The sequence below is a fragment of the Amphibalanus amphitrite genome, unplaced genomic scaffold (assembly GCF_019059575.1).
Source record: "Amphibalanus amphitrite isolate SeventyFive unplaced genomic scaffold, NRLGWU_Aamphi_draft 000538F_arrow, whole genome shotgun sequence".
Classification (NCBI taxonomy): domain Eukaryota; kingdom Metazoa; phylum Arthropoda; class Thecostraca; order Balanomorpha; family Balanidae; genus Amphibalanus; species Amphibalanus amphitrite.
In genome coordinates, this window is record NW_024882032.1 from 10,725 (window position 1) to 268,844 (window position 258,120).

Genomic DNA, 258,120 nt, shown 5'->3' on the forward strand with positions numbered 1-258,120 from the left:
TATCTTTCGGCCATCGCCCGTCCAGCCGACACCCTGAGGGGCTGCCATAGCTTCAAACAACGTCTCCACACTAGCCGAACTGTCGGCGCCTTCTTCCGACCTTCCATTGACCCCGACCCCGAACGTCCATTTCGCCCGGCAAAACTCCTTTGGGAGTACCCTGAATGGTTCCAAAGCGTTGGTCGTTTGGTCGGCCGACGGACAATGTCAACATTCAACAAGTCAGTATTCACTCGTCCCGCAGGGTCAATGGTTTAGAGAGTGCCGCTAAAACGTTCGAACGCTAGCAATTCGACAAGTGGTCTCCATGTGTACTTAATTTGTCGTATAAGGAGGTTCTCGAGAAAGCCATAATGACTTGTGGTTGACACAGGGCAGGGCGACAAGCCAGTTGTTCTGTAGTGCTTTCAATGCCGTCACTCTTTCGCACACGACACAACACCTGAGGTGAAAGCTGCCATGCAATGTGCCTGGCGAAATATTGACATAGTGTCCCGCTGGTCGTCGCTAGCATGTTGTGTTGTGTCGTGAAAATTATCGAATATATTCGAGTAAGTCTCGCGATATTCAGCTAAGCAAACCATTATTTCATTGTAATGAGTTCTTTACCCTCTCCTGCTCCTGCTCGTAAGATCTTCAGCGCATATTTGGTCTTCTTTCTACGTCTGCCTTCTTGCATTCCTCATCTGCTCCTCACCTCCTCCGTTCGTAACGTAACAACCATCTCCCGTCTTATGTGTCGTCCCATTTCCACTCCCTCTCCCTGTCTCAGTCTATCTCATCCCCTATCCCTTATCTACCTCTCTCTCCTCCGAAACACACAGTATGTTTCCACCGCCTGACGTTCTGTGTATTGACCACATCTCCTTGCCGATGTTTCCATTTCTACATCACCACAGAGTACGTCAGACGGCAGCAGCAGCAGCAGCAGGTGGTCAGCAGCAGCATCCACAGGAGCGGGGCGATGCTGTAAGTCTCCGTCTCCCGCAGTGGAGGGGGTGGTGGTGTTCTACAGACGCCGACCGCGTCGGCCTCCCTTCCTCCGGGTGCTGTCGGTCGGGATCGGCGTGACGTCCTGTCGACAGCAGAACAGGAGGGTTAGAGGGTGATGATGATGATGATGATGATGATGATGATGATGATGATGATGAATTGGGATTTTTGGGCGCCCGGACTACAGTGGTCATCGGCGCCCAGGGTTAGAGAAGGGTTTGGACTGGCGTCAGAACGGCTTGTAGAGAGTGCAGGAAGTCTGTAAATGGGGTGGATTGGCGTAAGAACGGGTTGTAGAGAGTACAGGGAGACATCGAAGGGAAAAACAGTGTCCCAATATTCAAATTCAAAAAGCATCTAAAGCTTTCTAGATTACAATGATCATAGCTAGGAGAAGGTGATTTTTAGAAGTTTTATCAGGTGTCGCAGTATTTGATTTTAACAGTGTTGTGTGTTATATATTAACACATGGTTTCCCGTGTGTAAATGGTTTTAACGCACGACGTGGATGGATTGGAGCACGAGTGTGTTAATGCACGAGTGAAACGAGTGCATTAACGCACGAGTGCTCCATTCCATCCACGAGTGCGTTTAAAACCATTTATGCACGGAAACCATGTGTTAAACTAATTAATACATGCTTAACGGTGCGAATTTAAATTAAAATTAATCTTAGTCCATGTCATTAAAAGGGCCTTTTATGGGAATTCTTAGAAGAAAGTCAATGACCCTTCCGAAAAACTTCAGTCGAGAAATTCATCACTGCACGAGCGTGCACCAATTTAAATTGGTGCACGGCTACCTTCGAATTAACGCACGGTTAATCTCCAGTGAACGCACCGTAAAGTATGTATTAATATTCGTTATGAAGTGTTTACTGACAACGACCAGGGAATAGCCCATTTTATGCGGATCTGGTTTGCTACTGTGACAATAAACAATAAACAATATTTGTATTTGATTTGGATGGGAAACGACATCCATATGAAAATAGTTTTGCACTCTCGCCAGCAAAATTTAAAAACAAGTTTTCATTCCTGACGTTACTGAGAAAATTAATTTGTGAATACGAGTACAGCCATTTTACATCATTTTAGAGCACTCGTATAGACAACTATGTTTTGGATCCCTTTCCACTCCTTTTAAGCCTTATCTGACCTGCCATTTTCCACTTTCATCCCCTTTTTGCTGGCAATTTTCCCCCGTTGACACCCAAGCGGGAAAACAATTTTGAGACATTGCACAGTGGGGATTTTTCCGATCTAGCGCCTATTAATTCAAAAAAATCTTTTTTGGGTTTTTGTTTATTTCATGTGTCAGTGGGGCTAAGAAATGTTGTTTGTTTGTTAATTGGGGCTTTAGGGCGCGCCGACTACTTAGGTCATTTTGCGCCCATAACGTCCTAAGAAATGTCTGAATTTGTCATATATGGCATTGTTTTATCTGTATGTCCACAGCAAGACTAGGAAAAATGCGCCCAAAGTTCACACTCATGCGTGATTACTCAATGGGCTCAGTAAGGACCGAAAGTATGGCTCAATTTCATTGTCCTGTCCTGTTGGTTTTATTCTTGCGAGTTCTTAAAGTTGCATATCTTCTGAAAGGCACCTATATTAGGAATGGAATGGCAAACAGAAAGTATGCCACAACCTTACTAAGGTCACAAAAATGTCATTTACAAAAAAACCCTTACAGACACCATATTGAAGGAATGGTATTCTAGATAAAAGTAGGAAATCAACAATGTTTTCCACACTTTTCCACTCCGAAACATATCCTATCGAATTCGCCACTTTCTCCTGCACAAGACAACGCCTAGTTTGGCTGCCGGAACTTGCCTGAACACGGAATATTCGCATTAGAGTATCTGAATACCCCACTCTAGGAGCGCTAGGGTAAGCAGCACGATATAGGTATGTTCCAGACATGGGCGAATAATTTTACTTCCTGACTTATATGATGCATATTTTCTGAGACACATTCATGAGGAATAGGATGACAGGCGTAAATTATATATACCGCAGTCCGCAACCTTATTAACCCTAGCACTAGTGGGGAGGGGGAGGGGGAAGGGGTCGGATAAAACCCCATGGTTTTATCAAATCACTCGCGCAAAAAGCAGCCGATCGCGACGAAACTTTCGTTGCCCTCGAGATCATCAATTTTACATCTAACCTAAAAATTTCATGACTCTGACCCAACTGACGTTTGACCTGTGGCATATTTCTCGAGACCATGTTTGGCCGGAATCGCGATTCGGCGTATGCCAGCTCACATTATCCGCGGTTTCCAGTCTTTTTGTGGTTTTAAACGTTCAAATATGTGAAATGATGCTGGTGCCATGCATTATGGTGGGTGTCAAGGTCACGTGAAGGTCAGGTCAAGGTCATTGACCTTTGATGACCTTGGTTCACTTTTTCGAGTTTTACTTGCTTCTAGGGTAGTTTTTGGTGTTGATTTCGAATTTAGCAACCATTTGAATATTTACGAAGTAGTTCTGGTGCCTTCGTACCATGTTACGAAGCTGTCAGTAGTAGGTGACACCTATTATGGATGGCCGGCAGGACGTCTACTGGCTGACCTGACCTGACCCGACCTGAATTAAATGCATGAAGACATCGTCTGTGATCAAAACTAACATGAAATTCGTGATCAGCACCCCAAAATACCCCGTAACATCCTAACTTTATGAAGTTCCAATAGGTCTCGATTTTCCATCTTAAGTTGGGTCATTGACTTGACTTGGAAAGTCAACTAATGACTTTGGACTTTGAAATTGGATATATTCGGCCTCATCTCGTCATAGACAGCACGCTTGATTTTTCCGCGAAGCTCTAGCTTGATCAGGGGCCAAACGGCTGAGCCGGGGGTCCAATTGACCCCCCTATACTATGTTGATTATGCACATTTACAGGTAACACTCTCACCAGAACACACCAGCCAACATCTGTGCACAATCTGGCTACAATACTACCTATGGTTTGCCCTCTACGAATAAATACGTGCTAGATCGGAAAAATCCCCACTGTGCATTGGGGAAAGAGTGTTGGGATTCTCATTTTTCAGTCTTGGTCCCGGTTATATAACTCCGGTCGGAGAGCCCGCCAATATTTGAGACCCGATTTTGTAGCAATAACTGACCACAGCAGCCAACGGGGACTATCAATGCCAGAGCCCCTCATTTCTGACACTGGGAGGTGGGAGTGTAAGATGATGTAGGGGTGAACACTGAACAAAGAGAAGGGAGAGATTGAGGGAGGGTTGGAAAAGAGATGCAAAATGATGACTGAAGAGCGTACGCTTATGGTGAGAGACGGGATCGTACGGACACCATGGGTGATTACGCCGGTTTCAAGATGCCCTCGCTGACCGGTGGGTGGGGGTGGGATACAAGAAGAGCTCAGAACAAAAAGACGAATGCACATTTTTTCTTAATCAGTATTTAAATACATGATTAAACCTTGATACATGATTAAACCTTAAACCTTGATACTTGATGCATGATACATGATTAAACCTTGAAACCCAGACACAGCGAGCAGTTAGTACAAGGGTGAGTGGTGTCTATCTTTTCAGGAAGGAATGGCATCCCTGGCGAAGATAGCATACAAATCATAAACCAATAGAGTAAAACAAGCAGACAAACTTGTACCTTTTTAGCCATGCAGCAAAGAATTGCCAACAGTTTATAACACTAGGTAATGGGTGACTCGTTTTATGGAACATTTTGATGATACTATCACTCATATTCAGTCAGTGCTTTGGTTTTGCACCAAATATTTCGTCCCATTGAGCCTCGAAGTCGCTTGGGGCTAGCTTTCTCGCATTCTCGATTAGCTGGCCAAATACGCCGGATTTGGGATGGCTGGATAAGACAGATGGATTAAAAAAACTGCAACAGCTCGAACAAGCATTAGTCCAAGTTGGGAAAATGTTTACAAAAGCGGAGTGGCGTCGACGGACGTTTGGGTTACAAAGCGGTATAAAGCCACCAATACGAACTTCGATTGATGTGAATTATACGATCTGTCAGACAACGAGACAAATACCGAAACTGGGATCCAATGATCGCGAATGATTGAATTGAGCACGTTTTGAGAGTTGTGACTTGGGTTTTGGTAGTCTTTACCCATTCCAGTTTTCAACCAAACTTCTAATGGAATGTTCACTCACAGATGCATGGGAGAATATTGCTTCCGCCAATGTACAGGCTTAAACACAACAATAATAGGGAAACCAAAAGACGCTACTCACTAAAAATAAAAAATATTAAGCTCTAAAATCAACTTTATATCGACACGTTCACAGCACGAAAGACGCATTCAGCTATCATGTAGACTTACTGAATTATTTGGAATTGTATTAGGTATACTCCGCGATAAAAAACTAATAGATGTAACATACCTGATAGGCAAAATAGGTTTACTCACTACGAAATTGATAAAACCAGAAAGAAAAAAAATATCGGAAATTCGGAACATCACGGATCGGGGTGAAAAAAGTAAGACACGGAACACCCAAATACTTTCCGATCAGATGTCTGAGCAGACCGATAGACGCCGGGGAAGCCGAGGACCAGATCTGAACATTTTACAACACATTAACGTCCTCCCACTTAATTAGAGCCTGGAGCAGTCAGTAACTCCACCTAATACATCCAACTCTAACAATGGAATCGCTTTTCGTCCATTATTATCTCCTCCTGTCTCCCCGTTAACCCGCGAGTTGCTGGGGAGGGGGGGGGGGGCGTTAAACGCCCCCACTTCTTTCGCCGGGCCATAGCATAAAAACGGCGCGCCGAAGGCGCGCCAAATTTTGGGTACCTGTAGAAAATTGATTGAAGTTTATTGTGAAAACGTTTCAAAAAAATCGGCGGAAATTTTTTTTTTGAGATATCGAGGTTTTAGTGACGTCATGATTTCTGAGTTTTCGACCAAAAACGGCATATGTTCAAAAAATCATATAAAATCACAGAATAGACATACAGACATGCGGTAAACGCCATGAAACTGCCAATACCATGAAAAATCAAATGGATATCTTCGATTATTAATTATTGTTCCGCATTTTCCAAAATCTTGAACTGAATCTTGGCAATTTCTCGTGACTACTTCAAGACCATGATACATGCATTTCTTAAATTGATTTTTTAGCCGAACACGTACGCATATGATAAAATGAATGTCACCATCGTGTTCTACGCCCCCAAAACCCATAAATAATGTGTCACAGGCTGCGAATATCAGTTTTGATTTTCGCGGATTTGTGCCTACCCGGTTGACCTGACCTTGACCCTGACCTATGCTTGAGTGACCCCTACATGGAGCTGACACTCTTGTAGGCCTTATACGATGGATTGTGCACCGTTTTGACAGAGTTTATGACGAGAGGCGCCCATTGCGAAGTCCTGAAGTCCATGCTACTGAAAGCCCGATTTCAGGTGTTTGACCTGACCTTGACCCGACCTGTGACCTGAAAATTCAACTTAAAAGTACTCATCTGAAGCGTCTCGTCGCGTTCTTTCGTTTCCCGCCTCGTGCGTTTCGCTGCGTCTATTGGTTCTCGAGTTATCGGCTGGGGGCGTTTAACGCCCCCCCCCCCAGCAAACGGTGGGTGGCGAAATACCCCAGCAACTGCCGGGTTAACGCCCCCCCCCCCCCCTCCAGCAAACGGTGGGTGGCGAAATACCCCAGCAACTGCCGGGTTAAGTTCCCGCCCCATTCGATCCTTTCGACCTATCCGTACCTTCAAGACATTTCAGTTTTATACTGCAGGGTAGACAGCGCAGTCTGGGACAATGCGCATTCATCGGCGCTCATTCAGCTCCTTATCACGACTCACGTACAGCCCTCTGCAAACTGCGTGGTAGGTATTCTTTTTTCGACAAAACCGAGAATAACGCGAATACTATGCTATCGGTCACTCGGAAATCGTAACAGCAAGACGCGCGAGACTCCGCACCTTAGATTGGGCTTATTTTGGTATACATTTTCCAGCTAGTTTGGCAAGAACACACGAAATTTTATATCTGCCCCCAAAACAAACTTTTGCATTTTGTTGCTACAATATTTGTATAATTCGTTCAGTGATAGAACCAATCGAAGGAGCTGAGCATGGCGCATCTTTATGCAATGAGATCCGACCGACCGATAACTCAGTCCTTGAGTTATTCTCGGTTTTGTCGAAACAAGAATACCTACCACGCAGTCTGTAGAGGGCTGTACACCTTTTCTGAGAGCAACCACCCACCCTTTGAACCTGCACAAGACCCTTCCAGCCGTGCAATCTTTCTCTCATCTTTCATATGTCTCGTTATACCTTATTCCACCACCATACGCTCCCACCACATGACGTTCCTAATCTTCCCCATACATGTATGTATGTATGTATTCATCGTAAGGTCATCCAGTATCATGCCGGTTTTTCATGCCTAGAGTCATATAAAAGGTGATAAGCGAAATATTACATAGAGGGATGATAAGTAACACGCGCATTACAAACTACAAAGACAGACATCCGCATGCGTTGCGCCACCTGTGTCAGCACTGGACATTGTTACGGCATTGCGTCGGCTAGATAGGCGCGGAGACGCCTTTTGAATGCACATTCAAATCGCGACTTATTTCGTTCAGTAAGATGTTTCTTTGTACATTTTTAACTGACTCGACCTCCTCCATACTTTCCATCAACCTCCCTTTCTGCATCGACATACTACTTCCCAGTGGCGCAGCCAGGGGGGGGGGTCAGAGGGTCAGCTGACCCCCCCGAAATTTCTGTCGGGGGCCCGCTCGAGAGAGAGAGAGAGAGAGAGAGAGAGAGAGAGAGAGAGAGAGAGAGAGAGAGAGAGAGAGAGAGAGAGAGAGAGAGAGAGAGAGAGAGAGATAGAGAGAGAGAGAGAGAGAGAGGAGAGTCAGGTCCTAATCTAATTGGACGAGCCCGCTTCGAGAAATGCCTACTGGGACACCACGGGTGAGGGGTTGGCCTGGGGCCCGGGCCCCCGGGAGAACGGGCCCGGGCCCCCTGGGTGGATGGGACCCGGGCCCCCGTGGATGGGTCCGGGCCCCCCGGTGGATAAGGCCCGGGCCCCGATGGATGGGGTCCGGAGCCCCCGGTGGATGGGTCCGGGTCCCCGGGAGAACGGGCCCCGAGCCCCGGGTGGACGGGGCCCGAACCCCCGGGAGAACGGGTCCGGGCCCCGGATAAATGGGGCCCGGGCCCCCGGTGGATGGGCCCGGGTCCCCGGGAGAACGGGCCCGGGCCCCCGGGAGAACGGGCCCGGGCCCCCAGGAGAACGGGCCCGGGCCCCCTGGGTGGATGGGGCCCGGGCCCCCTGGGTGGATGGGGCCCGGGCCCCGGGTGGATGGGCGCGGGCCCCGGGAGAACGGGCCCGGGCCCCCTGGGTGGATGGGGCCCGGGCCCCGGGTGGATGGGGCCCGGGCCCCGGGAGAACGGGCCCGGGCCCCCAGGAGAACGGGCCCGGGCCCCCAGGAGAACGGGCCCGGGCCCCCTGTGTGGATGGGGTCCGGGCCCTGGGAGAACGGGCCCCGAGCCCTGGGTGGACGGGGCCCGGATCCCCGGGTGGATGGGGCCCGGGCCCTTGGGAGAACGGGCCCTGGCCCCCCGGGTGGATGGAGCCCGGGCCCCCGGGTGGATGGGACTCGGGCCCCCTGGTTGACGGGCCCGGAGCCCCGGGTGGATGGGGGCCGGAGCCCAGGTGGACGTGGCCCGGGCCCCCGTGTGGATAGGGCCCGGGCCCCCGTGTGGATAGGGCCCGGGCCCCCGTGTGGATAGGGCCCGGGCCCTCGGGTGAATGGGGCCCCCGGCCCTAGGGCGACCCGCTTGCTCCGCAACGCGAATAAGGGGTATTTTCCATCGGTGGGCGTTTGGTTGGTCTTGTGTCCGTGGGTTATGTATCCATTTCGGTCGATTGCCTTTTGACGGCTAAGTATTTTGGTTTTGGGAAAAAATATCCATCGCATCGAGGTGCTCGTGTCTGGTAACCATACGTTCTACTATAGAACATGTCAAGTATATTTTATAACATAGGTTGACGTAGGCTTCCTATTGAAAAATGGAGGCCATCGATGAATTACTATGTAAAGGTTTGAAACGTTTATATTTTTAAGAATATTGTAGCTCTTCATGCAAAAGCGATGAATGGATCTTGGACAACATTGAATGCTCTTTTCAACTATGCCATTTTCAATTGTCAAACGTACCAGTTTATGCAGCAAAACCCGTGTAATTAAGTAGGTAAGTCATGAACAAATGTCATTTTCTTCAGCGATTTGTTCCACCTTGTTTTTGATCAATTAGCTTTTCACAATTTTTCCATGAGAGGCGGTACGTTTTTCTTGACAACAGGCGTTGTTTGAACCCGCGCTCCGTCTGACAGTCACCCGAAAATAGCATTAAGTCCAAAATCAGTCCAAAAGTCAATTTTTCAAGCATAAGTGCCCTTACGGGTGCACGTGGCACGTGCCATCCCTGCACCGCACACCATTCGATAGCCCTTCGATTATCATATACGATACTGTGCTCCCCGTGCCGATCGGACCCACGGTTACCGAGATACTGCACGGGGACCGGACCCGTGTCGGGCAAATTTAGCTATTTTCGCCCGATTTTGCGAGCCGATTTATACATGTAAAGTCTATGACGCAAATGTACACTTTTTGAGCACGCGCCATGTCCTCACCACCGGCCCGATTGAGCTGAGACCCCTCACAGGCACGTTGCCCATCCTTGTTCCATCGGTTGCGCAAAGTTCAGCGCACTGGGTGCAACGGTCCCTCTAGCCTATACCTACCCCGCGCTAAGTAACACCATGCCGGGACCACGGTAACATACATAATCTACGTCACCACATCATCACACCACAACAAACCCGGCCCAAGGCAATACATGTCTCGTGAGCGCGTTAACCCTCGCCGGCACAGGCCATTTTGCGTCCTTCGACGGCACAATTACGACCCCCTCGCGTTTGGCCCATGATCGAGCTAGAACTTTGAGGAAAAAACGAGCGTGCTGCCCGTGACAAGAGGAAGCCGATGATTCCCAATTTAAAGGTCCTAGGTCATTGGTTGACCTTCCAGGTCAGGTCAATGACCCCCAAAAGTCGGGAAAATCTTGACCTGTTAGAACGTCGTAAAATGTGGCTGCTATAGGGCTTTTCGGGGTGCTGATCACGAACATTATGTAAGTTTTGATCACAGATGATGTCTTTATGCATTTAGGCCAGGTCGGGTCAGGTCAGGTCAGGTCAGGTCAACCAGTAGGGATCGTGACGGGTATTCGTAGTTCATACGTGTCAACCGCCTCTGACAGCTTCGTAACATGATACGAAGGCACCAAAACTACTTAAATGTTCAAATGGTTGCTAAATTCGAATTCAGCTAAACAAAAACTAGCCTAGAAACATGCATAGCTTGAAAAAGTGTACTGGTCATAGGTCAATGACATGACCTGACCTTCAGGTGACATTGATATCCCCCCTATGCATGGGAGCAACATCAAATCACATGTTTGAACTAGAGTTGCAAAATTTCCCCCAAAGGCTGCTACCGGCACCGCCCCGCCCCACAAAAATTTTCTGGGATACCGGCATGCTACCACGACCCAAGCAAAAACACCACCAAATTACCGGCATACTAAAAAAAAACCCTGCAATGTTGATTCTAGCTTACCCCTACAAGAGATGCCACACTTTGGCAATTTCAGTACCCATCCCAGTTCCCACCCAGCAGCCACCCAATGTCCAACCTAACTACGAACAGGATGAATTTGGCTCAGTTGGCCCCACAAATACCCACAATTTTGAAACTCAGTTCCAGTCTATAACTGTTAAAATATCACGTGTAATCAAAGAGGTATTGCCTATAAAAAAGCAGTAAGAAAAAAGCATAAAAAAGCAATGACAAAAATACCTTAAATTACTGAATTGTTTCTGAAGACTGGACAGTTCAAGTTAGCAGTAATCACATTAACATTTCAGAGGTGTTCTACTATTCCACATTCTCCTAAAATGTTGCAGGAACCTACCAACCAAAATCAAATTTTGACATCTAGATGGCCACAACATAAAAAGTACCTACAGATTCGGCCATGTGCCTGAGGAAGCGAGATCATTGATCAACACCTTTTTTCCTTTTCGCCATGGCTTGCTGGCTCATGAATAAGATACGAATCAGTTGAAAAATGTGAAAAACTCACTTGTCCTGAGAACAGTCACCAAATAATATGCATAAAAACGATATAATACCCGCTTTCTCGAAGAATCTTCCTCTCCAAACACAAGGTTATAAACTATCAAAGATTTCGAAACAGATGCGCCATAATAACAGACTTTTAACCAGCTGATTAAATTGCTGCAAAAAAAAGTTTCTTAACTGTAGCAAACTGCCTCATAAATGATTTGTTGATGTAAATGATCCAAAACGATATTGAATTCTGATGTAATCAACATTGTGAGTTTAGTTCACTACAAGAAAATGCATTCCCTTTCAGGAATTAAACCAAAAAGGCATACGAATAAATATTACGTCATCATCTTACATCCTTCCATCAGGGGAGAGAAGATCTAAAAAGTCAATCCTTGGTTCCCCTGTTATTCTGCGCCACTTTGTTTATTTTGTATGATTATTGTGTTTTCTTGTAAAGATGATACAAAATGCCAGTTTATTTGATTTTCATTTCATTTTTGGGACCAAAGTCAGGCTCAGGGCTACCTAATACCTGCCTTTTCAGCAGGATTTTCAGTGTCAAATACTTTGTAGAGTATCTCAGACCAGACCACATCTCAGGACTCAAGGCCAGTTTCCAAACAATGTGTTTTGTGGTGTTTTGATTCTGCCTTTTCCTCTAGGGAACGTTGTCATGAACATTTATTTATTTTGTTGTATTTTACCTATTACATACCATTAGATTTACTGATTGATCGAGCTTTTGCAGCATGAATAAGTATTCTTCCATTTATTGACCACAGTAGATTCTTGACAATCCTAATTATAACGAAACCTGTGAATCGCTGAGCTCCATGTGTTATCCCTACCCTTAGCAATGTAACTTCTACCACAAAATGTATTTTGCAGTGGCTAATATTGCTGTTATTATAATTTGATAACCTCTTAGTGCCCAAAGTTTAAACCATATGCTGATATTTTCTATTTTTGTGCAAAATCAAAAATACCGGCATGCTACCGGCAAGACATGCCAGATACCACGAAAAAACCTGCGGTAGTGAAAATTTACCGGCATGCCGGTAGTGCGGTAGGGAAACTTTGCAACTCTAGTTTGAACGCTTGAAACCACGAAAGAACTGCAAACGCGCCGCTAATGCGAGCCGGCATGCGCCGAACCGCGATTCTGGCCAAACATGGTCTCGGAAAGTAGGCCAACTTTGGCCTACTTTCCGACCTTTAGGTCGGAATTTGACCTTGAATTGACCCTTGAATTGACAAATGACCTTTAGGTCATTTGGGTCAGGGTCATAAAATTTCTAGGGTAGGTGTAAAATTGATCAACGCGAGGATACTGAAAGTTACGTCGCGATCAGCCGCTTTTTACGCAAGTTATTTGCGAAAAAAAAAACTTTAGGAGGGTTACATCAGCCCCTTCCCCCCTGTGCCGCGAGAGTTAAAACTTCTTGTGAGCGAATTCACGCAATGAAGAAGAATAAAGGCACAATCTACTACAGCAGCCAAGGATGACTTGGAACAGGCACATGGGACTAGTTAAATAGGTATTGCCCGACAGAAGCAGGCAACAGTTCCGATTGCAAGGGGCACATTTCGGCCTCGAAAGATACGAATTCTTACGTCATAGTAACATATTTCTGTCGTGGTCAATTTGCGTAAAAATGGAACACCGGGTGATTACCGAGCTATTGTTCTAGCCAAATGTTCTGATTCAAACTCGCTCAGGGTTATCGTGCAGGTAAAGGGGGCCCGCTCAGCAGAATGTGCATGAAATATGGAGAGATTCTGAAAAATGGGTGGGGGGCCCGCACACTAGGGGGCCCGCTTTGGAGGCGATGACCCCCCCGAAATGAAATCCTGGCTGCGCCACTGCTACTTCCCATATCCATCGAACCTTCCACTCATTTTCAATGACAAACTCGTGTTCAGAGAACATTTCAATTTCAATGACCTTCATGCAGCTCTCAACCACCAGCAAATTCACTTCAATTTCGGTCAGCCTTTAATTTTAAATGCCCTGCCTACCTAAGTTGGGCAATACCGTCAAGCTCCCTCCATTTCCCTCATTCCAAAATTCCCCACAGCACGTACCTCGATGCGTCCGACCTTCATTCCGGATCGGGCCAGCGCGCGCAGCGCCGACTGGGCGCCGGGGCCGGGCGTCTTGGTGCGGGTGCCGCCCACGGCGCGGAGCTTGATGTGAAGCGCGGTGATGCCCAGGGTTTTGCACTTCTCGGCGACATCCTGAGGGTGGGAGGGGGTGATTAGTTGTGGTGCATGAGAAAGCAGAAGGGGTGTGGGGTTCTCCGATTCTCATGATAGGAATGGGCATTGTTGTGTCGTAAGATTCGTCCGCTGTTGTGGGATGAACTCAGTAGTGATCAGAGCATACAAAGCCAATGAGTTCATGAAACTCATAGACTGGGCGGAGTTTCACGGAATGTTACTACCATGCTGCCAGCGCATTTAGCGAGCTGACGTCACATATTGTGGTCATGTTGAAGACACAAGTTTGTTGATGTCTCCATGGAAACCAGATTTGATGTGTGCTGGGCTGGGAGCGTGCTTGTAGCGGGCTTGAAACACCACCCTGAATTGGTCATTGGCATATGAAGCAGACTGAAATAATCGACTGTGGTGTAAAAAGGCAAAGGCAAGCCGCAAGGTGGCATGAGGGGGAGGTACAAAACATAAAATTAATACAGTTATGCCATATTTTCTTGCATAAGTGTTCTGAGCATGTCCATAATGGTGTGAATATTTCGTCTACGTAACAATGTGATTTGGCAATTGGCCATCTACATTCAAATATAAAAAATATCAGATATGCTTCAGCTAAAACTTTAAATTAAATGGGTCAGGGCAAGCTAATGCCCCACACCTGATCAGACAATTAACCATTCATTAAAAAAACAGCCCAACTTGAGAGTTGAGTCTTTACTCTTGAGACAACAAATTTACATAATAAAATTCCACCATGGCAGATGTGTTCACACCTGATGCTCCTCAGCAATTCAGAAAACACATTATATGATAACCTTAACAGCAAGATTAACCCACCATACATCAACCTGCTAGCAAGTAGCAGAGCCAGCAATTCATCACCAGAAAAATTCAAATGGCCCATGTATTTTCCCTCATATTCCTACCACCCTTTAGAACCTCCCTTCCCCTTCCACCCCATTCAAGCACTCACCTGGGCGGCCAACATAGCGGCGTAGGGTGAGCTCTCGTCACGGTCGGCCTTCACCTTCATTCCACCAGTGACACGGACGATCGTCTCCCGTCCGGACAGATCAGTCACGTGCACAAAGGTGTCGTTGAACGAGGCGTAGATGTGTGCCACGCCGAACACATTCTCGCCCTCGCGCACCTGCGGGCCGAGCGACACCTGCTCCTGAACCTCCTTAACCTTGCCCTTCTTCGGTGCCATGGTAATGTGTCTGCAAAAACCAGAGCAGGTTAGTTTTGTTAAAAAAGATGTTTATACTTCTGCATCCAACACCATTTAATTACTTATAGACCTACCCTATGTCCCACCAATTTGTTTTGATTGCTAGAGAAAAAACTATGCCCAACTTTGCATGCCTTACAAGACTGTAAACGGTAGCAGGAATCGACAGGTGGGAAGGGAAGTCAATTTTCGATTTCACCTAACATATAACATACAAACTACAGCGGCTAGCAAAAATATTATAAAATGCGGCAAAAACTTAAGCAATTTTACGCAGATAACACGTTTCCAATAGGTGGTAAAGGCACAAAATTGGCATTAAAATAAATGTTATCACTGTAGCACTTATATCTGTCTAGAAATACGCGAACAGTATCACATACAAATCATAAAACCCATAAATCCCGTTCACGCACTTCGCCTACAAGTTTTAGACGGAAAAGGACCGCTGATGCGCGTTGCCAAATATCCAAACAAAAGAACTTTTTAACATTCTTTCTTTTCATGCATTTTATTTCTGAGCAAACAAGCAATTTTATCGAAAAAGCTCCTCAAATATTCCTTTAAATAATCAGTGCCTTTTCCCTTTGATCACTATCAGGAAAAGTACAAATTATCAGAGCAGCAGGTTTTTAAAAATTTTGGACCCAAGCTCAAATTTATAACGTATCTTCTGGTTGCTGCTCATATTCGAATATCCAAGCAAAAGGGAAGCCCGAAAGACGAAAATTGGAACACCTAGAAGGACATGTGATCTCCGGTTTTATGAAAACAGGTGAGGCCTCATCGCATGTCCCAGCCGAGCCCCTGCCATATCTTGGGTTGCGGCGTCATCTATATCACCAGCAAATGACCCCTCATTAGCGCCACCTAGCAGTTCTAAGACCTGTAGTGGCAGATTCTCTGACCTGCTGGCCCTCTGATGGCGAGGAGCGGAAACGTCAGCTAATAATTGCTCGGCTGAAGCTCATTCTTTTTTCAAGCAGTAACCCCCTTGCAGCACCCTGTAAGCACCCAGCACCTTGTAACCCCCAGCAGTGACCCTGACCATTATCTATTACGCCACAGGGTCGTCGGCTTCCCGTTGTTGGTTCTAGACGGCTCAGGAAGGAATCGATCACACAGGCACCTAAAACCACGCAGAGGCTACTGGATCCGAACTTACTGACCGATAAAACAGCGACTTTTGGCAATGTGATGCGCGACCGCCTTTCCTGATCCTTCCATCACCTCTCATGAGAAGCATCATCACGTAGTAGGTATGTACACACAAATACAAACCGTGCGTTCACTGTGCTCTTTTGCCTCAAAGTCAACCAACACTAAGATCAAAGTTTCATTCACAGATGACTGTACGAACTTGGAACACACAATGTATAAACTGAGACTCATGGCTCGCAACGCAAAAATCACGCGGGCTTTGTACATCGCGATTCATTGGCGAGAGAATACGGATCACAGTGCAAATCACTAGCAAGCTCGAGACAGTTCGACCGAAATCGACGCTAAAAATTGACATGGCTGATAAAATGTGATAAAAACACATCTATAGTACGATAAAAGGCGAAATAACAAAAATTAACCTTGACAATTGACACATTTTTCTATGGTTATACGTCAGTTGCCATTCTGAGACATCCGATGGAAGTAGGCCAAGGGACAAAAATTTACTGACTACACGGCACCCATGCGTCGACTCTTAGGGTGTCCCATCCCACAAATACTCCGACAATATGTCAGAACAAGTTAAAATACACAACGAACATTTACAGACCAAGACATATCGACCACAGCTGGTGAGATTCCTAAGACTGATAAAGTTCACTTATGCATAAGTTGACGTAGCTAAGTCAAAACAGGTCTCAAAATATCTACGCACATCGCATGACCTACAGCTGTTCAGTAAAGCTCGAATGCGTCAAAAAGGATGACAATCATGCAAAATCATTTTGACCTGTCACTCCTTGGGGGTCACCCTGTCCTTCCTCCACCCCTCTTTCCTCGCCGCTCATCCCTCTCTCCCCCACACCCATCTCCTGACCTGACCCCGATCGTGTCATCACCTCTCCACCAATCACCTGCGGCGCTCCTGGCGAGTACCCCGCCTGCGGCGCATACTGCCGCGTAGGAACCATTTCGCGTACAGCCTCGCGCGACAGGCCGTGTACAGTCTCGAGATGAGTGCGCAGGTGCGCCATGATGCCGAGGACTTTGCCGCAAAGTCGGCAGGTGGTGAGACCCTGGTGCTTTTTGACGTGGTGACTGAGTGAGACGCGATGTTGGTACCAGCGGCCGCAGACATTGCATTGATAGCGCTTCTCTGGAATGGTGACAGAGGGAAAAAACACGTCAGACATGGGTGTCATAGCTGTCCTGCAAGGTATGCACGATTAATAAAGTTCAACGGTTGCACGAACAACACGTTATTGACGCTATTTAAAGTGCTACAAATATATCCCGAATAACATCTTACCTCATGTCACACCGCATGCAAAAAGCTAGATATTTCGCTTGATCAGTGTATTTACTAATCAACAGTGCACTCGTAGAAATAATTCCAATTTCTCGGAAAACTCTTGCCTCGTCAGGCGGAGACAAAATATCCACGCACAATATGACGTCACTCGTTAGTCGTTAACCTAAGTGCCATGAGTGAAGTCACGCATGCAATCATCATCAAAAAGCACCCAGTATAATCAATAGAAAATACAGCATATCCGTGTACTGCTAAGGCCGAATCTCTTTCGGTCGATTATAACAAGGCAGTTGTGCACAGTGCACTACAAGACATCATCTTTCTGAGCCCCTGAGAACCTTACGACGGCAACAGGGAAGGGTCCGAACTCCGATGACACACAGAAAACCCCTGATAAACTCCTAAAACTCCCATTGAGGGGGAGTTGGAAGTCACACAAGCGCATGCGCGACATTTCCCAATGACAGTAGAAAGCTTCTTTCAGCAGGCGCAGCTCAATGCTGTATTGTGAGTATAGGGCTTCCGGTTAGAATATTTATCAAAACGAAGGAATGATCACAATCTACAAGTTGATAAAATCCCAGCATAGCGATGAGTTTGTACGAAAAAAATCGAAAAAGTACATTTACTAAACAAAACTACGTGGCGAAAACATAAGATGATGTTTCCTCTGAACGTTCGCACAATTCGATCGATTCTACTTGGGATAGTCAACAGTGCAAAGTGCATGCACCGATAAATCAAGGATAATAATTAATTCTGCATGTTCTCATAACAAGTGAACAGATGTGACATACCACGATAGAACGATCTCCGATACGGGACAGCACGCCATAACGAACAGCCTTCAAAGAGTCCATCTCTTACCACCGCAGCACTACTCGGCTGACCGGGGAGGCGGCACAGACCCGGGAACAGCCTCTCCTGCCGTCGATGCCGTTTCTTCCCAATCCAACGCCATCGTCAAAGTCGACGACGACGACGACGAAGCTTGTGTCGTTGCTTTCAGCGGCACCGCCGCAGCAGCCGTCACCGTCGCATTATTCACTCTTCCCAGCCCTGAGTTCCCGGCACCCAGCGACCCCAATGACGTCACCAACTGCACCGCTGACGTCATTGGAGGCATGGCCAGCGCCGCCGCCGCCGCTGCGGAGCTGGCTGACGCCGCTGAAACCACACCGGCTACCTCAGTCTGCGACATGCCGTGTTGGAATCTCAAATGTTCTCGGAGTGTCGCGAGACAGCTGAGGACTTTGCCGCACACGTAACAGCCGGTGAGGCCCTCGTGGGTGCGTTTGTGTCGGTACACGGAATCGCGGTAGTGGTACACTTTGCCGCAAATGTCGCATGGGTAGATCTTCTTTTTGACGGCGCCTGGCGGGGAGAAGAGGGAAGGTGGTTAGATGTTGTGGGACTGACGAGGCGCAAAAGTGGAGACAAAAGGAAGGCATACCATGCACTGAAGATTTTATTCAACTGATATTTCAAACATTTTCATCCAAATTTTTTAAAACTTAAATTCACATCAAATATAACGATATGCAAAAACAAACAACACCAGATCAGACTACGAAACAATGAAAAGTGTGTATGAGAATAAGGCGAAATAAGTTTGGGTATGACCAGGATAAATGAAAGAAAAATGCATCGAATGATTAAGGAACACTCGACGACTATGGCGTTGCATGACGAAAATAGATACAACTCAGAACGGCTGTATCGTATGGCTTGAACCAAAATGGAGCAAAAATCTAGCGCTACAACAATAAGCCTCAAACTACAAATCAAATCCGCAGAAAGCGAAAGAGAGGGGAAAGTTTGGCTACGAAATAAAAACTTCATGTTTCTCAAACATTTATCAAAATTTGCTGAATTTAATGACGGTATCGAATATCAAGTTCAGTATCCAAATGAAATGCATCATGCATTAGTAGCACGAGTACCATATAAAGAAGACTATATTGAACCTACCTGACTGGGGTAATCCCGTCGAAAACCTCCAAGTCTTGAAAAAGTGTCTTCGATTGTTTTTTTTTTTTCAATTCCTTCAAATCGTTCGCGATTAATAATTAGCGCTCGCCAAAAAAGACAACTTGAAAGCAGTTACGAATCCTTCATATATCATCAAAATGTAATCAGGTAAGCTTTGATCTTCGATCTTCAAACATCTTTTTGAAAATAAAATAATTAGTCGATACATACTAAACCTATCAAGGCCAACCGGGTCTACTGTAATTATCATATGATGGTTAAAATCCGTCATCTATGACCAATGAAGACTGCAAAAGAAATACAACAGGTTTACCAAAAAGTACGATAATTTTGACAACCTATTTTCATCATGCATCGCCATAGCCATAATAATATTATGATCATCTTTGTCCTTTACCAGCGAAACCCCAACGCGATTGAAAGTTCGCAAGTTTCTTTACGGGTGTTGAAATCGAAGGTGCCCAAGGCTTGGTTTAGTGCATTCCGAAAACTAATTGCACCCCCTTCCGTGAAACGAAATAAAGATGTCTGTACTTTAATGCCGCTTCTTTTCAGCCAAGCAACGTCACCAGTCCCAAGCTCATTGGTATCGATATAGAACCGGGCCGGTAATTTCATACAATTATATGAACGTTTAACCCTTCGCTGCCGATAATGTTGCATGTAATACGGTACATCCCCGCATACGATTGATGTGAGCAGGATTTTACCGCGTTTGAAAAGGCTCTCGCATATGATTTCCTGACTTCGGAAAGAGTCTGTTTCAGCCTTTATGCCTGAGATGAAACAGACTCTTTCCGCAGTCAGGAAATCGCATGCGAGAGCCTATTCAAATACATGGAAGCACGCTCCCATCAATCGCACGCACCTCCCTGATGCGATTGATGCGGGAAGAATTATAATGTATTTGAATAGGCTCTCGCATGTGATTTGCTGATTGCGGAAAGAGTCTGTTTCAGCCTTTAGTGTCAAATGGAGTCATACCCTGTGAGTTGAGGCAGTAGGGCTGGAGTCGCTGAGCAGAAGGACCAGCCGCCAGAGCCATCACTGCGAATGAAAAGACATAGAGGTCACAAAAGGTTACTAACGGTCACCCAGAGGTCAGTTGAAAGGTCAGGAGAGGTCACACAGGTGGTGACCTCCTAGGGTCGTTTACATTATTAGAGGCAGCATTTCCGGAAGCAAACTTGATGCCGTTCTTCATATAACGCACTTGTCCAGTGATATCGGATACGTCTTTTCTTTGTCCGTCTATAAATTATTTTCAATCTGCAATGTCAGAAATCGTTCCTTGTATTCCCTTCTCTTTGCATCCCTGCATTTCGCTATTTCACATGACATCACATTTATCCCTTCGACCTTCTCTTACCTTATTTTCTTCGTGATCTCCCTCTCTACATTCCACTCAGCAAACCATTTTCCAATTAATCCCCTCCTTTCATCACCTTAATTCCTCACTCATCCCTCCCCTCTTCCCCCTCTTCCTCACCAGCCGCCGCGGCCGCCGCCGTATCCCGTGCCATCCTGCCGTCCTGGAGAGCCGCCAGTGAGCCCAGGTGATCCACCGACTCCCTCGCACCCCCTCCAGAGGCGGGGCCGGAGCGGGAGGAGGTCTCGTAGTCGGCTACGTAACCGATAGTGGCGTCCAGAGAGGTGTCCTCGTCACTAAGGTCCACCTTTTCCACCTGAGGGAGAGAAGAGTTTGGTTGTTACGAGCGAGTGAGCGCAGGCTGCGAGCGAAGCGAAGTCTTTTCAATATAACGAAAAAAAATATCAGTATGAGCGGCCCGTCCCGGCCTGTAACGCTTTTGAGAGGCTTATATCTCAGCAACCGCTGGACCGATTGGCCTGCGGTCTTTTTTGCTGGGTAGCCCCAACCCTTCTATCCCGTAATTGACTACTTTTGATACATCTCAGTGACCGTCGGGGCACGTGCCACGTGAAAAGTCAAGGGTGTTCAAGCTGTTTTGCAAAAGTAGTGATTTTGAGAGGCTCATATCTTAGCAGCCGCTAGGGCGATTGTCTTGCGGTAATTTTTGTAGGGTAGCTGCATCCCTTCTACCAAAGGTCGGATACTCTTGATCTATGTGAGTGACCCCCACTGCACGTGCAAAATGCAAAAAGAAGAGGTGCCAAATTTGTTCCCATTTCAATAACTCGGTAATTACTGGGGCGATTTCGCTGAAACTTGCATACAGGTAGGCACCCACCAGGCAATGCATTCCCATGTGTTGCGGTTAGGGTGCTACTGCACGTGCGCACGTGCAGGGGCGCTTCCAGATCTCAAGAACGGCTGGGCCGATTGCGCTCAAATTTGGTACACGGTTGGAGACCTGCTAGTAGGGTGCCGTGCAAAAGTCAGTTTGGACCCCGTTTGCACGTGCGCACGTGCAGAATGCCGCTTCCAGATCTCAGGAACGGCTGGGCCGATTGCGCTCAAATTTGGCACACCGCTAGCGACCGGTTAGAAGGGTGCTTTGCACAAGCCCGTTGGAATTACCCTCTCGCCCTTCCACACGTGCAGGGCTCACTATCTCGCTCGCTCGTTCTTCGCCCAAAAGGCGTTTTACTGGTGGTTATTGTATTGTATTGTATTGAACAATCATGAGCGATCCACATTCTGAAAGTGCGTGGCGATTACTGCTCAGAATCCGTATCCGCGGTTACTAATCTAAACATTCACAGCATTCACACATTCACTCACGTCAGAGCACGGACAGAGACACTTTCGTAGTACCACAGGTACAACTCACCCACCCACCAACCCGTTGGTCAGCGACGATCAGTTGATGCCCCGTCCACTATCGCGGCTTTAACAGATCGGGCAAAGGGGGCGGGGGACAGCTGCGACAGCTGAGTTGGAAGACTGTTGAGTAGAGCTGCGGCTCGATAGGCGAACCGCCGCCTACCCGTTTCCAGCCGTGGTCGCGGAAGGTGAAAGAGGTGGTCTTGCCTGGAGTGTCTCTCCCGGACAGCGCTGTTTGTAACGAACATGGTTGCCAATTCCTCGGGTTCGCCGCGCTGAATGGCTTTGTGGGCGATAACAAGGGTTTGATAATCAGCCATATGACGCGGGGACAACCACCCGAGCTTTTTTCGCAGGTCAGAGACATGGGCAAATTTACGGCGACCGAAAATGACTCTAGCAGCGAAGTTCAAAATTTTTTGGAGACGATCGAAATTTTTTTGGGACCCATTGCCATAAACTGAGAGGCAGTACTGGATGCGTGAGATAACGAGTGCTGTCACGAGCGTTCTAATGATGCCATCCGGGAGACTGTGGCGCGCATGGGAGAGACCGATCAATAGTCCCGTACACCGGCGGCTGAGTTCGGAGACGTGAGCGTCCCAGGATAGAGTACTGTCAAAAGTGACGCCCAGGTTCCCCACCTGCGCGCATGGCTGCAACGCTGCGTCACGGAACGATACCCTGAAATCTGGCAATTTGCGTAAATTTTGACGACTGCCGAAGACAATGAGCTGTGTTTTACTGGCGTTGACCTTCAGGGCGTTAGCGCAGAACCATTCGTTTAGTGACGCGAGCGAAACCTCCATGCGCGAGATGAGAACTCCAAGGTCCCTGGCAGGACCGCTAACCAATACTTGGGTGTCGTCGGCATATTGAAAGACTACTGCATCACCCGCGTACAGCGATAAGTTGTTAGAGAAGATGGTGAAAAGTAACGGCCCTAACGCAGAGCCCTGGAAGACACCCATGGTATTAGGAAGAGGCCGAGACAGCACTCTACTTCCGGACCCATTTTTCAACGACACGCTCTGGGTGTGTCCATGAAGATAGGCGGCGAACCAGGAAATTTCGATACCGTGCAGCATAAGTTTTTGCATCAGAAGCTCGTGGTCTATCACGTCAAAACATTTACTAAGATCGAGAAGGCATAGCATTGAGATCTCCCCCCTGTCGGTGGCGGCCAGGATGCGTTCAGTGACGGACAACAACGCGGTTTCAGTAGAGTGCCGGGGGCGGAAGCCGTGCTGTGAGGATGCCAGAAGGTGATTGTGAGAGAGGTAGATGTAGAGCTGCTGATGGACAATGCGCTCAACCACTTTCATGATTACAGGAACCAGGGAAATGGGCCGGAAGTTTGCGGGGTCTGAAGGATTGCCGGATTTGAACAGAGGGTGAACTATAGAATGTTTCCATGAATCGGGGATATCGGATTGAATTAAGCAGGTATTGATAATATGCAGGATGACACCACCAATAGCTCGGAATCCGGCTTTCAGCATGCGAACGCAGACACCGTCGGTACCGCAAGCACCCGAGCTACGCATGCTGAAAATCGTCCGCTCAAGCTCGGCAAGAGTGATTTCCCGAAGTTGAAAGCTGCATGCACCAACACGGGTAAGACGTACATTCAAATCAGTAGGTGCGTTTTGGGCTCGGATCTCGGCAGCGACACGAGGACCGACGGATACAAAGAAAGAATTTAAGTCATTGGCAGATAGGTCAGGCTGAACATCAGAACCATCCTTCTTACCGGCAACCACCGACCTGATACATTGCCAAACTTTGTTGGGGCCCCGTTCCCCGATTTCCCTCTGTAGTTCCACCCGCCGGTCGCGACGCAAAGCCGCCCGGACAGAGCGGTTAAGGTTTTTGTACTCGCTCGAGTTGCGGCCTAAATGGCGGAGCGCAGCGCGACGTTGGGACATGAGATCTCGAGTGGCGTCGGAGACGGGAGGAGCAGTCGGGTTACGGATAGACACACGCTTAATTGGGGCATGGGCATCGAAAACAGGTACGAAGAAAGACAAGAAAGCATCCCACTTATTACTGACGGTTTCGGCGGAGAATACATAATCCCAGTCAACATCGAGTAAGTCATGATGCAGTGCAGGGTGATCCAAACGCTTAAAGGAGCGAGACGAGATAACAGTGGGCTTTTGACGCAGTTTCGGCACATTCATAACGACATCGATAAATTTGTGAGGACTGAAGTGACAATATTTAACACGGGTGTCGCAAACGAGCTCACGGTAGTTAACAATACACACATCCAGGAGCGAGCCGGAGGAAAATGTTGCAGTTGTCACTAATTGATCTAATGAGTAATTTGATAGGAAGCTGCTTAGGTGTTGACGCGCGCGGAAATTAGGCTCTTTCAATAAATCACAGTTGAGGTCGCCGCATATGACAAGCGGAACACAGGGGTAATCGATTATAACTCGTTGCAGTTGGGCCTCGAGGTCCGTGAAGTCGGCAAGCAGAGCAGCCTCACTGTGTCGGGGTGGCCGATACAGGGAGCAGATAATCAGCTGCCGGCCCTGTTCAAGCTTTAGCAGCGCCCACAGTGACTCCAGGCTGCTGGCAGAGCTCCCACTGCCCGGGATCTTGAGTGCGGTTGACGTGATTTTAGCCTTGGTGATAATTGCGACACCGCCGTAACCGCTACCATCTGGGCGGTCCACACGACAGAGCGTGTATCCTGGAATGACCAGGAGGCGGTTCGGGGTGGTCGAGCGCAGCCAGGTCTCAGCCAGAAGCATGACGTCGTAGTCGTGACGATTGAGCTCAAACGTCAGCTCCTGAATTTTGGGCTTCAGGCTTTGAATATTCAGGGAGCCGATGAGTAATTTGGGCGGGTCGTTCGGCCGGCTAGACTGGCGCTGAGTCTGTCGAGCAAGCCGGCCATGTGCTCCGTCCGCTGGGCTGAGGGGGCGTGGCCGATTATGATGGCGGATGACATGGGCGGGGAGACTGCGCCGGATAGTCTCGGCGACTTCCCGAGCCGTGTTGTTGTTAAGCCGGTCACGCACCTCCATCAGAAATGCCAGGTCGTATGCACAGGCAGGAGCAATTTGGTCGTCCCGTCGATGGTTGGTGTCAGTTACAGATTACAGAGAGGTGGATTTGAACCTCCAGAGGTAAGAGGTGGAAGGCTTGGTCAGACACTTTATCAGTGGTCACATAAAAGAGGGTTGAATAAGTTTTTCCTACACTATGCTATCCAGAATCTTATCTTGCAACAAATACACGTCAAAACTACACCTCGGTTAACTCCTCCCAGCTCTCGACCTTTCCTCTTTCCTCTACTTTTTTGTACCTTTCAATCTTCCCTCCCCTCTGTCTCCATCCATCTCTTCCCTACCCTTACTCTCGCCTTCACTCCCTTGTTTGTTAATTGGGGCTTTAGGGCGCGCCGACTACTAAGGTCATTTTGCGCCCACCCTTCACTCCCTCTTCCCCAATCCATTTCCTGAGCTCCTTACTACCCTCTCCCCCTCTACCATTCCTCCCCCCCTCTCTCACCTTCACTCCGTCCACACCGGCCGCCCTCTCCGCCCCGGTGACCTCTGCCCTGGCCTCGGGCGAGGTCAGAGGTGACGGAGCCGACAGGTCAGATCCACACTCGGGTGGGCTCCCTCCCCCCGCCCCCGCCACGGCTGCCGGCGGCGGTGGCGGCGGCGGGGGAGGTGGAGGGGGTGGAAGGGGAGGTTCACTGTCGGTGGTGGCCGGTGAGGCGGTGGTCCGGGCTCGTTTGGACGGCGGTGACCGGGGACGACCGGGCGGGGCGCGCCGCGGCGCCGACTGTGGCGGCGGTGACGGCTGAAATGGAAGGGGGAGACTTGATAATTTTGCTGATGACATTGAGTAGAACTGAAAGGCTAGGTATATTGTTTGGCAGAACATACTGTGGCTTGACGGAAATTTAAAGTTCATTACACAACTTTGTATACATCACCTACGAACCCAGGCAATAATATCTTGGTATGTCAAATTCACACATTTTTCTGCACATGCATGATTACCTATTGCTTTTTCCCTTCCAATGCTCCACACCTTTTTATCTCATCCATAGATCACTGCATGATATAAGACTTCAGGAACCCATAAACATAGAGGTCTAGGTGTGAGTCTTACCTTCTCATCCTCCCCACTGAGCCCCCTGATCTGCAGCATCTCCGCCGTCTTCAGGAAGCTCCCCAGCTGCGTCTGTGACACGTTCACACTGCCCTTATACATGAACTCAATGATGGCAGACAGATCCTGGGCACTGGTGTCCTTCAGAAAGATGACCATCTGCTGGCATGAGTTGTTCTGAAAACACAAAATGAGGAAAAGGCTTGTTGACACATAGGTTCCCAAGTTGACTGAGGTGATATGGCAAGGAAGGTCAATTGAACATTGTGAAAATTCCCAGAATTCTTAGTTAGGAAGTCATTGTGTTCACATGGTTCAGGTTGAATGCAGCTCTTCTCATTTCCATAACAAGTTCTGAGTAAAATTGAAGCAGAGAGGGATCAAACTGTTCCAATGTCTGACTTAAGTAGCACTCATGTGACTTGTGAGTTTGTCTGTCAACAACTCCTATTAGCTCACCTTGAGAAGATCCCTAAAGTAGGGGCTGCAGGCCGACAGCATCATCCTGTGTGCCTTGACACGCTGTCCCTCGCAGCAGAGTGTGATATCCACCAGCTCACCGTCCCGCCGCAGGTGGTCAAACATGGAGGTGATGCTGCTCTGGAACCCATCCCACTTGAGGCAAAACTTCTGGGAGTCCATCATCTGTGAATGCAGATTAGTGAGGCAATGAAAAAATCACAATGTCTTGGACCTTGGTTATTCAACAACGCATCATTCAGCCTCGACTGTTAGCATCAGCAACTGAAGGTACCTACCTAACTATCACGTAACAATGACCCATGATCTTTTTTAAAATATGTATTAAAAGATATTCAGTCTAAGCCCTCATGACCAAGCTGGTAGATATTCATATTAAATCATCAATTTGCATTTGGTGACGCCTTCCTTCTAAGCTTGCCAATCTCAATCTGAATCGTGATGAAAGTGCTCAAGGCGGTATTAGTATATATTAGGTCCGAGTGGACAATTGTGACGCTGTTGATACAAATATGTAACAGGAAAAAATTTAGGTTTTAGGTTAGGTTTGGTTATAGGTTTGTAGGTTTTAGGTTTTAGGTTTTAGGTTGTAGTAGGTTAGGTTAGGTTGGTAGGTTGTAGGTAAAAAGGTAAGGTTAGGTCAGGTTTGATTATGTTTTCTTTTATTTCCAGGACATATAAGTATCATTTTTGGATTCAGGATGTCAAATAATGTGAGAATATGAAAACTTTATCTTTTAACAGTCACTCAGACTTAATGTATACTTTTACCCCCAAGGCTATATTGCTAGCTACTCACGTCATGCGGCTGCTATGCCGTAAATTACTATCAATTGAGACTTGGACTATTTGTTTAAAAAAAAAAACATTGAAAATCTCCCTAGGCATATATTTCCTCTCACAGCCGCTAGGTAGCGCCAAACCACAATTTCAGCGCAGTATGCAGTCAGCTGAAAATAAAAAACAATTTTTGTGCTAAATATTTTCCATTAAACAATAAAACGCGTGTAAAACAAAATCAATGAAAATTGTCTCTTAACAAAAAATAAAATTCGAAATAAATTTTGCCCTTGAAAAAACAAAATTGTGTATGCTTTGTGCATCAAAATGCGGAAATCCAAGTGAATTTAATTCCAACAATCGTTATCTCCAATTTCCATCTAAAAGTTAATTTAAAAATAAACGTATTTAAAAACAAATAACGTAAAAACAGAAATTAAAGTGAATGAAACTAAAAATGCCCATATTCAGGTGAAACAAGCAGTCTCTGGTGAAACAATTTTAAGTTTCATCGGAAAACCGTACAAAAAAGGCAAAGTTCTACGGTTAACTTCATGCCTTGCTGCTTCAGGTCTTCAACTATGGTCGCTAGCCGGTCTCGAACCCAAAAGCTTCAAAAGTCTAAAATGCATGCTGACGTCACGCTAACCACTCGGCCACTTGAGTAAACCCGTTGGGGCATCTGGGCCCTGTTTCACCGGTGATAGCAGCACGCTGCTATCAAATTGCGCGAGCTGACGTAATGTGATGACGTCATACTGCTGACGTAAGGGGCAATTCTGGCGCACGATTGCCGCAATATTGTTTTACGTCATCAACTAAATGTTCAAAGTTTACGTCCAAATTTTCCTTAAACCCAGCTTTTTTTAAATATATCATCTTAAAAAAATATATATCAAAAATGAATATACTATCATGACTGCATAAATTCTTATTTTTTAGGCTCATACGTCACTTAATGCCGCGGCCAAGGTCGCGGCCATCGTGCGCCGGAACTGCCCATCACGTCAACAGTATGGCGTCATGACATGACGTCAGCTCGCGAAACGTGATAGCAGCGTGCTGCTATCACCGGTGAAACAGGGCCCTGGAAGCGCATTATGTCAATCTCAATTTTGGGCCGTTTTAGCCCCGCCCATTTACGCCATATAGGTACCTAGTCATGCGCAGGGCCTCCTCTAACATACGCACTGGGTGGGCAAAATTGCCCACCCAGGGCAAAATTGCCCACCCAGTGGCGTCGATTTGCCCACCCAGAAGCAAATGCAAAAATGTTGGTCCGGCCGGACGTCCGGTACTACCTTTCTGGTCTTAAGCAAACTGGATGCTGTTTGAAGGTCAAAAAAAGTTTTCTGGTTGCCCGATATTCAGGGGCGTAGCCAGAATTTCCTCAAGGAGGGGGCCAAACGCACAGGGGCCCAAGATAACCCCCTCAAAATCCAAAAAGCCTTCTGGTTGCATCCATATATTTTTTTGGAGGGGGCCCAAATAAATAGAGAAAAAATATTTAATAAAATAAAATATTAGAACTGAGGGGTAAACACTAAGCAGTCCATGGGCCCTGTTAGATAGGCCCACGAATAGCTTCATAGAGCCGCCAGTCGGTTTTGAGGGCGGTCTAAGGGCCCGTAGGTCGGATGAAGGTTCTTCAGACCGTCACAGGCCCCTACAGCGCATGAGAGCCTCGTAAGCCGTCTGAGGGTCATATAAGCCGCCTAAGGGCCACTAAGACCGACAAAAGCCCTCCTTGCACTTGCAGAGGCCCAGTCATGCCGACGGAGGGCTCTCTCAGACAAACTGAGGACCCGTTCAGGGCATTTGAGTGCCTCCTCAAACCGATAGGGGCCCCTCAGATCGACAGTGGATCCGATCCGAGCTCCCTCAAACCGATATAAGGGTCAGATCAACAGTCGGAACGCATTGATTCTGTTTACACACCGTTGGACCCAAGTTGGACCCATCCCATCCAACTGGCCCCCTGGTTTCAATAGGGCCCCAAGGCTCTAAAATTGGGGCTCTCTTGGCCAAAGTATAACTACTCAGCTGTGTCAAAGGATCTGCCGCAGGGGCCTTTGCGTCGCCAAGGGCCCACTGTGTCAGCCAGGGGCCCCTATAGAATAAGGACCCCTGGCTTCCAGGGGGGGGGGGAGGCATGATGAGAAGATGGTTTACGACGATGCTGGTAGAGTGAAGGAAAGACGACACGAAACAGCATTTACAACAGCATCAGGAGAGTACTTATTTATCTTAAAACGGCCAAAATGCCTCGGTGTTCAATTGCATACATGCATTGGCATAGATAACCCTTTGATATAGGACATCAATTAATTAGTTGAATTTAACTAATGCTTCAATAACGACCCGAGAAGGGACGAGTGATTTGGATAGTGAATATGTGGCTGTAATCTATTATCGGGAAATTCAATTTACATACAAACAGACACAGCAGCCAGTCTCATCAGGAAGTACCAGCTTCCACCGATCGCTGTGGAGTTCGAGAAAACATTGCGCTGGCCGTAAGTCGTAATCTTATCAGACGGCGTCTGACGATAAGATGTCATGACGACTTTGATGGTCGCCACTGATTCTACACCCAGTCTGGTCGGTTGCCGGGAGATGAGGCCGCCGCGCTGCCGTCTTACAGCTGGCTTGGAGCCACCGTCACCGCCACAGCCCGAGCCGGAGATGAAATGAAACGGAAGAGATTGTTATAAAATTGAAATTTCTTTAACTTCACTCCAGTGGGGGGGGGGGGGGCATATGTTACCACCCTGTCGCGTTTTTTGCGTGTAAATAAAAAACCGCGGCGCGTAGCGCCGAGCCGCTTGAAGTAGCTTTTGGAACAACAATTTCGGACAATGTGTGAAATTTTTGACCCCAGGTCATGTCAGGTCGGGTCACCAGGTCAAGTTAACTGACCAAGCCTAAAAAAAGTTTGCAATCATGTCCAGCCTGCAGTGTTTGTGAGAAAGGTTTTAAACTTGGTGGATTGCATGATTTTATGGGCGCCTACAATTTTCATATCTCGGATTTTTATATCCGTGACCTAAGGTCAGGTCAGTGGCGTCACCTTTCCATTACAAGTCAATGGAGAAAAATGAAAATGCCTCTAGATCCGTGTGTACGCATAGGAACAGTCCAAATATTTCAGAATCACAATGATTTGGACCACCCGTGATGACCAGGGTGTCATTTTTGCTGATAGCCTCTAGAAAGGTCATCCGAGGTCATTTGAGGCTACAAACAGATTTTTGCCAATAACTCGCGATCGGAAAGAGATAGAACGCTGAGGATGGTCTCATTGTGTTTGTCTTGCCGAGACGCATCGACTGTTATGCAACATGACCTTTTCCGGTCAGGTCATGACCTTGACCTGAGGTCAAATTTTCAAGTTGACCTTTCAAGGTCAAAATGTAGTTCATTCGACGCGTCTCGGCGAGAGGAACACGATTCTGGCAATAAAAAGGTCGTGGCTTTTTGCTGTCGAAAGTTATTGTCGAAAAACACTTTTCGTAAAACAGCTATTTTTTTAGTTTTTGCCCTCTGGAGGCTAAACCCGTGACCTGAGGTCAATTTTGATTATGACCTTTTCAAATGAAGAGTTCAAGAGCTATCGAATGCTTTCGCATGCGTTTTTCTAGCTACCATAGTTCCTGAGATAACGGCATGTTTTCTGAAAAATATAATGACCATTGGCAAATTTTGACCTTTGATGACCTCTGGTGACCCCAATATTGCTCTAAAATGAAAAATGACTGAAGTACTTTCAAACGTACGAATTGAGAGCTATCGACTGCTTTTTACGGTGTCTTTCTAGCCCTCTTAGTTTTTGAGTTAGAGGTGGGTGGTAACATATGCCCCCCCCCCCCCACTAGGGCGAAGCTGGCTGAGACCGCCACTGGGGCGCGGGTTAAGTTTATTCCGTATTTCTGTTTACGTAGAATAACATTGATGGGGTAGGAAAGGCTTTAAAATCATCTATCGTTTGATGCAAATGGACACGAAAGAACTTCAAAGGTACGACAACGCACATTTGAAACACAACTGCGGAAAACGCGAAACTTTACTATATGAACCAGGGACTTCTAACCGATAACCTTGCTTTACACAGCTAAAAGTACTATGAACCTACTACTTCCACTTTGTTGTTTACTTCAACACCGTTCGTTAAGGCCTGGCTACACTATGCGTTTTCTGCGTGCGTTTTTTTTTTTGCGAGTTTACGTGATTTGCGGAATATGGTTCCAGAAAGAAACGACATTACGTTTTTGTTATATGTTTTTCATTTAAACTTTCAAGTAACATAAACGTTTTATTAACTTTTATATAAATATTAAAGAAGTTAAATTAATAATAACCTTTTTTCTAGAACGATATTTAGGAAAACACGCAAACTCGCAAAAAAAAAACGCACGCAGAAAACGCATAGTGTAGCCAGGCCTTCAGGCGCAACTTATCTCAACGCACCGCAACCCGCCCGGCGCACACTATAGTCCCCCGCACACAAACAGAGTCACGACTGCAGGCGGCTACCTATACCAGGCGGCTATGATACGAGCTGCGGGACATTCGACCTTGACCTGACCCGAGGCAGCGTCTGGGGCAGCGTCATACACATCCGCTACGTGGAACCCATACCTGTTATAAATAACAGATCTACACTGTCTCGATTCGCATGGACTATAGAGTGCTAAGAACGGATACTCGACAATCGATATGGTATACATGATTTAGCCACACACGACCATTATAGGTACACAAAGAAAATCAGCATCTTCAAAAGAAAAAAACATCTTCAAACACCGAATCAAATCGGTGATGTGGGCCTAATACCTACCTATCGACTAACGTAAAAGGCAATCAAACGTGGCTTTTTCATTACGAAAATGCTAGCTGTCTACTAACAGCTAGAGCCATGCAACAGTGCAACTTAATTAAGCGTAATGACACTGTCCGAATTTTACCGGTAAATCATAGAACTGGCGCGAAACCACTTACCAAGTCCGGATCTACAAGCGATACCTACATTCTACAGGGATTACAAATAGTTACGCTATTCGCTACTAGATGGCAGGATGATCGAACGCCTGAAGATATACTGTGCCGCATGGCACGGGGAATTCCGACGCAGGCCGCAGCACATGCCGTACAAATATTAAACGACGCCAAACGCTTGCATGTTCACGCCAGCGTCTAAGATGCGAAAGCAGAAGAACGTGCTGTTTTTTTAACGTTTTAGCCCGGCCCGAAGCTCAGTTGTTTTATGATTGAGCAATGAGCATTGCATCGGACATCGGTTCCCCGAGCCGAGAGCCCGGGTTCGAGTCGTTCCGGCGCTCGATCTATGAGACTCCTGACGGGAATGGTCTGCGGTTGGTGAGAGCAGCTGCAGACACTTGGTCAGTTCTGTGAGACGAATCCTATTTGTATCCATTATCCAGCTATCCGGCACTATCAGTATCTACTATCCACTTATCCAGCTATGTTTGAGGAAAATGCCAAGGTTTGACTTCTAAATTCTCCCGATTCCCCGAAATTGTGATTGGACGGAGGGGGCAGGCCGTGCATGCTTAACCCTATTCCTGGCGGGCTCCGCCGGGACAAGAAACTGGCGGGGGGGGGGGGCCGATTCGGCCCCCCCTGAGATCTCGAGAACGAAGCAAGATAGCGACAAGCGGTAAACGGCATCGGATACGCACGGTCAAGATCTACAATTTTTACTAAGGTCATTTTCAGGTCAGGTCAAAGATGACGTCACAGGGGTCGAAAAAGTCAAAATGGCGGCGCTAGATATGGAGAGAGTTTTTCTCGAATAACTTTCGAATTAGTCAAGATAGGAACAAACTAAGGGCATCATCGTGATCCTCTCGTCAATCCACAACGAATGATATATATGTTGACCTCGCAAGGTCAAGGTCAAAGGTTGACCTCAGGGCACGTGACCTCGAGGTCATCATGTATATCATTCGATGCGTCTTGACGAGCTGAACACAATGAGACCATCCACGCGTCTGTATCTTGTTCCTGTACGGAGTTATTGGCCAAAAACCTTTGGTGACCTTTGATGACGTCACATGACCTCACAGCTGCCCAACAGCAAAACAGACCTCAAGGTAGCGAAGGTTGATCGTATATGAAGTCATGTATGGTATATGGGGCCATTCCGACCCGTTTTAGTGGTAAAAACAGGGAGTTGATTTTTCCCCCATTGACTTATAATGGGGAGGTCGCGAAACTGACCTGACCTTAGGTCACCGATATCAAAATTCCGAGATATACAAATTGCACATACTGGTACCCTAACTAAAGCCTGAAGAGAAGAAATTGATCGGTCAAAAACTCTAGCTCTGGCGTGATTGCAAACTTTTCTGAGGTAGGGTCACCAAACCGCCTCTGGTGACCTGACCTGAGGTCAGATCAACTCAAAATTTTCAGACATGTTGCGTAGAAGCCTTTTAGGAAAAGTCAGAAAATTTGAGCTTCCTAGCTCAACGCGTTTGGGAGAAATAACCAAAAAACCTCAGGGGGGGGGGGGCTCCTGAGGCCCCCCCCCCGCCAGGAATAGGGTTAAAAGCTGAAGCTCCATGTAGCTCGGGACTCTGAGCACGTCACTCCGTTCATTGAACATATTCAAGTGGAATATCTGCAAATTAAAAAAATGAATTGAAAGTTAAACTGAATATTGTCTCAGCTAATGTTCAAGCTATGTTTCCATCATCTATGTAGAAGCACTTCTTTTGTCATGTTTACGTAAATGATTGCGCCGCTGACATTTATACAGCAACTTGTGCCGTAACAAATCTAAAAACCAAACGCGTACTTAGCGCCACACACCACTATCAGATCCATCAACTCAACCACCCACACTAGATCCCAATCTCTTCATGACCAATAGCTGACCCGACCTTTCACCCACCGCTACCACTTTTACTATCGATCAGCGATGGCTGTGCCCGGCGCCCGAACCAGTCGTTGGGTCAGGTCAGCTCTGACCACGCCTGCGGGACCAGTTTTGGGGGCTGGACCCGGTGAGAGGCCCCGCGGCGCCCGCTCTAGGCAACAGTATTGGTCAGTGCTGCAGGGAGTGCGACGCACAACGGACTGGAGGTGTGCCGTTGGAAGCGAAAATTGCGATAGCGCACTGTGGGGCACGGACGCTGAAGTGTGATCGGAATTCGGAGGGAAATACTCGGGAGAAAAACGAGTGTTGGGCTGGGTATTTTGGTTTTTTTCTAAAGCGATTTCGAGACCTTCGAAGAAATTACGGAACCAGGAAAGGAGCAGCGAAGACCTATAAGATTTGGGGAGGACGGCAGCTCCAAGAGGAAGGCTCCATGAACTTCAGTCACTAGTGGATCAAGGTAAGCAGATGCATTCCTTGTGTCATAGTAGTGATAAATTGCTTGCGTTCAAATAAAAGTAACTTCAGTATGCAAGCAAACTTAATCAGGAACAAGAAAAAAGCTTGCAATCGACCTCTTATAACTTCGCTGTAGTTGTAGCATATATAACCATTCACACCAAAAACACTTCAGACTAATCACGATTGTAGCATATCCTGTTCAACAACGACAAAGGGATCTCGCTCATTTGCAGTAGGGAGATATAATATCTACATGATTTAACCCTCGCCGGCACAGGGGGGGGGGGGGTTGATGCAACCCCCCTAAGTTTTTCCGCAAATAACTCGCGTAAAAAGCGTCTGATCTCGACGAAACTTTCAGTACCCTCGCATTGATCAATTTTACACATATCCTAAAAATTTCATGACCCTGACTACAATGACCTTTGACCTGTGACCTCTTTTCTGAGACCATGTTTGGCCGGAATCGCGATTCGGCGTATGTCGGCTCGCATTAGCCGCGCGTTTGCAAGCTTTTCGTGGTTTCAAACGTTCAAACATGTGATTTGATGTTGCTCCCATGCATTAGGGTGGTTGTCAAGGTCACATGAAGGTCAGGTCAGGTCATTGACCTTTGGTGACCTCGGTTCACTTTTTCGAGTTTTACATGTTTCTAGGCTAGTTTTTGGAGCTGATTTCGAATTTAGCAACCATTTGAACATTTACGAAGTAGTTTTGGTGCCTTCGTAACATGTTACGAAGCTGTCAGAGGCGGTTGACACGTATTACGAATACTCGTCACAACCCCTACCGCGGTTGACCTGACCTGACCTGACCCGACCTGGTCTTAATGCTTAACCCTAGAACGCCTAGGGGGGGGGGGGTTGTATCAACCCCCCCCCCCCGAGGTTTTTTCGAAGTGCACGCTAAACGGCTTGTCGTAGCGGGCTGAAATTTTCAATACCCTCTGGGGCAACCTTTGCGCATCTTTTGCCGAAAAAAATTGATCGGGTCATGTCAGGTCACGGAGTTATGACGTCATAAGAGGTACAGCCTCCGGCCGACAGTTACCAAACGTGTGCGCCGAATCCCTAGGTTTTCTGTCGGTGATACCCACATTGTTTGATGGATCATGATGAAACTTCCCATGCATGTTGGGGCAAGCATTGGCTATCGTGTGGTGCAAGAAAATTGACCGGGTCAGGTCAGGTCACGGAGCTATGACGTCACAAGAGGAACAGCGTCCGGTACTATTTTTGAAAAGCGCCCGAACCACTATTTTGCTAATTCTTGTCACCTCAATGGGAATATGCAGCAATATTAGCTTCTATAGGGAGCAAATGGACCTCCCAAATCCAAAAATACAATCAGATTTCAAAAATTTAAATTTTGATTTTTCGAATTTCTGCCACCGACTGTGACCTTGCCGACTTCCGGCGCTCCCAACGCGCCATTTTTAGAGCTAGGGAAACGAAATACATACCAAACGATAGAGAATTGATCAAGGAACACGATAGTGAAGGTTTCAAGTCGATATCTCCCACCGTTTTGCCGCAATCGCCGCGGAAAGTTGAAAAAGTTTGATTTTTTCGGAAAATTTGACCTTTGACCGGTCATAAGTAGGTCAAATGTTGACCTAGGACCAAAAAATATACCACCAATCGCGAGATCTCGTTGAGAGCAATCCGTTGGTTTTTTCCGCTAAGCTCTACGACCTTCCGTTTCGAAACGCCAGGGGGGGGGGTCGTAACAACCCCCCTCCCCCCCTGGTCGTTCGTGTTATGAGAAATGGCCTGGTCGTGCGAGGGTTAAAGACATCATCTCTGATCAAAACTAACACGATATTCGTGATCAGCACCCCGAAAAATCCCTTAGCAGCCACACTACGACTTTCAACAGGTCCCGATTTTCCCGACTTTTGGTCATTGACTGACCTGGAAGGTCAACCAATGATCTAGGACCTTAGAATTGGATATCATCGGCTTCCTCTTGTAACGGGCAACACGCTCGTTTTTTCTGCGAAGCTCTAGCTCGATCAGGGGCCAAACGCGAGGGGGTCGTACCCCCCCCCCCCTTGTGCCGTCGAAGGACGCAAAATGGCCAGTGCCGGCGAGGGTTAAGGTTGCGTCTATTTGCAATAAACGACTTAGATAAATTCGACCTAGGAACGTCTCGACATGCGAGACGGTGACTCAAATGCATACGGTTATATCGCACAAGGTGATGATTTGATAAAGATCCTATTCATTTCCATTTTAAATTCGATATAAACTCAGCGGTTGCACATGTATGTAAGACCGGAACCGTTCACTGGCACCCCGGAAATAGCGTTCGAGTTATTCTTAATCCCAAAAAGCGTTTTATGCCAGCATACAAATCCAGACAGTAGCGTAACGATGACGATTAGCCAAATCTAACCATAACTTTGCCACTGAATCTTTTGTAACTTTTTCGTAGCGATTCAATAAACGTCAATAACCTATTTCATTACGTTAAAACAAAATTAAAAAGGAACCGCCAAATTCTCCATTGACGGGAATTGAAGCTCATAGCAAAAGAAATTGAAACATGCAAAAGGCATATTTTCGCCTTCATATCGACTTCTTTTTCATTGAAACTCTGAACATATTCAATAAGTAGTTCGTTTGTTTAAATGGTTGTAAGAATAGTTCGTTATAAAATCATTGCTCGCTTCAACTTTGTCGAAGTCGTGACGGTTGTTGTTGTTGTTGTTGCTGCTGCTGTCGTTTTTGTTGTTGTTGTTGTTGTTGTTGTTGTTGTTGTTGTTGTTGTTGTTATTGCTGTTATTTTTGTCGTCCTCCTCAACCCCCTCTGACCCCCATCCTCTCCCCACCATCCCCCAGCCATCTCTCCAGGATGCAGGCGGGCCTGGTGACCAAAAAGTACCGGGTGATGGCCGCAGGCCTGCTCATCATGGCCCAGATCACACCCAAGGGCAACCCGAACAACATCATCTGTGACAACCCCATCGAGGAGACGTACGACTTCATCATCGGTGAGCGCCGAGGGGTGGAGGCGGTCAGTCACGAGAAACGATGATAGTATTTCAGTGTTATTTTATGAGCGAAAGTTTTTGGGTTTGGTCGCCTTGGTCCTAGCCCTAATTCAATATACCCTGGTGTTAGCTTGGTTAAGAGGGTTTGGAGATGGGCATAATGAAGCATCGATTGTACTATATAAGGCAGTGAGAATGGATTGGTAGAGACGGATTGCAAAATATGACTGCGATCACATGGCAACTAGGACTCAACTCTAAATTTGTTGTTTGTATCAGTGAATATTTACAGGCTAAGCGACGCTTAAAAAATTGCTCTTGTAACAAAAAAAAAACATTATAAACGTTAAGCCCGCTATGAACCACAGAAATACTTGGCATTTTGAATGAACCCAGCCTGGCCTATAAACACGTAATTTACATTAGATCAGTCATGATCCACTTTGATGTGGTTCACCTTGTGCCCGCAACCAATAACTGACCACACAAAAACCGCCGTAGCCACGCGACTTTTTACAACACCCGCCCCAATCTGACGACTTTTTATGCGTTAGACGTATGATGCTGATGTAACAATTCATGAAGCAGGATTGGTCGCAAGTTTAAAACTTCGGTACTGTGATATGGCTGTCAACGGTTGCAAAATGGACTGACACATGATTAACTACCTTTCGTACTTTCATTGCAAGGAATTCAAAGCATTCCACGCAGTTCAAGCTGTCATTTCCGATGTAAAAAAAAAACAGCTTTATTATGCCATGCACCACTGTTATGCACCGTGTTTTTTTGTTGTTGTTGTTGAAGGACTGGTTGTAAGGCAACATCAGTCTTTACATTTGCTGAACTTCGCTTACCTTTACTGGCCCTTGCAAACCTCTGATGACCCCTGATGACCTCTGATGACCCCCTCTGACCCCCACAGCCGGCGGCGGCACGGCCGGCTCCGTGCTGTCCGCCCGACTCTCAGAGGATGTCAACTCCCACGTGCTCCTCCTGGAATCCGGTGGTACGGGTACGGCCTATACTGAGTGGCCAGCCATGACTCGCTTTGTGTACGATACCAAAAAGTGGGACTGGAGGTACAAGAACGTGCGAGACGAGGGATACTGCTTCGGAATGAAGGATAAGGTTGGTATAATGGGAGGAAGGGGAGGGGGAGGGGTGGGAGAGAGTAACGCTTAAGGGTAACACATCGAGACAGAGAGATATAAATGTTTAGGGTAGGTATGGTGAAGACGGCAAGCAGAACTTTTACCCACTTGTTCTATCCCTCGTGAAATCTCTTACCAGCCTTAATGCACATTGCATAGGTATGCATTCTCCGTGAACACACACGTAACAATATTTCGAGACATGACCGGAAACAAGCAGACACGTAATTTGTCATAATGGTCAGACCTTACCAATTGATATTCCTGTCTCCTACCCTCCCCTGCCTCTTACCTTCCCTCAGGTGTGTAAGCTGTCCCGTGGCCGTATGCTGGGCGGTCAGTCGGCCTTCAATCGTATGATGTACGTCCGAGGAAATCGGAACGACTTCGACCTCTGGAAGAGGCTGGGCAACCCCGGCTGGGGCTACGGTGACGTCCTGCCGTACTTTATCCGGGCAGAGGATAACCTTGATCATCGACTGAAACACAGCCGTGAGTATCAGAGGGGATACTGTATCACATTGATGGATAATGTCAAACACAGCTGAGAGTGGGATAATGTATCAGATCGGAGGATAACCTCGATCATCGGCTGAAACATAGCCGTGAGTGTTATTAATTTGGGAGTTCTAGAGTTGGGAAGGAGAAGAGAAACGACAATAGAAATATGCGGGACTTAATGTTGTATAGCCTAGTCCGTTTACTTTCAATTGTGGTGATAAAGTTAAGTAAAAATATTGAAGTGTCTTATCTTTGAACGTCAAAATCAGATTTACACCTAAAGCGGTAGAACGTTTACATCATTTGCTTTACATCTCTCAGTGAGGAATAATGATGCCCTGCAGCTTCCAGTTTAGACTTTAGAGCCTTTGTCATACAAACGCTATAGGACTCCGATCACGCCTCATTTCCTCCAAGTGCGTAGGTATTGGTGTGTATCAGCAAATACAGCAGCAGAGAAACGTTCAGCAATTAGCTCACCAACGTATGCTTTGTTCCACAGCTTACCACGGCGTCGGAGGCCCCATGAAGGTCTCCAGCCCGGAGCGACATCAACTGTCCGGTCTGGCGTCTCTCTGGCTGAAGGCGGCCATCCACAACAAGTTCGAAGTCGGAGATATCAACGGAGACAAACAGACACGTAATTTGCTACCGTGTCATGGTTTTTATGATGTGATGGTGAAAAGACAAGTGTGGTTAGATGAAACAGCGGTAGCAACAGTTTGTAAATTACCCAAAAGCTTGCCAGCATATCCTTTTACAGAGCAGCCTGATCGCCACCTGTATCCACATTTTGTTTCGTGAAGACCTTTTATGTGCTACCCGGTAAGAAGAAAAAGCAAAAATAGTATATTCTGCAAACTACCCAGTGCTGTTTATCTTTCTAGTTGAGGTTTATTTGCCATTGGGTCTACAGTGCAGGGATATTTCTATCTCGCACTCCTCTGAGATGCAGAGATAAGAAATTGTTATCTCTGCATCCCTCTGAGATGCAAAGATAAGGTCTCGAGGGTTCATAGCGAAAAATCAAGAGTTTAACCCGCGCGGGGCTGGGGTCTCCAGCCGAACGCGCGGGGCTGGGGGGGGGGTAAATTTTACCCCCCTGTTATCTCCCGAACTAATGGTCCGATTTGGAAAATTCAAACGCCAATCGAAAGCTCTCATCACGAACTACTAAAAACATGTACTTAATTTTAAGTTTAAGGTCAAGGTCAAGGTCAGGTCAAGGGTACAAATTGCAAGTTTCTACAGTATCGGCCTTGCACCGTAGTTGCCGAAGAATGGAGTCATGGACTGAGACTGATCGCCCAAAACGTGTTCTTAGGCTACCAAGACAATATTCGTTGCATACAATATCATTCAGAGGTCAAGGTCAAGGTCAGGTCAGGTCAGGTCAGGTCACCAAAAAACAAAATACAGAAAAGGGCATATGCGACACATGTTTTATGGGTCATTTTATTCATAGAATTCAATAGGCACACTCAATAAGTGACATGGACCACCTCTGGATGAATTTCAGGTCGAGGTCAGGTCAAGGTCAGGTCAAGTGAGGTCACATTTTGAAGTTGGTTGTTAAGGCCTAAAAGGGTGTCTATCTGATGCAGTTTTTCACGGCGAATCGAATGGTGCTATTTTTGTTTCCGTACGAAGTCTAGAACTTCCAAAAAAGTCATTTTTCAAAAAAATTGTGTGTCGTGACGTCATAAAATTTTGAATAACTCCCACATTTTTGAACCGATTCTTCTAAAATTTGGTATGCAGGTGCACATAGACCACTTCTCTGACATATATTCCGGTTTTTTTCGATAGACTCAAAATTTTGGATTTTATAATGATTTTCCCAAAAAAGTCAGTTTTTTGAAAAAATTTAGGTCAAAATCCAAAATTTTCAAAAAACCGAGATAGCCATTTGATAGACAAAGTAAAATTACGTATAACCTTTTTTGTTACGTCTTGATTCCTTTAAAAATGAAGATGTTAGCGGCGTTTGAACTTTTGCCGTTTTTGAGGCGAAAATGGCGAACATGACGTCACTAAAACGTCAATTTCTCAAAAATATTCCGACTGATTTTGCTCAAATTTTCAGGGAACGTGTCAAATTGATGTAAGAATAGGTACTGAAAGTTTGGCGGCGCTGCGCGCCGCCGTTTTTGAGATATCGCAAAAATTCGCGAGGGGGGGGGGTAAAATTTACCCCCCCAGCCCCGCGCGGGTTAAGTGATGAAGGGTCAATAACCGAACAACATTTGGTTTGGTTGTTTATGGATGAAACTTATGAAATAAGAACAAACTACTCTGAATCTATTTTTACATAGATGAATACATTTAAATATTATATTTTATTAATTAAGAATAAACCTCAACATAGAAAGATATAGGATTCCTCATGGCTCACTCGTGGAAGATAGGATATCTTTTCCTATATATGATATATGAAATGATGATGATGATAGGATATCTTTTCCCGCTTGGAAAAGATATCCTTATCTTCCACTCGGAGCCATGAAGAATCCTCTATATCTTTACGCTCAGTCATGTTAACACTCGAAAATAGTTTCACCAAGGCTCTTTTCCCCTAAGCCCCTTTCACAGCTCCAAAACCTAACACGTGCCCCTGCATCTACCGCCCCCTCCTGCAGGGTTCATGCTGCACCAGACCAACACGGCCTATGGCGAGCGTTGGTCGACCGCTCGCGCCTACCTGGCTCCTGCCTCTCACCGAACCAACCTGGACATCCTCACCGAAGCTCACGTCACTCGTATCATCGTCGACCCCAAGACGCAGCGCGCCAAGGGTGTGATCTTCTACAAGGATAAGAAGCGCCGAGTGGCCTGGGCCAGGAAGGAGGTCATTGTGAGCGCCGGCACGTTCAGTTCGCCGCAGCTGCTGAAGTTGTCGGGGATTGGACCGTGTGGAGAACTGAAGAAACATGGGGTGAGTGGAGAGAGGGGGAAGGGGAGAGGGGAGGGGATGATGAGGTAGAGCAGGGAACAGTAGATGTAAGAGATAGAGTACAGCAATTCGTAACTACGTCAATCAATCATAGGTACTTTTTTAATACTATTTTCTGATCGAGCAATTCATATTTCATATGTATATCATGCGTTGTATTCTAGTTTTACTTTTAACTGGAGATGCAAACAAGTTACTAAATTATTACAACGCTAGATTTATGTCTACAATTATTTACTCTCCAATCATTCACATGACCTTTTCACTGCATCCTTATTCTGATTGCAGATTTATTGTAAGAAGAACCTGCCCGGTGTGGGTGAGAACCTCCAGAGCCACTTTGGTATCGGTGGCATCGACTTTCTGGTGGCGAGGGACGGAATGAAGGGACCGACCAAGGCCCTGAAAAATCCCGTCTACAAGAAGCAGTATATCAACAAGAGAATCGGTTGGTACTGCCTGATTATGAAGCAAATATATTGCATGTCGATGAGTGCCAACAGTTCATAAGGCATTTATTCAGACGTTACTTTTGGCTTTATATTACTTAGGTACCTGAAAAAGGTAAGACGAGGGAAACTAACCTCGCTAGCAAAATAAGCGAGACATATAAAAAACTCCGAATGAAAAAAGAAAATCAAATACATCAGTTTCTACTTGTAAGGCACATCTAATTGTCCATACATTCACGGTAACATTCATCTATATCGTTGTAGCTAAATGAAATTCCTCCCCCCCCCCCCCCCCCAAGAGAAAAGTCCATCAGCTGAACGTTCTTCCAGGTCCGCTCGCCTCTGTGATGGGCCTGGAGGGCACCGGGTTCATCAGCACCTCCTACAACAACATCAGCTACGGCCAGGACTGGCCGGACGTGCAGTTCCTCTTCTTCTCACAGCACACCTCCACCGACGGATACTACGAGGCGCTCATCTATGGACTGTCTTATAAGGTGAATACACAGGGTATAGTGGCTTATTGACTTACTTGGGTGAATATTTGGTGGATGTCGCTTACGACTGACTTTTTATTTATTTCTTTTTTTGTTATGGTGCATGGCTTTGAAAATTTTAGAAGTCATCACAGCCCGTGTCTTCGTCTTCAATAGAACATCCCTGGTCTTAGCTTCGATAAAAACCATACAAAGCTTCACCTGAAGTAGGATCTGAATTTCTGAATACGTAATACGTGAATACGTGAGCTTCAGGAAAAAGGACTGTAGCAATCACTGGGTTTTCCGCCCTATTCACAACATATTTTTAATTCCTTCGCCTTTCAGTTTCATATGGTGTGTCCGTAGCCATTAATTCACCACTCTCTCCCTACAAATTTCCGATGCATGCCTAGGCACGATAGAACTGTTGACCTCAGACTCGCATCCTCTTTTCTCCGACAGCTCTGGCAGACATTCTACCCGAACAAATTCACGCCCGGCTACCGTATTCTCCCGGTCAACCTCCGCCCGCGGAGCCGCGGAAAGGTCGCCCTCCGCTCCCGAAACCCGTGGCAGCACCCGGACATCTTCCTGAATCTCTTCGACGACCCACACGACCTGGCAGTTCTCCGCGAGGCCGGTCAGAAGGCCGAGGCGATCGGTCTTTCTCTACCCTTCATCCGCGCCGGAGCGTCGGCCGTGGGGGAAAAGAACCGGTTCTGTTATCTCCACCCGACCGGAGGGCCCGACTGGTGGGACTGTCGGGCGCGCGTGTTCCCTGAGACGCTCTACCAGGAGACGAGCACGTGCAAGATGGGACCGCCCAGCGACCCCATGGCCGTGGTGGATAACCAGCTCAGGTGAGCGGCCATACGATGGGGAGATGGGAGATGGAATCGTTTGAGCATCAGTGTGCTTGGTTTTGTGAGAGTTTGTGGACGATAGGATAACGCATAAATTGATAAATGCAATGATTCTCTCAGACTTATTAGAAGCATGAAAATAGCCTGTTGCTCACTTCTATTGGAACTCAAAAAGTAAACCAATATTCGGGCGTGGCATTTCCTCAGTGGCACAGTATACAAGGTTCTTTCAAACGTACAAGAACATAGCGGCCTAGAGCACCTAAGGCAAGGTCATCAAAACGAAGAACGAATATCGTTAATCGTTTCAAGCGAATATTGCTCGAAAATAGTTGCCGTATACGTGACCATGCAACCGTAAAACCGAAATTTAGATTACGTAGCAGTCGGTATCTCACATGATACCATTCGTCAATGTAAACCAGTTTCACCCAACAGCGCTTCAAATTCGACCACACACCCCTGCCGCCCCTCTGACCCTGTCCCTTCCCCCGCAGGGTGTACGGCATCAGCGGTCTGCGCGTGGTCGACGCCTCCATCATGCCTACCATCGTCTCCGGTGACGCCAGTGCCGCCACTGTGATGATCGCCGAACGAGCTGCAGACATGATCCGAGCCTTCTGGCACGGAATCAGAATCGGAACCCGAGATCCCGCTGGCTTCGTCGAGGAGACTGTGATGAACCTTAGAGGGGCGGGGAGTGAGACGAGTCCGGCGTTTGGACTGGCTGATTTGATTGGCGATGGGCAGGGAAGCAGCTTTGGGACGTTGGAGGAACAGCTGCTGTCAGCGGGAGATTTGCCGACGTCGAGTTATTTAGACACGACAGATGGAGTGGAGACAACGTATGGAACGACGCAGACCACGGAAGTGGCGACTCCGGCGACTGAAGAAGCGACCACGGCAGAGATGACGGAAGAAGCTGTCACAACTGGAGAGGCCACCACAACGCAGACAACCAGCATGATGCCAGAAACGACAGCAACGACGGTTACAGAGCCAGCAGAGACCGAGACCACGGAGACCACACAGCAGACCACACAGCCGGTCCCAGAGACCACGCAGACCATCCCCGAGACCACGACGGCGGCAGTGACGGAGCCAGTTCAAACCGAGGCACCCACAAAATCCACCAAAATAGGATACACCATCCATATGGGAGGATTGACCAAAATGAGTGGCACGTTCGTGGTAAAACCGACTGCGAGTTCTGCGACCACAGAAGAAAGTAAACCAACCACCGAGAAGGCTTCTTACAGCAAATCGGCATCATATGATGACGAAGACTCAACTACATATATAGACTATGATAAACTCTCGGATGCCGAAATCTTTGGGGAGTTTCCCGATGTGAATGAAGGAAACTATGGCGGTTTCCTTGGACCGATTAATGACTTTAGCGGATATACAGGAGGTTTGACGGTCCCCAAGGAAGAGTTTGAAGCAGTATCAGATCCCGAACTCATTCCACAGGAAGAATATGGCACACCTCTGGGAGATGTTTCGACATCTAGTTTCAAGATAGGCACACCATTTGGAAGCACCGAAGGGTTCGGTTATGATTCCACCGTTGAACTTGGCAAAACGTCAGACTATGAGTCAGATATTAGTCTAGAAGAAGGTTTGGGAGCTTCGGAAGGTCTTGGAGAAACTCCGGCCTTTGGTTCTTCACTGAGTTATGGTGACGCACCTAAGTATGGCTCCTCACTGGGCAGTTCAGAACCGTTTGACTTTGGTTCGTCCCTGAACCTCGGTGAAACAGTAGAGTACAGTCAGCCACTGGAGTTCGAGTACCCTCCAAAGTACGAAACATCACAGAAGCCTGAAACGAGCTCAGCTTCACCAGCAACTGATAAAGATATGAACACTGAAAAGCCCAAAGAAACCGTTCAAGAGGAGTTTGGGATGCCTCGAGAATCAGACATAGTTAGTGATTATGGAGCCCCGCTGGAATCAGAAATCACGAGCGACTATGGAACACCTTTCCAATCGGAAATAATCAGAGACTATGGAGCACCTCTGGATTCTCAAATCGTCACTGATTATGGACCTCCCAAGGATTCAGACACAACGGAGGGCTATGGGGTACCACGACCCTCGGATATATTTGGCGACTACGGACCACCCAAAGAATCAGAGAACCTCGGCAGCTATGGGTCACCTTTCAATACTGATCAATCCATTGGCTTTGCGACTCCGGTGTCATATGAACCTGTACGAGCAAGTGGAAACACTCAGAAGAATGCACCTGCCTCAAATTATCAACAACCTCTTCCGACTGCTAACACGCAAAACTTTAATGGATATAGCGATTATTCAATGCGCTCCGAGGCTGAAGGTGACATTGCTTCTGAAGCTCCCTCCACCGAGGAAGAAACTACAGAGAGACCAGCGGCAGGGGCCGGGCTTCTTCAGGACAACATCAAACGCCTGAAGGAAGAGATGCGAATGCTGCAAGCCTCCACAACGCGGGAAGTTATTGCCACCGAACGACCCAAACCACGATTCGACGCCCGTGGTGGAACCACAGGGGAACCGAGAACGTACTCGTCTGTGTACACTGACGGTTTTGGTGACGGGATGGAAAACACGTTTGGTGGTTACAGGACCCGCCAGATGGACGGCGGAGGGAAGAAGAGGGAGGTGGTGGACGAGTTTGTGGCAGAAGCCAGCGTTGGTCACGCCACTGTCTTCCAGAGGGTGGAAGAGTCGAAAGATGGTTCCAAGTCGGAGGAGGATGCAGGGAGGAAAAGTAAAACCCCAGCAAAGGAAGACGAGAAAGGTGTACTGGTGCGTAGACGCAAGATCATGCAAAATAGGAATGGGACGTCATCGCTTAGAAGTACAGAAGAGCCACCTAAGACCCCACTTCGGATACAACACAATGTGAAGGCAAACACGGAGAGTGAAGTGACTCAGAACAGAGGAAAGGCGACATTCGCTCCGCGCAGAAACGCTGGACGAGCTACACTCCAAGCGAACAAGAGTAACGAGAATTCACGCTCAAGAGCAGTATTTTTCCAAACCAGGACAGCCAAACCAGACCCTACAACAGCTCGGTCAACAATACCACATTCTCGAAGGAATAGCGCAACGAACTCCACAACACGACAAGGTAGGACAAGAACTTGGGACATCGCGATAGTCACCAGGGCTCCCAAAGTGAACACGAACAAGAATGCTCGTCAAGACAGAAGAGTTCCAAATTCCGCGAGAAGCAGACCCAGCTCGCGTCAACAGACTGAGAAAGCAACCGAAGTGTCGAAGCTAACCTCTAAGAAGGAAAGACCGAACGCCTCGATTGCAACATTCGGTTCGAAACGTGTGCACGGAATTCGTTTTGTTGTCAACGATACAGATGCTAAAAATAGACGTCGCACTTCCAACTTGCCAAGAAACTCATCGACTAGCGATAAGGAATCGAGTGCCAGTGCAAAAGACTGGACCAATGCGGATGCTAGTTCAGGCTCATGGGGTGAGCGGAATCAGAAATATTTGTGATAAAACGTGAGTTGAAAATAGTTATGTGGTATTTAGTGAATAAGGCACGGTATATCACATATTGGCTGGAGATGATGAATGCATATACCTTTTTTTACAATGAATTCGGATCTGGTGAAGCCTGGATGGTGATATTGAAGGTACTGTTGTCTCGCTGCTGTATGCTCAATACATTGTTATTTACGTCCTAAGGAGATAAAACTAAGCGGCATGCAGCAATATGTGGTAGACTGGCAACTTCTTGGCTACGTCATTAAATCTTTCTGATAAATGTCAAATGATGTCTCTTAGGGGATGGCAGCTTCGTATTTCTCTCAGGCATTGCTAGTGCGCTCCAAGCACGAAACTTGGGGGTTAAATTCATCAGACGTTCCCAATAGGTACGCGTTGGGTAGTGGGTACATGACTACACACTGTTCTTCAATGTACAGAAATACTGTGACAATGTTAAATGTTATAAATAAATGACGGTTATGGTATTGTGTTTGATGGATAATTACGACGGCATCGTTAGAAAACACAGTCGCGACATGCTACGTGTTACGTGAAGTTCATATTATTACACCATATTTTATGTCACGAGAGGCTAGTAAAATATAAATGGATCGGACTGGAACGACGGAATCACGTGTACCGAAACGTGCGTGCCTGTACTTACCTTATCTCCCCCCTACACCTATCACCGTTAACCCGCGCCCCGCTGGGCTATTCAGCCATACGCGCCCTGCTGGGGGGGGGGGGGGCAGATTCTGCCCCCCCTGTCTAACTTCCGAACCGATGTCGTAGAAAGACGGGGAAAACGGCAATCGAAAGCTCTCAACGAAGCAAATCTTAAGAGCTCAATTTTTTTGCTTAAGTAGGTCAGAGGTCAGGTCAAGGTCAGGTCAAGGGTACAAAATGCAAGTTTCTACAGTATCGGCCTTGCACCGTAATTGCCGAAGAATGGACTGAGACTGATGGCCCAAAACGTGTTCTTAGGCTACCAAGACAATATTCGTTTCATACAATATCATTCAAAGGTCAAGGTCAAGGTCAGGTCAGGTCAGGTCACCAAAAAACAAAATATAGAAAAGGGCATGTGCGACACATGTTTTATGGGTCATTTTATTCATAGAATTCGATAGGCACACTCAATTAGTGATATGGACCACCTCTGGATGAATTTCAGGTCGAGGTCAGGTCAAGTGAGGTCAAATTTTGAAGTTGGTTGTTAAGGCCTAAAAAGGTGTCTATCTGATGTAGTTTTTCACGGCGAGTCGAATGGTGCTATTTTTGTTTCCATACGAGGTCTAGAACTTCAAAAAAATCTTTTTTTTTCAAAAATTTAATGTGTCGTGACGTCATCAAATTTTGAATAACTCCCACATTTTCGAGCCGATTCTTCTCAAAATCGGTATGTAGGTGCACACAGACCACTTCTCTGACATATATTCCGTTTTTTCGATACACTCAAAATTTTGGACTTTATAATGATTTTCCCAAAAAAGTTGGTTTTTTGAAGAAAAAAAATGGGCCAAAAACTAAGATTTTCAAAAAACCGAGATAGCCATTTGATAGACAAAGTAGAATCACGTATAAACTTTTTTGTTACGTCTTGATTCCTTTAAAAATGAAGATGTGAGCGGCGTTTGAAATTTTGCGATTTTTTTAGGCGAAAATGGCGAACATGACGTCACTAAAACCTCATTTTCTAAAAAAAAAATCCGACGGATTTCGCTCAAATTTTCAGGGAATGTGTCAAATTGATGTATGATAAGGTACTGAAAGTTTGACGTCGCTGGCGTAACGCGTTTAGAAGTTATTAGCGAAAAACGGGAGGGGGTGCAGATTCTGCCCCCCACCCAGCGGGGCGCGGGTTAACCCTCGCCCGCACATGCCATTTTCCCATCCTAGAACGCACATGGGGGGGGGGGTGGTTGCCACCCCCCCCCCCCCCCCGCGCCATTTCGTTCCTGTTGGAGATAGAGCTTAGCGGTAAAGACCAAAAAGATTCTTTGGGAAGAGACGAATCCGATGATACCCAGTTTTACCTTCTCAGGTCAGTCATTGACCTTCCAGGTCAGGTCAAACTAAAAAATGTTGCTGTTTTGGGTCACCGTTGGATATCAAGTGCGCTGCTTATCAAATACCGATGACGATGCTGTTTTCAAGTGCCAAGCCAGCTAGAACCTCTTTGTCACACTACCCGACCAGAATTTTGCTGCTGAGGTCATTTCAGGTCAAGTTAGGTCAAGGTCAATTATATGTGTTTGTATGTCTGTGTGTGTCTGTGTGTATACTGATGTGTGCACCGATTGTTTTTGGATCCATATTACATGAAATCATGATCTGAGAAGCTTTTACCAAAAATGCAGTCAAAAAACTTCACAAAAAGTAAATTCAGCTTGCCTAAAACGCAATTATCTTAGATGACCTAGGTTGACCTTGACCCTGACCTTGACCCCTGTACATCGTCGAACAACATGTTCCATGATAGGTGGGAGGTAAGACTGGCAAAAAAGGCCGAAATCAGGGTGTCAAAAGCTCACAAGGCCCATGGCAGGCGCAAGATGTTGAGAATTGGCCATTTGGGTCATGACATGACCTGAAAAACAAGGTCATATCTCCGAAACCAAAAATCACAGAAACTTGAAATTTTCAGTTGACCTCAAGAAAGGATAGAGGAGCAGCTATACGAAAAATCAGCCTTCTAGCTCTAAAAATGTTGAGTGCAGAGCAGAAAGACTACCTGGGGGGGGGGGTGGCAACCACCCCCCCCCCATGTGCGGGCGAGGGTTAACGTAATAATTTTTATTCGAGATTTTGCTCCTGATACCAGTATAACGCCTTTTGGGGCGACTAACGGAGCGAGCGAGAGGGCGAGCCTTGCACGTGCGAAATTTCGAGGGGGTACCTCCAGCTGACTTGTGCACGGCACCCTACTAACCGGTCTCTAGCGATGTGCCAAATTTGAGCACAATCGCAGAGGTGCACAAATAGCCCAGCCTGTCTCCTACACGGTCTCCGATGGCTCCGGTTTGTCTCACCGATCATCCTTAGGTATATCCCAACATATCTATACTTTCAAGTAAAGCTGGTTATTTGCATTACAGTTATTAATATTTACAGGACGTAAACGCTAATCCTGAAGTGTTTTTATTTCTGAGGCTATCCGCAGATATATCGTCATTTTTTTAAGAAGCCGACAGACATACGGTATGCGCTGATTTGGGCAAAGTGCGAGGCAGGACTTGGTACACCTCCACCTGAAATGCATACTGGTGGTGTATAAATAGACTAGAGTGAGGCGGTCTGGTTGTTGACTGTGTCTGGAAACACTGGAAAGTCAAGAACTACCCTCATAAAACCACCGGGACGCTCAATTAATTCCTCTCATCCAATGAGGGTTCAGTTCCACATGGACCAGACGGGCGTCCATCTGCCGTCCCATAGCGTCCCTCTCCCGTTTAGTGGGGCAGTTACTACTTGGCGGGCTGAAGGTGAAGTGACATAACGCTGCAGTGTACGGTGCACATCAGTGTTTCTGTTTAGGAATATGAAACTTTAAGGAGTGTGTAACAAGTTTTTTTCCTGGATCAACATTACTACATTTAGGTAAGAAAACATTATTTGAGGACGATTTTGCAATATTTGCTAATGGGACGAAGCCCATTAAATTGCTATGGAATACCTATCATATTGAGGACCACAAACGTTCAGAAAACGTTTTGACTGTAGGCTTTAAGAAGCGGCTTTAAATCCTTTTATAATCCATCGCTGACTACATCTATACTGCAATCTATGCACATTTCACGTGCATCGCTAATCTCTTCGCTAATACAGATCCTGGTCTATTTTTTCTTGCTTAGCAAACCTCAGCTGTCCTGTAAAATTTTCACGACGCATTCATACATTACAGTTTAGAGGCAGATAAATCCGATATTCTTGTTTTCTGCGTGGCTCTGTGAGGTCGGTCCCTGCCATGGATGATCTGAGACCATCCATGCTGCCGATCGTTCGACGCGCTAGTTTTATTGGGGGTTATATGACCGAAGGACATCGACGGCCGACGGAACTGCCTCGCCTGGCGGGGTCACCAATGTGGAACACGCTGCCGGTTTTTCCGAAGTAAAACTGGAGATTTGCTAGACAAAGTTAGACTAAGTGAATTAATGTACTTAGCCATATGAAAGCAAATGTTTGACATTTTGTCGGCCATTTTGTCGCTGCTGGAGACAACTGCCGGAAAACTAACTGCATTCCCGCAACATCCAATTATACTCATCGATACGTATCAAATGAAGCAGGGCAGATTACCATATTATTTTTCTTAGGATGTCGGAATATAACAACATGTTAAGATACCAAAAAGGTGCAATATCCTTGTTTATAACACAGCCTTTGTTCCGAGTCTGTGCCTTTGGATGGATCTCATGTGCTTAAAATCTTTAGAAAAATGCACTAAGTATCCATTTGAATTATTACTTATGCCAACATGTATGGTAGAAGAATAATCAATTGTAATTTGTTGTCAAGTCTAGATGTGTTTTCTCCACTGTCAATGACTGATTTCTTCTTGCTGAGTAATGTTTTGCAACCTATTAATTTCTATGCCAATGGTGGCTCAAATATTGCTGTTATAGCTATGCAATGTGTAATCTTATATTGTTTAAATAAAGTTAGGCAAATTCAACTGAAATCATGACTGTAATATTTGAAATATGTCATCTGATTGACCTTCATCATACCAACATATAGCCTGGGCAAGGATTATGTCAAAAATGGCAAGGCAAGAGGAAAATAGAACAAGTCAGATTGTATTGCCACTTCTTTAGTCAGAGAATGAGGACAAGTTATAAGCAAAAAGCACAGATCACCTTGAAATCTTGAAATCAATGTCAAAGCCTACTTACCTGACAACTTGTATGGTCTCCCTCTTTTTAAAGTAATGCAATGCATTAGGTAGGTACATTGCTAGGTGTGAAATTTATGGAGAACTTCACAAACCCCATTGCAAATCAGTTTTATAAGCATATGCTTCAAATTGCTATGCTTCCCACACTAACTGAAAGGTTTTTGAGCAAACTCATGAGCAAACTCCATGCCAGCATATCTTGTTATTGAGTAAACATGTTGACTACTTAACTGACCATTCCTTTTTCTATAATCATATTAATTACAATTCTACACAGACCTGTAGACAATTCATGACACATTTTCCACCCACAAAATTATTATATACACAACTGAACACAAAGCCTATGTTTAAAATAATCACATATCTGTTGCATTTTTGCTGTATAGGTACCTGTCTATAAACATGAATAATTTGATGTTGTGAGCCTTGTGCCCAGATGAATGTTTGTGGTATTGGTGTTACAACAAGGAAATTGAAAATTTGTCATGCAGTTTAGGGAAGTTATACCTACCTAGGTAATGTTCAAAATGAAGTGAGATGCCTTCAATTAGTAAATCTCCAGTACATTGAAGAGCCATATATTCTTTTGAATGAAATTTTTAGGTACCTATTTACATTAGAGCTAGGTAGGTAGTTACCTGCATGTTAGCATCTTTCAATGTTGTTCTTTATCAATCAAAATGAGTGGAAAATTAAAAAAAAAAATAAGTAGAAGTGATCAGATAGGATAGGTAAAGCAATTTCACAATTCATTTGACTTTCAGTTTCAGTTCTCATCAAGCCAATTAGGTTTGGTACCTACCTACTTACCAGCACCTCCATAATCGCTCCCCAAAATGCCCCCTGCCACGAACCTCTTATGAAGAGTTTATAGAAGTGCAGGCTGCAGATTTCCGGCCCATGCAGAGTTTTCATTTCTTTGGCAATTCCTCAACTCCATGCACTTGGAGCTCACAACCTTCTATTACCACACCATCACATCACAAAATATAGTGTGAAAGTCCTTATACACTTCGCTTACACTGCACAAGACACACATCCACAGCACAGTACAGCAACTGAAGCGAGCTGTTCACTGTTACAATTATCTTTCAAATTCAACTGACACCGATAGCTGGTTACCACGCAACGCGCTAGCAAATGGCGTCAGCTTGTCCCACGAATGGCGGTTGCTATGGAAACCAGCTGACGAAACTTTACCAGAACCCATTTTTGAACAGGAGTTTTGTTAAGGCGCCCCAAGAATTTGTGCGCCGTTTTTCGAAACATGCCCACCACTTTCGCAGTTTTTCATCCTACATTTTACCTACACGGTGTCTCATGAGACACAATGTTAATCCAATGGGAACTGTCTCGTGGGTGTCTCATGGAGGAGATTTGTAGGAACTGTTTTTGAAGACACGTAAAGAAATGTAATGACCAAATGCCGTTGACAGCTGATTGTACCGACCAATTGCTACCAGTTAGCTGTTTTTATAGTCATTTTTGTACAGAAAACACAAACTGAAATCTGTCTCGCGGCTACCCTCTTCGGCTCTTTCCTGTCTCCTACATTGTAGGCAAGTAGGAAGGTTTGTGCACCTCTGCACAATCGGCCCAGCCGTTCTCGAGATCTGGAAGCGGCACCCTGCACGTGCGCACGTGCAAAATGGGTCCCAACTGACTTTTGCACGGCACCCTACTAACCGGTCCCTAGCCGTGTACCAAATTTGAGCGCCATCGGTCCAGCCGTTCTCGAGATCTGGAATCGACCCCTGCACGTGCGCACGTGCAGCAGCACCCCAACTCTGGCACATGGATATGCATTGTCTAGTGGGTGCCTACCTGCATGCCAACTTTCAGCGCTCGGCCAAGTAGTTACCGAGATATTGCAACTATTACAAAAGTGACACCTCTTCGTTTTGCACGTGGCACGTGCATAAGGCGTCACCCACATGCATCGGGAATAGTCCAATACTTGGAAGAAGGAATGAAGCTACCCTACAAAAATTACCGCATGTAAATCGGTCAAGTGGTTGCTGAGATATAAGCGTCGCAGAATCGTGACCACGGCCGGCCGGCCGGCCGCTCATACTCAGAAATTTCCGTTATTCTACGTAAGACTCCGCTCGCTTCGCTCGCTACGTAATAAATGCTGGTGTTTGACGGGCAAACTGTCAGCCTTTCTCACAAAGCCTGAAAATGATGAACTGTAGCGTCTACGTCTGGGAAGGATACAATCTGTTCTGGTATTGCAAGGCAAGGCTGAGACGGGGGTTAGGATGGGGGGGGGGGATAGGGGATTACTTCGTCTCCATTCTTCAAAGGCTAGTTTATCACCCAGGGGTGGCTGTTCTGTATCCTATTCAAGCGCAGACATGGCAATAGTTTTGTCACGTTACAACAAGGAAAAAGGCGGAATCAAACACATAATTAAAATGACATATGTTTACTTATGCGCCGTGTATCCCTTAGGCCTTGCCTTACCCACATCCGTAGGCTAGATTGCTAAAACAACTGTAAATTTGACTGTTGGATGTACATTCTCGAACAGCAGTACACGTCACACCAGCGGCCACTGAAATACCTTATTTTTACCTTACCGTACCTACACTTATAGGGATTTAGAAAAGCACTACGCCTGAAGGACCCGATCTCGTCGAGTAGGTTCTGGATACAGTAGATCTTGGATTGGCACTGAGTAATGGATGGTCTGCCAGTGCTGCTCGTGTCGGGATTTGAACTGGGTTAGGGTCTCGGCGAGGACCATATGACGAGGAAGGGCATTCCAGTCATTGATATAGCGCGTACCAAGGCTATAGAGCTCCGCGCGTACGCAGAGTGCGTTCCTCCGCAAACCAGACGCTGCTTGAGGTTTCGCCAGCTTCCAGCCGTGCCCTCGAGTGGTCGTCATTCAGCTCCTCACCACGAAGTCATCAGGGTCCAGGTCGACTCCCGCGTGTAGCAGCTGGTAGATCGTCAGCATGTCTCCGCGCCGTCTTCTGTAGTAGAGCGAAGGTAACTTGAGTTTCTGGAGACGCTGAGGATATGGCAGGTTCCTGATACCTGACACCAGCTTGGTTGCTCGTCTCTGGATGCGTTCTAACAGCCTCTGATCGTGTCTGTTGAACGGTCCCCATGAAACGTTGCCATACTCGAGGAGTGGACGTACAAGAGACTTGTAGAGCAGCGTCAGTGTCTGTTCATCAAGGTGAGCGAACGACCTCCGAATCACGGCCAGGACCTGGGTGGCCATGGGCGCTGCAGATGCTGACTGTTTTCTGAACTTGAGGGATGAGTCGATAAAGACACCCAGATCTTTCTCTTCACTGGCCGATTCGACACGGTTACCTCTGATAGCGTAGTGGTGCTCCTGGTTATTCGGACCCATGTTGAATGTGCAAACTCCTGCAATATGCTTCATTGAATGGCAGTTGCCAGCTGTCAGACCATTCAACTACTGAGTCGATATCCTGCTGGAGGTCCTGAATCTGGGATGGCTTGGATACACTGCGAAAGACGAAGAAGCAGAAAATAAAGATATTATCGAACAACATGTCCAAATAGTTTGCTTACTCACCACATCATCTCTGTAGGCTGCTGCAACTTGATTCTCTTGGTCCTTGGATTTCATGCAGTGGCGAATGTTTATAGTGGAGTTCTGGCGGTCATGGCTAGCGAGCACCAAAATGCCCCACATTTCCATCTCTCATTAATGTTCATAACCATATCACGGTTCAATAACCCAATCAAGGGTGGAACTTTGTGCGGAGCTGGGAGGGCCCGGGCGCAGCAAATCCGCCGCCACCTAGCAATGACCTTGACCTCCGCGGTCTGTTGCGGCTCCAGAGCCAAGCCGGCGTCGAATTTGGAGAGCTCGGGCCCTCCCAGCTTGAGCTCGACGCAAAGTTCCATCTATGACCCCAATCAAATAAATAATGTTACGCATCAGCGCTCTCTACTATGCTATGGGTAAAACGTATGCAAGTGCAACTGAGTTCAACAGCTGAACATAACAAATGTCACATTATGGGATGTAGGAGACATCTAGCGGTGAAACTACCAACCTCTAGTTGTCGTAAGTGCTGCCACCTATGACCCGAAACGTTGACCCCTGAATCCACTAGCTGCACATAACACAGGCACCTAGCCTTACGGAAAGACTCCGCCGCTAGATGTCACTAGTGGTATACCTCACTGGCTTTTGTATGTTATGGGCAGCTAGTGGAAAGCGGGTTTGGCCGTTTGGAGAATAGGTGGCGCTGTTTGCATGAAATTGAGGTTTCAACTACCTTCGATAGGTGTCTCTACCTATTTTGCCACCCTATCAACTCTAACAAATACCTACCTACCTGCAACGTGTTACGTGAAGGCACGAATCAGCGGTAATCGGAAGTTCAATGCAATCATTTATTTATCCAGGTATTATCAGTACCTATCATTCGTCTCCACCTTTTTCCAATCGGCACGCAAAAACACATCATTAACCACGTCCATGGTAGCCCCGGATTCGACTAGAGATATCGACACCTATCGGCAGTGTTCGGCACCTGAGGTTCATGCAAACAGCGCCACCTATGCTCCGAACGGCCGAGCCCGATTTCCACTAGCTGCCCATAACACAGACCACAGCCGGCGCGGTATACCACTAGTGACATCTAGCGGCGGCATCTCTTTTTTGGTTTGGTGCCTGTGTTATGTGCAGCTAGTGGATTCGAGGTTCGGCGTTCCTGGTCATAGGTGGCAGCACTTACGACAATTAGAGGTTCACAATTTTACCGCTAGATGTCTCTGTCACCCTCAAATGATGGTGCCTTGTTCAAACGTGTCACGCGACATTTGTTATTTTCAGCTGTTGAATTCTAAATTACATACATTTTTAGCCATGCCCTAGTGCGTCGGAGATTTTGTCTGTCCGTATTATTCAATTGAAGTTCCAAATGTTCACGATAAATGGGAATGACGTTCGGGTTTGCATTATTCCCATCTAGCCTTGACTTGACCGTCCAAACTACTGATACCTACTATGCCTACTCATTTATCTGCCAATTCTTTGATAATAACGAGATAAATAATACATGACTTCCGATTACCGCTGAATCGCCATAAAACGTTGCAGCCATATATTAGCAAATTAGGTGAACGAATTTCGGTAAAATTGCGAATGAATGAGATCGATCACTCCTAGTTTTCCAACAACCGACATCCAGTGCAATGTGCATCTCGCAGTCACCCGGTGTAGCCCGCCGTGCAGAATTCTCAAATCACGCCTAATGCTTCTGTAATTAAATCCTCCTCGATAGTCTACAAAAAAAACATCATATAATACCGTTTCTGTACAGTATATTGCACAGCAGAACACTGGCTGACCACACAGTCACACACAGACACACAGACCACAATCAGCCCCTCTCTCAGTGATGTCGGCGTGTAGCATCGTGCTGTGTTGTACATGGCGGCACAGTGCATTGGAAAAACGCACGGGCACGGGCTAAAACAGCGACAGCTCCTCCGTACGGCCACTAAAAGCGGATGGGTGGCAAGGAAATCAGTCGTACAAAAATACATTTCGTGGGAAGTAAAATATAACTCTTAGAAGCATTTACACCGTTTTTATCTGGGTTTTAAGCACCAATTTTCTATCAAAAGTACACATTCTCTTTGTTGCTATTCAGCTGAAGTGGCTAAGCAGCAATAACAGCTGTGCGTTTTCGAGGATTTCTAGACAAAAAAGTATTGTCGCTTGAAATGCAAGCAACAGTAGCCACCGTTTCTGCCCTTACTGTTATCTAGAAGCAGCTAGCGAAGTCTCACAAGAGATAGATAGCGAGGCCCAGGCTCGCTGAATTTGAAACATCGACTTCACATAGGTGTCTGTGAGCTGGGGACGCTCAAATCACCATCCAAAAGAAGGTACAGCGCGCCAGTTGTCTCGACTTCACCTATGACGTCGATGATACCTATCGATGACGTCATCCGTGTCGACCCAAGTCCTTTAGCCAGGAATCAGGCTCTCGCCCAGAATTCCACAATCGCTCCCTCCATATCCGTTATATCCCCATATCCGCCAACCCAGACCGGTGACAGCCCGTTCACACATATCACAGCTCGATTTCAATCACTGCTACACGGAGCGCTGACTCGTAGCGCCACCTATACAGCATCAGCGGACATACAGCGCCATCTGTACAATCTTTGAGAACATACACAGCTACTTTTACACTATCTGCCGACAATTAGCGCCATCTGTACAGTTACAAAGGACAGCTAGCGCCACCAACAACCATGTAGCCTCATCACTTCACACTGGTTTCCGGATGAAGGCGCCTATTTTACAGCACGATCAACATCAACACAACATTCATTTCTTATTGAACCAATGTGGATCAGGGTTCTAAATACATTGTTTCATTCGCTACTGAGGGCACCACAGCAATGCACGGTCAAAGCGCACCCTCACGTAAAGCGAATTGATTGGACATATAGGTACATTATACATACCTCTACAGAACCGGATCATAACATGCGTTCGTCTCAAATACTCAAATCATCCGCATTCAAATACTAGGGGACGGAAAGCTCCAAAAAGAGGACTGACCAATGGCCATTCATGGACGAATTCTCCTTTGCTCAAAGCCAGGAATCCTATACTAACGTCAACGTGCAAATATAAAGTCGCTGACTAACATGACAAATGCTACTCAAGTTTTTCGCACACAATTTCGATTCACACTCGTACCCAAATCATTCCCATCGACACAATTTCAACTCTCACACTCCCCCAAAGTGCTCACAGTTTACTAAGCTCACAGCTCACAAAGCTTACACCACCGACCAAACCTCACAACTCAACATTAACCCGGCAGTTGCTGGGGTATTTCGCCACCCACCGTTTGCTGGGGGGGGGGGGGGCGTTAAACGCCCCCAGCCGATAACTCGAGAACCAATAGGCGCAGCGAAACGCACGAGGCGGCAAACGAAAGAACGCGACGAGACGCTTCAGATGAGTACTTTAAAGTTGAATTTTGAGGTCACAGGTCGGGTCAAGGTCAGGTCAAACACCTGAAATCGGGCTTTCAGTAGCATGGACTTCAGGACTTCGCAATGGGCGCCTCGCGTCATAAACTCTGTCAAAACGGTGCACAATCCATCATATAAGGCCTACAAGAGTGTCAGCTCCATGTAGGGGTCAGTCAAGCATAGGTCAGGGTCAAGGTCAGGTCAAACGGGTAGGCACATATCACCGAAAATCAAAACTGATATTCGCAGCCTGTGACACATGTTTTATGGGTAATTTGGGGCGTAGAACACGATGGTGACATTCATTTTATCATATGTGTACGCGTTTGGCTCAAAAAATTAAATTTAAGAAATGCATGTATCATGGTCGTGAGGTAGTCACGAGAAATTGCCAAGATTCAGTTCAAGATTTTGGAAAATGCGGAGCAAAAATCAATAATCGAAGATAGCCATTTGATTGTTTATGGTATTGGCAGTTTAATGGCGTTTACGGCACGTCTGTATGTCTATTCTGTGATTTTATATGATTTTTTGAACATATGCCGTTTTTGGTCGAAAACTCAGAAATCATGACGTCACTAAAACCTCGATATTTCAAAAATTTTCCGACCGATTTTTTTGAAACTTTGTCACAATAAACTTCAATCAATTCCCTACAGGTACCCAAAATTTGGCGCGCCTGCGGCGCGCCGTTTTTATGCCATGGGCCGGCGAAAAAAGTGGGGGCGTTTAACGCCCCCCCCCCAGCAACTCGCGGGTTAACAAAGACTAGATAGCATGACTATAGCGGCAGGCGGCAACACTCGGCCCCGGCCGCTCGGCCCGTACTACTAACCACCCAGTGGCTGGACACATTAGGACCTCATCAGCCCCCACAGAGTGCGCCAGACACTCCCTCAGTAAACACAATGGACGGGCGAACACAGTGCACCATTGAAAATAACGTGTCGTGTTGAAAATATACGCTCTCTCGCTCTCTTTAGTTGTGTGGCAAGGTGTGGACTTGGTTTGCTTGTGACCAACAGGTTGAGTGGGAATAGCTCTCTGTTAGCTGTATGTTCATTTAAGTATGTGCAATCAAAACCATCACTGTTAACCGTAGTTTGTTTGTGTGATTCGAAATCACGACCATTCCGACACGACAATTTTCCGTGTCAAACGCCAAGAGGAAACAGTCTCTCTTAGCTTCACAAGTCACAACCCTATTGTTTCATCGCTTGACTGACTTCCCCTGCTTCTTCTTCTTTTCTTCTTTCCACTATCACTTTCCCTCACTCTTCAAAACCCACTGGAGGGGTCAGTCGTCCCTCTTTTACCACCTCTACACGGATACCTCCATGAGCCCGCACTGTTCATCACACGTCTCCCGGGGCGGATTATCCGAGCCGCTGCCCGAATCCTCGCCCTCCTCCGGCTCAGAGTCCGGCAACAGAAGGGAGGAGTAGTTGAGTGGTAAATCACGAGCGCCACCATCCTCCGTGTCTGAGCCGTGAGCTAGTAGAGAAGAGTACGTCAGACGCTCCGGCTTGCGAGCTGATTGGTCGACGACGCCGTAGCGCAGCGGTGATTGGTTGTTGGAGGCGGAGCGCAGTGGTGATTGGTTGTTGGAGGCTGTACGGAGCGGTGATTGGTTGTTGCGCGCCGGCTCGGCCGCTGGTTGGCTGCGCGGCGGCAAGTAGGAGGAGCTCAGCAGGTGCAGGTTACCGTAGTCGATCGGACGGTCCAGGTCAAGGTCATCTGCGAAATGCAGAGTCAAGGTCATCTAGGAAATACCGAGTCAAGGTAATCAGGGAAATACAGAGTCAAGGTCATCTGGGAAAAACAAAGGGAAAGGTCATCTGTTAACTTCGCATAGCAAGCCAATTTTGCTGCGAGAGCATGGGTAGCAGGAAACCGATCTTCATGAAATCATCTTCATTACAGTTACGTTTTTATATTTAAAGTTTAACCTCAATTCAATTTCGCATTCTTCTTTACATTATCTCAAAGTCAATGTCTCCATTGACGTACTACTTTTCGACTTCCGTTTCGTCATGACAAAGTACTCAAACGTTTAGCAGATCCACGTATCAATTGAGAACCCAAGTCGTCCATCAGTCAAAAGCTCCAAATACTCAGATGAGAGCCCACCTCCATCGCTCAGCAGGTCAAAGTATTCTCTGTTGAGAACCAGCGGCGTGCTAAGGTCCAGATACTCTGACCCCGACTGGAGCATCCTGTCGAACCACTGACTCAGCTCGGAGAACGTGGGTCTGGAGGAGGGCTGCTCCTGCCAACACTGACGCATTATGCTGTACCTGTGGAGTGGAGGGGGGGGGGGGTGTCAGAAGGGAGGGTAACGGGAGAGACTAAAGAGGCAGGCACAGGTGGTATGGGAGCTTTGGGTGAGAAACGTGGAGCTATGATATTTGAGGCTTGAGACCTTAATAGATGACCTCAATAAAGCCTTTGTGACCCAGAGCTGGCAACTGGGCGGCACATACGGTATAAATACATTGACAATCTTTCACGCAGTCAGACAATGGCTCATCGTCAGGCACGGGAAACTCAGGCATAGTCGGGTGATCCAATATAAAATAGGTCACTGAATGTAGAGAGACACACTTCGCCGAGCTTGCACAATGTCGAAAACCTCTCCTCAACACACTCAGCAAGCGACCAAATTGACGACGGTTTGCACTGGAACTATGTATTGGTACAGGGAACAGGTCAGGATACAACAAAGAACCGTTCAATCATCTTACCAGACGGTTGACGGAACATAAATCGCACTATATCGCCTACGGCGTGGTAACAACTGACAGCTCGCTAATCGAATTGTGCTCATTCAAGATGTTTCCGAGGTGTAACCAGCAAAAACGCAGCGACTTCCAGTAATCAGCAACAATTAGCAGCAATCATTGATCGCACGAGAGCTACAGGCTTCTGGTCAGACACGTGCTAGCCAGATTTTCTTTAAAAAATACCTATCCACATCAGCGTCTAAGAAAGATGAGATAACTAAATCAATCGCCTTAGCTGCCAGAAAGCTGGGAGTACCAAATCCCTTACCATAAAAGCAGTCGCATTATATAAACGTCTATAGCCTGAATCGCACAGCAACATTGAAAGCCACCCCGCCACTCAGGCTTATTATACGAACAATGCCCGTGGCAGAATCATTATCCCTTATTGGGGTGGGGGGTGGGGGGTCAGCCCAGCGACGTCCCAAGCAGAGGTGGAGATCTCGGGGGGGGGGGGGGGGGGTCGGGGGGGGGGGGGGTCGGAGGGGGGTCAGGATTCCTCTGAAAACGAATTACTGCTATGCAAGTCAATGGTACTGCATCCAGCCCGCCTCCATCTGCCCGGCCTGGACCCTCCTCCCCGAAATTTTGACAGATCTCCACCCCTGGTCCAAAGCTGTGCTGTGTCTCAGAATAAGTCAGTGTGTTCTTTCAGATAAATAGACGTGAGACCAAGCAGTCGCCAGGCTTCTTTGGCATCGATCCTGAGGAGCTGCTACCTGAATGGCAGCATTTTTTGGGGAAAAGTTTATTGCTTGTATGATTCTAAGCTTGTAGCTTATAGCTTATTCAAGCTTGTAGCTGCTTATAAGCTTGTAGCTTATTCAAGTAACATACTTAAAAGATTTGGGACCAATTACTATTTTAATATACAAAAGGAAATTATGACACCATTATGGAAGCTGGAAGATAAACTAAACCCAATGCAACATTCAGCGAAAGGAAGCTACGTTACGCTCGGGTCCCAAACCCGACATACTAAACAAACACTCATCCTAGGCGGCTTCCCTGATACCCCTGAAGTCACTTCCTATCCAGCGACATAAGGGCACCCTCAAGTCCCTACCAGAAGGTCAGCTACTGGACTCACATGTCCTGGGTGCAGTTGGCCGGCCGGTCCATCCTGTACCCGGACTTCAGGAGGTGGCAGAGACGCTCCGGGGTTACACCCGGGTACGGGTTGGAGCCTGGAACAGGGTACATAATGTTATGATATTTTATCCTGTTCCCCGACTTCAGCAGGTGACATCATTGCTCCGGGGTTATCCCGGGGTACGGGTTAAAGCCAGAAACAGCGCACATATGTAATGGTATAGTGAGACACAGTGCGGCATCACTTTGCCGGGTACGGGTTAGAGCTGGAAATACCTACACAGTGGTAAAGTCTCACCGCAGGGTACGGGTCAGAGTCTGTAACAGGGCACATAGCGGTATATAGTGAGACACAGCCGCTCCTGGGTACGGATTAGAGCCTAAAATACCGAGCACACGATAGTATCGTGAGACTGACACTCAAGGCTAGCGCTGGGGTGTAATGCTGAAATGTTGGAATGGGAGAGAGGCTACTTAATACTTATCATCACATTTGCATATTTTGAGATAAATGTGAATTAAAACGGATCATTATCGACCCTTATCCGCTTTAACGCTAATCTACTGAAATGTTACACGGTGTGGCCAGTCATCTTACCAAGCAAATTGACCAATCTTACTCAGAGTGATCAGCCGTCTTACCGAGTGTGATGAGTTCCCAGAGGAGCACTCCGAAACTCCAGACGTCCGACTTTGAGGTGTAGACGTGATCCTCCAGAGACTCGATGGCCATCCACTTTACCGGAACTGGAAAAACGCCAAACGATGAGTCAGAGATAGGAAAACGACGAAACTAGGAGTGTGATAAGACCGAACTTATCCCCAAACTGCCTGGGGCGTAGAGTGCTGACACCGTTCCAGCGTTGCTGAGCGCAGCTGAACATGTTCCAGGAACAGTCGATAATCCATCTCACATTTCGACTCACGGAGTTTGCCAATGCGGTTACGCAAATGGGATATAATGGAAGACGACAACTATTTATTTCAAAATATAACAAATTATCTGAAGTATTTCTAAGAGTTTATTTTCGACCTGTTCTACCTATGTATAATTGAGGTTGAAATATTTATGTCCTATTCTATAGCATGCTTAGCTTTTCTATAGCTTAGTTTGACTCGCTGGGAGACCGTTCGCTGAGATATCTCTTAGAATTCATCACGCTTGCATTGCAGAATATGTCACGTAACAGACAATGACAGACAGACATTGGGAGTCGACTGACAAATGGCCATAGTAATTAATCTGTTAGCACAAAGAAGCATTTATGATTTATGTCAAGATAAATGTGCAACGGAAGCCCTTATACCTATCCGTCCAGTTCTCACAAATGTTTACATTTATATGGATAAATGGGTGTTCTACATTACATACTAAGGACGGCAGTCTTTCTTATCGTTCAACTCAATCGACACAGCACTATGTTCAATAACCCAATAAGATTTCGAACTCTATGACGGTTAAGCGTGACAGCTTTCAAGAAAATAAACCTTTTTTATCCCCGAATCTTATCTTATCACATATCTAATTTGATATCTTATCTCATGTGCTATCTTATATAATACAAAATCGTCAAAAGACCCGCCAGATCCTGGCATTGTCCGGACGCCCGATGCTGAGACAGCTCGCCCGGTTCAGTTCCGGCGACAGCTCGGAGCCGGCAGGGCTGCCGCAGCTCCCAGCTGAGGATATTTCGGGCTGCAGCCGCCGTGGCGTCATGATGACGTCATCACGCGGCTGTCGGCGAGCTCCTCCATTGAGCCCCGGCCGCCATTGATGGCTCCACGTGAACTCGGCGTTCAGTGCGCGGAGGTGTGAATTGGAGTTTAAGAGCTCTGCGGAGCGGTGGCCGTAAAACGCTCATTTCACGTGCGGGGAGTGATGAGGACGAATGGAATGCATGGAGGACTTTGCGGCTAGATAAAATAAAACCGAAAGCCGATAAGTGCTGAACTTTGGTCATTCGGAAACCGAAAAAAGGGCTATTCGCAGCTGCCGAACATTTTTCAGCTTATCAACTTAGCTCGTAATTTTGACCATACCATAAATGGTATCAGATGGAATCTACAAACAAAATCAATTGTGTCTGAAAATCAAACGGTTGCATGATCTGATAACCTAAAACAGCTTGTTTCCTCATGAAATGAAAAAAACTTTGTCTTGTCTTGTCTTGAAATGAAAAAAACCTTGTCTTGTCGTCAAAGTTACGACATGGTTGTAATTGCAAATATCATCCTTTTCCTTGCAAAGTTACATAAGACGTTCTGCCGAAGCCAAATCTTAGGGATATCGTTCAAAGTCCCCTTAAACCGAAGGTGGGTGGGAGTAGTAACTACCACCATCTCACAAAGTGCGCACTCATTCATCCTTTCTCCAAACCTTTTCTGCGTCGCAGCTCAATTCCGCCCACCTATCTCTAATAACTTTCCAGCCGATTTCACGGAACATCACGCCTCTTATCACCTTGGGCACTTCCGCTAAATGGGATTACAGACAGCGCCAGGACAAACCTGAATGAGACCTCTTTTGCGGAACACCGCCACTGCCACCGCTATCTGAGAACACGGCCACGCGGTGCTCTCGGAGAATCGACGCCGAGCGCCGCGCGTCTGAGCACCGCGCCGATCCATCGAAATCTCTGCCAGTCGCCGCGCCGGCAGCTGCTGCGATCAGCTCACGTGCGGTGGAGGCGGCGGTGGTGGAGTGGGGGGGGGGGGAGGGGGTCTCTGCGCTGCTGCAATCGTCAGGTTTCTGGTCGGCGTGGACTGAGCTCGGACAGGTACAGTCGGAAGTGCGTCTCGAGCTTGAGATATGGGATTGGGGGGTTATCGCAAGGTAGCAGCTACGCTGCGGTTGGTTGTGGTGAAGGTAATTTAAGTGACGGCGGCGCTGGCAAAACGAGCGTCAGAGTCTCGGTGTCAGTATCTTGTGTCAATGACAAGGTCGGTGTCACTGTTTGTGTCAATGTCAGTGTTAGTGACAAGGTCTGTGTCAAAATATGTGTCAATGTCGTTGCCCGTCTGGATCACAGTGTCAGAAATGATGCCGGTCTCAGTTTCAAACTCAGCTACATTTTCTGAACTGGCCTGAACAGCGCCTTCGTCGCATTTGATCCCGTCATGCAACACCCATTCGAACTCAGCCTTTAGCCCCGCTCCGCATATTGAGACCTCCCGGGATACGGGAACTACCATCGCCACAAGACACGAATCCAGGGCCTGGGGGCGGCTTGAGGGCCAGGGAGAACAATCTAAAGGCCGCCCCACACTGGACCTCGCATGCGGGTTGCGAGTTTGGGGGTTTTGAGTTTGCGGACATAATGCTAATTCATAGAGTGATTAGACCGTTCCCTTATAGTAATTTCATCAATGCAGTGAAGCCGGTACACGTTCAGAAAATTACATGTAGTCGCAATACCAGCGCAACGAACCAAAATTCGACTCCAACGAAAAACCCTCAAAACTCGCAGAACTCGCAGACCTCGCAGTTGACTCAAAATCAACTTTTGGAATGCGATGCAAGGTCGCTCGCAAGCTAACTGCAGACTCGGTTGTTAGATGGTATAGTGTGGGTCACTCAACTTAGATTGTCTTAGGTATTTGATTTTGAAGAAACCCGAAAACCCAAAAACTCGCAACCCGCATGCGAGATACAGTGTGGGGCGGCCTTAAGAACCGGAATCAAGGGGCGAGGGTGACCGATTGGTCAAAGGTCACCGATTGTCTCTCGCCGCTAAAATGGCGGCCGCGGTGCAGATCCCATCAGGCTCGTTACGGTAGGCGCTGTGAAGCTCTCAGAATCCGCTCGCTGCTTGTCCCCAGAGTCCCGGTCCGGGAAAGAGCATGTCTAGACTCCGACATTACCCCAGACGTGACGGAGCTGGGCTGAAAATTCACTCCGAGTAAGACAGCACCGTAATCCGCGTTTTGTCAATGTGGAACGTCTCACATTTTATCTTACTATCAGCCGACGCCGGATGAGTGTCATTATTTACTGTGATAATTAAACCAGATCGCTGATAATTAAACCGGTGTGAGCCAGTTTCCTGTGTGTTTCCACCACATCGGTTCAAATCAAGATCGGATCTCTAAATCGGGCCTCCGAAATACATCGGGTTTCCGTGCGGCCTCGTAGGCGGGAACAAACGAGACAGCAGAACAGCATCTTCATTGCAACATAACCATCGCAACCATTGCTGAGCTCCTCAACAAGGTGCGACTAAGCGGTACTTATGTCGCAGCCACACAACCACTCGAAACACGTCCGCTCTTATATTGCCGCCAGATGACGTCACTGGAGTTTAGTGACGTAACTGGGGGAGCGGCGGAAGCAGTAGGCGGGCGCAGTCGCCTCCACTGAAGCCGAGAAGAAGCCTGTTTGGACGCGAATGAAATCACCTACTGGTCGCGACATTTGACCTCACCGGCTCGAGGGACCGAGGGCGGAAGGCGGGGGTGATGGGAGCCATTTGTGCAGTCGGCCAGTCGCGTTCAGTTGCTGGACGGCAGAAATGTCTACTTTTCCTGGTAAGGAAACAAGAGCAATTAGAGCTAGATATAACAGAGCAGCGCAATTATGGGCGTCATGAATAACGTTATTTGTTAATATGGTTCGTTATTGGCATTCATAAATCGCCGACAAACCTGGGAAAACTTTTTAACTTGACGAGTTTAACACACCCATCATTATTCGTTGTCATTAAATAAAATTCATTTTGGTGATTGACCTCTAAAGCAATTTCGTGATATGCCCAAGGCCCTCACTTACTTATAAAAGGTGATATGCCTTCCTATTTTTGTCCTTTACTTTGATGATTTTATATCAGCTCGTTCGTAAGCTAAAAGCAGGGCACCTTCCTATAGGTCAAGGATACCGCCAAACGCCAAAGTACTCTCGTAGCAGTGCGCTATTTTACCGGCCGGCTCTCGCCTATAAGCCTGGATCTAAATCAATGAACTATAAAAAGCCCCTTGTGCTGCAGTAAATGCTCTCACAGCCTGAGCCCCGTGGCAGAGTTGAAATACATCAGGTTACCGTACACCGAGTGCGATATTGCTATCACAGGACATATTTCATTCACTATCCTGTTATAGTTTCTATGACTTTAAGTAGTAAACAATAACAACTCATACTTCTGGCAACATCAAACTATAAAAAATGCAAGGCATTGATAGCATAAAGTTGTAACTTGTAACGTTGGTCAAATAAAGAACAGGGGCCGTATTCACGTCGATCACTTTCATAAGAATTATCTTACGTTTGACCTACTTCTTAAGAAATTTTTTTTATTCACGTGAACTCTGTCGATAAAAACTTAAGAAGTGTCGACGTGAATACCAAATTATACTTACGAAAGAAAATCGACTTACGAAGTCGACGTGAATACGGCCCCAGGTCAAAGTACGGGAAACGAATATGAAATAGGGACTTCGACTGCCCTTCCTTCAAAGTAGGAAATAAGGGCGGCCAGAGTCTTTTCCCGTATACTCCAACTCACCGCGTCCCTTGCTGGTCTTCTGATAGAGGCTGCCCTCGTAGATGTCTCGTGTGAGACCAAAGTCGGAGATCTTGCAGACCTTGCCCTCCGCCAGGAGCACATTACGGGCCGCCAGGTCACGGTGAACCAGCTGATGGTGAGAAAATGGGGAGGGGTGAGACGAGGGGGAAGACGTGAGAGAGTAAGAAAGGTGACAGGGTTGACAAATGTAACAAGTTTGCGAACTGTGAGAAGGGAGAAAAGTGAGAGAGCAGTGAGTAAGAAAGGCGAGAAAAGCGTTAGAAAGAGGGAAAGAGGAATGAAAAGGGAAATGGGAGGAAGAGAAGTGGAGGGATAAAAAATGAATGACGAATGAGGGCAAAAACTAGGCAAAACACCGGAGAGAAAGACGAGCTGTACTGAAAACGAAGGAGAAAAAGGCATAGGGAGGAAGTGCGAGGGGAAAAATAGAGAAAACGCGATTAAAAAGCATACTTCGTCGATTATAACCAAATCAAACTCATCAGCCCGTATTCCCCAGCGAACTATGCAGCTATAATTATAGTTAGCAGCTCGCGAGTCCACTGCACACGTGGCGACAATATTACATGAAGCTTCACTGCCAAAGTTACCGGCAACCACTTTCCTAGCTCGTTAGAAGTACAAAATTTGGCTAATTGCTTGATCACTTTAATTATGCTAAAGTAGGAATGCCCGTCAATAGTTTTTCTGGCTAATTTGGCTTTCGGCGTGGCAGGCTAAATGTAAATCACAAACTCACAAACGGCAAGGTTAGACTGCTGATGTTACGCAAATCATCTGCTATGATATTTTCTACTGTTTGACTACCTACAGTATTGTATTGTATTGTATTGTATTACCTTCATGGACAATCCACGCGGGGCGTGGCGATTACAGTCCAGAGTCTGAGTCGGGCACAAACAAAAACATGCGGGGACAAGAAACACAGGCATACAGATTCAATCGCTGGACATTCGCTCTCTCTCTATATACAAACGGACGATTCAAGACAGCACGCCGCACACGGATGTCGCACCTCCTTCCCCTGACACGGGTCATCGTCGGGCGGTCGCCATCGCCGGACAGACTGCAGCCTTGGCCGCACGGGCGAATTGGGCGGGGCGCTGTTCGATGACACCGGGAGGCAGACTGTTGAGTAGCGCCGCGGCCCGGTAGCCGAATCGTCGCTTGCCAGTCTCGAGCCGCGAGCGTGGAAGGTGGAAGAGGTGGTCCTGCCGAGTGGATCTCTCTCGCGCGTCACTGTTATTCGTAAAGATGGCAGCTAGTGCTTCGGGCTCGCCGTTGCTTATTATTTTCTGCGCAGTTACCATGGTTTTAACATCGGCCATAGCTTTCGGAGGCATCCATCCGAGTGAATCGCGGAGGCCAGAGACGTGATCGAATTTCCGGCGGCCGAATATGACCCGTGCTGCAAAGTTTAGAATTTTTTGGAGTCGGTCGAAGTTTTTCTGGGAGCCATTTCCATATACAGTGAGGCAGTACTGGACGCGCGAGATGACGAGTGCAGTCACGATCGTTTTGAGGATACCGTCTGGGAGGCAGTGCCGTGCGTGGGAGAGGCCGATCAGTACGCCCATGCAGCGACGGCTCAGCTCGGCCACGTGTGCTTCCCAGGTGAGTGCGCCGTCGAATACAACACCCAGGTTTCCCACCTGCGCGCACGGCAGGAGCTCAGCGTCACGGAAAGAGATTTTGAAGCGAGGCAGGTTACGTAGGTTTTGTCGGCTACCGAATACCATCAGTTGAGTTTTAGAAGCGTTGACTTTCAGGGCGTGTGCGCAGAACCATGCGTTAAGTGACTCTAGCGATGCCTCCATGCGCGAGATGAGACTCCTGATGTCGTTGCGTGGGCCGCTCACCAATATCTGGGTGTCGTCTGCGTACTGATAAGCGGTGGCGTCTCCGGCAAATAGTGAGAGGTCGTTGGAGAATATAGTGAAGAGGAGGGGACCCAAAGCCGAACCCTGGAAAACTCCTACGGTGTTTGGGAGCGGTCGAGAGGTTATCTTACGGCCGGTTTTGTCTTTCAGGGATACACTCTGCGTGTGTCCCTGAAGATAAGCGGAAAACCAGGAGGTCTCAATACCGTAGATTTGGAGCTTTTTGACAAGGAGTTCATGGTCAATGACGTCAAAACATTTGCTAAGGTCTATGAGGCATAGCATTGAGATCTCACCCCTATCGGTGGCGGCAAGGATGCTATCTGTGACTGACAGCAGTGCAGTCTCAGTGGAGTGTCGGGGGCGGAATCCGTGTTGGGTAGACGAAAGAAGGTGGTTATGGGTGAGATAGTGATAGAGCTGCTGATGGATTACACGCTCGATGATTTTCATGATTACGGGAACTAGGGAGATCGGTCTGAAATTGCTGGGGTCAGATGGGTTGCCAGACTTGAAGATCGGTTGAACGATAGAGTGTTTCCAGGGGTCAGGAATGTCGGAACGGGTGATTGAGACGTTAATGATGTGTAAAATGATGTCGCCAATAGTTTGGAAGCATACTTTTAACATGCGGATGCATATACCGTCAGTGCCACGTGCGGCTGAGTTTCGCATGCTGAACACTGTGAGTCCGAGTTCCCCGAGAGTGATGGCCCTCGGCCTAAAGCTGCATGCGCCGACACGGGGTAGACGTACATTTAGATCAGTATTGTTGTTTTGGGTACTCAGTTCGGCGGCAATGCGGGGCCCGACAGAGACGAAGAAGGAGTTCAGATCGTCGGGAGATAGATCGGGCTGAATATTTGGACCATCTTTCTTTCCAGCGATCACTGATTTGATGCTTTGCCAGACTTTGTTTACCCCACGCTCGCTGATCTCGTTTTGGAGGACGTGACGGCGGTCCCGGCGTAAGGCGGCACGGACGGAGCGGTTAAGAGCCTTGTACTCGGGAGACTCGCGGCCTAGCCGACGTAACGCGGAGCGACGCCTGGACATAATGTCGCGGGTGGCGGCAGATACAGGGGGCGCTGTAGGATTTCTTATCAGCACATTTTTGAGGGGGGCATGGTCGTCGAAGACAGGTAGAAAGTTGTCTAGAAAGACCTGCCACTTGTCAGCAACAGACGTCGAGTTATAAACTTCCTGCCAATCGACACGCAGCAGCTCTTGGTTGATAGAGTGAACGTCCACTTGGTTAAGTGATCTAGATTGGATGACAGTTGGTTTTAGGCGCTGCTTAGGCACGTCGACGGTCACGTGGATGAGTTTGTGTGGGCTGAAATGGCAATGGACTACGCTATAAGAACGCACAAATTTTCGGTTTTGTACAATACACACGTCCAAGAGAGAACCGGTAGTGAATGTTGATGTTGTCACGAGTTGATCCAGGGAGTAGTCAGAGAGGAACTCGCTGATGTGTTGACGGGCGGGAGAGCTGGCGCTCTTTAACAAGTCACAATTCAGATCGCCGCATATAACAAACGGGACGTTGGGGTGGTCGATAAGGACACGCTGAAGCTGGGTTTCCAAGTCTGTAAAATCCGCACGCAGTGCGGTCGCGGAATAACGCGGCGGTCGGTACACCGAGCAGACAATCAGATTGCGATTTTTTGGTAATTTCAACAATGCCCACTGCGATTCCAGAAGACTGTCCGGGCACTGCGAGCTTGGTGGCTTCAGTGCTACAGGCGTAAGGTCCGCTTTGGTGATGATGGCGACGCCGCCAAAGCCTCGGCCGTCAGGTCGGTCTACCCGGCTGATGGAGTAGCCAGGGATGACCAGGAGGCGATTGGGTGTGCTCGGTCGTAGCCAAGTTTCAGACAGGAGCATGACGTCGAGATCTTGGCGGTTAAGTTCGTCCGACAGCTCCAGCAGTTTGGGCTTGAGGCTCTGGACATTGAGGGCTCCGATTTGCAGTCCGGTGCCGGAACGATGAGCGGTGGGCGCGGTGGCGGTGCGGCAGCCGCCCCGCCCCCTCCGTCCGCGCGCTCCGCGGCGCTGCGGCCGCCGGCCGCCGCCTCGGGCCGACCTAGGGGCGCCGGTAGCTGGTGCGGCGGGTTGACCGGCTGGAGTGGGTGCGGAGGCGAGGGCGGTGGGGAGCAGGGCGTGAGGCTCGGGCGATCCGCCGGTGGGCGGCGGTTGTGGACGGCGTCCGTCGCTGCGGGCCGGCTTGTGGCGCGGGGAGCCTCTGATGGGCGGGGCCTGGGCCACCGGCGGCGCGCCGTGGGACGCGGGCAGCGCGAGCGGCCGCTCTCCACCCCCTCGGGCCGGCGGGGCTCTCAGCTGGAGGGGAGGGTGAGGCGACACGGCCGCCAGCTGGCGTCCGTGGGGCTCGGCGCGCGGCGCGGGACTGCGGGCCGTCGTCCCCGAGGCTCGGGAAGATTTGAAAACCGGCAGCCGTTGGGTGGCTAGAGCTGGGGCCGAGTCACAAGTAGAGTTAGATGAATTCCGAGAAAAATTGCGTGGGAAAGCAGGTTTTCTTACGGTGAGGTGGTGCCTGAGATGGTGATCGGCAACTCGGAGAGTGGACCTGGGTGGCGGCGCTGGTGCCGGGCAGGCCACGACGGTCAGTACCCGCACTACGGCGAGCAGAACCAGGAGCCGGGCGATATCACGGTGCATGTTGAGGCGAAAGGGGTATTGGCCACGACGAGATCTTGAAGAGGTGCAAACGACGTATCCAAGTAGAAAGACTGTTCAAGTAGCACAAATCCACACTCACACTCACACTAACACACGGAGTAGGCAGAAGGGGGTAACGGGGAGGAGTGAGCAGCGCTCGCGTCCGCTCACGGCGGCGCGCTCAGCTGAACTGAACTGAGCGCAGCTGAACTACAGCATCAACTGTCATTACGGCTACTGCTATGCTGACGATTTCATCAATTATCTCAGCTGGTATGAGCAAGGAAATGCATCCGCTACAAACGATATCTGTATTGACCGTCGATTGCAATTACGTGCGTAATGCATAGCATCTTCCTCGTACATATATCTGCCGTAAATCACCCCACCAATCCCATCTCCCTTTCCCGCCCCATTCTTACCTTCATTTCCACCAGGTAGGACATTCCTCGTGAGATTTGCCACGCATAGCTGATAAGTTCTTTGGGTGTGATGGCACACGCGCTGTCTGTGTCACCTGACGCTAGCGTAGACTTACGGCTGTTACACAGGTATGTCCTGAAATAGAGCAGCACAGCGTCCTGCGTCAGATCGAGACCTTGCGTGGCAGAGCAGGTATACTTTAGTGGGTGGGTAACAAATATAATCTTGGAAACGTATGAAGCAGCCGAGTTAAAGCGCCTGAAGCACTGTGCACGTGTGCACGTGTATTGATCTTGATCAGTGCCAAATGTATAGTTTGGAGAAAATCGAAATCAGCTGCGAGAATAATGATCTCGGGTATAAATGATAACAATAACACGTCAAATGTATATTTAAACACACAAAGCTTTCGGTATGAAAATACCTTGATCACTGTGTTAACAGAAAATCAAGGTTATTGTTATTTAAATCAAGGTTAAAATCAAGGTTTCTGTTAACACAGTGATCAAGGTATTTTCATACCGAAAGCTTTGTGTGTTTAAATATACATAGTGACGTGTTATTGTTATCATTTATCCTAACTGTCTTGGATATTCTACAAATCTCGGGTATATTTAAAAGAGTATATAAAGGCATGCGCATCAATAGCGGTTGCGCTTTTAAATGTGTTTCTCAGCCGTTTGCCAGACTACAGCTAGCGACAATTTACCAAGATTCCTTTACTACTCAGGTCGGTTCACTAGGGAAATAAAGGCGCCGTGGTGACGTCATCAAAGGAAATCCTTCACGTTCAAATAAATGGGTCATTTGAATTGCTGATTTTGGCTCGATATAGTCCGATTTTTTTTAGTTTCAGCCCCAGTTATCGTAATGAGGCGAACTCATTGTTACATTGGTACAACTTTTGAGGACACATAATCTTTGTTTTTTTATCCAGCTCGCTCGAAAGATGATGAAATTGGCATGCATGCCTATGGGTGAAGGGAGATTCTACCGCCGCGGTGACGTCACGGTAAAGGGATTCTGGAGCTCGTGAACGGGGGCTGCTATTTACCGTCTAAATGAAGCCGAACAGACACCTAAATCATTGCAATGGGTTCATAACCGTAACCATAACAATAATCTATGATGGTTCATTGGCAGTGGACGCCCACTCCTGATCTTCTCCTTATAGAGTGACGCACACAAAACGGGTCTCTTCATCGTTATACGAATTCCGATTTCATTTGTGATGCAAATTTCACAGAGGTAAGATAAAAGGATAGAGCTATTCATAAGGGATGTTAATTACTCAATAAATCATGTCTGACGTCATACACTAAGCTCTAGTTTCTCATTCAAATGAATAAATGATTTAGGGAAGAAACGGCATTGTTGAGCTCTTTTACCCACAAGACGTTTCAAACTATTTAAAGAGTGGAATTCATTTCGAATATGATACTGCAATGTCATAACAAGAAACTTAATAACTAAAACCACTCCTTAGCTACCGAGTATAACCGCCTTCAACACACTTTTTAAACCGTCGCTACTGAATTATAACCATCCTGCTGTGTGCCTTGAGGGCGTACTTGCGTATTCAAATAAGAATTCAGCTTTCAATGTTTTCATGGGACAAAGAGCATTATTGAAGCTCAGAGCGGAATAAATGCAGTTCAAGACTAACGTCCTGTATGTAAACACCGCTACTTCATTACGCCTTAGAAAGATCTTTGTAAGAAACCGCCTTTTACAGTCCGCTTTGCACTAGTTTATACCGTTCTGGTAAATACCGAGCTAGCGCTTTTTGTTCGTAGAAACTGAATGAATAAAACATTAGTTTGCAATTTACATTATAAATAGGGAATTTTTAATGCTTTATTACGCCTTTTGCACGATTCAGAGAGCGAAGCGCCTAAGCAGCGTTACCTCGGATATTTTATGCTATCACTAACTTTTCAACCAGACTCGCCTTGTTCAATGTGGACGAACCCTTGTTCAGTTCACAGTCGAATAGTCAACAATGCAAATCGCAATGGCAATGTGCATAATAATCTTATGCACTAAGCAGCATTGTTTTCATGCAAACCCTAACACGGTTACCAGGACCTATGTTCAATACACACAATAAAGTCCGGAAAGTAGCAATAATTCATAAATTAACTGGCATTGCAGGTGCACCAATTTGTTAGTCCAAAAGCTGCTTCACCCATTCAGGCTCATTTCGAGCAGTTAAAGCATTGAAGCATACAAGCTAGTGGCAGCTTTCTCGACCCGGTGTCTTCCGGGAACCCTAAACGAGAACCACCACATTATAGGTAAGTAAGTACACATAGCATTACATCCAACCGTCACTATTCTTCTTTTTATCCCACACCTCAACCTTTCCCCAACCCACCTCAGACAGCCGAGCTCTGCAAACTCCATGATGATGCAGACGGGTCCTCCTGGCCCCGTGCACGCCCCCAGCAGCCGGATCACGTTAGGATGGTTGACCTCCTTCAGCAGATTGTACTCCGACAGCAGGTCCTGCAGCTCGGCAGTGGTGCTGGAGGGCTTCAGCATCTTCACCGCTACCTGGCGGCAACCTGATGGGGCAGGGGAAGGAGTGGTGAGATGGGTGGATTTATTTTCCTCAGGAACTGATGAGGGAAGGAAGAAGTGACTAGTGAGAGAACTACACAGTAAAACGGTTATTGTGAAGACATGTAGGACTGCGTGGAAAGTTCATAAACAAGGAAGAACGCATTACGCAGATATTTATTGCGGGGTAAAAGAAAAAGAAGTAATAGACGAATACAACGACAATACGACACTGGCACGAGCCACGAGACACGCCAAACTTATGCATGTTTTTGGAAACAACACTCTACCTACAGGCTCCAAAATACACATTTACATAAACCCACGACGCATGCCAGCCAGACTCGCTCCAAACCAAGCAGACCAATCCAAATCCTGGACAAGCCACCTGCCTCGTTTCCCGCCATTTCTGTCAACACATAAGAGAGTAGCGGTGGTGGGAAGCCGGGGAACACCCTGTGGCAGCTGTCAGCTGACAGGTGACAGCCCACGACTGTCCAGGTGACAGGCGGCTGTGGCGGATCAACCTCTCAACACCCGCGGCCAAAACCAGCGACTGCCGAGCCCTGAGCTGACAGGTCACAGCCCCTGAGCTGACGGGGCGTCGGGAGTTACGAAACGCCAACAGAGGTGCAGGAGGTGTGTGGAGGGGGCCAACATAAGCGTTGGGGTTGCTGAAATTCCTGGATAAGGATTGGTGGGTCTGCTAATGATGGTCAGAAACGGGGAGGAGGAGGGTGGGAAGAAAGGATAAGGGGCGATGGAAGGGAGAGAGAAGGGAGATAGAAGGGGGAGAGAGAGAGAGAGAGAGAGAGAGAGAGAGAGAGAGAGAGAGAGAGAGAGAGAGAGAGAGAGAGAGAGAGAGAGAGAGAGAGAGAGGCTGGAGAGGCAGAAGCGAGAGGAAAGAAAAAAGAAAAAAAAAAGGTGGGAGCATAGATCATGACATGGGGAAAAAGAACAAAAAAAAAAGTTAAAGACGTTAACAGATTCTTTAAATATTTTAGCTTCTACGACAGAAGGTGTCATCTCTACAATCCACGACGCAGCTAGACGCCAGCCGAGGACAGCAAGCCGTGTCCATGTGATAACGCAGCTCGCCAGCTGCGCCACGGTCTCATTGGCCCATTGGCGCTGTCGGTTCTGACGTCACACCCTCAAAAGTGGTCTCGTTACGTAGCACGGCACTGCGCTGTTCGCTAGAGCGGCCCTCGTCCGTCTCCCAAACTGTCCAGCACGGCACGGTCGGCCATTTTCGAGACTGTCCAACGGCAGATGACTCGTTTTGAATGCGTCTTCTTGTCTTCGCCTGTATTCAATCTCTCGGTTAGACGGCACCGTGACACCACACTGCACGAGGATGGATAAGAAAGGCGGCTCGGTGGTTGGCCATTTTCCAGCGGCCTCCAAGGTCTCAGAATAAATTTGACACTACAAATACTTTGAAATGTAAATTCAGCTTCCGGCTGGCGACATATCAATGGGGAGGGGCTGAGATAGGCCCGACATGAGAGGCAATCCAGGCCCGATTCAGAGTAAAACGGCTGGGCGGAATGATGGTGGACTACGATCGCCGCAGATAAGTGAAAGATCATTGCAGTGAGTGAGGAGGCTCCTTCATTCACCCGTAGCTTTTCGGATTTATTTCGTATTCTAAGTCGACAGAAATACTGCATTAGAGCATATGAGTTTGTTCTGAGGTTTTGATCCGGGAGGAATCAGACTGGTCCCAGCGTCTAATGTCTTGTAAAACGGTGAGCTGCTTATCCGTCTACAAACGCCATGCTAGGCTAACCGGAAAGATTATTTTCTATTTTTAGACTTCTTTAGTCGCTCGATTTTCAAACCTTAAAGAGGCCGTTGAAACGTTTGTTGCTGGCTTTTAAGATAGCGATTCAGTAACTGCCTCGATGCATGCAAGATATTTCAGAAAGATAGCGTTAGTCATTCGAAGTTACTTCGTAGCATGCAAGTAATTTGAGAATGATAGTGCTACATCACTGGTATTGTCATAATTCATTGAACCTTTCCAGCGATTAGAGAACACTTTACCCTTACAACTTTATACCCCGACCCAAGAAACATAAAGCTAGCATTCCCTACAATACGAGTACATATCTGTTGCATTTGACTCAGGCCACATTTGACTCAGGCCACATTTGACTCAGGCCACATTTGACTCAAGCCATATTTACCAAGCATTTCTTCAGGCACTGAAACATCAACTCACCGGAATCGCCTGCGATGCCCATGGCCTGTCCTTTGAGCACCTTCCCGAACTCGCCCTCTCCGAGGAGTTCTCCCAGCACGAGCCTGCGCCGTGGAAACTCCCATTTATCGTCCACCTGTGAACACACGGACGAAAAGGGGGCGGTCAGAATAGTGTATTGTTTGGTTGATGCATGTGTTACAGTGGGATGTAGGTATGTGTATGTGTTACAGTGTGATATACATAGGTGTTACAAAGCTGGTGAAAGAGTTGCATCCGCCGAAAAGCTATCGTCACAATAAGCTAGTAAACTAGATCGTAAAATCACCAGCTTGCACCCAAGTAATTAATCAACCAAAAGGATACCGGACTAAATAGGCGCACAATTTATGCGATCAAATCAGTCTCGTGTCAATGCAGTCGGTATTTAGCACATTTATCCGTCTCGAACGGTGTGCGGGCTAAATCATTCCGCTCAATATTTCGGCAAATCCATAAACTGCGCCATAAACACTGGCAGTGGCGCCGCTAATCTCGGTTAAATTAACAAATTATTAACCATTAGAACAGCTGAAGTCGTCTCATAAATAGGAGATTATAACCCAGCCAGGTCTCTCGTTATATGTAGTACCGAGGGAGCCCCAACTTCTGATGAACTTTTAATGAGACGCCAGCCCACAACGCCGCCACCAAAAAGCTAAATCAGGCTATATGTGCCACTTTACAGAGCGCCACCGATGCATATCTTTCCGTTCTTTAATGCACATCGCTAGCCTTATTAGGGAAGAGACGTCGGTTGCCATGACGACGCCATAACAGGCCTCGGCACGTGCCACATCGCCAAACAGACCGTCACCAGGCGGGCCTTCAACGGCGCATCTATTATTCACACCGGTATCAACTACCTGTGTCGACTTTCGTGACGACGGGTCGGAACTCTGCAGCCTTTCAGGGCGACCTCGTCTGTTTGAAAAACGATTTGGAGGCGGCGACCGTGACTGAACTGAGGATTTTCGTGAGTCACGGTATCATAAGAGACAAATGGCGTGAGACAACTAGCGTGAGACAGCTCTGGTTAGTGAGACAGCGCGTGAGACAGCTCGTGAGGCAGCTCGTGAGACAGTTCACGGTGCAGCTGGATTGAGCGGCCAGCTGGGTCGGTTTCCGGCGGAAGCTGGCTCGGAGTGAGGCGCTGCTCGGCTGATCTTTCTGGGTAAGCAACCCGGACCGGAGTGTCGGCCTCTCCGCTGCACGGTCTGAGGTCAACCGGGCTCCCCAGCCAGCCCGAGCCGAGATTTGGTAGTCAAACGATCTAACGCTATTTCAGGCACCAGCGATCAAGTATCGGAGCTATAAGGAGTTGATTGTAAGGTGACGAAATTGGGGACAAATTGCACCAGCAGGCGCGTGCAAAAATAGATACCGTGTCTCCTCCTTCTGATGGAAGCGTCTCGAGCCGAAGTTCAAAGCAGACGACTGTGATGAGCAAGTTTGCGCTAACTTTGAAGCCAGACGAGGTATTAAGCAGCGATGAGGTGCCGAATGATTGGGCACGTGAGTTGGGTTGGGTGGCAGTGAAATTTCAAAATAGTGTTATTTTTAGTTGTTTTTTTATAGTAAGTACGCTTTGATATGCTGAACAGCCGGTATCGCACAAAGAAACCACAATTATGCAGATACCCAAAGCGCGTGCTGAATGTGTCTTTGTTGCAGAGCTTCTTCTTGTACTAAATTAGTTTGACAATCATATTTATCACTTTTTACAAATACAGAAGGTAAAGTAAAATGATGTAAAGTTAGAGCGTTTTATACGGAAAGCGATTTACCTGTCCAACTAACCCCATCGCTCTGCTCAATCATTGCATCATGCTTTTCACGTAATAATAACCCTGTTATCGTTAAACTTTGTACATCGCTAACTTCTTCTCATCAAACCCCAAACTATACCCCGACCGGCCGGATTCAAAGTTTGACCCGACTGCCGCCTGGGATCCTTTATCTACATCAGTGATCAATCGGGACAATCGCGAAATTAACTGAAGACGCTGCGAATTGCACAGACCAACGTCAGTGCTTCACGAACTGCAGCGGCGTAGGGCAGGATAATTTTGAGAGTGGCCTGAAATGGGGAACCGAGGACACCAGCAGAAATATTGGTCGGATTAGACCAATATTTGTCTCCTTATGTCTGTTTGTCTCCTTATGTCTGTTTGTCTCTTTATGTTTACGCTCTCACTGTCTATCTGCCCGTATGTGTGTCCGGACACTGAGAGTCAAAATACTTGAAAAATAATGGAGTGAACTGACACGATTGTGACGTAAAACGTACCCACACACACCGGGCTACAGCCACCTTTACAATATTATCAGTGGTTGCGTCCGCCGTCCAGAAAAAGTGCAGCCACTACATCTTTACAGTTGTCACGTTACATAAACCGGGTGTCATGTTTCGCCAACCAATCCGAGTGGAATTGGTTCACAACTCAGCCTTAGCCGTATAGCGGCGGCAGATTTATTTTCTGCACAAGATTCTGTTCGGCACAGAAGGAAACGTCTCGATCGCCACAATATTTCGTATCACAAATGTTTGTTGAACGCTTCCTATGAAAAGGAAAAGTGTTCTGTCAGCGATTCCAGGCCAATATTTTTTATTATTTTATTTCCTGTTATTGAACTTCAATTGATCAAGGCAAGAACTTGTTCAACGCAAACTACTACCAGACGACCATGGTCGTCACTCAGTGGGTCAGTGGGTCTGCAGACCCATGCATCATGACCGCTACTCATAAGTTATCATTCAATTACAGATACACATGTAACACACCTGATACACAAATACAGATGCATTGATACAAACCTGCTCACAGACAAACTACACCCAACGACCGACGACCAATCCCGACATAGCCCCTGCCATGACACCCTGACATACAGCTGCACACTGACTATAATCACTTCTTGAATTCAGTCTAGAACTCAGCAGCAAAGGTCAAGGTCACACGCCTAGCTCGGCAGCAAAGGTCAAGGTCACGCAATCAATAGTGACCCGGAACGGCGTGTATTGGAGTGTCAGGTGCAATCAGTTTCTAACAATCAGTCTATTGCACCCAGCGGTAACACTTAAAGTTCCGTCCGACGATTCAAAGGTTAGTATAGCGTCAATGAATGCTGAACATTGGCGGGTTGGTCGAACTGGGTTTCGGACATTGTCACTGTCAGCGGTTTTCATTGCAGAGTTACGGGCGTCTCGGAAGTTGAGAAACTTATAAATCGGAGCACCAGCGCTAGGCAACAACTCAACCCAGAAACACATCCTTCCAAGCCGCTGAGGTAGAAACACAAATATTCAAATCACCATCTCTCCGACAAATCGGATGCATTTTGTTATTTTCATCTAAGCAACTCCAAAACCGCTGGCAACAAACCACTTCCTCAATCTTGACGTTCCGTCCATAATTCATAGCACCCCTGGCGCGTGCCTAAGTGGATTTCGCTCCACCACTTGTGACGTCCAAATCGCTCCAAGGCCGTCCGCCTAACAACAGCAGAATGTCGTGGTCTACCGTCATAAAACAGGCCCTGCAAATCGTCGGCCCCGCCACCACCACCAGCTAGGTGATGGCGGTGGCAGGCGTCTTGCACCGCGAAACCTTTAGCATACAACGCCCAAATCAATACCTGTGGCCCGCTGAGCGCTAGGGCGGACCCACGGCCCTTTGGAGGCCCGTGTCCTTCCAGCAGATACATACTGGGTGTCTGCTATTGCATCCAAACATACTTATTCACTGTGACAAAAAGGTAAACGTTGCGGTATCTGATAGCCGTCAAAAAAGATATTTCATATTTCTAGATAAATCCATGATATGGCTGGTACCGGATAAGCTGAAGAGGACAATGTTTCAAAGAGAACATTTTTAGTTTACTCGTATGCATACGAGTATGCATACGCTACATGTAGCTGCAGCAGTTAAGACGTTTACCTTCTCCATAGCTCACAAGGGAAGTATTTGAGAAAGCGTGGACAGAAAGCAGCTTCTGCCTGTTTGCTGAATGGAAAAGCCTCCTGTCATACCTGAAACCGAGACTTTCAACCTACATAGGAAGGAAGTTAGCACCGCATCAGAACGTAGCATCACGTCAGGTCTAAGTTCCTGGCGTCAAGTTAGGTTCAGTTCGCTAAGTTCGTCTCGGTTCAGTCCCCAGCTCGTGGAAACTAGACAACCATTGTCTAAGCTGACAAGAAGTGTGATGGCATCACTATCACGAGAATTTCCGGGGAAGTTAGCTCTGAGCTACATGAGCTAGCCAAGGGATGTGAGCTGCCCAGCCGAGCAGCTGTTAGCTCTCTGTGTTCGGTAGCTAGCCTCAGAGAGTTCGAGGTCCCTTCCAGCGCATATGTCTTCCTAGAAGCAACTGATGCCACGGAAGCCTGTCTTGAAGCGCTTGGGTGATTTCCAATTCACACAGAGTACAGAATCGCTGCCGAATCCTATGGAAACGGGCTTCAGAGTGACTCTAGCGCAGTCATCCGACCGACAGGACTGCCATCTCCAGCCTAATTTCGATGGATTAGGATGCGCTACCCACTAGCCGATACATTTAGCGAGCTATTTAATTAGGGGCGGTTTGGCGAGGCCCACAGTGTTCTAAGCTCATTACTCTCCAAAGTTCAATCGCCAGTTTCCGGAGACCCCAACACGTGCGGTTACATCTGGGCTGACTCGGCCTTAGCTGGTGCGGTTGGAAGCATAAACGCAAAGGGTGCACAGCGTAATTCTTTTTTCCAACCAAAGGAAGGCGCTATACGGAGAATATCCCATTGCGTCATAGAAAAGTGACTTACACCTCGATCCCATCAGCTGGCTGCGTGGCGTAGTGGTTAGCACACTCGCCTCATGTTCTGATAACTAGGGTTCGAATCCCGCTGCCGGCTGAATTTTTTGGCGTGTTGTAGGTTAGGTTGTAGGTTTGTAGGTTGTAGGTTTGTAGGTTAGGTTGTAGGTTTGTAGGTTGTAGGTTTGTAGGTTAGGTTGTAGGTTTGTAGGTTGTAGGTTAGGTCAGGTTAGGTTAGGTTATGTTAGTTTTTGTTTGGTTTGGTTACAAAGAAGCATCTTCGGGTACAGCGCCTTCCTTTGGTTGGAAAAAAGAAACACGCCTGACTTAGGCAGTTCATTCAACTGCCTTTAGTTCATTTCAACTGAGTCGTGAATGCTCACTGCTGCTACTATGTGCCATTGCAGGCATTGTTTGCTATTGTACAAATGCTATGCACACAGTAGAGAACGCATGAATGATGCAGCATTCAGAACTTAATTATCAATTCAAGGTGAAGCAACAGTGTGGATGAATAGTCTCCACTTGGCAACAACAAAGTTACCTCTCTTGTTAAAACCAGCACGCCATGCAGTATGCACTCGTACCTATGCACTACGATCGCAGTTACCATGTTTCATTTCTTTCCTAAGATACGTATTTGTTCATGCTCCCTTCTCCATGGGTGTAGAAACGTTTTCAAGGTTGGTGTGGAGTAGGGTCGCACTCTTATCCATATGCCACGACCCGGATTGGTCCATGCTTTGTTATATGTGCCTAGTCATCGGTGAAAATGTGCACGATTGTATTCTGCTTTTTCTACTGAATTCACATATGTGCATCTTGCCTTTTTCTATAATTAAGGCAATTGTAACAATAAATAATGTACCGATCAGCTTATGCCACGTGTGCCGCTGGCCGCGTGCCAACACGTGCCCTATAATATATGGCCTTGAACACGTGCCAACAACAGTCTTGCCAACAGCAAGCATTTTTTGGCGCGGTGTCAGGTGAATCGCTGCCAAATTTACCAAATATTTCTCAGATCGACTGTCCTATGCTGGCTTACACGATGAAATATATTGTAAAAAATAATTATTTTCAACTGCAATTTCATTTTCTTCAGCGACGGGCAATACCCTTAACCCGCGCCCTGCTGGGGGGGGGGGTGTTTGAACACCCCCCCTTGTGGTTTTTCGCGATTATCTCAAAAACGGCGGCGCGGAGCGCCGCCGTTTTTGGTACACCTTATCATACATTAATTCTACACATGTTGTGAAAATTTCAGACCAAGGTCATACAAGGTCAGGTCACCAGGTCACTTGAAGTGACCTCACCTCATAAAAAGTTTCAATGTCTGTCATAGCTACACCGAGTGACCGATCGCTTTGAAACTTTCAGCGATTGCTAAGAGCAATAGCATGTACAAAATGTATATCTCAGAATTTGGATATCGATGACCTAAGGTCAGGTCAATTTTGCGACCTCCCCATTATAAGTCAATGGGAGAAAATTGAAATGCGCCTCTTTTGGATGAAAGACATTATAAACACTCCCAAACACCGAATTACAAGTGGCTTAGACACACTGAGCATGAAAATGGTGTCCGTGACCCTTGTTTATGCCCTGAGGTCATCTTAGGTCACGAATGGTATCTAACAGTTTTTCGCAAATAACTTTTGATAGAGGCATGCTAGAGCGATGAAAACGCCTTAAATGTGTTCAGCTCGACGATACGGATCGACTGATATGCAACATGACCCTTTCCGGTCAGGTCATGACCTTGACCTGAGGTCAAATTTTCAAGTTGACCTTTCAAGGTCAAGTTATGGTTCATTCGATGCGTCTTGACGAGAGGAACACGATGCCGGTAAAAGTAAGCTGGTACAAGGCTTGGGTCAAAAGTTATTGCAGAAAAACTGTTTCCGAGAAAAAATCGGCTATTTTTGCAGTTTTTGCCCCCTGCAGGCAAAACCGTTGACGTTAGGTCAAATCTGAGAGAATTTCTCAGAAAGGGCGTTAATAGGGCTATCGAATGCGCGTTTCCGCGGCGCTGTATCTCTATTGGTTCCCGAGTTATGCGTTGGCTTCTTGGAAATTTTCGACATTCGACCTGGAAATCGGCGAAATTTTGCCTTCAATGACCTCTGGTGACCTGACCTTTGACCTGACCAAAAAATTGACCAAAGTGATTTCCTCATTATTTTTGACGCTCTTTCGAACGCCGCCTTCCGCGTATCGCTACGTGGCCCAGGAGCCGAGTTACAAGGGGGTGTTCAAACACCCCCCCCCCCCAGCAGGGCGTTGAAATCCAGGACCCCCAGCCGGGCGCGAGTTAATAAGATATTTGCGATGTCGATCAAGTTGTTTACTAGCTTTCCTTCAGCCATAAATTTTTCCAATCTGGCAGCGTAAAGCTTCGCCTTTTCTGGCGTTTTTGAGACGATTGCATAGCCATATCTGGCCATGGTCTGTTCCCGTCGCTCCTCCCAAAAAAAATCTCGGATGAGGTTGGATGAGCTTGGAGGAGAGCCGTTTCAGAGGAGCCACGGGAACATTTTCGCGAGGAAATCAGCTGTTTGCGGGCTGTAACGGTCGGCGATTTATGGCGCGCAAACATAAATCAAGAGATAATAATCACTTTCTAATAAAAATAACCTTAGATCAATATCAAACATTACTATTTAAAGATATCCAATCGTCATCAATCACTAAAATCATTTCCACTTCCCTCAAATCTCATTTATAAACAATTCACATTTGTATTACGTGCGCCAAATATGTCTACGCAAGAGCCTTCTCCAAAAAAAACAACTTTCGTTTGGGATGAGGGAGGAGGCAAATAGTGGTGGTGAGATGTGAAATCAAGATGAGCTTGGAGGAGCTTGGAGGAGCGACGGGAACGATTTTTTGAAACGAGAGGAGGTTAGAGGAGCTTGGAGGAGGTTAGAGGAGCGACGGAAACAAACCCTAATAGAGACAAAGGGTCTGTTCCCGTCGCTCCTCCCAAAAAATCTCGGATGAGGTTGGATGGGCGGTACACACGGAGGTCCCCGCTTCAAAATTAGTTAATCCCTATAATATAGACATCATTCTATAGAGAAACTCATGTTTAGTAAGAATAATGTGGTTTCCAGTTATCTGATCGATAATTTTAAGACCAAAAGCTAACTAATCGTATTCTTACCACGATCTCGGTGGAGCCGCACGACGGTCTGTTGTCAACATGTCAATTGTTGTTAAATACCATTACGCAGAAATGTAGTATCTTCAAAAAACCCAACACACTAGGGGACCTGTGGGAAACCGGGGTTTTGGGTGGGGTGGGGGGGTACTATTTTTATGAAAAAAAAAGATAGATATACACAAATAATTTTGGAATTACGGTTCTGTATTTTTAATTTTTAATAGAAGAGAATTCGGTTATTTTCTTTTTCGGTAAAGCGCCTCACGAGATGCGCCAGATCTGTCGACAAATGATAGCGACTTTTCTGAAAGTCTTCAGAAATGTTTCGTTCGTAAATATTTTCGTTCGTGCATTTTCTTTATTTTCGTTTTTTGGCCCGTGTATTTTTTTTGTCTGTACATATTTTCATTTTTCGTCCAACATTTCTTCGCCTGTACTGTACATGTTTTCGTCTGTGGCCAACTCGTGGCGAAGCAGTGCAGTGCCGAAGGCAATGCCTTAGGAGAGATTACAGGCAATGGTAAATCAAATATTTTTAGGTTAAATGGTTATGTATCTGGCTTCAGGCCGAAGGCCTGAAGCCTGATGCATGACCACTTAACCTGAAAATATTTGATTTACTATTGCCTGCAATCTATTCCTGCGAGTAACTATTTCCTTATCCGGTAGGCAAAAATCAGTAGGTTAGGTTAGGTCAGGTTAGGTTAGGTTAGGATTCCCGGTAGGCAACAATCAGTAGGTTAGGTTAGGTTAGGTTAGTTTAGGTTTCTTTCCTTATCCGGTAGGCAAAAATCAGTAGGTTAGGTTAGGTTAGGTTAGGTTAGGTTTAGGATTCCCGGTAGGCAAGAATCAGTAGGTTAGGTTAGGTTAGGTTAGGTTAGGTTAGGTTAGGTTAGGATTCCCGGTAGGCAAGAATCAGTAGGTTAGGTTAGGTTAGGTTAGGTTAGGTTAGGATTCCCGGTAGGCAAGAATCAGTAGGTTAGGTTAGGTTGCTTTAAGCTCGGTAGGCAAAAATCAGTAGGTTAGGTTAGGTTAGGTTAGGTTAGGACACCTCTTTGAATTTCATCGAGTAATAATCGCTTTTCTCAAATTTAAAGTTGTCCGCGCTTTAGACATAACAATATGAGAACCTTGGTATTGTTTGTCATTTCTGTCTGCGATAAAAAATTGTGCACGCGAAACGCATCTGATATTTTTGCAGCCTTGATTGTTTATAAAAACAGATTGTGCTCATCCGCCGTAACCAGCATGGCGTAAGCGTCGGTTGCGAGGGGTGAGGTATGTGGTGTTTTGGGGTCAATTTTGCCAGCTTTAAATGGTAGGCTGTTGCATTTTACTGGCAGGGAATGTTAGATAGTTGGATTATAGCATGTTGTGATACTAATTGGATTCATTTAATTAAAACGAAAACGCTTGGGGACCTCCGTGTTTCCGACCGTTGGATGAGCTTGGAGGAGAGCCGTTTCAGAGGAGCCACGGGAACATTTTCGCGAGGAAATCAGCTGTTTGCGGGCTGTAACGGTCGGCGATTTATGGCGCGCAAACATAAATCAAGAGATAATAATCGCTTTCTAATAAAATAACCTTAGATTAATATCAAACATTACTCGTCCAATCGTCATCAATCACTAAAACCATTTCCACTTCCCTCAAATCTCATTTATAAACAATTCACATTTGTATTACGTGCGCCAAATATGTCTACGCAAGAGCCTCCTCCAAAAAACCAAGGGTGCGTTCGGAGAGGCAGATTCCCGGGGAATATTCCACGCCGGCATGAAATTTCCGCCGAACATGCCGTTCGGAGAGCGATTCCCGGGGAAAGTTCCGCGGAACGGACGCGGAAAGCGCGGAATCTAAAAAGCATCTCACGCGTCGTTCCCGTCAAGATGGCGGCGCCCATCGGTATGCTCGAGTGAGTATATTATTGAATATAAATGGATATTTCTTGCGTTTGTTTCCACCCTGATCAGTTTTATTGCAAATCCAACAATTGATAATGCTTACTCAGTTGCGGAAGCAATGAAAACGATAATTTGAAGTGTTGTGTTGTGTGTGTTTGGGGTGGGGGGGGGGGGAGGCACAGTACAGATGGGACTTTTTGTTGAAAATAATTGTGATTTTTCTTAGTTGTTCTTTCTCCAAGAGCTTCATTCTTATTACATCTTGTCATAGATGTAGCGTTCTAAATAACCAAATAACCCAAATAACCCAAACAAAATCCCACGAACTCAACTTGGCGCAGTAGCGGCGATCCTTGAAATTGGCGGTATGGAATGTCCCTCTCCGAACGCAACACGGGGAATTTTCACGATGACGGGGAATATTCCGCGCTCTCCGAACGCACCCCAACTTTCGTTTGGGATGAGGGAGGAGGCAAATAGTGGTGGTGAGATGTGAAATCAAGATGAGCTTGGAGGAGCTTGGAGGAGCGACGGGAACGATTTTTTGAAACGAGAGGAGGTTAGAGGAGCTTGGAGGAGGTTAGAGGAGCGACGGGAACAAACCCAAAGGGTCAGGTCAAAAAGCAAGACCCTATATGTCAAAAAGGGTACTTATACATTGTGTTTGATTGTGTTTAGTTTTGCGGTGTGTTAAGCACATAAGCCTTTGACTTTTGTAAGAAGGAGGTTGATTTTTCAGGCTGGTATTTCAGGCTAAAGCACCGTGGCTGGCATGGCATATTGTATAAAGGGAAGGCATCTATTTATGGACTGAGAGTAAGCTAAAAGGTAAGAGGCTGAAAACTCTAACTGACTGGTAGGATCAAACTGGCCGAGTTGCTTAATTTTCATACTTTTCAATTTGGGCAGAAATTTGGGCGCATGTTAATTTTTTAACATCAATTGAAATGCTTTCATTATTATATTTGTCAAATGCCAGTACTGTAAGCTGGAAAGAAATGATGATTTCAATGTGATAGTGGCAATATCTTGCTTGTTCAAGCTTGCGCCATTGACCAATGACCATTATATTTATTTAGGTTGTGATGGCCCCGGGTAGCAAGGGGGACATAAGATAAATAATGAGAAATATTTTAAGCATGGCAACTTCAAGTCTTATATATGAATTCTACTTAATCTGTCTGCATGCTAGATTGTTCTATTTAAATATTAAAAGTAATTGCTCTTTCTTGTTTCTTCATTTTGGGTCCAAATAAGCTGTTGATGGTGAGTAAAAGAACTACCCAAAGTTGGTGTGGAAATTCCACACCAACTTCAAAGTTGGTGTGGAGCACTCCACACCAAGTGAATACAAAGTTACGCCCATGCCCTTCTCCCCTCCCATTATAAGCCTAGCTCCTTCTCCACCACTCCCCAACCAAGAAATCCCTTCGAGCACCTAGAGATTTTCCCCGAAGTAGTCTTCCGTCGAGCATTCCTCGAACTCCCCCCCCCCCCTCCCCCGTGGGGCGGTGGGGGGGGGGGTTAGGTCCGGGTCGGCGGCGCATTAGAACGGCTGCCACGCGCGTGGGCCGACGGGTCTCAAAGTAAGACGGCAGGTGACATGTGTGCGACGGCCTTACGTCGGTCTCGACGGCCTCACGTCGGCAACGACGGCCTTACGTCGGCAACGACGGACCGCAAACATCGACAGTTATTTGTCGACAATCATTTTATGACGGATGCTACGGATAAATTTATCGACGGGTAAGGTGGTATGTCGGGACACGGAGTAGCACGGTAGGACAAAAAGAGTTCGACCGGAAACAATTCTCTGATGGGTTTGTCAAGGTCGGAGTGCTGATTTAGGTTAAGGTTTGATAAGGCGACAGCTAAAATGTACTGACATACTGGCTACGTTTCCATGGCACAAGCTAAGCCCAATTTGAAAAATGGATTTGCTCCATCATAGCATTTAGGCATAATTTAAAAATGTAAATATAGGATTAGGTGCTAGCTAAAACCATATATACGCTCATCTTTTGCATAAGGTAAATAGTTTCCGATAAAAACGCACGTGAAATTTCGTTAAATCGATTTAGACGTGTCATGGAAACGTAGTGATTGACTGATTAATTCCCCGCGTGACTGATTGATTGATTGATTGACTGACTGATTCATTGACTGACAAACTGCCACTCACTCATTGCCTTACTGGCTCGGTAGACATTCAACGGATAAGACTTTTGACTGGCTTGTTGGTTCGATGATTACGGAGCGAGCGAAGCGAGCGTAGTCTTTCCTTAGATTAACGGAAATTTCTGGGTATGAGCGGCCGGCCGGCCGGCCGGCCGGCCGTGGTCACGATTCTGCGACGCTTATATCTCAGCAACCACTTGACCGATTTACACGCGGTAATTTTTGTAGGGTAGCTTCATTCCTTCTACCAAGTATTGGACTATTCCCGATGCATGTGGGTGACCCCTTATGCAGGTGCCACGTGCAAAACGAAGAGGTGTCACTTTTGTAATTGTTGCAATATCTCGGTAACTACTTGGCCGATTGCGCTGAAAGTTGGCATGTAGGTAGGCACCCACTAGGCACTGCATATCCATGTGCCAGAGTTGGGGTGCTGCTGCACGTGCGCACGTGCAGGGGTCGATTCAAGATCTCGAGAACGGCTGGACCGATGGCGCTAAAATTTGGCACATGGTAAGGGACCGGTTAGTAGGGTGCCGTGCACAAGTCAGTTGGGACCCATTTTGCACGTGCGCACGTGCATGGTGCCGCTTCCAGATCTCGAGAACGGCTGGGACGATTGTGCTCAAATTTGGCACATCGCTGGAGACCGGTTAGTAGGGTGCCGTGCACAAGTCAGTTCGAGGTACCCCTCGCAATTTCGCACGTGCAAGGTCCACCCTCTCGCTCGCTCCGTTAGTCGCTCCAAAAGGCGTTATACTGGTTTACTATAGTTCAGTCGGGCGCACTAGGGTAATTCCGTTCCATATATAGAAACGTTTCTATATTTGGAAACGATGTTCCATATATAGAAACGCTTGTTCCAAATATGGAAACGCTGCGTTTCTATATTTGGAAACGGTAGGTGCACGCTCACCTGTTTGACGATCTTCGCAAGCTCTGGCGAAATTTCGCACAAAACGGTTACCACCAGTGACAAGCCAACATTTGAGTTTATAATCGCAAGGAGGCCCGAAGAAATCCATGGTGGCCCATGGTAATGACGACGATTTGATTTCCGGTTTGTGTAAAATGTAGAAGAAATTGCGAATAAGAGAAAAACTTCCATTAAGGTTTCCCTTCATATATGACGTCCAGAACCTGATTTGGGCTGATTTTTGGCAGAATATTGGCTAATTTGGGCTAAATAGATGTTTTCAGTTTTGGCGAAATTGACGTGTCATTTTCACCTGAGTGCTTCCTCTTGCCACTAGATGGCATTCCACCATCTAGAAAGTAATATAACGCATCTTGCTTTAAAATAAATCGTCCGGAAGGTTGGCGTTTCTATTTATGGAACGAGCGTTTCTATATATGGAACAAAAAAAAACATTTCAAATATAGAAACGTTTCCAAATATAGAAACGTTTCTATATATGGAACGGAATTACCCTAGTGCGCCCGACTGCTGGCTGATTTGCAAAATCATCACGCGAACGTAAACATACAAGAACAAAAACGATTGCCGGGTACTTTTAAGTTCTCTCAAAGAGATTTCTCAGATGTCTGAATCCTGCGGCTGAGAGCAGACGTACCACCATACAGGACATATGGAATGCTACTGCTTCCCGTAACTTTCACTTTTCTTCGCGATGCATTAGTAGAAGCGTATTCCAAAGCACAGGAAAACATAGCTAGAGTATGCTTTTACATTATCCAACTTTCTTTCAATGATACTGTTGCCTTTTACCCACACACAGCAGCGAACAAAAACAGAAAGTTACGATGTTTTGCCGTACGAAATGCAACTGATCTGCTTTTCGAATGACAGCTCGAGAAATAGATGCGTTTCGGTCGAAAGAGGATTCGAGAAAATAATGTGATGCATCTGGACGAATGATAAACAACGCCATAAACCCGTGTTTTGCACGTCTTGCCTATATTGAAAACCTATATCAGCAGGAAGGTGTCACGATGATATCAGCTCTCAAATATATAAAAACATGCATGCATTATGCTCAGTATACGCAAATATTGATATTTATATATCAAGTATTAACATCTCTAACGGCATCCTGAGTCTGAGTTAGCATAAGATACACTACAACGCACACAGATAACTTCCTGCAACTGCTCCCATTAATACTAATATCCTTTTGAAGACTGATTCCTATATGCTCCAGGGTATACATGAATAAACTTGATCCTCATTCTCAGAACACTATTTTCCTGGAGACATCTCCGCCTGTTAGTATTCCGCAGTCGAGTTGTATTTTTACACATTCGCGGAAGGTAGGTACGCGCAGCTAAGCTATCACATGTCCTAGCTAATTAGGCACCACGTGTAACTCGGCTTCCTTACTCTGTAACATCAGGATCTGAGCATCTAGATTTTCCCGCTACTCGTCTGCTAGTTAATCAGGGACACGCCAGAGAGCAATCTACTGGTAATACATTTTATTTGTTAACTAGGTGTCCAGCATTACGCGCAGCGTAATAAGTCAATTTTCATTAAAATCGGCCCAGTAGCGGGCGAGTTATTGCCAGAATAAATTTAGCGTCTCCTCCTGGCCGGCGGTGCCCTGTTCCGGTATTCATTGCCAAAGGTCAGTGACCTTCCGGCTCTGATTTCACCCAGTTTTGCAAGCGAAGAAACTGAGCCTAAGGCGCGTGCCGTCTGCTCAAAGCCGGCCGCGGCCCAAAATTCCGCAAAGATGCGCCCGCCACGTGCAGACCGGCGAGCGCACCCCCACCAAAATTTAATACAACAAACAGATGCACGCGTCTGACTTATGTCCAAAATTTCACCCCCGTAGCCCGCACCGTTCCGGAGCAATAGCCCGCCAAGCGTGACTGACGCGTTACATACATACATACGGACATTTTGATTTTTATATAAGTAAACTAGAGGGACAGCATTACGCGCAGCGTAAAGAGGGACAGCATTACGTGCAGCGTAATAAACCAAGTTTCATTGCAATCGGCCCAGTAGCGGCCGAGTTATTGCCAGAATAAATTTGGCGTCTCCTCTTGGCCGGCGGTGCCCTGTTCCGGTATTCATTGCCAAAGGTCAGTGACCTTCCGGCTCTGATTTCACCCAGTTTTGCAAGCGAAGAAACTGAGCCTAAGGCGCGTGCTCTCCGCTCGGTGCCGGCCGCGGCCCAAAATCCCGCAAAGATGCGCCCGCCACGTGCACACCGCTGCACGCACCCCCTCCAAAATTTAATACGACAAACAGATGCACGCGTCCGACTTGCGGCGAACATTTCACCCCCGTAGCCCGCACCGTTCCGGAGCAATAGCCCGCCAAGCGTGACTGACGCGTTACATACATACATACATACATACATACGTACAGACATTTTGATTTTTATATATGTAAACTAGAGGGACAGCATTACGCTCAGCGTAAAGAGGGACAGCATTACGTGCAGCGTAATAAATCAAGTTTCATTAAAATCGGCCCAGTAGCGGCCGAGTTATTGCCAGAATAAATTTGGCGTCTCCTCCTGGCCGGCGGTGCTCTGTTCCGGTATTCATTGCCAAAGGTCAGTGACCTTCCGGCTCTGATTTCGCTCAGTTTTGCAGCGAAGAAACTGAGCCTAAGGCGCGTGCTCACTGCTCGGCGCCGGCCGCGGCCAAAATTCCGCAAAGATGCGCCCGCCACGTGCAAACCGCCGAGCGCACCTCTTCCAAAATTTAATACAATAAACAGATGCACGCGTCCGACTTGCGTCGAAAATTTCACCCCCGTAGCCCGCACCGTCGCCTCGCAACAGCCCGCCAAGCGTGACTGACGCGTTACATACGTACAGACATTTTGATTTTTATATATGTAAATTACCACAAACGCAAAAATGTGATTTTTACACCCAATCATTCTTTACACTTCTCCATTTCTTCCCGGGCGGCGATTTCCCACGTCTTATTTCAAAAGCACTGTGGATATTCCACTACGTTCCCTGCAATTTGTGAGACGGCTGACAGAGGATTTTCCTCTCGCTGGCAAAACGTGCCTGAAACGAGCAGCTCTCCCGCAAGGAATGATGTTTTTATAACGTTTGCATTGTAGGCGGAAAATCTTCAACAGGAAGCGTGAGAAATATAGCGGGCGGGTGATATGAACGACGGATGAAGAATCACATTTTGTTACCAAATAAACTAAACACCCGCTCTCTGAATTATGGGAATGTTATGAATTTAGAATTATGCAGGGGCATGCAACACAAAAATCAGAGCTCATAATTATTGAAAATGAACCTCTTTTCTACCATGATGAGTGACGATGATGTGGTGCAACTGAGGCTAGCAGTAAGTGAAATTATTTGAGCACAGAACTTCTAAGCTTACTAGCAGATAACTCAACTCAAAATGTCACATGAGGAGGAACTTGCACAAATTTGAACGATGCTCAAACTCATTAACCCTATTAGTGGCAGGCTCCTGGCTACCCCATATTAGTGGCAGGGGGGGCTGTTTACGACCCCCCTTGATATCTCGAGATCTAACCGGCCGATTTTCAAAATTCAAACGGCATTCGATTTGGCTCAACGAGATCTACATTTCTAAAAAAAAAAATTAAAAAATGTCAATAGGGGGGTAGAGGGGGGTAAAAACGGGCAAATTGCAGATACATTTTAGACTGTTTATCACGGCCAGGTTTCTGAACCAATCTTAACGCAACTTTTGACGATCGATAGAGAATGAACCAGGAATTCACATGGATCCTAAAAATATGCATTTTCAAAAATCATAGGCGGATACAGATCATTGAGATTGGGGGTACACAAAAAGTATAGTAAATAAGGTTTTTGTTGGTACTGTTTCTAAAAAGGGTGGCAATGGTCTTGTTATGTTACAATTTTCTTATGAGAGAACGACTAAAATTGTATTGGTCATGCATAGGCGGTGTCAGGGCACCTATGTTGGGAGGTAAAAAATAACCCCCCTTTTTGGACGCCTGGATCCGCCTATTATAGCAAAAACGTGTCAAAAGAGGATGCACAATAACTTTGTATATGTTATCACATGATACCTTTCATTCGCTGTTCGTAAAACTGGTGCAGCATCGTGATCTTCGCCCAAATGACTCGCTTCACGAATAGGACCCCCCAATTCCCAGTGCTCTGGAGCCGCCCCTGGTAAAGTTATGAACTTGAAATTTTCAGGGAATGTGCCCAATTTAGTTTTAGGAAAAGTCAGAAAATTTCAGCATCGTAGCTTCAGCAGTTTCGGAGATATTCCCGAAAAACCTGAGGGGTGGATAAAAACAACCCCCCCCCTGCCACTAATAGGGTTAAACCTGGGCCAAGTTTGCGGCCTTGCCTCTCCAGAGCCTGCAGCACACCAGCCACCATGGCACGCGGAGAATACTCGGTACAAAGTTCATCGTGTGGGTTGAAAAGAGCGTATCTCATGGGAGACCTCCATTTCGGACAAATTTGCGCTATCATGCTACAGTTAGCAGTAGCAGTCACTTCTCTTCCGTCTTCCTATAAAGTTGAACAGACGGAGACTTCTTCTATGAACCGGTACGCTTCATGTCGCTCCAAAGCCCTTATTGAAAAGGAAGCGCTTGTGGATGGCAGTTTAAATTGTTGCTTGTTATCGTGAAGACCTACAACATGCAACATGAAGGCTTACAACCATCGTGCTACCAGATTTCAGATTTTTGATCAGCCAGTGTTGCCTTTCTTTGACTTCAAATGCATAAAACAATTCAACAGACATCGACTACAATTGGAATTTCGCCGAAGCTATTATTTCGAGTAAAGATGAAGATTGCATCCGCTTACTGAACATCCCAATTACGGAGAAGCCTTCTCACATGTTCGATGATCCATGATGATCATTCGTTGTAGCTTTTTTTGCACCGATATCACTTCTAAACAAAAAAGCTGACAAAAAGCACAAAATCCCTCGCATTAAAGAGTTGGGCCATGACCAACATGGGTATCCCATTATGACAGCTTTCAAACCATCACTAACTCCTCTGAAACATCACCAAACTAACTCCGAATTCGCAGTGCCAAATCGCTGCGGCAGTGACTGCCCCGCCCTCCAGCGACCTCCGTGGCTGGCACAGCTAGGAGCGGCTGTGTCCTTGAGCCGCTTAACGACTCCCTCCCCTCAATAGCAGCCAAGGCAGCGGGGCAGTGAACTGGCCCTTATAGCCTGCGGGCACGCCAGGTCACCAGTCGTCGCGGCGGGCCGATCGAACTCGCCCCCTGACCCGGACCCCATCCCCTGACCTCGGCCACAACCCATCCCCTCACACAGTCGTAACAGCTGGGGGGTCAGTCCTGCTCCGCCGTGAAGATGTTGTAGCTTGAGAAGGAAGTTATGAAGAAGGGTTGGCGTAGGGCGTTCTGTTCATAGTGGTAGCCTTGAACAGGTTATCGTCGAACAAGAATGACACAAGTTGTAAAGTTAGGAGAGATAATGATGACAATGGGAATATCATTGGACATTGGTGCGTTGTTTAGGTTGTAATCGGTAACGGAATAACTAAAGATAATTAGTCAGTAACAAGTTGCTGTCCATCACATGTTCCTCAACAACCATCCATACCGTCAGAAAACAATTTTCTTTCACCATCCATCATTACATCCATACATCAGAGAAAATATTTCCTTCACTCACAACAGACGTCCCATAACTTCACGTCAACAACGTCACCAGCAAGTGATGTCTTTGTTTTATGTTCGCTCGACTCGTACCCCACATATCGCAATGCTGTCTCCACTTGGTCTCCACTCTGGACATAAAATCGATCGTCATGAACTGTCCAGATCGTCCTCGATCGCTGGGGCCAGTGTCTCTGACGATATGAAGCAAATCGATGGTGAAAACACGCGAGAAAGTTGCAGCGAAAGCCTCCAGGTCCGGGAGGGATGGGCAAAACTAAATAGCTTAGAGGGATTTGAGACACAAATGAACTGTGTAGTAAGGCATGACGTGTGTGTAGGTTTTAGGGGGTAGTGGGTATTTGAGAGGTGTGCTTATTGAAGAGGGAGGACCAGAGTAGCAATGGTTTGAGGAGATGACGTAGGTATATCATATATGAGAGAAGGTCCTGGTATAAAGAGTGGAGGTTTAAGTTTTAGAAGACACGACGATTTGGGAAAGGTCGCATATTTGGTGGGTGTCATTTATGTTCCAGATGATTGTTGAAAATTGCAGGTGTCGTATTATATAAACCATAAAATTGCAGGTGTCGTATTATATAAACCATATGCATTCTAATTAATGTTTATGTTTTTCGGAGTTGTTCAAGAGGATAAGTACAAATATTACATTTATTCAGATATTTCGGTACTCGTTGTGGTACCTTCATCGGTGAAATGGCGCACAAAGTTTCGGTTCGTAGTTCGACAATCACATACAATACAAAACACGCGACAACGTCATCTAAAAACCTACACTTTAAATATGCCTGAGAAGACCTAATTACCTAAACCTAATTTAGCACCAAGCATATTACAGGCAATCTACCAGATGTTGGTGACTTTTTTATAATAAAACTACAACTGTTGGGGACAAACTTGTAATGTAAGGTTCACAATGGGCGTAATTGTAGGACAAAATATACGAAAAACGATATGAGAAAAGAAATTCTTTTTCTTATATCGTTTTTCGTATATTTTGTCCTACAATTACGCCCATTGTGAACCTTACATTACAAGTTTGTCCCCAACAGTTGTAGTTTTATTATAAAAAAAAAGTCACCAACATCTGGTAGATTGCCTGTAATATGCTTGGTGCTAAATTAGGTTTAGGTAATTAGGTCTTCTCAGGCATATTTAAAGTGTAGGTTTTTAGATGACGTTGTCGCGTGTTTTGTATTGTATGTGATTGTCGAACTACGAACCGAAACTTTGTGCGCCATTTCACCGATGAAGGTACCACAACGAGTACCGAAATATCTGAATAAATGTAATATTTGTAGGGGAGAGCGGGGAGAGTTGTATCATGTCCAAGTTGTATCAGGGCGAATTGTGCCAAACTTATCCAATTGATGGCGCTCGTGACACGACCAGCCGACGAGGTTTTCCGGGCGCCATCTTTCCCTGTTCTGTCGTGTGGCTGGGTGGACGCGTCTCGAGGTGAGAGCCGATTTTATGTTTTTTTAATATCATTCTAAGAAAATAAGTTGCAAGAAAATGTGTGTTTTGGACATTTAGATGTGCACGAATTTGAAAGATCTCCGTAGCGGTGGTGAGGGTAGGTTCTAAGGCTGCGTGAGTGAAAATGGATTTCTCCAGCTGTCCGCTGTTTTTGAGCACGAGGATGTTTTTTCAAAGATGGCGGCGAGGTACATGTTGTATCAGAGCCGGGTGGGGTATGTTGTAACATGTATGTATGTATGGGTATGTTGCTTTTGATCGCGAAAGCTAAGCCCTGGCTCGCGTTTGTAGGTAGCTAGTCAATACTCGTTCCATTTTGGCACAATGTGTTGGCTTCTTTGCTCTGAACGGGTCACTTTTGCGTCTAGTCTGTTGATGTTTCGTTCGTTTCGATGTTTCGTTCGGATTGCATTGACCTAAGTTTGGTCTAATAAAAGTGAAGCCTTTGAGCATATACATTGTATCAACCCCATTTAATGTTGTTGTTATGCTCAAAACCAGTAGCAAGCACACTCCCTGAAACGTGAAATACCTAGTGATACAAATTACCCCACCATGTGATACAACTCACCCAAGCCATGGGGCAAGTTGTATCAAAAACATTGTTCTATTCGGCAGACCGTAGAAGAAAAACTGGTAGAGGTAGCGGAAAAGTTACTTTGCACAAAAAAGCAGAAGAATCAAGGAAGGAGATAGTATGGAAATAATGAGTTTATCACGGATAGTTACGAGGTTATGGGTCTCGGAGTAAAAACTGATACAACCCACCCCACTCTCCCCTACTTATCCTCTTGAACAACTCCGAAAAACATAAACATTAATTACATATAGTCCTGAGGAAAAGTTTTTTAATCATGACACTCAAGTCATATCTCATATGCATTCTATTCACTGAAGCTTAACGGCTGGATGACGTCCGTCAGCTTTGCACTCGGAGCCACACCTAGCACCAGCCATACCTTGAATCGCAGCTGGAAGGTCGGCATTCGATATCCTTGGGGGTTTTATGGTAATGTGCGCTGAGGAATTTCAACCAACGATCGGTAAAGAAGGATCAAGTGAGGCCGCCAGGCGCCCTCGAGGGCACCTCTGTCGAAACATGAGCGACTCGAGGAAGCCAGTGAGCTGGGACAGTTTTTCCGCGGTGAGAATTCTTTGGAAAAGTCATTGGACAAATAAACAGTAAAGGTGCTTTTATGTGTTCAATAAATGCATACTTATGCATACTTCTTTCATACAAAACTAAAATAGCATCCACCGAACGGACCACAACAAAGCAAATAAATAAATAAAGACCGTTGCCACTTTCTTTCACACCAACACAATTACAAAACCACCTACACTGCAGGGTTGTGCTTGACTCATGAGTCGAGCACAACTCATGAGTGACTCATGAGTGAGAAATTTGACTCAACTCTGACTCAAATGAGTCAGATTTGAGTCGAGTCGGATATAATGTTGAGCTGTTGAGTTGAGTCAGAGTTGAGTCGGACAAAAATGCTTAGGTGTTGAGTTGAGCCAGAGTTGAGTCAAACATTTAGGAACATGATTCAGCTGACTCAACCTTCTAGAAACAATATATATGTTACAGGCAAAGTGAAAACTCGGGCATTTTGCAAAATGCCTAGGCAATTTGCAAAATGCCTGACCCGCCAGGCATTTTGCAAAATGCCCAGGCAGTTTGCAAACTGCCTGACCCACCAGGCATTTTGCAAACTGCCTGAAATATTTTCCCAGGCATTTTGCAAAATGCCTGACATCAAACTCGCACTAGCGACGATGTATAGGTAAGCATCATTTGTAACTGCCGATTACAAAAGTTTATCGCTGTCAATGCGCACCAAGCGAGGGGACACTGCGTTCTCCGGGTAGCGCCGCCGAGTTCAGGTCACTGAGCCCCAGCGGCCGTCGGGTGCCGAGCATCGGGCGTGGTTTCGTGGGTAAACATGCGCTCGGTACAATGATTGTACTGTTTCTAAGAGCTCTTGGTGGCTTTTTGAAAACACTATGGGTGGATATTGATCAGAAAAGAATGCTCTTCCAATTTACGAAAATTTGATTGTTACACGTTTAGGTACATTATGAATTGTCTCTGCCGGAACAGTTGCCCACGAGGGCAGAATACTGGACATCGCAGCTTTTATACACACGGCTACAACTCCGCATATACAAAAGGTACGGAGACGGTGGCTCAAGTCCATTCAGCGCGGCGTTGGCTCCATCTCGACAGAATTGACGCAAGACGTAGGTATTCAGAGTGTCACGAACTTGATACGCGGTTGGCGCGGTCTTGTCCCTCCATGCCCCTCCTGAGTGCTGAATGGATGTAATTTGAACGGGTCCGGCACCAGGGCATCTAGACCAGGGCACTCGGCATCTAAATCGGCCATCCCCCGGTATCTGAAGATTTTACCCCGAAGCTGAAGCCGCTCAACCTCAGGGTGCAACCCTGACTTACCGTCATCCATAAGTGGTGCAACTGGGTTTCGACAAAACCCACCAAATCTGGACCATTCAGGACTAGAGATTCAGACTTCTTAAAGGGACAGTATCATCGAAAAAAAATCAATGTATGGAGCTGATTTTTTTTACTAGCATTTCTTATTTTTCTGAATCAGAAAAACATAGTTTGAGGACCGAACTCGGTGAAAAATATTGCAACCACATTTCATTTTCATGATTCATTTTCATGAGCGAACCACCACTATACAAGCATGGCCGCCAGTTTGGAAGCATGCAAAATTACTACAGAACTGGCGCAGATAATACATTATTGACGCTACGCTTACGCGGTCGTTCTTCTGATTGAGTTGTCCTTAGGGAGAGGTAGCCTTAGGTATTGCCTATAAAAATATCACGTGACAATTGGAGGGAGTGACAATTGGACGTGACAATTGACAATGGGAGAAAATATCACGTGACAATCACGTGATAAACGTCATACATTGGAGGGAGATTGTGATTCAAGCTGGAGGAATTCCTTTGTTGAGCCGCTAGAATCCGAAGGAAACAGCGGAAATTGCCTACGACTATTTAATGAATTTAACGGTGATGAATAAGTGCGAAAAACGTTTTGGCTTTATAAAATTTGATGAAATGACCAGGGTAAAAGTTTTATTACTGGCGGTCAATTCAAAACGGCGCAAACATTTAAACAGTGAAGATAGTGAAGCACGATTCAAAGTGTATTACACCTTTCGTACTTTGAGCGGCGATAGCGGGATAACGGTGTGGAGCTTCGAGGATCGGTCTTCAGTTCCCGGACCAGAAAGGTGGGGCCTATGCAATGTCAAATTTCATCAAAATGGTGATACTGTCCCTTTAATTATGAGGCCGTGAGGCGATATTAGCCGTTTTCACGACGGTCATCTGGTACACATTTGGTTAACATCTGGTGCAGATTAGGTGCATATTTGGTCAAGTGAGGTTCAGTGTGTTTCTTAGTAGCGATCAGCTAGGGTTGTACTAATTGCTTATATGCTTCCTTTGTCATATTATCAGAAAGCATAATCGGTTAAAACACTGAAATAAATTCATAAAATAAAGATATTTGCTGTAAAAGAGATTAGGGGCAGATTTGGTCAAATTAGGTGCACTCGCCGGATAGCCCGTCGTGAAAACGGCTATTAGAGCTCTTCTTAGTCACTAACCGTCCCGACAAGCAGTTCTGGGCCAACAGCAGCTCAGAGGCGCAGCACCGTCGAGACGGTGAAGCACCCACTGGGCACTGGGGATTCTCGTTTGGGGCATGATGGGCTACTACAGAGGCCTATTTGAGCTTCACCAGGTGCCGCGGGGACAGACCATGTGGCCGATGATAACTTGTCAGCGAGGTGCTGGAGAACACTGACGCAACTACGATGCAATACATTTCGGGACACAATTGTACAACATCCCGCAACAATTTCGTGACACCCTGTATTCGTGACCGTGGAATGTGTCACATGTGCCCACAACACATGTGAAATGTGTTGTGGGGTCAGTCACGATGGAACGTTTATGATCAACGCCTGTAGTCAACAAAAATGGTGGAATATATGAGAACCCAGGCATTTTGCAAAATGCCTGGCGGGTCAGGCATTTTGTAAAATGCCTAGGCAGTTTGCAAAATGCCTGGTGGGTCAGGCAGTTTGCAAATTGCCTGGGCATTTTGCAAAATGCCTGGCGGGTCAGGCATTTTGCAAATTGCCTAGGCATTTTGCAAAATGCCCGAGTTTTCACTTTGCCTGTAACATATATATATATATATATATATATATATATATATATATATATATATAGGGTCAACAATATTTATAGGGTCAACAATATTTATCGTTCGAGGGCGGATACAGTTTTAACAATACAAAAAATATTTTTGCACAGCTCTATTCCTTGAATAATTCTCTTCAACGCCTCATTCCTAGTTAAGCGAATTAGCCCACCCTGGTTGAATAACCAAGGCAATTTCGCCACAAGGTCGCGGAAAACCGACCGAAAACGGCCGCGCTCAACGTTAATTTGAGCATGCAGACTCTTAAAAACTCGCATTGGGCGGGTAGGGTTTCCTAGGTATTGGCTCCAAAACACCGTATTCGGCTCCCGAATACGTCCAAGTGACCCGCCTCGTTCCTAGTTAAGCTCTAATTAGATCAAGTGACTCATAAGGAGCGAAAAAGCGACAAAAAGCATGAATTTCCCTATGGCGGCGGGCTGCCGGGTTGCCAGACGGCGCACCGGCTATTTCCACTTTTGACACACCATGCTTGTTTGAGTCAGAGTTGAGTCAGGGCTTTCTGAAGTTGAATGATGAGTCAAGTCGGCAAGTTTTTTTTTAGTCGAGCACAACCCTGCTACACTGATGACCTTTACTCGACATTTCACATACCAGCCTCCACACCCGTGTCGCTACAAAACCTACCAACATGCCAACACCGCACGATAGCATCGATTGCACAATCTGACCACGGCTAAATTACATCAGGCAATCCACATAACACGAGCTGCCATGCTCGTGGCACCCTGAAGTGGCAATTCGTCACAGCGCACGCACATAGGGGACCTCATTGGCTGTACCAGCACATAACCAATGCATGTGTAGTGGCGCAGTAGCGTAATGAGACATTGATTTTACAAGGCGCGGCATGGTTGACCTTATCGTGGAAGGAATAGACAGGAAACTGGTATCAACGAGCTGGCTTGTGAGGAGATGTAGGGTGAGATTATAAATGTACATAATAACTATATTTCACGAATTTGTGCACATTATAACACGTTCCTGCTGTAATTCTAACAATTATCTGTTTCAACTTATTGTAGGTAGTCACTGTTCTTAACCAGCATCAGAATCACCCAGAGCATATGTTCAAGCGAAAACATAGACATCGCCAGAACACATCGCCATACGAGTTTACATTCGCTATCGCAAATGCTACTTCGTTCACTTACATAGTTGGCAAACACGGCCATTTGCCCGACTGTGACATTTTCGCCCTACCACTATACATTTAGCGTGTATGGTTACAGGCTACACCATTTGGCGGCAACGACAAAAACAAACTAGTATTACAGTGTTCCCGCTGTGGGACACATTGTGTGGCTTAATCTAGGGGAAAACAGCTGCTAAATGACGTAATTGATGACGTCAATAGGCTCCCGAGTGGTTCGTGCTAAAAAAAAACGACGCAAATCGATGATATAGCTTGTGAAGTAGTCAATATTGGAGAAATGTGAACGAGCGATTGCGTATCACAAACAAATTGCTCTGAACATTGAAATAAATTTATTTTATGTTTTCATTGCTCATTTTTCATTGCTTAGGCATTTCCGGTTAACAAGGCAACTTTTTTGCAGTCCGACTATAGGAAATGCCGTTCATAGCAAGGAAATCACTATGTCAGAGCATAGAGAAAATATACGTATTTTCGCCGTCCGGGGCTGTCAGCGAACACAGCCCAAGTATTCCGATCTTGAGCAGACGTCGGTCCGTTCCGCAGTGCTCCGGTGCCCGGCGGCACAGCCTACCATTCCAGTCAGCGACGGCAGAGGACTGAGTCCCATCGCTAGGCCGTGAAACTGGGTGCAGCAGCGGGGTCGGCGAACGCCCCGGAGTATGGAGATACTTGGAAAAAGTACCGGATACACATCGACATAATAAGGCATTATGAATCTCACATTTCCCAGCAAGACAGCCAGGCTTAACAGTCTTTGCAGACAAAAAAAAAAAAAAACTAAACGTATTCTTCCCGAAAACGAACACTGCCAGTTTCTTTTCGTCTCATACCGCAAGGCGTCATGTGACCAAACAATAATGGCTGACGAGTGACTAGCCACAGGCAATTAGCTGCACGGAAGTCTAGAATCGGGCAATTATTGGTAGGCAATTCCCCTATTAGCAGATGGACAGAACGCATCTTGGACTTATCCCTGACAGAAGATCGCATGGTTTTCTGTAAGTCTGACATTTTCTCTTAAATCGGGGATATAAATGCAAAACATCATATATGTGACCGATCATCAGGCTGCACAACAAATATAAAAAACCTCGACCAACGTGAATCTCAATTCTCAACGACCACAAAAATAACAATGATCGATGCACGAACTAAGGCTTGAATAAGTAATTTCGCTACTTTCTGATAAATAAATAGCTGTAATAATTCCAAAGAAATAAATAAAGCACATTCCCGCAATTGCAATCACAAGAATCGCAACTTCTTCCACAGAAAACATTCCCTCGCGAGTTCTCCCTTCCCTCCGGCCTCCGCAATCTACATACATATCCCTTATACGAGTATTATGCAGTCAGCGCATACCCTAGTCAGGGCAGTTTCCACAACAACCATGGATATAATAGCATCAGCTCTTCTGGTACCACTCGCCAGCGCACAGTGGGCCGATATGCCATTCTAGCGCGACAGGGCCTGAATCTTCGAACGAAACCCTTGGTTTTTCGCGAGTAATTCGCGTAAAAAGCGACTGATCGCAACGAAACTTTCTGTACCCTCGCGATAACTACTTTTACAGCTAACCTGAAAATTTCATGACCCTGACCTTAATGATCTTTAACCTGTGACCTTCTTTCGAGACCATGCTTGGCCAGAATCGCGATTCAGCGTATGTCGGCTCGCATTAGCCGCGGGTTTGCAGTCTTTTCTTGGTTTGAAGCGTTCAAACATGGGATATTATGTTGCTCCCATGCATTAGGGTGGGTGTCAAGGTCACCAGAAGGTCAGGTAAAGTCATTGACCTTTGATGACCTTGGTTCACTTTTTCGAGTTTTACATGTTTCTCGGCTAGTTTTTTTAGCTGAATTCGAATCTAGCAACCATTTGAACATTAACGAAGTAGTTTTGGTGCCTTCGTAACATGTTACGAAGCTGTCAGAGGCGGTTGACACCTACTAGGAATACCCGGCAGGACCCCTACTGGTTGACCTGACCTGACCTGACCCGACCTGGACTAAATGCATAAAGACATCATCTGTGATCAAAACTAACATGATATTCGTGATCAGCGCCCCGAAAAACCCCATAGCAGCCACCCTTTACGACGTTCTAACAGGTCCCGATTTCCCCGACTTTTGGGTCATTGACCTGACCTGGAAGGTCAACCGATGACCTAGGACCTTATAATTGGGTAGCATCAGCTTCCTCTTGTCACGGGCAACACGCTCGTCTTTTCCGCGAAGCTCTAGCTCAATCAGGGGCGAAACGGCGGGGGGAGGGTCCGACGGACCCCTTCTATACGTTCGCGGCTGGAAAAACACCACTAGGGGCGAGGTTAAGCCAAATCTGAGGGCTTATTTCAGAAAGACCGCTAAAAGAGCAATTGAATGCACTTTTCCGCGACGATGTAGCTCTATTGGTCCCCGAGGTAAGGGCCGGTTTTCGAGAAATGTTGATATATGCAACATTTTACCTTTGATGACCTCTGGTGACGTGACCTTTGACCTGACCTAGAAATGACTAATTACTCTATCTGGAATTTCGGGCGCTCTTTCGAATGCCACTTACTACGTGTCGCTATGTGGCCCAAGAGCCGAGTTATAAGGGGAGTGTTCAATCAACACCTCCCGGCCCGGCGCTTTTGACGCCGAGCACCGGTCCGGCGCGGGTTGATGTTTGGCTGCTACATCCAAAGTCGCAAAAAGTCGCAAAAAATGACTGTTGGATCTTGTAGTGCAATGAATCATTGACATGTAGCGAGATTTTCGAAGCGGTACTCTGCGGTACTTTTTTTAAAGTCTATTTGTGTGTGACATCAATTATGTGAAATTATATTTTCGTCCTTAAATCTTTGCGGTGCCAATACATCATAACTAAGTAAGAGTTCGCCATTTTCATGTGGTTATTTGCGTTTTGCAGACCCGGAGCTATCGTTTGATGTATATAAATGTGGAATTCCTCCTCAAATTGTGATTGTTTTAGTGGATCAAAGATACGTGGTCGAAGAGTGCGGGGGACGAGTTCGGTCCCAACGATTCCGAAGTTCGTGTTTAAGCTGAGTTTTCGCCATGAAATAGCAACTGTGTTGGAAAACAAAGACCACAGCAATGTAGTATGATCATTTTTGAACAAATTGATATAGGTTTCATTGCACATCCACAAAGTTCGATTTTTTTACCCATGTCGTGCTAGACCTGGCGATCGGCCCAGTGTGCAGCGGTCCATATTGTATTGGCTGACAGCCGTGGGGGGATGGGGAGAGGGGGGTGGGGTGAGAGGACCGTAAATGGAGCCAGCCGAGGGCCACAGAGACGGTACGATACGCATGGCCGGTGAACCGGTGCGATAGAGCGCTGTCTCAGAGAAGGATGTCAGCGAGGGATATAGGGGGAGGAGGGGGAGGGAGGCAGGGAGGGAGGGAAAGAGAGAGAGAGAGAGAGAGAGAGAGAGAGAGAGAGAGAGAGAGAGAGAGAGAAAGAGAGAGAGAGCGACAGAGGGGAGGAGAGGGAGAGAGGGAAGGAGGGGGAGGGAGGGAGAGAAGGAGGGAGGTGTTAACCCGCGCGGGGCTGGGGGGGGGGGGTAAATTTTACCCCCCCCCCTCGCGAATATTTGCAATATCTCAAAAACGGCGGCGCGCAGCGCCGCCAAACTTTCAGTACCTTTTCTTACATCAATTTGACACGTTCCCTGAAAATTTGAGCGAAATCCGTCGGAAAATTTTTGAGAAATTGACGTTTTAGTGACGTCATGTTCGCCATTTTCGCCTCAAAAACGGCAAAAGTTCAAACGCCGCTAACATCTTCATTTTTAAAGGAATCAAGACGTAACAAAAAAGGATATACGTAATTCAACTTTGTCTATCAAATGGCTATCTCGGTTTTTTGAAAATTTTGGATTTTGGCCCAAATTTTTTCAAAAAACTGACTTTTTTGGAAAAATTACTATTAAATCCAAAATTTTGAGTGTATCGAAAAAACCGGAATATATGTCAGAGAAGTGGTCTATGTGCACCTAAATACCAAGTTTTAGAAGAATCGGTTCAAAAATGTGGGAGTTATTCAAAATTGTATGACGTCACGACACACAAATTTTTTGAAAAATGACTTTTTTAGAAGTTCTAGACCTCGTACGGAAACAAAAATAGCACTATTCGATTCGCCGTGAAAAACTGCATCAGATAGACACCTTTTTAGGCCTTAACAACCAACTTCAAAATTTGACCTCACTTGACCTGACCTTGACCTGACCTCGACCTGAAATTCATCCGGAGGTGGTCCATATCACTTATTGAGTGTGCCTATTGAATTCTATGAGTAAAATGACCCATAAAACATGTGTCGCACATGCCCTTTTCTGTATTTTGTTTTTGGTGACCTGACCTGACCTGACCTGACCTTGACCTTGACCTCTGAATGATATTGTATGCAACGAATATTGTCTTGGTAGCCTAAGGACACGTTTTGGGCGATCAGTCTCAGTCCATAACTCCATTCTTCGGCAACTACGGTGCAAGGCCGATACTGTAGGAACTTGAAGTTTGTACCCTTGACCTGACCTTGACCTTAACCTCAAACTTAAAATTAAGTACCTGTTTTTAGTTGTTCTTGATGTGATCTTTCGATTGGCGTTTGAATTTTCCAAATCGGACCATTAGTTCGGGAGATAACAGGGGGGGTAAAATTTACACCCCCCCAGCCCCGCGCGTTCGGCGGGAGACCCCAGCCCCGCGCGGGTTAAGAGAAAACTCAACAGAGAACGTAAGCGAGAGAGAGAGAGAGAGAGAGAGAGAGAGAGAGAGAGAGAGAGAGAGAGAGAGAGAGAGAGAGAGAGGGAGAGAGAGAGAGAGAGAGAGAGAGAGAGAGAGAGAGAGAGAGAGAGAGAGAGAGAGAGAGAGAGAGAGAGAGAGAGAGAGAGAGAGAGAGAGAGAGAGAGAGAGAGAGAGAGAGAGAGAGAGAGAGAGAGAAGGAGGGAGGGCAAGAGAGATGTGCAAATAAGGATATCAGCAGCTGGCTGAGAGCAATGCTGAATGCTGCCAGCGAGAGAAGCACAAATGAGGATGTAAGATGAGGAAACGATAGCGGACTTGGTAGAAAAGGGAAAGAGTGAGAGGAGGAAAAACAAATACAGAGAGAGAGAGAGAGAGAGAGAGAGAGAGAGAGAGAGAGAGAGAGAGAGAGAGAGAGAGAGAGAGAGAGAGAGAGAGAGAGAGCGAGAGAGAGAGAGAGAGAGAGAGAGAGAGAGAGAGAGAGAGAGAGAGAGAGAGAGAGAGAGAGAGAGAGAGAGAGAGAGAGAGAGGCACAGCCGCAGAGATAGATTAGCTTATAATAAATGACTTCGATAGCTCAACAAAATTGAAATTTGCAATGATAGCAAATGCAGGACAAAACATCAACAACTAAAAAGAAAACAATCTAACAAAAATAAACGCATTCCTTCTGAGAGTAAACATCATCCAATATATCATCACAACAAAGAGCAGAAAAGCCTGCCATGTCTCAGCCCTTCCTGTCCAGACGTGTATCCGACTCCAGGGAAAATGGCACGATGATGTACACCGCGGCGAGCCAAGGACACATGAGAGAGCATAATAATACAGACATTAGACGAGCCACTCAGTGCTTTGCGGGCGACGACAAGTCTGGAGAAGATCGTGCTTGTCTGGCAGCCTGCACACAAGACACTAACTATGGTAGGTTGAATGACGGAGGTGGGTGAAATGCAACTTGAACGATAAGAACTCTCTTAGTAAATAACGCTGGCAAGTCACCAAGACACATAGCTATAGGCTCTACAGTTGCTACCGCACATTCCGAACAATGCTGTAACTCTCATACAAGCTAAGTCCGATCAGGAATCCGGCCAACCAATCTCTCATGTAGGTATTCTCCGAGCCGCAGATCAGTAGTTTTCTAACTACACCCCAGAGTGAAATAATCGGTAAGGCCACCCTGTGGCATTATCTGCAGTTCTCTGGCTGACGGCTCAAAGGTTCCGTATTTGGCGTCTCAGAGGTTCGCCCAGACACATACCTAGTACCCCTGGCCCCCTGGGTCATGTCATCCATCCGACTGAATGCGAGGTTCTTTAGAGCGGACCATACCGCCGCGGGGGTCCTCTCGTCTCGACATTCACGAATGCATTCTCAGTCAAAATACGCAGCTTCATCGTGCGGTTACAGAAATGATTAAGTTTGTTGGAGATGCTACGCATGCAGGTAAGACAGCTCTGCTCTTTTATTCAAACCCGTATTCAGTATTCGCACCGGCCAGCCTACAGACCCGGCAGTAGCCCGGCACTCTAACGTACCCAAGCGGTCCAACGACCAACAATTTGACCTTCTCGTGCCAGTCGACATCATTAATTCAGCCCAACACCGCATCCCACCGATAAAGCCATCGATGAAACCGTCCGCAATGACATGTCCAGGTAACTGAAAACCCCGCCGACATTGCCCCAGTGACGTCATCATGGCAACCTGTCAGGGAGCTGGGATTACAGGTTTAAATATAGCGGCCCTGTCTCGCGTGATGGGATAGAGTAACTTACAGGATGTCGCCCGACGCAATAGAATTGTGGTAGCCGTGTAAGGCATTTGCTCTATAGGACTTTCCACGTTTGTCCAGAAGTCTAGCAAATGTAGTAGGAAGATCATGATACAGCCTGCAGCCACACAGGAGCGTTTATCTTTGCTAGCCATCCAAAATAACTACGATGCTTTTGCAGCCTTGCTTTGCGAGTACTGTTGCTTATTTGTGCACCTTTATCTGCCCCTTTTCTATCTCTGAGACCGAGTACCTAAAGATTGAGAGGAAATTGTTTCCTCTATAAGTCTCTCTCTCTCTCTCTCTCTCTCTCTCTCTCTCTCTCTCTCTCTCTCTCTCTCCCTCTCTCTCCCCCCTCCTCCCCATTCTCCCGGTCACGTATCCGCCAGTACCCCAATCATCCCATCCAGACTGCCCACTTTGACGTCACCACTCGTCCGACCAATCAGCGCCCTCCGCTCGTGTCCCTCGGCGGTATGCCTCCAGCGAACACAGACGACCGTCTGAGGGTTCGTCAACAGCATTGGTAGCGCCCGGCGCGTGCCGGGGGCATACGATAGCATCATTAGAGGCTGGTTGGTCCCCGAGATACAGAGAGAGAGAGACAGCCTGGGGCCAGGATGGGGGAGGGAGGGAGGGGAGGATGGGGAGATCCGGTGGTCACAGGATGGGCCCAGAGGGTGTAATCACACCGCATAGAAAATTGGGGTTCGGAGAGAGAGAGAGAGAGAGAGAGAGAGAGAGAGAGAGAGAGAGAGAGAGAGAGAGGGAGGGAGGGAGGGAGGGAGGTGGGTGGCGTGGTTGAGGAAGTGGTGGGGCCAAGGAAGGAAAAACGAGACGGGTGCAGAATGCTACTTGGCGGTTAGATGACGACCAACAAACGATGGGAAGAGGTCGAGGGTCGAAATTGGCAGCAGAACATAGACAGAGTTATTGACGGCGAAATGAACAGAAAGAGGATGAAAAATATCTCCAAAGCGAAATACACCGAATACTCGAGGAAATTAAGTTAACAATCGGGAACATTCACTATTCAGTGGGCCTTTAAAAAAGATCTTTTACTAACTAGTACCTAACGAAGGTGTTCTTTGTGAGTGCCTATCCCTTGTGTGTCCAATAAGTTCAGTCGAGTCACTCATACCTTGAATGGCTTATTGAGCTGAGCTAACATTTCGATAGGCGTGGCAGCCCAGACGCCCAGACCTTGTTAACCAATTCGAACCTCGTTAGATACGACTATCGGAGGCAATGAATAATGTTTGAAAGTCATTGAATACCGTATACCATTTTGACACAATTCTACAGAATGATGCGAGAGTGGTGAGCAATGCGTCACAAGAGGGATGAAGGAAGGTGTTACAGATAAAACAATTACGCCGCCCGATTATCAACTTCCGCAAAAACGTTCAATGACAAGGGTTAGGATCCTAGTTTTACTCTCGCTGATGCACGTTGGTGTGGAACTCGTTCGGTGTAGGAAGACTGTGGTGATGTTTGCCAGCGTTGCCTTTCTTTCACGGATTTTGTTTTCTTGTTGGATTTTGCTACTCACATATAGATTATAACTAATAATTCCATTGTCGTGGTAACATGCTTGGTGAGGGCAAGCATTGGCATTATTTCCTTTCCCATTAATATTAAAGTATTGCCTGATTATCTCGTCTAGTGCTGCCATCTGTCGAATGTTGTTCTCCCTAGTTGTTCTTCCTAGGGGTCGCCGCAGTCTGCCCCGCCGCAGTCTGCCCCGACACTAATGTTCCGTGATTATCGCCGGCTCTAATACGGTCCCATTAGTGTCATGCGGGGCAGCTGATGTAGATAGCGCAGGTGTAGTTACCTACCACCTACACCTTGGTACCTTGTACCTTGGTTGTTTTCTCTTTTGGCGGAAACACGGTCTCGACTTCCCCTCCTCGCTCGCCCAGGTGTCTGTGTCTGCCGATTCCTTCTTGCGTAGCTGAAAGACTCTCTTTCAATGTGGGAAAGCCAATTCATTTATATCGCCTATCTCACTAAACGATTCCTGAGAGCGGAAGCTGAATGTCATTTAATCGTGGCACATAGTCATTAGCGACATCATTGCCCTCTCTCAATCCCTACCACGTCACAGACAGAACTACAAGCCCCACAATACCAAGATCATCAATGATTTACCATGTCCAATGTCCAATGTCAATGCCACATGCTATTTATAGTAGCGAGGACAAACCACACATTACAATTATTTTCACGTAGCGTTATGTATGTAGTTACTGGACAGGAAAAGAGGCAAGCCTCGTTCTATCAAAACATTGGCAGCCATCGCTACCACCCTTGCACAACCACATCCATCTTAAATCAACTCTATACGAGCCATCGCCGTGCCATTCGTCCGCCTCTCGCCGGCAAGGGTTTAACTTTATAGCTCCAAGGCTCATCGCGTCTCTTCCTACCGGCTTTGTCTATAGCCGCGATGGCGGTAGAAAGGCTACTGATCGGAGTATCGGAGGAAACTTGGCGTGCGGGCCACGAGATAAATTCAGTTAGCGGACGCATGAGCGGCATTGCTGAATAGAATAGGCAATGGTGAAAAGGAAATATGGGCTACGGTTTTGGTACTGGAGTAACTGAGCTCTGAAGAAAGTAAAGAAACTTGGTACATGATTCAGGGAATAAAACTGAAGGTGTAATATAATTGATGAAACGGTTGCGTAATTTAAACAGCATTCTGAAATGCCTGATCGATCATATACCTATCTACATAAGTCATACTGGGCTCTGAAATTCTGGAAGGACTTATGAAAGCTAACTATTAACTCTTATGCATCGATCGTGAAAGAATGATACCGCAGACTTAGATAATGTGGCGAGTGATGCCAACGTTAAATGAAACATCAGATCCAACATATAAAACAGTTCAATATATGAACACTGCACAACAGGCTATTTTGTCCGGAGCAGGACTTGGTGTGAAACGCAGTCTCATTGCAATAACGGCTCACGCCCGCGGTCACTGCTGAAGGCTGCTTGTGTTATGTTATTTATACGTTTAAGACTTGTTTGTCACAAGCAGACATCGAAAGAACAGTAAAGGCGACGCGTGGTGGGCGTTGCCATAGAAACCAGGCTGTGGTGGTCGTTAAAACATGATAAGAACCTCCAACAAGTAGATCGAATCGGCTTTTGAGACGGATCTAAACCCAAATACGTCAACTGCAGAACAAATCGTGCGGTGAAGAAACGTCTGAACTTCCTTTGCTTAGTTTGATTGAACGAGACATCAATAAAAAAACATGATTCGTTATGTAATGGAAAATGGAAATGCACCAATTTTACTTGTTTTAGCCCCTGACAATGTAATGTTCAATCAATGAATGTTCATCATTATGAATGTGAATGACAATGAATGTTCATCATTGTCGCCCTCTTTTCTGGACACACTTGCGGCACTCTCTTAAACACTCTTTACCACCATACCTATTATCCACGTCTCCAGCTCAACACCTGCAGTGCAGTCTCTGACAGCCCGTCCCCACAGCAGTACAATCTCTGACATCCCATCTCAACTCACCGGTACAGTTTCCAGCAGCTGGGCCGAGATGGCGCACTGTGCGTCCGGAGGCAGAGCCATCTGTTGGCGGCCTCCCAAATCCATGTCTCCCGTTATGTGCGATAGGGAGATCACCTCCCCACCGAACGGATCCTTGCGCAGCTTGCTCGATCGGCCGCACCTGAAACCGTAGTTAAAGATCATCGGATTTAATTAAATGGTCGGATTCAATTGAATGTCGAGAGCCGAAGGTCTATCAAAGATGAGCATTGATAAAGTATAATCATTCGCTCATTTATCGACCAAGAAGCGCTGCTGCTCTCCAGGGCTCTCAACAGTATATTTCTTTTCTTTTTTGCCACGTGTGGTGTTCCGTTTCGGGTTGGAACTAATCTATGGTGCAATTTCAGAGTCGTTCTCTGAAGTCCAGGTCACAGGTCAAAGGTCAGATTGTATAGGGTCCACATACAATTGGTCAGAGATTCAACTAAGATAAATGAGCGTTACTGAGAGAAAAACGGGTCACGCAGTTCGATTCCACATACTCGGTGGAGCCAAAACTATATTTGTTTTATTTCTGAGTAAGAACAGCGTAGTGTCTTACTGAACGATAACGTTTTTGTAAATAAGGTTTGCACCAGCCGAAATCCTAGCTCGATTTTTAATTGATAACTCGTCCGCAGCCAAGCAAAAAAGTTGGCAAGGACCGAGATCCTAAGGCCACAGGCCGAGCTTGTTATGTATTTTCCCAGACTGTTACCCCACAGGCAGCAATACGCTGAAATTTTATATCACGGTCACGTATGCTCCAATCTTTATAGATCCCGAAGACATATATTTGGAATCTTAGAGCACACACATGCGCTCAAATCTTATACTGGTATAAGATATCCGTATGGTCATAAGGATATGCCTCGAGTCGCAGATTATATAGACAAGCATCCCACAAACCTGGAGTCGCAGATTATATAGACAAGCATCCCACCTACCTGGAGTCGTAGATGAGGCAGACGAGTAGCATCATGGCCAGCAGGAGGACGGCGCCGAGGGAGGAGCCGGTGATACAGGCCGTGCCGCACACGCGCTTCTCCGGAGACGCCGCTACTGGGGGGGGGGGGGGGGGGCACGAGCGGGGGGAGGGGTCAGGGGGAGGGCGGCCGTTGGGAAGTGACCGTGGAAGGAAAGTGAGCAAGGGTGAGCGGACGAAGCGCTTCTAAAGGGCCCCCTGCACCTGGGTGTATGAGCGGTAGAGTGGGAGAAGACGAGACTTGCCAGGACTTCCGAAAGGAGGGAGAGAGTCAAGGGGAGAGGTCACTAAGGTCGTTGCACGTCCTCTGCACTTTCAAACTACGCCAATCTGGAGCATCTTTGAAGCAGCTAGAGCATCAGCTAGCGACCCACCTATCAGTTACTTCACTTTAGCGGCGATGCCACGAACCGTCAGCGTAGATCGATTAAGCGCCCGGTGATACCATCCAAAACTCTGGCAATCAGCCAACTAGGTCAAGGTGAAACGGGCCATGAATTCAGCCGCCGAACGCCAGGGGAGACGGCCGGTGCATCTTTTAGCAATGAAATAAAACGGAGTCGACGCAATCTTGATGAAGAGTGGATGCTGTATTGGGTTTACGCTGAGGAGGATAGGTCGGGGTATGTACATTCGGTGTGGAGCCCCGTGGATTGTTGCATTCTTCGGGAGAATTATCTCAAGAGCATTTCTATGTAGTTAGAGTAACTGTTGTAAGGTGCAATCTGCGGTGCTCAGGTTACAGTTTCATTGAAATCGATCGATATTCACTGAAGATTCTCATTTCTCTCTCTCTCTCTCTCTCTCTCTCTCTCTCTCTCTCTCTCTCTCTCTCTCTCTCTCTCTCTCTCTCTCTCTCTCTCTCTCTCTCTCTCTCTCTCTCCCTCCCTCCCTCCATCCCCCTCCATCCCCTCCCTCCTTCTCTCTACTCACGCTCACTCCGCGGTGTGGCCACCGTCGCCCTGGCCCGCTGCCTCTCCGTCATATTCCTGTCGGACGGACGTGGCACGTGCACCCCCGTGGCGCACGTGCAGCTCGTGAACTGCTCGCAGTGGCACACGCCGCGGCCACGTGCCACGCCGCGGTGGGTGCCGTATGTCAGCAGCGGACTGCCGTTCCGACGGTCATCTGAAGAGAAACAAAAGAGAATTGTTTGTTGAATGAAGTAATGTATCGTGCGCTACAGCAACAATTTTCTATAGACGTTCATTTACATTTATAAACGTCAAAGAATGGGTCTTAGGATGTGATCGCCTAAAAATCCCGATGACAAAGCTTCTTTGCAGTCCAGCCTGAAAAGGCCGCTCTTAGTATGGATATCTTTTCACCTCCGGACGTCAAATAATCTTTTACACTCTGGGTGTCGGCAGACGTAGCCATGATTAGTGGAGATCGATGAGCTCGGAGACCATGAGATCGGAATACTAATATTGAAATGATGGATTGCACACTCATCGATGATCGAGGTCACAAAAACGACTAAAACTCAACAATAAAATGCCACCACCCACGCGCAGTCCCAGCCCGTCTCCGCCCCTCCCTCCCTCCCCCCTCTGTCCGCCCGTCGCCCGGGGCCGCCGGCCGGTCAAGGTCAGCTGACCTGCCCTGACCCCCGGGGGTGACCTAGCAACAGCTGACCTACTTTGACCCGGGAGGTAGGCTGCCCCGCTGTTGCTACGGGGCCGATGGCGTTGGCGATTCATGGAACGGATGGAAAGCTCAACCTTGTGTTGCATTTCTTTCTTTTGTTTGTTGTTTGTTTTGTTGGGTTAGGCCCTTTCGGTCCAATTAGACCATTTCAGAGCCGGAAGGATGATAGGAATTAGGGGGAGACATTGGTCTGGGCAGGCACCCTAGTGAGTCGCCGGGGCTGAGCCCGTCCAGAGGACAGGCCACCCAGCCCCAAGGCACTCACTGCACCCGGCTACGGGGTGCGCTCCCTCGGGAGCAGCGGTGCCGCTCCAAGGGAGCTGCCCACATAAGATAAAGTTGCCTGTCCAGCCCGGAGGGGGGTTGCGGCGTGGAGGAGAAGGATTTCCGTATCTTGAGGATAGAAGCATGGAACGGTGTGCATTTCTTTCTCACATATTTCCTATTTTATTGTGCATCTTACCTGGCCTGTCAACGCATAAACATCTTTGAAGGTGCTTTCGACATGCAAAGGCTTAGGTACCCAAGACCAAACGCATTCGTTATGCAATCGAATTGATTTAACAAATACGCAGATAGGTATCTTCCTAGTGATAGCTTCCCAGCCTTTTGGCGTCAGGTGTTGTCACAACTTATATTTATATTATCTCGCCCAAAGAGCGCTACAAATTACCACAATCGGAATCCACCAATACATCCTACAATACGGGAGAGCCATATTTGTCTTAGCAGAGATTGACTGGTATCGTTTCAAACATGCAGTACTGATCGTTTTGAAAAGCGATGGCGCACTTAAGCTCATAACGTAATTTTGGAGATAAACATTATCTGACAAAGCAGATATACATTGCAGCTGGAGTGATGAAAAGACGTATTTCGAATGTCAAATCCCATTGGGTATCAGACCCTATCATTAATCCAAGCCGGATAGTGATTTATATTTGAAACCATCCAATCTATTCAAGCGTGCCGCGAATAATCTGATCCAGGATCTCTGATTTGGTGTGACATCAAACCCATTATGAATGTCACCATCAATGTAGCCATTCGAACTGTGTCACGCGTTGTACCAGGTTCGATTAATCGAGCGATACAATCTGTCCGGCCACGCGACGTAATAACGACGGTAGCACGTCATGGTTTTATGACAACGGAACGGTATTTCGCTACTCCCGTCTGGTAATCAATTTCTGCCGCAAAATGGGCTGGGTCGGAATCGCCCTAGTCCCTACTCCCTATGCTCCCTTCGACCTAAGGATGGTAATTTGATTCAGTCCAGTCCTCGATCACTTGGTAGCAAAATGCCCACTGGGTATGCGTATTGCGTACTTGGCCAAGAATAACTTATTTAGTATGCCATTGTTACGGAAGGATGTCGATAATGTTTTTCAGTCTATGAACACTTTGGAATAATTTTCGGTCATGCCTGATGAAAGAACCTAAAATTAGCTTTACGGAAGCCGATTCTGACAGCTCTTGCGCCGTGTAGACATCTCACTACAAAATATACAACTCTTGCGCCGCATTTAGCCCACACATGGTAAAAGGCTCCGAGCACAGCTAAACATAACAAGCTGCAGACAAATGTAGCAACCAGCTGTGGCCGGGAAAGGTCGTTTATGAGATGTAAAATTAGAAACCAGAACCGAGCTGAAAATTTGTGGTGATTTATCACCTAAAAGACGGCTATATTTTTAGAACTTATGAGTTATGTCCGATCATATAAGCAGTGCTACACCGCAAGCGAAGAAGATCCTCGCATTGACTCGGGTGAATATTGACAGATAACCCGCGCATACCGAAAAGTCAGTCACATTACCTGACATCGATTTGCATTGGTCTAGCTTTTCTTTTATATGCTTTGCTGTCTACCCCAGAACAGAATGTACCCAATGGTATAACACAACGAGAAGAGTCGCGTATAACTAAAATCGCTACACTACATCCACTCACTCAAATTCATCCAGCCCCCAAACTCCAAACTGTCGGCAAATCAAATCATTGCCACATATCTCAGAGTAGACAGTTTGACACATTTCACATCGACATGATGAACTAAAGCCGGGCTCCGGGAAAATGCTGCTTCATAACGGCGTCCAGGGACATTGCCAGTTTTGCTCGAGTGTTCGATTTCGGTTGGTCCGGGCCTCCAGTGGGGAGGGGATGACTGTGACCTCGATAAACTTACGGCCGCGTGACCAGCCCCGCCCCCTCCCCGTGTTCTTATCGATCGAAACCCAGGTACGCCAAACGGTAAGGGGAAGGTAGCAGGTGAGGGTCGAAATAGCGTAGTGAGATCGAATTATCGGCCACTACATAATGTATATCCATGGTTGGCCAATTTCTGTATTACGAAAGTTGTTCACTATGTTTTGTGCGATTCGGTCATTGTAAGAATTTCGCGCTATTTCAAACGAGACTAGCATGATACCAAAAAACACTGATCATGTTTGGGTGATCAGGAGTCCCTCAAGCCCTCACGTCGCTTAAACTGCTCAGTGTTCAAAAGCAGACAGCTTTTAAGAGTTCCTATTCAACTCAGCCCGGATCTGTTTAGTGTCTGCCGTTGCTCAACACAGGATTGACGGTATCGGCTGAAGTTGTAGAATAAACACTACTCCCTGTTGATTTTAGAGAGCTGATACAACAGGCTTAGGTGGTCGACAAACGGTAATCCAGCGGCGTGGGAAAACTCGCTCCGTAAATAGCGAAAAATGGTGGCGAGAAATCTTCCCGAATAGCGGTAGGATATAACTGACGGAGGGAGTTTCCGAATAGCAGAACGTGTTGGTATTTATAAACGCCATCGCCGGGTGTGCTTCAAAAGTTGATGTTATTACAAAGTACGAATGAGAAAACAAAGGTTTCTTGCTAGTGATCTTTGTTGACGTTTCGTGATGGTTGATTGATATGTGGTCTTCACAGCACAACAAACCGGCCTGACTAGGCACTCGTTTATCAACTGGAGCTCTGTGACATTCGTTTGGCCTCAATAGCTCGACAGTCGTTCGCTTTCGTGATTGGTCACGCTTTCCATATGAAGCGTTTGACTGAGCTTTGGATGAGCGAATTCGTATTTGATCAGGTGAAAAATACCACTGGTTTCATATGTGCTAGGAAAAGCATCATAGCATATAAGGCACATAAACCATGAACATCGAAAGTATACAAAACTGGCGTAAGCAGGGAAGGGGTGCAACATTGCGCCTATACAGTGCAAGAAAAGAAACAAGGATCCCAGCTACCAAATTTGGTGTTGCTTCCTCTTAAGCCCGCTTTGCAAATGCCAAATGCCGAAGAGGCCTAGTTCGGCGGCTGTCTTACTCAAGGCTATTTGCAATTGGCGGATCGACATTGGCGGATCCAGCCGGTCGTTTTTTTGTGGGGGGGGGGGAGAAGTGACCGAAATGGCCCCGTTCTTTCCATACACCGCCATAGGCGTAATGTTATAACTCTGGTCTTTTTTTTAGGGCGGGGGGCAAACAGGCTTGGGGGAGCATGGCTCTAAATGCCCCCCCCCCCCCTGGATCCGCCAGTGGACGACTTCCTCTACCACCAACATTTGACCACTTGAGACCCACCCCTCCACGGAATCCCCCCCCCCCCCCCCCGACACACACACACACACTCCTGCGCCGTCGCCACTGACTATATAACCCCTCACCTCTGGCGATGCAATCCTGGGGGCAGATCTGCGGCCACAGCGACTCCAGTTCGTCGCAGCGCTGGTCGGGACACGTGCCGAAGTCGGGACTGCACGTACCATACTCGTTGGTCATCTCCTGAGCGACACACATCATACATACATGAATACATGAAAGTATTACATGAATGAACGAACATGCAATATGGTGGGTGGGCAGCATGGGCAATTGGGAATATGTCCAGTCACTGATGTATACTTTAGTGACGATTCTGGCAGTTCCTCTGAAAGATTCATAGGCAATGTCAAGGAGCCATACAACGTTACTGATATCTCGTCGAAGCTAGGAGGTTCGTAGTTCAGTGAACAGCATCATCTATGACAACTCTACAAACTGTACAGCATGTATACGTAAGCGAATCCCCATAGTTCATTGTTACGGTACAACACAAACCTATAGAATAAAATCACGCTTACTGAACTGGCATGTAAAACATCTATCAGACGCTTTACAGGTGTTGTAACTTGATAAACTTTGCTTGACTGATACATTGGGACCTGGGTAGTGCGCCACCAGCCATGGAGAATTGCATGAGTTTCTAGACTATGAATATAAGAACCACAGCCCTGCTCCCGGGCATTACTGATACACTGAAATACTGAATAGTGCATGGTTTAGTTTACCCAGCGTGAATAATTGCGGAGTTTTATGGTTGCCGTGCAAAGGAAAAAACTACTAGGTATGTGAGGTCAGACTCTGACCTCACATAGAAGTTTTTGCCTTTGCACGGCAGTATGGCTGCCAGTTGCCACTAATTCCGCCCCCGCTTACCTTTCCCTCGGGCGGCGGTCTCCAAGCGCAGCGTCCCTGTGCTCCGGCTCCGCAGCGCTGCTCACACTCCTTCTCGGTACTCTCCACGGCACAGTGGTCGGCGTTCTTCTTCTGTTCACACTCTGCCTCTCCGTCACTCTCTCCCGTGACGGCCGTCACGTTCACACTGACCGTCACGTTCACCGTCACGGGCGCGTCACTTTTGTCACCCTCACGTGAGAGGAGTGTTAGATTCACCACACCAGCTAACTCCCGTAACCGACTTGGCTTCAGGACATACACAATTCCCTCCCTTTCTGTGACATTGAAAGCTCGATGGGTGCGATCGGGTGTTGGCGCCAAATGTAGTGGTCCCGCCAGCAGTTCGCGCGGGAGCTGGAAAACGCGCGCGAACCGGGCAGAGTCGCGGCGGACGGCGGCGGAGAAGATGGTGCCGGCGGGGACGGTGACGACCTCAGGAGGCGGTGAGGTCGGTGGAGGAGGTCGGCAGGAGGTCAACAGGTTCACCGTCATACGCAGCTGGAACACGGGAGAGAGGGGAGAGAGTGAGAGAAAGAGAGAGAGAGAGAGAGAGAAAGAGAGAGAGAGAGAAAGAGAGAGAGACAGAGACAGAGACAGAGACAGAGACAGAGACAGAGACAGAGACAGAGAGGGGAGAGAGAGAGAGAGAGAGAGAGAGAGAGAGAGAGAGAGAGAGAGAGAGAGAGAGAGAGAGAGAGAGAGAGAGAGAGAGAGAGAGAGAGAGAGAGAGAGAGAGAGAGAGAGAGAGAGAGAGAGAGAGAGAGAGAGGAGAGAGAGAGAGAGAGAGAGAGAGAGAGAGAGAGAGAGAGAGACGTCAGCTGGTCATAGACGAGCACAATACCAAATAGGTAACCACAGTTACGCTACATTCTCCTAGCTCTAACCACGTCAGTTTATCCCTCCTCAGTCAAACCCATCAAACCCTATCCCTCCTCAGTCAGTCCCTGGAAACTAACAGCTACCACAGCGCGTCGCGACACAGCATTGAGAAAACTGTCTTCATTGCACTGTGCACAGTTTTCAATGCATAACAACATCTCTCATGCATCAGTGGGATGCTTCCAGGATGTCACCAAACCTCTTCGTTCCTTACCTCTTTGTCCCCGTACGAGTGGTGCAGAAATTTGTCCTCAAACACGACTTGAACGGAGTAGTTGTAGCCGGGACCGAACTCCTTGTATGGACTGGCGTTCCGCCTGTATTTCAGATCTGGCAAAGAGGGAGAAACGAAGCATCAAGTGTTACTTAAATCAGGATTGCTCGGACGTTTAGCTTTGTCTGTAAATTCAGTTTGTCCTTCATCCCTTGTGCCAACTGCCGTCACCACAGAAGCAATCATAATCACCATCGTCACCACCGTCAACGTCACCATCAAAAGTCACCACCAGCGATGAATTCACTAATAAGAGAGTTTAGCGCCGTCACCAGCGCTCACCAATGTCAGCTTTTCAAGACGCATAGCTACCACAGCCTCCCCTCTAACCCTTTTCCACCCCAAGTCAGCTGTGCGCGTTATTTGACCTCAGACTCCCACCAAGCATCATCTGACATCCCTCAGGGTGAACAAGACCACCGGATATCAGTGTGGGCGGCAGCGGCGACCACAGCGGTGGCGCAACCCATCCAACCCCGCCAGCCGCGCCCGGGAGCAGTTCAATTCCAGGTCACTCGGGTCACATCCCACACAACAGCTCCCAGAGCTCGGTTATGTTTAGCTCAGAAACAGTAGCACAGAGGTGGGAGGGTAGTTAGTAATGGTTCACCAACGCCAGATAACGAGGGTGAAATGAGCGAGTCATTTATAACTCGCTGATATTTGATATGACTGAGATTAATCCGATTCGGATGTTGGCTGTAGGGCTTAACGTCTGAAGAGACCATTTCTTTGAGAAAATCCGGTGGTAGTTCGCAGCAGCGTAAAACTAGGGCAGCTACATTTAGCAGCGAAGGGACAGCTTAACTGCACAGTCTACGATTGTTTTTGCATGAATAAACATCCTTGTACTATTTGTCAAAGTGTGGATAAGATTGTGAAGTTTCTACTGAAGAGCATAGGCTTCTGTAACGTCGATCCAAATCGCAATGCCTGCCAGTTACATAAGAAAGGATGTTCACAAAGAAAAGCATCAGAGGCAAAACTAAAAATGGAAACCTGTACATAATTAAAAAAAAAAATGACGCCAAAACCAACGCATTTAGGTATACAACACCTGCTCCCAACCTAATCATTCGATTCCCAATATCGTTAAAAAACACGGTTGAGGATGATTCAAAAGCAAACGAGCGCAGTTTTTATCCTTGTTTTGTAATACCAAGAAATATAAAATAAAGTTAGAACAAAAGTTGCGCATCGGCGGATACGAGAGCAAGCTACATTGTTAGTTCAAAGTTATTGCCACATGAGTGAGCAATAACTTGCGGTGTATAACAATACAATAACAATACATTGCGGCCCATACTGATCACTTGCGGTTCATCGATATAAGTATATGAATAAAGATGCATTGGTGCACATTGCAAGGGAAATGACAAATGTTATTGTTACATAATCATTAATCAAGGCGTTCATCTCTTCCTCAAATGTGAACTGAAGGAAGACAAGCAAGAAGATTGTCTTACTGTTAAATACGATCAAAATTATAGTTTGCCAAACGTAGGAAAGAACGGATTTCACGTCCGTCCGCATTACGTTGTACGTGATTTGATCACTGCAAATGCATAGATCGGAGAAAATCCGTCTTAAAATTCGTGAGAGAAATTTTCTGGGATATACTGAGGGCAATATAAAGACACGTGCATCAATGCCAGATGCGCTTTAAATCAGTTCTTTCCCAGGTCATCCAGACTTTAGCTAGCGCTCGCGAAAATGAGACTGTCAGGCGCAGCCGCACCTACAGCCATATGATTTTTGGAATACCTGCACTGGACAGGGAGCGGATTCATCCTCAGATGCAGGCTGTCTGTTACATAACGACTGCACAAAGTGCCTGGTACCAACCGCGAAGCGTCCAGGAAACATGTTCACTTGCTCGTAAAAATTTATAATTCAATAATTTTAAGTGGATGAGGGATGTTCAACACATGTATCACGTGCGTATGACAGAAGACCATTTTTCAAACGCTGACAGTGTGATTTGGTGCACAGGATTCCGTGGTCAAGGCCATTATAGGATGTAGCGAGAGCGACACTCGGCGATTTGTTTACAGCCATGGACCAGTTTCGAACCCAATGACGCAAATGTGTCGTCACTGGACAAAACAATATGGCCGAATTTAAGAAGACACAAGGGCAAGAAGTTATCGAGTGTAGACAGCAGTGACGTCACTGGGTTCGAAACCAATGACATCAGTACTCGACCAATGGCGAAGCAAAGTAGCGTCATCCCCCTGTCGGGTCGTGTGATTGTTCGACTGCGCTCGTGTGACTGTCGCGCGATTCTCTGTCCGTCGACTGTCGCCCGAACGCCGCCTGACTGGCGTATGTCTGTCGCCCTACTGTCGCCCCGTACGAGTAGCCTCTATAGGTCCCAGACACTGTTGAAAGGCAGCAGCTGTGAGACTGCAATACTGTCATCCTACCTCGTGTGCAGAACAGTTCCGAACTCATAGTCAATGCAGTGGTGCAAGCATGAGTACTGAGACATTCACAAAAAAATAGAGTGGCGTAAGTAAAGGCTTCTATAACATGGCTCGAGAATCACTCAGACACAGCTGTGCAGGATATGACAAAATTGATAATATAAAAAAATAAAAAAAAAACAAAATACTGAGACCCGCTCTTCCCGGAATGAATTAAATTTATCTTTCGTGCGTCCTCGAACAAAAAATATCCAATGTCAGCAGCTTCAAAAGGAAACGTTATTCCATGACAGACATATCCGCAACACTTGGAACAAAACAACTCAATCCCCTTCCCTCTCTCCCCAACTCACTAGCAAACAGCATCGAGGCCGTCCTCTGTATATCCGGATAGGAGCCGGGCGGCAGGTCGAATATGCCCGGAGTGGGACTGTCGAGCGCCAGGATTCCGGCTGTGTCGCCCTCGATGTGGACCTTGTAGTGACTGGCGTGGTGTTCGTCCATGTCGACTATGGATATTCGTGGGCGGCCCCTCTTGTTGGAGACGTGCTCGTCCTGACGAGAGAGGTGGGGAGAGTGTCAACCAGAGGGAGAGAGAGATGGAGAGAGGGGGAGGATGTAGGGAGATAGGGAGGGAGGGAGGGAAAAATAAAGGAAAAAGAGAAGAGTGGAAGAGAAGGGCTGGAAAGGCAGACGAAGGAAGGAGAAGAGAGAAAAAGACGAAGGTTAGAGTGTGGGATGAGTGAGAGTAAAAAGGAGAGACTAGAGACTGAGGAAAGGAAAAACAAACTATAGAAAGAAAAGATGAGAAAAAGCGATTCATAAAGCACGTTCCGATGTCCCACCTGAACGCTCACATTGAAACAATGACAGGAGTTCATGACAAGCATGATCACGGAACAATAACGGGCTTCTACCACAACTGAGCATAAAACCCACCTTGAACAAGTTGTGAGTTTCGCACAGGTAGATATCGAAGACGGAGTCCTTCTGGTTCATTTCAGGCGGGTGATTATTTCTGTCCAGCACGTCCACTGGAAGGGTCTTATTCTGCGCATCGATCTTCTTCCTGAAGGGTGCCTCATCCTCTGCAGAGAAAGCCAATAGCGTCATATAAGCAACAAGAGACACTACGGTGCAAAAAATGGCATCTTACCAGACATGGTAAAATACCCGAGTGGCATCATGCATCATAAGAAACATCAGAAGATCTGCGCACTGGCCTTACGTAACAATGCATGCTCATTTCGCCTTCTGCTTTGCTAAGTAGCCCAATGCGAACCACCTGTCCCATTTATATATCATTCCCTGCAACTATGATATTAGCACGGTGGTAGACGTTATAAACGGCCACCCCAACCATTCATCTTTTAGCGCTGTCGGCCGGTCTCAAACTTCACTGACGGAGAGCCGTTCGAGGTTTCGCTGCCGGGGCGACTTTTCGCCATATTTTCCACGTGTCCACTCAGTGACGTGTGGACGACTGAGTGGAATGTGGAGGGTGGAATTCAGCCGGCGTGGAATGTGGAAGACAGCTGCATTACCCGATATGACAGTGATGGATGCTGTTAGTTCGGATACCAATAAATGGACTCACGGCGAAGAAATTCGGAAGCGAATGATGATAAATACGATAAATAATATGAATGATCGAGAGCGAATGAAGTTCGGTAAAAGGCATAAATAAGTACAGCTAGGCTCGGGGGTCAAACACTCGTATGAAAGCAGCATATTTACGTCTGGACAACGAGTTGCGGGGAAAAGTGCTGATTTTGTTGCAGTTTTAGGAGCCGGTGATTAGGCTGGATTTTGGGGCTACTTTTTCGTTCCGATTCATGTATTTCATAATGTTTGGCTTTTGAATATTTTAGTTCTTTCAGATAAATTTAATTGCCTTACAAATTTTGTAAAAACGTTTCATTTTTTATCAGCCGATCTTCAGAGTCCTAAAAATACATCAGCACTACAATCATTGTAAACAAACAAATGGAGCACCACTTGGCTCTGTTCCAAGGCGCTTTTTAAGACTTAAGTTTATCTGGTTGTTTCCGTACTCTTGTGCGTCGTTTTGTTGGATGTTTTGAATCCCTTAAGATTGACTTATATCATATTTAAGAAGCATGTGACTGAAAACAATCCGAAGTATCCAGGAGGCTGACAGAGGTCCTGACTCCTGAACAATATCAATATCAAGTTGAACTTAAAGTTATGAAATTTTGGTTGATAAACACAAGTTGATCGGGCTCATATATCAGCAAGAAAAAGTAAAATTAAAAGAGCTTATTGGCCGAAAACAAGCTATGATTTGCATTTCTTGGAGCAATACTGAAGAGCGCGCTGAGCAGGATCATGCCAGAAAATGACTGATGAGCGCATATTGATGTATTGCTATGAATACTGAATGATAACCATAACTTACAACAGCAAGATAAATTAGTGCTAATTATCAAGTTAAAAATATAGAATGAAAGGACTTTGGCAGCTTTACTATGCTTATATAGATGCTATGCAGATTGTAATGTGCATCAGGTACTCAGTGTCTGGCAAATGAAACATGCGATCATTCCATTGCTACTGGAGGAGAAAGCTTGGATCACTAAATCCACTTTATGTTGATTTTCAAGTTAATCATTACTGTATTTCTTGAAAAAAGGATTGTTATAAAATTGTCAATGTGACAATCCATGCAACGATGTGATCATATAATGTGTTCATAGTCATTCGTGATAGTGATTGTTGGTCCAATATACAATGGCAAAGCTCTCAGTCTCGGCGTTTCTTCCTGTGGATGGCCAGTAGTGACTCAGAGCTTAGAAGTATTAGTTTTCTTCACAGGGCTGGGATAAAAAGTACTGAGGGTAATCTTCCACCAAGGAACTCTACTTTGACATGGTATGAGATGTAGGCACAAGTAGGTAGGTGCTTAGTTCCTATAGTCAGCAGTTGTGTGGTTTAGTCGGGTTAGCTTAGATCAAGATTCAGCTTTGATTAGGTTATGTTAGTTTTTAATTTGCCAAGTGTCCATAAAAAAGTGACCTGAGCAATGAGCATACCTGAAGAACCCGATAGCTGACCTAACCTCAATTATCACACATATTTGCAGCCTACCCAAGACCTGCATAGCAGTAGCACCCAGTTATAGGTAGGTACTCACCCTAACTCAATCTTACCTGCTAGCCTTCCTTGCCAATAGTTAGCTCACCTTGCCAAGCTGCATCCAGGAAACAGTCAACTGAGGAACTGGCTCATTGGGTGGCTGGTGAGTCTGTGCATTTAAAGTGTTTCTTCTCTGAAGCTGCTCTGCACTGCGGTATGTCATGTTAGATGCTCAGAAAATGTGGGAAATGATTACTAAGCTACTTAAGTGCTTTGTTAATGCTCGAGACATGAACAAGTACAGATCCTGCAGGGTACAGCTATGAGTTAGGTGCTAGGTGAGTATGTTATGTGAATGTGCTGTTCCCTGTTTGACCATAGTAAGTATACAAACAAGCACAGGGTTCAGTTATATTCAATCTCCACATAAACATACAACAAAAACTGCCATATAGCCTCACTCCGAACACACCACAAAGAACTTAAGCCTTTGCAGGCACAAAAATGCTTTGATTTACAGGACAGGTATACAATATTTCCTCTGTTCTTGGGGATCTTGCTGCCAAGTTGAGGTACGATGACTGAACTTCAGGATTGATCAACCTTTTCTTCTTAGCCACTGCTTATATCAATATACGAGAAAATATATTCCTGCCCGGGGCCGGGATGATTCAATAAATGTCACCGAGGTTTTTTAGCGAAAACTCCGAGGGCCGTTAGGCCCGAGGTGCTTTTCGCTAAAAAAGCGAGGTGACATTTATTGAATTCCCGGCCTTAGGGCTGGAAGGTGTTTCCCATACCTGCCAAAAAGCTCACAACTATAATTGATAGTGACGTCAGCAGCCGTGTGGTTCAACGCGTTTAACCACACCCCTTGAACCACACGGCTGGCAATATTAAAGCACTGCATTAAACTTTGAAAAGTGTGGTACAGTGCACGTGCCATTAAAATGCCTGGATGTCTCGATTTAATCATGCAATGCAGCAGGTATGGGAAAGACCAAATGCTTGTTTGTAAACTGCCTTGAAAATTTAATGATCTACCTTCAATTCAGACATTAAGGCACAAATAAAATAGTTCCTTCTCCTTTTGGAATACACAAAGCAAAATATTTAATAACTTATAGTGGATGGACAAGGTCAATTAGCATCAGCATAGCTTCCCCACAAGTTAACTTCTGACACTGATGAATTACACAGTGTATATGAATTACACTGGCGCTTATTCGCTTCATATTTTGTAACAAACGCGCTAAAACTGCAATATAACAGCACTATATGCTTCTTGACAAAATGCAAAAGAAGTAAGAATTTAGCCCTGATGGCATTCATTCTTGGTGGAAACGTAATTACAAAATATTTTGTAGTAACTATTAAATTCCGGCCGAAAACAGTGCGCGGTTTAAAAAAGAATCATTCCAATGACGGTCCATTCTTGCAGTCCTGAAATCGCCACTATTTCCGGCCTCTCCAACGCAACTCGTTGTCCAGACGTAAATATGCATGAAAGCACGCTATATCGCTATATATGCTTCGCGTTTGGCTATTCCGAACAGATGGGTCGTATTTTTAGGCCTTGGTTTGACGCAAACCGTGAAATTTCTTACTACAAGTCTAACCGTGTGTTAAGTTATAATTGCTATCATGGCTCATGTATGAATGGTTTGCTTTTTTAATGTGGAAGAAAACTGTTGGCCAGGCTAAGCGGAATTGCATCGACCTTGGGCCAATGCAGAGAATATTGCGTTGCCGGTACTAGACTCGCATTTCAAGTGTTTTTTGAATCTGCATAGATGAACACTTTGACCTCACTTCTCAAAAGGGCTTGGGAAATATCAAGTCTAGCCTCGCACCTGCGCTTTGAAATATCAATTTGAATCTGAGGTCAAGCTCCAGGACACACAGTTGTAAATAGGAACAATAGATGTCATTTTCTCGTAACAATGAGAGCAATGATAAGGTAGGACATGCGTGCAGAACAAGCTCATTGCTGGCTATCTCAGAATGTTCACACTGACAGAATTTCGTCGAATACGGACGCAGTTTGATTTAGGTGACGTTCTGAAATAAATAAATAAACCCGTCACATGCTAGCACGGCAAAGCGCAAACAATTTGGAGGAGCCAAGGTTTCTTTTTATCATTCATTCGCGACATTTGAAGTGATCCAAGCCTAACGGAATTCATTTGAATAATTTCTTCCTCCAAATCAAACCCTCATTTTGGAATCGCGAGTGGAGGCCGAAGGAAGTCGTTACGCCCATTATGTGTCTCCTGGCACTATTCACCCGGACATTTCGATGACCTTTCCGCGGTAGATGGCTAAAGGAAATGCCATTAGTGGCCCGAGGCTGATTGCAATATATTCTACTGATTATAACGAGCGCCTTGACCTTTTGGGGGCACCTCGTTTAAAAGGCACCTAATTGGAATGGAGGATTTCATGTTTTGTGAAACTTTAACCTGGGCTATATAGGTGATGCTGATTTAGCCGGCACATCAAAGCAGCTGTGTACCATTAACTTCAAAGTAATGTCAAAGGTAGTTGGTGGGGCTTAATAAGACGTAAAAACGCTCAAGCTGCAAGATTGTTAGTGCACAATAAGTAGCTACCAATGCTTTAATCAAAGTAAGCTGAGCTGCTTTTAAAGCAGTTGAACTTTGAGCTAGGTTATTAACCCTCGCCGGCACAGGCCATTTTGCGTCCTTCGACGGCACAAGGGGGGGGGGGTGGTAAGACCCCCCCCCCTCGCGTTTGGCCCCTGATCAAGCTAGAGCTTCGTAAGACCCCCCCCCCTCCCCCTCGCGTTTGGCCCCTGATCAAGCTAGAGCTTCGCGGAAAAAACGAGCGTGTTGCCCGTTACGAGAGGAAGCCGATGATACCCAATTTTAAGGTCCTAGGTCATCGGGTGACCTTCCAGGTCAGGTCAATGACCCGAAAACCGGGAAAATCGGAACCTGTTAGAAAGTCGTAAAGTGTGGCTGCTATGTTGGTTTTCCGGGGTGCTGATCACGAATATCGTGTTAGTTTTGATCAGAGATGATGTCTTTTAGCATTTAGACCAGGTCGGGTCGGGTCAGGTCAGGTCAGGTCAACCGGTAGGGGTTGTGACGGGTGTTCGTAATACGTGTCAACCGCCTCTGACAGCTTCGTAACATGTTACGAAGGCACCAAAACTACTTCGTAAATGTTCAAATGGTTGCTAAATTCGAATTCAGCTCCAAAAACTAGCCTACAAACATGTATAACTCGAAAAAGTGAACCGAGGTCACCCGAGGTCACCAAAGGTCAATGACCTGACCTGACCTTCAGGTGTACTTGAAACCCACCCTAATGTATGGGAGCAACATCAAATCACATGTTTGAACGTTTGAAACCACCAAAAGCTTGCAAACGCGGGGCTAATGCGAGCCGACATACGCCGAATCGCGATTTCGGCCAAACATGGTCACGGAAAGGAGGTCACAGGTCAAAGGTCATTAGGGTCAGGGTCATGAAATTTTCAGGGTAGGTGTAAAATTGATCAATGCGAGGGTACTGAAAGTTTCGTCGCAATCGGCGGCTTTTTACGCGAGTTATTCGCGAAAAACCTTAGGGGGGGTTGCATCACCCCCCTGTGCCGGCGAGGATTAAGGCAACTTTTTACTAGGAAAACACGCACATTGATTCCACCTCCCTACGTATTGCGGGACTTCATTCCATGCCACTTCAACATCCACATATGGGTTATCGTCGATGACGATGCCGTCTGCATGCCGTTTGCATCGGACAAACTGCAGCCGACGGCGTGGGTGTACTAGCAGACTCGGTAAATCTGCGACTCTGACTAACTTCCGCGGCGACAGTACATGACCTTCCGCGACCTTCTGCCTTCCTCAGAGCTTCCCCAACCTCACTGCGACGCACCACTCCGAGAAATTCCATGGATACTTCCTCCAACGCGATGTCCTGGTATATTACACTATTTCTGACCTGTCCCAAGATTGCAGACTTTTTATCAGTCTCAGCACCTCCCCATATCTCCTCATATAGCCCTTAGTCGTTCCCAATACCTATCCTCCAAACTCTTCTTCTCGTCCTCCCAGCGCCTAAATCACACTTTCAATGCCTAGCCGCATCTAACTCCTTCCCCTTTTCACTCCCTCGATTCCCATAAGCACAACCCATTCCTAAACATAACATAAACATCCCCTCAACCCAAACTATTCCGATTCTCTGATCCCTTTAGCCCCCCCCCCCCCATTCCTTATCTCCCCCGTCAACGCTCATCATTCCTTCTCCGTTCCTTTGCCCCCCATCCCTTACCTCCCCCGTCAACTCTCATCCCCAACCCCCACCTCCCTCCCTCCCTCTCCACTCTCCCCCCTCTACCTGCCGCGTTGAGCCCACCTGGCGTGGCTGTCTGACCTTTCCGAGCCTGTCCAGGGACGGCGGCGGCTCGACTGCAGGTGACTGTGAGCCTCAGCTCTTGGCGGCTTGGTAAGCCCAGGTGGGCCAGAGAGACAGCCGAGCCGTCAGAGGTGGGTTCGGAGACGGCAGCGGTCCAGTCGCCCGGAACACCTGGGGAGAGAGTGTGGGAGGGTGAGAGGGGAGTGAGATAGAGAGAGAGAGAGAGAGAGGCGCGACATATTTGGCACACAGCTTGACTTCTTGACATTGTCCGGCCTCTGAAATGGACGGCATAGCCAAACACGTGCCCCCCCCCCCAAAAAAAAAAACATGCAAATGTGCAACGGGCAAAGCACCCTTTAGCACCCTCCTACGAAAAAAAAATGTAAGCCGCCTTGGGTTATGAATCTTGGATCATGGACACACAATGGTATAATTGCGCCTGCCGGCATGCTGGCATTTGGGCTCTGTCCAGCAGATAAATGTTTTCTCTGGAAGACTGTGGTTCAGCCAGCACTGACGTACGGCTGTTCGTCCGCTCCACTCAACTCAGCTGACATCGAAGAGCTGCACGCCACTCAGACAGCGACCCTCAAGACGGCGCTGGGGCTGCCTCGCCGCGCCCACCACTCAGCGCTCCTCGCTGCTGCCGGTATCGCCCCAGCACATGAGCTGATTCGGTCGGCATGCTTCCGGGCTGCAAGTGGTGCTCTGCGGTCCGAACACCGTCTCCAGCAGGCATTCCTCTCGGGCCTGACGAAGTTGGCCATGTGCCCCGATTTGCTTGGCGACTCTCTTCTTCTCCAACTGTCCCGCATGTGCGGAAACGACTTCTCTGCCGTGCTCGAGGCAGCTGCCGGACGGTCGTGCAGTCACAGGGTGACGCCATCGCGCGCCCCAGACGGACTGGCAGATAGCATCCGCTTCTTGATGAGGGACAACAGCCAAGCTTCGCGTCGCCTACTACGACTGCTGACCTGCTACCTCCCACCGGGGGCCGTGACCCCTGTGACCTAAGCTCCGTGCTGACACATGACGGTTTTGTCATTTCTGATGATTGTTTGTTATCAGCTGTCGGGAATTTGCCAATGTTTGGTGCAAAATAAATATGAATGAATGAATGAATAATGGCATATCAATATAACATACAGGGTGGGGCAGCATAATCGGGAATAAATATCAAACGGGATTATTTGGTCATGAATTTAAAAATATAGCTCCAAGCACTATTTTAACAACATCCCATCAATCGGTCACCTTTTACCTATCCCTCATCCTATTTGACCGCCCTTCGCGTCGATGACCTTCTCAAGGCGGGTCCAAAAGCACGCGCATGCACGTGCAACCTCCTGCTTGTCCATGTTGTCCATGTACGCCATATTGACAAGTCAAAAGACAATCTCATGAGCCCGCAGCCACAAGCTGACACAAATATTGACTCTTCCTGCTGGCTGAAAATCAAATTAGCACCATCACCACCGCAGGTATATCATGCAGTCAAAATGGCGACGTAACTATAATGAATACTGCGAAGGATCATCATAATTACGCCGCATTTCAGATGCAAGAGTCAACATGGTCGCATTGAAAGTCCACTCACATTGCTAGACACTATTTGAGACGCATTCATTCGAATAATAACTAACTGCATCGCTGCTTTGGATCATGAAATTTGTTCGATGCAATCTCGTGGCCCCCGTTGGTATTTCCAAGGTCCGGTGTTTGATGTTTGTTAGCCAGCATTGGAATGCAAAATCAAACGAGCCTGCATAAATGAGTGTTATATACATGTGGTTATCATTAAAACATGACATATGACTTGTTGCGACCTTTTTGCCACGGCTTCGCTTGGTTCACCTTCAGCAAAGCTAATACAATATGTACGAGAACGTTACTAAAAGGAACCTCAAAGGAATGCGATAAAGGATGGGTCAATTCAGTTGAGCGCCTATCATATATGAGGAATGCCGAAAATTTGGTCAATGAAATAGTGTTTAAATAAGCACATATGTAGTACCTATAATTACAGACAAAACATTAAAATGGTTTGGGACAAAACGTCGCAGGAAAAATAGAAACGAATGAGAATATTTTGTACCAAAGCTGAAGACAGCCCGGGTGCGTATTATTTAGGCCAGGGTTCATAATGTCCAGGGCTCGATGTGTCCAGTCTTCGAAATGGCCAGTGCCTTGAATGGGCCAGAGTTCATATTGTCCCGGGATTGCATGGTCCAAATGTGGCCAACTGGCTGCAGATAGGGTAAATTCAAAGAGGCCAGGGTTCAAATTGTCCAGAAGAGGCCAAGGGGTTGAAATGTCCCGTGGTTGAAGTGTCCAGGGGATGTGCCGCCCCTAAGTGCGGAAATGATCGTTGTGGCCAGTGATTGAAATGTCCCGGCCAGATCAGCCGCCGTATAGACCAGTGGTGGAATTGTCCAGTGCTTATTTTGTCCCGGAGCCGATGTGCCCAGTGAACGCACGGTCCCGAGTCCATTTTGTAGGCATTGGCGGTAATGCTCTGAGTGGGCGGCGCCATATCCAAACAGGAAGGATGAAGCAGCGACAGCGATGAATCCCGACCAATCAGCGCCCACCACCTGTCAAGGGGCGGAGCATCGAAAGCGTTCTGCGGTGACGGCGGGAAGTTTGAGCTATTGGTCTCAGATGAGCGGGGTCGTCTCCTCAGCTCTGAGGGCGGTAAACACACTCGCCAACCGGAGCCGGGGGATGGGTAGTTTAACCATTATTTATTATTTATTATATTATATTATATATTAGTTATTTATTACACTATGGTTAAACGGTGCGGCGGCGATGGCGTGATGGAAAATCACAAGACCCGTACTGGCGTGGTTGCGACCAGTTATACGCCGTCCGTCATATTGCGCCTTGTCTGCTTTTTACGCCCCCGTCATATTTTGCAAAGCTAATAGATCGACTGGTTCCTTAGGTACCCTACGATTCCACGAAGTGTCAACTCCCCTCGGGCCTTCCCCACCAGCTGTGGGGAGATCAAACGCACCGCGTTATCTGCTGACCGATCAGCCGCCCTCAAACACGTGCGAAAGGGACGCCGATGGGGCAGAGGCGGATTTAGACCAGAGTTTTGAGGGAGTCGACGAACGGCCAGTAACATTCCCTTTTTAGCATGGGATTATTCTGGTTAACGATGAATAGTGACACGAAGTTTAATAAAAGCGAGACAAAATGAAGTGGGGCATTGCCAGCTGCTATATACAGAAATGCAAGCGCATAACACGATGTTTGGTGTGGTTGATAGCCCCGTCCACCAGGGTCCGCCTCTGGGACGACACTGTGGCTGGCCTCAGCTGGTACTAATGGCGGTGGGAACAGCCGCGGGCGTATGTGATAACGAGGTGGGGTGGAGGGGAAAGGCAAGGTGTGAAAGGGCGCGTGGAACTTGTCAAAACAGAACTAACAAGATAAGACGGAAACGACAGAGTCTGAGTGTCGTTCAGTAGGGACGAGAGGCGAGGAGTCTGTTACAATAGCTTTTAACCAGAGCACTATGGTGATTCTGTCTTTCCTAGCACGAATTTATTCATATCGCGCCCTTCACTGCTCTTGATAACTTTGTTTCACCTTCAAATGGTTCGACTAATGGTGCCTGCTCCCCAATAGCTTGGTTGTCTCCCCTGCTCCACCCCATCCCCTCCCCCGCCCCGCCCCATTGACTTAGCGTAGAAGCGTTTCCGGCTAGCAATGCAGCGTGGGCATGGAAGCGTTAAGAAGAAGTTAAACGTGATTAAATCGTATAAAAATTACTTTAACATCTAGCTATGTCAAAACTATTAGCAGCTTATCTCTAAAGGTCAAAACAGGATGTAACCCCTCCCCCCAGCCCGTACAGGCAGGGAACCTCCAGCGGCGGTATGCAGCGGGGCGCTGGGAGCCACGCGACATCTGCTTTGATGTCTTGGAGTAACGGTTTAGGCAAATTTCGGCAAAAAATGAGAGTTGATTCCAATGCAGAATTTATTAGAGAATATTTTGATATGTGTTTCCACACGTACACTCGGGGGCAGATTGATGTTCTACAACTCTTTATCCACCGGGTTCCTATGGCTCAGCATTGGCAGCAGCCGTCTGGTACCGGTAGACTGTGCCGCTTCACTTACTTGTCAAGCGGCACAGCCTACCCACACCGTATGCCACCGGTCTGGGTCGGTGGCTGGAAGGCGATGTGGGCCACCTGTGACGTCAGCGCAGCGGTGAGGGCCGAGCCCGGAGGCATGGCTCGGGTCGGCGCGGCGCGGCGGCTGGCGAGGGCTGGGGAGTGAGGTGGGGTGGGAGCACGGACATCGCGCGGCTGAGCGAGTGTAGTTAACTTTCGCGTCTCAAGGCGCCAGTTATTCTTTTTGCTATTATTCTTTTTGCTTTTTGCTATATATTATTTTGCTAAAGCAGTTGTTAAAATGTCCTATCCCCAAGACAGCACCTATCATCATACTTGCCATGCTCATTACGACACACTTAAACGTGGCATTGGGACAGCCGATAGAATTTATATCACACGTGTATCGAGTTGCGGAGCTACATTGTTTTTAACAGGTAAGTATTAAGGTCTTGATTGAGCTCATTGGTGTCTACTATTTCGCACAGCAATCGTCCAGAGACGTGGGAACTGGGGTTTTTGGATAGCGCGGCGTCCCAACTTTAAGCAATTCTTACTGTTCCTCTAATGTGTGGTCGCAGCCACTAATAGCAAACCGTTCCATCTAGGAACAAATAAGTCGCGCACCTGGGACGGTTCGAACCGGGCTTCTCCAACCGGTCACCCTACGACGCTAGCGTGTATCCACTGAGCTGCCGAAACCAGCGACCACCCGCCGCGGTCAAACGCGATCAAATGTCACAATACTGTCATTGGCGGTTAGCGGGTCAATGTCATTTTGTTTTGTGCGGATGAGGACCATTCTCGGTAGCTCAGTGGATGAACGTTCGTTTCGTGAATTGGCCGGTGGGAGAAGCCCGGTTCGAATCCCCCTGAGTGGCCGGCTTTTTGGCTCCTAGTTGGGACGGTTCGCTATTGGGGGCTGCGACCACATATTAGAGCAATCGTAGTAATCGGTTTAAATTGGGGCGTTGGCTGCGGCACTACTCACAACCCCCAGCTCCCACGTCTCTGGACGATTACCATGCGAAACAATAGACACCAATCTGCTCAATCAAGGCCTTAATACTAATATGTTATACAAAATATAGCTCCGCACCTCGATGCACGTGTGACATAAGTTCTATCGGCTGTCCCAATGCCACGCTGAAGTGTGTCGTAATGTGCATTGCAAGTATGATGATAGGCGCTGTCTTGGGGATAGGACATTTTAACAACTGCTTTAGCACAATTGTTAGGTAGAATAATTGGCGCCTTGAGACGCGAAAGTTAACTACACTCGCTCAGCCGCGCGATGTCCGTGCTCCCACCCCACCTCACTCCCCAGCCCTCGCCAGCCGCCGCGCCGCGCCGACCCGAGCCATGCCTCCGGGCTCGGCCCTCACCGCTTCGCTGACCAGGCGGCCCACATCACCTTCCAGCCACCGACCCAGACCGGTGGCATACGGGTGGGTAGGCTGTGCCGCTTGACAAGTAAGTGAAGCGGCACAGTCTACCGGTACCAGGCGGCTGCTGCCAATGCTGAGCCATAGGAACCCGGTGGATAAAGAGTTGTAGAACATCAATCTGCCCCCGAGTGTACTACCGCGTATCAAACTTTGTAAGGGCATGATTTGCCGAGTCAAGTCTCTGAGACAAGAGGCATGTGAACGTTTTCCGTATTTCATTCAAAATTCATACCTTTAGATTATTTTTCGAGCTTGTCATGCATATGACCATATTCCTTATTAAAGGAAGGGTGCCACCTTTTGGACACAACGCAGTTTTTACAAGATTAGCCTCACATGAACCTAAAAACCGGCTTCACTTACCTATGCTCGAGACGGTCAGCATTGAATCCGCACGTGAAGTTATCATTTGCGAGTTTTGCTGCCAGCATTCGGGCAGGCAAAAATCTTCAGCACTATTTCCTCGTCGTGTTAAGGGTATTTTATAAAACATGAAATCAGCAAAGGTATGTATAAAAGTTATACTTTTGAAGCATGTTTTATCATTTTGAAAGGGTATATTTTTTCTTTATGGTATACACTTAAGTTTTAAAATTTTAATTGGGAAGTTTTTCTAGTAAGTTACATGAAGGGTGAAGGGTTCCATAGATCTCTTAAACATTGTAAAGGAAAAACCTTTACTCGACTTATTTGATGTATTTATTTGATGTATTTATTTATTATTATTATTATTATTTGATGTATTTATTTGATGTATTTTATTGATGTATTTATTTGATTTGATTTTTGTCTCAGTTGCGCCATCAATGCAAATGGCAGAATGATATGTTGCCATGACAACAGGATATGCCAGCCGTCCTAGCTGCCACATCAAACGACCTTGAGTTGTAGTGGTGATATAAACAACGATCTTTTTTTTTGGCCAATGTATTAAATGCAATGTTTCGGTTTTTTGTATATTGTGGACGCGCTAACCACGTCTAAAAATTCAAATAAGTAAAATAGATTCATAGAACAAAAATTTCGGAAGGTGGCACCCTTCCTTCAAGTACCGATGATAAAAACATATCGCAACATGAAGGTGGTGCTCGACAAGACGAGTGAGCGAGCGTTTCGTTGTCATGTAATTTTTCGTCTTATCCGGGGTCCGGGGGCAAGGCATCCGGGGAGCACGGTGCTTGTCACAGCAACGTCTCACTTTGTGATACATTTTGACACAAAAGTAATCATTTTTAAAGCGAATTAAGGTCGAATTCGGATCCGTTGGACAATGTTACGTAGAAAGTGTATGAAAAAGTCTAAATCAAAACACTTGTCTTTGCCACTTAATTCGTGCTAGGATCGCAAAGTCCCTACGGTGCAGGGGTGCGGAGCCGAACCGGATCCGCCGGAGCCGGCACATTTTGCCCAGAACCGGAGCCGGGGCCGGAGCCGGAGCTGTAAAACAATATAGCTCGGAGCCGGAGCCGGAGCCGTAAAAGAAGGGGGCGACTCCGGCTCATTTTTTTAAAGAAAAAAAAAATCAATTGACCTAGTTTGGTTTGACAGTACAAGGCAGTAAAACATGTGGTATGTCATGGGCCATTAATGCCTCGAGTATTTCTTTGAGAAAGATACCTATGCATAACATTTCGCCACGTGCTTATATACCCTGTTCGCTGATTGCATGTGCTGTTGAGAAAATAGCCTTGTTATGGAAATACAGAAGCAGCGTGTACCAAGCCAATCGCTTTTTTCTTCCACCCGTATTTAATTGATCGCATAAGGGATGTATTGAGTCGGAGCCGCACCCGGACCATTTTACTCGGAGCCGCAGCCGGAGCCGGAGCCGCCATTACATTTCATCCGGAGCCGGGGCCGGAGCCTATTTTTCTCCGGAGCCGGAGCCGGAGCCGAAGCCGTCTGAAATTTCCACGGCTCCGCATCCCTGCTTGCTAAAATTACCAACCTGAAGCCGTTGATGAAAGGAAGCTCACTCGCGTTCAAATTACGTCTGACGCCTATATTTGGAATACATTTTGAAATACTGTTTCTCACTTCCATATCCCATTTTATAATGCTCCATTTTTGTGCACGAGACGCGATCTTTAACCCGGCAGTTGCTGGGGTATTTCGCCACCCACCGTTTGCTGGGGGGGGGGGGGGGGCGTTAAACGCCCCCAGCCGATAACTCGAGAACCAATAGGCGCAGCGAAACGCACGAGGCGGCAAACGAAACAGCGCGACGAGACGCTTCAGATGAGTACTTAAAGTTGAATTTTGAGGTCACAGGTCGGGTCAAGGTCAGGTCAAACACCTGAAATCGGGCTTTCAGTAGCATGGACTTCAGGACTTCGCAATGGGCGCCTCTCGCCATAAACTCTGTCAAAACGGTGCACAATCCATCTTATAAGGCCTACAAGAGTGTCAGCTCCATGTAGGGGTCAGTCAAGCATAGGTCAGGGTCAAGGTCAGGTCAACCGGGTAGGCACATATCCCCGAAAATTAAAACTGATATTCGCAGCCTGTGACACATTTTTTATAGGTAATTTGGGGCGTAGAACATGATGGTGACATTCATTTTATTATATGTGTACGTGTTTGGCTCAAAAAGTTCAATTTAAGAAATTCATGTATAATGGTCGTGAAGTAGTCACGAAAAATTGCCAAGATTCAGTTCAATATTATGGAAAATGCGGAACGATAATCAATAATCGAAGATAGCCATTTGATTGCCCATGGTATTGGCAGTCTAATGGCGTTTACGGCATGTCTGCAGTGGCGTAGCCAGAAATCGGCGAAAGGGCCATGGTGCTCGAGGGGGCGACTTTGTCCCTTGAGAGGGGCGCCATTGTGAGCTAGTGTCAGGGGCGTCAGTCTAAAATGTAACGTCATATATTCATGCATGATTTACTAGGTGTTGCAAAATACGAGGATAAGAACCAGGTTTCGCTGTTTTTTCCATAAAATCCAATTAATGCAATTTGCAGCCCGGTGTTTTTTTTTATCAAAAACCTTGATCTTTATGCATGCACGCTATAGGAAACGAGCTCAGGCTACGGACATTTTATTCTCAAAATACGCACCCATGCGAATTCGAAACGGTAAAATATACGTTGATCGATAAGCACAATCTTTATTCTTTGCAAAAAAAACACAAGTTCACTCACTGATCCAAAGTGACCTGTGAACTGCAGCCTCTGGTCAACCGGGGTGGCCGTGCTTGGAATCTCAGACCGCACGTATGTAGGATTCACGCTGCGACTAATTGCCTAAATTGAGTCAAGGAAAGACTTGAACATTTAAGACTATGATATCCACCATGAGATCCAAACTCATTGTCATACCAGCAGCGACTGCAGTTAGAGGTGACCGGACGCTGACACGTTCTGGATTTTTTTTTTCTCCACAAATCACCTTTACCATTCGATGTCTAGTGCGCGAAGCCCCTACTTGTGGACATGCATGACTGCATGAGTGCCAGATGGGTGAGGCGTGAGATGTCCCATAGTGATACGAAGGTTTATGATGTCTTCGGTCGACGTAGTATAGAAGACGACTTTTGATGATGAGTGTGCATGATCGACTTTGAATAAGCGCCATAGACACTTGCTGATCTCACCGAACATTCGCCTTGCGTAATCCCCAGACCAAATATCTACATTGAGGGCGAGGTCAATTTTGTGACCTCTCATTACCTATTAGTTAACCCGCGCCGTGCTGGTGGCCGTGTTTTCCGTGTCGTGCTGGGGGGAGGGGGGGGGGGGCGTTTTCACGCGCGCCTCTAACTCGGCTCCTGGGCCACGTAGCGACACGCGGCAAGGGGCAATCGAAAGAGCGTAAAAAAGAATGACGGAAAGACTTTGTTCAAGTTTTAGGTCAGGTCAAAGGTTAGGTCACCAGAGGTCACCAAAGGTCAAATTTAGTCCATTCCAACAATTTTGGAAACTGCCGACGGCTAACTCGGGAACCAATATAGCTACAGCCCCGCGGAAAAGCGCATTCGAAAGCTCTTTTACAGACCTTTCTGAATATTGCTCTCAGATTTGATATCAGGTCAACGGTTTAGCCTCCAGAGGGCAAAAACTCCAAAATAGCAGATTTTATGAAAAGCGTTTTTCTGCAATAACATTTGGCTCAAGAGGGTGACGATAGTTAATTTGCCTGCATTGTGTTTCTCTCGTCAAGACGCGTCAAATGAACTATACGTTGACCTTGAAAGGTCATTTTGAAAATTTGACCTCAGGTCAAGGTCATGCTGCATATCCGTCGATCTGTATCGTCGAGCTGACCACATCTGACGTGTTTTCACAGCTTTAGCACGTCTCTATCAAAGGTTAGCCAAAAAAACTGCCGGCGACCGTTTATGACCTGAGATGACCTCAGGGGCACACAGAAGGGTCACAGATGTTTTTGTGTGCTATGTTTACCCATCAACCGATGTTTGAGAGGGTTTTGCACGACATTCGTCCAAAAGAGGCGCATTTCACTTTTCTCCCACTGACTTAACCCTCGACGGCCGAGGGGGGGGGGGTGCCGCCCCCCATAGGGTTTTTCGCGATAGCTCCGAACACGCTGGCGATAGAGAGCTGAAACTTGGCATACCTTACCTTTGATTCAAGCCGGATCTTTTGACACCAACCGCATTTTTAGGTCAGGTCAGGTCACTGACCCTCTCTGGTGACCTGACCTTCGGGCTTCGACCAGTTCGACCTAACCTTAAAAATGATTTAAGTAGTTCTGCAAATGTTTTTGACGCTCTTTCGAACGCCGCCTCAACGTGGCCCACAACGTGGGCCACGTTGGGTCTATTGTGGGTCTCAACGTGGCCCACAAGCTGAGTTAGAAGTGGGTGTTCAAACACCCCCAGCAGGTTCAATTAAAAAAAAAAAACGCATACGCTGGAGGCGGCACCGCACTGCTAGGCGGGGGTGGTATCGCAATAATGGGCGGCACTGTGCTGAGACGCACCACTTGAATTGAGGGGTGGCATTGTACGGTGAAGGGGCGGCGTCGCATTGAGGGGCGGTATCGCAACGAGGGGTGGCACTAACGAGGCTGCCTTATAAGAAACGCTTGGCACACCCTAGCCCAGCTCGGCGCCGCCTGGCTACTGCATCTTCAAAAGGGCCCTTGGTGTCGAATTGGTGTCGAAGACAGCCCCATTGTCAAATAATTACCTAGCGTCAGTGGTTTCTGGGGTGGGGGGGGGGAGCGCTACGATCTTGAATGGGGCGGGGCGACTGAAGTCTCGGGCATCAGTGACTACTGGAGGGCGCCAACGAACTCGGATAGGGCGAATGTGATCTTCAGAAGGCCACCGGGTGATCTAGAGGGGTGCAATGCTTGGATGGGGTCACTGCTGCCTTCCTTCAGTATAGGGCGTCGGACGCTCTGAAGGGGCGCCATTGATCTCGAATGGTCCGGCTGTTGTTTTCAGAGGGACACCAGTGGTTTCAGAGGGGCACCATTGATCTAGGATGGGGCGAATGAAGTCCCGGTTCAGGTGGGCGCCAGTGGCTCTTGAGGGGCGCCAGCGACTTGGATTGATGGGGCGACTGTGATCTTTAGAAGAGCGTTGAGGGGCGCCATTGGGCATGGATGGAGCCGCTGTTGCCTTCAGCAGGACGCCGAACGCTCTAGAGGGGCGCCTTGAGCTTGGGTGGGGCGACTGTAGTCTCAAGGGGCGTTGTCTCGGATGGGGCGAATATGATTTTCAGAGGGGCGCCGGGTACGAATGGCGCCAATGGTTTCAGAGGGTTGCCATCGATCTTAAGATGGGGCAGCTGTGATCTCCGTTTAGATGGGCGCCAGTGACTTTTGAGGGGCGCCAGCGACCTCGGGTGAGGACGACTGTGATCTTCAGAAGCGCACCGGACGCTCTGGAGGGGCGGCATTGGGCTTGAATGGGGCGACTTCAGTCTCAAGGGGGGGGGGGGCGCTAGTGGCTCTCTTGAGGGCGCTATTGATCTTGGATAGGGCGACTGTGATCTTGAGAAGAATGCAGGTGCTTTAGAGGGGCGCCAGTGGTTTCAGTGGGCGCCATCGATCTTGGATGGGGCCGAAAGGGGCAGCTGTGAACTTCAGAGGGGCGCTATCAACCTTTAATGGGGCGACTGTTCCGTTCAGGTGGGTGCCAGCGGCTCTTCAGGGCCCAGGGGCGCCATCGACCCTGGGGGTTCGGAATATTCTGGTTTCCGGAGCGGCGCCCTTCAACATTGGGGGCTCAGGTCCTATTTGGGGGTGCCCTGGAGGACATAGGGGTGTCCAGGCACCCCCAAAGAGATATTGAGTTCGATCCCTGCCTGCACATCACTTTTAATTCATGTTCCCTCTGTAAAACAGCATCAGCCTAGTTCGCGCTAATTGGGGCGCCGTCTGGGCGGCTGGGCGGAAAGGGGGGGGGGGGCATGGCCCCCATGGCCCCCCCTAAATACGCCACTGCATGTCTGTATGTCTATTCTGTGATTTTATATGATTTTTTGAACATATGCCGTTTTTGGTCGAAAACTCAGAAATCATGACGTCACTAAAACCTCGATATCTCAAAAATTTTCCGACCGATTTTTTTTTAAACTTTGTCACAATAAACTTCAATCAATTCCCTACAGGTACCCAAAATTTGGCGCGCCTGCGGCGCGCCATTTTTATGCTATGGCCCGGTGAAAAAAGTGGGGGCGTTAAACGCCCCCCAGCAACTCGCGGGTTAAGATGAAAAGTTGTCTGCCTTAACTTTTCCGCTTTATGGCGAACGAGACGGCAGCGGAAAAAAGTTACATCTTTAGCATCTTGAATTTTTGCTCCGACATCGGCTAGAGAGTAAACTAGAGAAGTGTTTATCAACACAATATGTAGTAGAAATCAACAGCATATTATGGAGTCACGTGCTGTGCTGCTTATCCCCTAATCCCTACTAAATAGAACATGCCGCGAAGTCTACGCGAGACACGATAGCGATGTGAGCAAAAAGGCAGCAGGACGTGATTTTCACCCAGGACGGAAATCGAGTGTTGTGTCTTAACCTTATTAGTGGCAAGGGGTTGTTCTCATCGACACCTCAGGTCTTTCTGGAATATCTCCGAAATGGCTGGAGATAAGATGCTGATATTTTTCAAACTTTTCCTAAAACTTAATCCTATTCCGGGCGGACTCTGAAAGGTTTGGAACCCGGCGGGGGGCCTTTTGCCCCCCCCCCCTCCCTCCTTCAGGTCTCGAAAACCACGAGTGTGAGCGACAAACGGTAAACGGCGTTTGATAGTTCATTAAAAGACCTACAGCTTTTATGTATAACTTTTTTTTGGGTCAGGTCAATATTGAGGTCAGCAAAGGTCATCAAAAATAAAATATTGTTAACAAGTACCTACTTGCATGACCATGATAGGTCAACTTTAAAATTTGACCTAGGAAGGTCATGCTGGGTAGTAATCAGCGTACATGACCAGGCAAACAGCTTGGTACCATTTACAAGTCTTTAGCACCATCATTACGTGATTTATTGGCTAAAACCTATTGATGACGTCACATGACCTCAGATGACCCTTCCCGGTGACCCTGTCAGTAAATGGCACCTGGGTCATCACATATCAGATAATATGTCATAATCCTGAAAGAATTGAATGATTTTGACTCGTTTATACTCGAAGCAGGACGCATTTCAATATTTTCCCATAGGCCTGTAAAGTTCACAACTCTGACCTGACCTCAGGTCACAGATATAAAAAGTCTGATTTGTTGAAACACGACTGTTGGCAATATGTCGCCCCATGGACGGCCTGTGGCTTGGTTTCACCAGGCTCCATCAGCTGGATGAATGGTAAAACCTAAAGTTTTATTGTCGCGAACAGGGCCGGGACGAGCACCTGCAAAGTAAGAAAATGTTTGACGTAGACGAGTCCTTCTGCAGACCCGATCATCGACCAGTCTGGATGCATCAAGTCATCCTCAGAAGTTTACTTCGCCAGGCCGTTTGAAAACTGTCTCATCCGTCTCCAAACGGCCTAATATTTCAGGCGGTTTGTAAACGGCCGATGTTTTCAGGCCGTTTTAAAACGGCCTGACTCGGCCAGGCCGTTTGCAAACGGACGGGGTTTTCATACGACCTGTAACATATATGCTATGCTTTCCCAATCGCTAGCATATAACGTAGGGAAACGCTAACGCTAACTAGCGTAACGCTAATGTATGGTTTCGCCTTTCGGTCCCTGATCGAGTTTCGAGGGAAAATAGCATCTTCGGAAAAGGCACATACGTCACAGGACTTAGGAGCCAATAGCAATACACTTTGGCTTTTAGGTGTATTTGCACAGTTGTAAAAATCGGGCTAATTTTTTTTTTCGATGAAGGAACTGCTGGAGAAACGGTTTTCACAATAGGTACTGATTTTCAAAGAACGTCCATCAAGATGGCTATCTCAAATCCACTGTAATGCTAAGGCCACCCCACACTGAACCTCGCATGCGGGTTGCGAGTTTTTGTGTTTTCGGGTTTTGAAGTTAAAAAATACACTACAGAGTGACTCATAATTAACCGAACTCTACATTTGTATGCCGTATATAAAGCAAACGCTACGTTTTTTTTTTCATTTTATTTCCAATGTGGCCGCGCCTTTGTCGAACGGGAGATGTTGTAGCCATGTTGGGTAAGACGCTCAGACAACTTGCGGGTTGACTGGTGCCGTTTTCCTGTGACGCCATGGCAATCAGCTCTCTTGGCTACCGGATGGATGGCGGATTTGCGGCCCCGGCCTGGCTTGCTACTGAGTCCTTGTCCCAGCTTCTCCCGCTTCAGGCAGACGAATGCAGCTGAGAGCGGCCGACGTTCAGCTGTTGGCAGACCTTCTTTGGGCTCATTCCGCCATGAACCATTCCGACAGAATGCGAAAGGATGCGCTATACTCTGCCGGCATTTTCCCTTGGCGCGGATCGGCGCAGGTATCTGCTGAGGTGAGCCGGCCCGTACTGACCGGTCGGGTCACGACCGGGACAAGATGACCTTAGGGGCCTATCGGGCGCAAGTATTGGAGCGGATTCGTCAAACTTGCTGGTTCATACAACTTTAAACGAGCGCGTTAGGAGAATAGCAACTTAAAAATATGAGTCCGGTTAATTTTGAGACACCCTGTACCTATATGTTGAGCGACGCACATTACCATCTAACAAGCGAGTCTGCAAGTTTTTAACATGCGAGCCACCTCGCATTGCATTCCAAAAGTTGATTATGAGTCAATTTTTGATTTTCCTCGCTGCGAGGGCTGCGAGTTTTGGTGTGTTTTGTCGGAGTCGGTTGTTTGTTCGATGTGCTGTTATTGATACAATATTAATTTTCTGAAGGTGTACCGGCTTCACTGCATTCATGGAGTGACCATAAAAGAGTGGTGCCATCACTCCATGAATGAGAATTATACCCGCAAACCCAAAGCCCGCAGACTCGCAACCCGCGTGCGAGGTCCAGTGTGGGGCGGCCTTTAACCCTCGCCCGCACATGCCATTTTCCCATCCTAGAACGCACATGGGGGGGTGGTTGCCACCCCCCGCGCCATTTCGTTCCTGTTGGAGATAGAGCTTAGCGGTAAAGACCAAAAAGATTCTTTGGGAAGAGACAAATCCAATGATACCCAGTTTTACCTTCTCAGGTCAGTCATTGACCTGCCAGGTCAGGTCAAACTAAAAAATGTTGCTGTTTTGGGTCACCGTTGGATATCTAGTGCGCTGCTTATCAAATACCGATGACGATGCTGTTTTCTGGTGCCAAGCCAGCTAGAACCTCTTTGTCACACTACCCGATCAGAATTTTGCTGCTGAGGTCATTTCAGGTCAAGTTAGGTCAAGGTCAATTATATGTGTTTGTATGTCTGTGTGTGTCTGTGTGTATACTGATGTGTGCACCGATTGTTTTTGGGTCCATATTACATGAAATCATGATCTGAGAAGCTTTTACCAAAAATGCAGTCAAAAAATTTCACAAAAAGTAAATTCAGCTTGCCTAAAACGCAATTATCTTAGATGACCTAGGTTGACCTTGACCCTGACCTTGACCCCTGTACATCGTCGAACAACATGTTCCATGATAGGTGGGAGGTAAGACTGGCAAAACAGGCCGAAATCAGGGTGTCAAAAGCTCACAATGCCCATGGCAAACGCAAGATGTTGAGAATTGGCCATTTGGGTCATGACATGACCTGAAAAACAAGGTCATATCTCCGAAACCAAAAATCACAGAAACTTCAAATTTTCAGTGGACATCAAGAAAGGATAGAGGAGCAGCTATACGAAAAATCAGCCTTATAGCTCTAAAAATGTTGAGTGCAGAGCAGAAAGACTACCTGGGGGGGGGGGTGGCAACCACCCCCCCCCCATGTGCGGGCGAGGGTTAAGGTGGGACAGTCACTTAAACCCTCGCCGGCCGAGGGGGAGGGCGGGTGCCACCCCCATAGTTTTTTTTTGCGATAGCTCCGAACACGCTGATATAGGGAGCTGAAACTTGTCATACCTGACCTTTGATTCAAGCCGGATTTTTTTACGCTAACCGCAATGTCGAGTCAGGTCAGGTCACTGACCTATGACGTCATAAGTGAGCCTCTGCAGTCTGCGCGGTCTTCAGATGTCTAAACTTCGCAATGCCCTCACTGCCAGAGGAGCTTTCACAGGAAAATGAAACTTGCAGGTCCTAGTATCCATTAACCCGCGCGGGGCTGGGGGGGGGGGGGGGAAATTTTACCCCCCCTCGCGAATTTTTGCGATATCTCAAAAACGGCGGCGCGCAGCGCCGCCAAACTTTCAGTACCTTTTCTTACATCAATTTGACACGTTCCCTGAAAATTTGAGCGAAATCCGTCGGAAAATTTCTGAGAAATTGACGTTTTAGTGACGTCATGTTCGCCATTTTCGCCTCAAAAACGGCAAAAGTTCAAACGCCGCTAACATCTTCATTTTCAAAGGAATCAAGACGTAACAAAAAAGGTTATACGTAATTTTACTTTGTCTATCAAATGGCTATCTCGGTTTTTTGAAAATTTTGGATTTTGGCCTAAATTTTTTCAAAAAACTGATTTTTTTGGGAAAATCATTATAAAATCCAAAATTTTGAGTCTATCGAAAAAAACGGAATATATCTCAGAGATGTGGGCTATGTGCACCTGCATACCAAATTTTAGAAGAATCGGTTCAAAAATGTGGGAGTTATTCAAAATTGTATGACGTCACGACACACAAATTTTTTGAAAAATGACTTTTTTGGAAGTTCTAGACCTCGTACGGAAACAAAAATAGCACCATTCGATTTGCCGTGAAAAACTGCATCAGATAGACACCTTTTTAGGCCTTAACAACCAACTTCAAAATTTGACCTCACTTGACCTGACCTTGACCTGACCTCGACCTGAAATTCATCCAGAGGTGGTCCATATCACTTATTGAGTGTGCCTATTGAATTCTATGAGTAAAATGACCCATAAAACATGTGTCGCACATGCCCTTTTCTATATTTTGTTTTTTGGTGACCTGACCTGACCTGACCTGACCTTGACCTTGACCTCTGAATGATATTGTATGCAACGAATATTGTCTTGGTAGCCTAAGAACACGTTTTGGGCGATCAGTCTCAGTCCATGACTCCATTCTTCGGCAACTACGGTGCAAGGCCGATACTGTAGAAACTTGCAATTTGTACCCTTGACCTGACCTTGACCTTGACCTCAAACTTTAAATTAAGTACATGTTTTTAGTAGTTCGTGATGAGAGCTTTCGATTGGCGTTTGAATTTTCCAAATCGGACCATTAGTTCGGGAGATAACAGGGGGGGGGGGGTAAAATTTACCCCCCCCCCAGCCCCGCGCGTTCGGCTGGAGACCCCAGCCCCGCGCGGGTTAAGAGTCTCACAACTTGTATATCTTGGATCTTTCCTAAAGGTCATATGAGGTCAGGTCATTTTCGTGACCTCACCATTATAAGTCAATAGGGAAAAATGAAAACTGCTGTTCACCGGACGGTAAAAAAAAATACAGTTCTTACCTACACCTCACATCACCTGGACCTGCCCCAGGCTGGGGAGGTGTTTTTCAGCATCCCCTATAGTTTCACACCGGTTCAACACCACCGAAATACACTAGTTCACTATCTCAAACTGTTTTTCGAAGTTATCTCAAAAACAACGGCGCGGAGCAAGCACCTGCCCAGCGCGTATTAACGTCTAACGCCATTTTCACGTAATGGTGAGCATTTAATGTACCGAATATACGTGCAAAATAGCAGCATAGCATCGCAGATAATCGACAGATTTTTATAAATGATGCTTCTATATCTGGCTTTACCTGCGTAGTGCGCACTCACTTACAGGTTATATTTATATAATGATTAAGTATATTTGAGGTAGGGATGTACATACGTACCTTTGTTTTGTTGACCAGCTAACCCATGCCGGGTCGGTGCTCGGTGCAACCTTCGCGAGCCGGGGGGATTAAACAACCCCTGTCTAACTCGGCTCCTGGGCCACATAATGATACACAGTGAGCAGCGTTCGAAAGAGCGCCAAACATCATGAGGAAAGTACCAAAGCCAATTGTTAGGTAGGTCAACAAAGGGTTATCAAAGGTCACATTTTGTCTATTTCAACAAAAATTGACAAAGCGGCGTACAATCCAGGAACGATTAAAGCTAGGAAAGTGGCGGAGGCACACACTATTGTCTATTAGTGCCCTCTCTTTCTTCAAGTGCCGGGGGGGGGGGGACACTGATATCTAGTGACTCTTCTTCATGGGACACTCCTTCATGGCCCCTCTGACCCCTGTTCATACATCTTTGGGCAAAACTCTGACTGTTTTGTATAAAATTTAGGGGACACCTCACTTTTGTTGCCTTCCTGGCAAAAGCAAGGGCCGAGTGCCTCGGTGCCCTCTCCCCCCCCCCCACCACCACCACCACCACCACCACCACCACACCCCGTTCCTCCTATGCTTCAAAGGACGCTATCGCCATATATGCTCAGGAACGATTAAAGCTGGCAAAGTTTCGGTGGCACACACTATTAGTGCCAGGGATGCGGAGCCGTGAAAATTTCAGACGGCTCCGGCTCCGGCTCCGGCTCCGGCTCCGAAAAAAAAAACGCTACGGAGAAAAAATCGGCTCCAGCTCCGGCTCCGGCTCCGGGTGAAATGTCACGGCGGCTCCGGCTCCGGCTCCGGCTCCGACTCCGACTCAGTACATCCCCTATGCGCAGGGATGCGGAGCCGTGGAAATTTCAGAGTTATATTTCAGATAGTTATATTATATCACATAGTTATATTCACGTGGCACGTGCCACGACGGTCACCTACACTCAAAACTCAAATGATTCCTTTTTTGGTCTAAATGGGGTGTGGTCTAAAACGATACCCACTTTACGCCCTACTTAGACCAGAAGAACACCATCTTAACCCTCTCGAAACCCAAACATACACCCTGTACACCTGTCGAACACCGTTCATACACCCCTCTTGCACCCTTTTAACACCACCAGTAAACCTATATGACACCCGTATCATACCCACTTGCACCGGGTTTACACCCCCTGAACCAGCTTTATGCCACCTTTGCACCTTATGTGCACTCTTTTTACTCTTGTGCTACACCACCTTGCACCCAAATTACTCCTGTTCTACACTCCCTTTGCACCCATTTTACTCCTGTTGTACACCCCCTTTGCACCCATTTTACTCCTGTTTTACACCCCTTTGCATCCATTTTACTCCTGTTCTACACCCTCTTTGCACCCATTCTACTCCTGTTCTACACCCTCTTTGCATCCATTTTACTCCTGTTCTACACTCCCCTAGCACCCACGGTACACCCGGCTAGCACCATCCATGCACCGCTCCCCAACACCACCGCTCCCCACCTTTTTCATTCGCAGACCCGTCACCAAAGTCAGCCAGCTGGTGCAACATTTATTACAACGAAACTTAAAACGAAACGCATAACTAAACTTAGCGCATACGAAACTTAGCGCGGCCGCCCAGCCGCGGTGGCCGACTATGACGAACAGTTTCAGTCTATCTTGAAGGAACTGCTGGTCTTGGATGTCGGCCGGGGGCCGCTCAGTGGCTAGGAGTAGCACTCTGATTTCTTGGCGGTCCCTTGTTTGATAGTTCTCGTTGATAAGCCTCTGTTGAGAGAGGTAGTTCCGCCACTGCTGGTTAAACTCGGGCGGCGGGAGCACCAGCGGAGGTGGGCCGTCCATGGGGCGCTGAGAAGCCGAACCCGGCCGAGGTGTCGAGTCTGGTTGCGATGGCTGGGCAGCGCGGCCCGGCCGGGGCGGCTGTAAAAGAGTCGCCACTCGGCGGGCGAGCTGTTCCAGCTGGTCGTCACCCAGAAGCACCGGCTGGGTGGGCCTCGCGCCCCCGGCACCGCCTTCGGATCGATCCAGCTCGAACTGTAGCTGGCGAGCCACCTGGCTCCTGGTGTTCCTCGACGGCGTGTCGGCTGCTGAGAGTCGTTGACGCGATGTGGAGGGCGTACCTGGGCGGTCGTTGCCCATCCGCTCCTAGGAAGGGCAGAATCTGGCCGCGGGTAGGCACCGTGGTGCGTCCCGCTAGGCCAGAGGGAGATCCTGCGTCGCACTCCGCACTCACAGCCCACTTAATAGAGGTTTTCACTTTTCACCACCCAGCACTTGGGACGCTCCCCTCGTCGGAGCGTCCTGAGTCGCGGTCACGGCGAAACTGAGCCGTTCGGTATAACGTCGGCCGAGGGCCCGCGCAGGGGCCTAGGCCGCTTCCCATTGGTCGGCCGCGCTGACGTCATGTCGGCAGCCGTTAGAAAGCGCGCGAAAAACGGCGTTGCTTCCTTGTTCAATGAGTGTAAAAGGGATGTTTCCAGAAAGTTCTTATCCCGATCTATTCCCTTATTACACCCCGATCTGGGCATCGCCATATGGTGTACAGATGGTGTTTCAACGATGGTGTTCGTATAGTGTAAAAAGGGTGTTTCCAGAAAGTTCTTATCCCGATCTATTCCCTTATTACACCCCGATCTGGGCATCGCCGCCCTAGGTGTACAGATGGTGTTTCAACGATGGTGTTCGTATAGTGTAAAAAGGGTGTTTCCAGAAAGTTCTTATCCCGATCTATTCCCTTATTACACCCCGATCTGGGCATCGCCGCCCTAGGTGTACAGGTGGTGTTTCAACGATGGTGTTCGTATAGTGTAAAAGGAGTGTTTCCAGAAAGTTCTTATCCCGATATATTCCCTTATTACACCCCGATCTGGGCATCGCCATATGGTGTACAGATGGTGTTTCGACGATGGTGTTCGTATAGTGAAAAAAGGGTGTTTCCAGAAAGTTCTTATCCCGATCTATTCCCTTATTACACCCCGATCTGGGCATCACCTAGGTGTACAGATGGTGTTTCAACGAGGGTGTTCGCCTGGTGTGTTGATGGTATATTTAGCGGATCGGTGTATGAGCGGTGTTAAAAAGGTTCATGGGTGCAAACAGGGACTAACAACGGTGTATAATGGGCATCAGGTTGGCGTACTTCTGGTGCATATCTGGTGTAAAGTGGGTGTAATCCCAACTTAAGGTGTCCATGGGGTGTAAATCGTGTTTTCAGTGTAGATGCATCAAGAGTAGTCAATTACGGGGTAGAAGGGATGGGGCTTTCCGACAAAAAAGACTGCAGGCCAATCGGTCCAGTGGTTGCTGAGATATTATAAGCCTCTCAAAAGCGTTACAGACCGGGCAGGGCCGGGCCGGTCTGTATGTACCATGTGCCGGTCAGGGGCACCACAAGCCTGTCAGGGGCACCAGAGGCCTAGCAGGGGCACCACAGGCCTTCCAGGGGCCTTGCAGGCCTGCCAGGGGCATCACTGACCTCGCAGGAACACCTTGGGCCTGTCTGGGGCACCACGTGCCTGCCGGGGACACTTCAGGCTTGTCAGGGGCACGTCACAGTCCTGTCAGGGCCCAGGGGCACCAGGCCCGTGGTGTCCCTGCTAGGCCTGTGGTGCCCCTGGCGGTCCTGTGGTGCCCCTGTCAGGACTGTGATACCCCTGATAGGCTGGTGGTGCCCCTGGCAGGCCTGTGGTGCCCCATGGGCCCCAAGGGGGGGGGTGCATGCTCCATATGACCCCACCCCTTGGATCCGCCACTGCTCATACTTAGATTTTCCGTTATATAGAAAAGACTTCGCTTCGCTCGCTGTGCTCGCTCGCTCGTAATATTGCAGTAGCCACCTTATTTTTCATGACCTCCGAGGCGGACAACTATCTCGTAACTCCAGAAACGCCAGAAACTGACTTCAATCGCTTTCAGCAAAGAGCTACCTATGTCTTTGGGCGCTGTAACTGTCGCCTTGTAACATGGACATTAGACAGCGATCTCAGACCTCACAGCCTCGACAGCAGCGTCTTTTGGTCCACCAGAATCGCTGACCGTCCCAGGACGCCGCAAGGGCCGCTACCGCTGTCTGTTATCTGCCAAACGCATGACGTCAGCCGTCCTCCCCTGCGGCGCATAACGGTTCGCGGGGGTGGGAGGGGGGGGGGGGGTCGACCGACCAGTGTCAATAAGGGCGAGAATTCGACGCCGCGCGAGAGCGAAACTGGCCTTATCGGCATCGTCTGCCACCTGCCAAGCGGCTGACTGGACGGTGCTCGGCCGCCGCGCTGGGTGGAGGGGGCGCGGTTGGTCCCTCTTAAACTTCTCGGACGATTCCGTCGCAACGCGAAGAGATAGAGAAGCGAAACTTTGCACACATACTCGTATTCCTGAATAGCTAGCCCAAGTTTTGCCCAAATTTGGTTTATTTGAAACGTCACAGTGACGTCAGTAGTCAAATTATAAAATGACGCTTATTGGCTTCCTCACGAAATATCCGATATATGGTACCGACTATCGAATATATGGGGCTTTGTCAGACATTTGTCATCATTTGTCAGACAAATACGAAACCAGCGCAGATCTAAGGCCACGAACACCACTCCACTGTGGGAGTTCAGGCCGGTCTAGCCTCTTACGGGGCAAAAAATAAAAAACAAAAATAAGATAAAACAATGAATAAATAAATAAAACGAAAATTCCGCCAGTTTTTCCATCTTTGAAGGGTCCTACAAAAAGCGGATCACCAAATCATGTTGGATAAAATGTTTAAGACCCTTAACACTTCACAGACTTAAAAGCAGAAGCTTGTAATTAACTTGCTTGCTTTCAAACTGTGAAGAATAGATTAATATTGAAAAAGGAAGGTATCAATGCTTCAAGCTAATAAATCATAACCAACTTATATGTAAATGTTTACCTATCATATCTGTCCTGGACTTTTGGTTTAACCTCATTCCGGGCGAGCTGTGAAATGTTCGGAATCGGACCTTTTCGTCCCCCCCCCCCGTCAGATCTCGAAACCGATGAATGGGAGCGACAAACGGTAAATGGTGTTTGATTGTTCATTGAAAGAACTGCAACTTTAATAAATAGATAAAAAACTGTTTGGGTCAGGTCACAGATAACAGTAGTACTACTGTTACTACTGTTATCTGTACTACTGTTATCTACTGTACTACTGTTATCTGTGGTCAGGTCAATATTGAGATCACCAGATGTCATCCAAAATAAAGTATTCGAAACGGGTACTTGATGGCCTTGAAACGTCAACTTTAAAATTTGAATTAGCAAGGTCATAGGATGACCCAAGAAGGTTACACTGGATACCAATCATTAATCAACGCGTCATAACCAGACAAACAGTTTGGTACCATTTACAACTGTTTAGCACCATCGTATCGTGCTTTATTGGCTAAAAACCATTGATGACCTCACATGACCTCGCCCTCAGATGACCCTCTCCGGTGTCCCTGTCAGTAAATAGCACCTGGATCAATACAGATAAGATAATTTGCCATAATCCTGAAAAAATTGGTGGTTTTGACTCGTTTACTCGAGGCAGGTCGCATTTCAATATTTTTCCATAGGCTTGCAATGTAAAGATCACGACACTGACCTGACCTCAGGTCATAGATACAACATTTTGAGATATACAAACGACATATAGGTACTGGTACTGTAACGGTGACCTGAAGAGAGGAAATAGCTCAGTGAAAAACTCAAGCTCTGACGTCAGAGGCGGAGAATTAGGGGTTTAGGGGGTGCTCGAGCACCCTCTGAGCCAAAAAGTGCACCAAAAGCACCCCTGGAATCTGCAAGTCTCCACAAAAATATTTCACATTTTAATTTTAATAAAAAATGTTAAGAGGGTGGCATTTTAAATCAGCAGTAAACACGAACTGTGTGAAGCATTTACTGGAAGTATGCACCCATCAGATAGCACAGTTACCATTACAAGTTATCATTACAATATGCATGATGAAAATGATTATTATTGCTCAATCCTCAATCATTGTCCAACTGACCTGGGACTTATTTGTAAAAGAATTGTATGCCTCATGATGCTGTTTATTTTTTACCTGTTCTGACCACAGCCTAAAGAACAGCGGGATTCGACAAGATGTTGGGGGATGAGTTAGCATTTTTTCAGTAAACCTCACAGGCTCTACAATATACTACTATGAACTCATAAACAATAAATTAACCCGCGCCGTGCTGGGGGGGGGGGGCGTTTTTACGCACCCCCCTCAGGTTTTTTGCGAATATCTCAAAAACGGCGGAGCGCAGCGCCGCGTTTTTGTACATCTGTTCATACATCATTTTCGCACATGTTGTGAAAATTTCAGGCTCAGGTCGTTCAAGGTCAGGTCACCAGGTCACGTCAATTGACCTTACCTCAGAAAAAGTTCAAAGGCTCGCGATAGCACACCGACTGAACGATCACTTTGAAACTTTCAGAGATTGATATGAGTAACAGTATGTATAAATGCATCTTTCGGATTTTGTATATCTGTGACCTAAGGTCAGGTCAATTTTGCGACCTCTCCATTATAAGTCAATGGGAGAAAATTGAAATGCGCTTCTTTTGGACGAATGTCGCTCAAAACGCTCTCAAACATCAATTCATAGGTAAAAATGACACACTGAATCGAAAATATGCACTTGTGACCCCTCTGTATGCCCCTGAGGTCATCTCAGGTCATGAACGATCACCAGCAGTTTTTTGGCTATAACTTTTGATAGAGACGTGCTAGAGCGCAGTGAAAACACGTCAGATGTGTTCAGCTCGACGATACGGATCGAATGATATGCAACATGACCCTTTTCGGTCAGGTCATGACCATGACCTGAGGTCAAATTTTCAAAATGACCTTTCAAGGTCAACAAATAGTTCATTCGACACGTCTTGACGAGAGGAACACGATGCTGGCAAAAGTAACGTCGTGGCTCACTTGAGTCAAACGTTATTGCCGAAAAACATTTTTCGTGAAAACGGCTATTTTTAGTTTTTGCCCTCTGGAGGCTAAACCGTTGACCTGAGGTCAAATCTTAGAACATTACTCAGAAAGGTCTGTAAAAGGGCTATCGAATGCGCTTTTCCGCGGCGCTGTAGCTCTATTGGTTCTCGAGTTGGCCTTTGGCGGTTTCTAAATTATTGAAATGGACTAAATTTGACCTTCGATGACCTCTGGCGACCTGACCTTTGACCTGACCTTAAAATGACTGAAGTGTTTTCCTCCTTATTTTTGACGCTCTTTCGATTGCCGCTTACTGTGTGTCGCTACGTGGCCCAGGAGCCGAGTTAGACAGGGGGGGGGCGTGAAAACGCCCCCCCCCCCCAGCACTCGGCGGAAAGTTCGGGCCACCAGCACGGCGCGGGTTAATATAAAAATAACGCATTCTTAACCCGCGCCGTGCTGGGGGGGGCGTTTTTACGCCCCCCCCCCCTCAGGTTTTTCGCGAATATCTCAAAAACGGCGGCGCGCAGCGCCGCCGTTTTTGGTACACGTGTTCCTACATCATTTCCGCACATATTGTGAAAATTTCAGACCTAGGCCGTTCAAGGTCAGGTCACCAGGTCACGTCAAGTGACCTTACCTCAGAAAAAGTTCAAAGGCTCGCTATAGCTACACCGACTGAACGATCACTTTGAAACTTTCAGCGATTGATATGAGTAACAGTATGTATAAAATGTATATCTCGGATTTTTGATATCTGTGACCTAAGGTCAGGTCAATTTTGCGACCTCTCCATTATAAGTCAATGGGAGAAAATTGAAATGCGCCTCTTTTGGACGAATATCGTTCAAAACGCTCTCAAACATCGGTTCATAGGTAAACATGACACACTGAATAGGAAAAATGCACCTGTGACCCCTCTGTGTGCCCCTGAGGTCATCTCAGGTCATGAACGGTCGCCAGCAGTTTTTTGGCTATAACTTTTGATAGAGACGTGCTAGAGCGGTGAAAACACGTCAGATGTGTTCAGCTCGACGATACGGATCGACTGATATGCAACATGACCCTTTTCGGTCAGGTCATGACCTTGACCTGAGGTCAAATTTTAAAAATGACCTTTCAAGGTCAACAAATAGTTCATTCGACGCGTCTGAACGAGAGGAACACGATGCTGGCAAAAGTAATGTCATGGCGCTTATGAGTCAAAAGTTATTGACGAAAAAACGTTTTTCGTAAAAACGGCTATTTTTGGAGTTTTTGCCCTCTGGAGCCTAAACCGTTGACCTGAGGTCAAATCTGAGAACAATACTCAGAAAGGTCTGTAAAAGGGCTATCGAATGCGCTTTTCCGCGGCGCTGTAGCTCTATCGGTTCCCGAGATAGCCGTTGGCAGTTTCCAAAATGTTGAAATAGTCAACATTTTACCTTTGGTGACCTCTGGTGACCTGACCTTTGACCTGACCCAAAAAATGACCGAAGTGTTTTCGTCCTTATTTTTGACGCTCTTTCGATTGCCGCTTACCGCGTGTCGCTACGTGGCCCAGGAGCCGAGTTAGACGGGGGGGGGGGCGTGAAAACGCCCCCCCCCCAGCACTCGGCGGAAAGTTCAGGCCACCAGCACGGCGCGGGTTAAGACTTGAAAGCTGAACCACATGTGAATAAGTGGCCTGCGCCATAATCGTTGCAAAAGCGCACCGATAGCTGATTTGTTGTTCCCGCCATATTTAAGTTTTCCCTTATCATAGAAAAGGCAATTTTTAAAATATCATTTAATATTTTGCATTTATTCTCAAAACCTGACTTAATTTTGACCTTCTTTATCTGTCTTTTTGTGATATATTTTATTTAAAAAGGTAAATAATTATCATTTAGAAGAAATTGGCCTTTTTAGCATTGCATTCAGTATCACGTTCGTCAAGCTAGGAGCAGATTGATATTCGCGAATCTGCTGCTGGTAGGACGGGCATTCGCGGTTTCCGAATGTGCTGCTTTTGGCATGAAATAAAAGTTGGCCTACTCAAAGTCCAGACAAATTTCAGCCCTTCACTTCAAATTCAGTCCAAATTTCGATATAATATGTAAGAAACACTTGATTGTACCTTTCATACCAAGTGGGGTAAGAGCACGATGAAGGTTATTATTTCACTTTTATTTTAGTTTAATATGGGCTGAAAAGGGCCCATGTTTTTACATCTTGCCAGAAACAGCATATTCGAGACTCGAGAGAAACGGCGAATGTCTGTCTACCAGTAGCAGAATCACGAATATCAATTATTGCTAGAATAACCTATGAACAGTGGTAGGTTGCGACATTTGCGACAGCAATCTGTCGGCGACATGGAGCGTTTTATCAGATCAAGCATAGCTCATATTGATGCCTCCCTGTTTTGTTTTGTAGGGCTAGGCTCTCTCGGTGAGCTGTACGTCGTAGCGGGCTCAGCCGCCCAGGAGCCCCAGGTTGGCCGCACAGACCAATCTTCTTTCCGATTCTTATCATCCTTCCGACTCCGCAAAGGTCTAGTAAGACCTTAGGCGGCCAACCGGGGGCTCCTGAGTGGCTGAGCCCACTACGATGTACAGCTCACCCAGACCCACTGGCCACTAACGTTTTCCCATCGCACCTGAGGATGCTTATTGCTTATGGGGAGCTACACGTTTCGGATAGAGGTGACTGTCCGGCCCGGATCAGGGTATTAGAGTCGTTGAAGAATGAGGAGAAGGATCTACTGCCGTTGGGATTAAAAAGAGGCAACGGTGCAATAGTTATGCTCGACGCTCATTGGCTCATTGGTCAGTTGTTTTTTTTTTTTTTTGGGGGGGGGGCAGGAAAGTGGCGTAGCCAAGGGTGGCACAGGGAGCACCTACAACCATCCCCATTGAGTTTAAGGGGCCCTGACGGACCCTTCGGCCCGTCAAAGGGACCCATCAGGCTCTTGAAAGCCGTACTCAGGCATCTGACTCCTGAGGAGACCCGATGGGCTCCCAAGGGCCCCGCACAGACTTTTGCGGGCCCAAAACCGGTCTCTGAAAGCCCTACCTGTACCTGGTGTCTGAGAGATATCTCCTCGTTAACATTTCAGAACCAACCACCACACGTCTGTATCTGTAGACCCCCATAGATATATAAGAGTCTGTCATATATTTATCCGCCTTTGATCCAAACCCGTGTCTAGCGGCCCTACGTCGGACTCTAGGGGCACCCACGTATACTTCTGAGGGCCAATATTGCACAGGTCTTCGAGGTTCCACGAAGATCTCTTAGGGCCCGCGCAAATCTATGAGCGCCTTTGCTTTAAGTTTCCCAACTCAGCCTCGTGTCTGTCCCTTTTCTCTCACGTGTGTCCCTATTCTCCCAAAAAGGGTGTTTTTCTTTCTGTCCACGTATAACCACATCACTATACAGGCTCGGTATTTTATGATGGCATGATGCAGAAAATAGTCTACCCTTTATTGGTGCTGCACAAAGCAGCTTGGCTATCAGTATCTTAAAAAAATACCTCAATAAATATGGACTGAGAAATAACCCGCGCCGGGCCGGGGGATGTTTGAACACCCCCCCCCTGCGGTTTTTCGTCGATATCTCAAAAACGGCGGCGCTCCGCGCCGCCGTTTTTGGCATACCTGTTCGTGCATCTTTTCCGCACATGTGAAAATTTCACACCCTGCGGTCGATTTCATAAAGTTGGTAGCATTTTACATCAGGGTGTATTTTACGCCCCAAGAAACTACACCCTCTTAGAATTGGGCGGTTTTATTAAGAACCGAGGGTTTAATATGCGCCAATTGTATGCTTTTGTTTGTTTTGGGTTGTATTTTACTATATCCACTACTTAACCCTCGCCCTGGCAGGGGGGGTCGATGCGACCCCCCTAAGGTTTTTCGAAGATAGCGTAAAAACGGCGGCGCGCAGCGCCGCCAAATTTGGCACAGCCTATGGGGCAACCTTTTTACATATGACTTAAAGATTTCAGGTCCGGGTGACCTTGGGTCAGGTCACAAGGTCAGAAAAACCGGTACAAGGTCATGGTTAAATTTCAATTTTCTTCTTGCACCTGCCCAACTCACAGTTTTCGACTGATTTCCTTCAAACTTTCAGGATGTGCTAAGTTCACCGAGTTGTATAACATATAGTCCAGCTTTTTTGAGGTCACTGACCTGAGGTCAGTTAGAGGTCATTACGTCGTAATGTTAAGCCTATGGGAAAATACTAAATTCGGAAAATACTGGAGATATCCGCTTCGTTCTATCACTTTTGTGCTTTTAAACCACGGTACTTAACAGCAGGTCACTTGGTGCTTCTTTGTTTGGTGTACTTATCCATGGGTCAGGTCAAATGAGGTCAACTGAGGTCAAATGACGTTTTTGCCAATAACTTGGCACATAATAACGCTAGAGCTTAAAAAATGGTATCATTGTGTTCCTGGTGATCAGCCAAATCGAATGATATGCGATTTGATGCAATTTGGTTAACTTGAACTTAATTTATTAATTTAAGTTGACTTAATATTTAAGAAGAACTGTAAGTACACTTAAGCAAGCTAAAAAGTATATCATTCGACGCGCCTTGACGTTCTGAGTTTACTGGTGCTTTTCTTTTTGCTCTATCTTAATTAGATCAAAAGTTATAAGCGAAAAACTTTTGACCTGTTTTTAGCGAAATTTTTACATTTATACCCCCCAAAACCTCCCTAAATATTGACCTAGAGCAACCAAATTTGCACAGGGGCGAGAACTCCAGGGGGCCCACCTACCTATCAAATTTGGTGTTTCTAGGTGCCATAGGAGCCAATCGCGAGGGGGGTCGCATCGACCCCCCCCCCCTGCCAGGCCGTGTTATGAAAAATGCCCTGCCAGGGCGAGGGTTAAATCGTAGTTAATAACATCATATGGTTATATCCGCAATCGCTTTATGAAACCGCTTGGGCGTAAAATGCAGCAGAATCGGTGGAAAACTGCGTCAGTCGCATTTTACGCCCTTTTATGAAATCGGCCGCAGGTCGCCCAAGGTCAGGTCACCAGGTCACGCCAAGTGACCTCACCTAAGAAAAAAATAGGAATGCTCGTCATAGCTACACCGACTGAACAATTGCCTTGAAACTTTCAGCGATTGATAAGAGTAACAGTATCTATAAAATATATATCTCGGAATTTTGATATCGGTGACTTAAGGTCAGGTCAATTTTGCGGCCTCTCCATTATACCTAAGTCAATGGGATAAGATTGAAAAGCGTCTGTTTTGCACGAACGCCATTCTAGACACTCTCAAGCATCGATATGCAGGTAAAATTGACACACTGAACCGGAAAATGGCAACTGTGACCCCTCGTTATGTCCCTGAGGTCATCTCATGTCACGAATAGTATCTAACAGTTTTTCGCTGATAACTTCTGATAGAGGCATGCTAGAGCGATGAAAATGCCTTAGATGTGTTTGGCTTTGTTGTTGTTGTTGTTTGTTCCCTCCAGGTCGACCTCAGTCGACTGTAGCCTGACGGCTCTGCAGGGTCCTGAACGCGGCCGCCAGGGCCGCGACAACTCCGTCGCTCCGCACCTCTTCCCTGTTGGGTCTGATTGTCCCGGTGAGTCGCAGCCTGGCGCCCATCAGGGCCGGGCACTCGACCAGGACGTGGTACGGAGTATCCGCCGTCTCTCTGCACAGGGGGCAGCGGGCACCCTGGCAGTCCACGTCTTCGCACTGCGGGCAGTGTCGCGATGGGTTCCGGCCGATTCGGTGGAGGTACTGGGCGGAGCCTGACCAGTGCCCCGCTCGCAACTGGTGCACATCCACCGCCTCTGCTCGATCCAGGTGTCTGACTGGTCCCGGCAGCTTCGCTCCCATGAGGCTGCGGTACCATCCGCGCGGCCAGTCGCTGACCCACTGGTCCCGCGCCGTCCTTGCCACCGCGCGGTACACCGTCATGGCGTCGACGGGGACTTCCTCTTGGTCCAGTGCTGAAGCTTGCTTCGCCAGCTCGTCCGCTCTGTCGTTCCCGGGCAGGCCGCAGTGGGAAGGTACCCACTGTAGGTAGGTACGCCTGCCGCGGGCCGACAGCTGTTGAAGCGCCGCCCAAATTTCTCCTCCTATGAGCGTTGTTTGGGTAGAGGGGCCACCCCGGAGTGCCGCCAGAGCTGACTGGGAGTCCGTGCATATCACGATCAGCTCAGAAGGGAGGGTTTGTCGGTCCAGCAGGAACTTCAGCGCTTCTCTGAGGGCTACCATTTCAGCACGGTAGCTGGAGCAGACGTTCCCCGCCGGCACCGTGAGTAGGTGCTGCTGGCCGTCCGGGTCCTCGATGAAAACGCCAGCGCCGCCGTTTGTGATGCCTCCCTCCACCGAGCCGTCGGACCAAACCCAAGTCGCGCACTGTGGCAGACTACCTAGGTGACAGGTCGCCGCGTCTCTCTTCTGTGTGGAAGTCGCATTCAGTGGTAGTGGTCCCACGTCCAGGCTGATGGTGACCCCGCTCTTCACTTCCCACGGGGGGACGCTCGCCTGCGATACTGGGTCGATAGGGGGGCCGACACCGGCCGCCTCCCACATCTCTCGTCCCAGGGTTCTCCATGTGTTTGGCTCGACGTTGCGGGTCTACTGATATGCAACATGCCTTTTTCCGGTCAGGTCATGACCTTGACCTGAGGTCAAAATTTCAAGTTGACCTTTCAAGGTCAAATTATAGCTCATTCGACGCGTCTCGACGAGAGGAACACGATACTGGCAAAAAATGGCGTGGCTCTTTAGAGTCCAAAGTTATTGCCGAAAAACACTTTTCGTAAAACGGCTATTTTTTAATTTTTTAGTTTTTGCACTTTGGAGGCTAAACCGTTCACCTGAGGTCAAATCTGAGGACATATTAGCAAAGGAGCGTTTAAAGAGCTATCGAATGCGCTTTTCGGCGGCGCTGTTGCTTTGCTTCCCTTGCTTTGCTTCCCTTGTTGCTTTGCTTCGCTGTCGCTATTGCTTCCCGAGTTAGCCATTGGCAGTTTCCAAAATGTTGAAATAGCCAACATTTTACCTTTGGTGACCTCTGGTGATCTGATCTTTGACCTGACCTAAAAAATGATTGAAGTGTTTTCGTCCTGATTTTGGCCGTTCTTTCGAATGCCGCTTATTGCGTGTCTCTACGTGGCCCACGAGCCGAGTTAGAAGGGGGAGTGTTCAGCCCCCCCCCCCCGGCCTGGCGCGGAAGTCTCGGAGCACCGGCCCGGCGCGGGATAAGTTCCAATTCTCCCGCCTCTCCACTATGTGTGCAAAGTTCCGCTTCTCTATCTCTGCACGTTGCGACGATATCATCGCAGAAGTAAATGTGGGACAACTGTATGCCCCCCCCCCCCCCCCAGCAGCCGGCGGGTGGCGCGGAGGCCGGCCGCCGGGTTAAAGGGACCCTCCCACCTTCAAAAAAGTTAATTAATTGGCACGAAAGTGATGTCGCTCGGTTCAGAAAGAGCGAAAACGAATATCTACCAAGTTTCATTGAAAAATATTCACCGGTTTTCAAGATATTAGACTTTTACTTTTGTTTACTTTTTGGGATATCTGCTGTTCCTAGCGACTTTATTTGAAAGTGCGGCATTTGTTGCGCGCAAAGCAGCATATACCACCGCGTGCTACCAAACGTTTTAGTAAAAGATTTAAAAATCGTTAGATCTCCGCTGACGTCACAAATTCTAAGGGGGTATACCAATGCACTAGCCCCTTAGAATCCGAAAACTGCAAGTTTAAAATTCCATATCTCCGAATTAAAGCATTTGTCGATGTTGTGAGTGCCCAAACCGGTAGGTATTTGCAGGCCATGGCCACCAATTTGGCTATCTCAACTCAAAACTAATGTTAAGGTGGGAGTGTCCCTTTAAATGCTCCATCCCTCGTGCTCGTGCCGGACTCCGGTTGGCGAGTGTGTTTACCGCCCTCAGAGCTGAGGAGACGACCCCGCTCATCTGAGACCAATAGCTCAAACTTCCCGCCGTCACCGCAGAACGCTTTCGATGCTCCGCTCCTTGGCACTGATTGGCCAGGATGCGAAGCTCCGCCCCTTGACAGGTGGTGGGCGCTGATTGGTCGGGATTCATCGCTGTCGCTGTTTCATCCTTCCTGATTGGATATGGCGCCGCCCACTCAGAGCATTACCGCCAATGCCTACAAAATGGACTCGGGACCGTGCGTTCACTGGGCACATCGGCTCCGGGACAAAATAAGCACTGAACAATTCCACCACTGGTCTATACGGCGGCTGATCTGGCCGGGACATTTCAATCACTGGCCACAACGATCATTTCCGCACTTAGGGGCGGCACATCCCCTGGACACTTCAACCACGGGACATTTCAACCCCTTGGCCTCTTCTGGACAATTTGAACCCTGGCCTCTTTGAATTTACCCTATCTGCAGCCAGTTGGCCACATTTGGACCATGCAATCCCGGGACAATATGAACTCTGGCCCATTCAAGGCACTGGCCACTTCGGCACTGGGCATATCATACCCTGGACAATATGAACCCTGGCCAGAATGAATGCTCCCCGCAGCGTCACAAACAACGAAAAACAGGATGACAGAAATACTACTGATTTGCTCTAATTTGGCCAGACATCAGATACCTAAATTCGGTCAAATACCCTCTGTTGTTTGCACCTACAATTTAGCAGCCTCAAAGGTTGTTTTTTCACACCACAGTAATCAGGTTCCACATTTGGCGAATGGGGTTCTATTTTGGTTTACGCATTCAATATCTAGCGTATTGGATTAAAGCGGTAAAACGTCAATTCTACCGCTACCATCAACTTTTCCCAACACGATACAAAACGCTATCCATCGTCGGTTCTTCATTTGTGAGAAATTCTTTTATTTTAAAGGCTAGGTATTTGAATGTTGGAATGCAGAAAGCATTGTTTGTCCTTTGTGCCAGACCAGTATCCAATATTTTCCTTTTTCCTTGAATTATCGATACATCACCTACAGCTAAGAGATTTCTCAGATACTATGTGGTGCTTATATGAAACAAATGGCGAAGTTGTTTTATCACCATCTGAGAAAGCTCTTATGAATCTATTAGTAAGGTAGCCACCGCTTTCAGATAATACACAGTCATTAAGGCCTCACGTTTAACGCAGCTCATTACTATACATTTATTTGCGCATAATTCTACTATGGCGCTCGCAATGAAAAATCAAAAGCTTTAGTCAAAGAGCCTTAGTCAAACAACTGCGGCAGACACTTCGAATGGTCGCCGGAAGTACTATTTCTGAACTCTTCTGCAGATGACCCGTCCATAGACGGACCAGCTGTCCAATGAATGAATAAAGTTTTGATCGATGACTTTCCGGTGACAGTTTTAGATTGAATTCTGACGTGTCGGCACCGGCACGAGGGTCGGCTTCTCACACAAAGTTCGAGATTTATAAAAAGGTGACTTGCAAAATGTCATCGCTGTCATGGCCCGAAAAAGTTTTTTTTAGCATAGTTCGGCATGGAAATTGGTCGGAACTCGGAAATGCTGTATCTTTTTTAGAAAAAATGTCGCACATTTGTTAAATGCCACAGCTTCAGCTCGATCAATCCATCCTAGAGCAGCAATTCTCTCTCCTCTCCCAGCTCTCTCTCTCTCTCTCTCTCTCTCTCTCTCTCTCTCTCTCTCTCTCTCTCTCTCTCTCTCTCTCTCTCTCTCTCCCATCCTCTCTATCTCTTTCTCTTTCCCTCCCATCCTCTCTCTCTCTCTCTATCTTTCTCACTCCCTCCCTCTCTCTCCCTATCTCCCTCTCTTTCTTTCTCTCTCTCCTTCCTCCCTCCCCTTCCCACTCTGCCACCTCCTCTGGGACGTGTATCCCTTCTTTCTACCCGATAGATACGCCCGTCCCCCGGCACACTCTCTGCCCACGGACCCCGAACAATAATTGATTTGGTGATGACCATTTGGCGTTCGATGGGGATGACACACACATGGACGGGCACACAGGGGAGAGGAGACGTGATGGATGATGCAGAAAAATAACAGGAAAAAGAACAGAAAATAAATAACTAGAGAGGAAGGGGGATAGAGAGAGAGAGAGAGAGAGAGAGAGAGAGAGAGAGAGAGAGAGAGAGAGAGAGAGAGAGAGAGAGAGAGAGAGAGAGAGAGAGAGAGAGAGAGAGAGACAGAGAGAGACAGAGAGAGAGAGAGATGAGGCGGATATAGAGAAGAATAGAGAGAAGGTAGCCATTAGTTAGTAACCAACCGTAGTTAGTTAGCTACTAAGTGATGTTGAAAATCCTGGAACAACTCATACACTTGCCTAGAGTGTCGCAGCGAAATTGCGCAACTTGTGGCACATGAAGTTAACACATGGCCTTTAGATCACACAAGAAGTGAACACGTTATTAACGAATTTAAAACAAGTTAGGCAATTTATTGAGTTGTTCTGGTCCAGGACCACCGGATTACCAATGGAACATTCACATGAATGAGGTTGCCTTGAACAGTAGACCTACGTCGTGCTCAATGGGAAGAGGTTTAGCATTCTGAATTACGTCACAACACTTGTTCAGTTATCCGGCGATATATTCAGCAATTACTAACCATAGCTGGGTTGTCGGTAGTCACAATTCACATACGAAGACAAAAACTTATCGCGAAACTTCTTTGCGCCTAAAATATGCACATATTTCAGTGATAGACTCTCCAATAATATGTAAAGTAAAAACAAATCCCCAGTTAGATATCCTCGAACCTACTTCCCACGAGCTTTGTAAAACCTAAGGGGTTTTCCGGTCAAATATGCGTCTGTCCCAAGGCCATATAAAGGCTCTGTCCAACAGTTACAGCATGACCAAGTATAGCATCTCACCCTGCAGACTTTGGAGTTACTTTACCGTGAGATCCTACCGGGTAAACGTGACCTTACTGCTAACTGATCCTCTCTACGCGGGTTTCACTTAGAAGCGTGACTTGGACGGATAATCTCGTTGGTTTGAATCCGATGATTACAGTCAGAAAATAGATCGCAGAGCACCAGATATCAGAGATCCTAATTGATGTAACTTAGCCTCAGCCACGAGGAAATGTCGGACTTTTCTTACATACATCCATAGTTGAGCAGTAAGGATCGCGGATTCCTTATTAGTGTTCATAGTAAGCAATGTAACAGAATGTCACTGTATCTACCTTCGACATCTGGAGCTTCATTGAACAGCATTGCAAGTTGCCTGGCTATAAACAACTTCACAAAGTTATTTCTGAAAAACGTTTTAGTATAGATGATGATGTAAATAATAAACCAAATTATTACAAATGCAAACAAATGCATTCAGACGTGCATTCATGTGTGTCTTTTTGAATATATTTGAGTGCATTTGTAATAATTTGGTTTATTATTTACATCATCATCCAACCTGTCATGGATACTCAACGTTTTAGTATGGAATAAATATCACTTCCACGTTTTATTCAAGTCGCGAGTTCACAAGAGTGCAGCATTCATTGCACTATGCATGTGGAATGGACTACTGGCGGTTGCCAAGCTCATGTCAATATTTCTCAATAAAGGTGGCAACGAAACGAGCTCACGTTCAACTCAGCTTCTGTGAAACCATTTCAGATGTTCAGCTTATGTAACCAGTGGATGTGACGTCATAAATTGAATACGGCCTACGCATTGGTAGATGGGATGATCAATTTGCGGCCTTAGTGCTGGTTACAGATTAAACAACAGATTAAAACAGATTAAGATTAACCCGCGCCCCACTGGGGTCTGCGTATAACACGCCCTACTGGGGGGGGGGGGGGGGGGGCTATTCATAGCCCCCCCCCCCCTCCTAACTCCGAAACTACTGGGCCGATCGTCAAAATTCAAACGGCGTCTGATAGCCCCGGAAAAACTGTCGAGCGAAACCTAATTTCATTGACCTCGAGGTCACCGATGACGTCACAGGTCAGGTCAAAGTAAAAATTATTAGCATTTTGCTTGTTCACGTTTTGGGCTCTGGTCGCCGTCTTACAAGTCAGATCAGGCTCAGTTTTGGATCACACACTCGTGAACAGATGCTCTAGATACCCCGAGGGTACCAAACTTGTACTTTGATTTTCAGGTCAAGGTCAGGTCATCACAGGTCACGAAAATATTATATCATGCGTCGGTCACGTGACACATGTTTTGTGGTCCATTTAGGCCAGAGATTTCGAATGTGATGTCGTCTGTGTCATTCGAGGTCATTTTGAGTCGAATTTAGCTTAGGTCAGGTCACTTTCAGGTCAAAAAAGGTCAAATTTTGAAGTTAAAATTTTTTAACAAAAGAGTTGTCTATTTGATGCAGTTTGAGCTCAGGAACACGATGGTGCTATTTATATTGGCGTACGATGTCAAATACGTGCTGAAAAATTGATTTGAAAATTAATAATTGTGAATTTTTTTGCAATAATGCGTAAAACTTGGCCATTTTTGAAGATATTTAGCTAAAACTTGCTAGAGTTAGTCATAATAATGCGTTCTATCACATATATTCCGGTTTTTTCGAAAAGTCAAAAACTTTTTGAAAAAAAATGTAAAAATATAAATTTTGGATTTCATTATATCAAATTTTCGAAATTTTCAAAATTTCGAAAATCCGAGATAGCAGTTTGATAGCGCAGTCTATTCCGAGTCCTCTCATGCAAAGAAATTGGATCTAGCTTAAAAACTGAGCTCTTGGGAGCGATTGCCGTGGTTCAATGTTTTGCGTCGAAATCGGCCGAACATGACGTCACTCTGACGTCATTTCCGGCCGACCTATGGTAGCTACGAAGTTAAAATTTTGACACAAGGTGTCAAATTGATGCAGCCGAAGGTACTGAAAGTTTGGCGTCGATACGTCAAGCGGTTTGGAAGTTATTACAGAAAAACGGGAGGGGGGGCTATAAATAGCCCCCCCCCAGTGGGGCGCGGGTTAAACAACAGATTAAAATCAGTAGCATGTAATTACACGAAATTTGGGAGCCGTGTCATTTACAAGTACATATCGGTGAATCAGCTGGTTACGTAATATATTATTTAAATCAGTAACATGTAGTTACATTTAATGTTGCAAGCCATTACAAGTACCCATTGGTGAAACAATCTGTTTCAGCTAATTTAATAGTTAATGTTTGCAACAAACCATCCTAAGACTTGGTGAATGCAAGCAGTGATACCTCAAATATTTCCAGATTCACCGACACAATCTAGGTTGTACACCAAACTGGCGTCCCGGAGAGCTGAGCCACCTAACCTCTAAGCACGATGCCATCAAATTCAAAGCGCCACTGACAATCTCACAATAGACCACTGATACCAAATGTTGAATCACAAGAGAGCACGGCAAAAAAAAAAAATCAAAACAGCTTCAACACTCACGACAAACTACATTATCACGACAAGCTTACGACACACTGAACACTCACAAGCCCTCCGAAACTCACGCTCCAACTCACCGTCTTTAGCCCTCTCGGCAGTGAACCGGTACTCGGGGGCGCCACAGAGCACGTGAGCCGGTGACCTGAAGTCGACCCTGAGCGGGTCACCTGCCGCCGGGCCCTGCAGGGGGTCCTCGAACCACTGGAGACCGGAGAGGAACTCCCAGGGGCCCCAGCACAGCTCCTGGAGGTACACAGAGACATTAGAGTCAACGGTGGGCTAGTCTGACAACAGTTAAACGCTTATGATTTTATGGTAACATTTGCGTTTTGTTTTTATCACACATTTCCTCGCTTTAATTTTATCGCACAATTACTGATCAATATAGCAAAATATAATATATAGCATGTACTGCTCAAAGTTCATGCATAAATATAGAATACATGGCACAGCCCACTGCTAAAGTAATGTGTGGTTTTACCAATCTCAACGGATGGCTTTGACCGACGATTTTTAAATGCGGACTGATTGAAAAGAAGACGTCAATAGATAAATTTGTAGCTGCAAGGGTGAAGATACATGTAAGCTACATTTAAAGTCTCGTTGCAGTCTGGCTAATCGTTCCTAGGCTTCAGAAGCAGAACATACCCATGACTGAAACCACACATTACTTCTGCTGTGGACTGTACCTATATATGTAGGTAAGTGAAAAAATGCAAAAACAAACAAAAACGCGTAGGTAAAGATAGCCTATTTGGGCCCAAAACACAGATTTATATGAACATAACATATGCATATGAAGTGACACTGCACAGTGAATACCACACAGCATGGAAAATCGAAATTCAATGATACGCCTTCCAAGATCCGCACCCTTCAACGCACGTGATATTTCGTCATAGCTTCCGATCAGAGCCAACGTAATCCCTCCATCCAATCGACGATCATATTCAAATCGCAGGCAGCACATCTCACATTCCAGTGAAAAGATTACTGACTGGGATTTATCTGGCCTCTGAAGCAGTAGTTTCGAGAATGAACGTGATGCGTGGGCTAGATCACTTGTCTTAGAATCGAGAGCATACTGGTTACGAGAGTCATGAGATTGATTTTTGAAACAATTGTGCATGAAAGGTGTTGTGTGTCGTTTGCCTTTACCCTATGTTTTCGCCTATGATGAATGTATACATATGGTTGTTATCGCCTTCTTGCATTTCGTTAAGAGCAATTGTCATCGTGAAGCACTACATTCAACGCCAAACTCAAGTCATTAGCATTGTAAGAATTCCAAGGAACCTACTTCGGCCACCAATGCCTTGCTGGAAAACTAAACGCTATCACTTCATTAATGTACATATGCAATGACTGACTACCTAGAGAGGATGCCTTTGAAGCCTGAGCGATGTCATACTATATTGTTGGACTGGGAATTCTTCAGCCATGCGAACTATTTTCGCGTCAACCGTCACATTATCGGTACCTGTGCCCGCCCCATTCCATGTCAGTTTAACATGTTTCTACATGGGTAGCCCTAATCGACGACCATTTCTGTTACCGAACAAATCCGAGCAAAAACTCGTGAATCTCTACCGACTAGCCATCCTCAGAAGGGCTGACATCCAGCTATGGTCCGTGCCAAAAAAGATCGTTCGGACCAAAGCTGGATGAAAAAGAAGGACCTGCCTAATTGACTGGAATAAGATGTAATGACGTAAGAGGATAAAAGAAAAACGAGATGTATTGATCTAAGAGTTTGTCTCCGTTGTTGTTGTTTTTATTTGTTTCCTTTTGAAATCTGGTACAATTACCATTCAATCGCTACTAACGTTGTCAGTCACATTAAAATAAAACCACATATTGGTCCTAAATTTTTCCCGTTTTCCTCCAACGGCCAGACATACAATGGACCAATTATCGTCAATGTATCCCTTAAAATGCTCTGTTTTGCTCATTACATCCAGTGGTCAGAGACATTACCGAAATGTCATTATCATTTGTCATTCATAACAGATGATTTATGACTGGTGTATCCCTGCATCTGAATACTGTAATTGTATTGCTGTCATGTGTTCATGCCATTTTCTTTTCCCTTATTCATGCTGACCAGCCATTTGGTCTCAAAACTTCTCACATTCTCACAGTCATCACCTATCCACTGTAACAAATTCACCACAAACAGCCCACACAGTCCCCACAATTTCGGCCCAGTGATCCTTTTCATGCCCACCGGAGCACATTCGTTCTGCCCAAAGGAGTCTCACTGCTGCCCACCTTTCCCATAATTCGCCGCAAACTCCACTAGACATGTCTCACGAAAGGTCATCTAATCAGACCATTCCACATATCAGGACCAGAGGCCTCAACTCATTTCTCGCCCCCGTATGTTCCGACTCTCCCCGGTCTCTCTCTCTCTCTCTCTCTCTCTCTCTCTCTCTCTCTCTCTCTCTCTCTCTCTCTCTCTCTCTCTCTCTCTCTCTCTCTCTCTCTCTTCTCTCTCTCTTTCTCTCTCTTTCTCTCTCTCTCTCCCGCTCTCGCTCTCTCTCCCTCTCCCTCCCTCTCTCTCTCCCCTCCCTCTCCCTCCCCTCTCTCACACCATTCCTGTCGTTTCCACCACCGTGTCTTTTCAATGACCGTTTCCCCACCCACTCCCTCCTCTCCCCTACCACCAGTTGCTGCTCCCCCTCCCTCCCCTCCCCCTCCCTCTCCTCTGACGCGGCTGCCGTCCGTCGGAGGAGCTCCTCCAAGAGCTCCGTCCAGGCCGGCTCGGAGCTGAGAGTCTCCGAGCCGCCGGAAGCTGGCGATCGATCGGCCTCCAGCACGTGGCTGCCCATAGCAGAGGGGGTCGGAGCCGGCGCTGGGCTCAGAGCAGGGAGGGGGTCCCCGCGGCAGGGAGGGGAGGCGAGCGGAGGGGAGGGGAGGGGAGGGATGCAGGGTGACAGCACGACCAGTGATCATGGCAGTGCAGAGACAGAGCCTGCGGCCTATGGCTGGAAGCCAGGATTGTTTGTTTCAGGAGGCATGCTTGAGGAAACGCGAAATCCCACCAGAAATGAGTCACAGGACAATCAATCATAGTGGCAAAACTGGGGCAGGTGTATCATCTTGTGCAGCAGGTAGTGATAAACCCAAACTTTGATGTCTGTGAGCTGCGAAATTTTACTTCGTTCAGCCGGTTATCAATGGCGTCATATACGGTATACCGTTGCTTACAATGGGACTTTATCAATGTCAGATGCTGTGTATCCGATTTCTCTTGTCCGTTTTATTGACTCGATCGTGAAATTATCCGTTCATATACTTTATTTTGCGCATGTCTCATTTTTCTGCCTACCATGTCCCCATCTCATTCTAATTCAATCTTACCAAGCTCCTGCACGTTTGACTGCCTATTCTTCCCAGCTAACCAGCCATAAGAGACCAGTGCCAGGAGTAGCAATGTCCTTTGAGCGCTCTGATCCTCATCTGATATCATCCAGGTACGTTTTATTACCCATTGTGACCACGACACAAAGAACAGAATTAATCCCGTGCTCAAAAGACCGACTCACAACTCTCAGGATATCAAAGTGGAACCCTTGAGTGGCGTTCTAATCACGTTGCGTAATGGTTGTCAGAAGCGTGTGCGTGACGCATGAAATCTGTGTGTGACCTTTTGAGTTTACTGGTCGGTGTTAGCTTCAAGTGTTCTGCGGGCTACGCGAGAAGTGATCATCCGAGCGTATTCTTTCGTGAGAGAATGTTTGGGTTCATGTTGGCCCGTAGCGGACAGCCAACTTTGTACATCGTGTGCGGAGTTACAGTTTGTATTTTCTTTCAAAAAATGAGCTAGTCTTTGAAAGTCACAAACTCTTTTAAGTCCCGTAAGCCGAAATTTTAAAACGTTTATTCCTAGACCCATACCCAGAACATTAAAACGATTTCTATCTCGCACATTACCCTTCCATTTTCCCTGATATCTCACCAGTTTCCTTCCTCACTACCAACCCCACGATCAACTGCGACGTCTCTCTAGTTTTCTTCCTCACACCCTAACCCGCCACCTACTCTTATTTCTACCCACTGTTCTACCTCAACCCATAGCCCTATCCCTGTGATCAACTGTAGCTGTACCTCCCCAGTTTCCTACCCCACTCTCCACCCCGGACTTACCTGATCGGTCAACGCGCTACAGTTGAGAGAGCTCCGTGTAATGATGACCTCCACGGCCAGTATGGCGCGGGCGTCGCCCCTCTCATAGTCAGCCCCGGCAATGATGTTGAACCGGTACCTCCGAGAGTCTGCGGAAAGGAGAAAAACGTGGATATTAGCTAAGGCTGGCAGCGAGGCGAGCTTGTAAGCTGTAAGATAGTTGATCAGGTTGTTGCAGTTTCTATGCGCTTCGAATGCAAAGTTATTTTTGTCATGAATTAGAGATGTCAATCGGATACCAACTTTTTGGTATGCCGATACCAAGCCGATACCAACTTGGTATTTGGTATTTCAATCGTAATGTGTTTGGTATTTTGTTGGTATCATAAGCCCTCACTAATGCATAAGAGGCTAATAAATCGGTAAAAAGTTGGTATTTCCCTCAGTTTCCCAAGTTGGTTTGGTTTCGGTATTTTCCCGTGGTTTTGGTTGGTATTTGGTTTGGTATCGGTATTCCGATTTTCCGTAATTGAAATCATTATCATGAACGCTACTATTAGATCTTCTGTTTGGGGTCTGGAGATATTAGGCATACAAGATTCATAGAGGATGATAGCTGGCGTCCACCAAAATTAAAACATTCATCCAAATTCGAGGGCGATTGAAATTGAGTTGTTGCCACAGCAATTGATGCAACAAATCGTTCGGCGCATGATACAAGTACGGGAATCTTGTGATTGCGTTATAAGCATTGCATGTTCCCGTAGTTCACGTAACTTGAACCCATTGCATTTTGATCAAGGTGTTGTAACAACGAAAGGCACACGAATGCACTAGAATGTCTCTGATGCAGTTACTTGTTACAGAATAACTAAACGGGTTCCCTTTAACCCGCGCCCTGGTGGGGGGGCTATTTTTTGCCCCCCCTCCAGACTTTTCGATATATCTCCAGAACCGCTGCGCCGATCGTCACCAAACTTTCAGTACCCTCCCGGACATCAATTTTACACATTGTGACCAAAAATTTTTCCAAAGGCTATGATAGGTTGGCCGGAAATGACGTCAGAGTGACGTCATGTTCTGCCGTTTTCGACCCAAAAAAAGGTTTCGCGGGAAGAGCTGTCAGGCCTATAGCTTTGCAAATACAGAAAAATGATAAAGACATAAAAGCTGTAGATTGGACAGGGCTACAAAACTGCTATCTCGGATTTTTGACATTTTTGGATTTTGACCCCCAAAAATCAAAAAATAGATTTTTTGGATATAATAATCGAAAAATCCAAAAAGTTTTTTGAATTTCGCAAAAACCGGAATATATGTGATAGTCCTTACCGCCGTCCATCCACATACCAAATTTGAGATTGATACCTCTTTTTTTGGCGAAGTTATAGCGAAAAAACTGTTCAAAATTGATGACGTCAAATTTTCAAACTCAATTTTTAGCAATTCTAGACCCCGTAGCGCAAAACAAAGACCACCATTAGACTCCCCGTGACGAGCTGCATCGAATCAATACCCATTTTATGCAAAACTATCAACTTTAAAATTTGACCTTTTTTGGCCTGACCTTGACCTGACCTTGACCTGAACTTCACCAGAAACTGACCCAAGCCGTACCTGATAGTCTTATAACCAACACCATTGAGTTGGAAATGAAAAATTGGCCATAAAACATGCATCACACAACCTTAGTAAAGTTGGGCTCATGTGACCTGACCTGTGACCCTTGGTGACCTGACCTGTGACCTGACCTGGTATTGCCAGTGACCTCTAATAGCAACATATCTACTAGGCAACTGACGCCCTACCGCTGATTCTCGACAAAATGCGTTTTCCTCGGTGTTATAGCGCATTCCCTAGAAGCCCCGTGAACGGTGAAACATTTCATCTTTGACCTGACCTGTGACGTCATCGGTGACCCCGAGGTCAATGAAATTTGGTTTCTTTCGACAAATTTGACAGGCCTTTCGAACGCCGTTTGAATTTTGCAGATCCGTCCAGTAGTTTCGGAGATACGAGGGGGGGCAAAAAATAGCCCCCCCCCCCACCAGGTCGCGTTATAAACAGACCCCACCAGGGCGCGGGTTAAAGGTAGTGTGCCAGCTTTCTTGGACCGTATGGAGTTAATGGCCCAGATAAGGAGAACCGGATTTTTAGAACTTATCCATACCTTCAAAACTCATGGAAACGTCTTAAATTCTTCAAATTTTGAGTACCCCAGTGCAAAATTCGCCCCGACGGGTTGTCGGTCGTACCCCAACCACATTTCACACCACTATGAACAATAAATGCACACACTGAAATCGCTATTACCGATATGCTCATCCAATCAAGTTTCGATAAACCCGTTCATCATCAGCTCCTGCGGTTTCGAACACGCCTGTTAGGTGGTGCGGTAGACCACGCCCAAAGCCAGGGCCCCGGTAACGTGAGGTAGCCGAGTCAGGGCAGCGTGCGCTGACCCAAGCCGGAGCCGCGCGTCCTCCCGGTGTCATGTGATAGCCCGGGGCTGCCCGCGGGGATGCGGTAGACCGCGCCCAAAGCTGCGGCCCCGGCTTGGGTCAGCGCACGCTGCCCCGACTCGGCTACCTCACGTTACCGGGGCCCTGGCTTTGGGCGCGGCTTATGCTCATACTTTGTGGTGCGGTGGTGGTGCGTCGGGCTGCGCGCTCTGACTTCGGCCAAGAAAAATGCGTCAGCTGATCATTGTCATATCTGCCACTTGCGTGTGGTGAAATGGGGTCATAACTTATAAGACGGCTTTTTCATATCAATTATTTTACATAAAATCATATTTCAAACCATAAATAATGCTCGACAGCCAAATAAAAGAAACAATACCAATACGGGCTTACAGTTTAAGGCTCGACATTGTGTTGTCTACGATTAGACAGCTGATAACTCATTCCCGTACGTCGTATGGTCGTAACACTATAATGACCTTTGCTTATTGTCACAAGTGCGCCGCATTCGCGATTGTTGCCCGACGCCTGTTTGCAGGTGAGCCCACTACAGTTGTTATACATATCTAAAAACCGATAAACTTTTAGGCGAAAAAGGCACTATTCCAGGCCCATTTTTGATTTTTTTTGCGATATTAGGTAAAAACAGAAGCTTCTTATCCTAGGAAAAATAAAATGGGAAATCTTTCAAAGGTGGCACACTACCTTTAAACGCCACCTTTCCGCGCGGCTTGAGCATCCGCCGTAGCTCCGCGCCTGGCGGCACAGCATAGCTTCAGGCGCCTAACGCTGCTGCCACCTAGCGGCGAGATGGGAACTGTGTCTGGCGGCACAGCATAGCCACAGGCGCCTGACGCTGCTGCCACCTAGCGGCGAGATGGGAACTAACTGTGTCTGGCGGCACAGCATACCCACAGGCGCCTGACGCTGCTGCCACCTAGTGGAACGATTTTAACTACCCATGTCCGGCGGCACAGCATATGCACATTGCACAGGCGTTGGAAGCTACTGCCACCTACCGGCAAGATTTGAACTATTCGATGTCTGGCGGTGCAGCGTATCCACAGGCACCTGACGCTGCTGCCACCTAGTGGCGAGATCGGAACTACCTCTATATTATGAATTATAACATGTCCGTGCGTCCATGCCTGCGATGTCATGTCTTATGTGTCTTATTGCGCCTGAAAGGCGCCGCGTGGCGACGTGAAATTTGGTATGCCGAATCTGTGGGCGTGGGGGGCCTTTGTATTAAAATTTGGGGGTGATCGGGCCAGGGGTGCGCCGTCGGCACGTGCAAAAGGGTGCTCTCATAGGGTTAACACGGGCCGACGAAAATCGCAATCGGGCGAAAATCGGGCCTGCAGCGCTTCTTTCCCGAGCTTATAACTCTGCGACGGGTGGCCGTAGCGAGATGGCGTTGCCACCAATGGATAGAAGAGAGATGGAACTAGCGTATTGATATGGTTTTGTAGTATAGCACGCGTCACATGCAAGACAGCACCCGCGGTTGTGAAAAAATGACCGATTTCGTGCATTGTGACGGAAAAATCGATGCCGCTGTAAAACGGCTTGACGGAATGAAATCGGTGTGGTGCCATTTTGCAGGCAAATGTACGTGTAATGATAGGAAAGCAAATAAAAAGTGATGATCCGTACCATTTCTTTAATAATGAAAAATTAATTTGAAAATTTGATTCACGCGGAGCGCGGTGTCCTTTACAACATCAAAACGTATTGAAAACGCTGACCAATCGCTATGAAACCTACATATTCGGAAAGAGCATTCTTTTCTGACCAATATCCACCCAAAATATTATCGAAATGTCAATAAACTTTTGTAAAAATAACTCAAACATACGACCGTGTTTTGTAAACGTTACAGGTATTTTTCGACAAAATCCGATCGATGGCTTATGGCCGGCAGGTCATACAACTTATGACAATAGCTATCAAAGCATGGGCTGCAATGCACCGCCCGCCAAGGGGAATTCCAAACACTTCAAATAAGCGCTTACCAGTAAACAGTACATTTTTATACTAGGAATAACTCAGCAGCTACTGTGCCGATTGCGCTGAAACTTGGACTGTAGGTGGAGGGGGCATTAACCTGGCGATGCATGGTCATTTCTGACAGGTAGGGTGGATCGATTGCACGTGCGCATGTGAGGGGTCCACTTATACATCTCAAGAACGGCTGGGCCGATTTCGCTCAAATTTTGTTCACTGTTGGGGACAATTTGGAAAGGTGGCTGGCACAAGTCATCTGGAGTCTCAGTTAGCGCGTGCGCACGTGCAGTGGGCCAGTTTTATATCTCAAGAACGGCTGTGCCGATTGCGCTCAAATTTGGTACGTTACTTTAATCAAGTATAAGAAGGGTAACTACAGGGTGTCCGGAAATTGATTGCACACTGTCGATATGCCCGTATCTCGCACATGCTCCCGCCAAACCGGTTAGGGAGGGTCGCGACCCCGCCCTCGGGCACCCCAGCGTGTTAGTTGATCGCGTGACCCAGCAGGTGACCTGACCCGAGCCGCAGTGAGCGGCCACAGGTCATTTTCCGAGAGGCAGTCTTCGCGCGCGGGCCCCATATCGGGAATGGTGAGGGAGCACACTTTGACGACGCGCCACCGCGCGGTTGGGATGGTTCAAGCCGGGATGACGGTAGGCGATGTTGCCCGACAAGTGGGCGTATCTCGCCGGACCTTTCATTACTGGCTGGCTCTCGACCGCAGCGGTGCATCACTGGAGAATCGCAAGGGTCGTGGGAGAAAGACTGTGCTGAGCAGAGTGGCCAAAATCGTACTCGCCAAGACCGTGCTGAAACTACGCCAATCGACGCGGAAACTGACCAAAAAGCTGACTGAGAAGGGTCACCCGGTGTCGAAGACCACTGTTCACAACTACATGACCAAGTGCTTGGGTCTCAAGCCGCTAAAACTGCGCCGCCAGCCAAAACTGACCGAAGCCCAGAAGCGGAAAGGGCTGGCATTTGCCCGGGAGCGGAAGAACTGGACCATCCAGGACTGGCGGCGTGTCTTGTTCAGCGATGAGTCGGTGTTCGAGCTCATGCACCCGCCGAATCGCCAGAACGAGCGCGTCTGGGCGCACAGCAGCGCTGAAGTGCCTGCCATCGACACGGTGAAGCAGCCGCTGAAAGTCATGGTCTGGGCCATGATGAGTCATCAGGGCCTGTCGGAGCTCCACTTCGTCCCCCGCGGCCAGACCGTGACGGCCCAGTACTACGTGGAGGAGGTCCTGAAGAAGTCGGCAGCGTCGGCGATGAAGCGGAAGAGGAAGACGGGGCCGCCAACACAGGTCGAGCTGCTCCTGAAGATGTCCGAGGCGATCTTCCAGCAAGACGGCGCTCCGGCTCATCACGCCACCAGCACTCAACAGTGGTGCCGGGACAACCTCCCAGGGTCTTGGGAGAAGGGCGTATGGCCGGGCAACAGCCCTGACCTGTCGCCCATCGAGAACGTGTGGGCTATCGTGCAAAGCGAGCTCGACATGATGGAGCCGGCTACCACCGAGAAGGCGCTAATCAGGAACCTCCAGCGAGCGTGGCTCAGCATCAGTGCGGAAACACTGGATAACCTAATGTGCGGCATGCCCGACCGTATGAGGGAGTGTGTGCGACTGGGTGGAGGGTATATCGGCAAATAAACCATGAAACATGCTCGTTTTGTTTCCTTGTCAAATGTACTAAAAGAGTGTGCAATCAATTTTCGGACACCCTGTATGTGTAGGTTATTATTAAGGTAGGGTATGGGTAGGGTAGGGTAGGGTGGGTTTGAGTTCGATAAAGGCAAACCATGAGAAAGACTCTAACAACCCGCAACCAGCACTAGCATAACATGCCGTTCAAACAAATATCCAACTCCGACAAAATAAGACAAATAAAAATCATGTTCCAACACCCAAACTAATGCCCCATCAAATATATCTATCAAAACGCACAGTTATAGCGCAAAACATGCCATCTAGTGCTAGTTTTTGTCATGAATTAGAGATGTCAATCGGATACCAACTTTTTGGTATGCCGATACCAAGCCGATACCAACTTGGTATTTGGTATTTCAATCGTAATGTGTTTGGTATTTTGTTGGTATCATAAGCCCTCACTAATGCATAAGAGGCTAATAAATCGGTAAAAAGTTGGTATTTCCCTCAGTTTCCCAAGTTGGTTTGGTTTCGGTATTTTCCCGTGGTTTTGGTTGGTATTTGGTTTGGTATCGGTATTCCGATTTTCCGTAATTGAAATCATTATCATGAACGCTACTATTAGATCTTCTGTTTGGGGTCTGGAGATATTAGGCATACAAGATTCATAGAGGATGATAGCTGGCGTCCACCAAAATTAAAACATTCATCCAAATTCGAGGGCGATTGAAATTGAGTTGTTGCCACAGCAATTGATGCAACAAATCGTTCGGCGCATGATACAAGCACGGGAATCTTGTGATTGCGTTATAAGCATTGCATGTTCCCGTAGTTCACGTAACTTGAACCCATTGCATTTTGATCAAGGTGTTGTAACAACGAAAGGCACACGAATGCACTAGAATGTCTCTGATGCAGTTACTTGTTACAGAATACCTAAACGGGTTCCCTTTAAACGCCACCTTTCCGCGCGGCTTGAGCATCCGCCGTAGCTCCGCGCCTGGCGGCACAGCATAGCTTCAGGCGCCTAACGCTGCTGCCACCTAGCGGCGAGATGGGAACTGTGTCTGGCGGCACAGCATAGCCACAGGCGCCTGACGCTGCTGCCACCTAGCGGCGAGATGGGAACTAACTGTGTCTGGCGGCACAGCATACCCACAGGCGCCTGACGCTGCTGCCACCTAGTGGAACGATTTTAACTACCCATGTCCGGCGGCACAGCATATGCACATTGCACAGGCGTTGGAAGCTACTGCCACCTACCGGCAAGATTTGAACTATTCGATGTCTGGCGGTGCAGCGTATCCACAGGCACCTGACGCTGCTGCCACCTAGTGGCGAGATCGGAACTACCCATGTCTGGCGGTGCATTGAACTACCCGTGTCTGGCGGCACGGCATATCTTCAGGCGCACGACGCTGCTGCCGCCTACCGGCAAGCTTTGTACTATCCATGTCTGGTAACAGCATATCGGCAGGAGCTTGACGCTGCTGCCACCTAGTGGAAAGATTTGAACTACCCGTGTCCGGCGGTACAGCATATTCACAGGCGCTTGACACCACTGCCACCTAGTGGCGAGATCAGAACTACCCATGTCTGGCGGTGCAGCATAGCTTCAGGCACATAACGCTGCTGCCACCTAGTGGAACGATTTGAACTACCCGTGTCTGGCGGTGCAGTATATCTTCAGGCGTTTGACATTAATGCCACCTAGTGGCGAGACTAGCTAAAGTGATCGATTCATTCGTCAGCGGATCATCGCGTAAGCAATAAAGTACCTAAGGAGGGCTACCAATGGCCAACGCGAAAAATCGTGTTCGAATTTCCTGTTTTTTTTTCTATATTAATCATCACAAAAATAACAACAAAATAACCACCAATAAAATGCGCATTTTACTTCATTGAATCGCCTACAGTTTATACTTTATTGGGCACCAAATAAACTAAAACTGCGGTGAGAAATGGCCAATTTCACCAGTAGCGGTCCCATACCGCTCACCATCACTCACTTAGAAGTAGAGGTGGCAAAAGATGAAAATTTTGGGAACCAGACTCGAACCAGACCCGGCTGGACATTTCTGGAACCAGTCGGACCCGGTCTTAGTTGAAATCGGAACCAGTTGGACCCGTTCCCCAAAAGTTAATTAGTGCAAACTACTTGTAGGAATCATTAGTTGCATCATGTAAAACAGCCTATTTCCACTGGCAATACTCATGAGCTACTGTGTGCAAAGAAACATTCACTTCATTCACATTATATTTTGCAATGATGTGTAGTGTGCAAGATGTATAGTTTATGGTAGGACCCGGTTGGACCCGTCATAAAATTTCCAGGAACCGGTCTGGACCCATATGGGTCCAGACTGGTTCTTTGGACCGGGTCCTCGGGTCCACATTTTGCCACCTCTACTTAGAAGCACATTGGCGTTAAATATAACGACTTCCGGCGCTGCTGCAGCTAATAAGGCATCGTGCAGACTTCAAAGGCGCGGGTACGGATATTCAAATAAATTACGTATCCCTCAATTGCTTAAGACATTGAAAACGTTATACGCCGCATCCGGACAATCATTTTCTGTGAATATGATACGGTTTGACAAGGGAAAAGCTGATAAACAAACACGGAATGTTACATGTGGAGCTATAATTGAGCGTTCTGCGTTGGTTCGCAGAAGTCAGCTCTAAGTTTCGTGGTTAATAGTTCAGGATATGGTGGATATGGGTAAGAGCCTAATCTGTTTCGGTGCAGAAAATGAGACACAATCCGTTGATTGAATCTGAAATTTAATCGGAACCGGAACTCGTTGGATCCCTATCACAAACCTTGAATCACAGCGGTCTGATATCGTTTTCTACAAATTTCATCAGGGTCCAATACAGAGCTCTGTCACATGCAGTAATGTAATCCGGGCCCGCCGGAGCTGAAAAACCCGGCTGGATGTCCTATTCTAAACGTCAAGGTCGTTCTGGGGGAAATCAAATTAGTCTGCTACGCAACGTTAGCCGAAACATCCGCAACTTCATCTTATTGACCCGGGATTAAAGAAACAGAGCCAGAACGTATGAACCCCATGGGTAACATAACATTTCGATCAGAAAACAGTCCATCAATTTGTGTGATGTGTTATGGTATTATCCAGCATTGCCTTTCTGTGTTCATCAGAGGCAGGTCCGGATTTGACAAAGTACCTTGCGCCGCCACTGCGCAGGGGATTTGCCGTCTGCTGCCAGACCGCCCACTGAAAACACCTGACACCGCCCCTGCGACCGGGAGAGCACGTGACCGCCCGCGGCGGTTTTAGGGACATACCATTCGATATATGCCTAATAACTACAGGAAAGCGTTCTGGCCTAGCGGAAGATTGGGCGATGAATGCCTCTACTTTCGACCATTATCAATCGGAAGAGATGCTCCACCTGGTTCCTCTGACTGAAGCAGTTTGGTGCTGCTTTGATCTGCGCTGGAATGCGAGGTGTTTATTTAAACAGGTGTAATGACCAAGTGGCAGACGAAACGATCTTTTAGTGCCGGCTGCTGCTGATTTATGTAATTTCAATTACTGATGTCGACAAATCAGTCTACCGGCAGTCCCAGATGAAGCCTGAAGAGTGAAGACCTCTAAAGCTGGTAAGTGTCATTTAATATATCCTACTTTTCCCCATTTTCCAGTCTTCAAGGAAGACCTTTCCGACAATCTCAAAACATTCTTGACCCAAAAATCTGCACAAAAAATCCCCTCCTGATACACCAGCATTCATCCCAACAAGCTCTGCATCCAACACAAGCAACAAACATTCACGGCCCTCAGTCCCTTCCCCTCTCCCCCTCCCCATGACAAGCCGCACCTGGCCGCCGCCGGGTAGGTAGAGTGGCGGTAGCACGTGCCGTCGGAGTCGCCTTGTTATCCCCCGCCCCTCTCTCCCGTCCTAGCTGGGGCGACGGGCGGCGGCCCGGCTCCCAAATAAACAGCCGATCAAGTGACGATTTACGGGTGAGGAGCTGGCATGTCGGAGAGCTACTAATGGCACCGGTACGGGCGCACCGCGGAGTGTAACGAACCGAGAGGGGGTACGGGGAGCAGCATTGCAGAGGGAGAGGGAGGGAGGGAGAGAGGGAGAGAGGGAGAGAGAGAGAGAGAGGGAGGGAGGGATAGAGAGAGAGAGAGCGAGAGAGAGAGGGTAATTTTGAAAGCCTCAAAAAAAAGAAACGCTTCCTAAGTGCAAGATAGGATGACAGTCTGCCGCATTGAAATGTTAATGTGTTCTCTGGGCGGCGACTTTGTTCTATCTCAACTCAATCAGACGACATTGAAGCGTAGCAGATCTCGAGAAGTCCAGCGCAGTTCAGCCCAGCTCAGCATGCATTAAACACGGCTCAGAACTACAGCAATTAAAGCGGTTGATACAACTCAGCTAACTACTGGGATTTAGGAATATTGTGGTCCCCCAGTGTTACAGAGGCTCAGGCAATATAGCGACATAAAATTACAGTAGCAATGTCAGCTCGCCTCGAAGGACGCGAGATAAAAACACTACGAGCTGAAATTGGGACACTGTAGCACCTTAAAACCACGACTACGAAATATATACGAGTAGGCATGGCTATGCGAAAAAAAATTGCATTTCATGTTGAATGATTTTAATCAATTTCAATCGGTTGATGACCGAAGGTCGTATGGCGAGCATTCGGGGAACCAGCAAATCATCCAACAGCATCATATGATTATCTTAACATATAAATTTAGCATGTCATCATAAATAAAATGTAAAAACCTACGCCGTGAGGAACTAAATATATGATTAGAACAAAGCAAACAATAACCAGTACCACTCAGTCCCGGGCAAGGAGGTTATGTACGCAATTCAGCCGGTACCAAAAAAGGAATAAAGACAAACAGAGGGTCCCAGTGAATGCATGCACGCCTTTGGTAGTATGTGAACTAGCATGAATACCAGTGCATAACATGTCATTAACATTATAACGACCACATCGGGTAATGTCTACTAGCACGCTAATGTTGTATTGATTAACCAGAGTAAACACACCAAATGCCAGACACAGAAGGCTAATGGGAAACAAGGTCCATAATATCGAAAGAAATATGCGGTGGGTCTCAAGTAACGATTGTAATTCATATGTGACGTAGAGGTGGTGACTTTGGTCTTCTTTATTGCTGCGGCTATTAGTGCATTAATTATGTCAAAGGTGACCTTGCACTAAGTATTTGGGCACAAGTGTTCGGTTACTACAAAACAATGATTGATCTTGCATACTGTACATATTGGTTTTGCTGATTGTATGTAAATATATTGCCTTTAACCCACCATTGCTAAAGTGAAAATGCTTTCAAGCATATTGCAAAACAGATCACGACTATGATTTCTCGCTGCGGAAACTCGAAACGTATTATGACATAACAAATATGTTTATCAGTAATCCGTTGTCATCCATAAAAATACACAGCTGTGTACAAGCTCTGCTTCAGAAGAACAAGATCAAACTAATCAAACAACATGCAAAATATATACTGAGCGCCGTCCTGTCCCATATTGGCAATATTTGCGTCCGGATGATTCCTGCTAAGACTCAGTCAAATCTAGCTCTGGCTCTCAAACGGCTGGCCTGACATCCGTCAATATTTTGTCCGTCAGATTGGCTAGGCTCATTGCTGACAGGAATGGTCAGCGATCGAACAAGCTCAGCTATTTCCAGATGGATTTCAGCGATTTCGGTAGGTCAGCCGAAATTTGAACCTCGTGCAATATCTCATGATTGAACTTCAGCGGGGAATTTTAATGCGACCATCAAGGTCGCTGGGAATGGGTTCGAACTGACGATGTCGAAAAGATAAGGCGAACTCAGTAAAACAGCCACACAATGATGTGAGAAAAAGACAATGAAATTGTACGTTGGAAATAACTTACACGCTTGAATGGAAGGAAATGGAACCAACGACACTGTGAAATGCGCGGAAGAGTTACGTTTAGTTCAGGAAATCCCTGTTACATTTGATAACTTTTGAAGATAGAATTACTAAAAAGAATTAGAGGTTTACCGATATATGACGGTAAAATACTGGAAAGTTTTAACCCTATTAGTGGCAGGGGGGGGGTGTTTTCATCCACCCCTCAGGTTTTTCGGGAATATCTCCGAAACCGCTGAAGCTACAATGCCGAAATTTTCTGACTTTTCCTAAAACTAAATTGGGCACATTCCCTGAAAATTTCAAGTTCATAACTTTACCAGGGGCGGTTCCAGAGCACTGGGAATTGGGGGGTCCTATTCGTGAAGCGAGTCATTTGGGCGAATATCACGATGCTGATGTATTATAACTGTATGCACCAGTTTTACGAACAGTGAATGAAAGGTATCATGTGATAACATATACAAAGTTATTGTGCATCCTCTTTTGACACGTTTTTGCTATAATAGGCGGATCCAGGCGTCCAAAAAGGGGGGGTTATGTTTTACCTCCCAACATAGGTGCCCTGACACCGCCTATGCATGACCAATACAATTGTAGTCGTTCTCTCATAAGAAAATTGTAACATAACAAGACCATTACCACCCTTTTTAGAAACAGTACCAACAAAACCTTTGTTTACTATACTTTTTGTGTACCCCCAATCTCAATGATCTGTATCCGCCTATGATTTTTGAAAATGCATATTTTTAGGATCCATGTGAATTCCTGGTTCATTCTCTATCGATCGGCAAAAGTTGCGTTAACCCTAGCCCTCGCCGGCCGAGGGGGGGGGGGGCGGGTGCCGCCCCCCCATAGGGTTTTTTCGCGATAGCTCCGAACACGCTGGCGATAGGGAGCTGAAACTTGGCATACCTGACCATTGATCCAAGCCGCATCTTTTGACACCAACCGCATTTTTGGGTCAGGTCAGGTCACTGACCTATGACGTCATAAGTGAACCTCTGCACGGTCTTCAGATGTCGCAACTTCGCAACGCCCTCACTGCCAGAGGAGATGTCACAGGGAAATGAAACTTGCAGGGTCTAGTATCCATTATGAGTCTCACAACTTGTATATCTCGGATTTTTCATAAAGGTCATATGAGGTCAGGTCATTTTCGTGACCTCACCATTGTAAGTCAATGGGGAAAAATGAAAACTGCTATTCTGGCGCCGGGAACGATCTCCAACTATCTCAAGCACACAGAATCGTGATTTGATGCACTCCTTGCAAGGTTAGATGCGTCACTTTTGCAATGTTGACCTTTCGTGACGTCATTTATGACGTCATCAAGGTCATATTCGTTTTTCGTCAATTTCTCCCGATCAAATTGAGCTAGCGAGTCGGGAAAGCCACCAATGGACTCAGGAAGACCTGCCGAATCGAATGATATGCGACATGACCTCTTTCGACCAACTTCGTGACCTGGGGGTGCTGACCTGACCTTGACCTGAGGTCAACACCCCAAGTTGACCTGACCCAAACAAAAAGTATATCATTCGACGCGCCTGAGCGAGGCGAACACGATGCTGCCAAAATCGCGGCTCTGCGGCCGTTTTTTGCGAAGTTATTCACCAAAAACTGAACCGTACCTTGGGTCACTTGACCTGACCTCAGAGGTCACCGGTTGACCTAGGACCTTAAAATCGGGTACCAATCTCTGCGTCTCGTAACGGCGCACACGCTCGTTTTTTCCGCGACGCGCTAGCTCCACCAGGGGCGAAACGGCGAGGGGGGTCGTACCCGCCTCCCCCCTCGGCCGGCGCGTATGTAGAAAACCAATAGGTCCGGCGAGGGCTAGAACGCCTAGGGGGGGGGGGGGGGTTGTATCAACTTCCCCCCCTGAGGTTTTTTCGAAGTGCACGCTAAACGGCTTGTCGTAGCGGGCTGAAATTTTCAATACCCTCTGGGGCAACCTTTGCGCATCTTTTGCCGAAAAAAATTGATCGGGTCATGTCAGGTCACGGAGTTATGACGTCATAAGAGGTACAGCCTCCGGCCGACAGTTACCAAACGTGTGCGCCGAATCCCTAGGTTTTCTGCCGGTGATACCCACATTGTTTGATGGATCATGATGAAACTTCCCATGCATGTTGGGGCAAGCATTGGCTATCGTGTGGTGCAAAAAAATTGACCGGGTCAGGTCAGGTCACGGAGCTATGACGTCACAAGAGGAACAGCGTCCGGTACTATTTTTGAAAAGCGTCCGAACCACTATTTTGCTAATTCTTGTCACCTCAATGGGAATATGCAGCAATATTAGCTTCTATAGGGAGCAAATGGACCTCCCAAATCCAAAAATACAATCAGATTTCAAAAATTTAAATTTTGATTTTTCGAATTTCTGCCGCCGACTGTGACCTTGCCGACTTCCGGCGCTCCCAACGCGCCATTTTTAGAGCTAGGGAAACGAAATACATACCGTAAAGTGGGGCTATTTGAGACAGTGGGGCTATTTGAGACAGTACGGCAGTGGCTTAGCTAAATTGCTGTGAAATTAAAACTGTTTGATATTTTTGATCAATTTTTGCTCAAGCTGTTGTGGACTTTAACAATGAATTCCATGAATAGGGTTTTTTGAAAATTTTGAAATTTTTTGAAAGAAATTTGACATTAAATGAGAAATACAGAAAAACCACAATTTAAGTTTTACGAAAAGCACCCCTACCTGCAGCTTAACATGGTTAAAGTTTTAAAAACTTCGCAACCGAATCTATCGTTACTATCGTTTTACTTATGTGCTAAGCACATTTTACATGAATACATTATATATTGTTAGCGGTAGTGACAATTGTGTAACCCGATGTCTCAGAATCCCGATGATACCCACCTCGTCAAAACTCAACGTATACCAAATACAGCTGATGGTTGTGATCCCAAGGTCCTAGAACAGGTGATATGATGCATCCTAAAGACTTACCACCATCTGCCTAAGGTGTATCAAACGTTCGACCTAAGGAACACCGATGAATCGGCCATGGGTTCATGGTACTTTTAGCAGCAAGCAATATTTACACATTGTAACTTAATACGACCATGTGACGATATTAGTCACCTTTATCATGAATCTGTGCAATGTATATAAAATGTGTTCATCAGTCACTGACGTGGTCGGTAATCGACCCATGTCTACTCTGGTTGACCATAAGCACCATTGAAGGTTATTTATCATACATACTTACTGTTAGGTGAGCCTTCAGTACACGTACTTGATGCAGTGCGGTAACCGGCCATTCGATACAACATGCAGTGATCTAGCAAAATCGGTATAAAATCAAAACCATTTGACCTTTTTATGTTATTTCTTCACAGGTAGATGTGCAATGGAGCAATCGATCATGCATATCATCCATTCAACCATTTTGGAAACTGCCTTCCCTTTTTTAATGCATTACAGTGCGTTTAACCCGCGCCCCACTGGGGGGGGGCTATTTATAGCCCCCCCTCCCGTTTTTCTGCAATAACTTCCAAACCGCTTGACGGATCGACGCAAAACTTTCAGTACCTTCGGCTGCATCAATTTGACACCTTGTGTCAAAATTTGAACTTCGTAGCTACCATAGGTCGGCCGGAAATGACGTCAGAGTGACGTCATGTTCGTCCGATTTCGACGCAAAACATTGAACCACGGCAATCGCTCCCAAGAGCTCAGTTTTTAAGCTAGATCCTATTTCTTTGCATGAAAGGACTCAGAATTGACCGCCCTATCAAACTGCTATCTCGGATTTTCAAAATTTTGAAAATTTCGAAAATTTTATATAATAATATTCAAAATTTATATTTTTATATTTTTTTCAAAAAGTTTTTGACTTTTCGAAAAAACCGGAACATATGTGACACAACGCATGATTATGACTAACTCTAGCAAGTTTTAGCTAAGTATCTTCAAAAATGGCCAAGTTATACGCATTATTGCAAAAAATTCACAATTATTAATTTTTCAAATCAATTTTTCAGTACGTATTTGACATCGTACACCAATATAATTGGCACCATCGTGTTCCTGAGCTCAAACTGCATCCAATAGACACCTTTTTTGTTGAAAAATTCTAACTTCAAAATTTGACCTTTTTTTACCTGAAAGTGACCTGACCTAAGCTGAATTCGACTCAAAATGACCTCGAATGACACAGACGACATCAAATTCGAAATCTATGGCCTAAATGGACCATAAAACATGTGTCACGTGACCGACGCATGGTATAATATTTTCGTGACCTGTGATGACCTGACCCTGACCTGAAAATCAAAGTATAAGTTTGGTACCCTCAAGGTATCTAGAGCATCTGTTCACGAGTGTGGAAACCAAAAATGAGCCTGATCTGACTTGTAAGACGGCGGCCAGAGCCCAAAATGTGCACAAGCCAAAATGCTAATAATTTTTACTTTGACCTGACCTGTGACGTCATCGGTGACCTCGAGGTCAATGAAATTAGGTTTCGCTCGACAGTTTTTCCGGGGCTATCAGACGCCGTTTGAATTTTGACGATCGGCCCAGTAGTTTCGGAGTTAGGAGGGGGGGCTATGAATAGCCCCCCCCCAGTAGGGCGTGTTATACACAGACCCCAGTGGGGCGCGGGTTAATGCAGTAGCGAGCCTGTCTCAAATAGCCCCACCAACTTTCGGCCTATATGTTTTACGCCGCCAGATATAAATACAACAACTTAATTTGAAAATTTCACTATCGTTTACTTAGAAATAGTCCTAGATAATCATCCTGTGATTTTTAGAGCTTAGGATCACATCATATTATGACAGCCCTAGCATAAAGTAATGCAATTTTTTAGCAGACCGAAATGTTATGTCCAACAAAAAACGAAGAATTCGATTATAAGGGTTATATAACTGTAGTTGAAAGAAATACTTTTTGCCAGAAGCATCAAAATTTAATTTCCAATCGCATGGCTTTAAAAGGATTATCCCTAGATTGACCAATTTTCTTCAATTTCCTTGCAACTAAAACTGTCTCAAATAGCCCCACACTATGGGGCTATTTGAAACAGGCTTCAATTAAAAAAATAAATTTATGTATGGTTACTAGCTGAACCAAAATTGACCAGTCTGAAAGCGGTTACAGAGAACTACGTTTTTCCAATTTACATGCTATAGGAAATATCAACCGTTTTGAAGGCAGAGGCCAAAAACAGTAAAATCCGTTTCAAATAGCCCCACTTTACGGTACCAAACGATAGAGAATTGATCAAGGAACACGATAGTGAAGGTTTCAAGTCGATATCTCCCACCGTTTTGCCGCAATCGCCGCCGAAAGTTGAAAAAAGTTTGATTTTTTCGGAAAATTTGACCTTTGACCGGTCATAAGTAGGTCAAATGTTGACCTAGGACCAAAAATATACCACCAATCGCGAGATCTCGTTGAGAGCAATCCGTTGGTTTTTTCCGCTAAGCTCTACGACCTTCCGTTTCGAAACGCCAGGGGGGGGGTCGTAACAACCCCCCCCCCCCTGGTCGTTCGTGTTATGAGAAATGGCCTGGTCGTGCGAGGGTTAAGATTGGTTCAGAAACCTGGCCGTGATAAACAGTCTAAAATGTATCTGCAATTTGCCCGTTTTTACCCCCCTCTACCCCCCTATTGACATTTTTAATTTTTATTTTTTAGACATGTAGACCACGTTGAGCGAAATCGAATGCCGTTTGAATTTTGAAAATCGGCCCGTTAGATCTCGAGATATCAGGGGGGTCGCAAACAGCCCCCCCCCTGCCACTAATAGGGGTAGCCAGGAGCCTGCCACTAATAGGGTTAGCGCTGGATTCAGAGACAACACGACGGTCAAGGAAACATAACCATTGGCTCTCTAATAGTGATGTCAATTACGGAAAATCGTGATACCGATACCAAACTAAATACCAACAATATCCAATGAAAAATACCGAAACCAAACCGACTTGGGAATATGAGGAAAATACCAACTTTTTACCAAATTCTCAGCCTCTTTTACATTAGTGAGGATTCAAAATATCAACAAAATACCAAATGCACTGGCCTTGAAATACCAACTACCAATTTGGTATCGGTTTGGTATCGGTATACCAAAAGTTGGTATCCGATTGACATCTCTACTCTCTAATACCACCTTCTCATCACACGCTTATCTGTCGATCGATGACTTCAACAAACTCCCCTAGAACCAACCATCTTTTAGTCAAAATCAACTCATAATCAAATTGCACAGTTTATCTACCTCCCAGTTTTTCCACCACCCCAAAAATCCACACGACCTCGTTAATGGCCCTCGCGATAGGTGTGTCTTTCTAGGGCCGATACTGGCGCCCATGTTTTCCCAGTGCAGGGCCCACCAGGGTGGTGTGTTTTAGCGGCTAATGGGCCGACGACACTGCGTCAACACTAGATCGGTGCCACGAGAGTCATCAATCAGGTTACCCACGTACGGGTGGTGAGGATACACGGCGGACCGAGCGCAAAAACGGGGCGACAGACTACGGAGTTACGTGAGGTGATGGAGGTGAGGGGAGGAGGAGGGGAGGAAGAGAGAGAGAGAGAGAGAGAGAGAGAGAGAGAGAGAGAGAGAGAGAGAGAGAGAGAGAGAGAGAGAGAGAGAGAGAGAGAGAGAGAGAGAAGAGGGACAGAAAAGAGGGTGGATCTAAAACCTGGAAGTGTGGCTAACTGGAAACTCAAACGATGATATCCGATTCCTGTCTCACCAAATCGTTCTAATAATTTCTCAAAACATACGCTATATATCTCATCCGCAAAAGTTATTACATCCCATTCATCCGTGTCACCCCAGGGGGTGTCACTACTTTGCTTCGCCATAGGTCCAGTACTGATGTCATTGGTTTCGGACCCGGTGACGTCAGTGCTGTCTACATCCGGGAACTTATTGCACTTGGTTCTCATTAGAGGTGGCCATATTGTTTTGTCTCGTGACGACACATTTGCGTCATCGGGATCGAAACTGGCTATAAACAAATCGCTCAATGTCGCTACCTCCTATATATGGCCTTGGTGTCACCTTCAGCAGCTTGGAAACATCAAACCGTAAATTTCCCACCGCATTGTCTCGTGCCGCGCTGCTTTTTGTACCTCAGTAAAACGACAGTTATAAATCTCTCCAACAATGGAAAAGACAACGGAAACCAAGCCGGGGATTGACAGTGCTCAGGCGTCAAATCCACATTCAGCCAGAAGCCAGATATGATCAGCATTGGGCTGAGATATTTTGCCGGAGGAGAACCGCGCAGGGGAGCCAATTTTGGGGAAGGAAGTAGACAGGCGGCGCAGAGTTGGGCTTAGCGCGTGTGGTGGAGCTCCAATATAAGCGGCATAAACAGGCCGAGGCGGTGGAAACTCCGGGCATATTGCATCGGGCCCGGTGAAATGAAAACGGGTTTAGAAATGAGATTCGGATAGCTTCCGGTGTCATTCAGCTTTCGACCAGCTAAAAGCATAAGCAAACGTACATTTTAAGATGTCAAAGAGATTAATTTCAATTTCACTATGCCTCCCGCGCACTTTTAAATACATAAATATGAGAAAGAAAGACTTGTCTTATTCCCCAAAAGTTTCCATTAGCGTTACGCTGAGACTAAAAGGGATTCGCTGTCAGCATGTAAAATATGAACTACTAATCTCTCTCAAAGCCACGCACGCTCGCACTTGCCCCTTGCACTCTTTGAATGACGCAAAATATTTATTTGTTACGTAAGTATTGTATAGTTCCTGCGTATTTCACAGGTCCCTAATGACTGGAAACCGAGAACAAAGATGTAAGAAGATAAGATAATAATAAAGGCAAGTTTTGAAATGTCTGCGACTTACGTAACAGATGAAGCAGCTTACCACATGCACGTTCAATATTAGGTACTTACCTACCTCTGGAAAATGAGAGAAATCCGAAAAAAATACATTTCTACCAATCAACTGTTTCACTGTTTCACAGTTACGGAAAACCCTCAAACGCTATGATACCAGCTCCACAAATATTTTCTCTTTCACTCCCTTTCGCTCCCATTCCTCCAGCAGTTCTGTACCGTTCCGTCTCGCTCGCCGCCGGCGGCCTTTCTGCTCGATCTGTCCCATGTGGCTCAATTACTGTTCCTCCGTCGCTCTATTACTGTGCCCCCGTCTCGGTCCGAGCTCCATAGCAGCTCCGTTCATTTCAGGCCGCCCCGCCCCGGTACTACTTCACACGGTCATTGTCAGACCAAACGGTCGGAGGATGAGGGGAGGGAGGAGGGGAGGGGGGAGGGAGAGAGAGAGGAGAGAGAGAGAGAGAGAGAGAGAGAGAGAGAGAGAGAGAGAGAGAGAGAGAGAGAGAAAGAGACAAAGAGAGAGACAAAGAGAGCGAGAGCGAGAGAGAGGGATGGAGGGAGAGAGATAAGCAGCGAGACATCTGTAGATAAAACGGAACAGAAAGTCAGGGACAGATGACCGGATGGACAATAGACATAGAATAAGAGATACAGATCAGCAAACGGACAGAACGGAAAGAAAGCAAGACGAGGGATAGAGATTAGAGAACGAAGGGATAGATATGAGCTAGATGAGCAGGTGGCAATAAATTGAACTACAGAGCCGACGCGGAGGCGGGATCAGAGGTGGACCAGAGGCGGTACAGAGGCGGGACGGCAGCGAGACATATGTGGGTCTGAATTAGGCCAAAAGTTGTGAGGGTGGCACTGGCAATGGTGGATCAGAAGTGGAACAAAAGCGGGATAGTAGGCGCAGCTGCCGGACATTGGTCACGTGACCACATTTTCCGTGTGACCTTGAGTTGGCACCAGATTTTGTCGACAGACGTGGCGCAGCTTATTTTGCTGCATTATTTTAGATACTAAATATTTAGGCGTGTGGTGGTAAATGATACCGTGCAAATAATATTGAATCATCGGTGACATAGTTACCATTGATACTTAAATAGCATCAATAAAATGCAATTAATCTATTATTACTCTTCCATTGATTTTATTGTGTTTGCAGGCATAGGTAGAAACTGAAAAGCTGAGCCTGCAGCTTACAGTTGTTCTATACAGTAGCGGCGGAACACCTTCAATTAAGGGGGGGGGGCACTGCCGACTTTCGGTCCGATTCTTTCCATGCAACGCCCATAGGGCTAATGTTAAAATGCCAAAATTATAGGGGGCACGGTGCCCCGGTGCCCTCCCCGTTCCGCCGCCTATGGTTCTATAACTCTTAACATAAATCAATGCTACTGAGGGCTGCAAATTTGTTTTTTACCTATCTTTAATAACTGATGCCCTACCTTCATCTACCATTATCTGTAAGAATCTTGCATCAATCATCACCAGACTTCTTAGTTTTTTTTTTACATACCTACGCCCCAGCCGCGAGAGTGGGCGGGTACGACTCCCTCGCCTTAATTGAGCTAGCCTCGCGGGAAAAACGAGCATGTGTGCCGTTACGGGACCGGGGACGCAGCGATTGATGCACGGTTTAAAAGTCTCAGGTCAACTGATGGCCTCTGAGGGTCAGGTCAAGTGCCCCGAGGGCCAAAATACGATTTCAGGTTTTGAAAAATAACTTTGTCAAAAAAAACGGCGCAGAGTCGCGATTTTAGTACCATCATGTTTGTCATGCTCCGGTGCGTCAAAATGGTACACTTTTGTTTGGGTGGGGTCAACATAAGGCGTTCACATCGGATCAAAGCCAGGTCAGAGGCACTCAGGTCACGAACTTGGTCGGAGGAGGTTATATCGCATATCATTCGATTCGGTAGGTCTTCCCGAGTCTATTGGCGACTTTTCCGACTTGCCAGCTCAATTTTATCAGGAGTTATTGACGAAAAAACTTGTGAAATTTGTGACGTCATGAATGACGTCACGCTAGGTTAAAGATGCAAAAGTGAAGCATTGGACATTGCAAGAATTGCATGAAATTGCGATTCCATGTGCTTGAGCTAGGTTTAGATCATTCTCGGCGTCAAAATTACAGTTTCCATATTTTCCCCATTGACTTGCAATGGTGACGTCGCGCGATTGGCCTGACCTCATGTGACCTCTAGGAGAAATCCGAGATATACAAGTTTTGAGACTCCTAGAGGATACTAGGTCCTGTAAGTATCATCTCGCTGTGACAGCTCCTCTGGCACCGAGGGCATTGCGAAGTTTCGGTATTTTGGGACTATTGCAGAGGTTCACGTGTGACGTCATAAGTCAGTGACCTGACCTGAGACGGAAATGCAATTGGTTTCCAAAGATGCGTATGGAAGCAAAGATAAGGTGTGCCAAATAGCAGCCCTCTAGCTGTAAGGTGTTTTGAGCTATCGCCAAAAGTCGTGAGTGGAGCGCTACTGACTCCTCCGGTCGGCCGCCGGGGGTAAGGAGGCGTGCAGGGTATCGGAAAACCACCTGGTACTTTGCGAATTTTGCCGATAAAAATACCTTTCTTATGCCAACTTGTAGCCAAAAGACTACTGAATCTCAAACCAGTCGTATCCTTGCACTAAATGGCTTGGTTTAGACACGATAGGTCTGAAAAGAAAAGGTCCCATGTATTCTCTATGGGCGCCGCGAGGCCGTTGGCACCAGAGTTTCGGGAAGTGCCCTCGCCACAACCGCACGTGCAGATTTGGTCACGTGACCAAGCGCATTTGCCGCCACTGTATTTATATACACTGTGAGTAGGCGGTCCGTAGGCGGCCTAAGCTGGGACAAATGCCGAAGCAAGCGCCGGCCAGAGGCGGGATAGAGGCGGGATTGAGCCGAGCCATATAGGCGGGCCGGAGGCGTGGCGATGGCCGTGTCGGTGACAGTGACAAATCGAAGGCGAGCCCGGAGGTCAAACGACGGCCGGAGGTGGCTCCAGAGGCCTACACCGAGCGGAGGCGGGGGCGGAATCTCTATTTCACGCCAGTCCGCCCCTTTAACCCTAGAACGCCTAGGGGGGGGGTTGTATCAACCCCCCCCCTGAGGTTTTTTCGAAGTGCACGCTAAACGGCTTGTCGTAGCGGGCTGAAATTTTCAATACCCTCTGGGGCAACCTTTGCGCATCTTTTGCCGAAAAAAAATTGATCGGGTCATGTCAGGTCACGGAGTTATGACGTCATAAGAGGTACAGTAGGGTTGTTCAAAAAAACCGAATTTTGGAAAAGTATATGGGCTCATGGCTCATGTGGTGCGATATTCTTTTCTGAGACCAATGATGCTCTTTTTTCTGAAAAGTATTAACTGTTAGGGGCTCCTCAAACGGCTTAAAGAGGACCATGCTACGCCCGCCGACCGGCCGGTGTCAATAAGGGCGAGAACTCGACGCCGCGCGCCGGCGGCAGCGCCTTATCGGCACCGCGCGCCACGACATCTGCCGGGCGGCCGGCTGGGCGGTGGGAAGTTATAAGTGCGTGGTCTTATTGCACACGATCGGGGTGAGCTATCCCATGTTTTCGGGGCGGAAAGTTTCAGTGCAGCATCGGTGTGCCTGCCACGGTGGTCTGTGTCGGTGGTATAGAAAATAACTCAAGCAGAGCTCAGAAAAGACTGAATGATTCCGGGTAGTTGCCTCGAAACAATCCGTTTTAAGAATACAGCTGCCTTCTTAACGTACCGTATCACTTGTTAATTCTTCAAAAAACAAACTCTGAGCAATAACACACCTCTTTGCATTGCTGTTGACAATTTACGTTAGTTTTTGACGGTGGCTCGCACCCCCAATATGCTGCCGCGCAACTTTATTCCAACGGCGAAACGGCAACTTCGCGAGAATCGAAAATTCACGATATACGTACAGCAGGGGCTGGCAATGCAGTATGCACAAGGATAGAATATGGAGGAGACCCGACAGTCATCGGCCCAAGTTTGGGGGTGGCTTTGACGAGCATAGGCGTCACCAATGTCATTATTCAGATACGTTGATGTCAGATGCTGGGGCAACAGAATCGACGCCAGGTGTAGCTTAGATTAGTGGGTCGAAAGAAAACATAACATGTCTGGGAATGACAGGGTGGCCACCCTGACAGTGTGACGAAGTGAGACATGAGTAGAGACATTCGCCGGAGTACCTACTCATATAAATCAAGCGCCGTTTATCCAATCCTTCGAGCATAAGCGACGCCGGCAGTCCGGCCAGGGCGACCGTGCCCACCGATGCCGATCAAGACCCGAATCCAGACCCGGCATAGAACACAGCTCTGCCCTGACGTGACACATTACCCCGGTGTGTCACTCATGACGGATAGACCAATGCAGGAGCCTTGTCAGCTCCTGTTGTACCTACTTCGTTAAATTTTCGATTCTCGCTACGTTGCCGTTTCGTCGTTGGAATAGAGTTACGCGGCAGCATATTGGGGCTGCGAGCCTCCGTCCAAAAGCAACTTAAATTGTCAACAGCAATGCAAAGAAGTCTGTTATTGCTCAGAGCTTGCTTTTTGAAGAATTAACAAGTGATACAGTACGTTAAGAAGGCAGCTGTATTCTTAAAACGGATTGTTTCGAGGCAACTACCCGGAATCATTCAGTCTTTTCTGAGCTCTGCTTGAGTTATTTTCTATACCATCGACACAGACCACCGTGGCAGACGCACCGATGCTGCACTGGAACTTTCCGCCCCGAAAACATGGGATAGCTCACCCCGATCGTGTGCAATAAGACCACGCACTTATAACTTCCCACCGCCCAGCCGGCCGCCCGGCAGATGTCGTGGCGCGCGGTGCCGATAAGGCGCTGCCGCCGCCGTGCGGCGTCGAATTCTCGCCCTTATTGACACCGGCCGGTCGGCGGGCGTAACATGGTCCTCTTTAAGCCGTTTGAGCAGCGCCTAGCAGTAATACTTTTCGAAAAAAGGGGTATCATTGGACTCAGAAAAGAATACCGCACCACATGAGCCATGAGCCCATATACTTTTCCAAAATTCGGTTTTTTTGAACAACCCTAAGGTACAGCCTCCGGCCGACAGTTACCAAACGTGTGCGCCGAATCCCTAGGTTTTCTGCCGGTGATACCCACATTGTTTGATGGATCATGATGAAACTTCCCATGCATGTTGGGGCAAGCATTGGCTATCGTGTGGTGCAAGAAAATTGACCGGGTCAGGTCAGGTCACGGAGCTATGACGTCACAAGAGGAACAGCGTCCGGTACTATTTTTGAAAAGCGCCCGAACCACTATTTTGCTAATTCTTGTCACCTCAATGGGAATATGCAGCAATATTAGCTTCTATAGGGAGCAAATGGACCTCCCAAATCCAAAAATACAATCAGATTTCAAAAATTTAAATTTTGATTTTTCGAATTTCTGCCGCCGACTGTGACCTTGCCGACTTCCGGCGCTCCCAACGCGCCATTTTTAGAGCTAGGGAAACGAAATACATACCAAACGATAGAGAATTGATCAAGGAACACGATAGTGAAGGTTCCAAGTCGATATCTCTCACCGTTTTGCCGCAATCGCCGCGGAAAGTTGAAAAAGTTTGATTTTTTCGGAAAATTTGACCTTTGACCGGTCATAAGTAGGTCAAATGTTGACCTAGGACCAAAAAATATACCACCAATCGCGAGATCTCGTTGAGAGCAATCCGTTGGTTTTTTCCGCTAAGCTCTACGACCTTCCGTTTCGAAACGCCAGGGGGGGTCGTAACAACCCCCCCCCCCCCTGGTCGTTCGTGTTATGAGAAATGGCCTGGTCGTGCGAGGGTTAAGATCTAACGTCAAAAGCGCCTATGTGTTTGTATTGTTCGCGTCGCGCTGACCTTAGTTGCTGCCCGGTCGGGGCCGACTAACGGTGGCTGGCAACAGCTGTAGATGCGGTCACTCTGATTCTTTATTTACGACAAATCCATAAAGCATGGGTTTTCATTGCCACTCGTCATCTTGATAAAATAAGAATGGTATAGGCTTATAGGCAGTATTGACAGGCCAAGATCCACTTACTCTACCCACAACCATTTTGCTCTCTCAAGAGATACCGTCGCAGGCAGCGCCTAAAGCCTCTCGCGTCGACACGGAACGGCAGACGATCGTAGTCTCTGACAGCGTCATAGCACAGGCGTCGAGGTCCCGCCTCAGTGCGTATCCTGGGCAACGCACATGCATGGTGGCCTATACAGTACGCGTCTGGTACGTGTGCTCTGCTGTGTGCCCTATCGTGCTCGCAATAGCTTCTGGTCTTCCTGTGGTGACGACAGAATGTACCATACAAATCCGATGATACCTGACAAGGTGGTGAATGTCCAGCCAATGCAAGTCGCGAAGTACATCGTGAATGTGATCAAATTTTCGGCGGCCGCTGATGACTCGGGCGCCAAAATTCAGCAGTTTTTGAATTCTGTTCAGATTTGTTTCGCCACAATTTCCGTACACTGACATGCAGTACCTAATGACCGAGTTCACGAGAGCTTGAACGATGATAGACAGAGAGTCGGCAGGCATGACATGCTTTGCATGCAACAACCCAATCAGTATCCCAGTGCATTTGGCGGTCAGATGATCTACGTGAGCTGTGAAGCTCATGTGGCTGTCCATAATAACTCCTAGATTTTTAACTACTCTCGAGTCAGGTATGATAGCACCCATGACATTGATTGCGATTGGTGGCAGTCCTCGCAACATAGCTGGAGTACCAAGCACTAGAACCTGTGTTTTGTCCGCGTTAAGTTTCATACAGTTGGTACAAAACCATGCATACAGACGGTCGACAGCTTGTTCAACACGCTCAATGATCTGTGGTAGATCACTCTTCTTGCCACTGACAAGCAGCTGAGTGTCATCTGCAAACTGCACGACATGGATGTTCTCGGGGAGGTACAGACTCATCTCGTTTGAGAACACTGAGAATAGAGTGCAGCTGAGTGATCCGCCCTGTAAAACACCAATGGTGTTGGGCTTCACTCTAGATCGCAAGTGCTCGCCTCTTGTGCCACCGGGCATCTGCACCTGCTGCGTGTGACCGCTTAGATAGTCCGCGAACCACTCTGAATCACGTGACGCCCTGGGGCGTCCTGGCGGTCAGTGCAGCGCGGTTGGCTGGCGGGCTCGCCAAACAGTTCTCTATATACCGTGGCCACACTTGCGTTCGGAGCGGCCTGGCCGGCGGGCGAGCCGTGCGAACGTGCGCCAAATCTTGGGCCGAGCGGCCTGTCGCTGTTGGGCCGAATCTCCTTGGGCAGTTCGTTTCTTTTCTTCTCTTTGCATTGGCAGGGAATACGTCCTTGATCACGTGGTGATGTCTTGCACCACTTTCAGGTAATGTGGGAATTAATGCGTGCTAATTCTGAAAAAGGGCCACTGTTGAGCGTCTAAAAAGAAACGGTCGTCGGCTAGCCACCGCGTCCCGGCCTATCTCCAATGACCAGAGGGTAGGCAGAGGTCGGGAGGCCACGACGGGACCATAAACCGCCCCGAGACGGCGCGGCGGTGGGGGGGGGGGGGGATATGTAAGATCCAAGTCGGGGCTGGAGTAGAGCGAGACTCACTATTAGACAGGGCTGACGGTAGAAACTGCAGACGGGACTACGGGCTGGCGCTGCACTGGAATGTAATAAAGAACAATGGAACGCCAACTGACCGCCGCTCTGGTAGGAGTCAGGGTTGGCACAGACGGAGGGAGACAGGGCCAATCGAAGGCTGTCGGAAGTACAGCACATCCACCAGGCCCACTGAGGATCGTTAGTTAAACGTATCAGCAATATTGCAATCGGTCAATTGACCGGGTCCTTTGAAGGACAGCACCATATTTGGAGATCGCAAAAAAAGGTTTACGGTGCTGTTTGCACTTACCACCATAACATGGAAAAGTGCTTCAACCGTTGACTTCCTATGTTAATTTCAAATTGTTTGATTCTGGGCATTTCGGACAGAAACCATTTCAAACCCTGCCTATTTCAACGTTTTTTTTTTCAAGTCTCGTTGAGGGGAGCCGCCTTGAAGGCGACCCCTGCCCCGACGCCGACAACTGACCGGGGCAAGGGGTCGGAGTAGACGGTCCGCCGGAGGCGCCGACTCGGGCTGTCAAACGAGGCGTGAGGTCGAGGTTATACAGAGTCCGGATTGGGGGAGGGGGAGACAAAGAACAGGAACAAAACAGCCTGGCTGCCTGAGCTACCGGGGAGGACCTGAAGCCAGAACACCACGGATTGGAGCATCGAAATCGCGCTGCGCTAGTCAAGCACGAACAACAAATCTTTCGCACAGGCCAGGGTGGCGACCGTACCCGTCAAACTGACTCGGGGTCGGCCGGGCCGCGTGGGTCAACTGACAGCGTCGGTGATAAGTGGGATCGATAGCCAGTAAACGAGACGTTCCCGTGACCGTGCCCCCGGGCCGTGACTGCCAGCTGAACGGCCACTCCAGTGTGCTCGTCGAGCCAACTCGCCGGTTTTAGTGGAGCCGGGAGCCGATAGTGGGGTAATGTGGTTGGGTGGTAAATAGCTACACCAAGTTTCGCGGCGCTGCGCACTGCGGTTTTCTTTACAAACGCAAAAACAAGATGGTAATTGGTAGATATGGCCGAAAACGTCCCGCCCCAGCCGAGAGAAAGTTAAGGCCTGGCTACACTATGCGTTTTCTTCGTGCGTTTTTTGCGTGTTTGCGTGTTTTGCGTGATATCGTTCTAGAAAAAAGAACGATATTACGTTTTTGTGATGTTTTTCACCTTAAATTTTAGTTACATAAGAGTTATATTAGCTTTTGTATATAACCAAAGTAAAAATTATATTGTTTATAACTTTTTTCCTAGAACGATATTAGGTACGCAAAACACGCAAACCTGCAAAAACGCACGCAGAAAACGCATAGTGTAGCCAGGCCTTTAAGGAGGCCTGCTAATTGCTCGACTTTTCAATTCATCGCGTTTCTGTCTTGGCAAGTCGTGCCATTTTGGGGCACGAGCTGGAAGGCCTCCACGCGCCGCCGTTTTTGAGACATTCGCAAAAAAAAAACGCAGAGTGGGGTGTTCAAACATCCCTCCCCTCCCTGCACGCCGGACGCGAGTTAACATGACCTGGTGACCTGACCTTGCGTGAACTGGGTTTCAAAATTTAACAAACGATGCAAAATTGCAATAGCTTAAGCCCGCCAAGTTTCCTCCACCTCAAGTATACCTACCTCTGTGTCTCATTACCCACCATCGGCTCTCGCCGTTGGAGCTCGTAATTTACCCACAAAGCTGCCCGGCCTCTGAAGAGACCTTCATCGGCACGTGAAGAGCCCTCCACCGTCCTACCGGAGGTGGCGGACCTATCAGAATCTGGCGCAGCTGTGGCGATTGTGGCGCACGCTGCGCCGTGAGCGGCACCATAATCCGCAGCGCCGCGGCAGAATCGGCGCAAGGGAGGAGGGTGTTCGTCTCGGAAACAGTCAGCTGGCGACAGGGGTACTGGAAGTGACGTCTATTTATAGATACAATGCTGATGAGATGCGCCACTGACGTCATGGGCTCTGTTGCCATGGTAACGCAGTAGAACACAGCAGGTGGGCAGCTCACACATGGACGCAGAAGTTTTACACATCGCCAAGAAGCAATCGTTTTGCTTAAATAAGATGTTATGTAAAGGAAATAAATGGGAAACGTGCAGCATGCGTACTACATAATTGCAATGCCGACTTGCGGCCGTTTTGCACACCTCATCCGCCTATACGGTCTACTCATCCGAACATCCGGTTCAATCTCAACTGACCCCTCCCCCCTCTCCGGAAATACGAGTTCCGTCCTCTAGCTCGGTCGATGGTAAGTGCACCGTTTTCAGCCGTCTCAACGGAAGTCAGCATAGTGGCCCAACGGAACAAGCTCCATTTGGTACCAGGGTTATGGCAGTTTGTGAGATAGAAGGATACGTTAGGGGCAGTGGCGTAGCCAGAAATCAGCGAAAGGGGGGGCCATGGTGCTCGAGGGGGCGACTTTTTCCCTTGAAAGGGGCGCCATTGTGAGCTAGTGACAGGGGGTCAGTCTAAAATGTAACGTCATATATTCATGCATGATTTACTAGGTGTTACTACGGAACCAGCACGAGTATCAGAACCAGGGTTTCGCTGGTTTTTCATAAAATCCAATTAATGCAATTTGCAGCCCAGTGTTTTTTATCAAAAGCCTTTATCTTTATGCATATTTATTTAGCACTATGTATTGACCGGAAAGGGCCATTCTGCAGATCAGTCGCTCCGTATCGTCAAGCTGACAACATCTGACGTGTTTTCACCGCTCTAGCACGTCTCTATCAAAAGTTAAAGCCAAAAAAACCGTTTATGGTGATAAAATAGGTGACCGTTTATGACCTGAGATGACCTCAAGGGCACATAAAAGGACACAGGTGCATTGTTACGATTCAGTGTGTTATGTTTACCTATGAACCGATGTTTAAGGGGGTTTTAAACGACATTCGTCCAAAAGAGGTGCATTTCACCTTTCTCCCACTGACTTGAGGTCCCAAAATTGACCTGACCTTAGGTCACAGAAATAAGTCCGAGATGAACATGTTATGCATATTGTTAGTCTTATCTGAAAGTTTCAAAAGTGATCGTTCAGTCGGTGTAGCTATAGCGGGTCTTTTAACTTTTTTTTTGAGGCAAGGTCACTTGACGTGCCCTAGTGACCTGACCTTGAACGACCCTTATCTGAAATTTAACAAGCTGTGTAGAAAAGATGTATGAACAGGTGTAGTACCAAAGACAGCGCAGGCGCTGCGCGACGCCGTTTTCGAGATATTCGCGAGAAAAAACCTAAGGAGGGCGTAACCCCCCCCCCCCCTTCCAGCACGTCGCGGATTAATGGGAGACAATTAAAATGCTCTTCTTCTGAACGAAAACAACCTCAACCATCGGGATGCAGGTTAATATGACACATTTAATCTGTAAATGTCACTCGTGATGTGACCATTTTTATGTTACTGAGGTCATCTCAGGTCATGAAAGGTCTCCAGTAGATTTTGGACAATAACTTTTGATAGAGGTATGGTAGAGCAATGAAACACCCTATATAATTATTTTCCTTCTCGAAAATATGGATCGACTAATATGCAATATGACCTTTACCGGTTAGGTTATGACCTTTTCCTTAGGTCAAATTCTCAAAGGCCCTGTTAATGTCAAATTCTAGTTCATTTGACTCGTCTGTCTCGAAAAATGGAACACGATGCTGGTTGAACTAATCTCGTGCAGGTCTGAGCCAAAAGGTATTACAGATAAACGTCCTCCGCGAAAACGTATATTTTGAGGCTAAAACGTTTACCTTAGGTCAAATCTGAGATAATAAGAGAGAGAGCATAAAAAGAGCTATCGAATATGCGCTTTGCTGCGGCGCTGTAGCTCAATCTATTTCTGAATCCTGACTTATGCGCTGCGCCGCTTTGTCGAAAAATGTCAACATCGGCGGAATTTGATTTTCGGTTGTCGCTGGTGACCTGACCTTCGACCGGTTCGACCTAACCTTAAAATGATCTTAATAGTTTTGTAATAGTTTTTGACGCTCTTTCGAACGCCGCCTACTGCGTGTCTCGACGTGGCCCACAAGCTGAGTTAGAAGTGGGTGTTCAAACACCCCCAGCAGGCTCAATAAAAAAACGCTTACGCTGGGGGCGGCACCGCACTGCTAGGCGCTGTCGGCATCGCAATAATGGGCGGCAGAGCGCTGAGGGGCGCCACTTGCATTGAGGGGTGGCATTGTACGGTGAAGGGGCAGCGTCGCGTTGAGGGGCGGTATCGCAACGAGGGTGGCACTTACAAGGCTGCCTAATAAGGAACGCTTGGCACATCCAAGCCCAGCTCGGCGCCGCCTAGCTGCTGCATCTTGAAAAGGGCCCTTAGTGTCGATGAGAAAGCCCCATCGTCAAATAATTGCCTAGCGTCAGTGGTTTCGGGGGGGGGGCGCTATCAATCTTGAATGGGGCGGGGCGACCGAAGTATCCATTCAGTTTCGCGTCAGTGACTAGGTACTGGAGGGCGTCTGAACGACCTCGGATAGGGCGAATGTGATCTTCAGAAGGGCACCGGGTGCTCTAGAGGGGTGCAATGCTTGGATGGGGTCACTGCTGCCTTCAGTAGGGCGTCGAACGCTCTGGAGGGGCGCCATTGATCTCGGATGGTCCGACTGGGATTTTCAGAGGAGCATCAGTGGTTTCAGAGGGGCGCCATTGATCAAGGATGGGCCGAGTGAAGCCCCGGTTCAGGTGGGAGCCAGTGGCTCTTGAGGGGCGCCAGCGACCTCGGATTGATGGGGCGACTGTGATCTTTAGAACGGCGTTGAGGGGCGCCATTGGGCATGGATGGGGCCACTGTTGCCTTCAGCAGGGCGCCGCAGGGAGGCTCTGGAGGGGCCTGAGCTTGGGTGGGCCGACTGTAGTCTCCAGGGGCGTTGTCTCGGATGGGGTGAATGTGATTTTCAGAGGGGTGCCGGGTAGTCTAGAAGGTCGCCATTGGTTTCAGAGGGCTGTCATCGATCTTAAGATGGGGCAGCTGTAACCTTCGTTTAGATGGGCGTGATCTTCAGAAGCGCGCTGGACGCTCTGAAGGGGCGCCATCAAGCTTTAATGGGGCGACTGTTCCGTTTAGGTGGGTGCCAGCGGCTCTTCAGGGGCGCCATCCACCCTGGGGGTTCGGAATATTCTGGTTTCCGGAGGGGCGCCCTTGAACATTTGGGGGCTCAGGTCGTATTTGGGGGTGCCCTGGAGATTATTTAGGTGTCCAGGCACCCCAAAGAGATATTGAGTTCGATCCCTGCCTGCACATCACTTTTTAATTCATGTTCTCTCTGTAAAACGGCATCAGCCTAGTCGGCGCTAATTGGGGCGCCATTTGGGCGGCTGGGCGGAAAGGGGGGGCCATGGCCCCCATGCCCCCCCCCCCCCTGTCTACGCCACTGGTTAGGGGTATGATCCTAAATGGCAGTGATCTAACATAACTATAGATGATGACTGATGTAATAAAGCTATAACCCCGTCTCCTGCCAAAGGTCTCCTTTGCCTTATGTCACAGTATTCGCCTACGCGAATTGGAGATCAGCCAATAGCACGGGATAATTGAGTGAATACAGTCGATAGAACACACGAGATGGATGGCTCGAATGGGCGGTATGGGTATGAGAAGTATATGTAGTTTCTCATCCATAGTTGTTGGAAGGAGCATTAGAAATGGCTACTGGCTAAAATGGTCGACTGGTTCTGTATAGCAATATATTCATCAAAACATCCTTTTGTCTGTTTTTTATCGTTGTATTCAAACACATGCATGGATGCCAAGCATGTTTCAATGTACATAACACATCTCAAAGGTCACAAAATAACATGACAAAATAATCATGTAACCTATCGCACCCACTCACCGAAATGACAAGTTCTACATACGGATAACTTATCCGTAATATAACATTCAAAAGCATTTAATGACCAAAAAATCGCACTCATTTCGAAAAGTAATGACGCTTGTAAGTCTGTAATCTGTAATATCATTATCTCCATTCCAGTCCTAAGTTTTCCACGTCCAAAATAACACCACCAACCTCATCCCCTGCCCGAATACAGCATCCATTCTCACTGGACAGTCTCGGTTCGACCTACCCAAGGCCGTATAGCTCACTCCCACCATCCAAACCGGCAGAGAATGAGCTCATTCATTCAGCTATCACGACCGCCGGCGAAGCTGTTTCTGAATTCTCGGCTCGGCCGGCATATTTCACGATAACGCTGCTGATGGGAACGGTCTACGTAAGGACACCCCCGGGACGAGAGCGGAGGTGAAATATGACTCATATTCACGAGTGGAAATGTCTGATGGTTTGTGTGGGCGTCAGCGTGAAGCACAAATAATTGCGATGTGGTGGAGATATTTTAGAAGAAAAATGGTGCCAAAACGTCACGAAAGACAATGAACTTATAAACCGCACAATTCAGTCTCGCAACAACTGATCCTATAAGGAAATAAGCCTTGATGGCTGGTACTACGGATCGATTCCTTTAGCCCATAGGCGAAAATAGCAGTAATCCGATATTACGATGCATTGGCACACAAAACGTAAACGTTTTGTAATTTGTTCGCATTTCTGACCATCCACTTATCAATTCAGTGCATTTGTATATTTCATACGACCTGGCGTTTTTAATCACTCACATGACCCTGTACCTACACGGTCTCGTCAGTCAGCATGCGTTCATAGCCGAGCACCAACTTTCGCGCGTCCGGACGACCGTTCAAAAAAAAAAAAAAAAGAACGCTTAACACTTAATTATACCGTGCACACTGGCAAAGCTCTGACTTAGAGCCTAAACCTGTTTCAAACTACTACCCAATTTTACCTTATTTGTCACAAATACGGTGTTAGTCATGTATTTATCATCAACCCACTTTTCTATATAAAATTGAAGATATTGTATCATTCATAGAACGATACATTTGCTGCACATTTGCTGTTAGGCAAGCTTCATACTTCATGAAGCTTCTTTGCACCATCAACCTTCATGAGCTTACTTGACGTTCGGATCTTCTCTGAAGATCATCGTCTCGTCTAGAATGACCGAAATATGGTCTAATATCATACAACTCTTGATATGACGTCATATACCTTCATATAGATGTCACGAAATACACCTCTAGATGTGACGTCACACAGCACCTCAAAGATGTGACGTCTCATCATGTCACATATCCTTACTGAGAGAGCACCGAGGTATGACGTCACCTCCCTCGGCTTCATTTAGTCATCAGGTAAAATGGAATTGGAAAACTGCTCTCTACCATTTCCAATTTTCTCTGTCTTACATCAGCTCAGTTGCATCATCCTTCTGTCTTAAAAGGTACATCGGTAATATCATATACATCCTAGTCCTTAGCATGCGTACCTTCGCCTCCTTTTGATTTATCATTCTTCTGACATTCGTCGTGCACTGACCCCTGTTCGCTTGCATTTTAACATCCGTCTAGTCTCAGTTTCATCCTCTAAGTGAGGGGCTCAGATTTCTGAGGGCTTAAGATTTCTGACGGTTCCAGAACTTCATAATCCCGGAAGTTCACATCCCAACAATTACACCGCTCCATGACACAGGAGCTCGAGGTGGCCATAATTCTAGACCTCTCGAATTACAAAAGTCACGAGCTGCACCGCAAAACTACAAAAGCACACATTTTCATACACAGCTTCTTGGCATTCCGAGCCTCTGGCATCCAGAGTCTCTAGCACACGAAGCTTTTTAGCATACGAAGCTTCTAGCATGCAACGTCTCTAGGAAACAAAGCTTCTAGCAAACAGAACTTACAGCACTGCTACCATACAAAGCTTCTAGCATTCACAGCTTCTAGCATACAAAGCTACTAGCATACAAAGCCTCAAGCGCACAGAACTTCTAGCATACACAGCTTCTAGCATACAACACATCTACTTCACAGAACAGGCAGCTCATGGAGCCTTTGCCATGCAAAGTCTCTACCTTCCACTGGCGAAGCTTCCAAGGTAAGGTACCTTGGGGATGCTTCGATATCCGATGCAGTACCAAAGCACCCCCCCCCCCCTTCTCCTCCCCCCTCCCACCTCTCACAACTCCTGCCTGCTCATCTCAAACACATTCCAATCCGCCCTCAGAGCGGCCGCTCCGGGCACGTCCTCCAGAGCCGGCGGAGCGCTGGCCGTGCCCAGTCCACTGCGGAGGTTCACTCTGAGTGGATCCCCCAGCAGGCGGCTGAAGAGGTCCGTAGCGTGTGCCAGGAGACTCGGGGCAGGCGCGGGAGGGTTCATGGCGTCTACTCGAGCCAGGCACGAGGGGAAGTCCTCCTCGGCGTAACATTCCTCCAGACGCTCACCGGAGGAGCGGCTGTATCTGTGGAGGAATGGAGTGAGAGGGTGAGAATTGAGAGGTGGGAACATGACTGTATCTCGAGAGAGAGAGAGAGAGAGAGAGAGAGAGAGAGAGAGAGAGAGAGAGAGAGAGAGAGAGAGAGAGAGAGGTGAGAAGGATGATCAATGATCATGCCAGCGCGATGTGAGAACTGAGAGACTGTGAGAAGTAATGGAGGAGGGGTGAGAAGTGAGACGCTCCTGAAAGGGGATGGTGAAAAGAGGATGCCTTTGCGTAGGGAGAGATAAAAACGAAATCCGATGGGACTAGTTATGTAAAGGACGCCTGCACATCAAGAAAGCGATAGGGGAGAGTGGGGCAAAGCGGCCACCCTAACGCTTCTCACGATGCCAACGCTTGATTTTTAAACTTGGAAAGATTCTTTCTATACCAATGTGATCCCTATAAGTTGCCTTTTATTTCAACTGCGTTTTATTTCCAAAGGCGTTCACATATGAAAGATATTGACAAAACTTTAAACCTATGCATATTGGCCACTTTGCCCCATACCCTGGGGTAAAGCGGCCACCGGCGTCTTCTCAAGTCCCGACATGAGAAACAAAATAGTTGCCTCGTGTACGACTAGGGTATTTGATGGTGACAAGGTTAAGCGAAGATGGATGTTTACTTTATCATCTTCAATCTGTAGGTAAACAAAGAAAGGATTTTCATGAAAAAAAACATTTAATTGCATTATTTGGTAACTCATGCAACTGAAAAGTGGCCAAGATGAATGCATGACGACACATTTGAATATAAATAATGTTTTTTATCCAGATGGAAGCAGCTTATGGCCGATTGGGGGGTGGCCACTTTGCCCCTGCCACTTTGCCCCGCGCATACCGTCCGAGACAAAAATATTCCAGCTTAGCTATTAGTGGGGTAAAAAACGTTAAAATTGGTAGAATGCATGTACGATAACCATGCAATGCATGAACAAGAACGCTTATAAAAATTCCAAACGGTTATGGAATAACATAACATTTAAAAATTGTAAACATAGTTGGTAACCTGGCAAGAAATGCTTTTCCGTGTTTCACAGAACAGTGGTGATGGGCCTGAAACCCCGGTCTGGCTCATTCGAACGACCGTGAAGAGAAGTATAATTGGAAACCATAAATTGGAACTGACGCCAGCTATGAAGGGCTAAAACGATGGGTGGCCGCTTTGCCCCGGGTGGCCGCTTTGCCCCACTCTCCCCTACTTTATATTTATTACATGTCTGCAGACTCGTGATCATGTTCCTTTGACAATACAACTATCATGTAATTTGGTGCCAGCGGACTAGGTCGCGTGCGCCCCGACCAAGCTAACGACATTATCTTTACACGCAAAAAGAAATGTATTAGACAAACAACACATGTCCTTGTCCTTTTCAGTCTGTTACGCATGCATTGTCCACTTTCAATCACTACTTTTCTAGCTAATTAAGAGATAACCATTCTGCCTATCCCTTGCCTCATGTCACATACAACGGTAAGGCGAAAAAAAAAACGGAGTATATTGCCGGTACTGCATTATAATGCCCCCTCTAAAACAATGACCTGACCTATTCACTTACCTGCCTCCTCTCTCAGTCCCCCCCTCCCCCCTCCTCACCTATCCAGCGGCAGCGGCGGATGACCACGCCTCCGTAGCAGCTGATTCACATAGCCCACGCCGTGTTCGACTATCTCCCTGACATCGGCGGGGAACGGCTCCACATCGGCGGGGAAGTGGGGAGGGTGGCGGTGAGCTACGCCGTCCGCATCCTCCTGTGGGCGGTCAGAGGGGGTCAGTATTGAACAGCTGCTGTGATGGCGATTGGTTGTATGGTGGTTAGGGGCAGGCAGTGCTTGGGGAACGTACAGTGGTTGGGGAACGGACAGTGGTTGGGGAACAGACAGTGGTTGGGGAACAGGCGGCAATGGTTGAGAAATATACAGTGGTTGGGGAACAGGGGGGAATTGAGCGGACTGTTAGTTTAGTTTAGAGTTAGCATACAGTGGTTGATAAGTGGGACTGGAGAGCTGTTGGTTAGCGAACGAGGTGCTTTACACAACAATCTGACAAACAACAGAAAGATACACATTTTGGCGTCAGAATGCGAAACTTGGAGAGCACAGTTTCAGTACTTAGCTTACCTTCTTGCAGTGGTGACTGCGATGTTGTAAGTACCGAAAGAAAGAAAACAGAGCATTGCAGTTCCATTCTACGAGTATTTCAAACAACTATTTCCTTGAGGACTTTATTTTACCGAAAACCATGGCATTCAACACATTCCCAATGGAATACTGAACACATATTTACCAGTTCCTTTCTAAACTATATATCACAATCTCTGGAGGCTCCAACTACAGCAATTGGACGCATCAGATCCATCGAAAATGTGATACAATATTTACATGACAGGCAGACAACGTTCGTTACCAGCGCGCCGCAAAGTCAGCGTTACCAGCGCGCCGCAAAGTCATCGACACAAGCATAATGCGTCCTTCCTGAGCCTAGAAATGAAACCCTGAAAACAAAAAACAGGTCAGATAAGGGATTATTAGACATACATTGAAAAAGGTCACATAAGATTAACTACGACAAAAGCAGCTCATGTTTTACATTAGTGAGTGCGCCATTTTCTGAATCGACATAGTGATGCTAATCCACACAATCTCGGACAAGCTAACCGTCACCATGACAACCAAATGTTATAACTTTCACTGCTCGTACCTTGTCCCATCACAGATCTACCTACATATCACCGTAAATATGGAGAAAATGGATAGTTCCTGATCAGTGAGTCATGGATAGCCCAAATAAGTAACGTATCACCTTTCTACAAACGATTATCTACCTAGCTCAGTGTAATAACTGAAAGCCACTATAACGCATTGTAAATTAATGCAATTCTTAGAATGCTGATTAGCATTGTCATTTTATGACGAAGCAGATTCACTCAAAATTAGCATCAGTATAACAGGAATTCACTGAGCAGATAATATGTTACCTGACAAGCCCGATAACAAATATAAAAAGACTATGCTCAACAGTTAAAAACCGCTATATTACCCGATACATCCTTCATATGAATCAATTTTTCATATGGCTAGCATGCAAATAAGATGCCGTCTTTTTTACAGCCGCAAATACGCAACTGATATGCCTTATCCTTGCCGCCCAAAAATTACATTATTTCTCTTGGTTCTCAGCTGAGGGCAGTGGGCACCATACCATCATTCGGAGCACGAGCATACACATTATTTGAATCGCCTTCCTTTCCGACTTTGATGTCTTGCTTATGCCCTTCATTATTTCCCTCTACACCCGTATCACGGCCAGCAGTTTTCTCTTCTTTGATATAACCGTTTTTAGTTCCATACGTTGTACCATCATCTTCTTCCACATCTTCCGCTACATTGCCAATTTCTTCCTCCCTGTTATCACTCGTTGTTGAAGTCACTTTTGCATTCTCTTTCCGTATAGATTCTCCCTTTCCATCTCCAGCTCCTCTCTCCTGTTCATTCGCTCTCACCGTCCGTTCTGAATGTCCTAACTCGTTGCCATCCTTCACCACCATCAGACCCTGGAACCTCTCCAGTAGCCCATCCCCCTTCGTTTCCGACACGTTCACACTCTTCTGCACCGTCTCTACCACTCTCTCCACCATTCTCTCCTCCTCTTCACTCAGCGCTCTCGCTGTGTCGCGCTCTGAACTCTCTCCGCCCCGCGCGACATTTAGCATGGGCCCCACGGCGCTACCTAGAGCACCCCCAACCGCACTGCTTAGAACTCCTCCCAAAGGAGACGCGCGCACGTGGTCACGAATAGTCTCGAACCACGACTTTATATGATATCTGAAATTCATTTTGTCGATTCTATATACACAATCCTCTAACTTCTCATCTTCTAGACAATCCTCCAACTGCTCCGCCCTCCGTGAGCTACCGTTGAAGAACTCGTATTCTCCGACCGGTAGCGGGGTGAGATGCCTCCTCTCCAACACGTTCTGTATCGTTTTCACGCTGAGGTCGATCATTTTCCGCAGCTCAGACGGGAAGGGGGTGACGGCACGAGGACGATGCTGCTGATGACGTTGTGCTCGTCCTGACTGGTCCATCTGTCGGGGAGCGGAAGGAAGAGGTGTTAGAGCCGGAGGGGGAGGGGTGACCATTGCCGTTGATATTATTTCATTCAGTGCGGTATGGTAATTGATATTTTAGGCGGCAATCAAGGCCAGTATTCAATGAAAGTTTACATTTAATTCTTAAATTCCTATAATAAATACCCAACATAATTGCATTTTTTGACGAAAAGGCAAAATAAACTTAAGAAAAGCATATAGCAATTAGCAATCCATAACAACTAAAAAAATTAGCATTAAAAGCATGGAAATTGGGTAAATATGGACTAATTTTCATTTCCAATCAAATGGCTGGGCCGTCAAGCAAAATTACATCATCTTATGAGGAAGACGTAAACACAGCGTAAGCAAAAAGTCGTATAAATCACCATGAAAACACTCATTACAACCGTCAAATCCAATTCAATCAAGAACGGAAATGAGCTCGGTTAATACACTTAACGCGTCAATCCTACTTGATTGGGTGATTGCAAAGCAATCAATTGGGCTTCGAAGTCCAGCACACAAGTTTCCCAACAAGCAGTAGCTGTTTACGAAAGACGGGCGACATTTGGTCAAGCTGAGGGGCAGATTTCGACACTGCTACCGCCGTCCTATCGAGACAGGAGAGATTTAATGACGGTATTTGGATTCGATTACTGAACGAGGGTATCTTGGCAAATTTCGTCAGCAGAATAATACAACTGGGAGCTCTAGTTATCCACTGTGTGTTTAACTAGCTATTTCATGGTGCATATGACAAGAAAATGTAACAAAAAACGCAGGAGATTGAGGCGGAAAAGAAAATCAGCAAGGAAATGTATATCTTCAATTGATATCGCTTCATAAATAGCAAAACCCATTTTCATGGAACAGCTCATTATGCAGCAAAAGAAGGTGCTAGAATTTGGATATATATATATATAGTAGCCAGTAGGTCCTTCATTGTGCTTCATATATCCATCCAGGAAATGGATGGGTAACATTTGCCGGCCCGGGGCGAACAGTTGACTCCCGGATCGGAAACATTTCTGAGGTGCGTGTGCTTTCGATGGCAGTAAGACACACCAAATTACCAAAAGATAAGAGTTGCGAAGAGAGATACCCACAATGAGAAGCAGAAGAAATAACACAAATAAAAGCAAGGTCCCAGGCACCACATAAAACACAAATACAAACAGATACAAAGAGAAGAAGCTATTCTACTTACTGCATCGGCCTTGATCCAGTGAATACTCCACCAACGGCACCAAGACGACACATAGATGCTCAAAAGTCAAAACCGAAGTTTGGCGTCGATACACAACTAGAATGGACAAATCGCTATAAAAAATAAAACACGCTAAAATCCATTCTACGCCAGGGAGAATGAGTGACGCAACGTAGCGAACTGATGCAAGCGGTTACGTGCGGTGACATAAAATAGGCGACGTGCGTTGACGCGCCATGACGTAACAGTGACGTGATGTGATGTGATGTGATGTGACGAAGCGCATGCGATCACATGCGTTTGTGCTCACGCCGGTGAAAAACCCGCGTTGAGGGGAAAACGAAGATCTTCTGTGCCCAGTGCATAGAAAGCACAAGATGTTGTGCTTGAAAACGGTTTGAAACTTCAATGGAATACTATAGGTTACCTTCACCTCACATAAAAATAACTTCCCTTTTCCCAGGATGAATTGGGACGATATAATGATTAATGCCCCCAAAAATGAAATGGCGTCTCTCGTTCTGATATAATTCACACAAACTAAGTCTACACAGTTTTTTCTGTTTTGTTGAGTTAGGCCCTTTCGGTCTAATGAGACCATTTCAGAACCGGGAGGATGATAGGATATAGGGGGAGACATTGGTCTGGGCAAGCACCCTAGTGAGTCACCGCGGCTGAGCCCGTCCAAAGGACAGGCCACCCAGCCCCAAGGTACTCACTGCACCTGGCTACGGGGTGCGCTCCAAGGGAGCAGCGGTGCCGCTCCAAGGGAGCAGCCCGCATGAGATAAAGTTGCCTGTCCAGCCCGGAGGGGGGTTGCGGCGTGGAGGAGAAGGATTTCAGTATCCTGAGGATAGAAGCACGGAACGGTGTGAAGTCTACACAACCCAATGCAACCGTCCCACGGTTTCTCAATTCCACCAGCTGTTACTTTTCTAGTTCACATATAAGTACTCACTTGTACACATTTGAGCCTTTCTTCATCAATGGGCCAGTTGAGGAATTTCAGCATTCTCCTCAGCTGTCCGACCGGGTCGCTCTTGAGATGCTCATAATGAACAACGAGCACTCGATTTCCGGGCTCTGTCCACTTCTGCACGTGAGCACTCCACTCGAACACCTGCTTCATGACGAAGGTGCGCCAGCCTGTGGAAACCGACGCTAGGTGTCACTACCAGCGCCCGCGCTGACTAGGTGACGCTAGTGGGATAGACGGACTCAGTACGGGCATTTCGCTTTCCCCGTTTGTGCTTCTATCCTCAGGATACTGAAATCCCTCTCCTCCACGCCGCAACCCCCCTCCGGGCTGGACAGGCAACTTTATCTCATGCGGACTGCTCCCTTGGAGCGGCACCGCTGCTCCCGAGGGAGCGCACCCCGTAGCCGGGTGCAGTGAGTGCCTTGGGGCTGGGTGGCCTGTCCTCTGGACGGGCTCAGCCCCGGCGACTCACTAGGGTGCCTGCCCAGACCAATGTCTCCCCCTATATCCTTTCATCCTCCCGGCTCTGAAATGGTCTCATTGGACCGAAAGGGCCTAACCCAACAAAACAAACAAACAAACATTCCGCTTTACTGGACTGGTAGAAACGTCAAACGAGCCCTATATTCATTGTTCATCAACTTTCCTTTGAATGATTACAATAAATGGGTCTCGAATAATCTGTCCTCTGGTCTCAATGAATAGAAGACAAAAAGCACTGTGTCTCACCAAGTATTCGGAGTTCAACAGGCATGAGCCTCAGTCGTTTTTACATAAATGGTAACTTCATTATAGATAATCATCCTTCCCCGAAAGTGGTCAGCACCTTTACGGGATGACAGAAGACCCATATGACCTCACTCTTCCAAGGTGGTTCTATGATTCTCATTTCTCATCCTTTCTGAGATAGCCTCTCCTGGAATTGTACGAGCCTCCCCCTCCCTGAGATGGCTGCATGACCCTCACCTTTCCTGAGGTAGTTGGAGGAGGGTGCCATGCCCTTGTGGCCGCCGAACAGGTAGTTGTGGAAGCTCAGCACGGCCCGGTACGGGTTGCGCACGATCACGATGGCCGTCCGGTTGAAGCGCTGTACCTGGTCGTCACCAAAGTCGTGCACCTTTTGTACGATGGTGGTGCCCTCCTCCGGGCTGGAGAGCTCGCCCCAGTAGCCTGAACAAACATATCGGAGCATGAGGGCATGGTATATTTGGCGCAATGTTCGGGTGGATAGTTTGCCCCAGTCCCCAGAAGCCTGAGCAAAATACATGTAGGAGCGCCAATACAAAAGATAGGAGAATAAATAAAAGGATAGCGGAAGAGACGATAGATATAAAAATACAGTACAATCCCCCCCCCCCCCCCCGCCGCCTACCCTGAGCCTGTCCCAGGGTCTCAGTATGAATAGCCGGAAAGAAGAAGCAACCGGTAGTGTTAGAAAAAAAAGGGAGAGCAAGGGACACGACCATGATCTGGGCTGGATATTCCAGCAAGGGAAACACATTACACACCCTAGTAGCGTAGCACACACAGCAGAAAGACGAGGGCAGCAACATCACAAAATAAATATACTAGTTATATCTAACAGATTAGGCATCATTTCAAAGAAACTCCCACTCGACTGGACCCACGGCGACTCACCGATGCTGTAGAGGCCCATATCGTAGTAGATGCTGCCGGTGAACACGCCCGATGCCAGTTCGAGCATGTAGCGTGTCCAGGTGTTGCCAGATCCCGGGTAGCTGCTGAGGGCCACGATGGGCAGCGTGCCGCGCTCCGCAAATCTACCACGTAGGGAAAACACAGTCACGATAGGCACTGTGTGCCGCGCTCGGCAAACCTACCGCGTAGGGAAAACACGGTCAGAATCGGCAGCGATAGCGCTCGGCAAATCTACCACGTAGGGGAAACACAGGTACTGGGTAATGTGCCACGCTCGGCAAATCTACCACGTAGGGGAAAACACAGTCACGAAACAGCACTCGGCAAATTTACCACGTAGCGTAAAGCTCAGCTACAATAGGCAATGTACCACACTCAGCGAATCTACCGCGTAGGGAAAACAGTCACGAAACAGCACTCGGCAAATCTACCACATATACGGGAAACACAGTCACAAGGGGTAGCAGTTAGGGAAAGCAAGAACGCAATAAATACATCAATGTATCACCGCAGGGGAAAACATCGAAACACTTGAATTATAAATGAATGAAAGCACTTGCTGTTAATCGTAACTCGTCTCGACCTGGAGCATAGACATTCATCATGATTCTCTTTTACTTATGCAACCCAAAGATGCAGCACATCACTTATACCGAACTCAATAAACTTCTGTAGCACCAAGACGCGCCACTTTGATTTTACACTAGAAATACAACTGTGCACCGATTTGCTCAACCTCAACACCGCAAATGGAGGAACACCTTTCCCGGCTGACCGAAAATTATACATCATCACAGAAATGATGGTGACAGACTGCAAAAGTAATATATGCTCACAGGTTGCGAAAATACCACAATCGTTCGTCGCAGACCGCAATGACATGAATTTGCCAGGACTGACATGTAGCATGACCATATTTCTTACAACATAAGCACCTGTCGTATGCTCATGGTTATATTCCCGTGTGCGTAGACCAGAAAATGGAGAAAGGTGACACTTGGCGGACTGTTAAACGACCGTTGCCACAGTTACGGAGTTCTTTAAGGAATTGTAGGTTTTTCCATCCTTTCTCTGAAGTAGTGATGGTTTTGGGCACGACATGAGAGAAGAGTCATGATGTCGACACCTAAATGTATGGATGCCTATTTGTCAGAGTCATGCGAAGTAGAGGCAAAGGAAAAATGGTCACGCATTCATGCATTTACATAAGCTTTTTGCTCCAGTATTTCACATGCATGGCCACCGAATTGATACCTAATGTTTAGTGTGTACACGATGGGAAAGGGCCAGAGTCAACCCAAAATAACAAATTTATTTTTTCCCACATCTCACCTGATTCCATACTGACTGCAGCCCTCGACTCCTTCCCAAGGCCAGCGAACCGGTTGCTGCTGCAGTCGCACGCGCACCTCACCATCACCGGAAGTGGACGCTTCCGGTGCCGCTCTGAAATAAAAGAAATCGGGCGGTCAGAAGTAATATTTCATATCCTATGTAAACGTTATAGCTTATCTGGTTATGCCTGTTGCGCTCTGGAAAAAAAAAAACTAAGACGACTTCACAACAGCTAATGTAGCCTGGAATTACATGGCTTATTGCTTACGGTTTATATCCACGAATTTAATCCCTCACTTGCATATATAATGGCACGCTACGCTACGTTAACCTGAGCATTAACCCACTTAAACGCGTGCGAACAGCTGCCCACATTATAAACACATAATTCATTTCATTTCGGAGGCGCGTTGCACGGCTCGAGTGAAACAAGTTGAGAAGTCTATATCCGCCGTGCATAATCCCTCCCAGTGAGCTATATCACACACCCCAGCACTGAAAGCAGTCCTGCGATGACGAAACCGGACCCTTGATGTAATCCACTTGTAGCCTGGGGCACGGAGAGTCAGGTCCTCAATGAGCACGGGCCCCTGGGTGCGACCCTGCGAAACACCTCTCTCCTATGTCGGGGCATTAGTGTTACGCAATGACCGGAGGGCATAGACGATCGATAACTATCTGGGAGTGGACATCCTCCCCGCAGGGAAGCGGTCATCGAGCGAGGAGTCACGAGCGTCCATATGAGAAGGTCCTACACGATGGTCTTCATCGAACCGTAGAGCGTTCGGCGGTACGTCAGGTAAAGCACCATTCGGTGCACGGTGTTCATTCATGCACGCTTCACTTAAATGTAAAAAAACGCACAGTTTACGTTGCAAGATAGTCCGAGCATTTTTATAGTTTACCACATGTCTTGATGGCACACTTCGAGAAGCATTGAGGTCTTATCTATAAGATTGGGCGCTACACGACGTAATATCATCTTAGTTCTCAAAGCTCCCACAAACCGTTCCGTGATGTAACACGATCTTGCACGAATTCACGAGCCCGTGTGAACCTCGTACAAAGTTTGTCCGGGCACTGTCGGAAAGTTTATCCCCAGTTCACACGGCGTTTAGCCACGTTTGACCGCCATATAACTCCGCAATCTAGTTATGGACGGCCTACGTTGAAATTTCAAGACAGTTCAGCATGAAACCACATTGAACTCCCGTTCTTCGATGCGTGCAAGTGTTTATTGATTAACCCGCGCCCTGCTGGGGGTCCTGGATTTCCACGCCCTGCTGGGGGGGGTGTTCAAACACCCCCCCCCCTTCTAACTCGGCTCCTGGGCCACGTAGCGATACGCGGAAGGCGGCGTTCGAAAGGGCGTAAAAAATAATGACGAAATCACTTCGGTCAATTTTTTGGTCAGGTCAAAGGTCAGGTCACCAGAGGTCATTGAAGGCAAAATTTCGCCGATTTCCAGGTCGAATGTCGACAATTTCCAAGAAGCCATCGCATAACTCGGGAACCAATAGAGCTACAGCGCTGCGGAAAAGCGCATTCGATAGCCCTATTAACGCTCTTTCTGAGTAATTCTCTCAGATTTGACCTAGCGTCAACGGTTTTGCCTGCAGGGGGTAAAAACTGCAAAAATAGCCGATTTTTTCGGAAACAATTTTTCTGCAATAACTTTTGACCCAAACCTTGTACGAGCTTACTTTTACCATCATCGTGTTCCTCTCGTCAAGACGCATCGAATGAACTATAACTTGACCTTGAAAGGTCAACTTGAAAATTTGACCTCAGGTCAAGGTCATGACCTGACCGGAAAGGGTCATGTTGCATATCAGTCGATCCGTATCGTCGAGCTGAACACATCTAAGGCGTTTTCATCGCTCTAGCATGCCTCTAGCAAAAGTTATTTGCGAAAAACTGTTAGATACCATTCGTGACCTAAGATGACCTCAGGGGCATAACCAGGGGTCACGGACACCATTTTCATGTTCAGTGTGTCTAAACCACTTGTAATTCAGTGTTTGGGAGTGTTTATAATGCTTTTCGTCCAAAAGAGGCGCATTTCAATTTTCTCCCATTGACTTATAATGGGGAGGTCGCAAAATTGACCTGACCTTAGGTCATCGATATCAAAATTCTGAGATATACATTTTGTACATGCTATTGCTCTTAGTAATCGCTGAAAGTTTCAAAGCGATCGGTCACTCGGTGTAGCTATGGCAGACATTGAAACTTTTTATGAGGTGAGGTCACTTCAAGTGACCTGGTGACCTGACCTTGAATGACCTTGGTCTGAAATTTTCACAACATGTGTAGAATTGATGTGTGATAAGGTGTACCAAAAACGGCGGCGCTCCGCGCCGCCGTTTTTGAGATATTCGCGAAAAACCACAGGGGGGGGGGTGTTCAAACACCCCCCCCCCCAGCAGGGCGCGGGTTAATGATGTTTAGGTAAGTCATATTACACACCGAAACAAAGATACCGGCTGCTTGTAATTGCCTTATTCAGCAATACCCAATGTCCGTGCAATATTTATGTTACCTCGTGAGTATTAAATAATTTGGCGATATCCGAATAGTTAGACGATAAACGACTGATACCTTACATCAAATCATCGACAGTATCAAAGCTAGCAACTCAAGGCCCTCACCTACCCCCAAAACCACAGCTTGCAGCGACCCAGAAACGCGAAACCCCACTTTGGTTTCACGCATCGTTGACTTTTGCGTCAGTCGGCTGCCTCAGCACCGTCGTGACGAAACGATGCAAGTATATCGCCGCGTGACTTAAATTGTTGAACGCTTACGAACCGTGAAGATAGTGGTGGACTGAACCGAGATGTGATACTAGTCATGCAGAATGTAGATGCGTTTTGATCGTATCCTTATATGTGCTGATGCAGATTGCATGTTCCGTTGAAGATGTGTGATAAAAAAAGAATGTAACGTTCCGATAAGACATTGCAAGTAAAGATGTTCAAATTACATACATCAAGAAAGCAGAAGGCAAGCGAGGATAGGTAATTCATCTTACTCTTCCCCTAGTTGTTACGAGCGAGCGAGCGCAGCGAGCGAAGTGAGTCTTTTCAATATAACGGAAAAATCTCAGTATGAGCGGCCCGGCCCGGCCCGGCCTGTAACGCTTTTGAGAGGCTTATATCTCAGCAACCGCTGGACCGATTGGCCTGCGGTCTTTTTTGTCTTTACTGGGGCGATTTCGCTGAAACTTGGCATACAGGTAGGCACCCACCAGGCAATGCATTCCCATGTGTTGCGGTTAGGATGCTACTGCACGTGCGCACGTGTAGGGGGCGTTTCCAGATCTCGAGAACGGCTGGGCCGATTGCGCTCAAATTTGGTACACGGTTGGGGACCAGTTAGTAGGGTGCCGTGCAAAAGTCATTTTGGACCCCGTTTGCACGTGCGCACGTGCAGAATGCCGCTTCCAGATCTTAGGAACGGCTGGGCCGATTGCGTTTAAATTTGGCACACCGCTAGCGACCGGTTAGAAGGGTGCTTTGCGCAAGCCCGTTGGAAGCATCCTCTCGCCCTTCCGCACGTGCAGGGCTCACTATCTCGCTCGCTCGTTCTTCGCCCAAAGGGCGTTTTACTGGTTAGTATATTCATAATTAAATGGGTCGGAGAATAATATGGGAAATGTACAATCTTAGCCATAAGTAATGGGTCGGAGAATCTGGAACCATAAGCATACCACAACTCCCATCGTGCTATTGCGCTGTTTGCAAGGAATTCAGCCGAAAAAAAAACAGTGGTTAGGCTCTAATTCAGGCATTTATCCATATTGTTTTTGCGCTTCGCACCGGAACGCACCCACAGGCCTCATTATCACTCTGGTATACAGTATGCAGTATGCACTGGCCCAATAAAACGCTGCCAACTGCACTGGCAGTACCCGTGACGTCAAAGTCAGGCGAACCGTTACGTCGTTACGTCACCGGTTCCGACGTGACGCCCGTGGCGGGGTCTGAGGTAGGGTGGAGAGGAGCGAGGTGAACTGAGGGAGAAGCTAGGTGGACTGAAGTTGAACAACCAGATTTTGGCAGTGTGTGTTGAGAGATGACCGTGAGATAAAACGGTGATGGCTCCAGTTCGGAACTGTTCATGGAGTTCGAATGACAAAGTTCACAACTGAAGTCAACAAGTTCAAAGCAACTAGAAGACAATTACTACGAGCTAGCAGGCCATGGAACACATTTCATTCGCGCAATAAGAGCTGAGAAAAACTTAATATCGACACCACCACATACATTGCATAATGCTAGGTTGTTAAAACAGAAATCACTAATGATCTGCAGAATCACGACAATCACCCAATTACGCCACTAACCTCTTGATAACGCTGAATCAGCAGGAGTCTGCACAGTTGACCCGGTATGAGTCACTAAGTAACAGCGAAGGCCGTGGAAGGTGTGGGTAAAGATGATGACAAGACTGTCATGAGAGAGTTAGTGATGACTATGTCATGTCCGATTGCAGCGAAGTTCGGGTGCAGGGCGCTGGCGCCTGGCGGGCTGAGTTCAACAATTCTTCAAAATTACCAAGGTCAGTTGGGCTGCAACCAAAGCGGGAACATATAGGTATTTAAGGATGGCATATGATCTAAAAATGGAAGGCTCAGCTGAGCCATGGGAATAACCTGATTTCATTGGAGGCACTAATCAGGAGGTGCGTTTGGAAAACCGAGTCATCATAAGGCAGCAATCCTGACTCACCTGAGTAAAAGTTATGCACCGTTCAGCGTGACTTATCTAGAAAGTTTCGTGTAAGACACTGCAATGCATTCGTTCAAAAAAGGTACATTTTATGACTGTAAGCCTAGCCATAAGTAATGGATACAATTTTCCGTGCGGGCACTTTTTTCAGACCACTGATACTATATCTAGGTAAGCTTTCTCTATATATCAACACCCTAGATTATTCAAGTAATATCCTCCCAGCTTGGGAGAAACCCTTCCATTGGAGTCGTCCTTCAAGGCCATTCCACGAACTGAGGGTGATTTAGTTCAATCGGTGGGCGATTTGCCTGAGGGAACACCATGCCGGGAGGTAAATTTCAGGTAAATTTCACCAGCAGGTGGCATGGTAACACAAACAGGTAATTATGGGAGGACGAAAGAGATACAGAGGAAGAGAGAGAGAGAGGGAGAGAAAAAAGAGAGGGAGAGAGAAAGAAAGAGAGAGAGAGAGAGAGAGAGAGAGAGAGAGAGAGAGAGAGAAAGAAAGAGAGAGAAAGATAGAGAATGAGAGAGAGAGAGAGACCATTCTTTCCAAATCAAGAGTACGCACTACGGGTATAATAGTCATAATTCATGAAAGATTCATGAAAGAAATGATTCATGAAATTCAGGCTTGCAATACGAAATACCAAACATCCTATTCCTGTCGGTGTGCAACACGGACAATAAAAAAGTTGAAAAAGTTTCAAAAAGTTTACATCCAATCGTCATCTCCAGTCCGCATCTCCTTACTCCACTCCACACAACTAAAGTAGTTTTGCTGAAGCAATTCCACGCACTTCAGCTGTCCTGAGTCATTATTAGTCCACTCCCCCCCCCCCCCGCCCCGCTCCGCAGTTCCCCGAACAGTTTCACGCTCCCATCGCCATTCCAGACTGGATCCGGCGTTCCATATCTGCTCCCGTTACTTTCACCGCACACACATAGCAGCAGTGAGAGCCACGACAACCTTGGGCCTTGTCAGTGATCACCTGTATCCATCAGTCTCCCATCTACTGATCTGTCTTCGTTTCGAATCTCCACTATCTTTGTCAGCCTCCGTTGACATATCGGCTAAAGTGAAATGGATTCCCTGCGAGACCCTATGACCGATTGGGAGATTCCACCACACCGCACAGTACATAGGAACAGCGCTTTCTATGAACACCAAATGCAAACAAAAACATGTGTTCAACGTCATTTAGTTCCGGAACAGTCCTAGCGAACCATGAAACACCACGTTTCTATTTCTGTTTTATGTGACTGTTTTTAGTCGAACTGGGTTGACAAAACGAAGGTGGTGGTCAAACCATGGTTACGCTCTGGAACCAAACGGTAACCACATAGTCATAAGTCATGTCTGTTATTCACCGGACGTATAAAGCAAGAGCAACATAGGGCCTTGAGAGCAACGACTTGAAAGGCAGACCGGTCGCAGCTGCTGTTTCGACGTCTAAATACGTCAGAAAGAAACGCACGTGGAATTAGTAATCAACAACTTCCCAGTTGAGCCTCTCCCTATTTCACATCACCGTCTGTATATCGTTCCAAATTAGTTACATGACGACAATTTATAGGCGATGTTCCCTCAAAGTTTCGCAACTCGGCGCCACGGGAGACGTTATGGGGTTTTGCGCAACTCACCATACGGTGGGCTGGGAGATCCAGCGCCTACTCGTCCCTATCATTAATCTAGCGCAGATTCGAGGCCGGACGTGAAGTCAGCTGAGACCGAAAGGGCAGGAGGGAAGGATGGGGACGGGAGAGGAGAGAGCCGAGAGGGCATGGCTCGAGGAACGGGAAAGATGGAAGGGGACATGACCTAATGGGATTGGAAGGAGGTGAGAGGAAGAATGGAAAGGGAAGAACGGGAATATAGCGCGACGAACGGGTCCAAGTGCAACAATCTGCCGTCTCACACCCATGGCCAGCCTAAGAAAGAACGATGTTAAGGCGCCTGGATCACTTTGCACGTGCTTTGGTCACTGTAAATGTATCGCTTAGTGAAAATGTTTATGAAAAGTCATAAGAATTGTTATCGGATACATTTCAGGCAATACAAAATCACGTGCATCAATGGCGGTTGGCCTTTTAATCCATTTTCAGTTGGGTTTACAAACTATTGTCCAGAATTGGAGGATCAAAAGCATGCGATAGCATGCTTTTGCATCCGGAAATTCCCATTGGTGGGTCGCTGAAAAAAAGTTCGGCTGAACCTGTTTGTCAGTGAGTATGTGAGTATGTGAGTGAGTTTGTCCAAGCTTTTTTGGACCTGGAGTCAAAATGGGTGGACCGATCGGGACGAATGTGGGACCGTTCGATTCGTCTCCGGCGAGGTAAACTTTTGGTGCTGGCCTCGGTTCGCTCAGTGCTTCGTGGCACATGCTATTCCGTTTCAAAGTTTCGATGACACGAAATTTTTTGTCAAGGCTACAGGTCAATCCGAGGTCACGGGCAAAGCCACACTGGCGGGACACATCGGTAACACCTTGAACCAGTTTCCAGGGGGGTCACCGTCTGCGAGGGGTGCAGGCTGCACGTGCGGGGGGCGGAAAACCGTTTTGACGTGAGGCCCTCTGGCTCAAAGAAATTTTGAGCTATCAACCTCAAAATCGGTTCAGTGGTAGCCCCAGGCAAGGCCTCCAAAATAGAGCACATTTGATTGAGCTAAACTCCGTGGTGCATGAGCTATGCACGTGCAAGCCGATTGCACCCCTTCGTACGTTGCCACGCCTGCAGGGTAAACGGCAGCTCTAACTGGTTCAAAACTTGCAGGTCATAAGAAGAATACATTGAGTCATGACATTCCGGCGAGATAATATCCGAGGGGTGCAAGCTGCGCGTGCGGGGGGCGGATAACGGTTTTGACTAGGGATCCTTTGATCCCGGGAAACGTCGAGCTAGCGACACAAAAGTCGGTACACTGATAGAACTAGACACACGTTACAGGATGTTATGAAAATGACTGCACTGGGGTGCCGGGGACATGAACTATGCACGTGCAGTTAATTCATATCTTACTGTAGGTAGATGTCCACACCAATCTCACGTGCTTCCAAACATTTTTGGGATGTTTCGGTCAAGGCCCTAAATACAAGGTTGCACGGACTAATTTCTACTAAATCTACCAGAATATAGTTTACCGGTTGGGTATTTTAATAACTATTCAATCAACACTTCTTTATTATTTTCTCGTTATCATTTATAAGCAATTTTATAAATTGACTTTCAATTTGCTTGCCTTTTACTGGCAAAATAACTTTCTAGTATTGGGTCAACATAGTTGTGTAGCAGTAGGAACCATATCTGGCAAAACCCCAATGCCTACATACAGCAGAAAAGCAGCCACCAGGTGTCGCCACAGTCGCCACTTGGTCGCCACACAGATGTCGCGCGCGTCGCCAATCGCCACACTACCGATTTCCATAAGGACGCATATGTACGGATATGTATTGGAAAGTCGCCTTTAAGGATTACGCTTACATCCTTTGCTTATGAGGTCGGTGGTTGGAAATTGGGAGGGGCTCAGCTATTTTCGACCACGGATATGGCTTTATCAAATGATGAGGAACATGCTGATAAGCGTTTTATGTGTCATAACAGCACATAAGTATTTTTAATCATTTTTCAAAAATAGCCAATCCGCCGTATCCTTCAGTGCAAAGTGCCGTCGGTCAGTCCCGACGTGACGTCACGCAGGGAATTTGCCAGATTTTCCTACTAGACTTCGACACCCCCGGGTTTCGGTTAGTTTCAGGTTCAGTCCAAGCTCAGTCTGTGTTTCGGTGGTTTGGCCCGGTGTGTGCCCTCAGTGCCGTTCCTCCAATTCTGGCCCAAGGCAACGCAAGAGCGCTGCCGGCATCTAGTTTAGGAGGCATAACACCAAATGATTAGTTTTGGTGTCGCTTCGTCGACCGTAAATTGTAGAACCAAATGGAGATTCATGCCACAAGTCATACCTGTAATCCGTATGTGTCCTCGATAATGCTTATACAAGTTGTCCAAACCAATACCACGAATTCCCATCGAAAGAAATTGGGCCAACGCAATCCCATAATCCTGAATTTTCATCACCAAATTGTCATCACCAATCGATCGGCGTCCGTCATTCGTCCATGCCTCCTCGAGTCCCCGTCCAGCACTGCGCACGGCGCGGTCCACAGCGCTCGTTAGGTACGGTCTCATGGGACCGCCACCGCCGACGCCGCCGCTGACTCCTCACGCCCGTAGACTGCCGCCGGCCGAGGCTGAGGTTCTATGGTTGACGCTGACGCAGCTAGGGCGAATAGTTTCGCACTCTCATGGTGCGTGGTGACACGTGGGTGGAGCCATGAGGGTCGCGGGTTGAGTCGCTTGAGTTGCGGGCTCAGCCGGTTGAGCTGACCGGGATGAGTGATGACCGAAAGTTTGTAAATCATTACAGTGTATTACCAGTCAAGATGTATAATAGGACTCTACTGATGTCTTATTCCCCATAAACTTGACTGGTTCGGCTCAACCCTCTAAACAAACAAGAAAACGGTGAACGACACGCTCCAGATCTTACTGTACCCCAATTAAATCGCATCTAACTTGTTCAAACTCCGAAACCCGACCAGTCCAGGGTCTATGACCGAAACCAGTTAAATTCTAGCCCGACCCAGGGTGCACCTCGATCTAACACGACCGATAACAGACGATGCCTCATCGGTCCAAGTTCACGTGTCTTCGGACACTGTCTAACAAGTTAGCTAGGGAGTGAAGTTCATGTCAACCCTACAATTTAACCCAGCAAATACCGGCCATTTTTCTTCTCAATATAAATGCAATGATAGTGAATAAGCGTGACCTACTGTGTGCTTTTGTGTATGTTTATGTTGAGTTCAGGCGATGACCGGTGCGGCGACACTACTAAAGACGGCTTTAAATTAACCGTGGTTGACTAAAGACCAGACTTGTAAGCGATTCAACTCTGATTGAATCGATTCTCATGAATCGCTTGTAAATGCCGACTCACTGTGATTGAGTCGGTTGAATCACCTCTTGTCGCCATATGAGTTGTGATTGAATCGGTCACACACAGCAACTTAAAGTGATTGAGTCGGCAACTCATCTATTCAAGTTGATTGAATCGACAAAATGATTCAATCACAATGTGCTGGGAATTGCTTAATCTATGACTATATGTACTACTATATTATGTAGAAATATATGTGGCATTTGCATCACAGACACACACATTGCACTGCAAAATTTTGAGGTATTTTGTCAGTATTATAAATGCGCATGGCTATCATGATTAAAAAAAAAAACAATAATTTTGTTGAAAGTTTTAATCAAACTGAAAACACAAATTATACATAAACGTTGATGCATGAACATGGAAAAATGCATGTTAATTTATTTCCAGTGCATGAAAGCACTGCTATCAAGTTAACAGTAGCGGGTGCACATTGCTCAACACACATGGTTTCAGTTTTACATATTATGTTAATCTTTACATTTTCAATGACCTGTTTCATCAGGACATTTGTGAGCAAGCAAAACATATTTATGCATGCACAATGCATGTTCACATTAGAATTTTGTAACCTTAGTTAATAATTTGGACAGAGGGCCATAAATTGCTTGGTCTAATCCATTGTCAAAATCGCTTCACATTTCCCAGCAGAATCAGCGTTTACCTATCAACATAAAGAATACCTTAGCTTATGAGCATTGATGGATCTGTCATATAGATAGGTACTGCCGTGGCTTTCAGTTTCACAAAAGTAAAGATACAATGGCGAAAACTTGATACATAGCCTACTATTAAAAAGAAAACTTTCAAACACCTCCATTTCACCTGCACCATCACCCAAAAATGAAAACTATTGCTTTCATAGCTCAACAAACAATCTTGTGCTGTTTGGTGTTCTTCGCCCTCTAGTTTTATGGATCGCTAACAGTTTTTGCATTCGATGCTAAATTCTGATTAGAGATTTGCCAGACTGCTCGCAATACTTGCCATATGCAAGCCACGCAGAATACATTTTTATGTCGCAGCTGCGTCAATATACGCTGTAACTATGTTGTAGTGCTGGGCGTAAATGCAGATCGTAAAACTAATTTATTAGCATTTTACTGTTAGATAATTTTTCCTTAATTTTTCCTTTCCTAAAAACTGTTTTCCACGCCTACTAAAATACGCATAGTTCAATCAAAAAACATAAACTATTTATTTTATATATTTCTGCTGCTTGATTCAAGATGGTCGCCCACTTAGCGCATGCGCATTTGAACCCAGCTCCGCGCCGTATGAAGTGACCTTGGTGTCGTGGGAGCTTGGAGTTGTTATTTTGTTATTGAAGTTATGGATAGTTGAGGTAGCTTTAACATGAGAGCATTCAAACTTATATTATGTAATTGTTGAACAGCTTCGTAAGTATCGATATTCCGTATCATTGTTAGTAAAGAAAACTTGTAGCGCGCCGGATATGTCTAGTCCTGTGTCTTGTTTTACCATTGCTTCATAAAGTATCAAACAATCCTTTTTATGGCTGATCCTGATCACCAGCTATTTCAGTTTGGGTATCACAATTGGTTTGCAAATTTTGGTCCTTTTCGATGACGCTGATGATGTGTAGTAGCATTCTGTGAAATTTTGCATTTGTTTCCTTTTGTAAGCAGATAAATAAATTTTATAAGTCCTCTGGTAGCTTCATTTGTAACAGAACTTGAGTATTCTGAACTTAAATTATCATCTTTACACCATATTTTTGTAAATACTTAAAATTTTGTTGAATTAAGTATAGATTTGGTACTTTTCTATATTTTTTATTCGCTCGGTTTGTTATTGGTATTCTCCCAGTGTATTTAATTGGTATCGGTTTGGTATCAATATCCAAAAAAAAAAATAATTGGCATTACATATCGGTATATATTATATATAACATGTTGATTGAATCGAGTTGAGTTGAATCATGAGTTGAGTCATTCCCTGAATCACTGCTAATGGGATGAGTCGTGATTGAGTTGAATCACAAGGCCAATGAGTCGTGATTGAATCGCTTGGAAAATCTGACTGTTTGATTGAGTTGTGATTGAATCGGTCATTTCATCAAGTGAGTCGTGACTGAATCAACTGAATTTTTTTGAATCGTTTACAAGTCTGCTAAAGACGGCTTAAATTAACCGTGGTTGACTTATTGGTGGATTCAGAAGCTGCTTTTATAGATAGTGTTGAACGGCTTATACGTTTCCAGTTGACAATGTTGTCCGATGCAAATCAGCGCGTTTAAAGGTAGTGTGCCAGCTTTCCTGGACCGTATGGAGTTAATGGCCCAGATAAGGAGAACCGGATTTTTAGAACTTATCCATACCTTCAAAACTCATGGAAACGTCTTAAATTCTTCAAATTTTGAGTACCCCAGTGCGAAATTTGCCCCGACGGGTTGTCGGTCGTACCCCAACCACATTTCACAGCACTATGAACAATAAATGCACGCACTGAAATCGCTATTACCGATATGCTCATCCAATCAAGTTTCGATAAACCCGTTCATCATCATCTCCTGCGGTTTCGAACACGCCTGTTAGGTGGTGCGGTAGACCGCGCCCAAAGCCAGGGCCCCGGTAACGTGAGGTAGTCGAGTCGGGGCAGCGTGCGCTGACCCAAGCCGGGGCCGCGCGTCCTCCCGGTGTCATGTGATAGCCCGGGGCTGCCCGCGGGGATGCGGTAGACCGCGCCCAAAGCTGCGGCCCCCATAGAGATATTGTATACATAGAGATGACATGCACTTAAAATCGTGGCGATTCAGTGGGTCTTTTTAAGCAACTTATTTTCAGCCAGTAGCGTGCCAATATGGCTGAGGCATTGTTGGCCTGAAGAAATTATTACGTAGCGAGCGAAGCAAGCGTAGTCTTTCGTAGATTAACAGAAATTTCTGAGTATGAGCGGCCGGCCGGCCGTGGTTACGCTTTTGCGAGGCTTATATCTCAGCAACCACTTGACCGATTTACATTCGATGATTTTTCTAGGGTAGCTTCATTCCTTCTACCAAGTATTCAAATATTCTCGATGCATGTGGGTGACCGCTTATGCACGTGCCACGTGCAAAACGAAGAGGTGTCAGTTTTGCAATTGTTGCAATATCTTGGTAACTAATTGGCCGATTGCGCTGAAAGTTGGTATGTATGTAGGCACCCACTAGGCATTGCATATCCATGTGCCACAGTTGGGGTGCTGCTGCACGTGCGCACGTGCAGGGGTCGATTCCAGATCTCGAGAACGGCTGAACCGATTGTGCTGAAATTTGGTACATGGTTAGGGACCAGTTAGTAGGGTGCCGTGCAAAAGTCAGTTGTGACCCATTTTGCACGTGTGCACGTGCAGGGTGCCGCTTCCAGATCTCGAGAACGGCTAGGCCGATTGCGCTCTAATTTGGCACATCGCTAGGGACCGGTTAGTAGGCTGCAGTGCACAAGTTAGTTGGATGTGTCCCTTGCAAATTCGCTTGTCCAAGGCCCACCCTCTCGCTCGCTCCGTTGATCGCCCCAAAAGGCGTTTTACTGGTTAAAAATATTGCTGTTCTTTCCTGGCTGATTTCATTCCTGAGGTAAGCAATGAAATTTGTAACATGATTTCATTTTGTGTTTTATTGAATTCCTTAAAAGCTCGCCCAAAAACATTCTCTCTCATTCAGGCTCTCATCAACCCGGCAGGCGGTGGACCTCCCGGCCACCTTCCGCGCAGTGGGGGAGGGGGCATTTTTTTGCCCCCCTCCCGTATCTCCGAAACTACTGGACGGATCCGTAACATTCAAACGATGTTCGATAGCCCTGTCAAATTTGTCGACGGAACTTCAATTTCATTCACCTCGGGGTCACCGATGACGTCACAGGTCAGGTCAAAGATAAAATGTTTCGCGTACGTTAAAAATAGGGCGTACGTTGCCTAGTATGTGTTGCCATTAGAGGTCACTGACAATACCATGTCAGGTCACAGGTCAGGTCACCAAGGGTCAGCACATGAACCAACTTTACTATTTACTAGGGTTGTGCGATGCATGTTTTATGGCCCCCCTGACATGGTCCCCCCCCAAAAAAAAGGTTACAGGTCTAAGGTCATTTGGGTCAGGTTCATGGAATTTTCAGGGTAGGTTCCTTGAGATTTGGTCAAGTTTGGCGCTTTCGGTCAACCGTCGTGAAAACGGCATCTCTGAACCTTTCTGAGCAGGGTGCAAGCTCAAATATACATATGTTGCATGTTCCCATTCAATGATACATTAACCCTCGCCGGACCTATTGGTTTTCTACATACGCGCAGGCCGAGGGGGGGGGGGCGGGTACGACCCCCCCCCTCGCCGTTTCGCCCCTGGTGGAGCTAGCGCGTCGCGGAAAAAACGAGCGTGTGCGCCAATACGAGACGCAGAGATTGGTACCCGATTTTAAGGTCCTAGGTCAACCGGTGACCTCTGAGGTCAGGTCAAGTGCCCCAAGGTACGGTTCAGTTTTTGGTGAATAACTTCGCAAAAACGGCCGCAGAGCGCCGATTTTGGCAGCATCGTGTTTGCCTCGCTCAGGCGCGTCGAATGATATACTTTTTGTCCGGGTCAGGTCAACTTTGGGTGTTGACCTCAGGTCAAGGTCAGGTCAGCACCCCCAGGTCACGAAGTTGGTCGAAAGAGGTCATGTCGCATATCATTCGATTCGGCAGGCCCTCCTGAGTCCATTGGTGGCTTTCAAGACTTGCTAGCTCAATTTGATCAAGAGTTATTGACGAAAAACTAATATGACCTTGATGACGTCATAAATGACGTCACGCAAGGTCAACATTGCAAAAGTGACGCATCTAACCTTGCAAGGAGTGCATCAAATCACGATTCTGTGTGCTTGAGATAGTTGGAGATTGTTCCCGGTGCCAGAATAGCAGTTTTCATTTTTGCCCATTGACTTATAATGGTGAGGTCACGAAAATGACCTGACCTCATATGACCTTTAGGAAAAATCCGAGATATACAAGTTGTGGGACTCATAATGGATACTAGATCCTGCAAGTTTCATTTCCCTGTGACATCTCCTCTGGCACTGACGGCGTTGCGAAGTTGCGACACCTGAGGACCATGCAGAGGTTCACTTATGACGTGATAGGTCAGTGACCTGACCTGACCTGAAAATGCGGTTGGTGTCACAAGATGCGGCTTGGATCAAAGGTATGCCAAGTTTCAGCTCTCTATCGCCTGCGTGTTCGGAGCTATCGTGAAAAACCCTATAGGGAGGCGGCACCCGCCCCCCCCCCCGTCGGACGGCGAGGGTTAACCCGCGCCCCACTGGGGTCTGTGTATAACACGCCCTACTGGGGGGGGGGGGGGGCTATTCATAGCCACCCCCCCCCCCCTCCTAACTCCGAAACTACTGGGCCGATCGTCAAAATTCAAACGGCGTCTGATAGCCCCGGAAAAACTGTCGAGCGAAACCTAATTTCATTGACCTCGAGGTCACCGACGACGTCACAGGTCAGGTCAAAGTAAAAATTATTAGCATTTTGGCTTGTTCACATTTTGGGCTCTGGCCGCCGTCTTAGAAGTCAGATCAGGCTAATTTTTGGTTTCCACACTCGTGAACAGATGCTCTAGATACCTTGAGGGTACCAAACTTGTACTTTGATTTTCAGGTCAGGGTCAGGTCATCACAGGTCACGAAAATATTATATCATCCGTCGGTCACGTGACACATGTTTTATGGTCCATTTAGGCCATAGATTTCGAATTTGATGTCGTCTGTGTCATTCGAGGTCATTTTGAGTCGAATTTAGCCTAGGTCAGGTCACTTTCAGGTCAAAAAGGTCAATTTTTGAAGTTAAAATTTTTCAAGAAAAAGGTGTCTATTGCATGCAGTTTGAGCTCAGGAACACGATGGTGCCATTTATATTGGTGTGTGATGTCAAATACGTACTAAAAAATTGATTTGAAAAATTAATAATTGTGAATTTTTTGCAATAATGCGTATAACTTGGCCATTTTTGAAGATATTTAGCTAAAACTTGCTAGAGTTAGTCATAATCATGCGTTCTGTCACATATATTCCGGTTTTTTCGAAAAGTCAAAAACTTTTTGAAAAAAAATATAAAAATATAAATTTTGAATATTATTATATAAAATTTTCGAAATTTTCAAAATTTTGAAAATCCGAGATAGCAGTTTGATAGCGCGGTCAATTCTGAGTCCTTTCATGCAAAGAAATTGGATCTAGCTTAAAAACTGAGCCCTTGGGAGCGATTGCCGTGGTTCAATGTTTTGCGTCGAAATCGGACGAACATGACGTCACTCTGACGTCATTTCCGGCCGACCTATGGTAGCTACGAAGTTCAAATTTTGACACAAGGTGTCAAATTGATGCAGCCGAAGGTACTGAAAGTTTGGCGTCGATCCGTCAAGCGGTTTGGAAGTTATTGCAGAAAAACGGGAGGGGGGGCTATAAATAGCCCCCCCCCCAGTGGGGCGCGGGTTAATGATACATCCAGTACCTGATACGAGCATAAAGTTAAACATGCCTAATTTCATTTCAATAATAACGCTCGAAAGCGTCACAGCTAGACAAAAAAGAAAAACTGTACTTAAAAATAAGCGGATGTGAACACAATCTCCTTGACCGAATCCTTACAAAATGCAAGTCACGGGCCATGGCACCCCAGAAAACCTTGCTTAAAAAGACCCACTGAATCGCCACGAAATCAAGTGCTTTAACATAGGCGTGTCATCTCTATGTATATAAGACCTCTATGGCGGCCCCGGCTTGGGTCAGCGCACGCTGCCCCGACTCGGCTACCTCACGTTACCGGGGCCCTGGCTTTGGGCGCGGCTTCTGCTCATACTTTGTGGTGCGGTGGTGGTGCGTCGGGCCGCGCGCTCTGACTTTGGCCAAGAAAAATGCGTCAGCTGATCATTGTCATTTCTGCCACTTGCGTGTGGTGAAATGGGGTCATAACTTATGAGACGGCTTTTTCATATCAATTATTTTACATAAAATCATATTTTAAACCATAAATAATGTTCGACAGCCAAATAAAAGAAACAATACCAATACAGGCTTACAGTTTAAGGCTCGACATTGTGTTGTCTACGATTAGACAGCTGATAACTCATTCCCGTACGTCGTAACTCTATAATGACCTTTGCTTATTGTCACATGTGCGCCGCATTCGCGATTGTTGCCGACGCCTGTTTGCAGGTCAGCCCACTACAGTTGTTATACATATCGAAAAACCGATAAACTTAAGCCGTAATCGCCACGCCATATGTGGAAGGCTTTTGGTGTCAATACATACATACATACATACATACTTTTAGGCGAAAAAGGCACTATTCCAGGCCCATTTTTGATTTTTTTGCGATATTAGGTAAAAACAGAAGCTTCTTATCCTAGGAAAAATAAAATGGGAAATCTTTCAAAGGTGGCACACTACCTTTAATGTCTGTACAAAGGGATGTTAACAAAAAACCGCAGTTATTCCAGGCTGTTTAAGCTGCGGCCGCGGGCTGGAGGTCTGACCGCTCAACACATCCATCAAACATAGTATTGGATGTTTTGAGTCGACATATTCTGGACCAAAATGGTCTTCTAAGACCCCCGTAGATGATGAATACTCAGTGGTGACTTCCTGATGATTATTTCCTGAATTTATATGCCATTATTCCCACAGACACTTCCGCTGCTCACAACTCAATACTGGAATAACTCGTGTATTCCCGACCGCACCAAGCTAACGGTGTCGGACGTTCCAGAATAAGAATTCCAACAAAAACCTCCTCAGGTGCTCGTCAACTTCCCACCCAAATTCTCCACCTGGCCCTCCAGCTGCCAGTGATCGTTTTATGAGCCATTGGAAGGCAAACCCTCCCTCCCAGAGTTACCAGTCATCTTTACGACCCAGCGGATCGCCTCCGGGCGAGTTTCGGCACTACCTACCGAACATTGACCTCGATGCATTGCAAACAGGAGGTAACGTTGCATCTGCTGCACGTGCATCGTAACTGCAATTAGCTGCCGGGCCTCTCCCGCTGCCCTAATTCACCTCGCATCAATTTGAGAACCGATGCACCCTGCACCGATACGGCGTGCACCGATTCGTCTCGCACCGATGCGCTTTGCAACGATTTGCCACGCCTGTTGCCCCGATTCTACTCGTCTTTGCACCCGGATTCGTTGAGCTTCTTATCTCACTCACCTGTTCGCACCATGCTGTGATTTGGCCGCTCCTTTCGCAGTCTGTATCCCTTCCTCGGATCTTGACCCGCGCTGTTCATCAATGGAGCCCACTTTCCGTGTGTGATAGGGCTGTGACACAGGCCAACCTTGTCTGTATGACCTCACGTAGATTATACTAAGTAGTGAACACCCGATAAGAAACGCTAGCGGAAGCAGTCTCCGCAGATCGCGGGACAAACGGCGCACGGCCACCATTGTCATGAAGAGGTCACGAGCGTGACGGTCGCCGTCACGGTGCGTCACGACGGATAACACCAGATAACGGCTCGTCACGCTAGCGAAACAAACGTCACACGAGTCACTTCAAGCTGTTTGGAGACATGGTGTGAGCATCTCACTGCCAACAACCTTCCGCTCAGTTTTTGTGGGACGTCGAACACGCAAAAACCAAGGCCGGATGATCAGCACCGCACTTTTTCACACGTGTAGTTCTGGCCACCAATCCTCCTAGCCACTCCTTACAAGTTTTTTTCCGAAAATCTTCACCAACGTACAATCTTCCAGTCAAAGTACACACGACAGCCCCCACACGTGATCACAGTGGAGCGTTCTCGACACACGGAACTAGCGCTCCAGAGGTGCGACCGCTCCGCCGACTGCTGTTCGACTGAACACGCGGCACCGCACGAGGCAGCGGCCGGCTGGCGGTGAACTCGACGCCTGGAGTGACCGCTGCCTTCTGGCCGATACCGAGCAGCCGCAGCGGTGTGCTGATTCGCTGTTCCGCTGTCTGCTGAGGTAGTATGTAGGCATGCTTGTCCCTCGGGCAATGGGTGCAGAGTGTGAAGAGCAGCGAGATGAGGGTGGTCTTTGTCAAGGATGCATAATAGGTAGTTACATACTTATGTTATCCTGTCAGCAGACAAAAGTTGGGAGTCTGCTGGATGAGTGATACAGTCGCCGGTGGGATGGAATGGTTTTAGTCTGCAAATGAGCGTTGAACAAAAAATCAATTAGTGCTGATCACATCCGTCAACTCGTCTCAATCGTACACCATTCTCTCTCGTGATTCGAACTGAGCAATCACCGGTGGTCGGAGCAGAAGTAAACAAAATCCACCGGAATACCTCAGTCACCTCAGGTATAGCCGGGGGACGGGTGACCGTTAATGCATCCCGTTGGCCTGTCCTAAGGAAGGAGAGGGTCGGCAAGGACAGGACAAGGGAATGACAAGGACAGTAAGGACACTATAGTTGGTATATTGCACCTCAGCTAGAGGTGTCAATCGGAACCGAAAATTTTGGAATTCCGAAAATTTCCGAATTCCGATTCGGAAATCGGACGGACAAGTGACAAACACTTCGGACATATTCGGAAAACTAGTTGAAAATAACAAATTTCTTAAATAAGTTAAAGTTCAAACTTATTTCCATTATCAAAATGCAAATTGCAAAACATGTCTTCGAAATTGGCAGGGGATATGTGGTTCATACATCATTAATAATTATAGTGCAAGATGAACATAAACATAATTGCATGTAGCAGGTAGTTCTGAGTCAAATATATACCTACCTATACTTTGCCAACTTTTACACTCTAAATTTGAAAATGTGTTTACGAATGGCAATAGCCAATAGGTGACATTGTTGTCAGTAAGCCCATCATAAGATAACACAGTTATGAATATGATGTACAATCATTGACCTATGGGAAGCACTAGACACCAAAGCAGTAAAGAAGGAAATCCAAAAATAGATTTGCCTCACTTGAAAGTTAACAGAAGAGGCTGAAAAAATTGCAAATATCAAGGTGTGCCAAGTAGCACAAGAGTCTTACCTAGAACCTCCTATCATAAAATCATCCCCTTCCACCCCTTCCCCCCCAAAAATATCCGTGCCGAAATATCGAATACAATAAATGCTACATAATGCCGATAGCCTATCCAAATAAACTGATTACCAAAAGATGATGAAATGCGGCGAAAGCGTCATAAATGTCACCTAAGGAAAGATGGGCCCCGGATGAGAATCAGAGGAGACTTAAAATGACGTCTAAAATAATAAATACAGTCAGTTTGCTTAACAATTGAATAATTTTCGAAAAATTATGATATTTTTCAATGCATATTGATTTTATATTAAACAACTAATGGTAAATGCACTTCAATAGGACAAATTATCTGATAATGACGTCATATTATTGATTTACTTTCACATCATCGACTCAAAGCCGGATACCATGTTCCATTCTACCGAGAATGGTAGCATGAAATGTGTTTTCCTTTCTACCGAGGATTACAAATTTTTGCTTGTGAATTTCAGTGAATTTGTGTTAAATCATAGCAAGTATTTTCGTTTTTGTGATCGCTTATTTTGAGATATGACCTGAGTGTCATGATTAAAAAACTCCGAAAAAAACAACTCCGAAAAAAACATAAACATTAATCGCTTATTTTGTTTCGATATTCAGAGATGTGTGGCTCACTGAAGAGCACGTTTCTTCCAGATGGTGCCTACCTATCTCACATGTTTCTTCTTACATGAACTTGAACTATTTTGCTTTTGCAAAAAGTGTTCTTCTTTACATGTCAGCCAGTGTGATATAAGATGAAGATATGCATTATTGTAAGTGACTAGCTTCTTGCATTATTGCTGTATTATTTCATCATCAAGTGGCTTAGTGTCAAAAAAGGGATGCGGCAAGAAGTCAATATTTGAGAACACAAGTTTGAGGGATAAGGCAATGTTTTGCATTATTCCTGCCTACTCAGCTTCAGTTGTAGGCTGTAGCACATTTTAAAGAAGAATAGGCTTGTCTCAATATGCTGTATTTGTGTTGTATATCAGATTAGGCCTTTTGCCCAAATGCCCATTCCCTACTGCATATGATATTGCTTCAACATTTTTAGTTGCCAATATTTTGCACTCAAAACCAGATGGCGGATATCTGTTATTTAGTTATCATGTGGTACATAATAACATATACCTAATATAGATCAATTCCCCCATCCTCTCTTTCCATATCCAGCTTTCGGACAGTTTTCGGACAAATCCATGCCTTGGACATTTTTCGGACAAAAGTGAGCTAGGATTTTGGACATTGGACGGACATCGGACAAGAAATTTCTGAAATTGACACCTCTAACCTCAGCCCAATGTACAGCCCTTGATCAATTATCCAATCATGCTTTGACAATCAAATTGCCGGTAATTAGACCAAAAGCCCCAATTAAGGAAAAGTGTTAGGACATTTACTAGTATGGGACATAACACTCAAGTCTTCGCCCTTGCCCCCATACCCACAAAAATGTTAATAATAAATCAAAACAAATATGAGATAGAGAAAAGACAGGGTACAAGAAACAGAATACCGTATTGCGCCATCATGGCGTCGAGTCGACGGTAAATTTCACTCATATTTTCGTTCTATTTCTCATCCCAAAAAGCCATGAATGTCATTTAGCCCGAAACCCAGATCGCATAGCCAAACATATAGTGGCGGTAATCCTAATCAGTAAGCAGCTTTCGTCGCCGCTCGTCGTTACAAGTTTCTGACATGTCGAATAGAGTAATGAATACAAATGAGACGTCGGGAGGTTCAGTCAGCTCCATAGACTCCCGCTGTGCACCTCAGGGAGACAGGAGCGGCTAAGAGTGGTCTATAAATAGCGCAGGAGTCGGAGACGGAGTCAATCAGAATCGACAATTCTGCTCGGAGTCAGAGTCGGAGTGACCGAAAATCCATCGACTCGGCAGTCCCGCGCAGGAGTAGGAATACAGGTTATCAGTCCATTCTGGATCAACTCATGACCTCGTGTGAAAACAAGGACGGCACCTCTTAGTGAAAGGGACTCAAGCCCAGTGATTAACCCGCGCCCCGTTGGGCTCTGCCGAGCAACGCGCCCCGTTGGGGGGGGGGGGGGCATTTTGGCCCCCCCCCCCCCCTAAGATCTCGAGAACCACGCAACCTAGCGACAAGCGGCAAACGGTGTTGGATAGCCCTATCAGGGAACTACCTTGTGACCCAATTTTATTGACCTAGGTCAAACCGATGACGTCACAGGTCAGGTCAAAGGTCCAATTTTCACCGTTTACAGGCATTTCAAGAAATGCGTTGTAAAATCGAGTACAATGCATTTCATTGAAAATCATCGATGGGGAGATGTTCTTCAAACACATATTTTGCTATTTGAGGTCACTGATACCAGGTCAGGTCACAGAGGTCAGGTCACGGGGGGTCACAATATGAAAGTGTCGTGTGATACATGTTTTATGGTTCATTTTACATGACGAATGCGATTATGTGGGTCAGGCAGCCTTTGGGGCCAGCTTAGGTCACGTTTTGGTCAAGGTCAGGTCAAGGTCAGGTCAAGGTCAGGTCAAGGTCAGGTCAAATTAGGTCAAATTTCAAAGTTAATATTTTTGCATAAAATGGGTATCGAATCGATGCAGCTTGTCACGGGGAGTTCAATGGTGGTCTTTGTTTTGCCGTACGTGGTCTAAAATCGCTAAAAATTGAGTTAAAAAATTTGACGTCATCATTTTTGAACAGTTTTTTCGCTATAACTTGGCCAAAAAACGAGATATCGATCTGAAATTTAATATGTATATAGAAGAGCGCAGGGACTATCACATATATTTCGGTTTTTTGAAATTCGGAAAAATTTTGGATTTTTTATTTTTTTTCTAAAAAAATCATTTTTTTCATTTTTTTGGGTCAAAAACCCAAAATTTTGAAAATCCGAGATAGCTTTTTTGTAGCGCCGCTTTTTGTCTACTAGACCATATAAAGAACTTTGAAATTACTTGATAACTGTAGATTTGGTCAGCGTTTCAAGATTGCGTGTTTTTTGCTCATTTTTGCTCGAACATGACCTCAGTTTGACCTCAATAACTCCTGACCTAAGGTGACCTAAGACTTGAAATTTGGTGTAAAGGTGTCAAGTTGATGCCCGGGAAGGTACTGAAAATTTGGCGGCGCGCAGCGCCGCCGTTTTCTTGCTATTCAGGAAAAACCACAGGAGGGGGCCAAAATGGCCCCCCCAACGGGGCGAGGGTTTTAATTAACCCAGCGCTGAAGGCCCAGCGGAGGAGGGCAGGGTGAAAAGGTCACGAGATATGGCTTCAGAGGATAGAGAAACGGAGCGAATAAACTGGGCGAAATATTGGGCGGAATCACTAAAATTTCGAATTTAAGTTGCCCAATGGATTGAGGAATACAAAATGGATCCACAATACACACATATATCAAGGATGATACGTAAGACATTTCCTGAACTTATTTTTGTATCATTTGTATTCATAGAAAAACATCACAAATACCATTGGTAGGTCCTGGTGATGGTCGGCGGATCGCACTAAATTCGATTCGTCTGGATTGGTCGTAGCATGAGTCTCCTCTTTCAAATACACATCGAACACAACATTATACACTACAAGTACACACATTACAACATCGCTTTGAAGTCAGAAAGCGTCTCTATTGCGGCTAAAGTTACATCAAGTTGGTTCCATTCTCGGATAGTTTTAGGAAAGAACGAATTGTGGTATGATAGTAGTCGCGATTGTATCCGCCTTATCTTTTTGGGATGATCGTTCCTCCCTATGTAGTTAGGCCTAAGAATAATATTATCAGTGTCATGTCTACTCTCGCCATGGTACAATTTGAACAAAAAACACAATCTGGCAACTTTGCGTCGTGCTTCCAGCGTGTCCCAGCCAATTGATGACAACATATCTGTGACGCTGCTATCCCTACTGTAATCGTTCAAGGTAAAACGAGCTGCACGCCTCTGTATCATCTCTAAATTGTGTTTCATTCCTTCTGCGTTGGGATCCCAAACACAACTTGCATATTCTATTAATGCCCTAACTAAAGATGTATACACTGTTTCTTTTACTACTTGTGGACAGCCTTTAAAATTTCTTTTCACAAATCTTAACATTTGGTTACCTCTACTAGCCACATACTGTATATGTCTTTGCCAGCTACAAGTATTCGAAATGAACACTCCTAAGTATTTGAACTCTTCTACTACTGGAATTGCTGAGTTATTGAAAAAGTACTTTGGGACTGCCGCACGCTTGTTTCTTGACATTCTCATTATAGCACATTTATTTACATTTACTGACATTTACCAATCCTTACACCATTGCAATAATGCATCTAGGTTTGTCTGCAACTTATGAGTAGAGTCTATGTTACTTACAACATCTGTGTATAGTACAACATCATCAGCGTACATGCGCATCGAGCAATCAATTCTATCAGGCAAGTCATTTATATATAAGAGAAACAAAATTGGCCCGAGTACACTTCCCTGCGGAACTCCTGACGTTACCTGTATCTCGTCAGAATGGCAATTATCTAACACAACACTTTGTTTTCTGTTACATAGGAATGCTTTAATCCAATCAATTACTTTTTTATCTAACTTGTACGTTTCAAGCTTCTTTAAGAAGTGGTAATGTGACACTTTGTCAAAAGCTTTGCTGAAGTCGATAAATGCAAGATCTACACTATGTTTTTGGTCAAGTGACGAGAAAGTATCTTGACACAACATTATTAATTGTGACTCACACGATAAGTGCTTTCGGAATCCAAACTGAAACCGCGAAAATAGGTTTGTTTCTTCTAAATAAGTTGTGATTGCACAAGTTAACCCGCGCCCTGGTGGGGTCTGTTTATAACGCGACCTGGTGGGGGGGGGGGGGGGGCTATTTTTTGCCCCCCCTCGTATCTCCGAAACTACTGGACGGATCCGAAAAATTCAAACGGCGTTCGAAAGGCCTGTCAAATTTGTCGAGGGAAACCAAATTTTATTGACCTCGGGGTCACCGATGACGTCACAGGTCAGGTCAAAGATGAAATGTTTCACCGTTCACGGGTCTTCTAGGGAATGCGCTATAACACCGAGGAAAACGCATTTTGTCGGGAATCAGCGATAGGGCGTCAGTTGCCTAGTAGATATGTTGCTGTTAGAGGTCACTGGTCATACCAGGTCAGGTCACAGGTCAGGTCACCAAAGGTCACCAAGGGTCACCACATGAACCCAACTTTACTAAGGTTATGCGATGCATGTTTTATGGCCAGTTTTTCATTTCCAACTCAATGGTGTTGGTTATAAGACCATCAGGTACGGTTTAGGTCACTTTCTGGTGTAGGTCAGGTCAAGGTCAGGTCAAAAAAGGTCAAATTTCAAAGTTGATATTTTTGCATAAAATGGGTATTGCTTCGATGCAGCTCGCCACGGGGAGTCTAATGGTGCTCTTTGTTTTGCGCTACGAGGTCTAGAATTGCTGAAAATTGAGTTTGAAAATTTGACGTCATCAATTTTGAACAGTTTTTTCGCTATAACTTGGCCAAAAAAAGAGGTATCGATCTCAAATTTGGTATGTAGATAGAAGGCGGTAAGGACTATCACATATATTCCGGTTTTTTCGAAATTCAAAAAACTTTTTGGATTTTTTGGCTATTATATTCAAAAAATCTATTTTTTGATTTTTGGGGGTCAAAATCCAAAAATTTCAAAAATCCGAGATAGCAGTTTTGTAGCCCTGTCCATTCTAAAGCTTTTATGTTTATATCATTTTTCTGTATTTGCAAAGCTGTAGGCCTGACAGCTCTTCCCGCGAAACCCTTTTTTGGGTCGAAAACGGCAGAACATGACGTCACTCTGACGTCATTTCCGGCCAACCTATCATAGCCTTTGGAAAAAATTTTTGGTCACAATGTGTAAAATTGATGTCCGGGAGGGTACTGAAAGTTTGGTGACGATCGGCGCAGTGGTTCTGGAGATATATCGAAAAGTCTGGAGGGGGGGCAAAAAATAGCCCCCCCCCCCCCACCAGGGCGCGGGTTAAAATGCGCTCCATCAATTTACAGCAGATGCAAGTAAGGGATATAGGACGGTAATTCTCGGGCTGCTTTGAATTACCACCTTTAAAAACTGGGTGAACTGATGCCCTGCGCCAGTCTTGGGGCACATCCCCCGTACTTAAGGACTGTTCAAATATAATCTTTAAAAACATTGCAGCAACCCTGGCACAATACTTCAGAATAGCGCCAGAGATGCCGTCAGGTCCAGGGGCCTTGGTTACGTTTATGTTCTTTAATAGACCTACAACACCGTTATAGTCTATTTCTACGGGCAGCATAGACCCCATTGACTCAGTTACACGATAGTTCGATGGAACAGTTTCAGGTGCATCACTCAAGCCACAAAACACTTTTTTGTACTGCATATTTAACACATTGGCTATTCCTCTTGGATCTACCACTAGTTCACCACTTTGAGACCGAATAGAGGAGATTCCTGTTTTTTGACCGCGCATAGTTTTTACGTATTTCCAAAAGCACTTACTATTTTCTTTAATCAGGGAACCAAGCTTCCTTTTATAGTTCATTTCTCCTTGCCTATGGGCTCGTTTTACGACCCTTTTCAGTTCTTTGTATTTACGCCAAAGAACGAACATAAAGCTCTTTTATTAAGAGCTTTATGTATTCCCTAGGCTACATGATAACTAGGGCATGCTGGTCACGTTGCCAGATCCATGCGAAATGAATCTCACTCACCTCCCGTGACCGCCCGTGTTCAGCACAGCCGCAAACGTCTCTCACAAGTCACAAGTGTCCTGTGTCGCTCAGGTTGGTAACATGGTGTGTGCCAAATTGAAAGTTACGATGTGTTTCAGTCACTGCATGTCGAGACGGTAAGTAAAGTCAAACTTTGTTGAACAAACTTCTTCGACCGCGAAACTCGGAGAATTCTAATGAAGCAAATGTAAACGGCATAGTACACAGTGTGCATTGTGCAGTAATCCCAGAAAGCGGAGAGAAAGAGAGGGAGGTTAGGAAAAAGGGAGGAAGGGAGAGATAAAAGGGATAAGGAGAGCGGAGGATGAGAACTATCAGAGTCATAACCATTATCGTTACGTCTCATCTGAAGCCAAAGCTGATCGCTTTGAAACAAACGAATCCAGGCATGGCAACATGGCTATCCTCGAGACCAAGCACTGTCCTCACACATTGTCATGCGCCCAGAGATCGTGAACGAAACCAGGCCTACATTGCAAATGGTATTGTCTATTAGGTATTGTATTGTCTATGTCGAGTCAACAAGACTTCATGTCAATCTAGCACTCCATGAAGGCAAGAACTGCTAAGAACATGTAGAAATTATCCTGAACTTCTAAGTTCTAAACCCTTATCATGGAAGTTATCCCACAGGAAACAGCGATATGGGGACTGGACCAGCCAGAGCCATCGCCGACGATGAGGCCCGTGAGCTAGCGCCACATAGCGAGTAAAAGAGGAAGTAGCAGTACACCATTGGCGGTTGCAGAGGACGCCATCACATCAGTTCGCCCAAATGCAAGATTACTTTGCCCGAATGTGCAGGGTCTGTCTACTCATTCATTCTTATGGACTCACTTTCCAGACTCCCGGTAGTGAGAGGCCGGGTTCGAATCACTGCGGCGCTCGGTAAATAAGTTGGGAATGGTCTGCGGTTGACCAGAGCTTTTGAATGGCAGTGGACAGGCCGCGTCCGGCTACGTGGGTGCGCTTCAGTGGCGGATCCAGGGAGGGGGGGGGGGGCAAAATGGGTATTTGCCCCTCCCAAACGGCATAATTTTAACATTACTCCTATGGACGAGGCATAGAAAGAATCGATAAATTGTTATGGTTTGCCCCCCCCCCAAAAAAAAAAAAAAACTGAGCTGGATCCGCCACTGGTGCGCTTAGCTCTGACGGTGTTGTGTTGATGCTTTTATGATCATTATGATATTTTTTTAGAAAATAATGATCCTTCATTATCATTCTATGATAAAAATGATGTACTATTATAAGGTACTAGAGGGACAGCATTACGCGCAGCGTAATGAATCAATTTTCATTAAAATCGGCCCAGTAGCGGCCGAGTTATTGCCAGAATAAATGTTGCGTCTCCTCTCGGCCGGCGGTGCTCTGTTCCGGTATTCATTGCCAAAGGTTAGTGACCTTCCGGCTCTGATTTCCCTCAGCTTTGAAAGCGAAGAAACTGAGCCTACGGCACGTGCCGTCTGCTCGAAACCGGCCGCGGCCCAACATGCTGCAAAGATGCGCCCGCCACGTGCACACCGCTGCACGTACCCCCTCGAAAAGTTGATACGACAAACAGATGCACGCCTCCGACTTAAGTCGAAAATTTCAACCCCGTAGCCCGCACCGTTCCGGAGCAATAGCCCGCCAAGCGTGACTGACGCGTTACATACGTACAGACATTTTGATTTTTATATATGTAAACTAGAGGGACAGCATTACGCGCAGCGTAATAAATCAATTTTTATCAAAATCGGCCCAGTAGCGGCCGAGTTATGGCCAGAATAAATTTGGCGTCTCCTCCTGGCCGGCGGTGCTCTGTTCCGGTATTCATTGCCAAAGGTCAGTGACCTTCCGGCTCTGATTTCACCCAGTTTTGCAAGCGAAGAAACTGAGCCTACGGCACGTGCCGTCTGCTCGGCGCCGGCCGCGGCCAAATTCCCGCAAAGATGCGCCCGCCACGTGCAAACCATCGAACCCACCTCCACCAAAATTTAATACGACAAATGGTTGCACGCGCCCGACTCGGCGCCAAAATTTCATCCCCGCAACACGCACCGTCGCCTCGCAACAGCCCGCCAAAGGGAACTGACGCGTTACATACATACATACAGACGTTTTGATTTTTATATACAGGGTGGAAAGAAAAATATGTTTTGATTTTAACAGCCCGTGACATCAAAGCGAGTAGTAATAGCTCAAAATGAATTAGTGCATTTGAATCACCTTTTCTGGAAGTTTTATACCTGGTGTCATTCACACTCTTTCTCGCTCCTGGGCGTCCCCCATAGCACGTGTTCTGAGTAACCCCTTTTTCGCAGAATTTAGAGATATGTGTACCGCGCAACCTCGCGAGATGAATTCAGCGCACAAATCGGGTGCCGGTGGATTCTACGTGCGACCTTCCAAATCGTCTTCATCACGTTCGGGAGACTCTCTGGGCTCATGGCTGGCACCTGTGATTTCATTAAACCCCACAGATAAAAACCAGGGGCGTCGGGCCTGAGAAGAGGGCTGGCCATGAAATTTCGGCTTTTTTGACTGGTCACGTGCCCTCTTAAAGTGTTCCTCCGGCCAGGAGAGGCTCGCTCTTTATGTGCTAGATGGAGCCCCGTCTTTTTTGGAAACAGTGTACTCAGTTACACCCTGCAGAGCTGTCACTATCTAACGCCCGAGCCTTCTCAGCACCCGAGCGTAGCGTTCCTTGTTGACGGTGACGTGGTGCCTTTCGATGTTTCGAGGGAAAACGGTCCGATGAGACAGGCGGTGGACATAACACATCATTACGTCAATGTGAGACTGTGCAGAGGGCTCTATAACGTTGTGCCCAGAGGGAATGAAGCCCAAACTTGACAGTTCTGGGTTGATTTTACCGCTCATTCGGACCGTTTCCCTCGAAACATCGAAAGGCACCACGGCCACCGTCAATAAGGAACGCTACGCTCGGGTGCTGGAGAGGATCTAGTGTTAAATAGTGGCAGCCCTGAAGGTTTTAACTGAGTAAATTGTTTCCAAAAAAGACGGGGCTCCACCTAGCACGTAAAGAGCGGGCCTCTCCTGGCCGGAGGAACACTTTAGAGGGCACGTGACCAGTCAAAAAAGCCGAAATTTCATGGCCAGCCCTCTTCTCAGGCCCGACGCCCCTGGTTTTTATCTGTGGGTTTTAATGAAATCACAGGTGCCAGCCATGAGCCCAGAGAGTCTCCCGAACGTGATGAAGACGATTTGGAAGGTCGCACGTAGAATCCACCCGATTTGTGCGCTGAATTCATCTCGGAGGTTGCGCGGTACACATATCTCTAAATTCTGCGAAAAAGAGGTTACTCAGAACACGTGCTGTGGGGGACGCCCAGGAGCGAGAAAGAGTGTGAATGACACCAGGTATAAAACTTCCAGAAAAGGTGATTCAAATGCACTAATTCATTTTGAGATATTACTACTCGATTTGATGTGACGGGCTGTTAAAATCAGAACATATTTTTCTTTCCACCCTGTATGTAAACTAGAGGGACAGCATTACGCGCAGCCAGGGGGGTTCGCTCCCGTGCCTTCAGCATTACGAAAAATGGCAACAACCCGTGAGCAGCATCAGCGCTCACGCACATGTTCAAGGAAAACAACATGTAATGGACTGCTAATGATGGCCCTCTCCACCAATCAGCGTTCGGCATCTCGAGCGCTGATTGGCTGGTAGCAAACGCGTCATATGTGGGTCTCATTTTTTGCTATCAGTGAACGCGTCATTTAACCCGCGCGGGGCTGGGGTCTCCAGCCGAACGCGCGGGGCTGGGGGGGGGGGGTAAATTTTACCCCCCCTGTTATCTCCCGAACTAATGGTCCGATTTGGAAAATTCAAACGCCAATCGAAAGCTCTCGTCACGAACTACTAGAAACATGTACTTAATTTAAAGTTTGAGGTCAAGGTCAAGGTCAGGTCAAGGGTACAAATTGCAAGTTTCTACAGTATCGGCCTTGCACTGTAGTTGCCGAAGAATGGAGTCATGGACTGAGACTGATCGCCCAAAACGTGTTCTTAGGCTACCAAGACAATATTTGTTGCATACAATATCATTCAGAGGTCAAGGTCAAGGTCAGGTCAGGTCAGGTCAGGTCACCAAAAAACAAAATATAGAAAAGGGCATGTGCGACACATGTTTTATGGGTCATTTTACTCATAGAATTCAATAGGCACACTCAATAAGTGATATGGACCACCTCTGGATGAATTTCAGGTCGAGGTCAGGTCAAGGTCAGGTCAAGTGAGGTCAAATTTTGAAGTTGGTTGTTAAGGCCTAAAAAGGTGTTTATCTGATGCAGTTTTTCACGGCGAATCGAATGGTGCTATTTTTGTTTCCGTACGAGGTCTAGAACTTCCAAAAAATTCATTTTTCAAAAAATTTGTGTTTCGTGACGTCATAAAATTTTGAATAACTCCCACATTTTTGAACCGATTCTTCTAAAATTTGGTATGTAGGTGCACATAGACCACTTCTCTGACATATATTCCGGTTTTTTCGATAGACTCAAAATTTTGGATTTTATAATGATTTTCCCAAAAAAGTCAGTTTTTTGAAAAAAATTAGGCCAAAATCCAAAATTTTCAAAAAAAAACCGAGATGGCCATTTGATAGACAAAGTAAAATTACGTATAACCTTTTTTGTTACGTCTTGATTCCTTTAAAAATGAAGATGTTAGCGGCGTTTGAACTTTTGCCGTTTTTGAGGCGAAAATGGCGAACATGACGTCACTAAAACGTCAATTTCTCAAAAATTTTCCGACGGATTTCGCTCAAATTTTCAGGGAACGTGTCAAATTGATGTAAGAAAAGGTACTGAAAGTTTGGCGGCGCTGCGCGCCGCCATTTTTGAGATATCGCAAAAATTCGCGAGGGGGGGTAAAATTTACCCCCCCCCCCAGCCCCGCGCGGGTTAATACACAGTGGCCTATGGAGAATGGCACGTGGAATTGAAGGTCAGTGTTTTATTGCTTCGTACATGCGAATGGGGGTATTTGAGTGGCATTTGACACCATTTTCGAAATCTACAGTGAATTTCTGATCGACTCATGTATATATTTTTATGAATTTGACAGTATTAGTGCTACATAGTCGGTGTTTTATGTTGGTGTTGTTTCTCTCGACCTTTGTCTCGGACTTTAATCATGTCTTTTCTCGAAAATGCTTGCCATAACCAGGTCTATACTGTATCTGTATAAAGGGAATATGTGTTGAATATGAGGGGAAAGTAGTAATGACCATTCTGCCTATCAAACTGCCAGAAGGTGTGCTTGTAAGGTGATTGAAACTGCAGTACGGGTTGCAGATGTGGGTTTGACATTAGCATTGTTGTTTTAACCCCACTTGCTCTAATAAAATGGGAACATGGGGTTATGTACACACTATTGCACAGCCTAGTATCAAGCTGGTTGATATGTGGAGGATAATGAAAGCATAAAAACCTTTCTTAAGTGAATACGAACGTTGCATCTTGTGACTTATGTCAAGTCATTTTAAATCAAATGATTGTGATTGTAATTTTTACTTCAATTATTATTGCAAGTTTTGACCTTTTTAACTTCATCAAGTTTTATGTGTACCAATTTCATATCCCTGTGTAATGTCTGTGCGGCTTTGTGCAGTGTGGTGTCTTGAAACAAACCAATTTATTTTGTACCTTTTTGTACCTCAACAAATGTATGTCAAAGGGCAAAAATGTCATGTCTATTATCATTGACACTACTACAGCTAACTTTGCCTGTATATTCCTATCTTTCAGAGGCATTCAATTCAATCTGCTTTCCAGTGCAGTACCCAGGAGGCTGCAACTGAAACTCGCACAAAGGCAATCAAGTGTCACTTCATCAGCCTACAGCAACAGCCCATCTGTAATCAAGATATGGATGAGGTGGCATAGAAGAACAACCAGTTCAAACATGAAAAGATGTATTTTGTTTTGGACTATTTCTTAGCATAACAGAACAGCACACTTGCTGCTTTTTATGTTTGCCCTGTGTGCAGTTTTGAATGATTTTAACTATGAAATGCTTTTGCCAACTCTTCTCTTTACATAAGCTTCCTTTGTCATGCATGTGTAATTTTGAGTTTACATGCATGATGTAGGCATATTTCCCTTGGCTTCATAAAACTACTTTGCAAGCTTTTGTTATGGACATTCGTGCTTCCTCAGATGTGTCCAGTAGTTGATGAAGGGAGAAGAGGAGTAGGACAGCTGATATTACCAAGAATAGGTATGTGCTTGTCTGCACTTTGGGCTGTTCCATCATATGCAATCTCTATTTACTTTGAGTTAAAAACACCTCATCTTTTGTTTCTTTCTTGTGTGGCCATTGTTTCCATGGTGCTATAAACGTCAAGTTTGAAGTTGGTATCCAAGTGAGCAAAATGTACATTATTTCAGTCTGTCTTGAATCATTCGTCTTGAATTATATCCCTAACTGACATCCTGTTATTTGTCCTGCAATGTCTGTGCCTGTGTCCGCCCTTACCTCCGGCTCCAGCCTCCAACCAGCCCTGCTGAGCTCTGTCGCCGGCGCGGTGTGTCGCAACGTGCTGTTTCTCCACTCCAGCCGACAGCTGCTAGGAATCGTCCTGTGCCATGCGCGATGCGACACAGCAATTGTAAGCTGCAGGTCACATTCGGACTGATTGGCTCCGCATATGTGCATCCGGCCGAGTGCTAGTCGATATCAGGGACGTTGGTCGGACTGTTGTGGCGGCGTGCATTGTGCTGGTTGAAGTTGTTGTATTTCTGTTAGTGAAAAGCATTAATACATAACCATGCCCGCAGCCCAATGTTATTGTGGATTTCAGAGAGAGTGGCCAGTCAGGAGGGCCCCATGTGGGTATGGATCCAGTGTCCAGTGGGATTGGCTAAGATTTGCGGCGATTGATCAACGCTTCTATGATAGTACACCTAGTCCTATTGAGTTATGAGGGGAGGTGACGTGAGGGACCTGACCTTACTAAACTCTTGTGAAAACACGATACATACGAACGGTAAGAAACCGACAGCCATTCTTTCCGCCAAGTGTCATCTTTCTGTGAAGGATTTCTTGGCACTGAGTGTTCAGAAATTGCGTTGTTTTTGGACTGTGTAGAGGTTCACGAGCGACAACATAGCTCAACAACCTGACGTACCTTAACCCTATTCCTGGCGGGGGGGGGGGCCTCAGGAGCCCCCCCCCCCTGAGGTTTTTGGGTTATTTCTCCCAAACGCGTTGAGCTAGGAAGCAAGATGTCTGAAACATCTAAGATGTCTACGCAACATGTCTGAAAATTTTGAGTTGATCTGACCTCAGGTCAGGTCACCAGAGGCGGTTTGGTGACCCTACCTCAGAAAACTTTGCAATCACGCCAGAGCTAGAGTTTTTGACCGATCAATTATTTCTCTTCAGGCTTTAGTTAGGGTACCAGTATGTGCAATTTGTATATCTCGGAATTTTGATATCGGTGACCTAAGGTCAGGTCAGTTTCGCGACCTCCCCATTATAAGTCAATGGGGGAAAAATCAACTCCCTGTTTTTACCACTAAAACGGGTCGGAATGGCCCCATATACCATACATGACTTCATATACGTTCAACCTTCACTACCTTGAGGTCTGTTTTGCTGTTGGGCAGCTGTGAGGTCATGTGACGTCATTAAAGGTCACCAAAGGTTTTTGGCCAATAACTCCGTACAGGAACAAGATACAGACGCGTGGATAGTCTCATTGTGTTCAGCTCGTCAAGACGCATCGAATGATATACATGATGACCTCGAGGTCACGTGACCTGAGGTCAACCTTTGACCTTGACCTTTCGAGGTCAACATATATATCATTCGATGCGGATTGACGAGAGGATCACGATGATGCCCTTAGTTTGTTCCTATCTTGACTAATTCGAAAGTTATTCGAGAAAAACTCTCTCCATATCTAGCGCCGCCATTTTGACTTTTTCGACCCCTGTGACGTCATCTTTGACCTGACCTGAAAATGACCTTAGTAAAAATTGTAGACCTTGTCCATGCGTATCCGATGCCGTTTACCGCTTGTCGCTATCTTGCTTCGTTCTCGAGATCTCAGGGGGGGGCCGAATCGGCCCCCCCCCCGCCAGTTTCTTGTCCCGGCGGAGCCCGCTAGGAATAGGGTTAAATATGCGACTTGTACCAGAAGATGCAGCTTGATCAAAAGATTGGACATGTCAAATTTCAGCTCTTTAGCTCAAAAGAATTTTGAGCTGTCGTAAAAACCGTCAGTGTGGCACCATATCGCCTCCCCGCGCGGTCGGAAGGTAAAAGTTCGACGGCTCTAACTAAACAAATAGTCGTCGTATCGCAAATTCATTGACGGCGTTCGAAGCGTCGTTCAATTTACTTTCGAAACATATCCTAACATTAACATTTAACTGCCTAGCGCAATCTCCAACAAGCAAAAGTTCCGTGCATTCATCCTCATACGGTGTTAGCGGCCGCCGGCCGCCGGCCGCTGACCCACATTCGCGTCATCAGGGAATGCCGCAACTAATTTATTGTTTCCAACTTTTTTCCCGGAGCGTTCTACCTGGTTTATATAGCCTTGCGCGCAGCGTAATGAGGGACAGCATTACGCGCAGCGTAATAAACCAAGTTTCATTGCAATCGGCCCAGTAGCGGCCGAGTTATGGCCAGAATAAATTTGGCGTCTCGGACCTCCTGGCCGGCGGTGCTCTGTTCCGGTATTCATTGCCAAAGGTCAGTGACCTGCCGGCTCTGATTTGGCTCAGTTTTGCAAGCGAAGAAACTGAGGCTAATGCGCGTGCTCTCTGATCGGCGACGGCCGCGGCCCAAAATCCCGCAAAGATGCGCCCGCCACGTGCAAACCGGCGAGCGCACCCCCACCAAAATTTAATATGACAAACAGATGCACGCGTCCGACTTGCGCCTAAAATTCCACCCCCGTAGCCCGCACCGTTCCGGAGCAATAGCCCGCCAAGCGTGACTGACGCGTTACATACATACATACGTACAGACATTTTGATTTTTATATAATGTAAATGATGTGTCAGAACACACCCTTCCGTCTTTCCCATCCTCAGGACAGCCAATCCTTCTCCTCAACGCCTCAGGTCCTCAACTCCCTGCTCCGAGCTGGACCGGCAACTTTATTCCATGCGGGAAGCTTCCATATAGGAGCACGGTCGTGGCCGGGTGCAGTGAGTACCGGTGGGCTTAATAAGTATCAGTGGGCTGGTTGGCCTGTCCAATTGGATGGGCTCAGCCCTGGCTGGCGACTCTTTATGGTGTCTGCCCAGACCAATGTCTTCCCTAATTCCTATCGTCCTTCCGGCTCTTAAATGGTCTCGTCAGACGGGAAAAGCCTAACCCAACAAAGCAAAAAAGATGTGTCAGATAGTCCCATTTTCACGGTTCAATGAAAGTATCGAGGATAGAAAAAGTATCTGGGGACGCTGATAGGCCGCTAAGAGAATGGTCATGTTTGGGAGCCCCAACGCTTGACAAATCAGAGACCAATTCATAAACGTTCAATGTGCATTCACAATTTACAGCACGCTCACAATGTCATAAGCACGCCTTTACTCCACCATACACATACACACAGCCACACACTCTCTCCCGTCCCCACACACACTCCCCCTCCCCCCTCCCACATACAACCATCACTCCCGCATGCATACCGCACCGTTATTCCCTCCCGTTACCTCTCAATCAGTGTGTACTCAGCGTCATTACAGTCAACTCACGTTGACGCAGGGACGTGCATTACTTCCAGCAGCCGCCTGCTCCATCCTGATCCCCCTCACCCCCCCCCCGCGTCGATGCCGATGCTCGGTCCGTCGTCAGCGCGAGCCCGACGGCGCGAGACTCTCCGGGCAGTATCGCCCCAGCCGCGGTCACGCACGCACCCGCAACGATACCGACGGAGGCGGATTGGAGAGGAGATCGGCGGCAGATTTGGCGGGACGCGGCTGGGCGGAGGACGGAGGAGAAGGAAGACACGTGTAGAGTGACGAGGTAGGTGGGACTAGAGAATGTTCCAACTCTGAATAACATGTTCCTAAATCCTAATGTCGACCAAGTGGGTCCATAGACGTGCGAAAATGTTCCAGGGAACTGTAGGCAGTTGAATTTGTTTTACATGATAAGTTGCAAAGCTCGTTATATAAAAAAATGAAAAGCTTTCTTTCACAATAAAAACAAATAGCAATGTCAAACAACACGTCAACAATAAAAAAGTAAAAAGCCGTTTTCCTGTATGTTTGATGCAGTCTTGCAATGCAATCCAGGCATCCAAGAAACTTTGCACGAGACGTTTTCTTGGATGGTTTTCTTGGATAGCTTGATTTCATCCGGAGCTTCTGCTTTAAAAGGAAATTTGTAAACTTTCTGTACTGTTAAGTAGTTAGAACTACCTGTGTTTTAGTACCCAACGTGTAGTTAATGTAATTTTATTTTATTTCAGCAAATTTCGGCCTTTTTAAGCAGACAACAAACGATATTATGAAACATACAGGAAATAATATCTATTAGCATATGCCGAAGTATGCCTTTAGCATTAGCGCGAGCGTGCGGTAAAAGCTTTTTGTATTAAACCGCATAATGTTGAAGGCAATTGGACAAAGGTTTCGGCCCATGGGCAAAACATTTTATCAGCGAACTTTTGAAGCATTTCCTGAGACGGAGGAAGGCGCTGGAAAAGAGCTTAACTGATAGAAATCTAACGTGAACTTCATGCACTCTTCATGAAGAATTTCATGAAGAATTTCATGAAGAATTTCATGAATTTCATGAAACTTCATGAAGAATTTCATGCACTCGGCCAAGGCCTCGTGCATGAAAATCTTTGAAAACTCTCGATAGAAATATTTCGTTTTCGCGGTATCGTCCAAGAATGTATATTCATGAGGTGTTGCCTCGCCATTGTACCTAATTTTACCAAATCTGCACCAAATATCTATTCTTCATATCATTAATTTATTTCACTGTTTTAATAAAAAAATAGCGTCTTATCATTTGACAAAGCATGCATATAAGCAATAAGTGCAACCCTAGTTGATAGCTACAAAGAAACACAACAATTTAATTTGACCAAATTTGTACCAAATGTGCACCTAATGTGCACCAAATGTGCACCAAATGTGTACCAGATGGCCGTCGTGTAAACGGCTCGTGTAAAACAAAGCCTTCATGTGGCCCATGACAGTGTCAGTAAAAACCATAATGCATGCACGTTGTACTTTATATAAAAATAACACTTGTTCCGTCCCCACTCCATTATCTGCTCAGCCCTTTCAGAGCATCCAATGATCACTCAACAGCATTATTAGCGAAATGTTAGAAATAAGGCTCTAAGACCAGTTGCTTCAATTTCGTTTCTAATTTATACCAGCCCATTCCTTCGTAATATGAGCTGCATTTCTCATGTCGGATTCTGCATGTCGCCTGGGCCAATCTCAATGCCTAGATGAAAAACTGTGATAAACGACACGGAAAGGCTAAGTCATGTATGTTTTTCCTGCAGATTACTAAATTGATATGAAATAGAGATGTCAATCGGATACCAACTTTTTGGTATACCGATACCAAAACAATACCAACTTGGTATTTGGTATTTCAATCCTAATATGTTTGGTATTTTGTTGGTATTAAAAACCCCACTAATGCCAAAGAGGCTGATAAATTGGTAAAAAGTTGGTATTTTCCTCATTCTCCAAAGTTGGTTTGGT

General features: G+C 46.8%; 5 protein-coding genes across 16 annotated transcripts; 1 reads left to right on the forward strand and 4 right to left on the reverse strand.

The window, feature by feature from the left end:
* Positions 1–828: 828 nt before the first annotated feature.
* Positions 829–15,246, reverse strand: LOC122393505 (40S ribosomal protein S14a). Of its 2 annotated transcripts, none has more exons than XM_043389576.1 (4): positions 15,060–15,246; positions 14,386–14,632; positions 13,281–13,433; positions 829–1,075 (listed from the first exon to the last, which is right to left on the reverse strand). In XM_043389576.1, the coding sequence occupies exons 2-4, from the start codon at positions 14,620–14,622 to the stop codon at positions 1,010–1,012; spliced, it is 456 nt and encodes a 151-aa protein (XP_043245511.1). In that variant the 5' UTR covers positions 14,623–14,632; positions 15,060–15,246; the 3' UTR covers positions 829–1,009. The 2 variants fall into 2 exon arrangements, with proteins under 2 accessions (XP_043245511.1, XP_043245510.1); XM_043389575.1 differs by having other exon boundaries at positions 15,027–15,085.
* A 680-nt stretch (positions 15,247–15,926) lies between these two features.
* LOC122393504 (protein bric-a-brac 1-like) lies at positions 15,927–31,816 on the reverse strand. Of its 11 annotated transcripts, none has more exons than XM_043389571.1 (9): positions 31,722–31,777; positions 29,724–29,898; positions 27,274–27,424; positions 26,454–26,639; positions 25,995–26,171; positions 25,383–25,679; positions 20,601–20,796; positions 20,096–20,158; positions 15,927–16,963 (listed from the first exon to the last, which is right to left on the reverse strand). In XM_043389571.1, exons 4-9 carry the CDS (start codon positions 26,637–26,639, stop codon positions 16,578–16,580), a joined length of 1,305 nt encoding a protein of 434 aa, XP_043245506.1. In that variant the 5' UTR covers positions 27,274–27,424; positions 29,724–29,898; positions 31,722–31,777; the 3' UTR covers positions 15,927–16,577. The 11 variants fall into 11 exon arrangements, with proteins under 11 accessions (XP_043245506.1, XP_043245508.1, XP_043245504.1 ...); XM_043389563.1 differs by lacking the exon at positions 15,927–16,963 and adding an exon at positions 17,147–18,493; XM_043389564.1 differs by lacking the exon at positions 15,927–16,963 and adding an exon at positions 17,147–18,493 and having other exon boundaries at positions 31,669–31,738.
* Positions 31,817–32,528: 712 nt separating this feature from the next.
* On the forward strand, positions 32,529–47,989 carry LOC122393498. Its single transcript, XM_043389557.1, has 10 exons — positions 32,529–32,653; positions 37,461–37,612; positions 38,535–38,740; positions 39,066–39,255; positions 39,767–39,904; positions 41,904–42,199; positions 42,506–42,665; positions 43,000–43,166; positions 43,611–44,008; positions 44,509–47,989. Exons 1-10 carry the CDS (start codon positions 32,529–32,531, stop codon positions 47,510–47,512), a joined length of 4,836 nt encoding a protein of 1,611 aa, XP_043245492.1. The 3' UTR covers positions 47,513–47,989.
* A 12,740-nt stretch (positions 47,990–60,729) lies between these two features.
* Positions 60,730–178,232, reverse strand: LOC122393500. The gene is made up of 20 exons (XM_043389558.1): positions 178,229–178,232; positions 174,829–174,956; positions 170,757–170,922; positions 132,491–132,643; positions 125,927–126,075; positions 125,341–125,542; positions 122,502–122,617; positions 121,388–121,906; positions 120,577–120,694; positions 116,196–116,390; positions 115,225–115,339; positions 114,257–114,416; positions 78,574–78,688; positions 76,162–76,351; positions 73,784–73,919; positions 68,779–68,908; positions 63,926–64,030; positions 63,282–63,378; positions 61,539–61,705; positions 60,730–61,145 (listed from the first exon to the last, which is right to left on the reverse strand). Exons 1-20 carry the CDS (start codon positions 178,230–178,232, stop codon positions 60,730–60,732), a joined length of 3,381 nt encoding a protein of 1,126 aa, XP_043245493.1.
* A 32,100-nt stretch (positions 178,233–210,332) lies between these two features.
* Positions 210,333–238,481, reverse strand: LOC122393501. Its single transcript, XM_043389559.1, has 9 exons — positions 237,836–238,481; positions 219,911–220,024; positions 218,558–218,700; positions 217,886–218,089; positions 216,899–217,086; positions 214,556–214,727; positions 214,143–214,402; positions 212,237–212,391; positions 210,333–210,619 (listed from the first exon to the last, which is right to left on the reverse strand). Exons 1-9 carry the CDS (start codon positions 238,075–238,077, stop codon positions 210,337–210,339), a joined length of 1,761 nt encoding a protein of 586 aa, XP_043245494.1. The 5' UTR covers positions 238,078–238,481; the 3' UTR covers positions 210,333–210,336.
* Positions 238,482–258,120: the final 19,639 nt, after the last annotated feature.

Bases quoted from the DNA above. Each gene is read 5' to 3' on its own strand.
- LOC122393505 (XM_043389576.1), bottom strand. From the start codon at position 14,622: ATGGCACCGAAGAAGGGCAAGGTTAAGGAGGTTCAGGAGCAGGTGTCG. The intron at 13,434-14,385 runs GTGAGTGCTTGA...TCCCACCCTCAG, and splicing joins CCGCTATGTTGGCCGCCCAG to GATGTCGCCGAGAAGTGCAA. The intron at 1,076-13,280 runs GTACGTGCTGTG...TGCTGTCGACAG, and splicing joins TGAAGGTCGGACGCATCGAG to GACGTCACGCCGATCCCGAC.
- LOC122393504 (XM_043389567.1), bottom strand. From the start codon at position 26,639: ATGATGGACTCCCAGAAGTTTTGCCTCAAGTGGGATGGGTTCCAGAGC. The intron at 26,172-26,453 runs GTGAGCTAATAG...TTGTGTTTTCAG, and splicing joins ACTTTAGGGATCTTCTCAAG to AACAACTCATGCCAGCAGAT. The intron at 20,797-25,382 runs GTGAGAGAGGGG...TCTCTCCCTCAG, and splicing joins CCGGTGTGGACGGAGTGAAG to GTGGAAAAGGTGGACCTTAG.
- LOC122393498 (XM_043389557.1), top strand. From the start codon at position 32,529: ATGAGCATTGCATCGGACATCGGTTCCCCGAGCCGAGAGCCCGGGTTC. The intron at 39,905-41,903 runs GTAATTTGCTAC...CCCCTCCTGCAG, and splicing joins CAACGGAGACAAACAGACAC to GGTTCATGCTGCACCAGACC. The intron at 42,666-42,999 runs GTTGGTACTGCC...ACGTTCTTCCAG, and splicing joins GTATATCAACAAGAGAATCG to GTCCGCTCGCCTCTGTGATG.
- LOC122393500 (XM_043389558.1), bottom strand. The intron at 132,644-170,756 runs GTGAGTTGGAGC...CTCTCTCCCCAG, and splicing joins TGCCGAGAGGGCTAAAGACG to GTGTTCCGGGCGACTGGACC. The intron at 64,031-68,778 runs GTGAGTTGGAGT...GCGTTTTTCCAG, and splicing joins GAAGACCAGCAAGGGACGCG to TTCCGGTAAAGTGGATGGCC.
- LOC122393501 (XM_043389559.1), bottom strand. From the start codon at position 238,077: ATGACAATGGTGGCCGTGCGCCGTTTGTCCCGCGATCTGCGGAGACTG. The intron at 220,025-237,835 runs GTGAGTGAGATA...CTTTTATTTCAG, and splicing joins TCACAGCATGGTGCGAACAG to AGCGGCACCGGAAGCGTCCA. The intron at 218,090-218,557 runs GTGAGTCGCCGT...ATGTTTGTTCAG, and splicing joins TATGGGCCTCTACAGCATCG to GCTACTGGGGCGAGCTCTCC.